The sequence below is a fragment of the Lissotriton helveticus genome, chromosome 7 (assembly GCF_964261635.1).
Source record: "Lissotriton helveticus chromosome 7, aLisHel1.1, whole genome shotgun sequence".
Classification (NCBI taxonomy): Eukaryota; Metazoa; Chordata; class Amphibia; order Caudata; family Salamandridae; genus Lissotriton; species Lissotriton helveticus.
This window is the reverse complement of record NC_136068.1, coordinates 719449190-719712913: the sequence shown is the minus strand read 5'-3', so window position 1 is coordinate 719712913 and position 263724 is coordinate 719449190. Positions and strand designations below refer to the sequence as shown.

Below are 263724 nucleotides of genomic sequence, written 5' to 3'. Positions count from 1 at the left end.
GGGCGTGTACAACTTTGCAGCTCTACATGCCAAGAACAGATGCATACTGGTAAGTAGCATATTCCGTTCGAGGCATATGAGCTGCAGATTGTACACTTAACAACGATTGTGCAGGAGGTCTCCCCTAGCGGTGGTCGCTTGTATCCGTTGCAGCATACTGAAATAGTGTTTTAAGGACAGCTTGCTGCTTGGCTTGCACGTCAACACAATAGTGTTTAGTGAAGGTGTGTATGGTAGACCATTTTGCTGCCTTACATATGTCCTCTAGTGGTATGTTTCCTAAGAAAGCCATAGAGGCTCCTAGTTTGCGAGTGGAGTGTGCTCTAGGAGGAACTGTTAGTGTCCGTTTAGCTTTTTGATAGCATATTTGAATACACTTTAAAATCCATCTGGCAATTCCTCCTTTAGAGATGGGATTGCCCTTGTGTGGGGAAGAGAAAGATACAACCAGTTGTTTTGTCTTCCTGAAGGATTTAGTCCTGTCTGTGTAGTATAAAAGAGCTCTTCTAACATCTAAGGTGTGTAAAGCCCTTTCCGCAACAGAGTCTGGTTTTTGAAAAAACACTGGTAACTCTACTGATTGGTTAAGGTGAAAAGGATGAATCTCTTTTGGCAGGAATTTTGGATTGGGTCTAAGAACCACTTTGTTAGGGTGTATCTGAAAAAATGGTTCTTCTATTGTGAATGCTTGTATTTCACGAACTCTTCTGAGAGAGGTGATGGCAACAAGGAAGGCAGTCTTCCATGTTAGGAATTGCAGTTCACACTTGTGTAAAGGCTCAAAAGGGGGACCCATAAGTCTTGTAAGGACCACGTTTAGGTTCCATACTGGTGCAGGTGGTAACCTAGGTGGGATTATTCGTTTTAATCCTTCCATAAATGCTTTTATCGCAGGTACTCTAAAGAGAGATAGATGCTGTCAATTTTGTAAATAGGCTGCAATTGCTGCTAGGTGCAGTCATATGGAAGAATAAGCCAAGTTGGACCTTTGTAGGTGTAGAAGGTAGCAAATAATATTTTGGATGGAAACATCCAATGGATCAATGTGATTGTTGTTACAGTATATTGCAAATCTTTTCCACTTAGCAGCATAACATGCTCTAGTGGTGGGTCTTCTAGCTTCTTTAATGATATTCATACAGTCTGGTGGTAAGTTTAAGTAGCCAAACTCTAAGACCTCAGGAGCCAGATCGCCAAATTCAGTTTGCTTGGTTCTGGGTGCCTTATTTCTCCATGGTTCTGTGTTAACAGGGATGGCGTGAGCCGTAATTTTTGATGTGGAACCAGTGAGAGATCTAGTAGCTTGGTGAACCACGGCTGACGTGCCCATGTGAGGGCCACTAGTATTAGTTTAAGAGACTGTTGTCTGAGCTTGCGTACTACTAGTGGAATGTGTGGGAGAGGCCGAAAAGCGTACGCAAATCTGCCTGACCAGTTCATCCATATTGCATTCCCCTCCGACCGTGGGTGTGGAAACCTGGCGGCGAAGGTTGGGTATTTTGCGTTTTCGTGGGTGGTAAACAGATCTATTTGTGGCTGCCCCCACCTTTGGAAAAATGGTTGGAGAACCTGTGGGTGCAACTCCCATTTGTGAATCTGTTGTGACTGACGACTCAACAGATCTGCTATCTGATTGTGAATTCCTGGAAGGTGTTCTACCGTCAGGTGTATGTTTTGAGGGATGGCCCATCTCCAAATGGTCTGTGCAAGCTGGGGCAGTTGCAGAGAGTGTGTGTCCCCCTGTTTTTGTATATAATACATAACTGTCATATTGTCCGTCCGGGTTAGAACAGCTTTGTTTTGTACTTGTACTTGAAAAGTCTTGAGTGCTAGGAAAATCGCTAGCAACTCTAAATGATTGATGTGGAACAGTTTTTGTTGGCTGTTCCATTGGCCTTGAGTGGTATAGTGCAGGAGATGGGCTCCCCATCCTGTGAGGGATGCATCTGTTGTGAGCACTATTTGTGGAACATGGTCTAGGAACGGCCGTCCCTTTGTCAAGTTTTTGGTGTTCCACCATTGCAGAGAGCGATATGAATGGCTGTCCACCAACACCAGGTCTGTGAGCTGACCTTGAGCCTGATTCCACTGTTGTGCTAGACATTCTTGTAGTGGGCGCATTTGCAGTCTTGCGTGAGGGACTATGAAGATGCAAGACGCCATCATGCCTATTAGTTTCATGAACACTCTGGCTTGAAGAGAGTGTTGGCATTGAAAAAGGGAGACTAAGCTCTGAATGCTTTGAATCCTGGCTTGACTGGAATAGGCTAGAGCTGCCGATGTGTCTATGGTAGCTCCTAGATATTGGAGAACGTGCGAAGGCTCTAGGTGCAACTTGGTGTAGTTTATTGTAAACCCTAAGTCATGTAATGTTTGTATTGTTTGTTTTGTGTGTTGTACACACTGGTTGAACGATCTTGCCTTTATGAGCCAGTCGACGAGGTACGGGAAGACATGTATTTGTTGTCTTCTGAGATGTGCTGCTACTACTGCTAAGCACTTTGTAAACACTCGTGGTGCTGTTGTGACCCCGAATGGAAGGACTTTGAACTGATAGTGTTGTCCTTGTATGACAAATCTTAGATACTTCCCGTGCGCAGGATGTATAGAAACATGAAAATGGGCGTCCTTTAGGTCTAGTGTTGTAAGAAAGTCTCCCTGTTGTAGTAATGGGAGTACTTGTTGTTAAGTGATCATGTGAAAATGATCCGATTGTATGTAGTGATTTAGGGGCCTGAGGTCGAGAATCGGTCTTAATGTCCCGTCCTTTTTGGGTATTAGGAAGTACAGGGAGTAGACCCCTGTTCCTTGTTCCTGTAAGGGGACCACTTGAATAGCATCTTTTTGTAGAAGTACTAGAACTTCCTGTTGAAGCAGGGTTATGTGTTCTGTGGACATTGGACGCTGCCTGGGCGGTATGTTTGGGGGGTTGCTGTGAGTTCTAGGCAGTAACCATGTTGGATAATTTGTCTTACCCACTTGTCTGTTGTGATGGAATTCCAGACAGGTAGGAACTGTGATAGTCTGCCTCCCACAGGAGTGGAATGCTGTAGGGGAGGCAGAGGTAAGTCACTGTTTGGGAGTGGAAGAGAGCGGTTGTTGTTATTACCTCTACCTCTTCCCTTATTGTTGTTGCCTCTGTACCCTCCTCTAAAGTAGCCTTTATTAGAGGGGGTTTGTGTATGCGTTTTAAAAGATGATGTGTTATCTGCTCCGGTCTGCTTGGATCCTCCTCTATAAGAGGAGCGACGAAAAGAACGTCTAGTCTGGTTGGATTGTAATGCCCCCATAGACTTAGCAGTGTCTGTGTCCTTCTTCATCTTCTCTAGTGTGTTATCTACTTCTGGCCCGAACAACTGGTTCTGATTGAAGGGCTGGTTTAGGATGGTAGTTTGTACTTCTGGTTTGAAACCTGAAATGCGTAACAATGCATGACGTCTGAGGATAACACTAGTGTTAACTGCTCTGGATGCTGTGTCAGCTACATCTAGTGCGCATTTAATTGAGGCATTGGATATTAATTTGCCTTCTTGTAAAAGCTCTGCTGCCTGATCTTTGTATTGATCTGGTAGGTGTTCCATTAATTTTCTAGTTGGTCGTAGTGAGCCCTGCTGTAGCGTGAGAGTAAGGCTTGTGTGTTTGCTATGCGCCATATGTTTGTTGCTTGCGCAGCAATCCGTTTCCCTGACGCATCAATAATCTTTGATTCCTTGTCAGGCGGGGTGTGTCACCAGAAGTCTGGGAATTGGCTCTTTTACGTGCATTTGACACTACCAAAGAGTCTAATGGCAGATGTCCCTTAATGTAGACTGGATCAGCTGGTGCTGGTCTATACTTTTTCTCTATTCTGGTATTTAGTGCCCTACATCTTACTGGATCTTTAAAAATCTCTGGAGCATGTTTAATGACCCCTTGGATCATAGGTAGTATTTGACTAGACCTTTGTGACTGCTCAAAAGTGTCTAATAAGAAATCCTCCTCATTGGCATCAGAGTGCATTGGAACTCCGTGGTAAAGTGCAGCTCTGTTTAACCCCTTCCACGCTGATGACGAGCTGGGCTCGTCATGAGGTAGCCTCCTCGCACGCTGATGACGAGCCCAGCTCGTCGCGTAAAGTGCGCTTTTAAAAATCTCAGCGTATGAGCGGAATTCCGCACGCACGCACGCATGCGGTTAATAGATGATTGAACCCAATACTATCCTCTGGAGGGGAAGGTTTTGTTGGGTACTACTGAGGATCAGGGATGTCTGGTGCATTATTTGGTGGAAAATTATATGCATCATCCTCTTTGGGATATTCTGGGTTGACATCTTCATCCTCATCGAAAGGGTATGTATGTGGATCTGGTACATCATCCCCCCTACCTAAGTCATACTCTTCGTCAGTGTGGTGTGATGATGCAGGAGATTGAGCAGGAGAAGTTATAGGCTCAATATAAGGAGTGATAGGAGAGGAAGAAGGTGAAGGAGAGGAAGGGTGCATTGGAGAAGTTGCTCAATCCTTTTTGGCAGGAACCACAGTTGGAAGTGGTGTGTCTGCTGGTCTTTTCTTATGAGGAATTGCTTTCACATGTCCAGTTTTTGGATTAATATAGACTTTTTTCTGTTTAGGATCTGGCCTAAACAGATCTTCCTCGGCGTCGATTTCTTCGGTGCCGATAGTGGTTGTTTAGTGTCTTTTGCCTTAGGAGGAGTGATTGAGTCCTGTGGCAATTTCTTCGGTGCCGAAGGTGTTTTAGGCTTGTCTGTGTCAGGCCTTGGAGTCTTTGGTACCGCTATCGAAGATTTTGGCATTGAGACCGGTCTTGTTGGGCCTGCAGCGCCGGAATCTAACTTCCGTTCTTTATTTTTGGAACCGGATGGTTTCGGAGTCGAAGCTTTCGGGTCCGTCACGGCTCTTGGTTTCGGCACCGATGCCTGTTTAGGTTTGGGTGCCGAAGAGTCTTTGGGCGCCGAAGGGCGTGTTAGCTTCGGTGCCGAAGAGTCCTTTGGTGTCGAAGGATGTTTTGGTGCCAACGGAGGAGGTGGAATTGACACATGTGGTTTTTTCGGTGCAGAGGCACCAGAAGGCGTAGTCTTTTTCCTTGGAGCCGAGCCCGAAGGCGGGGCGTCGGAGGGTAAATTTCGGTCTCGACTGGGCCCCATGGGCGGAGTGCTGACCGTTGCCTTTGGTTTGGTCAATGTCTGTGCAGGGGCAGAGGTACTCACAGGTTGTCGAGATGGAACCGAATCGTCAGAGTCCTCTGCTCCCGATATGATCTGGAGATCAGGCGAGTCTTCCTCGGCGACGAGTGGAGCCTCGTCCTCGGAGATATCTTCGAGTGGGTTCTCGTCCTCGGAGACATCTTCTTCGACGATCTCCTCCTCAAAGATGGCCTCCGGTGCTGGTGCTGATCTCCTCAACTCGTGTCGACGGGCCCTCCGATCCCGAATGGTCTTCTTCGATCGGAAGGAGGCACAGGATGTGCAGGTCGACTCGTCGTGTTCCGGCGATAGACAGAGGTTGCAAACCTCGTGATGGTCGCTATGAGGGAATTTTGCTCGACATACCGGGCATCTCTTGAATGGAGTTCTGTCCATGAGGCGTAGGCCGTACGGCGCCGATAGGCCCAACAGCCCGCGTCGACGCACCGGGTGGTGCTGGTGATGTCGAAAAGTTTATTCGATGTCGAAAATTGTTTGTCTAAAGTTTCACGCTTCGAAAATGCCGAAAAGAGTCTTCTCTAGCTGGAGCGGAAAACTTTCATCCGAACCCAGTGGCGGAAAAAAACTATTTGAGGATGGAGTCGATGACCATGTGCAGTATTGTCCAAGGGAGGAGTCACCTATCTCGTGACTACAAAGACTTCTTCCAAGAAGACAACAACCTGCAATCATCCGAGCCCAACACCAGGTGGCAATCTATTGCTAAGTGTACAATCTGCAGCTCATATGCCTTGAACAAAAGGTTACGTCTTTAGCACCAGTTTGTCTGGAAAAAAAATTGTGTTCAGAGGGTTCACAGAGAGAATAAGGAAATGTCTTCAGAAAGGGGAGCCGCAATGGACAGCTGTGTGATGGTTCAAAAGGAGTACACATCAGGAATGTGAGTACTAAATTAAAGTCCCACTGAGGCATGATGAAAGGTGTTGGTGGGGAAAAATACTGCAAACCAAAAAACATGTCCCAATTGGTGATTTAAGTAAGGGAGGCTGTTCTGGCAACCACATAAAAGCCAAAACAGTAGATATTTAACCCTTAACTGTGTCCAAAGCTAGAGCTTCGTGGGCTAGGCACAACACAAAAACAATACTTAGGATAGTTTGGCTTGCAGGGGGTCCATCTGCCTAGTACAGCACCAATCATCAAACTTGCCCCAACGGCAGGTGTATACTGATTTCATGTAGGGATGCCTTGCTGCCAAAAGGACATCTTTGATTTCAGGAGGAAGACATAATGCAATCAACTCATCACTCAATCTCTAAGCATGGAGATGAAAATTGAATACACCTGGGTGCAGGACAGTGCCCTGCTGTGTCAGAAAATTCACCCAAAACAGCAGCCTGATCGATGGATAGATGCTTATGCCCAGGATTTCCAGCGACCACTCTCTCCTTTCCCAATCTAGTACCCCTCAGATGACTTGGACCTGGTCATTCCAGATCGTCCTCAAAACTCTGGGCAGAAGAGGTGGCAGCGTTAAGGCATACAGGTATCCTGAGCTCCACTCTAGGCAGAATGCATCTCAGAGAGAGAGCTATCTTGGAAATCCCAGAAAGCAAAATTGCTGACATTGCGCATTCTCTGCAGTGGCAAAGAGATTGAGCCAGGGTTGTCCCCATTAGTGGAAGATAACCTACACCACCTCCGGAAGCAGCAGTAATTAATTTTCTGCTAGGCATCATGGCTGAGTTCAACATTCCAGGCATTTAAAGATCCCGCCAAGTGGTGCACCACCAGGAAAATTGCTTGGTGGTCTAGCCACTTTCAGAGGCGCAGGACCTCTCAACACAGGACCTACAACCCCACACTCACTGCTTGTTGCAGTACCATATAGCGGTGTTGTCCGTGAGCACCAGCTTTCCTTTGATGTTGGGAGGGAAAGCCTTCAAAGGCAAGCAAATCACCCTCAACTGCAACAAATTGATGTTGAGTTGCGTATCAGAGGCCTCTGATCTTCACCTCAACTAGATGACTTTCCCACCCCAGCAGTGATGTATCTGTGGTCGCTATCAGCTCTGGATGGGGTAAGGAGAGGATCCTCCCATTGACCCATTCACAGTCCAGTAGCCGCCACTGCAGATTTCGTGCAGTCTCCTCCAAAATCTGAATGTAATACAACAGCCTTTCCGGATGTTGTGTTCACTAGGATTTGAGGTCCCACTGCAAAGCATGTATGTGCCACCTAGCATGAGACACCAGCAGGATTCAGGAGGCCAACTATCACAGAAGGACGAGTTACTTACTTTCGGTAACAATGTATCTGGTAGAGACACAGTCTAGCTGCAGCTTCCTTGACTTAGAATAACCCCAGGCGTCAGACTGGATCCGGAAAACGTTTCGCAGCAGCATCTCTGCGCGCCGGGGGTGGCTCCGCCCTGACTTCGTCCACAGACATGACGTCAGCAGACCCATATATGCCCCCCCGGCACGCTGACGTCAATTTTCGAGAAACTTTTCCGCACCACAACACAGAGCCACCACCAAAAACTGAGAATATGGGAACAGTGTGCAAAAATTGTAGAAAATATAATCACAAACGAAAGTGCCAGGCACTGTATCCTGCAAACCAATAGAAGGAAGAGCAGATCCCTGCTCTGAGAAGCATCCCCACAAATACGAAGACGTAACCACTTGAAGAGGAAGAGGAAGATGTGAAAAAACAGCATGGCAGACGACAGAAGCCTGCAATTATAGTGCATAACCGTAAATGACTACAAGTCCAGAACATAGGATCAAGGACAATGTCAACATAAGACGTCATCAGAAGAGACGTCGCAACCCCAATGAAGACCGATAGAATGTGGCAGAGCTGATAGACGTAAACCAATGGGTCGCACGGGTGGTTAGAGACCCCAAGGTGACGGAGAAGGGGAGAGCGGAGGGTGGGAAAAACCTGAATAGATCCCTCACCATACAATCCAGGTGCAGGGTTGGAAAAGACACACGACATATGAGCATACCGCCGAATCACGTGAACGGGCGGAGTAGAGCAATAAAAACAGAATGAACACTATATGTCGGAGTAAAGAGAAAAAGTCACCCTGTAGAAAGGCAAGCCAACCGGAGGGACGCGAGTATAGAAAACACCACCTGAAAAGGTCCTTGCAGAACGGGGAGGATGGGCGGGCGTTAACAAATCTTTGGCTAGACTGTGTCTCTACCAGATACATCGTTACTGAAGGTAAGTAACTCGTCCATCTAATAGAAACATCTAGCCGCAGATTCCTTAACTTAGAATAGATACCAAAGCCATACCCACAGAGGAGGGGCGTCTGCGACTGAACCCCATGAAGTTCCCGGTAACAAGGTGACGAAACACAGTGGGGACCATAAGCCAGGGCAGCCACACCAGACCATGAAGCTCAGAAAAGAGCGGAAAACATGGGGAGGCAAAGGCACCACCAGCTGCCGAAGTACAGCATGAAAACTCCGGTATGTATACCAGGCGAGAGAAAGAAAACACATAGTAGATATGTAGCTGTGAAAAAGAAAGTGCAGGACTTCGCGAGAAGTGGAACTGAACCTAGGGCTTGAGAGATCCGTAGGATCCGGCGTGCTGGCCGTAAGTAAGGCCCAGAGAGATGGCAACTGGTATGACAGATTTAGCGCATACCGGCGTAGTATGCACAACAACGGAAGAAGCACCGTTGAAACCCGCACCAGTAAAATACGTGCGACAACAGTGGCAGGATGCCAACCCACGGCCAGAAAATGCCAGAGGCACGAGAGACAGAAGACACGCCAATATGTAGTCCGTCTGTTCACAGATATGTGAAAGGGTCGAAAGCAACCAGCAAATGCGCCCAAAACAGGACTTACAGTAAGAACGACAGTCAAGCGAAAGACTGGAAGGTACATAAGCAGACCATGTGGATGGTAGAGCCACACAAAGCATAGCAAATACCCTCCTGTAGGGTAGCGTGAGCAGCCCAGATGTGAGAAAGGCAACCAGCAAAAAGGGAACCAGGCAAGCCGGACACCTATATAAGAACTTGTAGCACAAGCAGACCGGGTCAAAGACCACGGACACCACATGAAGGAACGTTGCCAGCAAGATTCCACTGTGTAAGAGAACAGCAGACATCAAATAAGAAGAAAGATGCTCAAAATGAAGCGTAACACAACAATAGACTAGGGCATGCGAAAAGTACCAACAGACATGAGGAAGCAGAACTGGACAGGACAATAACCAGGTCCATAAGCAACATCCACCCCTCGCACGGGAGGACCAATGGTCCCACGCAAGATAGAGGAGGAGATGGAGCTAGGCACGATAGTGGGAACAGTCGGGACCAGCCTAGTGGCCCCGGAACCCAAGAAGCGAGTGTCCTGAAGAGAACACTCTCATTGAGAGTGTCAGAGAATGAACCCAAAGCAGAAGCGTGGAAAACACAGCGCGGCAACAGCAGGGAATGAGGAAAACTGCTTTTGGGAAAGTGGCCAGAAGACGAGGCCATAAGACAATGTACGGTACAAAAGGGGGTGGTGATGGACGGAGCACCTGAACCAAACACTCACACCCTGTCAACAGATCTCGGTTTAATCCATCACTGTTCTTTAGCCCACTCTGCCACCCCAGCTCAGACATGGCCATATGCAAATCAGTCTGACCCTGTGCCTCATGGGAACAGTCCAGCCCGAACTGCCAAGCCATGCCTTCCCTGGACCGGAAACAAGCTTCCTAGGACCGGTTTCTGGCATTTCAGCCGTCTTCAGCCAGGCGTGCTTGAATCCAGTGGCAAAGTGAGCAAGGGACTCACGTCTGAGCATACCCTGCCAACTTATGGCGAACAAAGCAGTACAAAAGGGGGTGGTGATGGACGGAGCATCTGAACCAATCAAACACTCTGTCAAGTTCCGCTTCCCTCGCCACGAGAGAGGTCGTGGTAGACTGAATAACGAAAGAACCACAGGACTACAATACCGGCCGCCCCGGGGACTACAACTCCCGTGAGCCCGGGCGCAGCACATGCGCGAACCTGCGTGACGCATAAAAACAATGGCGGCGCAGAGGATCCCCATCGGAGATTAACGAACATCGGAGGAAGAGCACCGCAGAGGTAAGGGGCTAAATCATTCCTGGTCCCAAGTGCTTGCCGCTTTCGGAATAGGAGAGAGAAGTCCGCTTAGCACGGCAGCGCCTGTATTAGCTTGGGGGGGAAGTATGGATTCGCGTAAAGGCTCGAGCAGGTCCCCGGTCAATAACGCGCTAAGATACCTGCCGAGATACACGCCTTGGACACTGCAGAGCGGAGGCTCTATCCCGCGGTGCACCTCTGGACAATACATCCTCGGAGGAGGGTGTGACTTCCTTGCCCATTCAGTACTAGCATTTCCTCAACAAACAAGCATTGGGAGGAAACAAACTCACACAGACAAAGGGGTAGAACCCTCGGATATAGACAGTCGTTGGTGCCTTTAACCAAGACTTACTGTACCTCACGTTGGAGGGTGCTGGGACCAGCATCACTGCGGGGGACGGTTCTTGAGCGAGGAAGCTGTGGTTGAGGGGTCGGGTGGCATTGTCGGCCACCTCTTAGCACAGTGCCCTCCGTTGGGGAGTGTCAGGACGACACTCATGCGGAGGACGGTACAGACACAGCTACATTGTACATGAGTGGTGTGAACTCATTAACACGGTTTTCTTTGTGTAGTTCTGTGAGACGTTATAAACAGAACTCAATCCAACTAGACGGTGTCTGTGTTCTTTCTTTTAAAGCCATATTCGTAGCACTGCGTCACCATCCAATCCTGAGGAGTATAAGGTTTACAAAATCTCCGATCTTATTATATAACCTGCCTCCCGGTTGGGTTGTGACTCATGGCCGACATGGACGACATATTAGCGGCCTTGCAGGCGGTTCAAAACGAGTTGGCCGCATCCAGGCTGGAAACAGTGGATATCAGGGCCAGAATGGAGCATCTCCAAAGGAATCCGTTCAACGCAGGACAACCCCCGGTTACTCAACAAACCGCAGTAACGGTGGAGATGCCGGTATCCATACAGTTTGCCACGCCGGAGAGGTATAGCGGTGATCCAAGCACGGTTCAAGTCTTCTTGACTCAAGTAGCCCTACACTTTACGTGCAAACCCCGCTCCTTCCCCACCAACCAGGCGAGAGTCGCCTTTCTGATCTACCTAGCGGGAAACGCTGCCCAGTGGGCCGTTCCACTGGTAAGCAGAGACGACCCGCTCATACATGACTGGGATACCTTCCAAGAAGAGTTCATAAAGGTGTTTGACCGGAGGGCCGATTCATACACAGCGGACCGGGAACTGCTTGAACTTCGACAAGGCAGTTCTGGACTGGTACACTACATGAACGCCTTCAGACGGCTTGTATCGGAAACGAAGTGGCCCCCCGAGAAGAGAGCGGCTCTATTTCATCAAGGGCTTAGTGAGGAACTAAAGGATGTGGTGGCACAGATCGACCCGCAACCCGCCACCTGCGAAGATCTCATAGCCTTGGTTCTCCGCCTAGACCATAGACTGGGAGAAAGGAAGAGAGACCATAAGAAAAAAGACAAACCCATACCGGTGCAGGGCCCGGCGGGGACGTCCGAGGCAACACCTGCGCCACGCCTAGAGCCCATGGATGTAGGTGCTATTCGAGCCAGCCTGACGTCGGTAGAAAAAGAAACAAGACGGAAACAAGGGCTTTGCCTTTATTGTGGAAAGAAAGGACATTTCGTGAGGGAATGTCCGGCCAAACCAAAAACCAGTCAGGTGCGGTCGACAAGGGTAACCACCGCCGCCGTTGACGGAGAGGCGGGAAACTAGAGGACTCCGGGAAGAAAGAAGGGGATTCTAGGAGTCGTTGTTTTGTCCCTTCCATGCACACGAGGATGCCTCTGACACAGAAACACTTGTTCATTCCCGTCCGTCTCAAGGTAAAGGAAGCTTGGGTCTCGGTGGAGGCTATGGTGGACTCAGGGGCCACAGGGCTCTTCATGGATGCAACTAAGGCCAGGGAATTGCGCATGGTCCTCACCGAGAAAGAAAATCCAGAGAACGTGTACGCGGTGGATGGGCGCCTCTTGGCCTCAGGGCCCATACGACAACACACCGGAGGCGTACTGGCAAGGTACGGAATGAAACACGTTGAAACAATCGACTTCAACATCATACGGGCACCTCAGTACGGGATAATCCTAGGGCTACCGTGGCTACAGAAACACAACCCTACCATAGACTGGACAAAACACGAGATCATTATGAATTCTGACAATTGCATCGCTCATTGTGGAGTGACCATCAAGCAATCCGTCACTCTGGGAAACGGACCACACACTGTAGCCACGGCCGCAGAAAAAGAAGTAACCCTCCCTGAAGACTACCTGTCTTATGCCGATGTGTTCGACGACGCACAGGCCGAAGAGCTGCCCCCACATCGGGTGTACGATTGTCAAATCGATCTGGTCCCGGGCGCGAGCGTGCCAAGCGGACAGCTGTATGCGTTATCGGAGCCCGAGAACGTACACCTGCGCTCTTATCTGGACAACATGCTGCGACTAGGGTTCATTCGCCCATCCAAGTCCCCTGCAGCTTCTCCCCTGTTTTTCATCCCTAAGGCCAATGGGGAACTCCGCGCTTGTGTGGACTTCAGAGCCCTCAACGCCATCACTGTAAAGAACAGATACCCACTGCCTCTCATCAACGTTTTATTAGAGCAGGTAAAAACAGCTAAGATTTACACCAAGCTGGACCTCAAAGGTGCGTACCACTTGGTGCGTATGAGGTCGGGGACGAGTGGAAGACCGCGTTTAAAACGCGGTTCGGGTTGTACGAATATACAGTGATGCCCTTTGGGCTTTGTAACGCTCCTGCGGCGTTCCAGTTCTTCTTGAACGACGTGTTGCACGAGCTCCTGGACGTCTTAGTCGTGGTATACATTGACGACATCTTGGTGTATTCGGACAGCGAAACAGAACACGTACGCCATGTGTCCACCGTCTTGCGTATGCTCAGGGAAAACAGACTCTACTGCAAGCTCAGCAAGTGCGACTTCCACGTTACATCTGTGGAGTTCTTAGGAGTCATGTTGGGTCCGGATGGCCAGACGATGGCCGACAGAAAAGTCAAAGCTATACAGGAGTGGCAGCCCCCTCGTAACATCAAGGAGGTGCAGAGCTTTATCGGCTTTGCGAATTTCTATCGCCGCTTTATAGAAGGGTTTTGGGATTGGTGGCCCCTATAACTCATCTGCTGCGGAAATCACAGCCGTTTGCTTGGACCGAAGAGGCGGGTGAGGCCTTCTCAGCCTTGAAAAGCGCGTTCGGCTCAGCTCCGGTGCTGGCACACCCGAATCCGGACTTGCCTTTCGTGGTCGAAGCGGACGCCTCAGACGTGGCGATTGGTGCCATTCTGTCGCAGAGGAACAAGAGTACGGGAGTACTGCATCCAGTGGCTTTTATGTCCAGGAAGCTGACGGAGGCAGAAAGAAACTACCACATAGCGGAAAAGGAGCTGCTGGCGATCAAGAACGCCTTCTTGGAGTGGAGACATCTCCTGATGGGGCTCGGCATGTGGTTTCCGTGTTCACGGACCATAGGAACCTTCAATTTATGACCGCAGCAAGACACCTCTCACCAAGGCAGATGAGGTGGATGCTGTTCTTTTCGGGGTTTGACTTCAAAATAACTTACCGACCCGGAGCCGAGAATCGCAAGGCGAATGCTCTCTCTAGGCAAACCTTCGGGGAAACGGTTCCCCATACCCCGGTGGCCTCTATCATCCAACCGGAGAACGTGATTGGGGCTATACAACCAGGCAGCTTCATGAAAAGGGTGCAAGAGGGGGTACGGACCTACGAATGGAAAACCTGGCTTCGTCACCACCCGGAGTGGCGCGTTAAGGAAGGCGTCCCCGTCAAAGGAACGGCCATGTTGCTACCAGCTCTGCTATTAAGGAAACAGGCGTTTCGATGGTGTCACGAGTCGCCCAGTGCGGGACACTTGGGAACGGAAAAGACACGAGAATATGTAGCAAGGCAGTTTTGGTGGCCAAGCATGCGAAGCGATGTGGCGGAATGGGTCGCTTCTTGCGAAGTGTGCACGGCCATGAAGTCGGACCACCGCAAACCGCAGGGTATGCTACAACCCTTCCCACTCCCTCACGACCGTGGGAGAACATCTCTTTGGATTTCGTGGTTGGGCTGCCCTCGGACCAAGGGAACACGGTGATTCTAGTGGTGGTCGACTTCCTCACCAAGATGGGGCACTTCATAGCCTGTAAAGGACTACCGTCTGCAGGGAAGTTGGCTTCGGTGTTGCTGCGAGAGGTCATGCGTCTTCACGGCCTGCCCAACATGATAGTGTCCGACAGGGGCTCGCAGTTCACGGCACAATTCTGGAGAACCTGGTGCACTGCGTTGCACATCAAATCAGCCATGTCCACGAGCTATCACCCGCAAACGGATGGCCAAACCGAGAGGCTCAACCAAACCCTGAAACAGTATCTGCGTTGTTTCATCGACCAGGGTAAGGAGGAATGGGTAGAGCACCTTTGGCTGGCGGAGATAGCATACAACAATGCCTCACACAGTTCAACCAAGGTGTCACCGTTCTATGCCAATTATGGACACCATCCAAGATTCCTGCCTTTGGGGCACCCTGCTGGAATACAGACTTTGCCCGAAACAACAAGAAGAACAACGCACATCAGGGAGCTGCTGGTGCGTACTCAAAAGTGCCTGGTGGAGGCAAAAGCCAGGTACAAAACCCAAGCCGATAAGCACCGGAGACCGGGGCCTCTGCACAAGGTCGGGGATTTCGTGTGGGTGTCATCACGCAATATGCGTTTCAGAAAACGCAGCCTGTTCCACCCTAGATACATCGGCCCGTATCGCATCGTGAAATGCATCAGCCCGGTTACCATGAAGTTTGCGTTACCCTCCACCATGCGGATCCATCCGGTATTCCACATATCCCTGCTGAAGCCCTCCCGAGCCCGGACGCACTCATCCCTGGTTGATGTGCAAGTACCCGTCTGGGGGACCGGTGTGAAGGGGGTTGTACTGTCAAGTTCCGCTTCCCTCGCCACGAGAGAGGTCACGGTAGACTGAATAACGAAAGAACCACAGGACTACAATACCGGCCGCCCCGGGGACTACAACTCCCGTGAGCCCGGGCGCCGCGCATGCGCGAACCTGCGTAACGCATAAAAACAATCGCGGCGCAGAGGATCCCCATCGGAGATTAACGAACATTGGAGGAAGAGCGCCGTAGAGGTAAGGGGCTAAATCGTTCCTGGTCCCACGTGTTTGCCACTTTCGAAATAGGAGAGAGAAGTCCGCGCAGCACGGCAGCGCCTGTATTAGCTTGGGGGGAAGTTTGGATTTGCGTAAAGGCTCGAGCAGGTCCCCGGTCAATAACGCGCTAAGATACCTGCCGAGATACACGCCTTGGACACTGCAGAGCGGAGGCTCTATCCCGCGGTGCACCTCTGGACAATACATCCTCGGAGGAGGGTGTGACTTCCTTGCCCATTCAGTACTAGCATTTCCTCAACAAACAAGCATTGGGAGGAAACGAACTCACACAGACAAAGGGGTAGAACCCTCTGATATAGACAGTCGTTGGTGCCTTTAACCAAGACTTACTGTACCTCACGTTGGAGGGTGCTGGGACCAGCATCACTGCGGGTGACGGTTCTTGAGCGAGGAAGCTGTGGTTGAGGGGTCGGGTGGCATTGTCGGCCACCTCTTAGCACAGTGCCCTCCGTTGGGGAGTGTCAGGACGACACTCATGCGGAGGACGGTACAGACACAGCTACATTGTACATGAGTGGTGTGAACTCATTAACACGGTTTTCTTTGTGTAGTTCTGTGAGACGTTATAAACAGAACTCAATCCAACTAGACGGTGTCTGTGTTCTTTCTTTTAAAGCCATATTCGTAGCACTGCGTCACCATCCAATCCTGAGGAGTATAAGGTTTACACACTCACACCCAGTCAACAGATCTGAGTTTAATCCATTACCGTTCTTTAGCCCACTCGGCCACCCCAGCTTGGACATGGCCATATGCAAATCAGTCTGACCATGTGCCTCATGGGAACAGTCCAGCCTGAACTGCCAAGCCAAGCCTTCCCTGGGCCGGAAACAAGCTTCCTAGGACCGGTTTCTGGCATTTCAGCTGGCTTCAGCCAGGCTTGCTTGAATCCAGTGGCAAAGTGAGCAAGGGACTCACATCTGAGCATACCCTGCCAACTTATGGCAAACAGAGCGGTACAAAAGGGGGTGGTGATGGACGGAGCATCTGAACCAATCAAACACTCACACCCAGTCAACAGATCTGGGTTTAATCCATCACCGTTCTTTAGCCCACTCTGCCACCCCAGCTCAGACATGGCCAGATGCAAATCAGTCTGACCCTGTGCCTCATGGGAGCAGTACAGCCCGAACTGCCACCAAACTGATTTGCACATGGCCATGTCTGAACTTGGGTGCCCGAGGCCTAAACAGGCAGTCTATGGCAGCAAGAAACTCTTGCATCTGTTCGGGAGTCACCGACAGACCCGGGTTTAGCGGGTAGGCCGCGGCACTCCCAGGCTCTGGAGGAGCCGCAGGTGCGAAGCCCCTGTCCCCCTCGTCCGCCTCCGAGGAGCGACGTCTGAGAGCGAACACGCTTCTTCGACTTCTTCTTATGGCGTCGCTTACCGGAATCGGAAGGTGAAGACTTAGAGCCCGAGGAGCGACGGCTCCAGTCCCGCGAGCAGTCCCTAGACCCAGAGCGGGGGTAGAGAGGAGTGCTGGATCTCCAGCAACTTCCAGCGCTGCTCCCGCAAGGCCTTCGGAGCCGTGGCACAGCAGTCTCGACAGTCCCTGGAGTCATGGTCGGTCTCCAGGCAGTACGCCACTGACGTTTTACAGCACGACCCACAAGACTTAAAGCCGGGGATCCCTACGTGCACCAGGAGACAAGAGAAGGAGACAAAAGTGTCAAAAAAGTGATCAAAAAATGACCGAGGTACGTGCTCAATCCGGATCTGCGCGGAAAAAGAAAGAACTGACGTCAGCGCGCATGGTTGGTGCCTAAGTAGTCTCCGTGACGTCATCCCGGAGCGTACGATGCCAGTGACGAACGTGGTGCCGCATGACGCCACCTACCGGCCTGCAGGGGTACTGCTAAGCAGAAAACTTTCCGGATCCACTCTGGCGCCTCGGGAATAATCTAAGGTAAGGAATCTATCACTAACGTGTCTCTTTCAGATCTTCAGCTACAAGGAGAAATTGGTCGCAATTTGCACGGTACAGGAGGCCAGCAAGATACTGGGCATGCCGCCTAGATGAGGAGCCGCCCCTAGCGCCGGTTGACCAGGGGTGGGGGCTGGCATTGGCAGTCAACCCGCTCCACACTAAAGAAAACCCACAAACAGCAACACCAAGGTGAAAGAGAATGTAGGCCACCTGCATCAGAAGACACTTTACCTTGAGCTCCTCCTGATGAACTTAAGGCCCGATGATTTGCACGGGAGGGCGTTAAGACTGTGCATCCTTCATGCCTCGCTGGATGTTGATTCACTTCTCTGGAGGGTAACTGGAGGGGGATGGGGTCATGTCCATTCGAGAAGCCAGCCCATTCTAGATAATAACTTTTCTATTTTCTTTCCAACTTACTCGGGGCGATGCCCTCCCGGACCAGGGCCAAGACCAAGGCCTTGTAAGAGGTCTGACAATTTGCTAGGTTTCTGCTTTTCCAGGTAACAATCTGTTTTCAGTTGTTGTCCTGTTTAGCTTTAGCTCAGTTGACACACACGAATGGTGTGGGATAAGGTGACACAATTGATGCACATTTCACTATCCATATCTTAAAAGCAGGCAGAGATACCCACACAGCCCGTCATAACGACCCCACAAATAGTATCAATTAACACACAAGGCTTAAACTCCCAGCTAAACATCAAGCTTTGTTGCATTGGCTTAGGCAGACGGAGGTGCTCCAGGAGACTCCTTAAGGTGGGCATCAAGCACATCTGCTCTTATTGGTACCCAACACAATTTCACTCTTCGTTTACCAGCAATCCCGGGGTGTGGCAATCCTCCTCTGTAGCACATATCCTTTATATTGAACAGCATATATACGGACCGGAAGGGTTGACCAGTGGGGATATCTGGCATTCTGGGCATTATTCAGACGACAGTTATATCGGTCTATGGACCCAACAGGGAAAGAGAGGAGTTCTGCACCAACCTGATCTCGAGGATCACCCACTTCGCAGTAGGCAATATTAATTCAGGTGGCAACCTCAATACGCCCCTGGACCCAGGGATGGATGGCTCCCATCCCAGACAGGGTGAATCCCGCCACCCACTGCCCTAAGGCAGGGGTTGATAGACCAGATGTTGGTGAAACTTTGTCACCATCATTCCCAAAAACTGGATTTTACATCGTACTCCAATGTTCATAAAACCTGTTCACCTCTTGACTACTTTCTGGTCTCACAAGATCTGCTGCCCAGGCTAACAGACCCTAAAATTGATGCTAAATTACTATCCCATCACACTCCAGTGGGTCGTGAACGGGTCGTGAACGAGGTGGTGCTCTGGGACCCAACCCTGTGAAATGTATCAAAGACACGCTAGAAAACTACTTTGCCAAGAATGATAATGGCAAAGAGTCCCCTACAAATCCTTTGGGATGCAGCAAAGGCAGTTTGCCGAGGGCAGCCCAGCTCCCTCACAGAGATGTTTGAGCACGCGGCTAAACTCCGCAAGCAAGAATTAGAAACTGATATCTCAGGCTGAGAAACAGCTCAAGAGAGGAGTTTCACACAGTTCTCTAAGAAAATTCAGCAGGGGCTTGAACAGATATTGATAAAGGAGGCAGCCAGGAAACTACTTTATGTTAATCAAATGTATTATGAATGAGGTGACAAGGCAGACTGACTCCTAGCCCACAAGTTACGTAATCACATCAAGGAGGACAGGAAAGTGGTGGGCCAGCTGCACCAAGAGAAGGCAAAGATTCTTGCTGCTTTTCAGAAATTCTATTCTATCTTGTTTAAGGCCCAGGAACTCGATGGGCAGCTCCAAGAAGAATATCTGTGACTTTACGCCCCTGAATAATGCGGCTGAGCTGTGCCTGCTAGAGGAGGACATTACAAGGTATGAGGTCCGGGCAGCGATTAACAGCCTCCCATCCCAAAACGCGCTGGTGTTCTATGGGTTCCCGGCCACCTTTTACAAGGCATATGCTTCTATACTGATAGCACCCCTCACTAAGGTTTTCAACTCTTTTTTAACATCTGGGATGGTGACAGATACAATGCTGGGGTCCCACCTCACCCTTCTATTGAAGCCTGACAAGCCTCCAACACATTGCTTCTCCTATATTACCAACCGCATTATTGAATAGCGAGCTAGAGCTCTTTGCACAGATATTCGTGGCCCGGCTCCAACCTTTCTGGCCTACCCTTATTGCTCCTCAGTAATCTGGCTTCATCTAATACAGGCAGGTAAATGACAAGACTGGCAGTGGTGCTCATGAAGGTGGCGGAACATCATCACCAATCAATGGCCCTTCTCTCTCTGGACGCCGAAAAGGCATTGGACAGCGTAGATTGGGCATATCTGTCAAGGGTAATGGACAAGGCCTTGCTAGGCCCAAAAATGAAAACTTTTATGCAGGCAAACACCAAAGAGCCATCGCTCAAGCTTAAAGTTAATGGAGCCTTTACGCCAGCCATCCCTTTGACAAAAGGCATGAGACAGAGGTGTCCCTTGTCCCCTCCCAACTTTGGCTTGGCCATGGAGCCATTGTCAGCCAAGATTCAGAATAATCTTGCAATTCACAGCATGATAGTAGATGGTAAAGAGCACAAACTAGCCCTCTTTGCTGACGATTTACTGTGCTTTGTCACAGCTTGCCACCGATTCTGAAACCACAATTCTGGCATTGTTGGGGGTGCTAGACTGCTTTGTCCAGGTATCAGGCCTTAAAAACAACTGTTCCAAATCCCAGGTCCTGAGGTAGCGGACCCACAGTGAACCGTTTGTGACCCCATCGATCCCTATCCATATAAAAAAAAAAAATTGTATTGGAGCCTAAATCTCCGAGGCTGGCAAAATCATCCTTGTTCCGCTCCAATGCCGAGGGGGGCCTGGGCTTCCCAAACATAATAACGTATTTGCTAGTGGCTCAAGTGCGCCCTTCCCTTTATTGGAGCTATGGCCCTGAGGGTAAGACTTGGGTACAAGAACAAGCCTTCTCGACGGTCCCACTCTACGAGCTTTTGTGGCTTCCGACCGGGGCCTGGGAGGGCTCTCCTCCCCCTACCATTGATGGACAACTCTTGGCTCATTGGCAATCTGTAAGAAGAAAACACGCATTTCCGGTCAATCCATTTCTCTTGACTCTCATGGCCAATACCCCAGACTTCCCCTCAGGCATGTCGGACCCATGTCTCGTTTGCTGGAACCAGGGCCAGGACGTCTACAGCAACGGTGTACCTAGGACGCAGGGGGAACTCATTGAGAAATATGCATTGACTAGGCACAGCACATATAGGCTCACGTACACTGGGCGGGAAGGGATCATGCTTGTAGAGCCGTACAGAGGGAGGAACCACTGACTGAATCCCTGTACACCAATAATATGCTAAGAAAAGGCATATCCTGGCTATACCACTACATCTTAAATTTCACCCTCTCCAAGAAGCATGCATGTGTGGTGCAATGGGAGAGGGAATTGGCTATGGACATTTCCGAAGAGACTTCATGGGTGGTGGGGGTGGGGGGCACTGCATACAAATAAAGATTACGGACGACTATCTAGAATCATAGGTTCCTTATTCTGAACTCTTCACAAACTCAGGCCGTTTGCAAATCTTCCACTGCTGTCAATGGTCTGTGACTTTCCATTCTTGTTATACTAGAGTTTCGTGAGCAGAGCCAACATTTATAGTGTTTTGACAGTGGTCCTAGTTTTAGTGCTGTACTGTTTTCATATCTGTTCCATGCTTTAAACGCTTCGCGATTACCATTCTCTTTGCGAGCATACCAGCAAACTGTACCATTACACTGCATTAATGAGTTGTAAGTTAACTGAAGAGTATGGTCTTTTGTATATTTTCCATTTGACCTGATTGCATTTGATTTATTATTGAGTGATGTGCGCACACAATTCTTGGCTTGGCATTCATGCTAATATTACTGTTCTGAATGTGTTGCACTGTGTCTAGGCTCACGCCACACTTTCTAGAGCTAACCCATGAATTACTCGCCTAATCTACCCAGAAAGTCAAGAACGTTTAAGTTACCCCCTTTTTCTTTTGCGGACTGCGTACATAGGGTGCTGACTGCGAAGGAACTGGAGTTTTTCTTTAAAGAGTATAGTGGCCCCTCTAGTTGCTCATTCAGTGGAAGAGGAAATGGCAACTCTGGTCATACACCCATTGAGCGTCTGTACAATTGAAGAGCTTTGTAAGGTGGGTAGTATAAACTCACCCAAACAATCCTGATCTGAACAGTTGACATTTACTGTCAGGCGTTACAGTGGAAGTAGTCACAGTTGTACAAACAAAAGCACTGCAGAAATTGTTTAAAAATGTCAACATAACCAAGCAACATTCGTACTACAACATTTATGGCTGTTCAGGCTAGGCAATTTATCATAGTTGAGCTGAAATGGAAGCCACTGGTGAGCCTCAAGTAGTGGGGTATGTATGGCAGAAAAATCCCAAAAGTGTTACCTACTTTTACAACCCCACAAGTATAATTGTTTTTGTGGCAAAAGTTTCTTTTTTTACTGTTAAAATGGCCTTTATTTTACAACATATGAAACGCAGACATTGTTTTGTGAAGCAACAGGGCCTGGGCTGTTTGCCTCATGTGAACTGAACGTACAGCAGCTTCTGGGCCAGAACTTGGGTGTGGACAACGCTCAATGAATGAGGTAAACGACTGTGTCTCCGATATCTGCCTTCAGTCCATTATCCGTGATGTGCACTTTCTTCTCAGTAAGGTCAATGTGGAACGTTGCCTTCTCGGAAATGGCAGTCTTCCCAGAATCCTCTTTGCCCAGGACAGGAACACGGCGCGGTCCCAGCACAGGGTCATCGTAACGCATGAGTTTTACTTTGGAAAGGTCTGCAAAGAAAAGAACGCTTTCATTAATGGTTTGAGTTTGGTATGTATAGATCGAGATGGCTACATAAATGAGGTGCAATTGAAAAAATCATCGAGTGCCTTATTCTGGATAACGCTCTCGGGAAAGTAAAAAATCTACACACATTGTTTTTTCCCCTTTGTTCTGAACAGACATTAGACTTGTTTGGGGTTCACAAACAGCTTGTGGAGGAATACTCTACAACAATCTTTGATGTCCAGCAGTGGGCCTCCTTTTCCATATATAGACATCCATATTGCTTCATCAAACGGACAATTTGCATCAATAATGGTGATGAAAATTTGTAAGTTGTACATAAAAACCGTTTTATTGCCTTTACAGGTCGGATTATTTTTGACCCTCAGCAGCAATGCGGATACTGATTTTTAGGTCTCGCACTTGGAGGCGCAGCGCGAAGCGCTGTCGCCAGCGAGATCTATTGTTGTGGACTCGCCTCGGAGGTGGGACAGGAGATGGGCACGAGCAGGGCTTTTGGTGATTTGCACGGGTGTACGCGCTTGTGAAGACGTGCTTGCATGTCATGTATGAGATGTGCACGCTGTTGCTTGGTGCCGCGTTAATTAGGCTCACGGCGAGAGTTGTGAACGCCCCCAGCCAGTGCACGCAACTTGTGAACGCGAGCACACACACACACACACACACACACACGTAGCAGCCGCCCCCAGCCAGTGCACACGTACTCAATCACTACAAAACAAACACACGCACCAGCCCCCACTGTACAACTAAGCCCCACTCACCGGGCTCTTTTGTCGCTGCTACAGGCTCTGTCAGCCTCAGGACTCCCCTGGTCTCATCTCCTCCGCTTCGCATTACCTGGCACACGCGGGCTTCCCTCACTCATGGGAGCCCCGAACTTGTATCGGCGGCCTCAGCCGCCACTTCTGACCCAGGGCTTTTTACTTCTGCAGCCACCGCGGGGCTCTCCCTCAGGCATGGGAGACCCACGTAACCACTACTCCTCTCGGCTTCCCGCAGCAGGTGGAAGTCCCGCCCCACGACAGGCGTGACGCTCCCGAACTTCCGGTTTTCACGCCGAATCGGGCCGCCGGCGGTGATACCTTCACGCCGGGCATAATGAGGGGTAGGCTCTCTCAATGATTACAGGATTACTTTCCCTTGTAAGAAGCGGTGGGAGTAGCAGGACCCCTGAAGGCTTCTGAAGGTCGGCGATGAGCGGGCGGTGCAGGGACGACAGGCTAAAGTACCAGCAACTAACTCATGCCTGCCCCAGGTCTCAGGATCTTGCATATGAGTGTGCTAGGCACAGCCCCCTCGCTCTTAGACCCTCTACGTCTGCTGCTCTTTCCACTATTCTTTCCTTCCTTCCTTACTTTATTTCTTATCCCTTCCTTTCCCACCTTGCTCCCGTCCCTACTTTACTTTCGTGTCTCTCTACTTCTTTCCCTCCGGACTTTCACTGCCAATCTTTTCCTTATCCCTCACTCCTTCTTTCCTACCAGGCGTCTTGTTCTCTTCCTTCCTTCCTCCCCGCTTCCACTCCCACCTTAGTCCTCTCTGGAGACCCTGTTTGCGTCTCAGCCGCACTTATGTTTTTTTCTCTCCTCCATCCTTCTTGGCCTCGTTAAAAGTTTGGCCTGGGGACTTTGAGGTTTGCCAGAGATCTGGTCACCTCTTTAGTAACGCAATGAGCGGTGGCATCGCTGTCGCACAGGGTGTCCCTAGGCACTTTCGTTTTCCTGTAAACAAAGGCTTGCATGTACGCACGCGGCTCGGTGATCTGTTTTAAACTTCCCCGCTTACGAAATGCTTCACGCTGTATTTAAGGCATGGCGGGGCTTACCACCACTTCACTACAGCCGCCAGGCACAAGCAGCCGCAGTAGGGCCCCCCTGCAGGCAGGTCCCAAGTCCGAGGTGCTGCCCCGTGCAGGTGACGCCATCTTCATGCAGTCCAGCGCCCAGAAGAGTTGAGACAAGAGCCTGAACGCCGAGTCAGAATGCAGGAGACGGTCAAAGGCGAAGTATAAAAATAGTGCACGGGTAGGTAGAGGCCGGAGCCCGAGCAGTCCGCAGGGCGAGTCTGTCTAAAGTTTTAACAGGGAAATAAAGTCCACGGGCCATCTCCCTTCCCCCAACTCCTCATTCCTGTCTGGTGCTTGCTGCTAAGCCACCTCTCTCCCCACCTCTCCCTTTTGTCCCTCCTCCACTCTCAGTTTCTCTCTCTCCTTCTCTTCACCGCTCCCCTTTTGCCCCCCTCCACTGCTACTTTGCTGCCCCTCTTTCTGTCTCTTCCCTATCTCTTTAGGACTTTTCTCTTTTATCTATACTATTGCTATCTCTCCATGTTCCTACATGAACATTCTCCTTTAACTCTGTATTGCCATGCCCCTCTTTCTCCTCTCCTGACCTCTCCTCCCTCTTGCTCTACTTTTTATTCTCTCTCCACTTGTCACCCCCTCTTTCTACCCTCTTGCTGCCTCTTTAACCTGACTGTTCTCCCTCTCTTTCGTTTTTTTTTTCTCTGCATTCTTCCCCCTCCCTCCCGCTGTCTCCTTCGTCCCTGTCTCTCTCATCCCTCTCTCTTCCACTCTCCCTCTTATCGGCGCTCTGTCTCCATCCTCTCTCTATCCCTCTGTCTCCCCTTGTTTTTCCTCTCCCTTCTCTCTTGCTGCTGAACCCCCCCCTCTCCTCAGTCTCTCGGCGATGCTCCGTCTCCCTGCCTCTCTTGCCCCCCTGCCGGTCTCCTCTGCAGCCCGGCTGTCTTTGCCATGTTACAGGTAAGGCACTGAGAGAGCCGGCCGCATAGATGCACACTGCAGCCCCTGCCGTGCGCGCACTCCGCATCTCCAGGCGTCAGAGGAGGAGCTGCCGGACAGGCTCTGCCTCCCCCTGCCAGGGCTCGTGCCTCATAGCTCAGGCGATGCTGGGGAGAACAAGCATTTGCAATGCAATAGGGCTCGCAATTGTGAGAGTTTGAGATATTGGCATTGTAAATGGCAATGCCTTTTATTTACGTGTTGGTTTTTAAAACATAAATGAAAGGCATTGTCATTTACAATGCCAATAGCTTAAACTCTCGCAAATGTGAGACCTATTGCATTGCAAATGCCTGTTTTCACAGCTCCTGGAGGGGAGTGCTTGGTACTGTGACCTTACTTTTGCGAGACTGCTTGTTGAAATCTTATCTTTTGCAAACTGTGCAGGTGTTGAGATGGCTTATTCTTTTATGATCTCACTACAGACAACACTGTAACCAGTACTTTAACATATACATAAGGAGGTCTTTGAGTCTGCCCCCTGTTAACTATAAGATGATTCGGTCTGTTTCAGTTATCTCCCCTTGAGTCAATAGATTCACTTCCTATTCTTGTGTTTGCCCCGCCACTGGTGCATTGCGCTTTCACCATGTTTTTATCAACTGTGGACTGTATCCCGCTACTGCTGACGTGTGGTCACTATTTTTTATTTTGTACTAATAATTGCTCAGGATGTTTTACTTTTTTATAAGAATGGTTAATGTCACTTTTTTTGTTTACGTGTTTAGGCGGTCTCCGAGGGATGTGCATGTAGGATCAACATAAAACCCCGAGCGCTGTATCACTTGCATTTGAGTTGGAAACCACATAGCATTTTATTTTCATTTTCATTTGGTGCCCAATCTATTGTGTTGCAACCATCATCTTTTCTTACTAATCGCCATGTTAACCTTTCCTGGCACCAAGGAATAAATACTGGTCATTCTTAGCTCTAGATCTTTCTTGTCTAAATAATGCATCCTATCCTACACTTACTGCAGCTTTAAGGAGTAATACCCTCACTTTTATCTAATTTAGATTTACAGCTGCTTTATTTAAACTCGTATGTGCATATAAAAATGAAGCAAACAAAGGATGTGACAGTGAAATGAAGAGAGCGCATTTCTTCGTTCAATCCTTGTGGATACACGAGGTTTTTTTGCTCCTCATTACTGAGATCATCGAGGCCTGATTATTCTAGCAGAAACTTCTAACAAATAGGGTTTCTCTGTTTTTTGTGGCGCTGTAAAACAGAGCGGCTCATACAGGTAGGTGCTCTCCTTCATCTATTTATTGCACTGTGATCCAAAGACTGGCTTCGAAGGTCTGTACAAAGCACTGCACACTCTCTAGTTCAGCTTGTTAATATCATATGGAGACGTCAGTTTCTTTCATACATGAAGCATGTTGTTATGGTTTATTGTGGTTTGTACCCAAAATGTTGCATCTTCTTTTCTTACTTGCACTTTCGTAAACTACATATGTCTGCCACCCGCTCTCCTCTAGCCAACTCTGAGGTTGAAGGCTGAGTCCTGGTGGAATGCCATCAAATGCCCTGAGATAATTCCTTTTTTGCCAATGCATTGCACATCTTGTCGGATCAAAGACAATATGATTTGCTGGCCGAAGATGCTTTCAAATGGTCAGTTAGTCTGCCTGCACACCATGTCACAAACTTATACATCTCAACGAATATACTGAATTTGTTGAGGAGGGATGTGCTGGTAGGATCACGTCAAATACTGCCGGCTCAAGTTAAAAAAAGCTCAGATGACCACACTCAATCTTGACACACAAAGGAGTAATTGCTGAAGATTGTGGTGCAGGACCCGACCCCCTTGATTAGGCAGAGGGTCCACTCTGAGGGAGACTCAGAGAAGCAAGCAGGGCAAGGTGTAAAAGTTCTGTGTACCTCACCCTTCTCGGCCAGTCTGGGGAAATGAAAATTGCTTGGGCATGGTCCTGGTGAATATTCTCCAGAACCTGAGGATTCAAGTGTATGGGAGAAAACACAATGAAGTGGAAGCTTCACTTCAAATAAAAAGCATCTCCCAAGGCTCCGTGAGATGGATGCTCAAGGGTACATAACAGGGCAACGGGAATGGATGCAAGTGGCCCAAGACCCACTAAAAACATGCCCCAAGGAGGTGGAAATTACCTCATAGTTGGCAAGATCACGCCGAAGGATGCAGTCAGCTTTGAAACTGAGTGAACCAGCCAGACGGTTTGCTACTAGCCACAAGTCCACAGCCTCAGCACATTCTGATCGATAATGTGACACCTCATCCCCCACTTGTTGATGTACCACATTGTGGATGTTTTGTCTATGAGATCAGAAGAGACTGCTGGGAAAGCTAGTTAGATCACCCGGAGTTCCAGCAGATTGATGTGCATCCTACGCTCTTCTGGTGATTGGGGGTCTCCAATCTCCAGTTTCCCCAATGTGCAATCCAACCTATCTGTCACCACCGTGGCCACTGCTGATGAAAGACAGAAGGACCTCCCTCAAGACAGGTCCTCCTCTGTTCCCCATCAGGATAAGTCTACTGCAGCGTCCATGGAGTTTACAATAGAGTCTCATGCTGGAACCACTGCTTGCTGAGGCATAAATGGAGGGCTCTTACGTGCCAGGGTACGTGGGAGACCAGAAGGATGCAAGAAGCCAACAGATTGAGCAGTAGTAGAGCCATAAGGACTCAAATTCGAGCTCAAGACAGAAACATGAAAATCATATCCTGAATGTCCTGGCAGTGGCATAAAAAACGTGTGTGGGGGGGGGGGGGTCCCTCAAGGTACATGGAGGGGCCTGCTCAGGAGTCAGTCACCAGCTCTCAGGCCAGGGTACTGTGCTTAGAGGGCCCCCTGGAGCTCAGGGATCCCCTGTGCTGTGGGGGCCTGTGTTTCGCCACTCTGTCCTGGCTCCTCTGTAGAGGAGGAAGGTCCAGAGTAAGATCATATCCAGTACTGTCCATATGAGCAGGAAGTTTTGATATTTGATATTTGATATTTATGGGATTTTGTAAAGCGCGACTATCGCTCCGGAAGGAGCATCTTGGCGCTGAGCGTGCAGAAAAAGAAACATAGTGATGAATGAATCAGATGGCTGCGAAAACTGAGGAGTCGGATTGCTGGAATACCCAGGTTTTCAAGAGTTTCCTGAAATGGCTCTCAGTAGCAGCTAGCCTAAGGTTAACGGGGAGGTTGTTCCAAGCTCTTGATGCTAGGAAGGAAAAGGTCTTCCCCCCTCGCGTTTTTAACTTAAATCTTGGGATAACGACAAGGTGGGTTCCTGAGGATCTCAGGCAGCGCGTAGGATTGTAGTACATAAAGCGCTTGGTAAAATACAAGGGACCAGTTTTTCTAGTGGCTTTAAATACAGTGAATAGGAGTTTAAACAAAATTCTTTTGTGAAGAAGTAGCCAGTGGAGGGTGTTGAGGGCTGCTGAGGCTGAGGACCTTCTGTGGAGTTTAAGAACGAGTCTGGCAGCCGCATGTTGAACACTTTGCAGTTTCCTCAGGGTGGACTTCTTCACTCCTGCCATTAGTCCGTTGCAATAATCAAGTCGGGAGAGGACTAGAGCAACCACGACTGATTTTCTGGCTGAGATGGGGAGGAAGTCGAAGAATTTCTTCAGTGTTCTAATAAGACTAAAACAGCTCCCGGCAGTGATGCGAACATGGTCATCAAAGCTGAGGGATGCGTCGAATTGGATGCCAAGATTGCGTGCCGAGGAAACAGCACTCGGCGGGGCTTCTGAGTTTTTTGGCCACCAGTCTTTTGGGGAAAAGGACAAGTCTTTCCCTAGGGGTATGATCTCAGTCTTGGCACTGTTACATCTGAGGTGGTTACTATTCAACCATAGAAAGACCTCGGAGAGACAGTTCTTAAATCTAAAGACTGCATCCGTGCATTTTTTATCGATGGTGACGACGAGTTGAGTGTCATCAGCATACGATGTAACGAGGATTCCGTGGGATTCTATCAGTGCAAGGAAGGGGGTCATATAAATGTTAAAAAAAAGAGGGCTAAGTATGGACCCCTGGGGGACTCCTGATGTAATTGGTCTTTCTCTGGAGAGGTAGGGACCTAGTGAAACCGTTTGGGATCTATTGGACAGGAACGATGTAATCCATGTCAGCACAGTATGAGTCACACCGATCTCGCGCATTCTGTTGATAAGAATGACATGCGAGATGGTGTCAAACGCTGCTGTTAGGTCGAGCAGGATGAGTACAGCCTGTCTCCCCTCATCCTGCAAGAACTTGATAGAATCAGATAATTCAATCAAGGCGGTTTCAGTGGAGTGGCCGGGACGGAATCCTGATTGTTGGGGGTGCAGAAGGTGATTGTTCTCTACAAAGGTTTTTAACTCGCCGTATACTAGCTGCTCCGTGATTTTGCCAAGCGCGGGTAGTAAAGAAATTGGGCGCATGTTAGTGAGGTCAGTGGGGGATTTGTTTTGCTTCTTCATTAAAGGCTTTACTATAGCCTTTTTCCAGTCATCGGGAACGATGCCTGATTCGAGGGATTCGTTGATAATAGCGTTAATCGTGGGATTTACAGCCTCGATGAGATGATGAAGAATGCTAGGGGGGCATGAGTCCGTGGGGGCTCCCGATTTGCAGGCCAAGATGGCCTTATGGGTTTGTTGAAGGGAAACTGGTGAGAAACTGCAGAAGGTGGAGGGAATTGTAACGGCGTCATGGGTGGTAGTAAGGGGTTGAGGGAAATCTTTCTGAATGTTAGCGATTTTATCTATAAAGAAATCAGCAATTTGGTTGCATAGGGTTTGGGATGGAGGAATTTCAGGTAGGAGGGCTTTGGGATGAGTGAAGGACTTAACTATAGAGAAGACCATTTGTTGTTTTTGCTGGGCTTCCTCTATGGCTTTGGTAAAGTACTCCTTTTTGGCCGCTTTAATGCTAGAGAGATAAAGTTTCCTCTGTAGGATGTAGAGTAGCCTAGAGGCTTCGTCGTAAGTTTTTCTCCATTTCCTTTCTAGGATCCTACATTGGAGGTGGCTTTCAGTGAGGGACTGGGTATACCAGGGGGCATTGGGCTTTCTTTTACGGCGGACTAGCTGGCGGCGATTCGGACTGGAGTTGTCTGAGACAATTTTGTCAATCCAAATGTGGAAGTTACAAGAGTCGGACACTACATCCCCAACTAAGATGGGGGGCGGGGCCAAAAGCTGGGAGTCTGACTTGATACGTTCGGCCACCTTCTTCCAATTGATCGAAGAAGGAGGGAGGAGGCGCTTGGCGCTCGGTGGCATGGGGGAGTTTACCTTAATGGCAAACGGGATAAGGCAGTGATCGGTCCATATTTGCGAAATCGGGGGGGATGTGGTCATGGTTGTCAAATTGGAGCAGATGCCGTCTAACGTATGTCCAGCCCTATGTGTCGGGGAAGTAACAAGTTGGGAGAGACCAAAAATGCTGAGAGATTGTTGGAAGCTGATGGTGTGAGGGTCTATGCCTGATTCCAGGTGCAGGTTCAGATCACCTAGAAGAGTGAAGGTGGAATAATGTGTCAGGAGTGATCCAAGTGTATCGTCGAGGGAGTCCAGGAAAGGGGGTGGCATTCCTAGGGGGGCGGTAGATAAGTCCCCCTGAGAAGGAGATGGAAGCATTAATTTTGATTGCAAAGCCTATGCCCTCACAGTCCTTGAGGTGGCCTAGGTCGAAGGTATGGCACGTGAAGGATTTCTTGATGGCAAAGGCTACCCCCCCTCCCCGCCCAGTGGGTCTATCCCGCCTAAAGATGGTAAAGTCTGGGGGTAGGGCGGTTGCAAGATCGGGATTCGATGAATCATTAAGCCAGGTTTCTGTAATAAAAAGAGCATCTAAGTCATGATATTGTATGAGGTCATGGATGTCTTGACCGTGACATGCTAGAGACCTAGCATTAATGAGCCCTCCCTTAAAAGTATCCAGCTTTTGCTTAGATGGGGGGGGGCGGTTTAGGTGCTCCGGCGGTGAAACCCAGGGACGTCCACTTACAGAGACGACACGAGAAAGGGCCCCAGAGTAGGTTGCTGAGAAGACAGCCCTTACAGTGGTGGGCTCCCATAACGTAACGCAATGAACGTAATTCAAGAGGGTCATACCTGATTATGGGAACGATTTGGCCGGCATGCCCTGCGCCTGGCGTGGTCTTGGCGCGGACGGGCGCAGACGGGCTTGGCTTAGGCGTGGCTTCGGCGTGGCTTCGGCGCGCATCCGGCGCTCCCGCTGCGCCAGCCCGCTGCGCCGTCTGGCCGCCTTGCACATTTTATAGGAAAGTAAGAGGGCGGGAAGGACGGCCCGACTTGAGCGCTGTCCCCACCTGCCTCACTCAAGATGGCGCCCACCGCCGCCGAGTATCGGCTGAGAAGCGGCTGGGCTGAAGGAGAAGAATGAAAGGTGATAGAGGTGTCAGAGTACCTAGCAGTTCAATTCCCCTTATACTGACATCCCCCAAAGATAAAGTAAGGCGATTTTTAAATTGATTAAAAACGCTCCAGAAGCGCTATTCTTAAAAACACAATTCTAAATATCACATCAGTAAAATTCCTCTGCAGCTCGCAGCCCCAGTTCCCCTCACCAGGGAGAGCTTCTGAAAGGCACCGAGCGCTGCGAATGGGCTCAGTTAAATACACCAAGAGGGCGGGAAGGACGGCCCGACTTGAGCGCTGTCCCCACCTGCCTCACTCAAGATGGCGCCCACCGCCGCCGAGTATCGGCTGAGAAGCGGCTGGGCTGAAGGAGAAGAATGAAAGGTGATAGAGGTGGGAGGGCTTCAGGTGCAACTTGGTACACTGATCGAGAACCCTCCAAGGCAAAGAGCAGTGATGCTGTCGTCTGAAGGTGGAACACCACCATCTGCATCAAACCAGTTTTGAGCAGCCAGTCATCCAGGTATGGAAACACCACAATCTCCAAACTCTTGAGATGGGCCGTCAACACCACCATCACTTTGGTGACAAGAGGCGCTAATGTTAATTCAAAAGAAGGAATTGTAAATTGGTGGTGAGTGAATCCCACCACAAATTGCAGGTACTTCCGTTGCGATTACAGGATCAGTTTATGAAACTACAATTCTGGCAGGCTGAGGGTCACCGGCCAGCAGTCTGTATTCAGAGCGGAAAGGACCTGAGCCAGGGCCAGAATCTTGAACTCCTCCTTGCACAGGTAAAAGGTAAAAGTTCACAAGCCTAAAGTCTAGATCAGATGAAGGCTGCATCATTCTTGGGAGCCAATAAGTAATAAGAATAGCACCCTTGCCCAATTTCCTGCTCTGGAAGCAATGCCACTGCTCTCTTCTGCAGTAGGACATGCACCTCCTGCTGCAGATCTGTAGACAGAACTAGCCAGGATGGAAGGGAATGATGAGGAGGGAGGATGCTGCAGGAAGAGTAAGGCATACCCCCTGTTAAACAATCTTCAGGAAATTTTAGTCTGAAGTGATTGCCATACAGGCCTGCAGAAAAGAGGATGTCCGTCCTCCCACCACAAGAGCCTGCTCCTTCACAGATGAACTACTGCAGTGTCCTTGTATGTGGGGGGGGGGGGGGATCTCTTGCCTCTGCCCCTATATTGCCAGACAATGGGGCTTTGCTGTTGCTGGCCAATCGCCGTGGATTAGGGTTGCCTGAATTGAAAACCACTGGCACAGGCTGAAGGTCTGCAAAAGGAGCAGCCCTTTCTGATGACTGCAGCCCTAATGATCTTGCAGTGGTTCTACCTTCATTGAAGCTTTCACCGAGCCACCCCGAAGCACACCCACGGACCCTTCAGCTGCCACGCCTGCAAGTTCGCCTGCATCCGGACCTACCCTGCACCAGCACCCGCCAAGCCGAACACCAGCAGCAACCACCTCAAGTGCATCCTGCTCAACACCCGCTCCGTCCACAGACACGCCATCGAACTCTGGAACCTCCTCGACACCACAGCCCCTGACATCGCCTTCCTCACGGAGACCTGGATGAACGCCTCCTCAGCGCCCGACATCGCCATCGCCATCCCAGAGGGCTACAAGATCACCCGGAGGGACCGCACCGCCAACCAGGTGGGAGGAGGCATCGCCATCATCCACAGGGACACCATCCGCATCACGACCAACACCGACGACACCCTAACCACCGCCGAACACCTGCACTTCCAGATCCACACCGACCCGAAGACGACCCTCAGAGGCACCCTGATCTACCGACCCCCGGGACCACGCACACAATTCAGCGAGGACATCGCCGACTTCATCAGCCCGCATGCCCTCCCCTCCGCCGACTACATCCTCCTGGGGGACCTCAACTTCCACCTGGAGAACAACAGCGACCGAAACACCATCACCCTGCTCGACAACCTCGCCAACCTTGGACTCAAGCAGCTGGTGTCCACCCCCACCCACCTCGCCGGACACACACTCGACGCCGTCTTCTCATCCAGCAAAGACATCGCCTTCAGCCACGCCACAGGACTCCACTGGACGGACCACAGCTGTGTCCACTTCACCTTCAAAAGAACGACGATCCACCACCACCAGCAACAGGTTGCCCGAAGAAGCTGGAACAAGATCACAGCCGACCAGCTCACCGATTCCCTGAGCCAGCACCCTCCTGCCGGCTCAGCGAACCCCAGCCAGGCCGCCGACAACCTTACGAAGTGGATCAGCAACTGCGCGGACGAACTCGCCCCTCTGAGGACCCCGCCCAGCAGACCCGGCAGCAGAAAAACCCCATGGTTCACCGACGAACTCAAGAGCTCCAAGAAGAACTGCCGAGCCCTCGAGAAAGTATGGAGAAGGGAACCAACAATGGACAACATGACCACCCTCAAGCTCGCCACCCGGAAACACCACCAACTGATCCGCGCCACCAAGAAAAATGCATACAAGGACCGGCTGGACAACAACGCACACAACTGCAAGGAACTCTTCAACATCGTGAAAGAGCTCTCCAACCCCAACGCCGGAAACAACGACATCACCCCATCGCAAGACCTCTGCAACTCCCTCGCCTCCTACTTCCACAACAAGATCGCGGACATACACAACAGCTTCAGCATCCAACCGACGCACGCCACGACCGCAGCAACGCCACCCACCACCACCCTCCGCGCCTGGACTCCGATCAGCACCGAAGACACCGTCCGCACGATGAACTCCGTCCACTCCGGATCTCCGACCGACCCCTGCCCTCACCACGTCTTCAACAAGGCCGACGCTGTCATCGCACCCCACCTGCGGGACATTATCAACACCTCCTTCGACACCGCCACCTTCCCTGAGAGCTGGAAGCACGCCGAACTCAGCGCTCTACTCAAGAAACCGACAGCGGACCCCACCGAACTCAAGAATTACCGTCCCATCTCGCTCCTCCCGTTCCCGGCCAAAGTCATCGAGAAGACCGTCAACAAACAGCTGGCCGCCTTCCTCGAGACAAATGGATCCTTCGACCCCTCACAGTCTGGCTTCCGAGCCAACCACAGCACCGAGACCGCCCTCATCGCTGCCACCGATGACATCCGAGCCCTGATGGACAACGGAGAAACAGCGGCCCTCATCCTCCTGGACCTCTCCGCGGCATTCGACACTGTCTGCCACCGCACCCTAGTGCAGCACCTCGGCAACGTCGGAATCCAGGAGAAGGCACTGGAATGGATCACCTCCTTCCTCGACGGAAGAACACAGAGAGTCCGCCTACCACCGTACAAGTCAGAGGCCACCGAAATCATCTGCGGCGTCCCTCAAGGATCCTCGCTGAGTCCCACCCTCTTCAACGTCTACATGAGCCCCCTCGCGGCCATCGCACGCCAACACAACCTCAACATAATCTCCTACGCCGACGACACCCAGCTGATCCTCTCCCTGACCAACGACCCCGCCGCCACCAGAGCCAACCTGCACGAAGGGATGAAAGATGTAGCCGAGTGGATGACGACCAGCCGCCTGAAACTGAACTCAGACAAGACGGAGGTCCTCATCCTGGGCTCCTCGCCCTCCGCCTGGGACGACTCCTGGTGGCCCCCCGCCCTGGGCACCGCACCCAAACCGACGGACCACGCACGCAACCTGGGCTTCATCCTGGACTCCTCCCTCTCCATGACCAGACAAGTCAACGCCGTCTCCTCGTCATGCTTCAACATCCTGCGCATGCTACGGAAGATCTTCTGGTGGATCCCCACCGAGACCAGGAAGACTGTCACCCAGGCCCTCGTCACCAGCCGACTGGACTACGGCAACGCCCTCTACGCCGGAACCACCGCCAAGCTCCAGAAGAGACTCCAGCGGATCCAGAACGCCTCAGCCAGACTCATCCTCGACATCCCACGAAACAGCCACATCTCCGGACATCTGAGAGACCTGCACTGGCTCCCCGTCAACAAAAGAATCACCTTCCGTCTCCTCACCCACGCACACAAAGCCCTACACGATCAAGGCCCGAGCTACCTCAACAACCGAATCAACTTCTACGCTCCCAAGCGCCACCTCCGATCAACCAGCCACGCCCTCGCCGCCGTCCCCCGCATCCGAAGAGCGACAACAGGAGGAAGGTCCTTCTCCTACCTGGCCGCCAAGACCTGGAACTTCCTCCCGACCGACCTGCGACTGACCCAAGACCACCTCTCCTTCAGGAAGAAGCTCAAGACCTGGCTGTTCGAGCAGTAACGGCCCCCCCCCCCCCCCCCCTAGCGCCTTGAGACCCCACGGGTGAGTAGTGCGCTCTATAAATGTCTTTGATTGATTGATTGATTAATGCTGCTTCTACTTTGAACAAATTTGCACTCACCGAAGGTCATGTCCATGAGGGCATGAGCGTGTTCAACATATGCCGAGAACCCCATTGCGCATAGCCAGGGCATGTCGCCTTAATGGCATATAAGAACTCATAGCTCAGGTGACGCAGTTGGCTGTATCCAGCTTTAATTTTATGTTGGGAAGTATCCTGACTATCAAGGTCCGCCACTGCAATGTAGCCCCTGAGATCCTCTGGTAAGTTGCGGACCACCATCGCCGCCATCTCCCAAAGGGTGTGGGAGTAGGGCCCCATTAAACAATCAGCCTTCAGGGAATGCAGTGCCAGGCTGCCTGTAGAAAATATTTTCTTTTAAATTCCCTCCTGCATTTTTGACTTCTTGACTGGGGAACAGGTAGGAAAGGTCTCTGGCTTCAACTTTAGTTCAGGAGACAGCTGTAGCACTAAGGTTTCTGGGGAAAGATTAAACCAAAAGAAATCTGGGTCTCCAGGACTGGCCAGGACCAGCATGCTATGGTTGAGTGCAACACTGGGCACGAGGTGGGCTTAGCCTATAGCTCTTCGACACCATAAAGAGCCTAATTAAAAGACAGGCGATGTTGTACAACAGACTTGCACATCTGTCAGGATATCATGCCTCTATTCAAATGAGAGGAGAGGAGAGGGGAGGAAGCACTTCAGCCGCCTTCCTGCGTGGAAGTATACTATTTCTGCGAGGTGGAGGGCCAGTAGCTGAATCAATATCAATGTCTGGGGGCATATCCAGCCCACTGGCATTCTGAAGGGCAAAAAATACCTGATGCTTCAGAGGGGGTAGAGCTCAATTTAATCAGCATTCCCTGGTTATCTCGGGAGTGTTGATCTAAATTTGAGTCAAAAAGTATGTGGATTTGGGTACTGGGTAACTCTTGATATTGTTCCTCCAAGAGGCACCGGGCCACTCTTCTGGATTTCATCCTCTGGGCAGGTGCTAGTGCAGATTTGTGAGGTTGAGGTGGAGTCCTACCAGTGCCAAGATTGGGGCTGGGATCAGCATTGAAAGTGGTGTCGGTCAGCGTCAAAAATCTGCATTGGGGGTGTTAACTCCATCAAGTGTCCTAGCATAGGCTTAAAGCCAGGCAGCGTTAGGCAGACCCATATGGCACCATAGTAACACTTGGTGCCAAATGAAGGATGCCAAGTGGAGCCCCATGTGGTTTTATGGGGCTGACGAAGTACCAGAGAGGACTGCTGCTCTCGGGAACATATCCGGCACTGCGTAAAGGAAGAATGCTGGGTTCACACTGGGAACTTACGATACATCGATATAGTCATAGGGAGAAACCATGTTCGTGCTGATGCCATTCCTGGCAGAGTGGTTGACGTCCTAAGGCGACAACAAGTTAGGTAAATTTCTAGCAAGGGGATTAATTTGTGAAGTTATTCAATTAGATAGTTGTCAAACAGAATTATCTATGTGCCACCACACTAATTGGATCTTGGCTCAACTCTACTGTTTTTAACCCTTGTGCGTTTGGGCATGCACGAATAATATGGCTGGGGCTACCTGTGTTTACCATAGAATAAACTGCATTATAAATTGGGGGCATTGAACACTAAAAGACTGAAATAAGGGAAACAGGAGGCGCAATTCACCTGTAGCTGCTCACGGCCGGGCTTGGCTCCGCTGTTTGTCCTCGGCCGGGCTTGGCTCCGCCATTGTTGGTTCCTTACTGTGGGTGCTCCTGGCCGGGCTTGGCTCCGCCGGGGGACATCTGGAACTACATCTCCCAGCAGCCCTATTGTGGCAAAGACGCCGCCGCCGCATTGAGGAAGCGCCGGAAGGCGCATAAAGGAAACCCCGCCGCTGAGTCCTGTGGGACGCGCGCGGGCGCGCCCGGGAGAAGCCCGGGACAAGGGCGGGACCGTCTGTGGCCGTCAGGGGACGACCAGGGACGGGACGGGATGGGCCACCCCCCTTGGTTGTAACTGTGAGTACCAGTATTTACTCCTAGGGCTGAAAGCTGCTCCTTAAGCATTTAGCAAGGTTTGTGCGTCCCTAGCACTTACGATCCCTTGTGTGTTGCCTCGTAACTGTCTGCTGCTTTGATCCGTTAGCAACCATGTCTATTCAAACTACCCTAACGGACAACTATTTAGTTAAAGTTGTCAGCAGAATTAATTGTGATAGAAGGAAATCGCTAGGGAAGGGCACCTTACCTGATCTTCCATCGGATTTACCAGTGGACCTCACTAACGAGGGTATTAACGATACATATCTGGCAGTTGAAACTGATAACACCATTACTGATGCCGAATCTGCCCCAGTAGAAGCTTCAGTTGATCGTACTGCAGAGAAGGAACCACCAGATCCCTCTGAGACTGTTGATGGCACTCCACAACAATCCACTAGGTCTACACGTTACATGAGAGCATGTAGGAAACCTGCTCTTAAACGAGGAAGCCACTCAGCCAGGAAAAAAAAGGACACTGTCCCTAAGGAGAATACTGGTGATCAAGGGACCTTTACCGAGGACAATTATGTTACCATTAATACTAACCAATTTGACCAGTTACTAAGCTGTATTGACGACAAACTAAAGTTGGTTGTGGAGCCTTTATTAGTTAAAATTGAAGCACTGTCGGCCGAGGTTTTCAGATTGGGGGCTATGGTGGATCAACATGTAGCTAAGTCGGATAATTTTGTTAGAGTTGATACATGTCCTCAACCTGCACCAAAGATAGACAAGGGAAGGCTTCGCCATACTAATACTGCCCCCAATACTGCCATCCCTGTCCCAAATGCAGGAAGACAACCACCACGGGTGACACCTGTTTTGACATATCCGAAACCCCAACCTGTACATAATGCGAGACGATCTGTACAGGTACCGGTGGTTATACCAGCGACCTTAGGGCCTGCAGGTGTAAACTCCAGTACAAGTACACTACCAGCCCCTAATAGACCTAGGTCCATGCTATCGCCAGTTGCATCAACTGCTGCAGCGGGGCCTGACAGGATGTATGTGGGTACAAGCAGCCGCCCAGTAGATCTCCCACCAGAGTGTGTACCCTATGTTGTGGTTTTAACCAATGTCCCGCCTCTAAACCAGGCTCAGGAGTCTGGAGACTCTTTAAAAAATAAAACGGTGTCATGGTTAAACCGTCATTGTGGCTATCCAGTCAACTACTCTGATCAAATTATATCTATCAGAAGGGTTGACTGGATAGGTAACACTAGGAAGACCTGTGGGGGTGACTGTGTGATTATTAATTTCAAACACCCCCAACATGTTGCGACGGTCCTACTTAGAGCAGTTGCCCTAACACAGTCTGAGACTGATGTAGCCGCAAGACCTTTGGGCTACTTCTACAATCATCTCAACAGGTTGCCCCCCGCAAAACTGTAGAGATGGGGTTTTCAACTTTAACGCCATATACAATGGCAACAGACCAATGCTACCTACTTTCAACTCTGGTTTTACTGATGGCAGTTCCACTTTGCCCACCCCCTTGTTGAATCTTGTCCCCAGTGGTAATAGATTTGCAACACATAACACCAACCTTGCAACTAACTGCGACACTATCTTTTCGCCGGTTAATGGAATGGTGTACCAAGTGATTGACATCAGATGGGGCCTGGGACTGGGAGGAAAGTAATTCTGAGCACCATCAAGGACAATGCAAGCTCGGCGAAAGTGGACCGATGTACAGCCAATATGGGCAATCCTGTAAGTGGGACAGTAGTTCACTGTGCAAATGAGACAGTTGAGAATACAGTGATTGCTACAGGGATTGCCATAGGAAGCTGTATAGATGCACCAGGGTCAGACTTAAGTAATAGAGGTAATTGTTCTAAAAATACTGTCAACATCGCCAATGACTGTCATCCTGTGGGGGTTTCTATGGCAAGTTGGAACATTGCTGGGTGGGCATCTAAGGCATTTAAAGTAGAATGGGAGGAAATTGTAAGATCCTATGATATTTTATGCCTGCAAGAGACGTGGTGTGTTAATAAACCTAGCCTTGAAGGGTATACATGCTACAGCTTGGATGCCTCTGAATCAAGCCATGGTAGGGCTAAGGGAGGTCTCCTTATTCTTATCTCTGTAGATGTTAAGTTGACTATCATCAAACATCTCTTAGTCGAACCGCACTCACAAATCTTGTGGGTACGTCTACCGGATAGCACTAATGTGCTTTTAATTAATTTTTACAATAATATTTTTACTAACTCTCGGCACAAAGTGATAGATGAACTATCCTGTGTCTTAATGAAGCTGGTAAGCGAAGCAACATGCACTTTTAATTTTGTTTGGGTGGGGGACTTTAATTTACAAGTATGTAGTTTATCCTCTTCTAGGGTCTGTGGGATCCTAACTAATAATGGGGAGAATATGGCCCACTTCCCACATAATGTGTATGGAGAGGTAATTAACAGCACTATGGTCTCGTTTGATCTAGAGCTATTGAGTACTGCACAGGAGGGAAGTGAGTGCTCAATTCCCACCTTCACTGGAAGGAATGTGTGCTCCATAATTGACCATGTCATGGTCTCATCTGACTTGGTACCCCATTGCATAATTAAGGTCAAGGATACATCCTCCCTGAGCGACCATAACTATCAGTTTGCAAATTACTACATGGATGATTAGAAACGAACCACCTATCAGAGTATTGTTAAATATTGAGCCGCACAGGCCTAATGGGGTTAGGCTAAGATGGAAAGGTGAAAATTCGGCTATAGTGGAACCTTTAATCATAAATGAATGCAGGACGGACATTGATATTATTTTATCTTTAGGATGCCCGCCTGCGGAGGTTATGACTCTTTTTTTAAATATCAATACTGTCATTAATAACATCTTTACGGGGAAAAAGTAGGCAGAGGAGGGAAAGGGATTGGATGGTTTGACCATACCTGTACGTCCCTGCTCATTACTCAAACAAGCTCTGGCCTATACCCCTAGAGACAAGGATAGAGTCAAACTTTTAAGATCTGATTATAAACATGCGCTATGTAAAAGAAAGAAGGAACTACAGCAGGAAGCCTGGGAGCATCTTACACAGGCAGCTGAAGCTGCTGACAGTCGCCTGTTTTGGTCCACTGTTAACTCCCCTTTCCTCCAAGATGACAAAACCCGCATCTTTCATCTAATGTAGGTAGCGAGGACTGGGTGAACCATTTTTCTGCGATCTTTCAAGATAATTCCATGACGCCCAACGATAACAGGATTTGGCCCGTAGTATCCCTAGATATTACGTTGAGAGAGGTGGAAAATGGTATTAAAAATAGCAAGGGGGGTAAGGCCCAGGGGCCAGATGGAGTCCCGGTAGATGTCTACAGGGCTCAACCGCAGCTCTGGGGACCAATACTCCCATTGATACTTAACGCTGCTGTAACCACCATGATCCCACCAACATAGGGTGACTCCATTATAGTCCCAATTTATAAAAAGGGGGACAAAGCCTTGGCAAGTAACTACCGGCCCATCAGCCTGCTCGACTCGTCTGTAAAAATTATGAGCAGAGTTCTGCTTTTCAGATTGGAGCAGTGGGCTGATGAGAACGGTATACTTGCAAATTCACAATATGGATTTAGGAAGGGTAGAGGGACCCTAGATCAGTGCTTGAATTTGGAGTTGTTGATAGGCAAGTATACCAGAGCCAAACCCGGTAACATCTATCTCTGCTTTGCTGACCTTAGCAGTGCTTTTGATTTGGTTAATCATTCACTCCTTTGGACAGTTTTGCTTGATATGGGTGCCCCGAAAGAAATTATCTTTTTTCTCGCTAGACTATACAGTAAACTGAAAACATGTGTCCGGTATGGTGTCAGTGGGGAATGTACTAGTGATTTTAATGTTCAACGGGGAATCAGGCAAGGCTGTGTCCTTGCGCCCCTTTTATTTACCCTTTTTATCAATGGGGTTGAAGCCACTTTGAAAACTATTAAGGCTGATGCACCACTAGTTGCAGGTGATAGCGTCCCAGTCCTGCTATACGCAGTCGATGCGGTGCTCCTATCTCGGACACCCATTGGTTTACAGCGTCTGATGGACAAGTTCACCGAATTTATTGGGAGCAGGAGACTGTTGATTAACAAGAAGAAAACCCATACTATGATCTGTGGGACTAAAGTGGGCAGAAAGCACTCCTTTTTTATTGAGGGGGTCAACGTGCAGAATGTGAACAGTTTTTGTTATTTGGGGGTTACTTTTACTAGTGATGGTAGATGGAGGGAGGAATTAACGAATGTTCGAACCAAAATGAGCAAAAGCTCTTATGGCATTTTCAAATTTGCGTCTAAGCTGGGGGATAGGCGAATCAAGAATATGCTGGAAATCTACAAGGCACGTAGTGTATCCATTGCCCTTTACGGGGCGGGGCTCTGGGGCTACTGCAAAACTGATTGTCTACAGATAGAAGAAAACAACTTTCTTAAGAAACTATTGTGCCTCCCTAAATCTGTTTCAACAGAGTTGATCCACAGAGAGGCAGGGGTTTCCCATCTAACAGAGCTTGCCTCACTTAGGCCTTCATTGCTTTATCGAGCAATTTGGCTCAAGGAAGAAACCGAATTTAATCAACTTATAATTAGGGACTGCCTCGAATTAGACAACTGTATGCAGATATCTTGGCTTAAATATGTTGTAGATTGTTATAAAAGCATCTTTGATATCGACTTGTTGTTAGAGAACTGCCCCCCTAGAGGTCTTGCGAAGTTGGATCTTAAAAAGACTTTTATGTGTCATAAGGCTCTTAAACGTTCAGTTACAACCAACTCCCTCGCTTCAGTCAAAATTTACAATAAATATATTGCTGTCGAGGGATTCCAATGTTATCTAAATGTAGTAACCAGGCCAACGCATAGGTTTGTACTGACCAGACTAAGAGTTGGCATTGCTCATGTACTAGTGGCCTTCCCACATCCTAAAAAGCCCCCTGTAGGTCCGTGTCCCTGTGACGGACATTCTATGCAAAGCACAATGCACTTTATGCTTATTTGCCCCCTATTTCAGAATGTGAGGATCTCTTTTTTAAAACCTTTATTTATTAAATATGGAGTGTTAAATGTGGAGGATGCTATGTGTTTGCTGTATAATTTGGACCACCCTGATATCTGTTTTAAAACTGCCAGTTTTATATGTAAATCTATGGCTTTTAGAAAAAGTATGAGTTTTTAAATATGTATGTACTTTTTTAATTTTGTTGCCTGTTTGCTATGCTTTTATGGTCATTTTTTTCAATGAACCGAATAAAGCTTCATGAACTGAACTGAACTGGGAAACACAGTAAGAATTGAGTTTGTTTAACTGCACTATATTTCACTAAAAAACCACAGCCTCCTACCCCAACAAAAAAAAGCAGAACCTAAGCGCACTTTGTCACTAATCGTGATGGAGCACAGTTCTGATATACTAATTAGGTTCATCCTCGTCAAAGATTTAATCTTCTGGCTTTTGTCCTTTATATCCCAATCCACCGCTGGTGTACACTGCTAAAGCCCTCCCAGGACCGCAGGTGAGGCATTTAGAAACTCACAGGGAGGCTGGCAGGCGCCAACAGGAGGTTCCAGTTCATGTCCAGTCGCCATTGGCCAGCTGATTAGTTGGAGGAAAAGTCCTCTTGAAGTTTGTTGTACCTCTATAGCTTTAAAGGAGATCAGCGCTATGACCCCTGGAGACCCCTTAATCCTGGGTACAAGACGGAACGTAGGTCTAGTCTTCTAGGCTCTTCTGAGATCTCAGAAAGAAGGTTCAGTCATGTTCTTTTCTTCCACTGGCTTAGGAGTGTTCTTAAGTGCCCAGAGATGACACATTTATCTGGCAAGAGCTAGTGGGTGGTAATGACCCTGAGGTATACCTTAAATAATGGGGTAAAAGTACCCGGTTTAGTCCTACCCACTTTGGGCATTTTCAAGATGGCCAAAGTCTTAAGCCACACTCAACTTGGACTTAGGACTTTGGAAGAGCGTACTATGGCAATCCAGGTGCTTTCCCATGTCTAACACGAATATCTAGGTTTAGGAAATCCCTATACCCACAAACTCAGACAGAAGTCTGGTAGAACAAAGCTGATCTTTCAGTAACCAGGCGCTGGATACACACAAATTGTTTTGGCATTCTATTTTCCTCCTTTGAAGTGTGCCCAAAGTTTCATATGAAAACCCTGAGAAGAACTGTGATGTCAACAAGAGGCCCACTGTGATGGAAGTCAGTCGGTTGGGGGCACAAAAGAAAGGTGCAGGCCTGGGTATTAGCTCCACCTGCTTGTAACAGGGTAGTCCTCTTTAAAGTAATGAATACCTTGGGCCGAACCCGTAGGCCATCCTGTCAAGGGCACAACACCACCTTCTAACACCCAAGGTCTTTTGTACCAATCATGAGAGCAAGTTCACAATTACTGAACTGCTAATTACTGGGTGGCTGAAGTGGAAGAACAAAATATTGAATTAGCTTCCAGGGACTTCAGGCAGGGCAAAGGTAACTTTTTAAACGTTATCTTTTCAAAATATTTATTACAAATCCAACATTACCAGTGAATGGTGATTCTAATAAATATTTCAGAGGGGCTTCACCAAGCTTGAGAAGATAGAAGTGTGATCGTGCTGGTCCTGCACGGCCCTTTATGGCAGCGAGAGGCTGTGATGCAAAGATCTGGGCTAACAACTTGCCCCAGCACGCTTCTTCAGCTGTTGTGGCCCTGTGCTGCGAACAGGAGATCAGAAAACTGACCCTTGGAATCACAGTCCATTCTCCTTTGCTAGCCAACAGGTTCAGCAAGTTCAATCCCATTGGTGCAGCCTCTCTTTGTGGGATCCTTGGTGCAGCAGGACAATCATTCTTTGGTCCTCTTCTCCAGTTCAATAAGATCTGAGTTCTGGGTGACAGGGGTGCCCTTTGTATGCTCAGACAATGCCCTCAGGATAAGGTGCAGTGGATAGCCAATGGGCTAACTGTTCCTCCAGACAACCTCTCCCTGCTAAATGTGGCGTCTGGCTATCCCTGGATGCACCATTCTGCCTACTTCCAACATGGGAGTACCCCTCACTTGGCTCCAGGAAGAGATAATACTGTGAGACCACCCCTAGAGCTCCCTAGCCAAAACCAGAGGTGTGGCTACAAAGGGGCTACATGTCCCTGGAAAACCAGTTTGGCAAGTGGCTTCACCTCTCCTTTTCGAGTACCAGCCTGTCTGCCTCATACAGAGCAGCCCCTCTCCCAAGTGGTTAACATTTGCCCTTCAAACGAGGCTTCTGCTTTGAAGCTCGCCTTTTGGGCGAACACTTGTGTGGTTCCCTGCCACAGTGAGTTAACACCTTAAACCCGCACAGGCTTCTGATGGAGCGAGGATGGAAACAACATTTTTTGTATACCCCTCGTGAAGTCACTTCTTCATAACAGTAACGTGTACTAATCGTGTGGTTTTGACAATAACCAACATAGAATAGAGTGCACACATAAATACACGTGGGATACTAATTTGCCTATGTTGCGAACTATAATTTACTAATTAAGTGAAGTTGTCACGCTAATCTTGTGCGCAAATGTCATATTCTAACCGAAATCTGTATGTATATGCTTTCTGTATGTCTAATTATGGCATAAATGATGGTGAATGGTGAGTAAACTATGCTTATGTGTTGCTATATCCGCTAGGTAATAACTAACTAGGTTACCTTAGAATGGGGTGAGGTAAACAGAAGGGCTATATTTTGAAAATTAACATTTAATTGTGTTTGTTTCTATAATAGTTCCCATTGTGGCCTATGCGGCCTAATCCAAAATGGAAGTTTTCCACGACTCAGAGTTTGAGATGATGTACGCATGCGCGACATAACTTGAGAGAAGTGCAAGCAGCCTGTGCCTGTACAGCGTGGGACAAGGACAGTGTGGCCTGGATGCTCGATTCGGTGCCAACAAATTTGAATGCCCTCATCATGAGCATGGGAAAGTTTGAAGAAATTGCAAATTAAAGGACACAAGCAGAAAGGACTACTAAGAGACAATAGAGACTTTATTTTTTGAATTATAACGATGACTTTGCGGAAATACGAACAATAAAGTGATGAGGTTATGCTCATCCACCCCCTGGATTAACCAATCAAAATAAAGAAAGACCCCAAAAGTTACAAGTTTTAGATAGATAAGTTAGGGAAAAAGGGTATAAAAGAGGACGTTTGGAAGTAAGAAAAAAGCGTGCTTTCCGATTTTATTTTGTACCACGACAGGCTGTCGGATTATTGAATTTTATGGTGCGAGGACTTTGACATTTTTCTGGACTTTAACTTTTCGAATGGGTGCGGAGTCCTGATGGTAGGTGAACATCAAGAAAGAATAGAGAGGTGGTTTTTGGGAACTGTTCTATCCTGATGCTGAGGTCCGTGTCCTGAAATCTTGGTAATATAATTATGCTTACTTTCCTGAACTGTTAAATATAAATGTTTGAATTTAATTTTTCTTTCTCTTTAGGTTATTAATGTTTTAAATGATTATTGAAATAGAATGAATAAAAGTAAGGTCATGCTAGGAGATTTTAACTCTAGAATAAAAAATAAATAAATGGACAATTAAGCAGGTCTTATTGTCCATTTGTTAACTTTTACTAGTAGATCCATTGACAATAATGGTGGAGTGTTTTTATGCATCTTGAAAATAAAACCATGGTAATATCGATAAACTGCAGATGTATATAGTGTATAAAATCCAGCAGCTCTCCTCTAGTCTTCACCAATCCTTGGAGTAGGGTGAATGTGTGTATAAATGACTCGCAGTGTTATGGGCCCCACTGATGAGTAATGTGAGAATAGCTCCTTAGGAGTATGGTGATGGTTTTGTAGGTAATTTCTAGTGCCGCACTGGATCACTTCCATTGTCTCCTTTTCTAGGAGTCGTCCGCACATCTCCCCAAGAGGGACGGGAGCGGTCTCAGGGACAGGCCTGGGTACGACCATGGACAGGCACAGGGGATTTAAGGCAACAAGGTGGCAACTTTGTAAAAGTTGCACACTGCAACAAATTACTTTAATTTAGACTTTGGCATCAAGTTCATCTTAATGCAACTAGTTTTTTGATACCTTACAGTATACATTTCATAGTGGACTGCTATGGCAACCTGTAACTCTGTACTCGCCAATCAGGCTAACAGACTTTCCACAGTAAAAATGACAATGGTAAGCTTAAACTGTTGGAACATGTAAAAACATGTGTGCCGCTTTTTTTTTTATAACATATTTTATTGGCTTTTTCATGTTAAACATAACATTTGACATTTCGGGTAAGTCATAGGATAAAGGCATATATTCTTTGCAACATACTTTCCGTTTCATACATCAAGTAGATTTCATTACTGTTCTATTCAAGGCTAACATTTCTCCAACATATCGGGTCATGGGTAGTTCTGAAATCAGACCCTCACAGAAGAGTGACATCTACATATATGTGTGCCGCTTTTTAATATCCATCACCCTGCCTTAGGGCTCACTTGGCTTGCCTTAAGGGTGACTTATGTACATTAAAAAGAGAGGACATGGATTTGCCATTACTTTAAAAGGCAAAGTCGAGTTAGCATCTATAAACTGCCCTCCCAGTCTGCAGTGGCAGAGTAGGAGCCATGGATTACCTTTGTCCCACCCAGAGTGGCACAACCAGTGCTGCAGTCCCTGGAGTGACCCTCTAACTTACAAGCCCTGGGGTACTATTTACTAGGGACTTGTAAATAAGTTAGCTTATGCCATTTGTGTACAAGCCATTTAAGATACGCACTTTAAGTTCAGGCACAGGCACTGAGGTCTGATTAGCAGGCTTCAGCGTACCCTTAGATTCGAAAAATCCACATCAGTCAAAACCTTTTTGGGATGACCATACAAAAAGAGGCATTTTCTTACAATACCCAAAGCTTTCACATCACTAACTTGACCTTATTACTAAGAGACTGTAATTGATCATAGACGTATTCACTTCTATTTCATGATATGATTGAACGTTTAGGACTGTGATTATATTATGCTTAAGTGATGAATTATGCTTAAAAAAAAAATCAATAACATCGTTTATTAAAAAAGTGCTTTTTTTCAGGCACTGTGCTCACCATTTAAACTTCTGAAAAGCACCTCAGCTCTCTTAAACAATAAAGCAATTAATTGAAAATGGCCAGAGTGAGGCATTCCTAGCAAATTGTTACAGTTTATTTGCAATATTTTGCCTCAGCTCCTGCTCTCAACCAAAAAAATCTAAAACGTATTAAAAATGTAAATATTGACCATAATGACCAATGTTTCTCTTCCATGGGAAATAAAATATGGAGCACATAGCCCTGGAGAGACGGTAAAAATGACTTTTTGTATCAAAAATGACGTCAGAGTTATCCTGCGGCCTCATGGAAGCACCCTCCCCTTCACCACTGTATCAACACGCACTCCACAGTAATCTTATCCACCTCTAGTGTATTGGGGAATGAGTTCTGCGCTTTAGTGCTGCAAGTGAACCGGTAGACCTCACTTATTTATGTGGGCTCCATCACAACGCAGACTGGATTTTACCTTTAATTCCTCTGTCCATCTTCATCAGCCGTCGGATGATCACATCCCTGCCATCTCCTTGCCGGACTTCAACCCTTGCAGAGAAGTGCCCATTAGCAGGTTGAGGATTGATGAAGAAAACGGGGACCCCGGGCTGTGAAGAAGCAGGGGGAAAAAAATCAGAAAAGAGATCAGAACAATGACACAGGCTGGAGACAAAGCTCACGGTCAGCTTCAGGAACACACCTTCTTTTCCTCTGAAGTATGAAAGAAGACTGCTTATAGTAAAGTCATGGAAAAAGGTATTTACAAAACGACTGAACAGAATAAAAGATTTGTTCCCAAAGAAAACTACTTCGTAATCAAACGAAACGGCGTTCAGTGGTACTTTATTCCATAGGTGCAATTTCAGCACCAAGTTGGCATGAGCAGCAGAGGCATGCAGTGTTGTCTTCGGAAAATTAGTAAACTGTTCTCTAACACTACACGACACAGGATGTACCACTATTCAGCATGAGGGTGTGTTCATTATCATGAAAGACAAGAGTAACAGCACAGTACTATCTACGCTTGAGCCAACAAATCGTGTTTAGCTGGATGTCCTGAACTTATTTCTACTAATCTGAAAGACCCTAGCCATTAGCCAAGCAAAATATGGCTCAGGGATCGATTTGCAACAATCCAGCCTAACTACAAATCTTTTCAATCCAGTGGAGAAGGTGTGAGAAAGTTTGCAGCAAGGCAAAAGCCATTTCAGATTTCTGCCCATAGAAAAACTGTCCCACAATTAAATTCATGAAGGCATCCTACCACTGACACACTAATGTTAGGGGCTGACCTCTGCAAGAGCGTCCTTAAATAGTATGTTAGATTAATGGGCTACGCCTACTTCTACTGGTTGTGGTTGCAATGTAAGAATGGGCATCAGGATGAGTAGAGAACATGCACTGAGGAAATTCGCTCAAGGAAATGTTTTACTGCAGGTACTGTAATCTATCTCAGCACTAATAATGACCTTTCCAAAATCTTACCCACCAACAGGGGAACTCCAGATTGAAAATAAAGCAAGACATGTGCTCATATGCCAGAAAAACTGGAGTGAAAAGTATTTGCATTGACCCTGCTTATGTACTTCTGATATCATGAGGACTGGTTCATTAATCATAACTGAACAGTCTGTAGAAACATGTTTTTGCTTGGAAGGAGAATATGTCAAGAGCATATAAGTAGGTGCTATTTTGACTCTTCAATCACTGCTTGCTTTACTCGATAAATGTTGGTATCCCTATATAATGCCATGAAACTTCACGGCTGCTGCAGGACTGTCAGTGGCCAGCTTATGATTTACAAACACGTTCCCAAAGCTTGCCAAACGTTCCAAATCAGGTCCGTGCACATTACCCAGTGATATATGCTTAGCGCTTGTCACAGCCTACTTGATTTCATACTTTCATACTATGGTTCTGGATTTTAATCTAAAGGGTTTTTTCCTTTGACTTTAGTTGGTTGTCTGATGTCAGATAATGAATTACTTTGCGCAGAACTCACTTTATTCAAGAAAAACAAGTTCAGATTCTTTGTTAAACAGAACCTTCCTCCCAGGTAGTCGTTTATTATTGTAGACCAAAGTCTCAGATGTATCAAATACAGCAGAAATAAGACGGCAATTGAGTTGCTCCCGAACTCACGTTTCATCAAGCCACTAAACACAACATAACAAATAGGGCAGATTATGCTGCCCACATCAAAAATAGTAAAGATACACCCCAATGCCAGCTATCACCACAATCCCAAGAGCATGTGCCACCAAGACAAGCCAAACAGTAAACATATAAAACATCTTGCATACAAGTAGCACAGACACGCTACAACGTTAGCTATCATGTTGCATTCCACAGCACGATCCCTCGTCACAGAAAACAGAAACAGCAAAAGTAATTCTCTCTAAAATACATATATATATACATACATACATACATACGTATACACACACACACACACACACATATATATATATATATATATATATATATATATATATATATATAATATCTTTGCTCCAGCATTGCACCGAGTCCTTGCACTCACGGGCGGGTGCTCCTTAGCGGATGGTGCCCTCCGCAATATTACTGCTCCCAGATTCCTGCGGTACTCCCCGCAAAGAAGACAAGCACTCAGGGTGGCGAGCTCAAAGATTTATTTTGGAGCTCACAGTGTCCAGATGCGTTTCGGCATTCGCCTTTGTCGATGGTAACATGGCGGTGCCGAAACGGCCGTTTTTTATGTTTACTTTTCCATAGAAATTGTTAACGGACAACAAGTTAATTCATCATCGCCATCTTGGAACATGCAAGTCATCACAGTTCATTCAACACATAACCACATAAATAAGTGAATGCATTGGCATACAATTTGCATTTTGTGTAATATTTGGTCTCTTAATATATATCATATTTTTCTTCAAACCAAAATCACAATCATAATCTCGCCCACAGATGGGCACTCCGGAAGTGTTCACTTCCGCTGTCTACATGATACCGCCCTGAATGGGCATATGCCATGTGAACCTTTGTCCAATCCTGTCCCTCGGCGGTCACACAATGTCCGTAATCAATAGTCTATATCACAACCATCCTATCTGAATTCATTATTCACATTTCCTTTCCACAGCTCCCTAGTCACCCAGATGTACAGCCAATTCCTCATGTGTGTTAAGACCTCCCAGGGTCTTGGTTTGGAGGTCGATTATGTACCTTGATTCCAACCTCCTAAGGGTCATAAGCCTGTCCCCACCCCTGGGGTTGATAGGTACATGATCTAAACAGAAATAAGTCAACAGGTCCCTGTCTCCTTTATGTAGATTCTTAAAGTGTCGTGCCACAGGGTACGTCATATCGCCGTTCGCTATCGCCCTGGCATGTTCTAACACTCTAATCTTCGCTTGATGGATGGTACTTCCTACGTACTTCAACCCACACGGGCACTGCAAGCAGTACACCGTATAGGGAGTAGTACAAGTTAGGAATTTGCTTATTGTTTTCGGTTTTTCTATCCCTGGTATCTTGTAGGTAGCAACTTTCTTGCTTCTTTCACAGGCTTTGCATTGATTACAGGGATGAAAACCTTTCACATCCTTAGCGAAACCCTTCTGTTCCTTCTTCTTATAACTACACGTGAGGCTGTCTCTGAATGATCTGGCTTTTCGGAACGTCAGGAGGGGTCTCCTTGGAATCTCCATTCCAATGATAGGGTCCATCTGCAACAGGCCCCAATGTTTCCTGAATATCTGCCTGAGTCTTGTAGCATCCTTTGAGTATGTGGTGATCATCCTAAAGCCCACATTCTTTTCTGCTTTTTCTTTTCTTCCCTGAGCTCGGGGTTCTAACAGTTCTTCCCTTTTCTGATGATCTACTCTGTTCTTAGCTTTCCACAATGTCTGCACAAAATGCAAATTGTATGCCAATGCATTCACTTATTTATGTGGTTATGTGTTGAATGAACTGTGATGACTTTCTATGTTCCAAGATGGCGATGATAAATTAACTTGTTGTCCGTTAACAATTTCTATGGAAAAGTAAACATAAAAAACGGCTGTTTCGGCACCGCCATGTTACCATCGACAAAGGCGAATGCCGAAACGCGTCTGGACACTGTGAGCTCTAAAATAAATCTTTGAGCTCACCACCCTGAGTGCTTGTCTTCTTTGCGGGGAGTACCGCAGGAATCTGGGAGCAGTAATATATATATATATGTATATATATATATATATATATATATATATATATATATATAGATATATGCAATTCTCAGGACACCACAAAGACCTTAGCCCCAACCAGCGGTATACATGCATTTGAGTCAAATTCACTTCCTTCCTGACTAGAACATTAGTGAAAATACATTAAAGCTCAACAGTTGATATTTTGTTTACTGACAGGCAGCCGAACTGCATGTAGACCGCTTTAAATATATATAGCAAATCCTCTTCTCACTTACTTCTGTCCTGAACACTGAAAATGGCTTCCCGGGACAACAATCTTCTCGTATTTTGTCATCGGCTTCTGAGGCGAATTTCACTTCAATCTGATCCAGCTGGGCATGTAATGGGAAACAATTAGAGGGACTTAGAAACTACACAAGAAAGCAGAACATGCATATCATCACAAACTGCTGACGAGATTCAGAGCTTCGATTCTGGCTACATGGCTGAACAGCGCGTTTTTATGGCACTGTGATTTCACAGGAGGGTTTAGCTTTACCAATAGGCATGTTTCCCCGCAAAGACTAGGGCAAAAAGAACAGATGATGGAGGGAATGCTGAATTAATCCAACATTCACCCCCAGTCACAGATCTGGGTTAAATTCATTGTTTGTTTGCACGCCCGCCATTCCAGTTTGGACCCAACCAAATGCAAATCAGTCTTGAACCTGTACCCCATGGGAACGGTCCTGCCCGAACTTCCAGGTCAGGTTCTCCCTGGATCAGAAACAAGCATCATGGGACCGGTTTCGGGGTAACACCCCTCATCAGCCAGGCTAGCTTGAATCTGGTGGCACAGCGAGCATGGGACCCACGTCTGGGCATACCCTTCCCACTTAGGGCGACAAATGCAAAAAGAACAGATGATGGACGGAATTCTGAAGTAATCAAACATTCACCCCCAGTCACAGACCTGGGTTAAATCCACTTGATGCAAGCTATCTTGGCTGATGAGGGGTGAAACCCCGAAACCGGTCCTAGGATGCTTGTTTCTGGTCCTGGGAGGACCTGGCTTGGCAATTCGGGCTTGACTGTTCCCATGAGGCACAGGGTCAAGACTGATTAGCATATGGCCCGGTCTAAACTGGGGTGGCACGGTGAGCAAAGGAATGATGGATTTGACCCAGATCTCTTGACTGGGGGTGAATGTTTTGATTTGTTCTGCATTCCATCCATCAATTGTGCATCTTTTGCTTTCCCGCAAAGACTAGGGTCACACCATAATAGATCAATCAGGAATGCAGTCAAAACTAAAACCAAACTTAAACCTCGAATACGCATTGCACACATTTTCCTAGGGATCCTAGATAGCTGTCCTGAGGTTGGTTATTTAATTAAGAGTTCTTGGACGTTGACAGAAAACAAAACCACCAAGCAGGTTCCTTATATTTTCAAGCTCTTCCTCACACACATCATATTGTTTCAAACTAGGTACTTTTCCCATCTTCCACCGACAATCAACGTAAAGTCTTCGACATTAGTCAGGTTGGTGTGATGTCAAATGTGATAACTAACAGTTTATTAGTAACTAAGTATTGGGCCAGAAAGAAAGAAAGAGTGGTCTATCAAAATTCATGTTAGTTTCATTGAAAAGGCAGAATTACAAGAAAGAAAACAATCTTTTATAAACCCATTCAAAAGGTGATTAGGTTGTAATCTTTATTTATAGATTAGCAGAGAAAGCATAGCGCAATCCAGAGTGTAACAAGACCTCAGTATATTTACACATTTCACTAAGCCTGTCATCCACATGCAAAGCTAATTAGCTTTAAAGTGAAATTACAACCCAATATAATGCTAACCATTATGAAGTGACGCCCAGTTGCTCAGGGGATGGAAAGGTGGAAGAAAGAGGATAGCAGAGACACAGAATCAGTAGAAAGTAATACATTACTCAAAATACCTTGTCTTTCATTGCCCTTCCCTCAGGGAAGTTCATGTGAAATTCCTTACGGGCTGTTGATGAACCAGCATCCAAGCATGTAAAGCAAATACTGAAGAGCTGCTTTTAATTTAACTGGATAGTAGTTTTAATCCTGGATCTATCTTGCACACTTTTTTAAATAGCCACAAGATCCTTTTTCCTAGCCATGTTATCAAATGGGTACTGCCCATCACTACTTTCATAAGCAGCAAAGTCTACTGTATCTTTTCGGAGTCCCTGCAGAGTGCAGATCACCATCATTGCCCACTGCATTGCCGGACGAGCGGCGATGTCTGCAAGGCTTTGAAAGCAGATGCGATTGTTGAGGTATGTTAGGCCATTGTTATTTACTGCCTTGAAAGTGTGGATGAGGAGTTTGAATTGTGCTCGTTGTTGAATGGGGAGCCAATGGAGCTTTTTCAGGTTTGGTGCGATTCGAGTGTAGCGTGGGAGGTTGGGAATGATCACGGCTGCCAAGTTCTGAATGGTCTGCAGCCATCTAGTTAGTTATTTGTTGAACCCAGCATAGAGGGTGTTGCCGTAGTCCTGTTTGCTTGTGACCATGGTTTGCCATGACAGTGTTTCAGGGAGCTGATTGGGAACCACTTGAAAATCTTCCTCAGCATCTGCAGAGTATGGAAGCATGAAGCAGTGATGGCACTGACTTGGGCAATCATGTTGAGTTTGCCGTCGATGATGATCCAAAGGTTCTTGGTGTGGGTGGTAGTGGTGGGGGCAGGTGTTAGTCCTAGCTCTGTTGCCCACCAGGTGGAGTCCCACAGTGATGTGCTCCTACTGAAGATCATGATTTCAGTCTTGTTGGTGTTCACCTTTAGACAGTTGCACTTCATCCAGTGTGCAATATCAGTCATGCAGGCTTTGGAATTGATCCGGGTACTGGGGTCTGGTCTGTAAGGGAAAAATGAGTTGTGTGTCGTCAGCACAGGAGAAGACGTTGATAGCGTGAGAGTGGATTATGCCAACTAGAGGGATCATGTATGCGCTGAAGAGGGTCGGGCTCAGTGAGGATTCTTGTGGAACTCTGCAGATAAGATTGAGGGTGTCCGAAGTGTACGTTGCCAGGCTGACTGTCAGGAAGAAGCAGATCCATCAGAGTGCATGTCCTTGAATTCCAATGTCAAAGAGGGGTTAGGTAAGGATGGGGTCGGAGACTGTGGCAAATGTTGCAGAGAGGTCCAGGAGGATGTGGGCATCCCTGCCTCCTCTGAGAGTCATGCGGCTGTCATCGGTGGCAGCAATGAAAGCAGCTTCCATGCTATGATTGGGACTGAAACCAAACTGAGTGGTGTTGAGAAATAGGTGATCGTTGAGGTATTCGGTGAGGTGTCTTTAGATAATTTGTCTAAGCCCTTGGCCGGGAATGGAAGCAGGGAGATCAGTTTATAGTTGGTTAGCGTTGAATGTTCCATAGAAGGTTTCTTCAGCAATGGGCGGACAGTTACGTGTTTTCAAGAATCTTGATAGGTCATGGAAGGGGTGGATGTATTCAGAATGGGTGTGAGAATGGCACCGATAGGTTGCAGTACTCTGGAGTAGTCATGGTGGTGGCAGGTTCCAATGCAGCCTGAGTGGCTAGACTTCATGGTGGTGGCGGTTTCTTCTGGGGTGATGACAGGCCATGGTGTTAGCATTGGTTCTTTGGATAAGATCGGGAGGCATTTGGCAAGGTCTGTCGAGTCCGGTTGTGAGCTAAATTACCTGTAAATGGCGGTGATTTCGTTAGTGAAAAATGGAGAGAGATTGTTGCAAAGGTCCTGTGAGTAAGTGATCGAGTTGTAGGAAGCTGATGGTGAGGGGAAACTATCACAATGGCGAAGATTTCTTTGCTTCTGATGTTGCTGGCATTGAAGCGGTCCGCCAGAATGGTACGTTTGGTGATCCATATCATTTTGTGCTAACGCTCAGGGCGGATTCGATCCTGCTCCTGTCTGCAATGACCTTGCCATTGGCACTCCAGTTGTTTGCAGTGGCGTTTCATAAGGAGTAGTTTCTTACCTGTAACTCCAGTTACAATAGTTACGCACATGGGGGGACTATTCACTAGATTATGACTATACACAGAGATCCCCTACTAAAGAAGTCTATATTCCTTTGTGTACCAACTGGCCTGTAGTTTGGATCTTGTTGCATTGTTGTGTGTGACGGTGGCCAGGAGTTTGGTGCAGATTGTGTTCCAATTGTTAAAATTCTTGATGACTTTGGGGAAGCTGTTGCTGTGTTCGGGTCAGTGGGTGTTGAGGGCAGTGTTCTAGTCCTTGTCAGTATTGCTGTTCCAGTTTTAGCAGGCTGGTCCAGCAATAGTGCATGTTTGTATGGACTGGGACGGGGATGCTGAACTTGACAAGGGTGTTGTCTGTCCAGAAAACTGGTGCGGGCTCATTGACAGAGATGCAGCCAAAGTTGGTGAAAATATGGTCCAGGAGGTGCCCAGCAAAGTGGGAAGGTCCCTTTACTTTTTTGCACCCTATATGCTATGCTCATCTTCTCCAGCATCGCCAAAGTAAGTGGTACTGTAGCAATCAATGAGGGGCCAGCATGCAATCTTAACTGGGTTCTCCTCAGCAGGTTGTCCTAAATTTCATACCGAGTACTCAGTTTCAGATGATATTTGTAACTATGTTCTTACAGTCTCGAAATTCTGACTTGGCCACTCTGCTGTGATTGTAACTGCTGTCATTTGACCACTGAACTTTCATCAGTCTCCTCCACATTCAAGACTTGAACAGCCTTAACATCAAGTTTTTTTTCCACTGTCTTAATTGCAGCTTTAATCATACCTTTAAGTTTACATATAGGGCATTGCCTGAGCGCAACAGAGTTTTTTTCCGTTGGCAAGATCATGGTTGTCAGCAGGATCATAGTTCCACTCTTTATGACCCTTACTTTGGAGGCGAGCATGCAGATTAAAAACACCTCTCTGCTTATTTTCGTCCTCGCCTTCATAGTCAGGCCAGCTCTCCACTTTCGGAGAATTAAGATGTAATGGCGAGACGAAGGGTGTCCTGAACTCAGGCAACACTCCAGCTGAGGGCAGAATCACTTTAGGAAAACACCCTCCTTCGTATTTAGGGGGGACACCTCTAATCTCCACAAAGGGCTGAGAAGATCAGAGAGCTAACTGAGAGAAAACAGTCTCTCTGCATGCAGTCCAGCAGCCGCCAGTACCTCTGGCAAGCCCTTTAGAGCTCACACCATAAAGACCCGATGTCACAGGTCCACTGCAGCTTTGATTAATCACTGGCATCCATTGCCTGGTCATGATGAACTCCTTTCAGCCCCATTCACGATTTCTCCTGACCTATCAAGGTTCCAGGGCCCTGGCTAGTCCAAGCTGATTTCAGATGTTTTAGCAGTCATGGGACTTTCTGTCATGAGCACCACCTGCACAATCCCAAAACTAATACTTTTCTTCTTGTACTATGATGATAGAGCATGGAAAGGGGGCTCAGCAGACCTTAAGGCATCCTTGCACATCCACCACATTCAATGGAGCAGACAAGATGCCTTGAGCCCCTTTATACAGGCCACATTCACATCACACCATCCTGGACCCCGGCATTCCTTGCCTCTCCAAGTAAAACAAACAAAGTTATGAAAGTTGAAAAAATGCTTGGAATAATCTTTGCCACTGGATTCAAGCAAGCCGGGCTGAAGACGGCTGTAATGCCAGAAACCGGTCCTCGGAAGCTTGTTTCCGGTCCAGGGAAGGCATGGCTTGGCATTTCGTGCTGGACTGTTCCCATGAGGCACACAGTCAGACTGATTTGCATATAGCCATGTCTGAACTGGGGTGGCAGAGTGGGCTAAAGAACGGTGATGGATCAAACCCAGATCTTTTGACTGGGTGTGAGTGTTTGATTGGTTCAGATGCTCCGTCCATCACCACCCCCTTTTTTTACCGCTTTGGCCGCCATAAGTGTGGCAGGGTATGCTCAGACGTGAGTCCCTTGCTCCCTTTGCCACTGGATTCAAGCAAGCCAGGCTGAAGACGGCTGTAATGCCAGAAACCGGTCCTCGGAAGCTTGTTTCCGGTCCAGGGAAGGCATGGCTTGGCAGTTCGGGCTGGACTGTTCCCATGAGGCACAGGGTCAGACTGATTTGCATATAGCCATGTCTGGCAGAGTGGGCTAAAGAACGGTGATGGATCAAACCCAGATCTTTTGACTGGGTGTGAGTGTTTGATTGGTTCAGATGCTCCGTCCATCACCACCCCCTTTTGTACTGCTTTGGAATAATCTCAGCCACTGGCAGTCCCTCGTAGCCGCACTCCAGTCCATTGGTTTTTGTCCACTATGCCACTCTAGACAGAGACCTTCTTTATGCAAATTATCCATTGTCCTGTTTCAATGATAAAAGTCTAGCCCAAATGCCAGATTCCCCTCCAGACTACAACAAAAGCAACTCCACACCGGGTTCGGTCTGCTTATGTCTCATTAGTGAGGTGTACCTCAAATCCTGTGACAGAATAAGCACTGAACCCATGCCTAGGCATATTCAGAGAATTCAGGACATCTACTCAAAAAGGTGATGGCAGGATTGCTTTCATTATTCTTACCCACTGCTGGCTGCTCAGGCCACATTCCAGTCCTTCATTTAATTGCCTCACAAAGTGGCAGATTACATAGAAATGGATTACACTGAGGGTGCTTGTCTTGTGGATTAAATGGGAATTTAGGTAGAAACAGGCATTTAAATATTACAAAGGATGCTTCAATGTAACTCATTATTATGGAGGTAGATAATATGGCACCCTTCCTGAACCTCTTCTCTGAAAGCTGCTTTTGCACTACCCTGATAGTCTATTGCTTGAAGGCACATGTTGGAGCGCATATAAGGAAGGGCCTTATGAAATATCGTGGCCATTATGAAAAAGGGACACAACTCTAGGACAGCACACCGAGAATAGGATCAAAACTTACCAGAGCCTTGAAGAATTCCATGAGCCTGCCTCTTCAGATAGTTCTGTGTACGGGTTTCATACTAATTCACCACTAATCCTTTATGGGTTCTGGAGTAGCGTTCTACTCGCTGAAAAAGCGGTTCAATACACCAACAGGGGTATATAAATGCAAACCTTTTTCCATCTTCTATCCCTCCACTATCCTTCTCAATCGAAATAACTGACTAACATATCCATCACTGAAATTACTTTCATATTTCACTATACTAATTCACCACTAATCCTTTTTGGGTTACGGAGTAGCGTGCTACCTTCAGAAAAAGCGCTTTGACGCCTCACCAGGGGTAGTAAGCGCTATATAATGCGATACAATACTATGAGCATATAAATAATCAGAAATGTTATGGTGAAAAGGGGAATTTTAGGTCTATGAGGATGAATGGACTGGTTCTTCTTCACTATTACAGAGGATGTGGGCCGGGGAAAACCGGATAGATGCATCCCAGGGGATACATGAAATTTAGCTGGTATCAGTGGGTATGGTTACAGTGCACCATGTATAAACGAGCATAAGAGTTAAGTGGTATACCATAGCAAATACTGCCAACAGAAAAAATAGTATGTATGAAAAACAAAGCCCTGCCTAAGCTTTCACCAGTGCAGTGCCCCAGTCTTCTAGTAATATTTTCAGGTCGCGGCCACTAACAGTGAGCTCATGTAGGACCACTTTGTTGCAGTTTGATGCAAAAAAGGGCTTTCGGGAAAAAAAAAGTTATGTTTTACCTGCTTGAAAAAAACCTTCATTATAAATTACTTTTTTATTCCCTAAAAAAAGATTTTTTCTCCCACAATTAGAGACAAACATGTCCAATTTTAAAGCCAAATCTGGATTTCTGTAACAAATACTTCGAGTATACATGTTCCAACACTAGCAGATCTCTCTCCAACGAACTGTTATTTGCACTTCTGAGAACAGTCACATAGTATGTTAGGCACTACTTGCACTAGAGCTCTATGAATGCATACAATAACTGCCAGAAGAACTTGCATTACATTTAGTCGCCTACACTGATCTAGAGAAACATAGGAGGGCCATCCTAACAGATCTGAAGTACATACAGCAAACAAAAGATCTGAAGGAGCCTTGATGCTCAGATTAATTGAAATCAGCACAAGACTTGATTCTAAATAAAATTGGTCTTCTCACATGTTTGGTCTGATACTGCTGCTTGCAACTGTTGTTACTAGCAGGAAAAAGATTTCTGTTCAATTTAGCAACAACTAAACTTATGTGACGAGAGTACCTTTAACATACAAGACAGAGACCCTCCATTAGTCAGCAAAGTCACCCAATACTTAGGAAATAACACTTTTATTAATGTACAAATGGATTTGGGGGCAAACTCTGCAATTTGCAACATAACCATTTTTGCAACTGCAAGATCCAATGTCAAAATGTACGAATGGTACTCTACTACTTACTGTAATCCAGAAGGTGGACAGGGGCATGAATGGGGCATCCAACTCCTTCCTACGATTCACAATGTCATCTATCAATGTTCTGAGACCGCAATTGTAGTTGTAGTTGCAATCCACTGACCAGACTCAGACTGGTCAAAGCACGTGATATGGATTGCAAAGTGGAAGATGACTGACGGATAGTTTCTACTTTGTAAATTACAGCTTTGGGCAGTGGAAAGAGAAGACAAAGGAACAGCATCACAACCTTCCTTTGATTTTTTTTTAATGCTGCCTGTCACTTAAAGGGACCAGCGCTCAACTCAGAAAAAAATCTCATCACATAATTATGAATGTAGGGATTGAGGACTCCTGTCTCTCACAGGCCTCCATGTCTGTATTCACAGGCATTACGCGGAATTTGCAAAATGGATTCCTGCCTCATTAGTACTTATGTGGCACGGTTCTGCAAATCTTACTGAATGGGTATTTTGAGATGCAATTGTCTTGTACATCATTTACAGTATGAAATAAAGGTGAGGTCGTGAAGCAGTCGTTGTACAAAAACATCAACTTCTTTGTGATCCCACTGTCAGACGTTGGGCCTCAAGTTTGTAAGGCGAACTTAAGTCATCCAGCATTAAATAGTAAGTTATATAGTGCATTACTTTAACCAAATGGATACTTCTAATTTATTTAAGGTTTTAGCTGGTTCTGACACAAATGAAGTTTGTGGTAGTCAAACTCCACAGTTGACAATTAAGTAATTAGCTTTGTGACTTCTGCTGGCACCGCTGTCGAGAGCCAAAATCATGAGGCCACTAAAATTGATCAATCCTGACATCATGCATTAAAGCCCAAAGAAGACTAACCTCCAAGTTACTGGTCAGATAGACAATGTTCTCCATCAGCACCGCCTGCTCATCGAACTCTAGCACCAGGTCCAGTACCCGTGGTCCTTTCTTCTCCAGATTTTCCTGCCACAAGTTAAGGAAGTTAAGTTGCGAAGTGAAACATGGTTGAGGAAGAACTGCAATATCTAATGCAATATTTAAAAGACATCCAGAATTTCCAGGATCATCTACCACATTCCACTCAATCACTTTTCATATGTGTATTTGGGGTATCGAAGCTTGCGTCAAAAAACCCACAGCATGCCAATAGGGAACATTCAACTGACACAGAAAGTTTGCCTAACCACCGTTGACGTACTTAGCAACCAGTATGGAAAAATGTCCAGGGTGCACGTTTTTGACAATATGCATGCATTGATTTACCAAATTATGGTTGCCAGCAACCAAACTCAGATGCCAGATCCAGAACTATAAACCACCCAACCTCTTTGCTTCCTATAGACCAGCTCCTCACCTACTGATACCGAAAGGCCACATCCATCAGCCAACAACATGGCAGAGCTGATGGTTCTGATAATGTACGCAACTACAAGACTCACTGGGAGAATCAGATTGTAGGAGAGAAAACAAGGCCGTGAGTGTCCTTTACAAGCTTTCCCAATCAGCCTCATCTCCACCTGTACAGAATGTGGCAATCTATTCTGCTCCAAAGGCCTATGTCGTTTCCTAAAGCCAAAGTAAGCTAAAAACCAAAGGAAGAAATACTATTGAAAACACACTTCCCAGCACCACATCATGGCATGCTTGTAGGGGAAAACACGCTCTACATGTGAGTATTCCATTCCATGGAAGCGTAGTGCTGTTAGCCCAATGCAATTACAGGATTTAACAGTTATTGTTCCAAAGGTTGCAGTAGTGTGTTTTTTTGTTTACTGAATGTAAAAATTTCCCATCTTGGTTTTCATAAAACACACTAAGATCAGCACTGATAAGTAGGGTCTTTGCAAGCAGCACATATGGTGCAAAAAACAGAAATGTTCACGGAGGAGTTTCTGGCATAATTCCTGTGATGAAGCGAGCTTTCACAAAGAGTGAATGAAACTCCTTGACGGAGCATGTGTTCACATGGAACCTGTTAGTGGGGGAACTACATAGGTTTTCTATGCAGGACTGTAAATATGTGGACCACTAAAAAGGTGTGTTGTAAACGTTTTAATAGGCATTTGTGAGTGGGATTTAAAAAACAAAAAGAGTAGTCAAGAGGATCACTGACAAGAATCTTGGAGCTGGTGTTCTACACAAGATCAGATGTGCAGAGATCTTAAAAAGCAGATCAGCATTGGGGGTCTGCACACATCCAAAGACTAGAAACTTCAGAAGCCTGGCAACAAATCACGAAAGGAGGAGGCCATGCTGGGCTATGTTGGGCACTTCTACAAGCAAACACCAGTTGCTATTAATATTTTGGTGCACAACTACTAGAAGGAACTATTAAGGGGTGTCTCCAAACAAAGGTATTTGGCTGACACCTGTACAAGGTTAATGAATGATGTTTGTAGTGTCAAATTTGGCACGCTACCGCTTTAGGAGCTGATAACTGCTACCTAGCATTGCTTTGTTGTAACCTCAAACCCGGCCAGCAGCTGTTACTGTTTTGGGTGTTTCTTCTCTTACTGACCATTAAAACTGGGTTTACACTGGTCTAGCATCAGAGCAGCTATGGAACTGATCCCTCGGATGCAGGTCACACACTTACATTTAAATGGAGGTTTTGAATGCGATGAATTCACTAGCCTAATTACCCTTAGTAAATGTTCATGCACAGGGTGCAATGAAGGGTCACTGCATCGATCCCAAGTCGGGCACAGGGGATTATAAGAAACCAAATACAAGAGCCACACGGATGTGCCCGTCAAGCCCACTTGATTGTTGTCTATCCTTGTACCACAGCCCCCTGGTGCTAGAAGATGGGTTAAATACGACGAGAGAAAACGTCTGCTTTAACAACAAGACTACGAGCCACCACTATGTACATTACCAACTAAAGTGATTGTTGCATTGGGGCCCTCATCAGAAAGCACAGCCTCAACAAACATGTTTACTTCTTGTACAGTCCACTCCAAGGTTAATGTGTCACAATCTCACTCCAGATTACCTTAATCATAGCAACGAAAGGCATCACTCGCTTCATGTACTTCTTCAGCTCTGGCAGGGCGTTCAGCTCAGTGGCGATAACCTTGTTGTCTGGAAGCTGTCCTCCACAAGCCTGAAGGACAACAGAAGAAGGCATGAGGAAAGCTTAATTTACTATTAGATAAACCACCTAATGTAATGTGATCATCTTAAATATTCTCCAATTCCCTCTTAGACCCCACCACCCTACCTCTAGCATGGACAGCCCCATTTGGCCTTGAACTGCCAGTTCCCATATTAAAGCATGTCAAATGAACACTCCTTGCAAAGTAAGGTTATGGCAAGTAGCTTTATTGAGAACAAACATCTTCTTTGAAACACAGGTTCACAGTGATGCACAGCAGTGTCATCAGATTAATTATGTGGGTAAATGTTGGGAAACGTCAGTCCATAATTCCTTTTGATTGCTTTGTGAAAACAACATCTCTATACTCATGGTTTTCAAAAAGCAAAGGGAATAATGATCCCATTGACCCCGCAACGCTGCTAACTTAACATATGGGAGCCCACGGATTTGAATCACATTGACCAAGATTGGGTGACACTGGGGACGACCTTAGCCAAACGTAACATAGATCAGTGCTGGGGATCAGAACTCTCCCCAACGCACCAGCAATGGTGTCGAGACATGGACCACGCAATGGTGACAGAAAAATCTGCCTACACACACACACACACAGAGGCTGCCCCAAAAAATGGACGAGAGTGTGGGGAAAGTGGGATCATCATCAGGGAGATATCTGCGAACCCCCCCACCAGAACTGGAATCAGACGACAGTGACTAGCTTGGACAGATTGACGGGGCATGCCCAGCCACACTGTACGCCACCCAAGGGACATGGGGGGGTATATAAAGCGCATATTCTACTACGTTGTACTGTGCCACGCTTAAATGACTCAAGATTGTTGTTGATGCATGCCATCACAATTTATTTGCTGTACTACATAACTGTTGATGCAACTCAATTTTCAATAAAAATCTTTTAAGGAAAAAAAAAAAAGCAAATGGAAAAAGGAGGTTCCTGTATGATATGGCCACTAATGCAGAGGGAGCTTTGAGTGACAATACAAAATTCATCAAACCCCTTTCAGGTTGGAGCACAACCTCTACAAGATATCCACAGACATGCCTTAGTATCTTCACTGTATTAGTAAGCAATGAATATCTCCCGCCCAGTAAGTGCAGGATTGCAGAACATATTTTTAAAGATAAATCAGACTTTTCCATATTTCTTTTTAGAACGCGCTTCCTTTGGAAACATTACAAAAAGGGGGTGGTGATGGACAGAGTATCTGAGTTAATCAGAACACTCCTACCCAGTCAACAGATCAGGGCTTTATCCATCACCGTTTTTTAGCTCACTGCACCATCCCAGTTCAGAACCTGGCTATATGCAAATTAGTCTGTCCCTGGCCCAGTGCATCATGGGAACAGGGCAGACCAAACTACCAAGCCAATTCTTCACTGGAAAGGAAACAAGCTTCCGGGGACCGGTTTCTGGCATTACAGCCGTCTTCGGCCCGGCTTGCTTGAATCCTGATGGCGCAATGCGCAAGGGACTCATGTCTGAGCATACCCTTCCACACTCATGGTGGCCAAAATAATTACAAAAAGGGGGTGGTGATGGACAGAGTATCTGAGTTAATCAGAACACTCCTACCCAGTCAACAGATCAGGGCTTTATCCATCACCGTTTTTTAGCTCACTGCACCATCCCAGTTCAGAACCTGGCTATATGCAAATTAGTCTGTCCCTGGCAGAAACCGGTCCCCGGAAGCTTGTTTCCTTCCCAGTACAAGAATTGGCTCGGTAGTTTGGTTTGCCCTGTTCCCATCATGCACTGGGACAGGAACAGACTAATTTGCATATAGCCAAGTTCTGAGCTGGGATGGTGCAGTGAGCTAAAAAACGGTGATGGATCAAGCCCTGATCTTTGGACTGGGTAAGAGTGGTCTGCTTAATTCAGGCACTCTGTTCATCACCACCCCCTTTTCTGAATCATTTTGTCCACCATAAGCGTGGAAGGGTATACTCAGATGTGAGTCCCTTGCTCATTGCACCATCAGGATTCAAGCAAGCCGGGCCGACGACGCCTGAAATGGCAGAAACCGGTCCCCGGAAGCTTGTTTCCTTCCCAGTACAAGAATTGGCTTGGTAGTTTGGTTTGCCCTGTTCCCATCATGCACTGGGACTGGAACAGACTAATTTGCATATAGCCAAGTTCTGAGCTGGGATGGTGCAGTGAGCTAAAAAACGGTGATGGATCAAGCCCTGATCTTTGGACTGGGTAAGAGTGGTCTGCTTAATTCAGGCACTTAGTTCATCACCACCCCCTTTTCTGAATCATTTTGTCCACCATAAGCGTGGAAGGGTATACTCAGATGTGAGTCCCTTGCTCATTGCACCATCAGGATTCAAGCAAGCCGGGCCGACGACGCCTGAAATGGCAGAAACCGGTCCCCGGAAGCTTGTTTCCTTCCCAGTACAAGAATTGGCTTGGTAGTTTGGTTTGCCCTGTTCCCATCATGCACTGGGACAGGAACAGACTAATTTGCATATAGCCAAGTTCTGAGCTGGGATGGTGCAGTGAGCTAAAAAACGTTGATGGATCAAGCCCTGATCTTTGGACTGGGTAAGAGTGGTCTGCTTAATTCAGGCACTCTGTTCATCACCACCCCCTTTTCTGAATCCTTTGGAAACATTAGCTGAATTTTATGGCAAGGAGGCACACAATATATACAGCCCACCTTAACTGTCTCATATACAAGGTAAGGACACTGCGTACCTTGGCTCGTACAGACCCCTGTTATTACTCAATTTCGATTACAACATTTTTGGCCAAAATAATTGCTCTTCGATTATCGCTCCTGTTGGAGTTCATCATTTCACCCGCCGAGTCAGGTTTTCTCCCACACAGATCCACTTCCTTAAATCTTCAAACTCTGTTGCGCATTCTTCATAGGATCAGCCCTGAAGTCCCAGCTGCCGCAATTTTGTTGGACGCCGAGAAGGCATTTGACTCCCTTGAGAGGCCCTTTTTCATATCGGTTATGCGCAGGATGAGGATGCCCAAGGGATTCATTGCTACCATAGCTTTATTATATAGTAATCCCTCCACCAGAATATGCATGAATGGTACACTATCTCGCCCCTTTTCTTTATCCCGTGGCACATGCCAGGAGTGCCCCCTGTCGCCGTTGTTGTTCATTCTCACCATGGATCCCTTCGTTCGACATTTTAAGGAGAGCCACTTGCAGCGGGGACTCCAGTTCAACACCGGCCCCCTATTAGTCTCTCTGTATGCTGACATTGTCATTTTATATGTTCGGGTACGCCAGAAAAATCTGGAACCTCTGATAAGTGAAACGATCAGACTCTGACGATTTCCTGGTCTACATATTAATTGGCGCAAATCAGTTACATTCCCCTTGACTCCCAGCATGAAGCAGTGGGAATGCAAATTCCCACTGGAATGGTGCACTGACTCCACCAAGTATTTGGGTATCCATTTGCATTTAGACTCGGCTCAAATTATTCGTCTCAACTATGGCCAGGCGGTTATCGCCCTGAGGTCGCAGGTGGAGAGATGGCTGCGACTCCCATTGTCTATTGCCGGTTGGGTCGCATTGATTAAAATGATAGTCCTCTCCGAATTTTTATATTTGTTTAACAACATCCCTATCCCCCTGCCAAATAGTTATTCGATTAACATGGAGTTCCTGACCACAAGCTATACTTTCTCATGGCCCAGTGCAGTTACACACATGCCTGGTTCCGCCAGAATTCCTTTTCTCCATCCTGAGGCGAATTTTGCGCTTCCTAACGCCCTGTCTGTTGTGCTCCCCAGGGGCATACCCAGGGATCCTAATGAGAACCAGACGGTGTCCACCACCAGTTAGGCCTCGGACAAACTGCAACGAACTATGGGAGCTTTCCTATTATATGCATCTGCCTTGCGGATTACCAACCCCCAGTGGATGCCCATCATGGGCGAAAGACTAGTACAGCGCACTCTTACCTCCTTTAAAATCGTCAAATTTGGTGATTTATTCCCAGGTGGCCATGTGTTCTCCATGACTGATGAGGATCGCTTCCGCACGGCCACTTTTATGGACCACTTCGTTATGCATAGTGTCCGCTCAGCGGTGCAGGCAACTTTCCCCAGCTTTCGCGTAGAACCTGAATCTTTCGTCCCCCTATCCATTATCATAGAAACTCAGGGGGGTAATATTTGATTTCCAAATTATATAAAGCGTGTTCGGCGCTCCTCCCCATTAACGACGCCAAATTCGCGCTAGGCATGGGAGGCCGACATGGGACACCGCATCTTGGATGACCAGTGGGGAAAGTGCTGTGAGGTCACTAAAAATGTCTCATTAAATAGTCGGCATAGGTTATTGCTCTATAAATTTCTGCGTAGAATGTATATTACGCCAGAAAACTCCAATAGAATTGATCCATTCAGACTCCATTACTGTTTGAAGTGTAAGGCTCCACATGCTGATTTTACACACCTAACATGGACATGTCCCAAACTACTGCCATACCGGGAGGTGATACATCTAACATTAGGACACATGCTTAACCTCACTCTCGCCCCTATCCCTGAAGTGGCACTCTTGGGTTATGTTATGAACATCCCCAAAGGAGTGCGGAGATTTGCTGCTATTGGATTTCTGCTCGCCAAGAGAGAGATCGCTATTAACTGGGGAGGAAAAAGGGCTACCACTTTGCAGAACTGGTTGAATAGTTTGGCTTATTGTAGTACAAATAGTGAGACTTATGCTTGCACGTTGCCACGCGCCTCACGCCCTAAAGACATCTTGGGGCCATTCAGAAGTTACACAGAGGCTGCACGCCGGACACTTGACTCGCTGCTAGAGGAGGGGAGAGAACCGACTGAAGTAGGGTGAACTTACACGGTATGACATCCTATCTTATGCTTGTTATTACACTTTTTCAATTACTACTCTCATGTAAAGCCTCTTGGGTCGCGACATCTGGGCTGTGGCATCAATATTTAATTTGTTGGACTTATTGGTGGGTAGTGGAATCTAGCCAGGTCAAAGAAGCAAATATAGACATACATAGTGCTCCCATTGGAATATTACTCTAATTGGTGTGTTTTTTTTTATTCCTTTTGTAGCCAAGGTATGAACAGTGTGCACTCATGTTTTCGATCAATGTACTGTTGTAAAATGGTAAATAAAGTTATTAAAACAAAAAAAAAGTTATTGTATATAAAATAGAAAGAAAGGTTACCCATCGGTCTCCTGTCCAACTTAAGACTAAGGCATGTTTTATACTGAAAATTATGTTATGTTATTAAAACGTATATAGCGCGCTTATACCCGTAGGTGTCTTGGAGCTTTCAAGCTTAAACATACTACGCCAAGACAGCTCATTTCTAAAAAGCCACGTCTTAAGTTGTTTTCTGAAATCGAGGAAGGTAGGTATCATGCTGAGGTATAATGGGAGAGAGTTCCACTGCTTGATGGTATTATAACTGAAGCTCCTACCACCCCAGCTCGTCCTTATGATTCTAGCAGTGGTCACCAAGCTGGCGTTAGCTGATGTAAGAGGTCTATTTGGAGAGTACCAGCTGAAAACATACCAAAGAAATTTAGGAACTTCTCTATGCAGTGCCTTGTGAGCAATGAAGAGTGCCTTGAATTTAATGCGCTGGCAGACAGGAAGCCAATGAAGGTCCTGGATACCTGTCCTTGCAGACTGATATTTAGGAATGTCCAGGATTAATCTAGCTGCGGCATTTTGTACCACCTGCAACTTCCTAAGTAGTCTGGCTTAGAGGTTCATATATAGACCATTGCAATAGTCCAATTTGGACAAAACTAGCAAGGCCACAACCGTTTTTCTCTTGTTTTTTTGGAATGAAGGGAAGGATTTTTCTTAAGGTTTTGATGGTAATATAGGAAGAAGAAACAACCTTGGAAACCTGGGTCTCAAAATTAAGTTTTTCATCCATACTATAGCCAAGATTCTTGGCTTTTACTACTGGTGTAGGAGGAGAGCCCATGTTGTCTGGCCACCAAGCCGGAGACTAAGGTGGAAAGAGATTACCAAACAATACCACTTCAGTTTTGCGCGAGTTCAGCTCCAAGCAATGCCTACTCATCCAGCTACTAAAAGCAATCATACAGTCATGTAGTTTACGGGAGTGATTAACATCCTTATTCACTGTCGAAAGTACCAGCTGGGTATAGTCAGCATAGTAAGTGGGAGTCAAATTAAAACTTCTAATCAGCGGGGCAAGTTCAGAGACATATATGTTGATAAGCGTTGGGCTCAACGAGGAACCTTGAGGAACCCCACAAGGCATGACAAATGGCAATGACTTAAACTTACCTAGATGTACCGTTTGGGATCTGCCTGATAAGAATGATGTTAAAAGAGAGAGGGTCTTTCCTCCTAACCCTATGGTTTTCAACCGTGGGATCAAAAGAACATGGTCCACTGTGTCAAATGCTGCGGATATGTCCAGCAGATACAGAGCTGCTGTCCCTCCACCATCCAATGTCGTGCGTATTTCTTTCGAAGCTATTTTCAAGGCAGTCTCAGTGCTATGATTTGCTCTGAAACCTAAATTAAATCAAAAAACGCCACTCCACTTCCTCTGACTTGTGCCTTTACCTTGTGGTGCTTGCGCAGAACGGACAGGGTGGTATGCTGCCAGGGGGGATAGTTCTTTGCCACATAGATGGTACAATGAGATGGTCTCTGTGGGGGCTGCTTGTCTACCTTCTACGGGAAAAGAAGAAAAAGAATTACTATCACAGCAAACGCTAAAGGGCTACTTTGAAAACAAAATGGTTTTGCCTTCATGAACGTAATCATACTGTGGCTTAATAAACATTTTCTATTGGCTACCATAGCACAGTTTAGGGTGCATTCTTAAGTGCTAAAAGCAGTGTCCGGCTCACACTTAGCCTAGCTTGATGAGTTCAAGGACCAAACGTTAAGCAGCGACCAAAGAACTCCTCTTCTGCAGTCCGGATGCCATTGTTGTCTGAGATTCCCGAACTCCTAGGGCAGTAGCTATTAACCTTTAGACTTGTGGGGACCCCCAATGAATGACTACTGGACAAAAGGGGACCCTTACTTAAGCAATTTCTACGAATTGACCCTCAAACCAACACATAAAACTACAGAAACAAGTATACATTAAACAAAATATATAAATTATGAAATGTTTACTTTAATACACAGAGAAAAGATAAACAAAAATTTAAATTTTAATAGAAAGTTTGGAGCGTTTCAAAATGTGGATGTATGTCTAAAAGACAAAGTAATCGGATAGGCTCTAGCATATTGCAGTGACTTTTTTGCTTCTAAAGTACACTTTTTTGCCCGTGCACATCAGTTCTTTAATTGAGGTCACCATACTAAAGTTTGCTTTACTTGAACTGCTGTCACGAATCATGCTAAGAATACCAACTTAATTTTTAGCTTCCAATTTTAAAATTCTTTCACATTTATAGAACGTTTTAACATTGTCGTTTTAAAGTACATATACTTTAGTAATCTGCTAATATAAATTTAATCATTTAAGCAGTTGATCCTAAAGCTTGAAACTGCCTCCTTCTCCACTCTTCTTGAATTTTGCTAGAAGCTGAAGACCTGGCTTTTCAACTAACCAACCTACCACAGGCAGAGCTACACACACACACACACCTGCTCAGTGCCAGTAAACCCTTCCAGGCGATAATGCACTTTACAAATACAAACAACATACCATAAAACATAACATAACATCCTTGAGTACATGTCGCGAAACCCAGGTTAGGAACCACTGGCGTGGAAAAATATTCCTATCTTTCCCTGCTAAGGAAAGTGCCCACAAGTAAATGTATCTTTTACAAAAAAGCTGCAAGAGAAGTCTCACTCTGTACACGGTTTGGGGGATGTAACCACTGCCTCCCTAAATATCGCTCTTACTTGTTCTAGTATCTACTGAATACTGTACAATGACTGCTATATGTCAAGCCCAAATTCCTAAGTCACTCATCACCCAAAAACCGCTCATGTTGCCCTCAACTCTCAGAATAAAATATCACTCATTTAAAAGTCACGAATCATACTCAATATATGTCAATGAATAGTTTAGCCGCAACAGCATTTAGATGGTAAATGAGCCTTACGCAACCTGGTAAATTCAAGTCAAATCCATATTACTTACCATTTGACCAAGTCTGATAACGTTCCCCTCTCCTATTTCTAATCCTCCTTTGTTAAGCTACATTTGAATCCCTAACCTGCAGAATCATGATCTACCTGCCATGTAGTTATTTCCTTTCCCATGGCAATGCAATGCGATGGGATGGGATGGCACTGCAGTAGCACAATGTGCAACTAATGCTGTGACCCACTTTTATCCTGCGCCCCCACACTGAAGACTAGTCACCACTTCCCTGCTATGCTCTGCTGTCCAACTGCCTAGTAATTAATGTTCTGTCTCAAACCACTAACAAGCTCTTACTCCCTTGTCAACTCCACAAACCAGCTGACCCAACTATGATTCCTTGGTCATTAAGACTAGCACAGGTACCTTGTCCCAAACCTGCTGCTTTGCCTTTGACTCCCTGATCCACTGACCATCGCCAATTGCGATTCTTTTGTGACTCCCCTCAGATGTTGCTTCTTCTTTCTATTTCACACTGTCAGGTTCATGTCTGCTTCACTCTCAATGACGGGAACTGGAGTGCTGAGCTAACTCGAAACTACAGCTCAGCATGGTAACAAATTAACAGGAACGTTTTATAAATCCTTTTAGCCAATTATAAAGAACTATGGTTGCTGGAATAATGGCACACTATAGAAGGAAAAGATAAAAGACTTACAGTGAAAGTTACAGGGTATCGTACTGAGGTATCTTAGGATAAAAGAAGCTTCATGTATCACCCAATTTGAGCTAACAGTCCTTTGAAGCCATCTAACAACAAAAAGATGACTCGAGTCAACCTCTTCTAGCGGCAAACGTTCTAGTATTCACATTCTTCATCTTTAAAGAACTGTAGGTTGATCCATTAAATAGCAGTGACCTTTACCACCATACACCTCCAGCTATTTAGAATGTTAAGTGTGAACGTGTGTATCTCACCTTTCCTTTAGCTGGGGCCATGTAGCCCTTAAGGCGCAGTCTCAGTTCATGTGCTGTTTCCATAAGGTACTGCGATGAGCGCATTAGGACTTCATCCACAGGACCAGCCACTGGCCAGGAGGCTTTCATGATCGAAACAGGCTGTTGGTTTGGAGAGCAACAAAACCGCAAATCAAAAAAGTACTTGGAATGAAGACACAGAAAACAGTGAAACCCCGGAACCATTCCCAAATTGAGTAGAAGAGCAAAAATAGATCAGGGGTCCATCAAAAGGTTTCTAGTGACTGCACATCGCTTCGGTCCCTGTAAAATGTGTAACCTATAACCAATTCTTAAAGATAAGTATGTCTCATGGATTTGTTACATGCATCTTTCAGTTCCATTCTCGGCATTGGATCATTTTGCTTGAGGAAAGCAACAGAGCCTGAATGTCTGAAGAGCAAGATGGGATGAGAGGAGGGGCCAATGCTCCCAGCTTATCCATTAAAGATTCATAGTGTCAGCGAAAGAGTCACTGAAAAGTGGGCGGTAACAATAAGACTTTTCGCCCAACGTGTTCTGGTTTTAGTACAGTGGAGGCCTGTGTGTGCTCAGGTAAAATAATAATTATATCGTTTTGGCATGGTTATGACACATTAAACTAGATAATGAGAGCCTCCGATCAAGCACCCTATAATTAATTATCTCCGAGGAAGGTGACTAATTGTATTATAGACAGTAAATGTGGCGTAGACCTTATTAAAGGGGTAAGGTCAGCTTCTCTAAAGTGGCTCTTGAATACAGTACATTTTCAAAGAAGCCACAACATCCTTCTTCGTACAGGGATAAATTGCACAAGACTCGCTGTAGTGCTTCTTGTGTTGTCACTATTACTCGTCAACGTGCTCTTGCAGGATAGAACTGTCTATTCCAACAGAGCAAAGACAAGAACTCTTTCTAAACATAAAAAAAGTGTTAAATTGCACAAAACACCGCTGAGTCAGTAAGGTGGTTCTCCTGGATGTAGGCTGTAACTTGTAATATCCAACAAAGCATAAAGCAACATTTAAGTAATAAAACAGATCAATACACAGGAGGAAGCAGAGGTTTATGGAAGACTTCAATAAAGGAACTGAAGCGTCTGAGCATGCAAGTTAGTTTTCATTGCTTTAGAGCCCAATGTTACTTTTAATTGGATGGTTTGGTTCCAACAGGATACTCTTAGCTAAACCTTGTGGGTCAGTAAGGGTTCATCATGCATGCTGGGGGCCTTGGTGTTCAGTCTCTTTAGGACCTCTTTCTTGATTCAGTGAACTGAAACCTGGTCGCTTTACTGCCCTTGCAGTCTTCCCTGTACTGCAAACAGTACATGCTGCTTAGCTGCCTCTTCTGCCCTCAGGCAGAATCTGCTGGAGCCCTCTCCCCCAGCAGCCGCCACCTACCTTCCCCAGCAGCGACCAGATGTGCTCGCACAAGTGAGGGCAGATGGGAGTCAGCAGCAGCGTCTGGGTTTCAATGAACTGGAGCACCAGGTCCCTCTGCATCCCTTCGATGGCCAGTTCACGGTACTTGTCTTTTGCAGCCTGAAACAGAGCCAAGGCGTTAAGGCACTGCAGCTGGCACAAGGTCCACTTCCAAAGCAGAATCACATCAAAACAACATTCAAAGTTTCTCTATCAAAAAATGAAACAGCTGGACAGAATAATGCTTAAAGACAATTTGGTACTACTCTTACATCTGAAATATAAAATAGCCACTTCACGTGTTTGGAAAGTAAGTTGTGATTACAAAAGTTTACATAGTATGGCCATTATAGATATGCTTCATCACAGTTTTATTTAGAAACGGAGAACTTTAAAGACAAAATGGCTGCATCTTAATTTCCCAAATGACCACCTCTCCAAAAAGTGTGATCCAGAAACTGTTGCCTCGATTACCAAACAATTTCCACAGTTTCCTTCAACAGCCTACAATAGTCACGCCCCTCTTCCCAAAATGCATCAGCCACAACCTTTTGTTCAGTGATGGGACTGAACCTGGAGTTTCTTCGCTCCTATCCTTGATGCACTCTTGCTCTCTAAATTCATGCCTGGACAAAGCTTTTCTCGCTATGGGAATAATGGTTGTAGATTACCTGGTTCCTCCTTAGGGGCACTCATCTGTGGCTTGAGTCAATATTTGCTAGAGCAACTTAAAAAGAGCCCTTATTGCCTGGAGCTACAGGCAGTGCTGCTTCAGTAATACGGAGACTAGACCATGGGTACTCACAAACTTTCTCTCGGGGGCCAAATTTACAGTGTGGTTTGTGTCCGAGGGCCGCACCTGTGGGGGTGTGGTCAGTGGGGGAGGGGGCGGAGCTACAATAACAACAAAAAAACTGACCATGAGGTCGATCACTGGACGCCTTCGTCCACTGAGCCACCAGGTCCGGCATACACAAATCTCTCTCGCTCCCTCACTCCGTCTCCCTCCCTCTGTCTCCCTTTCCCTCCCTCACTGTCTCCCTTTCCCTCACTCACTCACTCTGTCTCCCTTTCCCTCCTTCACTCTGTCTCCCTCAATCTACCTTTCCCTCCCTTCTCCCTCCCTCCCTCTCCCTTCCTCCCTTTCCCTCCCCGTCTCCCTCTGTCTCCCTTTCCCTCCCTCGCTCTCCCTCCCCCTCTGTCTCTCTTTCCCTCCCTCACTCTCACTCTCCCTCCCTTTCCCTCCTTCCCTTTCCCTCCCTCCCTCTCTCCCTCCCTCCCCATCTGTCTCTCTCCCTTTCCCTCCCTCCCTCTTCCTCCCTTTCCCTCCCTCCCCATCTGTCTCCCTCTCCCTCCCTCCCTCCCTCTGTCTCCCTTTCCCTCCCTCACTCTCCTTCCGTCTCCCTCTCCCTCCCTCCCTCTGTCTCCCTTTCCCTCCCTCAACCTCCCTCTCCCTCCCTTTCCTCACTCTCCCTTTGTCCCCCTTTCCCTCCCTCACTCTCCCTCGGTCTCCCTTTCCCTCCCTCCCTCCCTCCCTCACTCTCCCTCCCCCTCCCTCCCCCTCCCTCTCCCTCCCTCTCCCTCCCTCACTCTCCCTCCCCCTCCCTCTCCCTCACTCTCCCTCTGTCTCCTTCTCCCTCCCTCACTCTCCCCCTCCCTCCCTCCCTTCCCCTCCCTCCCCCTCTGTCTCCCTCTGTCTCCCTCACTCTCCCTCTGTCTCCTTCTCCCTCCCTCGCTCTCCCCCTCCCTCCCTCTGTCTCCCTCTCCCTCCCTCACTCTCCCTACCTTTCCCTCCCTCTTTCTCCCTCTCTCCCTCCCTCTCCCCCTGTCTCTGTCTCTCTCCCTTTCCCTCCCTCCCTCCCTCTCCCTCTGTCTTCCTTTCCCTCCCTCTCCGTTTCCCTTTCCCTCCCTCTCCCCGTTTCCCTTTCCCTCCCTCATTCTCCATCTGTCTCCCTTTCCCTCCCTCACTCTCCCTCGGTCTCCCTTTACCTCCCTCACTCTCCATCTGTCTCCCTTTCCCTCCCTCTCCCTTTTCCTCCCTCACTCTCCCACTGTCTCCCTTTCCCTCCCTCACTCTCCCTCCCTCTGTCTCCCTCTCCATCCTTAACTCTCCATCCCTTTCCCTCCCTCTTCCTCCCTCTCTCACTCCCTCCGTCTCCCTCTCCCTCTGTCTCCCTTTAACTCCATCCCTCACTCTCCCTCCCTTTCCCTCTGTCTCTGTCTCCCTCTCCCTCCCTCTCAATCTGTCTCCCTTTCGCTTTCCCTCCCTCCTGTTCCCTCCCTCACTCTCCCTTCTTTCCCTCCCTCTCTCTTCCTCCCTTTCCCTCCCTCCCTCCCTCTACACCTGTCTCCATTTTCCTCCCTCTCCCTGTCTCCCTTTCCCACCCTCTCCCTGTCTCCCTTTCCCTCCCTCTGTCTCCCTCTCCCTCCCTCTCCGCCTGTCTCCCTCTACCTCCCTCCGTCATCTTACCCTGCCTGTGTGTCAGCCGGGGCTGAGACAGCTTCTGGGCACACACACAGCCGCACCCTAGCACTTCACACGTCTTTAAAAGACCATTGGCATGTTAATGAGGCTTTGTTGTATTTCACCTCTTAGCCCCCTGCACGGCCCCCACGGAGCAGCAGAGTCTCTGAGTCGCGCTGCTGCAACTGGAAGTGCTTGAAGACACTCTTTAAAAAAAAAAATTAAAACACTGGTACGATGTCTGCAAGGTCCGCGGGCCGCCAAGGAAGGCTTGCCGGGCCGCCAAGGAAGGCTTGCCGGGCCGCTGGCGCCCCGCGGGCCATACTATGAGTACCTGTGGTCTAGACTGTTCTAACAACAAATGACCCAAAGCCAGAAGCCATCCTCAGGGTCTCTAAAATCAAATCAAGCACAGTGACTACCCACTTCTGGGATGTTGTCTAACAACAGTGGCCGGATCAGAAGTCTCTAGTGCTTAAATAATGTAAGCAACACATCGCATTCTCCAGTTGCAAAGCTGGCACCGATTGCCGAGGATGCTTACGTATGAGAATTAGAAGAGGTGTTAAAAAGACACTGACACTCCATCATCCATGCTGTTCATGATGCCAGGTAGGTACAGTGGGTTCAGAGTAGACAATGAAATGGATGGAGAGCACGGGGCTGTAGCCTTTGATTTTCTATGATGCCAATCAACTTTGAAATTGTGAGGTATAAAATGTAGGAGTACATGTTGCCTGGAGCATCCAGGGTGACAACAGCTTTTTAGGTCTCGCGTGGCGTACTGCGCACATGCGCAGTCAAGCTTGCGAGATTTTATGTTTTAGAGTGTACTTCACTAGCGACGGTTAAGTCCCACCCCTCTTCTCCATTGGCTGGCCTCCTAAACGGTGGCCAGCCATTGGAGAAGAGGTCGCCATGACGTATTTCTGGCTTACTTGACTTCCTGCTGGCGTAAAAGCGTTCTTATTTTCTTTATGGGTCCAACAGATGGCCCCATAAAAAAGATAAGGAACCTTTTACGTCAGCAGGAAGTCAGTCTGAAAGGGACAGGGCTGAAAGACAAAAGGCTGTGTCACCTTGAAGGAACCGCCTCTCCGTGCTCAACTGGGCCGCACGAGGAGCATACAGGCCCTCCCACCCCCTGTGCGAAAACCACGCGGTGCTTGCCTCGCACCATCGCGGCCTCTCCAGGATGCATGTCAGCACAGGGCCTCTCCACACAGCAGCAGAAGCAGCACCCTGGCAATGCACACAGCAAGAGCCTGCCCCTGCGCAAGCACACAGCAAGAGCCTACACAAGTACACATCAAGAGCCTACACAAGCACACAGCAAGAGCCTGGCAACCCACAAAGCAAGAGCCTGACCCTACACAAGCACACAGGAAGAGCCTGCCCCTACACAAGCACACAGCAAGAGCCTACACAAGCACACAGCAAGAGAATGCCCCTGCACAAGCACACAGCAAGAGGCTGCACAAGCACACAGAAAGAGCCTGCACAAGCACACAGAAAGAGCCTGCACAAGCACACAGAAAAGCCTACACAAGCACAAAGCAAGAGCCTGGCAACCCACACAGCAAGAGCCTGCCCCTACACAAGCACACAGCAAGAGCCTGCACCTACACAAGCACACAGCAAGAGCCCGCCCCTACACAAGCACACACCAAGAGCCTGGCAACCCACATAGCAAGAGTCTGCCCCTACACAAGCACACAGCAAGTCTGCCCCTACACAAGCACACAGCAAGAGCCTGCCCCTACACAAGCACACAGCAAGAGCCTACACAAGCACACAGAAAGAGCCTGCCCCTGCACAAGCACACAGCAAGAGCCTGGCAACCCACACAGCAAGGGCCTACCCCTACACAAGCACACAGCAAGAGCCTGCCCCTACACAAGGACACAGCAAGAGCCTGACCCTACACCAGCACACAGCAAGAGCCGGCCCCAGCACAAGCCCGCAGCAAGAGCCTACACAAGCACACAGCAAGAGCCTGGCAATCCACACAGCAAGAGCCTGACCCTACACAAGCACACAGCAAGAGCCTGCCCCTACACATGAACACAGCAAGAGCATGCCCCCACACAAGCACACAGCAAGAGCCTGTGTGTGTGTGTGGGACTCTGTGTGTGTGGGGGGCTCTGTGTGTGTGGCTCTGTGTATGTGTGTGTGTGTGTGAGTGGCGCAGTGTGTGTATGTGGTTCAGTGTGTACCTGTGTGTGTGTGGCTCTGTGTGTGTGTGTGGTTCTGTGTGCGTGTGTGGCACTGTGTGGGGGGGCTCTGTGTGTGGGGGGGCTGTGTGTGGGGGGGTGTGGGTCTGTGTGTTTGTGTGTGGCATTTGCGGGAGATTAAGCTATTGTAAATGACAATGCCATTTATTTATCTGTTTTCAAAACAAACACATAAATGAAAATTGTCATTTACAATGCCAATAGCTCTAACTTTTCCAAAGGCGAGACCATTGCATTGTAAATGCTTGTTATATATAATGGGCATCTGCAGGCTGGGAAATGCAAAGCAATCATGGGGTTTACTCACACTAGGCATCAAAAGATTCACACCTGGCACCGAATGCAGCTGTCCACCCCATGCAAGGGTTAATGATAGTGGGAACAGCAACACACTTGTTTAACTGCACCATTAAGTGCCATCTCTCCCCAAAATCCCTCTATGATGACACAAGGAGGGTTTAAAAGATGTTAAATGTGATCCTGTGAAGTCCTACTAATGGGGAAACCTCAAGAGAACTGATCCCTTTTAAAGGTCAGCATTTAAACAAACCTCCCTCCCAACTGATGCGGATATACCTGTCTAATAAAACACGCAATTTCGGTTTAATCCTAAAGTTTATGGAGCAACACGAACCTCCAGACAGTGGATCAGAGAGGCACGAGTAAAATCCTTGGGTTGGAGACAGTTACTATGGCAGTGCCTAGAGATTAATGTGGTAGCACTACTCAGTCTTTAAAGGGCACCTGGAACCCTGAGCAACTGGGAAATCGACATGTGTGCGTTCTAGCTTCTGTATTTTATGAGCTAGGAAGGAATATGGGTGGTAAAAAAAATTGTAAACACAACACTCCAATGTTTAATTATTTTCATAGGGGCACATGCTCAAATTATTCTCGGTTGTCAACCTGGGAATCCTTGATAGTCCTAATATAAAGAAGAGCCATAACACTGTTACTGCATCATACTTGATCTAGCCTATGCATTGCATTATATTACCCTAAATTCCAGTAGATTCGAGGAAAAGCCCTAGAGGAGGAAGGAGAGTCACTTCTTTAATTTTAATAGATTCACATGCTTGAATTACACCTAGATGGCAGATAAAACGTGGGATGGCATGGAATATAATACAAACAAATGATGAGTGTTGTGAAATATGTTTGTCTAGTCTTTGTAAATCTGTGGGGAGTGCTCTATTCGATCATAGAAGAAAAAAATTAGGTCAGTAGAGCCATTTGTTGGTTCAAGAGAGAGGACAACAGCAGCTTTGGCAGAAATTGTGTGTTTACTCTGAGAACTATTTCGTATTTTTGAAATTTAAGGTGTGGCTCCTTTAAATAAAGATCTTGTAGCGCACTAACTCTGTCTGCAGATATGATTGTATGAAACACAGATAACTTCCACAAGAGTGCTGAGTGGTTCCCCATTTAAAGTGGTCAAATGGATCCTTCTTGGATACGGTGTTGAGCTAGAAGATGGATACTGGTTTTGACACAAGGAGATATGTCTTTGAAAGTTCTTCCACAAACTCCTTCGCAAATCTTTGCAAGACAAGGGATGGAATACGAGGCCTTCTGCTGAATCTAGATATTTCTGTTGAGTGAACTGTAATGGAGGAAGTGGAGTGTGTCAGCAGCAGTGAAATTTGTTTATCATCAGGAGGCCTACTCTTTAAGTATGGGAATGGGTCATGCGGTTAAGTTTATGGGCCTGTCTAATGCTGTGATTGTTGTGCATGGCCCTCAGTGAAGTGTTGTCGATGTCTTTGCTCCTTATCCTCTTCGCTATTGCCCTAGACATGCTTAGTTATCTTGCATAAGAGGAAAATGACCCATTACTTTTTTAGCAAGGTTGTTTAAACGATTATAGAGGCTGAGCCATTGGAGGTCTTGGAGGAAACTGGAATATTAGTGCTGGTACTATTCGCACAAATGAATTGTGAACTAGCACAATAGAATGAGGAATTGTAGAGTAAAATGCATACATCATGGTCTATAATGAGCCGTACAACTACACAAGGACCTGAACAATAGTAACAGCTCAGGAGTCACATATTAGTTGGTTCTCACATTGGGTCCAGCACAGCCCAGAGTGCCTGCAGTGTACTCGGTCGCCTGATTCATCATCTTCAGCAGATATTCAAGTTCTGTGGTCATTGCGCCAGATGAGATTCTGCTTCACTAGCTAAACATCTTTCATGTTATTCTCGTCATCGTCGTTTTACTGACTTGAAGAAGGCTCCGCTAGCATTTAATGCGACAGATGTAAAGCAGAAATCAGAGACTGTTGGACGAGGCATGTTAAAAGGAATAAGCAACAACGCCATTGTAAAGGCTCTAACTGATGAACGCTTGGTTAAAAATTCAGTACTGCTGATCAGCATTGACAAAGAACTGCTGATGAGTGTCATCAAGGAGGAAGTGCCAATGAACACCATTGAGGTGGAAGCGCTGACGAGCGCCGTAGAGGTGGAAGTGAGGTTGAGTGCCCTCAAGGGGAAACAGCATGCACCATCAAGACTGAAGTGCCAGTTAAAGTCATCAAGGGGGAAATGTCAGCAAGAGCCATCAAGGTGAGAAGTCCTGACGAGTGCCATCAAGGAGGAAGAGCTGACGGTTAAGGAGGAAGTGCTGGTGAGCACTGCTGAGACAGAGGAGACACTGTGTGGCCTCAGTGGTTCCTTCACTGTAGATGAGACTCACGGTACGTATCTTCTGAAGATGCAAAGGTCAACGAAGTGGCTGGTGAGGATGGCAGTAACACCCATGTGACTGACTGGTACGAAATAAACAACTTCTTTATCTTGGTTATTTCCAAAGATGATCCTGGCAACAGTGTGTGTGTTAACAAGAATGTATCCCCCAAAAGCAAGGTCCAGAAATTTGACCTTGCTTACGCGTGTTCCTTTTAAGGGAAAAACAGTACGGCCAAGAAAGTTGTTCTTTTTGCATTCACTTGTTCTTTTTAAGGGCAAAACAGAGTTTGTGTACACAAACCTTGAGTGTTTTTGAGGAAAGTCTTTACGTGCCTGATATATCTTAGGTTTGTGTTCGGTGGAGCCAATAAACACCTCAAATGTGTGTTCCCAGACCAGTAGAGAGGAATCTGCTTTTATCAGCAAGTCACCCAATTATGGAAATACATGGACTCCTGAGCGTCTCAGTGAAGCTACCACAATTACCGACGTAAAAACAACTATAGTGGTCATCAGTTCAAACGGTAGGACCATGAGCTGATTGTGTTGGGTTTACACCATGAACCTAATGTAACGTCTGTGAGTGGGGAGAACCAGAAGTGGCCCCAGGTACGCCAACTAGTCTTACTATATTAAGAGCTGCTAGTCCTTGTCCTGTTGAATGAAGTTCAGAAAGTGAATATCCAGAAGGGGTCTCAGTCCACTGTTACTCTTGAGGACCAAGAAGCAGATGGATAGAATGTGGAGCACCTTTCTTCCAGTGGTAACACTTCTATCGCCCCTTTGAGCAGCACAGCAAGAAGCTATAGGTCTACTGCTTTTGCATCTCTGGAAACAGCTGTTCAGCAACAAAGGCATGTCAACGACTGTGGCTCTGACAAGTCAGTAGATTGCATACAAGAGTGCAAACACATATACTACAGGTGCTCATACACCATGCAACAATATCCACAGTGACCAGGCCACATCAAGATCTGCATCTAACCCATCATTGAATAGGCCTGCAAATGGCTTTTTAATGTGGTCTGACAGGCTGAACACAGTAGGTTAATACCAATTTTCACAAGGCATGAAAATAATGGTTCAGTTGGCAGGGGCCTTTAGAAGTAGGGAGCCAGAGACTACCACAACCTAACTCTTTTCTACCTGGAAGTCAAGCTTCTTCAACTCTATAAGGCGGCAACATGGGGAAAGCATTCTGGTTTTACTTCAAGGAGGCAATTTGGACAACCAGACTTTATGGGGTCTGGTGAGAGGGCAAAAAGTAGGGGTAACCTGGAGCAAGCTTATGGATCTGGCTGTCTGTCTGTCTGTCTGTCTGTGGAATGGTTGGTCCAAAACGGGTTTCTTCCATGCATTCATGGAAGGGCCCAAGAGGGCCTAACTGGCTGAAAGCAAAGGTCCTGCAACTAAAGCAACTGAGGAGGAGGGTTGCAAGATCTTAGTCAAAATGTTAGACATCACTGCAGCTGGGGTGGTTTTAGCTGCTTTTTGTACTACAGTCATGAACACACTCTGAGGTAAAGCCCATCAGTAAGGGAAGTCTCCTTCTGGTGAGGTATCTAGGTCACTCACATCTTGTAAGTCTAGAAATAAGCAAGCATCATTTTCATTATTGGTAAGGAGGCTGTCAGCCTCCAAACCATCAGTATCTGTATAGCCATATTCTTTAATCTGGCACTGCAAATGCTTAAAAGCAAAAAAAATCCCATTCATCCAAACAAATTTCTGAGCCCTAGGGAGGTTATCTGCCATGGGAGCATGATTAAAGTTCACCTCTACACCAGCATTTGGGGAGGCTCTGACTAAACAAGGAAGGCACACTGGAAGGCATGGACTTCTTTTCAAGCGCTGAGGTCCTGGGATGTGTGGTGTCAGGCAAGGTGTGGGTCAAAGGTGCCAGATTTGCCATACCTGCTGGAACATGCTCTCTGGTGGGGGAATGCTAAGAGGGTGCAGGAGCCATCCTGAGATTTAGCCGAATGGCCAGAGCTGCCGACTTTTGGACTCAAACCTAGCTACCCAATTCCACAGTAAGTTCAACTTCCCCGGAGTCGGTTCTACTTCCTCTGATTCTAGGCAAATCCCGTAATCACCCCATGCAAGAAAACCAAAAATTAATCTGGACTTGTGTAACGTAAACTGTTCCTCAGGTAAAGCGATACAATGCCCTCAGGCCAAGTCTGCGCTATATGATGCACCTCAACAGCCGCCTCACATTCTACACACCCACCCGCCAGCTCCGATCCGCCAGCCTCGCCCTCGCCTCCATCCCACTATTCCGAAAATCCACCGTCGGAGGATGCTCCTTCTCCTACCTAGCAGCCAAGACATGGAACTTCCTCCCCACTCACCTACGGCTGATCCTGGACCATCTCTCCTTCAGGAAACAACTCAAGACCTGTTTGTTTGAGCAGTAGCAACCCCCCCCCCCCCTCCTCCTCAGCGCCTTGAGACCCTTACGGGTAAGTAGCGCGCTCTACAAATTTTGATGATTGATTGATTGATTAAAATGCAAAAATAAAAAATTCAATTAAAAAAGTCAAAAGGCAAAGGCCTTTGCAGAGTCAGTTGGTGGACTAAGAAATTCCTGTCTCGTTGATTTCAGCAAAAGGTCTTCTCCGAAACAGAGATTGTTTCCTCCAGGAAGAAAGAGGGCTTCTCCATCCAATGTTGCTTTGTGTGTTTTTTTTTTTTAGGTGGGAAGATTTTTGGGGCGATCGTTCTCTTTCAGGTGGCTTATCTGAGGGTGAAGTTTATTTGGGAGTTTCTCTAGAGAACTTAGCCAGAAAAAACGTGGTCACCAGATCCCTGATGGCATTCAGGTACACAAAGGCACAAAGAGTAGGGCACAATGTCATGCTCTCTTCCGAGACACCACATGCAGTTGTAGTGGATGTGAAGGAATATCTTCTTTCGTGATGTGCAACAAGACATGAAATCACAAAGATTTGGAGGAGACATTTGACCTAGCCCCTAATGCAGATTTTTTCCGTCTTTGAGACACCCAGGTAGAGCTCCGGACCTGTATCAATGATTTGCGGAAAAACAGAAATGGACACCAGCGTTCCGGGAGATGCCCAACATACTTTGATGTCACTGTGTCCAGTGGTGGAATCTCAGTTAGAGTTGCATGGTGTCACATGTCTGTGCTCGAGAGCCGCTACTGGGGAAAACATTTCCAGACCAGTCTGGAAGGATAATTCGAAAGAGGAAGAAGATGTATTCATCAGAATTGTGAAATTAGAAATTGAGAATACAACGCAATAATGAAAGTAATGGGAATCTTGCAAAAGGAAAGGGGGACTACATTATAGTCCAGAAAATTAGACTGGGATGATTTATGAAGTGGAAGGAAAAAAAGCCACTTCATGAAACGAGGCGTCATCAGCTTAACCCCAATTCATAGACTCACCAATTATATCACGTCTTTGCGCAATTTAGATATCTACTATCATGGATGAGTTCAAGGAGAGTTCTTCAAAATGTAATTACTTGCTCATTCAACCGCATGTTCCTCCATCTCCCTTGTGCTACAGTCACACAGATTATTACCGGTGCGTGTTCCTTGCTAAAGCTCTGAATACATTGAGCTTTTGCTTATGCATCTATTCGGTGGTGAAAGGACTCGAATTAAAAGGCAGCTAAGGGGGCAGGTTTAAATGGCACAGAATGGGATTCCACCATACATTGAAATGATCTATTCACAAACCATCAAAAATGGAAAATCAAAAACATACAAATGGAAGTAAAGATTAAAAACAAATCTCAACCACCGAGAGCACAAATAATGAAATAAAACAATCATTTCACACCACTAACTAACAATGCACATTGAGGAAGAACCTAATGTGAGAGTGCTAAGGTACCAAAAACCAAATGTGGACAGTGTTACCCCATAAACGAAATCAGAAAATGACTGCAGGGCACTGGGTAGTAAAAAAATAAAATAAAATAAAAACATAAAAAGATAACGTCCTGCTCTGACTGCACAATGAAGCTTGGAGCAATTCAAGCCACAACCTCGCTTTAAGCTGCACCTACCTGAAACTCAAAGAATCCAGTTTTCAGTCCTTCCTTAAACATCAGCTTCTCATAATTCTGTTCAGTCTTGACCACACCTGCATTCATCTCACTAGAAAAAAAACAAAGGAAACACTAAGTGCAATCGATGTCGATAATCCTCCAGCCACAGCAATAGGTCTCTTTCCTGAAACGACATTCTAATGGAAGTGGGCAAAGCAAAGGGTTGGTAATGGAAGAGCGAATGCTGTTGACTGCGGGTGTCGAGCAGCCCCACAGCCAGCTCAGCCTATGCAGATTGACTAGGGCAGGAGAAGATGCGGTGGAAGACCACTTGATTGCTAGGAGTATGACTGTGCGTAGAGTGGATAGAGAGCTTGGCTGATCCATTACAATGCACAAACCGTGTGCAGGGATCACACCTCATCCACGCAAGAATGACTTCCTGGGACAATCGTGCCAGACAGGAAGGGTTAAAATGGCTCTCTGTATAGGAGTCTGGTCCCATTGCCCTCACCGCAAAAATGGGCAGAAGTCTATACTCAATCACGTCTGTGTTCACCACACCTTCTACGGTTGGGTAAGCTGCTATTCGATGATCACATCATAACAACAAATACACCACACAAACTAAATATTTGGGCACAGAGGCATTAGTGCTTTGAAGCCAGGACCATGGTACGATAGTAATTACGAGATTCCAGGCCAGGCACAAGGAGGTCTCAAATATGTACACAGTACACAATCAAGCAATATGTGTGTGCCGTTCAAATGTTTACCTAGTATTAAACTGTTGTGATTGAGTTTTTCAATCTTTTTAAAAAGTAGAATGGCTAGTGTAAAGCAATATTTAAATTGGAGTACAATTGGTTTCCTTAATTTTTCAGTACTACAAACTACTAGTGACAGCTTCAAGCTGAGACTTTTACAGGACGTACATCACTCTACCTTGATAGCAATATGGTTTTATATAATACAGTTTTGATAGTTCGCTATTTTTGCTCACAACATGCCTTTGCATTTACTGTATACTGGGTAAAACGGTCTTGCAACAATGACTGAAAGTGCTTAGCAGATGACCTTGTTGCAGCAGATGACCTTGTTGCACGCTTTATTTGCATAAGAGGTCCTCAAATTAATTAATTTGACATGTCATCTGTAGTGAGTTTAGCAGCTGCAGTGCAGAAGAAAATATTTATAGGGCAGTTTACATCCCCTTTTACTTACAATTTCAATAGCCCTTGTACTATGCTTCACCCCCTACCTGGTTCCAAAGTAAACGAGGAAAAGGGCAAATGTGCAAGCCTCAGTGGCAGTCCAAGTTTAGCCCTCCACTGCCTCCTCGCTGTCTAAATCCCTACTTGCCTCATTCTGCAGGTACTCCAGAATCGCGACACAGCAGGATGCTACCACAAATGGACTAAGGGTGTTGAGATGTAAAGACTTGGATCATTGGGAACAGAGTTGTCCACGACTAGGTGGTAGGGTTCCAAGATATTATGAACAGAATGTACATATTAAATATGTAAAAGACAGGAAGGTCAATCAAGGAAATGCCCACTGAGAGCAGACAAGTCATCTGGTTAAAGTACATCAAGAGTACTTCATCTAGATCATGTGCATTAACAGGAGGAAGGGCTAGTAAGGGGCACATGGTTAGGGTCATGATACACTAGAAGATGCACAATGTATCAGTGCTAGTCAAAGTGAAGGGATCAAGTTAAATAACTCACATTAGGTCTCAAAATCAAATACATTTCATCACACAAAGGTACATTCTGGTACCACAATGTTGGTGACTGCTGCAGATAGGGATATAGTTTGTACTGCTAGATGGCCCCTTTATCACCACAATGGAAGTAAAGTGCAGATGGGAGTCTGGTAGCAATAGCAGTATTTGGTGTTTCAATAACGTAATAGGAGTGTACACAGAAGCACACTGATCTATACCTGGCAAACACCCGGTCATTAAACGTATTAGCAGGGCCGCTTCTCAGGCTGTCCCAGTTCGCCAACATCTCCTTCACCCACTCCACCCAAGTGTATAAGCGCAAAATGCCAGCATCAGCCATGGCTTCGACAAAGTTAGCATCTTCCACTGTGTCACCAGCATCAGCCAGGGCTAAGCGCATACCTGGAAAAGGAACAGAGAAAGAGATTTTTAAAGGAAGAAGATTAGCAAATATGTTGACATGGCAACAAAAGAACAGCACTTCAACGACCCTGTTCCTCTACAAGGATAGCAGCCACGCAAAGCATCTGTCACTGTAGCTATCTGATCAAATCAAAGCCTAATGTTTGGCACCATGGATCAGAAAAGCTAAAGAGAACGTTGGGAAGAATGGGTCAGAAAATCCTATAGGACAACAATGTGAAAGAAGAGGAAGTGAAAGGTTTGCATCCAAGGAATATCTGGCCATATTTCTTTAAACAACTATGATCCCTGGAAAATGTGTATTTTATCAAGCTTTTATAGTCCGATAGAAGGAGACTTACCGTGTCTGCCTGTCACCTTAGCAACCACTTTGGAGGCCTAAACCTTATATTGGTTCTTGTGGGAATGCAACATGAATCCATCCAGCTGCAAAATGAGATTCCTACGCAGCAAGCCTCGGTCAGCATCCTCGCTGTTGATACGCCGATAAAATCTAATCTGAACCGTCTTCTGAAGAACAGGTGGTTGTGTATTCCATTCTCACGTTAGTGTTTTGGACATTTCTGCATTTCAGGCTTGAACTCAAGGAGATCAGTCTTACGTTTTGCAGGATTTCAATCCCAATCACATTCAAACATACAGAGCACTCTTTCATCCAAAGCTAGATGTGGTCTAGGCATTTGGTGAGGTCCACCAGACTCCTTTCCAGTAAGTGGAGAATTTGACATTCGAGTGGGTGCATTTGGAAGTTAACCTCCTTTTGCCCCCAAAAACTCAGTAGGGATGAGTTGGAGAACACTGAGGAGTTCCCCATGGAGTACCCTACCTGAGAAGGAATACTTGCTGTGCATCAAATGGATGTTGGTAACGCCCTATTGCATGGCCCCACAGAGCCCATGCTGGAACCCATTAAAGGCATCATACATGCCGCAGCGTGTCTCCAGCTGCATCATTTACAAAATGACCAAGATCAGCACCCCGCTTATCTTGCAGACAAGCTCTCCACCTCTAGTGGTTCGACTGCAAGCTAAGAAGTGTAAAAAAGAAAAAAGAAACCAGAAGACCTTGTCCATCTATGCACCAGGATCTGGAAAAACATGGCTAGATCCATCAGGACAGCCCCAATGCTGCTCCAATCCATGATAAAGTTGAAAACTTGCCTCATTAAAGATACGTACACCACAATGCACTAAACCTTCACAACCCAGCTATCTCTCCTATCACTCGTTGACTTTATGCTCGTCTGACTTTTGTCAGCACTCCTTTCAGAGGACCATGGGGGAAGCGGAGGTTACTGGGCCAAACCGTGGAGGTCGAGGCCTTTTACTACTGATGTCCCGGGGCCCAACCTACTATGTTTTCTGAGCAACTGGGGCCATTACCCCTTCTGTACTAGACTCAGTAGTACCAACGTGGTCGAACAGTTCTAGGCTCACCTGGGGGGTGCTGAAGGTGTGAAAACAGGGGAGGGAACACAGGCTCACAACTCAAAATGCACAAAGCAGCAGCAATAAATCATTATCCAGCCAAATACTCACTTTTATGAAAAAAGAGATGTAATTTATTTCTACTGCTAACAAAGGAAAAATAAAACCTTCACAAAGAACCGGAGGTCAGCGCTCTAGTGTTTCTTTAGGTGGTTTCTTGGGTCTCACATCCTCCTTGCTTCTAGTGGTAGTGGCTATTCCCCATTCACTCTCTTAGTGTTCCAGCACTAAAAAGCTAAATAACAGCCAACTCCTCCGGGGTTGAGTGGACCTAAATCAGTCTTACCAGCACCTTGCAGGATCAGAGAGACCGAACCTCCTGAACGTGCCTCTTCCATGAGCGCTGAAGCAGCAGCATGTGATTCAGGTGAGTTTGTTGCATGCAACCCTAAGCAGGTTGCACCCAGTGGTTGGGCAGTCTTCACATGCGGTCGTGCATCTGCAGCAATCAGAGATTCTCAACAGCTCTTCTTTGCAGGGCAAGTCTCTAGTTCCTTCCTTGTTGGGTGTGTGTGTGTTTATCGTGTGTGTGCGATAAGAAGCTCCAGGTGTGCAGGGTCCACAGCAGCCTCACTCCTCTCAGTGACTACTCTGACCAGGTATCACAACTTGCTGGTCCTGGTATAGGGGATCAAAGTATCCTCACGGTACACAGGCTCCAGCCCGATCGGGACAGTTAAGTGCTCAGTGACAGTCCCTCCAGTCTAAAGCCCGGTGGCAGAGGGCTGAGGGCTTCGCGCTGAGCGTTGGGAATTGATTCCTGCTATTTTAAAACCATTTTATCCCCGCTGCTGACTGGTAGCAGCTTCATTGCTCGTCCTACCACCGGCCCGCTGATTGCAAGCGGGGACCGGCTACCTGTTTTTTTTAAGCCTCACGTCGCCCACCCCGCCCTCCTGACCCCTCCCCCTACTTGTTCTCGTGCATTTAGGCTTGCCTTCTCCCCCTCGCGCGCTGTCTAAAGCCCGGTGGCAGAGGGCTGAGGGCTTCGCGCTGAGCGTTGGGAATTGATTCCTGCTATTTTAAAACCATTTTATCCCCGCTGCTGACTGGTAGCAGCTTCATTGCTCGTCCTACCACCGGCCCGCTGATTGCAAGCGGGGACCGGCTACCTGTTTTTTTAAGCCTCACGTCGCCCACCCCGCCCTCCTGACCCCTCCCCCTACTTGTTCTCGTGCATTTAGGCTTGCCTTCTCCCCCTCGCGCGCTGTCTAAAGCCCGGTGGCAGAGGGCTGAGGGCTTCGCGCTGAGCGTTGGGAATTGATTCCTGCTATTTTAAAACCATTTTATCCCCGCTGCTGACTGGTAGCAGCTTCATTGCTCGTCCTACCACCGGCCCGCTGATTGCAAGCGGGGACCGGCTAAGTGTTTTTTTAAGCCTCACGTCGCCCACCCCGCCCTCCTGATCCCTCCCCTAACGCGTCACCACCTATATAGCCGCCCATTATGTGTCAGCGCAGCGGACGAGCGCAGCGGGCGCGACGTAGGCGCGCCGGAGTTGCGCCAGAGTTAAGCCCGTCTGCGCCCGTCCGCGGCAGACCGGGGCTATGGGCTACTACCTCTGGCTCTCGCATCCAGTATTCTGCCGCGACTTTGCTCCGACTGCGGGGCCACTGGTCTCTTGATCCCTGCTCTATTCAGCAGATTGCTTTGCTGGGCTGTAACTCTCGCGGTCACGCCTGTCCATCTGGTTGCCCGCCCCCTCATGTGTCGTCGCCTTTTCCCGCCCCACTCATCATTGGTGATTCTCATCCTTCCCCATTATTCATCATATTACTCAACACTAGATCTGCTGTCAAACATCACCATGAACTTTTCACTCTTTTAGATACTGATAAACCCGATCTTTTACTGCTTACAGAAACATGGTTTACTGAAGCTTCCCTCCCCTCCCTCCTGGCTACCCTCCCTTCGACTTATTATGCCATCCGCGCCGACCGCCCTGGTGGGAAAACGGGCGGAGGCGTTGCTCTTATCGCCCGCTCAGATCTCCTGTTTCAAGTCCTTCCTTCTCCCCCCCCTGGCCGGAATCGATTATTTGGTGGTTCGCTCTTCCTCCCTTTCCCCCCATCTAGCTATAGTGCTCGTTTATCGCCCTCCCCAATTGACTCCCTCTTTTCTCTTGGCCTTTCAAGAACTACTCGGCACCCTGTCGATCAACTATGCCTCGGCCCTAGTCCTCGGGGATTTTAATTACTGGCCTTCGGACCCTAAGGAGTGTGTGTCTTCCAAGGAATTTTCAGAAATCCTTCTTTCCCTTAACTTTGTTTCTTTTGTCCACTCCCCCACTCATATTCACGGGCACATCCTCGACCAGGTCTGGTCTCTTAACTGCACCCTCTCCACGCTGGTTGTTGCCCCTTGTACCTGGTCCGATCATTTTATTATTTCGTTCTCCCTTAGTCTTTTAGTAACTAAGTCCCCTGTGCACATTAAAAACTCCTGGGCCCGCAACTGGGGCAAGGTCAACCTGCCTGACCTTTCGGCCACACTCCTGGCCTCTCTTCCCTCCCTATCGGGACTTGATTCCGTAGCCCAAGCCTCAGCCATTGACTCATGGCTCACGGAGGGAAGCGATCATTTAGCTCCTCACCGGCGTACCTCGATTAGGCGCCCTAAAGACGCCAATCGGTGGTTTACCACCGAGCTGAAGGAATTGAAGCTCACCGTTCGAAGGGCGGAACGTAAGTGGAGACTGGATTACTCCCCGAATACCAGGACCCACTTCGTTCACCTCCTGGGGACCTATAAACAAAAAATCATTGAGGCCAAGAAAGCTTATTTCTCGGCGAAAATCTTAGCGGCCGAGAACAAACCAAAGGAGATTTTTACCATCACTCATGATTTGGCGTTCTCGGACCGGACCACACTCAAGCCCCCCCCCTCCCAGAAACTCTGCGATTCATTGAACCGTTATTTTGTCGATAAAATCACGACAATTAAATCCAACATCCCTCCCCCTTCTCCCTCTTATGTTGACCCCGTCCTTCACCCGTCCCCAGCTACTTTCAATTCCTTTCCTCCACTCTCCGAGGAACTTTTTCTGTCCATCCTCCCGAAAATCAAGTCCGGCTCCCCATCTGATATATGCCCGGCTCATATTCTACGGCAGATTTATGCGGTCTGCCCGTCGCTTCCCCTGGGCTTCCTTAACGATTCACTAGCCCGAGGGGTTGTGACCCCATCGTTAAAAGCCGCTTCTATCGTTCCCATCCTGAAGAAGCCGGGAGCTGACCCCTCTGTGATGGCTAACTATCGCCCCATCTCCCTTCTCCCTTTTTTGGCGAAGGTGCAGGAGCGGCATGTGACATCTGCACTCAGCGCCTTCGCCGAGGAGAATGGGAGGTTGGCCCCCTGCCAGGCGGGTTTTCGGCCAAGGCACTCGACTGAGTCAGTGGTGGTGTCAGTATCAGACACCCTCAGAGAGGGCATGGACTCCGGTAGACCTCAGGCGCTGGTCCTTCTCGACTTGTCCGCCGCTTTTGACACGGTGGACCATTCCATCTTGCTTTCCCGTGTCAGGGCGGCGGGCATAGGAGGATCAGCCCTCATCTGGCTCTCGTCCTTTCTGAGGGACCGGACCCAGGCAGTCCATCTTGGGGAGTTTTCAGCTACCCCCTGCCAGGTCCAGTGCGGTGTTCCCCAGGGTTCCTCTCTCTCTCCTTTACTTTTTAACCTTTACATTGCCCCGCTCATCTTTTCTCTACAGCACCTGGAGGTCTCGGTATTTAATTATGCCGACGACCTCCAGCTCATCTTTAATCTCTCTTCTACACCTGACTCTATCTCCAATTTCCAATCTACTCTATCTTTTATCAGGGACTGGATGAACCTCAACCACCTGAAACTCAATCCCGATAAAACGGAACTTGTGGTGACGGGTGGTTGTTCCAGTCCCTGGAATTCACTTTTCTGGCCCCCATCGTTTGGTTCTTCTCCTACTCCGGTTTCCTCTGTCAAGACTCTTGGTATTAAGCTCAATAATCAACTCACTATGCACTCCCAGATTGGTTCCGTGGTTTCTTCCTGCTTTCTTACTCTCCGCACCATTCGTTCTATCTCTCGTTTCTTCTCCTTTCCGGCACTCAAGTTAATCATGTCCGCACTGGTCCTGTCCCGCCTGGACTACGGGAACATTCTGTATAATGGCATCCCTCTGTACAGCCTCCGCAAATTGCAATGAGTGCAAAACCAGGCTGCTCGTCTTGCCTTTGGTCTCCCTAAGTTCCATCACTCCTCCCCCCTCCTAAAAACTCTTCACTGGCTCCCGGTGCGGGAACGTGCCTTGTTTAAACTAGGCTGTATGGTGTTCCAGGCCAGGATTGGTCTGGCCCCCCTGTTCATATCATCGGCCATCAAGGCTTATGTCCCTGGCAGAGACCTCCGTTCCTCAGCCCAACTTCTCCTAGCGGTGCCCCGCTACCGGAGAAAGAAACAGGGTGGCTCTAAATTTTCCACTCTTGCCCCCTTGTTTTGGAACTCTCTCCCTTTTTACCTTAGGTCCCTTACTGACTATTCCGCCTTCCGTAAAGCTTTGAAGACCTTTTTATTTCCTCAGGTTCTTCCCTAGGTTACTATTTAGCTTCCAGCCGCTGCTTCAGTGACTGTCCCCGCTCAGTGGGCTGTTCTCCTACCTTAGCGCCAAGAAACCGTCTAGGTGTATGCTGCGCTCAACAAATATTTTAAACTTAAACTTAAACTTATACGGGGCAGCAGCCCACAATCGCACACAAGCTACGGCCTTTATTGCATTGCAGTCTTCTTACAGTGGCCCCTCCAGTTACACTGGGTCACCACTTTCCCGCTATGCACGGGCTATGGCCCAATCAGAGCAGCAATGCACACTGCTCAATTCACGGTGACCCTCCTCTGGCATACGAAGGTCACTGACTGCATTCTACACACTGGCAACGACCCAATCGGTGCAGCAGCCATGTCCTCACATCTCACAAATGGAGTCCACTCGACAGGGTTCACCGCGGTACCTCGCATGCTCCAACGCCATCCTCTTCCTCACAGGGCAAACTTGTCTTGGCAAGCAGGCACGTAGTGGAGCTCTAGGCTCCAGGGCAGATAGCCTGGATTCCCTGGGTGATGTCCCCTTACCTTGCAGGGAGACTATAAGGCCTTGGCAGAAGTCGTGCAGAACTACCCCTCTTCACACAGCTCATTTGTATGCTTGGCAGATGACAATTTTTGGGGCTTCAAGCTTCCCTTCATATAATCTGTTTTCAAACACCAAATATAATTTAGAGTCGAAGTCTTTGACGTTTATGTTGGGGGAATGCTTCTTTTGAAGTTTCCACTCCTCTACTCTCTTCATCCTCTTCAAAGCAGTCTGTCACGACACGAGCTCCAAAGATGATAGCCCCACAAGGGGACCATGGGAGTGACTAGAGTTCACACCCAGATGTCAGTCACAGTGATGTGTATCAAATGTTTAGCACAGAGCCCCAGCCCTACTCTTTATGATTCACTTATGTGCCCCATCTCCTTTCCAAGATATGCCCACAACCCTTCCTTGTGACCTCTCACTGAATCAAATAGCACCCTTTGAAGTGTACAGGGAAGCCTGGGTCTCTCCTCTCCAGTATGGGATCCACCCAGCTCACAGGAACATAGAAACACACAGCTGTCTGGGGAGATTTCTCCACCTCCTCTCCATGTTTCACCCTGTAGTCCTAGGTCTCCAAAAATAGAACCTATGGCCCTTCGTGTATTGTACCAACCATAGGCACACATACACCCAGTGCATGTATACAAACCTAAACTCACTTCACAGCACTGCATCCATCATGTACTGCACCATTCATAGGCACACATACATCCAGCACATGAATTTACCATGTATGCACTGAATAGCACTAAATCGTCCATGTACTGTACGTCCCACAGGCACACATACACCAAGCACATGCACTCACCACTAACACACTGATCAGTTCTGCATTTTCCCTGTATTGCAACCTTCCCAGGCACACATACACCTATCACAGATATACTACTCATGCTCTGCGCATCAGCACACACCAAACCAATGTAGGTCAAGGGTGAGTTAAGCACACAGCAGCGGACCTTTAAAAATGAGTGAGCCTGTAGGCCTCACTCCAGAGAAAACTGACACTAAAGAGGTGATTTGTGCAGGTTAGATCACTAATGTTTGCAGTTCTGGTGCACTCTTTCAGTAATCATAACTGCAGCATTAGTAAGTTTCATTACTCTGCAATACCAGCAGCTCAGTGTGCCACAAAAGGATGTGGCTTCTCAAACGGGTGCAAAGGACACTGGGGCCATGTCTAATGCATAGCCCTACTCACTTTGTGTCACATGAGCATGAAAAATATGGAAAAAGCACAAGTCATATATTAAAAGCTAACATGCAAAACTGTGTGTACAACCAGCTCACATTTCCTCCAACAGATGTTCTGCTACCTTCCCATGATAAACATTTTAGCGCCTGAGGCTGTTCGTCAATCAATCAATAGGATGTAGAACAAAGTGTACCCAAGAACAATGGAGGGTGGATAGGATATAAGTAGCTTTAGCAATTACCTCAGAAGCGGTCTTACATTTTTTAAACCCTTCGACGCGGATGACAAAGCCAGCTCGTCATGGGCGTTACCTGCGCTACACGCATGACGAGCTGGCTTTGTCACAAACCGCGCGTTTTTCAAAAATCAGCGCGCATGCGGTTAATGACACAAAGATACTTTAATAGTACTTGCACATAACCTTGTTATCACCGTCACAGAGTAATATCAGCTACAACATGTGTAGTGAACTTTAAAGGATTTAGTATACTTTTTGCAATGTTTTAAATGTATGCTTTAGTAGAGAGATTTTTGAGGAGACATATTTCCGTCCTTGCTTCCAGTAGACCCCTTGGTTCAATACTGTTTACAAAAGCATAGCATGTCTCAATTACTCAAACATCAAAGTGTCCAACAAAATAGGGACACTAATAGAAGGGGAGGTGTTGAATGTGTATGAGTGTGTATGAGTGTCCTCCCAAGAAAAGTCAGAAAATAAAAGTAACACACTGAAAAAAGTATCAAGCCATTCAGATAAGAGATGTAGTTTCAAATATAGAAAAGGGGTATTCATGCTGTATGAACTGTAACAGGAGTAACCAGCTTCAGTAAACATTTTACAGTATTGCTTAACAAACTGAATACCCAATGATCAACCCCTTCTCCAAAGCAGAAATAGGGATCACAAATCCCAAGCAGTCACGCAGATCGGTGATATTAGACACCTGCAGGCATTTTTTCTTAGACGACATACTTTTCAGTAAGAAATGGTCATATGTTGCCTGGAAGTGTACCAGAGATTGGCTAGTCTTAATTAGAAACACTGCAAAAATGATATCAGATGCTATGCTAATCAGAATTCAGACTAGTGAGAATAACCTTAAGACCATGTCCAGATGTCGGTCTATAAGAAGAGACTTGACGAAATCAATAAACAAATGACTCAGCATAAGGAGCTTTTGAGACAGACAACATTTAAACTAAGAGGACATACAGAAATGTTATTAGAAAGCAACATTTCCATATATCACTCAGGAATATTACACAGAACCGCCAAAACAGGCTACATTCCTCAGAATAGGCCCACATAGAAGGGCAAACAAAACAGAAGTACGAGTTACTTACCATCGGTAACGATGTATCTGGTAGAGACGATTCTAGCCGCAGATTCCTTAACGTAGAATTAAACCCAGGCGTGAGACTGGATCCGGAATTTTTTTTGCCACAGCATCCCTGCGCGCCGGGTGGACGGCATCACACGACTCCGCCCAGGCATTGTCCGCGTACGTGACGTCAGCGAGGTCACATAAGTCCCACCCCGGCGGGCCTACATCAGTTTTCTTCGGAGAACTTTTCCGCACCACAACGCGGAGCGATCAGACAAAACTGTGGGAGTATGGGAACAGTGTGCGAAATAGCAGAAAAATTGGAAAAAGGAATTGTGACGAACAACACCATAAGGAGCAGTGCCCACACTGCAGTACCCAAAGGCAGGGAAAAGAAGAAAGAACAGAGCACAGCCCTGAGCAGCCACCCTGCCAGTACGTAGACAGCCCCTCCTGGAGACAGGGAACATATGTAAAATGTCATGACTACATGTAGGACTACTACCCCAACCAAGAACAACGAAGGGGAACCAGTCCAAGACAAACAGGAATGACAAACGTCCAAGGCAACCCTAGCACAGAGTGCGACAACCCCTCCAAAGGAACAAAGGGCAAAGGCACGGCCAGATGACCCCAACCCAGAGGCTAGCAGAGGGGCCAGAACCCTTAGTAACAAAAGGGGAGAAGGAGGGGAGGGAAGAGAGTGAAGGCAAGCCCCGATCCTGGAGCAACCAGAGCAGAGGGGCACCGGAGTACCTATAAACCCATCCTCCAATGTGCCAAAAGAGGAGGAAAGGAACAAGAAACCAGAGGAATCATTCAGTCAAAAAGATCGAACGAATGCACTCACAGAAGACATAGCCACCCACCGGAAAGCGAGTGCAGAAGACCAAGCCAAAGGTCCAAGCCAAAGGTCCTCGCAGAACGGGGAATAAGGGCGGGCCGTGAAGGAATGTGCAGCTAGAATCGTCTCTACCAGACACATTGTTACCGAAGGTAAGTAACTCGTACATCTGATAGAGACTACTAGCTGCAGATTTCTTAACGTAGAATAGATACCGTAGCCATATCCACAGGGAAGGAGGGTCTGCGAGAGGACCCCACCAGCCTGGACATAACATAGGCTCCCATAGGGGATTAGTCCAACAGACAAGGTGAAGAGCCCCGTCCCCCCAGGCAAGTAGAACACCACCAACACCAAGGGGGGGGGAGAAGAAAGAAGAGGAAACCTGTTCACACTCAACAGAGGAAACAAGGGTAAGGCAAGGGGAGGCCGAAGCACCCCACGCCCATACAAGGCAACAGAACTTTCATCCGAGGCCGAGGAAGAAGATGAACCTAGAGGCTCCAAGGAGACGAGGGAAAAAGAAGGCAAGCCCCCCCCCCCACCGGGAACACGCCCCGCGAAGAAAGCAGCTGAGCCCCCCACAGCCAGAAGTCAATAGACCAGACAGGACGGCGCCGACAGCAATAAAGCAGTGGGAAGCAGAAAGAGTAGGCCGGGGCACCCAGGAATACCGGGCAGGCTGTGCCTGAAAGAGGAACACAAAATCCATCACAGCCCCCAGGACAGAGAACATGAAGGCGAAGAAGGGCCCGGACACACCTCAGAGAGGGGTCCGTGCACACGACTCAAAAAGAAGTAGAACCAGAGCCACGATGCCAGGCCGCAGACAGCAGGTCAGACCAGATGAACAGCGCAGCAACCCCGGAGAAGGACACCCCGGGCGCCACCCAGGCATTCCAATCCAACAATATGGAAATTGCACCTGCAACATACTTTAACGCCATGGAGAGCAGAGGCCCGAAGGCGACCAAAACTCCCCAGCACAAAACAAGCTATATAACAGCTACCACTAGCCCGCATAGGGTATGCTAAGTCCCAAGACATGGGAACCCTCTTATGAAGAAACTTCCGCAGCAGAGGACAACAGAAAGAGCCGCGGGGAAAAAAACCTGCAGAAGGCTTGTCAAGAAGCCAAAGAGAAAAAACAGAAGGCCTAATCTCGGGCCAACCTGATGTAGATAACCCAAATGAAAAACACACAGTCAAGAAGGGCCAGCCAACAGAACCACAGTCCCAACAAAGAGGACTCAAATGCACATTAAGCACACAGATCAATCTACTGGGGCGACCCGCCCCAACGAAAGAACAGCACCCAAACACTAAGAACAACTTACAGGTTACTGAGGGGGAGAAGAAGGAGGAGAAGGAGAAGGAGTAGGAGGAGGAGGAGGAGGCCGAAGCCCCGCCAAGAACCTCTGGATGGCCGAGTCTGCCGGGCCATGGAACAAAAGAGTGCCATCGAAGGGAAGATCTACCAGCCGGTCCCGAACTTTTCCGGGAACACACTGTCCCGAAGCCAAGCATGGCGGTGAAGGGCAACCGAAGAAGCCAAGGCACGACCAAGCACCTCCGAGATGTCCACAGCAGAGCAAAGAATAAACGCCGCCAGCTCCCAGCCATCCAACGATGGTGCCGCAAATCAACCCCAGCATCCTCCTGAGAAGCGGCAGATCCAAGGGACTCCGCCGAGTTTCACAAGCAAGAGGTGGCCCTAGCCAACAAACAAAGTGTTAAGGTCCCGCAGGGCCCGAAGCGTACATATTGCGCCCCCAGGAGTCCAGCCAGCGGGCCTCCTGTGATGGTGGAGACAACAGCGGCGGCAGGGAGGGAAAGGCAGTCCGCAAAAGGGGGCTTGAGGCAGGGGGGTGGAGGGAAAGACACACCGGGTCACGCGGTGCTGGAAGGTGCTGGTGCACAAGATGTTGGGATCCCCAGTGGCGAGGCGCCCCCATCAGAGAAGAATGGAGCCAACCCTCAAAGGGAAGCAGCAGCTCCCTCCCACCAGAGCCCTGGTGGAGAACTTCCAGAAGATGATCCGCAGGGAAATGGGCAGCCGGATCACCCATGCGCACAATACCCACAGCCGTGGAAACCACGCGAGCGAAGGCCGCACCCGCCTCCGTAGTGCCCCGCGGTGGGGCAAGCAGCTCCTCCGGAGGCGACGGCTGCAAGCTAAGGCGGCCGTCCCCAAAGCCAATCGGAGTGGGGAAGGGCCAGGTCCGGTAAGGAGAAAGAGGGACCAAGGAGTGGGGGACCTGTGGCTCCTCCGGCGAAAACCGCGGCAACGGCGAGGAGCCGTCCTTTGATGACGTCGGGGAAAAAGCCACGTCGCGGCGGTCCATCTCTGGTGAGGACGACATCAGCAGGAGCCCAACCTCCGGGGAAGAGGGGGCATCCGAAGACGAGTCCACGACCAGACGCTTGTCCCGTGCCATAGAGTCCACAACCTGAGGCAGGACGTCATCGTTGTCCAGCGCTAAAGGAGACGCCGGACAGGCCTCCTCCACACCACACGGCGCAGAAGACCGGAGCTGGGCCGGAGCCGAAGCAGCTAAGGGACGGCGCCGATGCAACCTCCGATGAGGCAGCCGCCTGCGTGGAGGGACGAGAGGGACCGGGCAGTGACAAGGAGTCCCCCGCTAGCCTCGACCCATGAGGGGGCGAGAGGGGCCCGCCGACCCCTGTTGCCCCAGGACCGACTCGACCTCCAACGAGGCAGCCGCCTGCGTGGAGGGACGAGAGGGGTACGGGGAGGGCCAAGGGGTCCCCCGCCAGTCTCTACCCATGATGGGACGAGGGGATCCGCTGATCCCTGTGGTGCCGCCAGGGCCAGCAGCCGCTGGCGCCATCACCTCGGCCTCAGACAAGATCCCGCCTGTCCATAGGGCGAGAGGGGCTCGGGGATGCGACCCGAGCCACAGCGACCTCCCGCGACACCACAGGGACTCCGGCAGGAGTTTTCAGCGAAGCAGAGGCGACGTGGTCCGAAGTAGGGACCCCCAAAGGGCCGCACCCAAACGGCACCACATAATCCAAGCCTGGTACCGAGCCAGTCGGGGCCGGAGCCGCCGGCGACGCCGCAGAGGACACTGCACAACGCAAGGGATCCGCCGACGTCCCAGGATGGGAAGGAGGAGGCGGAGATGCCGGCGAGGCCTACAAAGCCGCTGCATATGTCTCCATCTGGGCTCTCGACGCCCCCTCACCGGTAAACGGTGGATAGGGGGGAGGATACGAGTGGCCGCATCACTCGCGGAGAGCCCACGCTCCCAACAGGCCGGAAACCAGCCCTCTGGGACAAATTGCGACACTTACCGACAGGGGAGCGACGCAGGGATGCTGTGGCAAAAAAAAAATCCGGATCCAGTCTCACAACAGGGGATAATTCTACGTCAGGGCTCGAAAAATCCACTCGACCGCACGCATATGCGAGCCAAATTTAACAAGGTCGAGCTGCTTTTAGGTCCTACTCGCCCTTTCTGGCGAGTAGGAAGACAAACTAACTTTTGTCCTCAGTCTGTGGAAACTGAGCAAATGTGACAAGATAACACAATTTAAAGGCATTTGTATTGCTCACAAAGGTAATGAGCAATAAAGAGGCCTTTAAATCTTTATATTTGGTCACGTTTGCCCCGCTTTCAGAGACTGAGGTCAAGTAGGTTGGAGTTAGGTGGAGGAGATTTTTCAAGGTATCGGTCCTGCAGGACTAGTAAAATTTTGGGGATTTTTCGAGCCCTGTACGTTAAGGAATCTGCATCTAGTAGTTTCTATCAGATCTGGTCATTCAACTCTGACGACAGGAGCAGTAGCGAAGAGGATACTCGAGGCCTACCACCATCACTACAGTCTGTACTATATGAGCTCCAACCCTTCCACCCGTGGTTCCCTTTCCCTAGAATTAAAGCGCCTTTTCTGTTTTTGTTTTTTTGTTTAAGCAGGAGGAACAGGAAGGGGAGAGTGAAACAAAAAGACAACCCGAGAATATAGTGGATAGAAGAAACCAGATGAGTAGAGAAGCAAGGGGAAGAAGGCACAACTAACAGGGGGCCAATTTGAGCTCCATTCTACTGGCTGTTCTACAAAAAGAAGGCACTCAACAAAGGATTAGGCTTAGTACAAACCCCACAACTAGATACGTTCAACCCCTGGTGTGACTTAGCGGAATGTTTCAACCAAGTAAACCTTAAAGTCTTTTTGATAACAAGGAGGAACTGGACACCCCACCTGTCAATACTGGGCATAAAAACAAATCCACCTTCTAACCACCTACACATTCTCTTCCAGCAGAAATTCTAGCTTTGGAACAAGTAGTAACCTCAGGGATTGAGACTATACCAACTAATGAGAGACATACCTTTCAAAACTTTTTGAAAGCAGAAAAATAATTCTTTGATACACTAGGAAATAATCCTAATGTAGTAATTAACCTGCCACCAAGAGGGGGCCATCTTGATACTCACAAGAGAGATGTATTACACTGACTGTCTAAAACGCTTGCTCGAGAATACAAATTATGTGATCCTTGAAGTGGACCCACAGACACTGTTCTGAACCATTAACAACATAGTAGAAAAGTAGAAAACTCAGGCTGGATCATCAAGCAGAAGTCAGATTCCTTTGTAGCAAAAAACCACTGCATACCACTATTCTACACCACCTAACGTTCACAAATAATGAAGACCATCTCCTAGCTGACCTAGAGTGTCTGAGATCAGTTTTATCTTGGAATGACTCTCCAGGTTCTGAGACTGGTTTCTTTGCCCCCATTTTAAGTAAGATGTCCTCATAGTCTTATGAGACTTAACCATTAACCTGAGTACGGATATCCTGATTACCTCAATATTGAAGCACTCTACAACAGCACTCTGCAGGAACAGACTCAACATGTTCTAGTCTATCACGTCAAATAAAAATTGGGACTACATAATTTTAAGACACCTCATGATAGAATGTGCTAGAATAGCCCTTACAGAGAATTTCTCTGAGTATGAAGGCACAATAGACCATCAGAAACAGGGCACTTCCATAGGGAGTACCTCTGCTCCTAGTGCAGCAAGTTTGAATATCCACTGGTTTGAGGAGAATTTAATTTACTGTAATGATAATCCCCACAAAACACATTAAGAAATGTTGTTACATTTATGACCTTCTAATAATCTGAACAGGATCTAAAAATTCGGCCCTGAACTTCCTCAAATGGATTAATGAGAAAGATTACTTGCTTAGTTTCACACATATCCTAAGTCACACAGATTTAGCATTTCTGGACTTAAAAAAGCACTGCAAAAATGGTCGTTTTGAAACAAAAGTCTACTGTAAACCCAATATAGGAACAGGTTGCTAAGAATTGACAGTCACCACCCACAAGCTTTGAGGGAGAAGCTGCCCTTCAGACAGTTCTTAGAATTCACAAGTAACTGTTTCAAGATATCTGGGTAGGATAAAGAAGCCTCTAGTTTATGTTACAAATTGACAACACATAATTACTCAACAGAATAATAAACAAAGCAAAGGCAAGAGCACGCAACAATGGTTGCGAAGCTTTACTTGAGACCTACCATACCCGTGGAATAAGAAATTGACCTGCATCACTACCGTCTCTGCCGACTTGAATCAAAGCAAAAAAATTGCGCTAAAACATTGGAAAATACTCAATACCAATGGAAAGAATTGACAGCCTCCTCATCATTCAAATCAGGACTAAATATCTGGGGCTTATTAGTCTACATCCACAAATATACATTGAACCAGACTAAGGTAGCTACTGCATTATGGGTATTCCCGCCAGTAACATGACATTACCCCAGCAACATATACAGTGCTTGCCCCTTCACCTCAGCTACTAAAACTACTGATCTGATGTGGTACAAACCAAGGCATTTTAAAAAATATTATTACACAAATAGTATGATAATTACTGATGGTAATGCTTAGAAAGATTACCAGTACAGACCACTGTTTCTAGGTAAGGAAACCTCACCCACTTACTGTGGCATGCTTCATCATTGGTAGCCTTACCCCATCCTGGTAAAACAATACTACCAGGAGAGGCTGGACCTCTTTTGAAGGAGTTCCTTATAAGGGTCTACAGGCTAAAGAGAGGGATCCAAGTGATAATATGTCCTCATGGTAAACTCAAAGAAATGTATTTTTATTCAGGGCATAAAATATGACAAATGGTGCATATTGAGTGATAATGACTCTCTCCTCAATAGGGTAGTCACTCTCAAAGAACCGCCTCAAAAGCGGACATGCCTATCCTGGTGATATTATCTTACTAGGGCGGGGGAAGGCTACCAACAATGAAGCATGCCGCGTTATCCCCAGAGAATCCGACAACAAATACAACTTTTAACTATCTATAGTGATTCATAACCACTTATGTTGGATCCCAATGCTACTAGAAGCAGATAAACACGTCTAATTCTGGGGAGGTTGTGGTTGCCGGCGGACATCTTGCCTTGGGTAGAGGAGGGTGAGCGCCATCTTGGAGCGTCCAGGTGATCAGGGACGCGGAGATCACGCTATTTAGGGCGAGCATCACGAGGGGATTACCTGGTAAGGTATCCTGAGGCTGAGACTTACATCAGCGCCTCGCTGCTGGTCGCGCTGGTCGCGTTTTCCTTGTGCTTCGCGCTATTTTATTTTAAAGACCCGTTTTTGGATTTTATTTTATTTTAATTTTATTATCCCTTGCTTTTAGCTCCCCGCTTGCCCCCTACCTTGCACCATAATTGTGGAAACCACCGCTGTTTGGCGGACCCGGTTCTGGGGAGGTTGTGGTTGCCGGCGGACATCTTGCCTTGGGTAGAGGAGGGTGAGCGCCATCTTGGAGCGTCCAGGTGATCAGGGACGCGGAGATCACGCTATTTAGGGCGAGCATCACGAGGGGATTACCTGGTAAGGTATCCTGAGGCTGAGACTTACATCAGCGCCTCGCTGCTGGTCGCGCTGGTCGCGTTTTCCTTGTGCTTCGCGCTATTTTATTTTAAAGACCCGTTTTTGGATTTTATTTTATTTTAATTTTATTATCCCTTGCTTTTAGCTTCCCGCTTGCCCCCTACCTTGCACCATAATTGTGGAAACCACCGCTGTTTGGCGGACCCGGTTCTGGGGAGGTTGTGGTTGCCGGCGGACATCTTGCCTTGGGTAGAGGAGGGTGAGCGCCATCTTGGAGCGTCCAGGTGATCAGGGACGCGGAGATCACGCTATTTAGGGCGAGCATCACGAGGGGATTACCTGGTAAGGTATCCTGAGGCTGAGACTTACATCAGCGCCTCGCTGCTGGTCGCGCTGGTCGCGTTTTCCTTGTGCTTCGCGCTATTTTATTTTAAAGACCCGTTTTTGGATTTGATTTTATTTTAATTTTATTATCCCTTGCTTTTAGCTCCCCGCTTGCCCCCTACCTTGCACCATAATTGTGGCAACCACCGCTGTTTGGCGGACCCGGTTCTGGGGAGGTTGTGGTTGCCGGCGGACATCTTGCCTTGGGTAGAGGAGGGTGAGCGCCATCTTGGAGCGTCCAGGTGATCAGGGACGCGGAGATCACGCTATTTAATGCTCGCCTGTATCGCGCAGCGGAAACGCGCAGCGGTAGCGCCTTCCCTGCGCCTGAGTCGTGCCAGAGTCCTGCCCGTCTGCGCCCGTCCGCGCCTCGGTAGCGCGTTGGCAGGACTCTGGCTTTTTCTTTTATTATGCTGGTGGTGTTCATTAAGTCCTGACACTACTATCAGGATGATTGTATATAGCCCTTATGAGCTGCGTTCCCTGAGCAATCAGTCTCCGTTGTGTCAGTGTTTACCACCGGGTAAGCGGCTTTTGAGGAAAGGCTGTCCGACCTGTGGTTGGAGGCCAGTTGTGTCACTAGAAACAGTGGTACCACCCCCCTCCCAGCACTGTCAATGCGCTCTTTTAAATACTAGATCGCTTGGCAGACACTCTACGGACATCTGGGACCTACTCTCTAACTCTCAACTCTCGTGTCTGTTTTTAACAGAGACATGGCTTGGGGAGGGCTCAGGCCCTGATTTGGCAAATGCATTACCCCCGAACTATACCATCTTTAGAAATTACAGAGTTGGGGGGAGGGGAGGGGGAGTGGCGCTCATTGTGGAAAAGGACATAATTTGTTCTTCTTTTCCGGTGGAAAACATATCTGGTTGTGAAGCCATGGGCTTCAAATTGAGTCTTTCATCTTGCCAGACATGTACTGGACTCCTTGTATATAGACCACCGGGGCCCTTGGGCACTTTTTTTGATGATTTACAGGCTGCACTCTCTGTTCCATGCATGCGATCAGCGCATTGCCTTTTGCTGGGGGACTTTAATTTGCACATGGACCTGGCAGCTGATCCAAATGCTGTTAAACTCCAAGAAGTCGCGGCACTGCTTGGTCTTGCTCCTTATATTGATAGCCCTACCCATAACAAAGGGCATATCTTAGATCAAATATTTTCTACCAGACAGATAGAAGTGTCTTCCCCGCTTCCTGTGTTATGGTCCGACCATTTCTTAATAAATTTTGATGTCCCTTACCATGTCCTGTCAGGACAGAGAGGGCAGAGTGGCGTGACTCGTCGATCTAGAGCCTTCCACCAAATTTCGGTGGAAGCGATGACCGATGCTCTGCGCCTCCATCCATGCGAGCTCTCAGTTGATCTGGAATTTAATCTGGAGTCGGTGCATAAGTGGCTGACCGCCAGATTTGACGAACTTGCTCCTATGAAGACAGCCAAATCATCTTATTGTTTAGCCTCCGCTCCTTGGTTTACCCCCTCACTTAGGAAAATGCGCCAAGAGTGCAAAAGAACTGAAAGACTTTGGCGACGAAAATATGAGTGGGAGGATAAACTAAGATACCGGGACATGATTAAAACTTATCATAAACATATTGCGGAGAGCAAACGAGGATATCTGGAACGTAGAATAGACGAAGCTATTAATACGAGTAAGGAACTTTTTAGAATAGTTAAGGAGTTCACTTCACCTGCTGCCTGCTCTTCTTCCCACTCTCATTCTGAAGAGGGGATAAGACAACTAGCAGTCTTTTTTGCGCAAAAAATTAAGACGATTCAGGAGTCCTTTCCTGTTTCAGACCCCACATTCTCAGCTTTTAGATCTACTTCTCTTCCCTCTTTGAGTGAAGATAATATGCCTATTTTGTCGGTGTTTCCTTCTATGACCTGTTCCACTTCTTATGATCTTCTATCCCGGCTCCAGTCAGGCTCACCTCTGGACTCTTGTCCGGCGAAATTTTTGGGTAGAGTGGCCTCAGCTGTTAATAGCTTGCTGAACCCTCTGCTGAATCTCTCCTTGTCCACGGGAGTGGTCCCTTCGGCATGGAAACATGCGTTGATTCTGCCACTCATCAAAAAGCCTACTTTAGACCCCCTGATGCATGCTAATTACAGACCGATCTCCCTTCTCCCTGCTCTAGCGAAGGTTGTTGAAAAACATGTGCAGCTCTTGATTACCAACTTCATCGAGAGCAACAATATCCTCCATGACACACAATCGGGTTTTCGTGCTAATTATAGCACGGAGACTGCCCTTCTGGAGGTTACCGAAGCTATCAGGGAGACTCTCGATCTGGGGGGCAAGGCTGTATTAGTTATGCTAGATCTGTCGGCGGCTTTCGACACCGTCCCACATGACGGTCTCCTTTTAAGACTCTGGGAGATCGGGTTTCGTGGGACGGTGTTGGATTGGTTTAAATCCTTTCTCTCGGACCGCCGACAGGTGATCTGGGCACCACCGTTCTCCGCTGAAATGCCGCCGCTAGAGGTGGGGGTTCCCCAAGGGTCCATTCTGAGCCCCACCCTCTTTAATATCTATATGGCCCCTCTGGCGGCGGTGGCGGAGGCTTTTGGTGCCCAGGTCATATCCTACGCTGACGACACCCAGCTCCTGTTTACTTGCAGGAAGGGAGAGGCTTTTGATGGGGCAAGAATCAGGGACTGTCTCAGACCGTTTTTGCGTGGTTCCAACAGCATAGCTTAAAATGCAACTCAGACAAGTCTGAGTTGCTTTTTTTTGGGTGTGTTCCTGATCCATGCTGGAAATCATGGTGGCCTCAGGACATGTTCCCTCCCGAGAAAGTGTCGACACAAGCCAAAAATCTTGGTGTGATTTGTGATGTCGACCTTTCTTTTAGAACCCAGATCAACGGGCTATCAGGGAAATGTTTCAGCATCCTAAGGATGCTTAGAAAGTTTCTACCGATGTTATCCCTGCAATATAAAAAAATCGTGGTTCAGGCGTTAATAGGATCACGACTTGATTATGCTAACGCCTTGTATGCGGGATTGCCGAAATATCTGTTGACTAGACTACAAATAGTTCAGAATTCGGCTGCAAGAGCCATTTTTGGCCTTCCACGTAGAGCTAGAGCCTCCAATCTGCTCAAAGAGTTACACTGGCTCCCCATTTCTAAAAGAGTCATTTTTAAAACTCTTACTCTGGCGTTTAAAGCCCTTCACTCTGTTGGTCCTAATTATATCAAGAAGCGACTGGCCTTTTATGCACCTAGGAGGATGCTGCGATCAGCTACCTCAGCTACGATGGCAGTCCCGTCTATCAAACGTGCTCGGATGGGAGGACGGTCTTTTGGCTATCTAGCTGCCCTCCATTGGAATGGCCTCCCGATCTCGTTGAGGAAAGCCAACAGTCTCCTCATCTTTAGAAAGGAGCTGAAGACGTGGCTCTTTTCCACGTAAACCTCTATGACCACTTATAAGCCGCTGTTGGGATGTGTTGGGACTCAGGTCTCTTTGCCAAAGCGCCGGGACACCCTCTTGGGTAGCCGTGCGCTATAGAAGAGATCGCACATAACATAACATAACATAATTCAAGAACTTCCTAAACACTCTGGAGCCCATTCATCTAAGTATGCTGGACAGATGTGAGGCAAACCTAATGAAAAAGCATGCCACCTGGGTTAGTGAGTGATAGTGTTCCTCCAATTTTTTATGAAACCCACACTCCTGTGGGTATCCACTCCTGTGCGTATTCATCGCAAACCTGCTGAATCTCAATGTTACTCTTACATCCAATTTGCCATTTTGATTTTGGATTACGTTTTCAGACATGTCAGTTACTGGCTAACAAGTATAATATATCAAACCAATATTATTCTGAGCTTTTGATCATAATCACTTAATTTAAAAGTTTGTTATTAATCAATAAATAAACAGTTCTGTAGGATAACTCAGTAGAAGATCATTAGAACTGTTCCTATTGGTCCCCATTGCACACAACAGCGGCGATTCCCCCCATTTTATTACCTAATCAGAACACTAAATTTAACGTTGTTAATAGATACCTCTTTGGTTTTAAACCACAACTTCTTTGAAAGAGTAAACAATAGCCAAGTGTGTCAGGGCTCTCTTACTCTATTTTCTGTACTTGCCCACAACAAACTTCCAAACTATTCCATCATTACCGTGAAAGCAGAGATGGTACACAGAGTTGCTTACCATCAGCTGAAAACTTTCCTATTGCTTGACTCAGGGTAAGGAAGTTGCCAGTAGATTTTGACATCTAAAAGACACAAAAACAGTAAAACCTTACTATACAGAACAAATCATAAAACCAGCAGATAGCTGGTTTTGGGAAGAGAGCACCCCATTAGTTCATTAATACCCAATTTTATTTATTAAACCTGGTGTGTAGGTCATCTTTTCAAGAAGTATTGTTCAAATTCAAAAATAAACTATAAACGCCTAATATAAACTGGGCAGAGCATTAGTCTCTTCCGCAAATTATACTATTTCAAAATTAGTGAACCAAGCATTTCAGACTCAAAATAGATACTTCACTGGCAGAGTTTCCGTCTACAGAGTGCTAGACTGTACCTACTGAGCAGGTGACGAAAGAATACTGTGAATCTGCTTCATGAGCTAAATGATCTGCTAAAAGGAATAGCAGGTATCACACTTCCTTGTGGCCCCACAAGACACTCAGTGGTAACAGAGGTGCAGCACATCTCTGCTACAGGAGGTCAATTCGTGACCTTATGAAGACACAACACTTAACCTCGCAAAACCAAAGGAAATGATGGACGGAGCGTCGACAATACAACTGATCTGGGTTTAATCCATCACCATTCTTTAGCCCACTCTGCCACCCCAGTTCAGACATGGCTATATGCAAATCAGTCTGACCCTGTGCCTCATGGGAACAGTCCAGCCCGAACTGCCAAGCCATCCCTTCCCTGGACCGGAAACAAGCTTCCGAGGACCGGTTTCTGGCATTTCAGCCTTCTTCAGCCCGGCTTGCTTGAATCCAGTGGCAAAGTGAGCAAGGGACTCACGTCTGAGCATACCGTGCCAACTTATGGCGAACAAAGCAAAACCAAAGGAAATGATGGACGGAGCGTTGACAATACAAGCACTCACCCCCAGTCAACTGATCTGGGTTTAATCCATCACCATTCTCCGGTCCTGGGAAGCTTGTTTCCGGTCCAGGGAAGGCATGGCTTGGCAGTTCGGGCTGGACTGTTCCCATGAGGCACAGGGTCAGGCTGATTTGCATATGGCCATGTCTAAACTGGGGTGGCAGAGTGGGCTAAAGAACGGTGATAGATTAAATCCAGATCAGTTGACTGGGGGTGAGTGCTTGTATTGTCAACGCGCCGTAAAACATTTCCTTTGGTTCCACAACACTTAACCTCTTCAAACAATAATTTACCTCAATCTCATTGTTCCTTTCCCTTTACTGATTACTGTATCCCCTGCCTCCAATCCACTTAGAGAACTTCACAAAGACAAGCTCAGGGCATGGCTTAATACGATCTGTTTCCTTTGACATTAACTTTGACCCCTCCGTTACCACTAATGACGGCATCCCTCTTTATCATTACTTTTTTAAATAACCAGAAACTTAATTTGCCAATTCCTGCTACTTCTGCCCCACAGAGCTTCCTGTGTAGGGTGAGAATTAAGTACTTCTCAAAAGCTTTAAAATGCCCTCTGCTTTTTGGTGGGCCATAGGCCCCAAAGTTTTTTCTGCTAAATTGAATTCCATCCCTTGTGTTTTCATACCATTGAGAAGTAAGCCCCCAGCTAGAAGCACTGCAGTAGACCAACACGACAGAGGGCACAACAGAAGGGAATAACACGGAGGCATAACGTTCGACCCGAACAGCACTGTGCAGCAATTTGAAAACCCATAAGGGTGCCATGTGCAAGGAAATGTACACGAGGGTGGATGTATCTCCTGGGCTCCTCGCTGTAAGAGTTACTCTTTTATCCCACAGGCCCTGCGTAGGCAGCTGAAGACTGCTGAATGGATTACCAATTAAGTGTCCTAATTCAGAGGTCACACAGTTTCTACTTTAAGGTTGGCACAGTGAGGTGGGAGGATTAATAATCTCAAGGTAATGTGAGGTTCTGTATTCAACCTCTGCTTTAAACCCTCCAAAAAATAAAGGCAAGAGAAAAACTGCAGCAAAATAAAAAAAATACCTTTTCAGAATTCAGCAAAAGATGTCCGTTTGCCCTCACAGCCACTGGCCATTTGCGACTGGAAAAGAAAAGAAATCTCTTTTAGCCCAAGCAGATTTTTGCTCATAAAAGCACTAGGGTTGCCGCCTGGCCGTTATTTTACGGACAGGACTACGGTTTTCATATCTTGACCGGTACAAAAATGAAGAAAGTCACCTAAAGCAAATATTTTTGCCTCTTATCAGTACATACTTAAAACAGCAAACATAAGAAGAAAGCACTTTAAAGTGTGTTCTAAAGCTGCGTTAATCATCCGTGCGTGACTGCTAAGTAAATTAAACAGGCTGAAGGGCCATGTTAAAAATGAATACATACAAGTTTATATAAAATCCTATTTATGTAAAGCAGCCGGGCATCTGCAGAATCTTAAAACATGAACAAATGACTGGGGTTTTTCTTTGAGAAAGGTGGCAATCTTCAGAACCGATAACAGAATACACATAACTTGTGAACATGGACTACTATTCCTATAAGCAATGGCAATACGTATCACAATAGAGCGCTATTGTTACATAAATGAATTCAAAATACGAAATGTAACTCTCAATCAATGAATCTACCACTCTCATAAGGCCAGTGCTCTTTTTTATCCCAATTTGAAACCTGGGGCTTCGGCACTTAAGGCGCAATAGCGACATCTACTGGCACAGAATCAAACATTACTGAATGCCAGTAATTTGACAACTCTACAAGATTCTGACGCGCACAGAACATGCCTCTAAGAAAATAAAAGGCCGCGCTTGGAACCGGGATGATAAGATCAATCAATCAATCAATCTTTAAAGGTCTGAACACTCTTGAAGAATGTAATGCAATAATATCTAGCTGTACCCTCTTCATTCGTTGATGCCTTTTTCTGATATTTCTTTTATTATTTCTTGATGTCTATCTCTGTCTGCTTGGTTTTGAACGTTCCAATTCAAATCTGAACTACAATAATGGAATATCTTGTATGAACCATTTCATGGCTTGATCTCATTAATGAGGGTATTTTTACTGTGGTACTGGTCTTTCCTATTTTCTTTGTCCAAACCACTTCTTTTTTTATTTCAGATTCATCTCTATTTGTCTGAGTTTAGATTCATCTCATGCTGTGACACAACTCCACAGATTTTAATCCTCGAATACCCATGTATACATTTTTCTTGTTTTAGGTGTTTTATTGAATTGTTTTGGACGATCCAATAATCACGGTCCTGTCCTGATGACAACTATTTAATTACATTATGGTCGAAACGCCATCGACGCATATTTGTGGCCCAAATTGAAGAGTATGCAATTTTTGCCTTGTGTTGTTTTTGTCCTGTCCTGAAATTCCAATTTTGTATAATTTCTTCCTCAGCCACTTTTTTGATTACACACTGTATTGTTCATTCTGTTGTCTGTGTTTCGTGTTGAGCACCAATGTTATTATATGTTTTTGGATTCAACTATTTATTTTTTGCTAATACATTTTCTACAAATGTATTTATGCATGGGCACTCTATATTGGAGCGTTTTCCTCTTTACATTCATGATTCCTTTCTCTTTTTCCTTTGAATAGTACAATATCTTTTTGTTTTGGTGCATCTTTTGTGTATTTAAGTATTACACTTGAACCTTTGTTACGATTCTAGTAGTTGGATCTAGATTGGGCTTCTTCAGCTCTGTAGTTATCAATGGGTGTATACAGTCTAAGGGATTTAAAGATGGTTCAAGTGAGGCAATGGTGTGTTTTGTGAAAGTCCCACAGCGGCAGGTTCAAAAGAATATAATAAAACACATGTTCGAATCAAAACAACCTGCACAACAACGTTAATATCACAAACACTTCTTAATTACACAAGAAAAAGTTACTTTTAGACTTGGCAGCAACAACATGCATCCATGAACCGAAACAGTTTCACCCCAAAAAATTTATTGTATCCCTTATTTTGAAAAGCTGTTTCTTTGTGACACTATCAGGCAAATATAGTGCACTAAGAAACACCTGTCATCTGTGTCATCAACCTCCCACAGACTAATGCTACAATAACCACAGAAATACTGGCTGGTCACCTACTACACTTCTTGCTGTTTATAAGGGGACAGTCACGAAAATGGAATACCTATGATGCCCAGGGCTTTCTTTCCGCCCTCGCCGAATCCTGTCCCAACTCTCTCCCCTCCAGCAACATCGATCACTTAGAACAGGAAATAGGTTCCTGGCTGGAGGAGGCCAGTGACCAGTTTGCCCCCCTGGTCACTTTCCCCTGTACTAGGCATCGGTACTCTCACAGGTGGTTCTCTGATGATCTTAAGACTTTGAAATTAAAAACACGTCAGGCAGAACGCACTTGGAGGCGCGATTACTCTGACTTATCCAGACAGGCCTACTTGGCCACACGCAATGACTACAAATCCGCTATCAGGTCAGCAAAAATGGAACACTTCTCCAACAGGATTGCCTCAGCCACTAATAAATCCAAGGAAGTGTTCAGAGTTCTAAACGAGCTAACCACTGATGAAAGATCACTCCCAGCTCCGGACCCTACCCAGGCTACCTGTGATACTTTGAATTCCTTTTTCTTGGAAAAAGTCATCAAAATTAAAAATTCTATCCCCGCCCTTGTCCAGCTCCCCTTTCTTGACCCTTCCATTAATAATACCTCGACCTTCACTACCTTGCCTGTCTTAGACACGACCTCCTTAGTGGAACTTGCTACCCGTGTGAAATCGGGCTCCCCTAATGACTGCTGCCCTCCTTCTGTTCTGCGCAGCATCTGCCTTAATTTGCCAGATAATATTCTACATTTACTTAATAGTTCTCTCACCAGTGGCAGTGTCCCTACCTCCTTCAAGGAGGCTATCTTGGTGCCCCTTCTCAAGAAGCCGGGTGTCGATCCAGCCGAGCCATCAAATTATCGTCCCATCTCCCTCCTCCCCTATTTTTCTAAAATCTTGGAGGCTCACGTCACCCGCTGTTTATCAAACTTTGTCGAATCCTCCCAGTACCTCGAGCCTAACCAGGCGGGCTTCCGACCTGCCCACTCGACCGAGGCGGTCATCCTGGCAGTTCTCGACACACTCAGGAACAACGCCGACATCGGGAATCCCCAAGCCCTCGTCCTCTTGGATTTGTCTGCCGCGTTCGACACGGTGGACCACAACATCCTTCTCCACCGTGTCGAGCAGGCCGGCATTCGGGGCCTTGCTCTCGAATGGGTCAGATCCTTCCTTACGGGAAGAACACAGGCAGTTCGCCTGGGTCCTTTTACGGCCAAAAAATCTCCTACGTTCTGCGGAGTCCCCCAGGGCTCCTCTCTCTCCCCGCTTCTATTTAATTTGCATCTCCGGCCACTGATCCAATCCCTCCTCAAATGGGACATCACAACCTTTAATTATGCTGATGATTTCCAGCTCGTTTTTTCACTTAATTCCCCACTAGCTATCAATACCTTCCACGCAGTAATGACTCACATACAACTCTGGATGGACCAGAACCAATTAAAACTGAACCCTGGAAAAACTGAGCTCCTTCTCCCCGGCCTTAGCCACACTCATTGGGGCCCTCAGTTCTGGCCGCCGGAGCTCGGCCCCTCCCCTACCCCAGCTAAAACAATAAAAAGTCTGGGCGTAATCATTGACGTCGAACTCTCCCTCAAAGCCCAAGTTGGAGCAGTGATTTCATCATGCATGTTCCAGCTTCGGAGGATTCGGAAAGTCCGTCACCTTCTCCCCCCTGCGGCACTTACCCAATCTGTCACCTCACTGGTACTTTCCCGTCTTGATTTCTCCAACTCCATTTACCACGGTCTCCCACTTTATCTGCTAAACCGCCTCCAGGTCGTCCAAAATCAGGCAGCTCGCCTGATCCACGGACTACCTCGATGGCAATCCGCTAAACCTCTACTTCATAGCCTTCATTGGCTCTCAATGCATCAAAGGGTCGCCTTTAAGGTGGCATGTCTCACCTTCAAATGTCTTCACTGCCCCAGTCCAGGGTTTCTCAACTCCCTCATTCGACCCTACCGCCCCTCACGCAATCTCCGTTCCGCCCGCAATGACCTACTAATTACCCCAAAAAACAAAACCAAGAAATTTGGCGGTCGCCGTTTCTCTCACTTGGCCCCCACTCTTTGGAATTCTCTTCCTCTGCCTATTAAATCTTCCCTCTCCCTTCTCTCATTCAGAAAACACTTAAAGACCCATCTCTTCCCATCCTTATATTAGGTTGCTCTGTACTCTGTTTTTCCTTACTCTGTCTAGCAGCGCCAGGAAGCTTCGGCGTTTGTGCGCTTTATAAATAATCACTTAACATAACATAACATAAGGTGACTCTCAAATTACTTCACTTCAATAAACAAGCAGACGAATTCCTTATTAAGGCAATACTGTGGTACTGCGGCTAAAGCGTCCACGGCTATTAAGGTGTCAAATGCATATGGTTTTTCAGACCGAGACTGCATATAGGATAGCAAAAGGAGTTTTTAACTTGGTGGGAAAGCGAGCGAGACAGATCAGTGGGACTCGAGACAAGGAAGAAAAACAAAAAACAAGCTCCATCAGACACAAAGTGGAAGTATGAGCAGAAAGTATGTTAAAACATACCATGCAACAAACAATAACAAGAGCAAAAGGGAAATAATAAGATAATGGAATTAAAAAGTGATATATAAATATGTTTGCCTACCAGCAAATATATTGGGCATTAAAATAAATATTCTTGGCACTTATGAGTCCAAGATGTTAAAAAGTTATTTTTTTAAAGTTTATCAATACTTACAGAGCAACATCCTGACTCTGCTACCTCACCCCCTCCCTTTTCCCCCAATCCCGCTCACCTATACCCAGGATGGTTTTAGGAAGTATTACAAAAACACGTTATTTACCTCATGTAACAATGCGCTGTCAGAACGTCACAGGGGCTTCAGCACTGAGGTGTGCTGTGACTCACACTTGGAAAAAATAGCTCCCTAATGAATCTGCTAATTATTATCTGGCAACAAGGCGTTATATGCACAATTAACTACACAGGGCAGAGCTTAAAAAAGAAGCATAGAAAACAGTAATGTTCATGCTGTTCTGCATGCCAGGGATGTCCTAAACAGCAGGAGAAATGTTGTGGCTAACGATACTAACCTGTCTTCGGGCCACATGGCCACGTGATTGTAGAGGTAGTAGGAAAGGTGGTTCGGGACAAGGTCTTTGCCCGAAACGCGCAGGTCAACAGGGTACCAGAACTCAAACTCCTCCTTCAGCTTCTCCAGCTTCTCTCGGGCAATCCGGGTCTTGGGGAAAGGAGCACCCTTAAAGAACACGTAGTCCCAAACCTCTTTGGTCATTTGATCAGGCCTATGCCAAAAAAACAACAACAAAACCAGGGTTAGGGATAATGGCAGAAAGAAACAACTTCAAAACACCAGTATGTGAACAGCAGCATGTACAACAGGGCTGTAGAGCTAGGCCAAGCGAAGGGCCCTGTATTCGCTGTCTTCTAGTCAAACAGTTAACATAGATCATGCAAGGCACTACTACTACCTAGAAAAGTAAACTCTAAGATGACTCACAGGGTTAACCCTGCACGCCTGACTCAAGCTTTCCTTCTTCAAAGACTGAAAGCATGCAATCGAATTTAGTTGTTAACTCCTATCGTTCAATCACCTCGAGACTGCATGACTGATGTGGAATATATACATTTACGAACATTGTGACTCTTATGTAATTATTCAATTATTTCTGCCCTGCGTTCTGATTTAATTTACTTAGAACCAACTTGAACTTGGTGTTTTACTTTTTAAAGACATGGTTTTACAGCATCATAAACTGGGAACACAGACATATTTCAGACAGGCAATTTGTGCACTTAAGCTGGTTCTCGTCCATTTTTATTTTACGTTTTTACATTGTGGAATCCCTGTAGCTTCTACGCTCACCTACACGGATGAATGAAGAAACTTCGGGAAGTTTATAAAAAATAAATAAACATAAAATAGTAGCATGTGTTTGTGGTCACAGTCTTTCCCCATCAATAACAGAAAAGCATGAACATCAATCACAATACAAGAAAACTTTAATGAAGCAGGTGGTTAATGGAAGTCAGCCATGCCATTTAATCAAGGATTCATTTCTTTATCTTCATTAAGAGTTGATTTTCATTGTAAGGCGTTAATAAACTAGGGAAATTAAGAGAAGATTAAGAATAATGTGTCTACAAACGCTGAAGTTATTAGTGAGGAATTCTTATGTCTTATTTTATGTACCCACTAGATGTCACTGTTGCAGCGCGCATAGCCAGAGACAGGAACAGCAAAAACCTCAGTCTACATAACGACGGTCATTAAACCAATTTTTAAAACTACAACAATCACTATATCGGAGACAGGTTTTTGGGGCGCAGTCTGCCTTACCAAATCCCTATCGGCGAGGGAGACTGCCCGCTGAGGTCATTGCCCTGCAGGAGGTGCGCCACGCAGTAGTAAGCCATGTAGATAGTGGAATCGGAGAGCGATTCAATCAACCACTGCTCGTCCCACGGCAGACGGGTCCCTGCAAGAAATCCAACAAAGGCCTCAGAAGGACTGCACACCTGCAACTGTGGGCGAACACGTGACCCGCTGGTTATGGGGTTGCAGGAGCTGTTACAGAGTTACACATTGTTTTACTACACTGACGGATACTGTCCTGCGGGGAAAAGTCATGACAGACAGCCATCTTTTCAAATTACCTTCAATAACGTTCACCGGCGCGGCATTATAATTCATGCAAACAGAATTCAGAAGCAGAATGTCGGCTGAATGAGTGACAACGTAGAATGAGTTACAAAAAACATGCTTATTTTAATTTGCTGTTTTTAAATAGCAATGTGCATTGGAAGGGAGATGCGCGTGTCACAACTGCTGGGCAGAAATACAGGTACAAAACACAGTTGGTCCCCACAGGAATTATTCAACTAATGTAATAAATTGTACCCGAACATATCAAAAATCAAACACACCGTAATTAATTAAATTCAAGATTATTTATTATGAATAGCAAGAAAATACATTAAATAATACGACACAGTTGCTCCATAGTGAGTGGAAAGTAAGTGTTGATTAGAGTGCTCGTGGGTAGATGAGAGAATAGGAGATTGAAGTGAGATTATATATACAGCGCATACAAACAATTCAAGTAGAGCATTTCTGGAGATGCTTAGTATGATTTGTTTTTCCACAGTTGTAAAATACAGCATATAAATTATGTGTTATCTTGATGTGGACGATATTCCCAGTCCAGGTAGGTATAGTTGGAAATGTCGACGTTTCAACCACTAAAACCTTGTGCCTGGGTCTTCTTCAGGCCGAGAAAGGAGATACCTTAAACCCACCGTTGGTTAACACTTTGGGAGACCTCGAAATTAGGCAGACGGTTCTAATCTACAGGGAAAGGGGGACCTCTTCATGGTCCAGGGATAACACAAGGCGTGGATGTACCAACAAGTCTGTTGAATTCCAAATTGGAGGATGATGCTGAGCCGTTTCTTTTCAGAATACAAATCAATTGGGTGATTTAATCTTGGCTCAAGCAGAGCCTCCGGCAGTATCTCGGGACAAATACATTACAGACACTTTACAAAATAGGTGTTTTGAATCTGCCACAAAACAGAATTTTGCGATAACTGCTCACCATTTGTACTATGCGATCTGTGCAAGAGCAGCTCATCTTCTTCTATAGGGTAGGCCTCTGCTCTCTGACAGTAGCTACACAAACGTATTAATTCATGAGATAAATTACGAAGGGACAGATGTACTAAAGCTGGGATTCACAAAAAGTAGGCGCAATCTACCCACCAAATGTTTGTAAATCCTATGGTATTTTGCGAACCGATCAATGTATTAATAGGTCTGTTCACAAAATACTAAAACGTAGTGGGTCACAATTCGATTTATGTCATGAATATTAAAGAGGTAGGTCACAAACTGCCACCCATTACAATCCGCTACTAAAATAGGAACAGCAGCAAGGTTGCCAGGAGCACACCATGTCTGACTGCTTTTAAATAAAGGAATTATTTATTTATTAAGCATGGCATTAGCCAAGACCTTTTGATTTTAATAATTTATATACTTATAGGGGCTTGCAGTTAGCCCTCTTCTTCCACTGGTCTGTAGCTGTGTCATTCGCGTTTTCTTCCGACCATTACAGCATACGAGTTTGGGCAATGGGTCAAACACTTCAGCAACTGGCTAACTTCACTGTAAACGACAGCCTTCTGCTATTTCACATGGAAAATCTGCACACAAAGGGCCTGATTCGCAAAGGGCGCCCGCACTCGCAGTGCAGGCCCTGCAGTTGTGGTGGAATCTCCACAATGACTTCTCACTGCGGAGATTCCACCCCAAGAGTGAGACTGCCCCACGAGTGCAGAAGAGGGGATACCAGAGATCGTTCCAACGAACGACATGAGAAGAGTCAAGTGGCCCAAAGTAGTGGTGAACCAAGAGGCCTTGGATAGTATTAACAAGGAATTGGAGACCACCACTGCAGCCTTGGAAGCTATGTTGAAGATGGGAATGGAGGGAGGTATAGAAATGGATGAGATCACTAACCTCCATTGTGCATTCTTTGACCTAATAAAAGGTCACTTTTATAGGGCAGTACGGGTGCAACCTGGCAAGAAAACTCTCCCATATCAAACAGGGTGGTATAACGCACAGTGTAGGGCAGCAAGAAGTTCACTGGGGATGGCTATCAAGAGTAAGGTCCCAGCTGCCGTGAGGGAGGCGAGGAGGGTGTATAAGGCTAGTGTTCACCAGGCTAAGAAGGACTGGGATGAGCAGCATTGGTAAGATCTTAAGGCCGCCAGCGCAGCCAAAGGCTCCAGACTATTCTGGAATATAGTCAAGTGGGGGAAAGGTGGCATCCCTGAACCACCCTCAAACTATGTCTCACAGAGTAGCTGGTTGGACTACTTTGGACCCCAATACAAATGTCGTCTGGAGGACATCTTGGGAGATTCTGTGGTAACTACAGTTTTTAAATTACCGCCTTTTTAAGAACTGACGTAGTTATGGCCCTAGATTCAGTGGCGTGGGGAAAAGCTCCGGGACCAGACGGGGTGCCCGCTGATGTCTTTCTCCACGATAAAACCTGTTGGGGGAAGTATATCTTGAACCTGGCGAACGCGGTAGCTTTAGGGGCACCAGTGCCAAAATCGTGGCTGGGGGCGGTAATAATACCCGTATTTAAAAAGGGAGACAAAACTATACCGGGGAATTATAGGCCCATCAGCCTAATAGATACGGTCCAGAAGGTTGTAGGAAAAATGACCCTAACAAAGATCATGAACTGGGTAGAAGAATCTAATGTACTATCACCCTACCAAGCCGGATTTCGTAAATTGACCAGCACAGTGGACCAGATCTTTAGTTCACTTTGCTACATTGGAAAACAGTGCAACTGGAGAAGGGAAGTCTGTATGCAGCTTTTATCGATCCGCGTGCAGCTTTCGATTTAGTCCCCCGTTCCTTGTTATGGAAAGTCCTAAGCGAGATGGGTATGCCATCTGAGATTCTATCCCTGGTCATGAAATTACACGAGGCCAACCATGCAAAGATCCAGTGGGGTAGGCATGGCCAGGTAACTGATGAGTTCCCAGTGGAAAGAGGGGTACGTCAAGGCTGTGCCATGGCGCCAACACTTTTTTCCCTATATATCAATGGTGTAGTGGAGCGTATGTTGTCTGCGTCTGTTGATGCTCCAGTTTTGGATGGTTTGAAAACCCCAATATTACTTTTTACAGACGACACATTGATAGTATCTAAAACCCCTAGTGGCCTTCAGCGTGCCCTGAACATCTTCGAGGACTTTTGCAGGGATCGTGGCCTCGAAGTAAATGTGGCAAAAACAAAAATCATGACTTTTAACGCTCACCTCAGTTTCAGAGGGAACTTTTTCTTGGATGGCCAGAAGGTGGAAATAGTATCAGACTTTGTCTACCTGGGAGTCCATATTGATAAGGGTGCTAAGTGGAAGAAACATATGGAAATGGCGGCCCTTAAATTACGCCAAAACACAGGTGTCATAAGTGCTGAGCATAAAAAATCATTGACTAGACCTATTAAGCCAGCACTTCAGGTATATGAAGCCAAAGCAGTTGGCTCTGCGCTATACGGCGCTGAGCTTTGGGGCTATGACAACCTAGTACCACTAACACTCACTGAAAATAAGTTTCTCCGAAGCCTTACTGTACTACCTAAAAGCACACCCTTGAAGCCGCTACGTTACGAGTTGGGCAGGAAAGCCATATCTGATATGGCCAGATTGCGACCCATTCTATACTGGCGTCACATCTGGGTCACTCCTGAACTCGCTCACTACGCTAGGGGCTTCCTGGATGTAATCAACCGGGACAAATTTCATAAGATAGGCTGGTTAGGGGATCTGCGTAGATCCTTGGGGTCTTTGGGTTTGAATGAGCTTTGGGATAAACCAGAGGAGGTGCAGTTTCCGGCTAAGGAAATTATAATAGCAAAGTATTGGGAAACAGTAAATCATAGGAATTGGAATGAGGCTGACGCTTCCACGCTGGAGGGCCAGTATCTTGAATGGAAATCTTGCCCTTCCCTTGAGCTTTACTGGGATATTATAACCAAGCCCCAGGAAAGGAAGTTATACTTCCAGCTCAGGGTGGGTCCATTCCTATTAGATCGCTAACTGGGAGATACGCTGAAGGTAACTCTCATTTTTGTCCATCTTGTAAAGGCTGCATAGAGACCATTGCCCATCTATTGTTTGTATGTGCGGCCTACTGTCTACCCCGACGTGTCTGGTTGAGGGCCATGTGTAAACAGCTTGGTACAAGGGATAGTGTTGTGGCCCTTAGAATAATACGTACTAGTTCTTCCCCCACTATTGCTGTGGCTGTTGCGAAATACCTAGGCTGGGCATGGGCAATCAGAAGAACTTTTCTGGCACAATAATAGGATGTACAGAGAAATGTAGTCCTTTTCCTGCCCTTCCAATTACCTATTGAGAATCTGATTATACATTGGTGTTGTACTTTTCTGCAAACTCTGTGGGGTTTTAAATTGAATTTTAAATGGAAGTCTTGCAGCTTTATTTCTTTGTGACTGTAAATATGTTTTTAATACCACTGTTATGAATGTAAGGTTCTATAGGTGTTTTGCTTTTATGAGTTTTTTTTACCTCGAATAAAGCATACTTGACTTGACTTGACTTGAATCCGGTCCAAAGTAGTTGCATCCAGTGCCAGGGACTACTCTGGCAATGAGTGCCTTTTGAGAACCAAATAGCATTTGTACTTTTAGGCAATATATATTTTTTTTATATTGCTAAGGACACAGCAGTTTCCACAACCAGAGTTTTAGAGAAACTATAGCTAAACAAAACAAGCACTCAAAGCCAAAAGGCTTGCACTGAACACCAAACCTATTAGCTTTGCCTGTGCTTGTGTTCAATGCAGCTTTTTATCCTTAAAGTGACCAAAAACATTTTTTAAATAAAAAATAAATCAACTTTTTTTTAGCAGTAAGCAGTGTTCCCAGGTTAGAAGAGAAGGAAAACCTCAATTTTATTTTTGTAATTCGAGGTTGGAACCACATCATTTAACTCCCTTATTTCTATTGTTATTTCCATTTGTATTCCGATGTCACACAGGTTTGGCTAAAATCAGACTCCTCACCTTCATTAGGATATTCATTTAAGACAGGTATTACTAATGTTAATTTTTAACAGTCCCAATTAGCTGTCTTTTGTGCAAGATGAGTATTTTATTGCTTGAATCAAATAATATGAATTCTCCTCAGTTCAAGTTTTTTTCTTCAAGGAGTCAATTCCCAACTTTTCTCTGTAGAGCTTTCCTTTCTTTGGTTTGTATTGATCCTCTACTCCAGGCTTATCTGATACCTGTTTGTTACTGCCATTCCATGTGTAGGACGTTTACATGCTCATTTACAGTTTTACTCTACCCTTTAATATTTACACGATTTCACTTTCACAGATCTCTCTGGATTCTTGTAATTCCAACATTTATTTCACACCAGATCTTATCTTGGTAGGTATTTCAAACTCCTCATATCACTCACAATCATGGTGCAAGTGCAGCTTATTACAGCAAGCGAATAAGTCTAGACCATATTGTGGAGATCTCCATGGAAGGTGGGTCAGAGGTATCAGGCTACAAGAGCAAATATACCACAGCAAGAAGGAAGTTCAAGTAATGACTGATGTAATGGATGGAGGAGGTTAGAGAAAGGCTGGATCTCTCAGTTCAGTTCGAAGACTTTATTCGGTTTATAGAATAGAAAACCATAAAAGATTGCAAATCACATTAAAAAAACAGGGCATATCCAAATCCTATACATATTAAACGACAAACCCATTGTATACATAATAGGATATATAAACGCCATATATAACAATTATTAAAAAACACATTATTAAAGAGTAGGCGGGCCATCCAATTAATAAAAAGAGATACCAGCATTACAGATGAATTAATTAACCGATTAATTGGGCCATGTGGCCTCAACACTGTATTACAAAAAAGAAACAGTCATCAGTTAAAAATTTATTTTCAATACATTTTCTGTATTTCAATGAACATTTTAAAAATCCAACCACAAATGGGATGCATTCAGGCTTTAACATTTGTAGAAAATAAAGGGCTGAGCGCACTTTGGAATTTTTTTTATTTTTTTTTAAAGTGATTTTAAAAAGAACCTCCGGGGAGCATCATAGAAACTACAGAAAAACATGAAGTGCAGCTAGTCCTGTGAAGACACTCCGTCGCAGCCACAGGATGCTAGCACTTGTCCTCTATGGCACCCCAGAGGAACAGCAAGTAAAAAATGGAAATAATCCATTCTAAACCTGGTCAATAAGAACCGCTCGTGGTTTGACAGGAGCATTAAAAGATAAGGCTCAGTACCTGGATCTCTCAATTATTACATTTTTAAGAACTGCCATCATCATCTAGCTTCCTTCCTATTCTGACATTCCCAGCATTAACATTATCTAAGAATAAAATATGGCGGGCTGACTGAGCAGAGGCTTTCCTTCATCTTCTCTTCTCTGAGCCAGAATACTAACATTTTATTAAAAGACTGTTGTCCGCTTTGAATATAAATCTAAAAATGCTGGCAACAGGTTCAGGATACTGAAATGTTTAAAAGTTCCCACAGTCTCCACCGTACCAAAGAGTAACTCTTACAAAGTCAAAGTCAAAGAATTTTTATTTGCTTTGGTACTCAGCTGAGGACCACAAACTTAAAAACAGTTTACATGAATAATCATAAAAATTAATATAGTGTTAAAAAAGAGTTTAGAAATTTGTAGAGATTATAACAGACCCATTCGTCAGGTGGTTGTTTACCTAATGATAACAAGTTATTTACTGTAGTAATTTTACATTTCCGATATATCGGCTCAAGATATCTTGCCCGTGCTTTAACTACATTTGGATGAGGACAGACAAATAAAATATGCACAATGTCCTGATCACCTCCTTGGCAGAGGTTACATGTCGGGGAATCTGCTAGTGACCATCTGGAGGTGAAAGTAGAAACAGGTAGGATGCCTAAGCGCAACATAGTTATGGCCCTTCTGGCTCCGTGTGAAAGGCAAAACCCCAAATATGGCCGCATTTGGTTGTATTCCAATGTCTCAGTAAAGTTTTTATATGTAGATAACTTACTACAATGTATGAGATCGAGATCATAGCTTAATCTTGGTGTGAAGCATTTCAAAAAGAGTTTCAATTGGGATTTTGACCAAGAGAGCAGAATGTCTTTGGTAAGATTAGCAATTTTAAATGCCTCTGACATATTCTTAAAGAAGTTAAGTTTTAAAGAATCTGCATTAAATGTCTGGGTCTTTAACAAAAATCTCAATGTTCCTTCCTTTGCATGTAGAATGTTATAAGCCCATCTGATGACATTTGCCACAGCTGTAGCATAGGAGCTTGTTAATGCAAATTCCAGTCTGAGAGCTTGTAAAGATGTTGATCTAGAAACCTTTAGTATTTTTTTCAAGATCTTTCCTTCGGCTATGTCCATGTAGGACCACTGCTTTGTTGGTATGTGCTCTGTTGCATACTCTGTACACTTTGAGTAATGAGGAGAAGTGCCTATTTCCGGTAGCAGTATACAGTCTAGAGAGTGCCCCGGCATGTATTTCCGATTTTCTCTTTAGGTTATTTATTTGTTTTGAGTTTTGTAGGTTCTTTGTGAAAATCCTGCCGAGGTAGGTATATTCTTCTACTTCCTCTACTCTGATCCCGTCAAGATTCCAACAGTATTTGGCACTTTTTTTCCTACCTGAAAAAGCTACCACTTTGGTTTTTGTTAAATTCGGGATTAAAAAATGATCTTTCGAATAAACATTTAAGGAGACCAGTAACTTTTGAAGACCAAAAGGTGTAAGGTCCAGCATTACTATGTCATCTGCATATAACAAAGCGTGGATGCTCTGTAAAGCAATCTTTGGCGGCAGACTAGAGCTTTGTTGCAGATGGGACGGCAAATCACTCAAATATAATGAAAATAAAATTGGTGCGAGAAGGCACCCTTGTTTAAGACCATTTGAAGTTTTAATTGGTTTGGTCAGTCCTTTTTCACTTCCCATTTGTACCTGGGACCAGGTGTTAGTATGAAGCTTAATTATAATTTGCAATAAATTTTCGGAAATCCCCAGCCTTCTCAATTTTTTCCATAATATAGGTCTGTCTACCCGATCGAACGCGGTTGAATAGTCAATAAATGCAGCATACACTGGTTGTGATTTCTGCCCGATGTATTTGTCTAAAATAGTCTGGAGAGTTGAAATGTTATCAGTGACTGAATGATTGGGACGAAAGCCGGCTTGGTACTTCGGTATTATACCCTGCGTGAAGCACCAGTCTTTTAGTCTATCCAATACCTCCGCAGCGAAGATTTTTCCTGTAGCGTCCATCAACGCAATTTGGCGATAGTTATTAGCGATATTTTGACTCCCCTTTTTGTGTATTGGAATTATAGTACTTCCCTGCCACGACTTTGGTAATCTCCTAGTGCAGAAGATATAATTAAAAAGTGGTGATAACATCTGACTCCATTCTTTTGGATATAACTGCAAAACTTTGATGGGTATTTGATCCGGGCCTGACGCAGAAGTACTCCTAGCTTTTCTAATATGTATTTCTATAGAAAATGCTGTAGTTTTTTCTATCGAAATTAATTTGCTTTCCGAAACGATATCAGTGTCATTTCTGTCTGTTTCGATTGTATTTTCTTTGTATAGGTCAGTTAGATAAATTTCCCATTGCTGCGGTGGCACTGGTATAGCATGCAGTTTCTTTTTTGTTCCAGTTGTTTTGGCTATCAGAGACCAGTATTTTCTTTGGTTATATTTTTTTGCTGCCTCATGAATATCCACCCAATTGTTATCCTGCAACGCTCTTTTTTGTCTATTCTTGTCTCTTCTTAGTTGATTTTTTAGTTTATTTATTTCTTGCTGTATAACAGGTGAAAAGTTCAGGTATTGCCCTCGAATAAGTTTATTGAGCTTCCTCCTAATTGTATTTTCGTTGGCCATCTTGTAATTTCTCTATTTGTCTGGTTTTATCCTGTTTAGGAGAGATCTTTTAAGATTTATCATAATACATTCAAAGTTTGTTATTTGATCTTCAGAATGTATACTAGTTAGGAGGTTATTTTGTGAGATCGTTTCGTTAATGTAATCTAAGGTCGATGAATTCCAGAAAATTCGCCTCTGTTTATTGTTGATTTCAATATTGCATTTATGGTACATAATTGGGTTCGACGAGGAGGACTTTACCGACCATCCAGTGTTTAAGCATAAAAGAGCATGGTCGCTGTCATCTGTAAAGTTAATGTTCAAGTGTGAGACTGTATCCACTAGCTCCATACCACATATTAAATAATCAATAATTGAAAAGGATCCATGTCCACGTCTTGTGAAAGACGCCGGTCTATCACCATCTACGTTACCATTCAAAATTGTCCCATTTATATTTGGCAAACATGCTAGTAACAATTTTCCTCTTTTATCAGAAACTTTCCCTTTAGGGAATACTGGAATAGATAGATCCAGTGTTTCCTCTTCATAGAGTTTTGCCCATTTACCAATTTCGACGTTAGAGATTTTTCCATTCACGTCACCCATAATTAAATATGACGTGTTTGCTCGATCTTCAATTATCTTTGCAATTGCATCTATGGTTTCAACAAAGATGACGTCCTGGTTAGTACCTGGAGGAATGTACACATTGAAAAGTAAAAAGGCCTTTTTTTGATCAAGAATATGAGTCTTCAGTATGATCTTGATACATTGAAAGTTGTCGGATTTGGACTCGATTACTTCTTGAGACCATGAATGTTCCTCACTCAATAAAATAGCCAAACCACCCTTAGCATGTCCTCTACTTGTTGCTGTAGCTGGAATATCATAAACATAATAGCCCGTCTGATTAAAGGATTTTGTCGCCCATGTTTCCTGTATAGCTAAAACATCAGGATAGTTTTTCAATGCTGTATTCATTTTATTGTTTGTTTTTCCGGCTATGTTCCACGAGGTAATCTTTAGACCGTTGTTAAACAGTACATTGTTGTTGATACACTAATGTATTACTGTTTATGGCCTCCGAGACCCAAGCCCAAGATTTTGTTGTTTTTCTGACCTCATTTTCTTCTTGGTCTTGGCTCCACACATTCCTTTCTCCATTATGTACCTGAATTTTCAAGATTTCCTTCCTAGAGCAAGTTAGCCCTAAGTCGACATGATTGGAGATATTGGTATACCAGTTGTTAGTTGGGATATTCAAGTTAGTACCTTGGAGGCCAATAGATTTGTTTTTAATTTTGATGTTCTTTAGTGGAAATATTTCAATAACATCGTAACCACATTTATGTAATGTTTCTTTTTCCTTTATGATAATCCCAGGAAGAACAGATGACCAGAAGACTACTTCCGCTATTTTATGATTTTCTTTTATAGGGAAGGTCACCAAGTCTATTTCTTTGCTAGTGATGGTTTGTAAAGAATGTATTTGCTGTAGCAAATTAATTATCCTTCCTCGATTTAGTGGTAGATTATCAATTGGAAAAAGTTCTTCGAACTGTAAGTGATTAGTCACGGTTTGGTCGCTGCCAAGGGACAGCTTCTTATCAGTCTCAGTTGTTTCATTGTTTGTTTGACCTGCTCTATCAATTGCTTTGGAAGGTATATATTCATGCGCTTTATGGTTCAATAACTTTATTGATGGTATATTTGTTATATCACTAGGTGCCTCTACCGAAGATTGATTGACTATTGTTTTATCATATACACCCTCCTGGTTATTTTGGTGGGGGATTGCATTTTTGAATTTGATCTTTCGGGATTTATTTTTATTAATTCTTCTTAGCGGTTTCCTAATTTTATTTTTATTATTTCCTTTTGTTCCTTTTTTAGCTTTCAATTGGGTGGTCTTATCATCTCCAACTTCATCAGGTAAAGGTATAATGGTGGTTCCTTCTTCTCCTTCATCGGTACCTTTTTGCAAATTGTGTTTTTTCGCAACCGAGAAAATAAAATACTCTTTAACTGTGGATGGAGGCTCCTCTCTAAAAAGTTTCTTTAAGGAATATATTGGGACATCCTTGGACTTTTTCTGGATCTTTATATTTGATTGACCTGATAATTTTTGAACGGATGTTTGGGTACTAGTGTCACATTTGTTTTGGGTTTCGGCAGTTAAAATATTATTGGAAGAAGAAGTCTTGTGATTCTCCTGTTTCACCTCGATTATCTGTTTGCTATTTGTTACATCGACAAAATCTTTTTCCCTCTTTTCTTCTACCAAAAATTTTAAAATACCAATTTGAACATCCAAAGTTTGATCAGAATTTTCCAAAATGTTACCTAAAAAAGAAAGAACCGATTCCAATATTTCCTGTAAAGTATAAAGAGCCTTTGAAATAGGTGTCGCAGTATTAGTTGAGTTGATATTATTAGGAAGAAATGTATCCAATGATGTATCCAGGTCTATTTTATAATCTGGGGATTGTTCCTGAGACCCAGTTTGTAGATTGTCTGGATTTAACTGTAGATCTGAGATATTTTCCATCGGCTTTATATCATTTTGAAAAAGATCCTTGGTGTCAGAGAGGCTTCCTATTTGTTTTATGGGTGTTAAAGTTGTTAGATGTGAAGACTCGTGAATCGGTATTTGAGATTCTTGTGTTGAAAATAAGATCTGCTGGTTGAATTCAAGACCCGAAACGTTTAAAACTAGAGTAGTTTGTAAGTCCAAGAGAGGCAACTCTGAAGCCTCTTTAGATGGTGTTATTTCCATTTTTACAGGAATTTCTTGAGCGGGTGACCGAGTTTGCTTTTTTGGCGATAAGGCTAAAAAATAATTACTAATTGCAGGTGTACCAGTTATCTGACCTTGTTTTATTGCTTTGTCGGATGATTTCCTTACTGCTTCCTCGGTGCCCATTCTCTTCATGAATATAGTGCGAGATCTGAGTTTTTGGAAGGCCATATAAATTTCCTTATTCAGGTTTATGGGTATTTTAGATGATAGTTACCACTCTGTTGTAGGATGATGTGTTAACGGCTCAAATAGTCGTCAGGCAGGTAGATGGAAGATACCTTTCCGCAATATTGCCGGTTATTACTCAATCCAAGGACCCTATGGCAACATAGACATATTGATTGAGGTTGTAAATCAATTGAAAATTGAAAATAAAAATAGGTTGGCCCGTCCCGTCCTTGTACGTCCCTGGACGGCCTCAGACGGTCCCGCCCTTGTCCCGGGCTTCTCCCGGCGCCCTCCCGCGCGCTCCCGCGCGCTCCCGCGCCGCGGGAATCTGCAGTTATTAATATACTGGCCAAGGTGGAAGAGGAGGAGCCTGCAGGGAGAGCGTCCCAGCTGTTGGTAATTGGGAGTTGTGGGCGCTCCTGGCACTTGGAGTCCTGCGCCCACAACACGCTTGCAGCCCTGCAGGTCCCCGCAGTTACCGGCAAAGATCCTTCGGTTAGGCTGATAGGTGGTGGCCTCAGCGAAGCGGGACCCGCACAGCGGGTTCCGCAAGCAGTAATCCGGACAAGCACAATAAACAAACAAAGCACTCTTCAGCACCTCAGCGGACCCAACGTGGAATGAGATATCAGCAGCAAGAGTCAAAGAGATACGCCGGTGCAGGTAGAAAGGTGGCTTATTACCGCGTAGAACCAAGGGAGGAGCCTGCAGGGAGAGCGTCCCAGCTGTTGGTAATTGGGAGTTGTGGGCGCTCCTGGGACTTGGAGTCCTGCGCCCACAACTCGAGAACTTGGAGAAGCGTGGCTCAGTGGTTAGAGGTGGCAGACCCGGAAGCTGAGATCGACCGTGGACCAGGGTTCGATTCCCCGCCTCGGCGGGTCTCGGGCTCAAAAATTCCACGGTCTCGACAATTCTCGCTCTGGTGCCTACTCGACTCACGGGGTCACACTCTGCGACTCTGGGCAATAGCTTGCTTAATCTCCACTACGGCCCCTCGCGGCGGGATGCCTGGCTTTCACCTTGTGGACACCCTGCCGGGGTTTCTCACAGGGGAATACCAGGACGGGTTCCCTAAGCAAGCGCTTAGATACCGTGTTGGTGATTTGCGCTATATAAATACATGTACATTTACATTTACATTCACAACACGCTCGCAGCCCTGCAGGTCCCCGCAGTTACCGGCAAAGATCCTTCGGTTAGGCTGATAGGTGGTGGCCTCAGCGAAGCGGGACCCGCGCAGCGGGTTCCGCAAGCAGTAATCCGGAAAAGCACAATAAACAAACAAAGCACTCTTCAGCACCTCAGCGGACCCAACGTGGAATGAGATATCAGCAGCAAGAGTCAAAGAGATACCAGTAACTCTTACTGTGGGCCCGGAGGTCATTCAAGGCAAGAAATGATAACTTCTTGCGCTTTTGGCAAAGTCTGCGGTCCTTATAATACCCTTATTATTGTGGACATTCACAATTACAACCCAACAGCCATGATGGCGGCAGATGCCGTTGGCTTTTAAATATGTGATTCCTAGTGCCCTGTACGGAACCCAAGTGGAGGAGTGCTCCCCAATCCTAGGCCTAGCAATGGCCATCCAACACTTCTCACCCGGTAGACTGCCATAAGCAGATCTATGGAAAGACCTGAATATCAGGGATAAACACACCTCAGCGTTCAAGACTTTGGTTGATTTGAAACAACAGAGCCCATGTCATTGTGCCATTTACCTGTTGGAGCCATTATTAAACACAGATATTTGAAAGTGGAACTTCTCAGCAATGTCAGTGTTCAATCACCTTGTATTTTGAATAAAATGATTAGGAAATACAGAGAGATCTGAAAAATATTAAGGAGGGACAGGAAGCAACAACAAAACAAGCATTTACAATGCAATGGTCTCGGCATCATTAAAGGTAGAGCTATTGGCATTGCTCATGACATTTTTTTTCTTTAAATCATAAATAAATGGCATTGTCATTTACATTGTCAATACAGTAGTAGTAAATATCTTTATTCGGCAAATTGATCACCATAAAAGCATACATATACATAACATTTTAATACATAACATTTTAAATCACCGGTAAAACTTTAAAAGTACGGATAAAAAGGAAGAAATACCACACAATCACTAATTTGCTACAGGCTGAATCAGGCATCAGACCGTCGATCCCCCCGTGTGCAATTTCAGTAGACGGGAGCGCGTCACCCACGCACTGCCCAGGAATTTTGCCACCCCGCAAATCATGGAGGAGGAAGAAGAGTCAGTAGAGAGTATACGAAGTGCCTGGCTATGGCACCTCAGCCCCAATTCCCTACACACAGGTTTCAGCCAGAATTTCCGCGCCACTTTGTAAGCGGGGCAGGCAAAAAATAGGTGGGCCACAGATTCCTTTGGTGCTGCACATCCAGGGCACGAATACTGGGCGGCACCAGAGTTAGACCACCTCGCCGTGAAGTCATGCATCGGAAGAGTCCCATATCTCAATTTTAGATATAGCGCTCGATCTAAGGGTTTGGTTATCAGGTCAAGGAAGGGTTCCAGTTTTTTCACCCATTTAATTAACAGAAATTGGTCCGTGAGTGAGCCCCCATCCATGACCCTCAGTGCAATACTCTGAACCCAATCCCAATATAACTTTTTAATCACTTCCTTGGGTGGCGGCGTTTGTGACTCCCAAGCATCCCTTAGTCCCAAGTTAAGAACCAGGTCTCTCAATTTCTTCAGCCATCCTATTTTTCCCCACTCTGCACTCAACTGCACTCACCTGCACTGCACTCAACTGCACTCACCAGCACTGCACTGCACTCACCTGCACTGCACTCACCTGCACTCACCTGCACTGCACTGCACTCAACTGCACTCACCTGCACTGCACTGCACTCAATTGCACTCACCTGCACTCCACTCACCTGCACTGCACTGCACTCACCTGCACTGCACTGCACTCACCTGCACTGCACTCACCTGCACTGCACTCACCTGCACTGCACTGCACTCACCTGCACTGCACTCACCTGCACTGCACTCACCTGCACTGCACTGCACTCACCTGCACTGCACTGCACTCACCTGCACTCACCTGCACTGCACTGCACTCACCTGCACTCACCTGCACTGCACTCACCTGCACTGCACTGCACTCACCTGCACTGCACTCACCTGCACTCACCTGCACTGCACTCACCTGCACTGCACTCACCTGCACTGCACTGCACTCACCTGCACTGCACTGCACTCACCTGCACTGCACTCACCTGCACTGCACTCACCTGCACTGCACTCACCTGCACTGCACTGCACTCACCTGCACTGCACTCACCTGCACTGCACTCACCTGCACTGCACTGCACTCACCTGCACTGCACTGCACTCACCTACTCGCCTGCACTGCACTCGCCTGCACTGCACTCGCCTGCACTGCACTGCACTGCACTGCACTTACCTGCACTGCACTCACATGCACTGCACTCACCTGCACTGCACTGCACTCACCTGCACTGCACTCACCTGCACTGCACTCACCTGCACTGCACTCACCTGCACTGCACTCACCTGCACTGCACTCACCTGCACTGCACTCACCTGCACTGCACTCACCTGCACTGCACTGCACTCACCTGCACTGCACTCACCTGCACTCCACTGCACTGCACTGCACTGCACTACTGCACTCACCTGCACTGCACTGCACTGCACTGCACTCACCTGCACTGCACTCACCTGCACTGCACTGCACTCACCTGCACTGCACTCACCTGCACTGCACTGCACTCATCTGCACTGCACTCACCTGCACTGCACTCACCTGCACTGCACTCACCTGCACTGCACTGCACTCACCTGCACTGCACTCACCTGCACTGCACTGCACTCACCTGCACTGCACTCACCTGCACTGCACACACCTGCACTGCACACACCTGCACTGCACTCACCTGCACTGCACTCACCTGCACTGCACTCACCTGCACTGCACTGCACTCACCTGCACTGCACTGCACTGCACTCACCTGCACTGCACTCACCTGCACTGCACTCACCTGCACTGCACTGCACTCACCTGCACTGCACTCACCTGCACTCACCTGCACTGCACTGCACTCACCTGCACTGCACTGCACTCGCATGCACTCCACTGCACTCGCCTGCACTCACCTGCACTGCACTCACCTGCACTGCACTCACCTGCACTGCACTCACCTGCACTGCACTCACCTGCACTCACCTGCACTGCACTGCACTCACCTGCACTGCACTGCACTCACCTGCACTGCACTGCACTCACCTGCACTGCACTGCACTCACCTGCACTGCACTGCACTGCACTCACCTGCACTGCACTGCACTCACCTGCACTGCACTGCACTGCACTGCACATACCTGCACTGCACTGCACTCTGCACTCACTACTCTGCACTCACTACTCTGCACTCACTACTCTGCACTCACTACTCTGCACTCACTACTCTGCACTCACTACTCTGCACTCACTACTCTGCACTCTGCACTCACTACTCTGCACTCACTACTCTGCACTCACTACTCTGCACTCTGCACTCACTACTCTGCACTCACTACTCTGCACTCACTACTCTGCACTCTGCACTCACTACTCTGCACTCTGCACTCACTACTCTGCACTCTGCACTCACTACTCTGCACGCACTACTCACTACTCTGCACTCACTACTCACTACTCTGCACTCACTACTCTGCACTCACTACTCACTACTCACTACTCTGCACTCACTACTCACTACTCTGCACTCACTACTCACTACTCTGCACTCACTACTCACTACTCTGCACTCACTACTCTGCACTCTGCACTCACTACTCTGCACTCACTACTCTGCACTCACTACTCTGCACTCACTACTCACTACTCTGCACTCACTACTCTGCACTCACTACTCACTAATCTGCACTCACTACTCACTACTCTGCACTCACTACTCACTACTCTGCACTCTGCACTCACTACTCACTACTCTGCACTCACTACTCACTACTCTACACTCACTACTCTGCACTCACTACTCACTACTCTGCACTCACTACTCACTACTCTGCACTCACTACTCTGCATTCTGCACTCACTACTCTGCACTCACTACTCTGCACTCTGCACTCACTACTCTGCACTCACTACTCACTATTCTGCACTCACTACTCACTACTCTGCACTCACTACTCACTACTCACTACTCACTACTCTGCACTCACTACTCTGCACTCACTACTCACTACTCTGCACTCACTACTCTGCATTCTGCACTCACTACTCTGCACTCACTACTCTGCACTCACTACTCACTACTCTGCACTCACTAATCTGCACTCACTACTCTGCACTCACTACTCACTACTCACCACTCACTACTCACTACTCTGCACTCACTACTCTGCATTCTGCACTCACTACTCTGCACTCACTACTCTGCACTCTGCACTCACTACTCTGCACTCACTACTCTGCACTCACTACTCTGCACTCACTACTCTGCACTCACTACTCTGCACTCACTACTCACTACTCTGCCTCACTACTCTGCACTCACTACTCACTACTCTGCCTCACTACTCTGCACTCACTACTCACTACTCTGCACTCTGCACTCACTACTCTGCACTCACTACTCACTACTCTGCACTCACTACTCACTACTCTGCACTCACTACTCACTACTCTGCACTCACTACTCACTACTCACTACTCTGCACTCACTACTCTGCACTCACTACTCTGCACTCACTACTCTGCACTCACTACTCACTACTCTGCACTCACTACTCACTACTCTGCACTCACTACTCACTACTCAGCACTCACTACTCACTACTCTGCACTCACTACTCTGCACTCACTACTCACTACTCTGCACTCACTATTCACTAATCTGCACTCACTACTCACTACTCTGCACTCACTACTCACTACTCTGCACTCTGCACTCACTACTCTGCACTCACTACTCACTACTCTGCACTCACTACTCTGCACTCACTACTCACTACTCTGCACTCACTACTCACTACTCTGCACTCACTACTCTGCATTCTGCACTCACTACTCTGCACTCACTACTCTGCACTCTGCACTCACTACTCTGCACTCACTACTCTCCACTCACTACTCACTACTCTGCACTCACTACTCACTACTCTGCACTCACTACTCTGCACTCACTACTCACTACTCTGCACTCACTACTCACTACTCTGCACTCACTACTCTGCATTTTGCACTCACTACTCTGCACTCACTACTCTGCACTCTGCACTCACTACTCTGCACTCTGCACTCACTACTCTGCACTCACTACTCTGCACTCACTACTCACTACTCTGCACTCACTACTCACTACTCTGCACTCACTACTCACTACTCTGCCTCACTACTCACTACTCTTCACTCACTACTCTGCACTCACTACTCACTACTCTGCACTCACTACTCACTACTCTGCACTCACTACTCTGCACTCACTACTCACTACTCTGCACTCACTACTCTGAACTCACTACTCTGCACTCACTACTCACTACTCTGCACTCACTACTCACTACTCTGCACTCACTACTCACTACTCTGCACTCACTACTCACTACTCAGCACTCACTACTCACTACTCTGCACTCACTACTCTGCACTCACTACTCTGCGCACTCACTACTCTGCGCACTCACTACTCTGCGCACTCACTCCTCTGCACTCACTACTCTGCACACTCTCTCTGCCCACTCACTCTGCACTCACTACTCTGCACTCACTACTCTGCACTCACTCCTCTGCACTCACTCCTCTGCACTCACTCCTCTGCACACTCTCTGCACACTCTCTCTGCCCACTCACTCTGCACTCACACTCTGCACTCACTACTCTGCACTCACTACTCTGCACTCACTACTCTGCACTCACTACTCTGCACTCACTACTCTGCACTCACTACTCTGCACTCACTACTCTGCACTCACTACTCTGCACTCTGCACACTCACTCTGCACTGTGCACACCACTGATATCATGGAATCTTCCACCACACTTTCTAAAACTCTATAGTCCGAAGCATAATAGGCACAGAACCAAAAGAAGGGTAGACATTGCTTAAAATAATCTTATTGTATTTATGAGAAGCAAAAGCGAGACTGTGAAATGTGCTGAATATCAGTTTGTTACGAATCAACAGAGTGGAGTTAGAGAACCAAGAAATAGTAATTTAGAATCCGGGTTAGAAGGAGTAGTAATCACAAGCTGAGGATCAACGGGCGCGAAACAGCTTGGTGGGCGAGCAGGAGACGCAGCGTGAGCATGCACATCAGCTGAAGATCACCGGAGAAGACACCGAGCCTGCCTGCTGCGTGACTGACCCGCTGCAGAGGGAAAGAGCCCGGTGAGTGGGGGTAGAGGGGGGGGGCGGCAGAGAGGGAGTGGGCAGAGAGGGAGGGTGTGTGTGTGTGTGTGTGTGCGTGCGTGTGTCTGTCTGTGTGTGTCTGGTGTGTGCCTGCCTGCCTGCCTGCCTTTGTGTGTGCGCGTCCACAGACCCTGGTCGGCTCGTGCACCGCGCTGTACTCCCTTGCGAGCTTACTCGGCGACAATAGTTCTCGTTGCCGAGACCTAAAAAGAATACGGTAGGTTAGAAATCGGACAGGGATAAAAGGTGAATGGCATGGGAGAGCGCTAAGAGATGTAAAGAGGACAAGGATCCCTCTAAACCCTGATGGAAGTGAAAAGGAGTCAGGCTGAAACCAATGAATGAAGAGAAAAATATAAAATAAACGGGGGACGAAGTGACCAGAGGATGGTAAGATGTGTAATCCCTGCCGATAAGCGTTTTAACAAAATGTGTATTCTAACCAATGAGCATGTCCAGCGGAAATGGCATTTTGAAACTGAAACCATCTGCAATGAATCAGTTTAATTTTAACTTATTGGAATCTAAACTAAATAAAAAGCAGTTAACTAACACAAGAGTGATGCAGTTCCATAGTGGAGAGAAAAAAACCTGGCCTGCATAGTGTGGCAGATAACAGCAACACTGAAGACCAGCTGAATTACAATATACTCACAACGTAATCAAAAGTCAAAAGAAAGTCAAATACCTACCCAAACCATAGGTTCTGGAGCAGGCATGCTCTTGAAGCCAATCTAGAGATGCCTCAAAGTTCCGCCGCGTTTCATCACAAAATCTGTGAAATAAAAGTATAGTTACTGCAAAGGTATAGTAACTTTAACCCACGGAAACACACACTTTGAGATATTAGCTTACGTATCTACGCTTTTCAGCCATTCAGAGGTCTGCTTCTTCCAGTTTTTCTCACCATAGTCCAGGTACCTAGGGGAAGGTCAGAATAGTTTCAGTGACAAAAAACTATTAGGACAGGCTATCAGTTCAGACTCAAATGCTTTCCTAAAGTATAAATGCTAAACTTCAGCAATTTGTCATCACAAAACACACTGAAAAAGCTACTGCTCAAAATATAGATATGCACTAAATAAACTTTTTTTTTAGTGCAGGAAAACCACACCCAAGGGAATATTATCATATCAGTCAGCGCGTGTTACAATGTTTTTTCATGTCTTTTTTTATTGAAATATATTCTCTATTTCCAGTTAGAAAAAATACATAAAACGCAGATTGACCCCTTTTTATATGTTGTACTTATTGGCTTACAATGTGCCTTCGACAATATTCCCAGATGCCGCTTGCAAATTCTTACAGAAAGGCGGAGTACCACCAGATCGTCTAAATATTCTGATAGATTACATTTTAATAACCCTGAGACTGAGCGGTGAGGACCTTGACCCGAAAACGTAAAGCCTTTTTCTGTAAAAAGAAGAGAGATTCAACATTCCGAGCAGGTGCTTTGAGTACATTAAATCGGTAATAACCGCTCCTGCCATTGTAGTGCTTGGAAGTGTATTGCATGAAAGTCTATAAAATTACATTCAGTTTAAACTGGATCTGGAACCCAACAAGAAACCGAAATAAACCACAGAATATGGTAACACCAAATCCTCAACTTTCCTTATTAACTGTGAGTGTTGCAATATAACTGGATGGATAGGAGAACACTCATCAGATGCTCAGATCCTCACTGCAGTTTTGGGAGTCTCTCTTACACCTCCACCGCCAACCCAATAGCTCCCAGGGTCCTGATCTGCGTCCACATCAGCCCATTACAAAAGCAATGAAAGTGTGACCCCATTTCTGCAGCAACATAGTCAACGAGGGCTACAATCCCTCTATCGCATTTCGAAGGTCTTGGTGGAAAGGAAATCAGGCAAACTGAATCACCGATGACGGTCAGCTAACTACGCATTATAATCATCCTGCGGTCAAATCATATCCGTCTCCTTAACCGCTGAGAAAGAACACTCATTAAACTATTCCACATTTGAATATCTAGATAGAGAGCTCACCGTAAGAGGCTCTACATCAACTCGATTTCACATCATTTACCATCCACTAAGAGACAGACAACTTTTCTCTGGCCAACTAACAGACCTCATAACAGAGCACTTTCTCCTGGACACTAATGACATACTATGGAGACCTCAACCTACATTGGAATGACAACAATGTTGCTCTAATACAACAATTAAAAAATCATCTCGAAAACAATGAACTAAAACAACACTGCAAAGACCAGACACACATGAAGGGATCCACCCTAGTTGTATAGATAGAGTGAAGTGAAACTGTCGAATTTGGCTATCATTCCAACTGACTGGTCTGACCACCACATTGTCTTTTTTCAATTAAATATATTCACCCCAAAATCTAATATTCAATTGCACAGACCCAAACTCTCGATAAAAAACATAAATCACATCTCATTGAATGAACTGGAGGACAAGATTAATGCTCACTTACAACTACGGGAAGGACTAGCAGAGCTGATGACCTTACAAAACAGTACAACACAATGATGTTGAACAAACTGACGAAGTCGCCCCGCTTAAACTCAAAAGGCTCAAAAACATTCCAACAGAGTAGTGGTTCAACAAATATTTTAGAGACAGCTCAGATTAGCAGATAAATGATAGAGGCTGAACCCATGAACCTCATCCTCTTACACTTCGAAAGCAACAGATATAAAAAGCCTCCTTTTACTCACAGCTGGACAAAGCCAAAAATTGCCCCCAAAAACTCTGCAACACAGAAAACAACAAACATTCCCAGCCATCCTATCAAACACAACTGCCACTATTTAGTGCTGCAGAGAAATAGCAAAATACTTCTCAGACAAGATCACTAAGATAGAACTCTTGTTGAACATCCTCTCTGATAACCAAGCGTACATACTGACAGAACCAATTCACACTAAATCAATGATGGCATAGGCTGCAAACAACTGAAAAACAATGACTTATGGGAGGGCTTCAACCTACTCACGGAAGAAGATGATCTCAAATTAATATCGAACATGAAACTAACCTCACACAACGTGGATCCCCTACTGTCAGTGCTAGTCAAGAATATCAGCCATCTTATCTCACCAATATGGCCCAAAATAGTAAACACATGACTTAACCAAGGAATAATGCCAGATTGTCTTAAATTGGGACTAGTCACCCATCTCCTAAAGAAACTAATCACAGATCCAGAAGACTTGAATAACTTTTGTTCAGCGGCCATCATACAATTCCTAGCAAAAACCTTGAAAAATATATGTTGACACAACTTAACCAACACATGACATTCTAGATTCTTTCCGGTCAGGATTCAGCCTGGAAACAGCTATCCTAAATATATCGGATGTAATCTTCAGGACATTAGATTCAGGCAATTCTTGACGTCTAATTCTCCTTGATCTTACTGCGGCCTTTGGCAAGGTTAATAACAAAACTCTCCTGAACACTAAGAGGTACAGTCCATCTCATATCTTCATCATTGGTCCCAGCTAATAAAAATAAACAACTCACTCTTCAATGCAGAACCCATAGGACAAGGTGTCCTTTAGGGTCGAATCGATCACCCACTTCAGTCTCTACATGGAACCCCTCACTTGAATACTGACACCAGCCAACGTGGCATATCATTTATCAGCTGACAACACACAACTTAACATAAACATCTCCTCACTATGCCTGAACGAAACCCTAACAAGATTATGGTATTGCGGCTCTTATAGGCACCCCGAAAACTAACCAAGCTCCGTTGAGGGCCACGTTAAATGCTTCAGCAAGGCGAACAATGCTATGACCACATCACCCGCTCAATGAAGAAATTGAGGTGGTTGCTAATTGAAGCTAGAACTATTTTTAAGATTGCATGCATCACAAAGCCCTTCACACAGAGAACCTGAAATACCTAGCAAATAAACTAGCAAGGGCAGAAATGAAACATGCCCCGAGGAGCTCAGATACACTACTTCTGATAATGCCCAAACTCAAGAAGGAAAATTAATGCACTCACTTTTTCTCTGGGAATACAACCAGAATCTGGAACTCCTTTCCACCGGAGATACGCATAAACATACTTTTAATAGAGAGATACTGAAGCCAGAACTTGAACTACTGGAATGAACAATAGTGGGGTTGTACATTGCTCATAAGTTAACATTTAAAAACTAACTCTGATGGGCAAGTGCTGTTGCGCCTATTATAATGAGCTTAAATGTTGGGTACCCTCCCACATTAGATAACCTCTAATACATAATGCAGAGTGTAATTACGCATAGATAGCAGATTGTCCTTAGGAGTGTATTATCGCTTAATATGTAAACTCAAAATCTGGAGTACAGTGCCACTGCTCATTGTAAAGTGCTCTGATACCCTTGTGTCACGTCTGTGCTATATAAAACTCTCTAAAATAAAGAAAGAAAAATATAAGGATCGAGAAACGTATAAGTCAAAATGACACCAAAATAAAAATTCAATAAGGGGAAAATAGCACCAAGAAGTACAAAGCGCCACTGGTAGTCAATGGGCATGGCAGACCGGGACCTAGGCGAGATTGAGGCCAACCACTATAGAGCACAGGTCTGATACACCAAGTAGATTGGCCCCTGCTAGAGTCTGTAAGTAAGGTAAATTACAAGTAGTTTTAAAGTCCCACTATGGACCAAATGAAAACACACCATACAAGGTATATATCAAATATATATGTATTTATTCTAAACACAATCCCTTTGCATTCTTTATGAGGTCAGAGGTAAAAGTACAATACAAGGAACTTAATTAGCATACGATAAGTTGCACAGTATACGTTTTGCACTAGGGGCCTCACAAACTATATACTAAAATAGTGGTATAAGAACCACGTGAGGAATAGAAAGGATGCCTGTGGAATTGCTGGGGCTACTTAGAACAACCAAAGGTTAGGATGTAGAAGGCCCACAGGAGACGCGTGCAGTGTCTAAACACAGCCGCGGGTTACCATTGACTTTCTATGGGGAACGAACAAGTTACAATTTTAAAGATTAAGGGTACAAGGAGGTGAACTGCGATGGAACCCTTTTAGACTAGGACACTTGGAGAGTCAATACCCACGGGAGCACCAAAGTACTCGCGTTACCTCACCCAGGGAAGCTGGGTGCATAGGTGTCTTTTCGTGTCGGGTTTCGTCGTCGATTCCAATGGAGAGCTGCGAAGAAGTGCTGCAGGTGACCAGAGGAAAAGTGTCCGGGTGGATCCAAGGGTGGATCAGAGATGTAAAGAACCTGAAAGTCTGGGCCACTAGCCAGTGACCAGGGCGGCGATAGGTTAAACTTTTACATCTGCTTCAGACAGACCGGTCATGCAGGAGTTGGCAATTTGGTGCCAACAGCAGGGACAGTGCCCCTAACCGCACATCCTATTGAGTTTAGACGAGTTATCTCTGACCACTCAGGTCATCCCAATGGTATGCTCCTAGGAGGAATTTGACATCATTCAAAGCTGAGCAGTGTCTGGGAATAGCTGGAGATCTAATGCAAATTCGCCTCCTGAAAGTTCAGGTAGGTAAAGGGGAACATTTCTACAAGTTACTTTTCCTTAATATTTAATAAAATTCAACATCATCATTGAAGAGGATTTTTAATAGGTACTAAAAATAGTGGTTTCATAGTTTTTCTAGCTGGCCCCTTTACAGAGATACCAGTACTAATATTTTAATCTGCACTCAGGTTTCCTTCATAGGACAGCAAGGTCTGCCACAGTTATAGCTTTTTTGGCCTGGTCTCTTTAGGGGCAAATTAACATTAATTTTCTACATGTCCTACTTTTAAATACTATGCATCCTACCTTGTGAGCTCCGAGGCCTACAAAGGGGTCACTTACTAATATTTAAAGGGGAGGTTTTTACCGGTTGATAAGGGTTACATTACAATGACAGGCCTGAAGCCATGTTTTCCTTGTCACACTAATGAATGACACAATATGTACAGCAATCCACAGATGATATTTCACTATGATCTTATAGGAGGGTAAATTACATCAATCAGAGATTACCCAATTGCTACAGGTTAAGGGGTCATTGCACATACAGTGTGAAGTAGCGTCCCAGTGTGCAGAGTCTAAAAACAATTAAAATTCAGCAAACAAATTAGGGTGACCACGCAAAAATTAGCATTTTCGAAGTTTGCCTCTAGAAAGATTTTGAATATGAAGGGCTTAAGTTTTCATATGACCTAAAATAGATTAAATATACAGTGAGCTCCAGAATTCTCATGGCCCAACAGTTGGGTGCAACTATTTGATTTGCAAGAACTCAGGGTAGGCAAATAGCTTCTCTGGCTACAAAAGTAAATAAAAACCTGTGCCGAAATGCATTTCTATGTGCATGGAAATATGAGGTTATGAAAGTCTCAAAGCTATCCATGTGCAAGAATGGCTTTTTAAAACAGCTTTTAACTTTGCCACCAAAGTATACCTAACATTATGTTATGCATAGATCTAGGCCTGATTTGGGTTTCTGCATTGCCTAAAATAAGGTATCTTATGAAAGTTGAGCCACTAGAGACTGCCTACACAAAATACTGTGGCAAGATGTGGGTTGGATCTCTTGCATATTTAAACACATCGAAGATTGTGCAGAGGAATTTGGTCTACCTGAGGTATGGTTAAGTCCTTCCACCATTTCTGCAGCATGGGAGTTAAAGTAAAAACAGTATACAAAGCCCATCTAGTACTAGATATGCATAAAAAAACAACTGTGGGGCACAAAAACTCATGCATATTTAACAAGAAAGTAAACGCCCAAATTTAAAGTCTATCTGAGTGAAATTGAGCCTATGATGGCAAAAGAACTGTATATGAACTTTTGGTTTGCTAATCTATGCTTTTATGATTTTATGTACAAATAGAGTACTCTCTCCAAGAAGGACAAGTTCTGTCACAACTGTATAGATCAAATTGAGGATGGCTATAATTTTTTATTCCGGTGTTCTTGTTAAGTTAAAGCAAGGAACAAGTGACTCAGCACTCTGATCTGGAATTTGTATAGCAGCAATACTGAGAAACTGGTGGCAGTGTGCAAAACAGATACCTAGAGAAACCTGGTGTTTGACAAGACACATTACCAACTAGCTTCATGGCTTTTTAGACAATGACAAACTAAAGTTGTATTATATTATATTTATACTTGAAAGATTCTACCTTTTGATTTTCTGGTTGTGGCATCTGAATGAGAAGTTTGAAAATACAATTGTATAGTATGTTTTTAAATCTCTTAGTATGATATTTGCTTGTGATTTTATGGGTTGTAGACAGAATAAACTTCCATTTGACTTTGAAAAAAACATTCAAGAGAAAAAGAAAAACAGAAAAGAATCAAGTGAAGAAAATAATTAATTTGCAATAAGGCAATCAAGGGGATATGGTAAGGATAATGGTTAGGATAAGGATCAAAGTTAAGAGCAAGACTTAAACAGAATATAACAGAAGGGGTCAATATGAGTGTTTGGAAAAGGGTCATGGTTGGGTTTGTGAATGGGACTAGGTTAAGTTTATAATCATTAATAGGGTCGAGGTTATTTTTTAGAGTTAAGGGTTGGGGTAAGATAACTTAAGAATAAGGGCTCGATTCACAAACGTTACCTGAAAATAGTTTTAAATATTTTCCAACAGGCTTGAGATTCTCAAATAAATCTATGAGCACTATTAGGGTTTTAGGACTGTGGAAAAAAGAAACAGTACTTTGCCTGGTAAATGCTGTTAGTTTTCATATTTAGGCCACACTTAAGTGTGCAATTAGTTTGGAGAATTCAGCCCAATATTAGGTTATCTTTAAGACTTGGTCTAGATTCAAAGATTAGGTAACAGTCGAGCTAAAGGTAGTGTTGCAAAGGAGATGTGACATTGCCTAGAAAAATATAACTTTTCGACTACTTATTTCCATGCAAGTGGTTTTCAGAAAAAGTGATATTTCAATGCAAATTATGGCATCTAATTATACCATATATGGCTATTTTAAAAATCTACTTCATAGCACACTCTCAATAAATACACTTCAAGTCACAGACCCTAAAACGATTACCTATCACTCCATATGGTGGAACCCACCCCAAAGCAGTTCCAATTCCACAATCGATCACTTTTACCTTTCAGGGAGCACTGCATTTCCTCCATTATAAACAGAAACAAAGGGAGCTATGATTACATTTTTAGGAGACTGCACACATTGAACATGATGGATGTGCAGAAAAGAACTTATTCTGCTAATGAAACATTTTACCATGGGTATACAGGGGTGGTAAATGCGGCCACTGTTAGCACTACTGCAGGAGGAATGAGGTGGCCTACCTTCTCTGTGCCAGAGCTCTATACTAACAAGGTTGCTTCAGTAGCAGTGGCCAATGAATGACGCAGCAAACATTATAATCCAAAATAAACATTTTATTTCATACCATAACATCAAAATATTGTTCTATTTTTCAGGAAGAAGTTGTACCCAGAACAGCAAAAATAAAAGAAATCCTATGGTAAGAATCAATATCGAACACCACATAATAATATTATCTATGTTTGCTCTTTTTCAAACTGGATTTCAATAACACCACTTTCATCTTCACACGTTTTCAATGTTAACATATTTCATTCAAATGTAGAACTTGTCGTGTAGCTCACAATTTTAGCCATAAGAAATAAACAAAGACTCTAGCCGCCTTGCAATACTCTGGCCTTTTACACAAAGTAGTTTAATTGAGGAAACCTCCAAAGCCACCTTGCCCCAATACCTTTAAGAGAGGCCTTTCCCTCAAAAAAGCAGACCATTCAGGAAAACAAAGTTTATTTCTATACCTTCTGAGAGGCAAACAAAAAGAAAGTTTCGGAAAAGTAAACTTTTAACCTCGCTGGTCCTTGGTCTCAGATTGGAATCTATGACATACAAGAGAAATGAGTAAAACCTCCACAACGTTTCCACCTCTTTTGCATATGTTAATATTCATAATGAACTAAGGCTCTCAGAAACACAATCTGAGATGAGCAGAAAAGAGGAGATTAGAATCTCACACATCTCATATCTGACCATTCCTAGGCATGCTGCAGGACTGCAGACTCCTCTGCCTCCATATGCTGACTTTGCCCCGCCACAACTACCAAAAAGTTGCTCCATGCATTTATCTCTCTTTCTGAGAAAGAAATTCATTATAATGCTTGATCCTCCTAGACACGTTCTACTTTTAAAATCCTGTTCAATACCCAAACTCTGCTCGAATCCTCCTAAAAGGTAGGAATACCTCTGAAATATTTAAATGCCTCCACAATCCTCTCCTCAGACTCATTTATGCCTTCATCTCCTTGGATAGAATGTCTGTTGCACTATCTCTTTTGCAGTCTCTGACACCTATTCGTTCAGAGATTGGTCTCTTCACCACTGATTCATGCAGCGTACACTCATGAATGCTCGAATACACACAGTTTGATTTCTTCAATTGTGTGAGAGTATGAAGCTGTAATGACTCAGAGGTCCAGCTCTATGCTGAGCTATTTCACAGTCCCAGATGCCACTGCTGTGAACAATGCAAAGGTTTACAAGCAGAGAAAAGAACCACATATACCAATATAACTCTTCTGAGCAGGATGAGGTCACTGCATTGGACAGCCTAACTTAAAGTACTTACCACTGGTCACAAAGTGCTACCACACACTCGTCTGCCGATCGGGACATAACCTGTTTCTCCGGCTCCATGTACACCATGGCATCACCCTGAGAGAAAGAAGGGACAGGGAAACCGGGGACAGAGAAAGCCAAGAGTTAAAACCACAGGCTTCCTCCATTTTCAACATATCCCCTATTTAGTTAGCCTGTTTGTATAATAAATTCAAACATTCTTAGAATCTATTGAAGAATACGTGGTTAATAGCACGCAATTCCATTAAATTAGGCCGCTGACATGAATATTAAGGCAGGCATGAGCTAGTCACATAAAACATTGTCACCACATTTCATCCTTTCATAGGACTGTAGATAAGAAAAGACGTGGACTGGACCAGCACAGAAACTAGGCACAGGCCCAAATTCAGAATGCTTCAGCACTGTGATATTTTGCGGTTTTGTTCCCTACTCAATGAAAACTGCTTAGGCACCAATCTTTAAAGGACATGGGGGTAAGGTAGGGAGTGCCATGGGGCAGAGTAAGATGGCTGCCTCTTTTCTGAGACCCCAGGACCCGGGATGTATTAAGATGGAAGCGGCACCTGAAAAGGACTTCAAAGTATCCAAATCAGTAGACCACTTGCTAGTGTTCACCTGCAGTTGGCTGATGAAGCCTAGTATAGTGTAGAGTAGATACTTGATAGAAACACCTGTGTCCTACCTCCTGGCCGCTTGCAGCAGCATGGATTACCCCCTCCCTCACCTAAGTGGGCAGTCTGCCGGCTTTACCTCTGACTCAGCATGCACCAGCGGGGCAGACCTTTCCCTGGTGGGAATTATGTTGTAATGTACTTGATACTCAATGCACTCTCCCTATTGAGGTTCTCTGCCTTGCTGCTCAGCCTATGGTGATGTCATTTAGAATGTTCAGTGTGTTTTGATTGAAAGGAGAATCAGTTGGCGTGGAAGGACGAGCAGCGAGGAGGCTGCTCCTGGTGGGGCACTTTTATGGATCAGACTAACATCCTGTAGCCTAAGATGTAATCTCATGAATAAATCAACTACCTTTCTTACAAGACTTGCCTGCGCATCATTCATCGTTTTAACAAACTGCCAGTGTGTCAGGTGAATTCAGGACGCTGGTTCCAGCAGAAACTAGGGTGGGCCTGGAGACTTCACAGGCACACGTTTTAGAGTCCAGAGATCTTGCGTTAGTTGTTGCAATAGTATTTGCAGAAACATCACCCATTTTGATATTTGATAGAAAGGATGAAAGACATACGCTAGCAACTGCAGTGACTATTTTATGGTCGGGTAGAAGGGAGAAAATTGACAGTTTGGGCAGAAGACAAGTTTTTGGCATACAGTTGAAAATGAGTAATGATCAAACGAACAATAAGGTTTTTAAATCAGAGGATCTGCAATCCGACATCGAAGACTGCCGTCTTATCAGAGCGCATAATGTCCACTTGTTTTATGATTATAGTAGGGCTTAGGGAGACGTTAACTAAAGATCAAACATTGGGCCAGTTCAGGAATAACAAAAAGGTTTATTTTAAGTGTCTCAAAATTTTAGGTTTACAAATGTGATACTAAACCCAGAAACTTTTCATTTGGAAATGTCTTTTGTTATTTTTCTTAAGTAAAGTGCTTCCTCCTCAATATACAGACTTAGAGCCCTGTGTAGCCTTGTTGTACGTCTTCCCATGTTGTACAATGCGTTGTGGATTGAAGACATTCATCATCTAACAACAGTGCAGCCTCTTGCCTTACAAAGAATATGATTGTGGGAGCCATTAGGGAGTGCGCAAGTTGAAAGCCCTATCGCAGCCCTCTCGAGCAGTACTCAATGCTTTTGGATGGAAAGTTGTACCCTTCGTGCCAATTATCCAATGCAAACACTAAGTGCACAACAGGGGGACTCTCTTTAAACAGGACATGGTTCGGGTTAAGGGCAGAACTTAAACGGCGTGCCATTTCCATTACCTAAAAACAAATCAGCTCTTGGATTTTTCAATAAATATATCTGTCCTCAATTGAAAAAATGAAGATATACTTTTTAGTCTTCTTCCATAATCAACCTCCTTCACATTTGCCTATTGTGACAAACCCAGTGGCAGGAAAAAAACTATTTAAGCCTCGGGTTGACATGGTAGGCACTGTGGAACAAAGGTTAGAGTGACAGGACAGACCCTCATGGTGGATATGCATCTTGATAGTGCCCACAATGTAAACGAAAATTAGAACTGAACTAGACATAATATATAACTAAAACGTATGCACCAAAATGTAAAATATAATACGTACATCATCAACCATTTTCTTCTGGATGGGTTTCTTGACATCCTGGACTTTCTGGCCCTTGTATCCTTCCACAAGCATGATCTAAGATGACAAAAACATTTGCCTTAAAAGACTAACTTTCCCTTCCATTATCTTGCACTGGGTGAAGTTAAGACTGGTCTATGACCTAGCAGGAACGTTACTAAGCACAGAAACTTACATCATAAATTAGGGGTTTAAAAGGGTAAAAAGAAAATGTTAATCTGTATTTTTGAATAATACTGGAAGAAACAAAACAATTTATTATTGAAAACAACTTTAAAAAAAAGTCACAACGGAACTTGAGGAGCTATAACGAGAACACAACAATGCATTTTTGCTGTTCTTTTTTCAAGTCGGTCAGATTACTTTTGTACATTTAAACAGTTACTGATAGCTTTTTTTAGTTTCAATCAAAATCAAGAGAAAAAAAAAGAAAAACGATAGTATCTTCCAAGGGCGCCTCAACGTATTTACTACAAAAAAGAGGTACACTATGTAGAAAGTCAAGACAACAGTGTTTAAATTAATAATCTCAAATGCTCTCTTTTGTGTTAGTGTGTGCGAGCAGTTTAGGCTTATCAGAGTGCAGTGTTAATGCATTTGTTGAACACATACAGAGTCAATAAATGAGACACATTCGAGAAGAAACTCAAGACAAATTTAGAAAAATCACCCTTATTTTTTATTTATTTTTTTAACACCAAGAACTTCAATCTTAAGAAAGTACTTTTTCGAGATAGTGATTTTAAAGAATATGAAAATGCACTGTATTTGCAGAGTAAAACGGTAATGTAATTCTACGGAGAAAAACGTATACTGTATACGGTCACTTGTCAATGATTTACAGGACTGTTCTTCTAGGCTTAAGATAAGTAGGGGTCAAGGTCCATGGCAGCACCAACAGGTTACCTCGTCGGCTCTGAGGCATCCATCCGGGTGCAGAGGTGCTTTTTGGTGTAGAGAGCCCCAATTGAAGTTAATGGGGAATGGTACCTGTAAAAAGAAGCTGCAAGAGGAGACTGGGGGACCAGTACAGTTAAACCCAAAGGGGGACTCGATTCTTTAGGGTCTCTGTAGCCGGGATGCACTATTGGTCGAACTAGACTCGGACTGTGGGGTTCGTGTGAAGAGATCTTTGGTCCGGCGGGTCTCAGCTGTCTGAGGCACTCTGTTTCGGAGAGATTGAATAAAGAGGCTGCAGGTGAGGACTAGGGGGACCAGTCTGGTGAAACTCACTGGTGAGCTCTTGTACCTTGGAGCAGGTGTGGGGAATTCCTATAGCCCGACGCCCGGGACATATTGTTTGGGGTCAAGGGCAACAAGTTATCATGTGTATTTTGTCCTTGGGACAAGTAGGCCCACCCCCCTACAGCACAAACCCTTTGGCTGCCAGTTTACAGTTCCACATTATGGATTAGGGAAAGGCATTGCCTGCAGTTAAGGTAATATTTGTGTCCATGTGCTAATGCTTTTCAAACTTGTATTTATGGTTCATTAATGCAAAGCCTTTATTATTAAGGTGAGCACTCTAAGTAAATGTTGTAAGCTCAGACTGCACTACTGACATTGGTTCCAGTATAAAAATATGCACACACTTTTTCAAGGTTTAGCAATATGAGGCTATGTATAGTGCTCCAGAGTGCTCTCTAATTAGATGCAAATATTTGCAGTAGCTTGAAAGCAAGTTTGATGATTCTTTGCTTTCAAAATAAAATGTTCACAAAATAATGCAAAATCATTTTGCTAAACTACTGTCAAATTGTAGGTAACACTTCTTTGCAGCATCATTTAGTAAAATCTGCCGGGTCTCCAAGAGCTTTCGGAACCGCTCCCGCAAAGACTTCAGATTCATGGCCCATGCAGTCGGAGCACGACTTTGGGTCATGGTCACACTCCAGGAGCCAGAGGCACACGAGGTGCGGATCGGTGACTGACATCAGCTTGTGACAGGAGTCACAAGCCTTAAAGCCTGTCCGATAATGGGATATCTCTTTTGCACCAGGAGTCGAAGACTCAATAAAGATGTTGACAAAAGTCGAAAAAGTGTAGCAAAAAAATGACTAAGGGGCACGCGCTCTCCGAATCTGCGGTGGCTGGTGCGGAGAACGAAATAACTGACATTAGCGCGTAGGGGCGGCGTCTAAATAGACACCGCGACGTCATCCTGGCGACCATGACGCCAACGATGAACGCTGAGTCGACCAACGCCACCTACCGACGTGCAGGGGTACTGCTACGAAAAAATTCTCCGGATACAGTTTGACGCCTGACGGTAATTTTAAAGGTAAGGAATTTATATCTACAGTCTCTTTCATATAAATCCACTACTGGCATCAGTATGGACTTATTAAGACAAGGTGTTTGATACCAAACACCATAGGTTTCAGTGCAGCCACCATGTAGCTGGGAAACTCGTAATGACTAGTGTCCAGTACATATACTTAAGAGGGCTTCCCTGTACATTTGTAATATATAGTCAGCACAGGGACATATCTGCTCATGCAGATATGTCCACCCATGTAATATAATGGAGCCCACCTTTGTGCTAGAAGGCCTGCTGTAGGGGTGACTTGCATATATAGCATGCAGTGTCTGTGGGCATGGCACACAGGGTGTGTGCCATGTTCTGTTTTCACTTTTGTCTGCACCGTCTCAAGCAGCCTGCAATGGTAGACCCTCTTTAGCTTCATTGTCCTAGATATCAGGGGTACCATTTACTCGGGACTTACAGTGAGTGATAAAAGTCTTGCCAGTTGGGGAACAACTGCACAGTTACCTTGTTTTAGGGAAGGAGCCCTGGCACTGGGGGTGACCATGTCAGAAAGGGGCACTTATCTTCACGCACACCAACAGCATCATACCTCAATTATTTCCTTCTCAACTCTCCCAATAACTATATTTCCCAGCAGGCTATCCACTTCTAAGGAACATGGCCATGCTAGAAACTGCTCTCCAATGAACTCTGGATAAATAGTGAAATAAAATCGGATTCTCAAAATTAACAGTCTATTCAATCAGACATCATCCAGATTTGACTATACTTCAGCATCCATGTAGCTGTCTGTGCAAGTTCTAAGAATCTCATTAGCTTGAATGACAAGTACTCCTCATTTACTTTGGATCCTAAGCATCTCCTCAACATGTGATTTTCCACACCCAACTTCTTCCAGTTTCCCTCGTCGGCGGGCTCATGCATTTGTGGAAAGAACGTTAGGTTGCAATCTTCTACTCTCAAAATGAGCAAGAGGAAGATTCAAGAGCCGCTTTAGGTACTCACCCCTTCGTAAAATCCCTTGAGGTACACCCGCTCCTTGGCCTCTGTGAGCTTCTCCCGGTCATTCTGGCTCTGGATCTTCAGTTCATCACAGACCAAAGGAGCAGAAAGGTTTCCATAGCCTGGGATTTCAATGATTGGTACCTGTGGAGATGGCAGAACGGTCAGAGAGATATTGTTCGAAGAATAATGACAGCATGGAAAGGGCAGTGGCATGAAACAAGCAGCATATCTGCCAAGCAAGGGCATTTTGGGAGCCAGAACATGGTATTCCATTGGACTATCACTTCAGGTAGTTAACAACAACAACGTGGTACAGATGCAAAATGTCTAGACCTTGTTAAGTCAACACAGTCAGACGCTAAAGGTTAACTGAGAAACCTCAAACTATCAACAAATGTCGCACAGTAGCTCAAAGCTGTATACTAGGAGTAGTATTATTTATTATGTCTTTCAATTATTTACTTTGGGCATGGGGTGGAGGGGTGCGAAGAAAGAAGAACCGACACAACTAAACTGAAGCAAGGCAATAAACTCTACAAAAATGATTGGTAAAATATAAATAACTAAGCTTGTGAAGACTGTGCTTTCTAATTCAGGAGGAAGTGTAAAGATGTACAACTTTACACAGCAACAAAGTAGCAAATTGAGCAGTTCAAGAGATGCAGTCATCCATCGCTACACTACTGCAATGGATTGAATAGCTTGAAACAAATCCGAACAATGGCAACATAATTAAATGAATGATGCGTTTTAACAACTGCCGACTAATACAGCTAAAACGGCACTGCCTTAACAGACTGTCACAACTGGAACTGGCAGCAGGGTGGAGTTGCGGCTTGCTTTCGATATGCTCACCAGGCAACAGAATTACAATGCATTCTGTCAAACACAGATGCACCCCTGCCCAAAAGCTGCCTCCTTGTGTCAGCATTGTATTCGCACCTTGCCTTCCAGTTGCCACCTTTGACCTTCCTTCTCAATTGGGATTGAGGAGGTGAACAATGAACAGCCCCAACCTCAATCTTCGTGTAGGGGGGGGGGGGGGGGGCAGTACACCTTGTTTACACTGACATGCACTGTTATATGTATGCATTCACAGTAGAGTCTACTGAATACATGGAGTATCTGAGGCAACAGTTTGTATCTAGATGCACTGAAAACACAGCGGGACAATTCTTTACCTTAATCTACATATATTTAAATCACATTAAGTACTTTCCTCAATACATATGTTATTATAAATAGTTGCCTTTAACCCATTAAAAAATGCAATAACTCACTACAGGGCCCAGGCAAAGGCATTTCAATAGTGCCCTTTCCAGTATTTCATAGCACGTGCTCAAGGCCTCAAGCCTCTCTAAAAACTGGGGAAAAGTACACTCAATTAGTGGACAATTGCTCGTTTCCTGACATTTACGCAATGAATATAATGTTACAACTGTCAGTTTTGATATGCTGAATTGAAACTAGATGTAAGCATATGGATTTTAGGCTAGATTTACCACAATGCTTGCTCAAACAATCGCCCTAATGGTGCACATAAAAGAAATGTGGCATTGACTGAAGACTACTCAACTTTCCTGAGTACCAGAGAGGAGACAGGTTCACTGCAGTTCATTAGGACCTGCATATCATAAGAGCAGAAAGCACACGGATGTCTGGTTCGTTCAAAGTTACAGTTTGAACAGAATGGAAAAGAACCAAAAATAAGTGACCTAAAAATCTGTGAAAAAGGGGAGATATTAATGTTATCAAGCAAGCCTCAACGAACAATGGGTGCCCCTTCAAGAAACCACAACGTCTCTCTGCCGGCCTAGTGAGGTATATTTATTCTAATACTTAATAGACAGGTAAATTAGGGCTTTTAAAAGAACCGAGCGAATGCTGCTCTGATTTGTAAACCATTCACCCTGCTGCTGAATCAGCTAGAATCCTAGGCTATGGGTTTAAATAAAAACAGGTGTTCAACCGAGCGTACAGCTAAAATATCAATATGCAGATTTGTAAGGTTGCAGCACAGTACACAGTGAAAGGTTAGTAGAGCAGCATTGTTGCTCCTGGTCTGAGGGCGCCACTTTTGTGACAGTCTGACGCAGAGGAGCGAGCAAGAAGAATGTAGTTGACAGCCAATGAGATCTTACCTAACAAGCATCTGCAATGTAACAGGTCTCGCATTTATATGTGTTTGAGCTATTGGCATTGTAAATGACATGCCTTTTATTTATGTTTTGGTTTTTAAAACATAAATAAAAGGCAATACAATAGCTTAAACTCTCGCAAATGCGAGGCCTATTGTATTCCAAATGCTTGGAGGCATCGCTGAGTTGCCCCCTTCTGTCTCCAATGGCCCCTGAAGAGCTCCTCGTTTGCGAGTTAAATAAACAAGCCGGTGGTCACAACGGCACGAGAGACCCTCCTGCCGTAAGAGAAACTCATTAAAGAAAATAGTGCTTACAAGACGTACCGTGTAACAACCGAAGTAAAAGGTTCAGTCTTCATGGGGGGTTACAAATTAAGGCAAGGCGGTACTAAGGTGCAACTAACAAGCCTAATAACGAATGAGAAGCCAGCATTTACGAAGGACAATCACACAAGCCAAAGGCAAATATGGGCGGAGAGCGGGCGGGGCTTCAAGTACATCCTCTAATACAGCATGGCTCACAGAGCAGCGCATGCTCTGCCAAGGCTCGACCTAAAAAGGCAGTCAAAAAGGAGGATATTTGACCAAAACAAAGATATGGATCACTAAAACTATAGGGGGCTGAGACCTAATCAAGACTATAAAATGGCGGAGCACGGAAAACAAAAAATGGAGGTTAAAGGACATTATTCAAATGTAAAAAAAAAATGTCTACAGTTATAATATAATGGACTCTACGTACTGGCTCAAAAGGTAACACCATCTCATCTTTGATTCCATACTTCGCTCGTAGTGCCTAGGAATAATATAAAAGACACATAGTTATTTACACCACACATTTTCTAGCGCAGCTGGCAACAAAAGCAAAACAATACAAATGACAATCTTAAATTTGCATACTATTACAAGATCCTCGTCTTCCTTGAAATTGTTCAAGAAACAGATCAGATAAACACTTTCCTGGAAGGTTTTCGCTTACCGTGCCTCTCAGAGGACGGCAGGCAGCTGCTTCAGGGTGATATCACCAAGGAGAAGATAGAGCAGGCTATCTCGGATTTACCTTATCACAAAGCCAGAGGCGAGGATGTTTTCCCGGCAGTGTTCCATAAATGGACCAAAACTGAGGTAGTGGATCTACTCTATGATGACTTTACCACTGAGGCTGATTGGTCGGGCTCTTTGGGTATATTGTGCAACAGGGCTCTGATTTCGGTCCTACCCAAACCAGGAAAAGAACCTCTCCTTCATGGAAGTTATCACCCCATATCCCTGCTTAATGGGAACGTCAAGATACACAGGCAATCATCTCCACAGACTAGCTCATGCGGTCTGGCTAGCAGAGGACCTTCCGGATAAGGCCTTTGCACTGTCATTCGATACAGAAAAGGCCTCTGACAGGATAAAATGGGACTATTTGTTTCCCATGCTCTGGAAATTTGGCATTGGTGAGGACTTATCTCCAGGGTGAGATGGCTCTACGGTTCCTCCTCAGGGCAGGTCAATTGTTGGGGCTTTCTATCTGACCCCTTCCCAGTCTGTAGGAGTATCTGCCAAGATTGCCCAATCTCCTCCCTGTTATTTCTCCGTGCAATGGAACCTTTAACAGCGTCCATGGGCCAATCATATAGGAAAATAGGTATTCCAATGCCCGGAGGTACCTCAACATTTTATCTATATGCAGAGGACATTTTACTTACCTTGTCGAACTTACCCTCCACCATCCCTACGGTGTCAGACTGGATGCCTTTGCGGCAGTATCCAGCTACAAAGTGAACTGAGGAAAGAGTGAGGCCTTGCCGTGGATCGCACCGCCATAGCGGATTACACATTTTAGTGGAAGATTTCCCACCTTAGGTATCTGGGTATTCTAGTAAATAGGGGCATGGAATGCATGGTGGCAGATAATCTGGACCCATTAATGGAGCAAATATCTCTCTCTCTGGGGACAGATGCAAGTGGTGAAAATGGTTACCCTTCCCCGAATCACATATATATTAAGCATGCTTCCCCAATTACTACCACTCTCGACCCTCCATCAGGTGGATAAGACCATTAAGGCCTTCATCTGGGGCTGAGCGAGACCTCGTCTGGCAATTCGGAAGCTATTTGCCCACAGATCAGCAAGGGGGTTAGCCCTCTGTGGACATTATTGTTTAGCCCTACATTTGCCACAAATGGCATACATGTACCTCCAGGTACAATACTCTCCGTTGTGGGTTATGATCGAACGCAGACTCCAGGAGGCATCGTTGAGAATACAAGCCCTCTATCTTCCTGGCCCCTCCCCCAATCTCATGCTGAAAGCCATGTACGCTGCCTGGATGAGGGTCACAAGCTTATTTTGGTGGATGGGCATCTTCATGACAAAGCTCCCATCTGGAATAATACAGGCATTCCCATAGAAGGGACCATGTTTGACTGCGGTCCTTGGTGCAGAGCTGGGATTTTGACTCTTAAGGACTTAATCTCTGGTGGTGAACTCAAGACCTTTGAGATGCCACAGGAGTTATTTGGCTTGTCACACACCCAACAATAGCGATATATACAATTACGTAATTGTCTGCTGGAAAAAGAAATAGTTCCCCAACCCTGGACCATTCCCTGTTCCCCGGTGCTCTCTTACCTCAACACACAGGGTATGTTTAAAGGTGTGATGTCTTGATTATAAAGCCTCCTGATTTCTCACCTTTATTCTCAGCCACAATTGGCTAGCCTCAGGACAACCTGCCAAGCTCGTCTGCAGATGGAATATTACGAAGAAGACTGAACAGAACTTTTGGAGGCCCTAGAACAAGTCCGTGAGGTACGGAGGTAACTCAGTCTTTTTAAGATTCTTCAGGACTGGCACTGGACCCCGGAGCGTTTCCTGGCTACAAATTGCTCCCTGATAATGCCTGTTGGTGATGTGATCATACGTCCTGTTTCGTTGTCCATATTTTGCCAGATTGTCCCACCATACACCCCTTCTGGATACCAGTACAGTCTACAACCCGGGAATTTATGGATTTGCCCTCACCATTTCCAGACCCCATATTTCTCCTCCAAGACTTATCGGTCATTCTAGAATTGATCCACCATGCTCATCAATTGCTCATCACTGCCCATTCAGCAGCCAGAATCTGCATTTTGCAACATTTGCACTCTCCACAATTGCTGTCACGTGAGGCATGGCTTGCAGAGATGCACAAGACCGCCTCAGATGAAAAGATTATTTATAATTTAATAGAAAAAGCAGATACTTTTCTTCTTATGTGGTCTCCCTTTTTGCAAGAAGCACCCGTCCCTCATAGTTCACAGACTCTTGCTTCTTCCTCATTACCACCACTGTACTCCCTACCCCTCCCTCCTCTCCCCTCTCCCTCACTTTCTTCCCTTCTTTCGCTCTCCTTCTTCCATTCCTCTTTACTTTCTCACTTCTATAGCTTATTCCCTCAGCCCTCTCTTCAATATTATATATAAGTATTGTTTGATAATGGTGCATGGATCATAATCAACGCTTATACCTCTATATGGGTATACACTGGACTTGCATGTCGCTGGACTTGCATTTCACTGTATTTGCGGTTATTTATCAATTCTTAATTTTATCAATAAAATAATTGATACCTAAAAAAAATGACAAGCTTAACCGCTCATTAAGCATGCCCTACATGAAGAGGCCAAAAATGCTTAGCAATATGCACCAGTGTATCTATATTTCTTACATCAGAGGTGGTATGCCATCAGGACTAGGACTACTTAACATATGTAGGTGCCCACTTTCTGGTGCACGTTTTACTACTTATGTAAAGCCTCCAGTTGCCTCTATTAGACAACACAGTAATAAACTATAATACGCGTAGTGAAACTTCAACATTAAACCTGACCTACTCAAAAACAACATCATAGTTCAAGACACAGCACTGATAGAAAAAGTGAGAAAATATGCAGTAGGTAATGGGGAGGAGTAATCTCGCCAAACTAAAAACAAAATAGAGAGTGCGAAAAGAAGCGCAATAGCTAGCTAAATGTAACCAATATTTCAGATCTTAATTGAAAAACTTGAAAAGCATATCAATGATTTTTCTTGGGAAACGTCCACATTGGGCCCTTCAAATAATTAGAAGTATGATCATTACCCATCCACTTTGACATAATCTGTTGAAGAAGCATACACACAAAATGTTTGGTACAGAAATAAAAATTTGCATTTTTTTTCTCTTCATTTTTATTACTAGTTACAGGCAAGAAGCAAGAAAATAGTAACAGACCATTCCTGCAAAGACCACTGAATAGCAGGTGGAGATATACAAGTGACGCAAACACCATTTCAAAGACATCTACAGCATACTGTGATAAATAAAACATGACTTTAAATGCCGGTTTACAAAGTCACAATTACTCCTTTTCTATGACATTCCTATATTACTTGACTGTCTCATATCACTCAACACCCAATTACTGTCACTATGCTATACGCATATTATATAAAATGTATAAGAACATATATAACAAAACGAGTTTTTTTACAACTTGTGTGTTTTTAACTTCTTATGTTATGATATGGTTCAGGGAGAGCTGAAAGGTAAAGTTAAAAACGTTAGGGAAATGTCTAATCTTAGGAAAACAATTTCCAGATGTTTGATAATCTATTCTTGCAGTTCTGCTGTTGACTGGAATAAATAAGATCAATATGTTTAGAACATACAAACCAACCTGTTTCTTCTTCAGGTCTCTAAGCGCTGCAATGTCGTCTGGGGCATCAGAGGGAACGCTGGTGACCACCCCAGTACCTTGTAAAGAATAAAAGGCATTGAAGTCAGTCAGCGCAGGCATACGCTGTAGTGTAGGACAACTGTGTGGTGAAAGGGTATTCTTTACCTTTATCCTCTTTAATGGTGAGCATTGGCAGAGCATAGATCACTTTATAGGATGTTAAAGGAGCAGACAGCGCAGCTCCCAGAATGTCCTAGAGGCAAAAGAAGAGAACCATAAAGCAGGGAAGGAGACCTGGCACAGGACACATAAATTGAAACCTCCGCACTGTAATTGTCTCATAAACATGAGCACAATCCCCATTCAGAGACCTCCATATGATTAGTTGCTGTGACATTTCACTTAGATTCTTAGGAAAAAAAATGTCGGCAGAGCCTGTAGATTTTTAAGCCTCAAAATGTTCCTCTGTTTTATATTGTAAGGTTACGGTCTACTATTTCTTTATGGGCTTTGATTATGGTTCTCTCATAATGGCCCTGCATGAACAACAGAGCATCAATACTCTAAGATGGTTTTCTCATATTGTTGCGTTGGCACTACTTGCACTTTTTTTCTGAACCTGTATTATCTGCATACGTAAACAAATGTTCAAGGAAGGACTTACTCATGCCCGCGGCTTCTTCCTCAAGACTCCTTCCCACAACGTGCTTTCTACTCAAACCCACCCGGTGGATGTTCAGGCATATAGATCTGTCTGCTCAACCTTGTTCAACACTCTTAATCTTGTGGCACCAAAACACTAGTTTGGCACAGTACTCAGTAGTGACCACCCAACCAACCGTATGAGCTCTTTACAAAAGAACATAAAAACAATAAAAATAAAAAAATACACACTTTGCTATTGTAAAAACAAGTTTTTTGCTATAGGTTATGCGTTATGCTTTGATTTACGCTTGAAACTAATTCTCTTGGATGAATGCTATATACACACACAGGATTTATTATATTTAAATATTCTCACACTAAATATTTCCTTTTTGTATCAAACTAACTAATGCCGCAGTGATGCTTCATGGCCCTCTGCGAATGCCTTTATTAGGGTGGCTGAGGCACCATGTCATTTACAATCTACATCATTGTTGTAAAATACTGTGAATTGCTTATACTAAACAGGGATGACAAAATTATTCCAGGGTTCCAATGATTGAAGCCAGCAAGAACTGGGTATCGCATACGCGGATGACCTTTTGATATACTTGGGGAACCCCATACCTGCAGACCAGCAGTAATGCGCATCCAGGACACATTCAGACACTGCTCCAGCCTCACGGTCCATTGGGGGAAAACTAAACTATACCCCCATCGGACACTCGAAACGTACTGAGAGGTGAGCCATGGAAGCTGAATTAGCATTTGCAACCACTGGCTTCTGATACCTCAGGGTACAAATTTGGACCACAAGATTCCAGACAAAAGCAGACAACCTCATGTCCCGGTTGATGGATACACAGCAGGACCTCGCCAAATGGGACCCACTGCCACTTTTAATTATGGGCAGAGTTGTGATGCTTAAACTGATGACCCTTCCCAACTTGCCTGCGCCATATAATACTATCCATACAAAATCCTGAAAAAGATCATAATGTTGTTTCAATCGGGTCTCAAATCCTTCAACTGGGGGGAGGACCACTACGGGTGGCGTTTAACAAATGCTGCAAATCCACATTTGACTGAGGACTGGTGATGGTCGTCTTACTCTCCTATTATCGGGCCTCACAATCACTCATATTAAAACAACTGGATCTTTGACACACACGATGACCCAGCGTACCACAGCAATTGCTGGCATATAGGTACCCCACCCCACACTGCAGTACATATAAGGGGTAGCGGCTGTACAAGGGCCCCTTCTCGCGGATTAAAGCACCAATAGGGATTTAGAGGCCTGATCTGCATAGGAAGGGAAGGAAAACTGATGTGGGAAACCTCCCTATGGCACAGCACGTTATTACTGGAGGTCACGTCTCTACAGGGATTTCATGGGTGAGTCACCCAAGGCCTCACCACGCTGGGTCACTTAGCACACGGCAGCAACATGAAACACTACAAAGATCTCCCAGTTAAATTCTGTCTCAAACTCACTCAATTCGTATGACAGATACACTTCCGACATGCTCTCGGACCCTAACTCATCCCACTCAGGACCTCCCAGACTTTTAGCCCATTAGAGTAAAAATCATGATGGGTCCATTCGCCTCCAACCACCAAAAAGCTGAATCTCCATACTTTACAAATACCTAGTACTGATGAACACACCCGACTCCTTCCCAAGGCTACAGAATCAAAGGGAGACTGATCTGGGGCTGCTAGATGACACAGAATGGGCAATGTGGCATTGATGGGGCCTAGAGAGGCCACAGAGACAACAAGCTTTTGTCTTATACAATTTAAATACTGACACCAAATATACCTGACCCCTAGTGCTTATGTAGCATTTATGGAACCTCTGACCCCTCCCCCTCCCCCCCTCCCCCCCGCCCACTACTCCCACTGCCTCTGATGCATTATCTCGGAGGGTGACTTTATACGCACAGTCTGGGACTGTAAAATCCTTCTGCAATATTGGAGAGCGGTGGAAGACATGTTAGGAGCCATCCTAGGAGGCCCAATCCCCCTAACCCCCAAAGTAGCCCTTCTCCACCAGGTAGACAAGCAGGGATATACCCATGCTGAGAGAGCCCTCAAACTAGGTCTGTCTGGCAATAGATCAAGAGACATCGAACGCCTCTTGCGCCACACGAGAGCCCCACCGAAGGGAGCTTAGAGGGCAGAGATTATCTTGTGTTGTATACGCAAGAGACCCATATACAAATCCCAGGGATGCCTTAGGAAACACTAATACATTTGAGGGTGCGGAAAAGATATCAAGAAGGGGTTGACTGACTGCCTCTAAAGAAAAAGACAAGTACACAAACTAGAGACCAGCCCGACCTGAACATTCAGATACATGTGGGACCCCTCACAAGAGGACCAACTGTTGTCAAAGTGAGGGAAATACAGCCTGTTAGGCGAAAACAATAATTCTGTGTTCAGATAAAGACTCAAGAAAAAGATGACTTAAAAAAAAAAAAAGTGGAATGACAGTGCAGTAAACGCAGTTGATGTCTGTAAGAAAATGGATTAAGTAAGAGTGGAACAGTTTTAACTTTTTCAGTATGTGGTGAGGGCACACAAAGCCTCAAAGCAGAACATAAGCTTAGGTCAGTGATGAACATGCGTTACACTTGAGCGAAGCTGCAGCAGCCTACCTTCTCTACAGAACTTGGGTGAGAACATTTATTTGCCAACAGTGTCACTGAAGCTTCTTATCTTTATAGAATCTACGAAAGGACATGTGTTCAATGCAACTGAAGTCTTTCCACTCTCTATGATCTGTGCCCATTCACCCTAACCTCAGTACCCAATGGCCAGATCCCTGAGTCATTCTTAATGTTTACTGGGTGCACTACCAACTAGAAATGACAATGTTAAACATTGCTAGACATAGGATGTGGACTTCAGAGACCCCCTATGAAGACCTGGCCCATGTGCCGGCTCGGAAGGAACTCAGACATCTTGAATAAAGAGAGGGTGTGGCTTTTGTCAGTGTCCTACATCTAAACCCTCCATTAGAGCTGACTGGCCCTGGCCATCATTTCCATAGGACATGCACCTTTTGAGATCCTTAACTTCACCAACCTACCAGGATCAAACATAGATGGACATACTCGGCTTTTAGAAGTTTCGTGCAAATTCATCATAAATACCAAAAGTTACAGGACATCTAAATTATTATTTGCTTCCAGCTGCACAGTTTGTGACACGGACTACTGGATGCCAGGAATGGCCGAGTGCGTAGGACATACTTCTGTTGGTAAACAATTTGGATCCAGGTAGGGGAAATAGGATAGATTTATATCAAGACCATCTAACCCCAAATTTTCTTCGAAAGAAAAACGTATCCATTACCCTTCATACCACAGAGTTAAGGAGGGGCATTTTTTTCTGGACTTGAAAGATATGTTCCACTACTCTGAAGATCGCCCCAGCAATGCGGGGGGGTGGGGAGTCATCAACCTGCACACCACAGTGGTCCAAGAAAATTATTTTTAGCAATGGAGTGCAGAGTTTAGGCAGGTCTGTGAACCTCATCAAATAACAGGGGAAGAACATTTGTCAGGTCAGGAAAGGCAAATAAATCCAACATGCATTTATGCTTTTTTGAAGTCTGATGACATCTGCAAACGTCAGAAAGTACCCATATGTATACGTTTTGTAAAATGTAAATGGTAGTCTACTGAATGAATGTACACCAAATTTAACAACCCACACAGAAAAAAGGCCGTTTGGCAAATGCCACCTTAGTATATTTCCATCCGGCAGCTTTTTTCGGAAAATGTAAATATGGAACTTGGATTTCCTGCAATTTTGTCTTTCCTATGAAATGTTGAAAGTATCAAACAAAAGAGAAATGTGTTTTTTTGTAAAATGTGATGCAGATTCATCCAACAGTTCCAACATTAGTAGCAAAGTAACCGGTCTGACCCATTTAACATGAGATATACCAAAATCTACAAGGAGAATATAGTCAGTGCTGTGATACATGCAATGAAATTGAAATGCAGACCTCTCCCATCAGCTCTTTGACAACGGGAACCACACCATTGTCCTTAGTGAAGCCCTGGTAGGCCATGTTTCTAGCTGCCCGCTGTGTGCAGATGAAGATGTCATTGTTGGCGATCTCGAAGGCGATGTAAGACATGTCAGGGCGCACCCAACAGTTAGTTTGCCCAAACATCGTCTCTGGTCTCAGCGTGGCAGCCACCAAAAATATGTTTCTCCCTTTAAGGCCACTAGGAAAGAATATGAGAAAGAAAACAAACAAAACTAATTTAAGGAATCAGTTACATAGTAGTATTGGGCACATATACATTGTTTCAACACTTCTCTCCTAAAATTTTATTGGGGCAAGACTCAAGGATCTCGCAATGGCTGGTTCATAACAAAAGCCCCCATCATTCGCCCTGGTGACTACTATATGAATAGAGGGTAAGGCGAGAAGAATATATAATTGCAATCTTTATGTGTAAAGGGAATAATCGGTGAAAATACAAGCATTTGTAATAAGAGATTTATTAATAAATCCTGAGTTACTGGAGCCAAAAACAGTTATTTAGAAAAGGGTCATAACAGAAACAGTGGAACATCGTAATAGATTTAATAAAGGTAAATAGCTAAATCTGTCCCTTCAAGTGCAGGCATGGACAATCGCACTAGAGCTTTATGTCCTCGCTGGTTATCAAATTCCATATTTCTATTTACGGATGACAAATTAGGCAAAAAGATAAGTACTACAATTTAATGGAGAGCAAGTTTACCTACTGAGACTCATTGTGAGTAACTACTTACATTTTATTTTTTTACACACTTTGCCATTTTCCTACTTTCACTCTAGGTTTGCTAATGGTCAGGAGACATGAGGCGATGGAACACGCTTCCACTCATCACTATCCGCAGGGTGACATTGCCAAAGAACTTTCAGCTGGACAGGGAGGAACATTAAACCTCCTTGGGAGACCACGCTATGTCGGGGGCTTCAAGCAATGCAATCAGATCGGTTTCTTGAGACTTGGAGCCATATGGGAATAGTATCATATGAAGGTGTACGAGGAACTGAAAGAGGAATTCACCTTTTACAACTCCCAGTTCTATTGTTAAAACAGACCAGCATTCTGTATTCTGGCTTGACCAGCATTCTGTATTCTGGCTTGACCAGCCTATTTGTTGGATTAGCTTCCTGACAGGTTAGCTTTGCCTCCTGATTGTGATTGTGTCCTTAATGCCAATTAACCTCCATTTTCACATCTTTTGGGTCCTGAAAAGGCCATATAGCACATGAACAAGTTGCAGCACTTATAGATGCAATTTGCTCATGGTTGCACAAAGTGGTCAAGTGGGAAATGTAAATTAGAGCACGTGTCTCTTGCGAGGAGTGTTACTGTAGGAGCTGCAAAATGCAGCTTTCGCCGGAACTCTGGAACACAGGTGCCTCCATCTGTGCAATGTTTAATTCTCTTAAGTAATGATGCACATGGAGGGAGTCCGAAACTCCCATGCCTGTGGATAGGAACTAGTGGTACAAAAGGGGGTGGTGATGGACGGAGCATCGGAACCAATGAAACACTCACACCCAGTCAAAAGATCTGGATCCAATCCATCACCGTTCTTTAGCCCACTCTGCCACCACAGTTCAGAAATGGCTATATGCAAATCAGTCTGACCCTGTGCCTTATGGGAACAGTCCAGCCCGAACTGCCAAGCCATGCCTTCCCTGGACCGGAAACAAGCTTCCGAGGACCGGTTTCTGGCATTCCAGCCGTCTTCAGCCCGGCTTGCTTGAATCCAGTAGCAAAGTGAGCAAGGGACTACGTCCAAGCATACCCTGCCACACTTATGGCGGCCAAAGCGGTACAAAAGGGGGTGGTGATAGACGGTCAGACTGATTTGCATATAGCCATGTCTGAACTGGGGTGGCAGAGTGGGCTAAAGAACAGTGATGGATCAAACCCAGATCTTTTGACTGGGTGTGAGTGTTTGATTGGTTCAGATGCTCCGTCCATCACCACCCCCTTTTGTACCGCTTTAGCCGCCGTAAGTGTGGCAGGGTATGCTCAGACGTGAGTCCCTTGCTCACTTTGCCACTGGATTCAAGCAAGCCGGGCTGAAGACAGCTGTAATGCCAGAAACCGGTCCTCGGAAGCTTGTTTCCAGTCCAGGGAAGGCATGGCTTGGCAGTTCGGGCTGGACTGTTCCCATGAGGCACAGTGTCAGACTGATATGCATATAGCCATGTCTGAACTGGGGTGGCAGAGTGGGCTAAAGAATGGCGATGGATCAAACCCAGATCTTTTGACTGGGTGTGTTTGATTGGTTCAGATGCTCTGTCCATCACCACCCCCTTTTGTACCCTTAGTAGACCGAAGCAGAGATCAAGGTCATAATGAAACAGGGAAAAGACTCAAAAGTGAAGCTCCTACCGACCAATTTCAATGTTAAATGTTTTTTTTTTAACAAAGTTACAGGTTGTCTTGCCGTGGTCGGGTTACAGAGAATTTCGCTGTTATATAATGATTCTAAATTCTTTGTGAAAACCCGCACCCTACATTAAACAGCCTAATGATGAATGTGGAGTTCCTGGGACAGGCGAGGTTTATTTAAAAAATCCAAGTAGGGAAAAACATGAAGAAAGTTACCCACTTAATAGATATAGGCCCTCATCATTATGAATGGTCTAATAATTTTCGATATAGATGGTAAATCCTCTTATTGGACATTGAAATTATGAGTTAGTGTTTTTTATCGCACACGGTACATAATGGGTGTGAAAAACACTGCATCCTTGCATACATTACAGCACGTCAAACCTTCTGATATTCATCTGTCATCTATTTATCTGTTAAAAAAATGCCTGTTATAGCACCATAATCTGTATATTGCTCCACATTCAAGGTTTAAAACTTGTAATAGGTGCTAATTATCATACCTGGTAAATAATGTCCCCTTAAGTATCATTATTTACCAGGTGCACTACATATTTCACCTAATAAAGGCCAACTCTAGTGAGGGCCATAGTAAATAAGCAAGGGACGAGCTCACTATACTGATCATTAAAAGTTGAGAAAGCATTTGACAGAGTAGACTGGCACTACTTTTTGCACTGTATTTAGAGCCACTGGCCAACACCACACTAAGGTCTGAGAATATCACAGGAGTGAAATTGAGACCCAAGGAGTTCAAACAGACTTTTTGTGCAGTTAGTGTATAAATAATCCTTTCACGCCTGGTGAGCTCCCTGCATCCTTACAAAGAACTACATAGTGGTAGGTTTTGAGATTAATAAGCATGAGTCAGAGACACTAGCAGTGGTTATCCCGATGGAGATATACAGTAATTTAAATGGTGTAGATCCTTCATTACTTACCTAGGGACACACTTGGTAGCGTCTAGATCTAAAATGTATGTCTCAAATGTTGCGCGTCTGTTGACCCCCATTAAAGAAGGATCTTTCACAATGACACAATCATGCCCTCTCCTGGTTGGGTTGCATAGCAACGGAAAAATGGTACTACTGTCTAGGATGCTATTTCTGTTTCAGGCCAACACCATAAAGTGGAGTTGAAATGTAAAAATTATCCAGCAAGCCAGCATAAAATCAATAGAGAGATGGGGTGGAGGACGATCGTGCCTAGCACTGGACAGAGAACGGGGAGATTAGGTGGCCTGGAGATTCCTCATTTTACACAATACTACCAGGCTAGAAGCTTAACAACTTCCTTGAATGGCTCAAGACAAAAATAGAGAAGCACTGGCACATCATCAATCACACACTGACAGAGGACACATTGGGAAGTCCCATCGTTGGGACCCAAAAGTAGACCGGTGAGCGAAATAAAAAGGTTGCCAGTGACAAAGGCAAATCCATAAGTCTGGAAATATACGAGCACAAGACTTCACATCTTTTAACATCCCGATAATTGAGAAATCTGCCTCCGGACCATAGCTTCACAGTGAAGAACTGCCAACTGGTGCAACGAGTTAAAACTTGTTTGACAAGGGAACATTCACGTCCTTTGAATAAATCAAGATACATTACAGACTGGGGAAGAAGAATGATTCAGATATACAAAGATCAGACTCTAGGTGGTCTTTTAATAGATCAGAGTGGCTGTCTCTCATCCCCTTTGAAAAATTGCTGCATAATGTTTTTGAAGATTCCAGTCTTATTTCTAAGGTGTATAATCCTCTGGAAAGGTATTCCATGATAAGGGGCGGTTTTCAGAGCAAATGGTAAGAGGAGGTGGGCCCACACTTCACCAACAAGCAGTGGACCATAATACTGAGCAATACATCCGGGGTTATCACATGTGCCAAATGCTGAGAGGTAACAGAGAAAATACTGTTCAAGTTGCCTTGGGCTCCTCAAGTGCCTTCACAGATGTGATAGTATGAACACAGATAAAATGCTGGAGGGGATATGACCAAGTAGGTCCAATCTCTCATTGATTGTGGAAGTGGCTCCAAATCCAGGACTTTTGTATTTAAGTCCTAACTATCTTGGGTTAAATAGTAGGCATAAAGACCACAGATGCACCAGAAAACATATTATTGGTCTGGATGCCAGACCTGGCTTGGGACAAGGGACCTATAACTAAAAAACGTATTCCCTCTGCCAGCTAAACAGGCTTTGTGAGGATAGCCCTTACATCACACACATATGCAACTTGTATAGTAATGTGTAGGTTATTCTAGGGATGGAAAACAATACTTGAGCTGCTGGTATCAGATGTTGCATTTTCCTCCATATGGAGTTCTCTTCTGGAGTGCGTTGCAAAAGGCCACGCGGAAATTTCCTGACTGAGATCTCTGAGAGTTCTGCAGATCCTTCAGTCTGGCCTCCAATATACAAAAGACCATGTGAAGTTTATACATGGCACCCGAAGGGGCAGTGAATGGGTATCTCTATTTGTAGGCTGCAACAGGATAAGAGGGGTGGGCAGGGCACAGGAGAAAGATGTTGATTTCTTATTAAAAGAAATATCCGGAGCCCAGGTGAGAGGGAGGAAGTTTGGGGAGGAATTGTTGGAAATTTTAATTGTTTTGGTGTTAATGAATCAATGAAAATGGCTGAAAACTAGAGAGTGATTTGTGGTGTCCTGGGCGTTAGTTTCCCAGATGTGGAGAAATTTCATTTTTGAGTAACCATGCAGGAAGTGGTTTATCATTTTGCACTTGAGAGGTCTCTCTTATCTGGCCAGCCATGGAATGGTGCCTGGTTTGCACTCTGTCGGACTTTATAGGGTATCTACAGGGACATCCATGGTTAATGCCATTTACTGCCTTGGCTCCCTATCCTGCTATAGGGGCAAGGTGATCTGGCTCTAATGCCCATGCTCTCCCTTTTGATTTTTAGGGAGTATTGATTTCACTGTGTTCTCTATAGTGTAAAGTTTGGAGGGAATGCGGAGACTAAGACCTAGTGGGCTATTTTCCCTGTCTTCAAAGTTGTATATTCTCTTATTACCTATGGCAGGTTGGCTCTTCAAGAATATGTTGCAGAAAAAAAGCCAATATAACAATATTAAAAAAATCAAAAGTGGAACGTCATCTCCTGTTTTCGCAAAGACCAACTTAGGCACCAGGTAACATCTACTGCTTAGTCTTCTCCTCAAGACCCTGTCTCTCCCTGCCCAATTGGTGCTCATCTGCATAGTTCAGATTGACTACTTCATTAACAGTGGACAAAAGAATTAATGGTCTAGAACTGATCAGCTCTTCGTAGGGTCAACCGGACAATGATAATCCGCTTACTAGCTGCCTCATTCTCTTGCTACATGGCAGCACCTACCTGTCCGTTGCTTGGTACGGTCATATAAGTTGGACTCAAGTCAGCTACATGGTTCGTATTGCAGCAACCTCTACCGTAGGTCTTCATGATAATGGACCTAAACATACCAGCTTACTTACTTTACTCCAGATAGGCAACTTTGAGCATTTTACGGCTCCCAATACCCACAGAACCCTGCCCAAACACACAACTGATGTTCACAGTTAGCATTATGTATAGTTCTGCGGCACGTTGCTTCATATGGGAGCGGGTAGACACCATATCACATGGATATACAAATCCATCATCGAACTCACACAAGTGTCACTATCGAGATTGCGACTCCGCTGGGAGGAGGATTTCGGACATAGCCTCCATGACGGGGAGTGGGGGAGGGCCCTAGAACATCACAAAAAAGTGTCCCGCAACCAGCGATTCAAGAATGTCCAGTTCAACGTATTACACCGCGCCAACTTCACACCGGCACGGCTTAAACGCTTCTACCCGACGTCCCACTTTGAATGCCCCCGATGTAAAACCCCGGACGCCCCATTCATGCACATGTTTTGGACCTGCCCCGGTTTGCAAACCCTGTGGATGACAGTGCACACTACACCGCAAACAGTCACCAGCCTCACAATGTTCTACATGTGGGAAGCCTGCGACCTAGGTATTTTTAGACGCAATAAAAAAAAGAAAGTGGAGACCAAGTTTGCGCTCCTGGCTATACTGTTAGTGAAACGCAGCATTGCTATGCATTGGCGCGCGGCTGAGGGTCCCCCAATTGCGGCCTGGTGTGGGGCGGTAAAGAAATGGGCCGCAGCCGAGGAAGACCTTATCCGCCAAGAAGAAGCCCACTGCATACGCCGACGCCCCATATCCCTAGAATGGGCGACACTTCTACATAGCTTTCAACAAGCACAACCCGCAGGTACTGACCCAGAGCAGAGTCCGCGAGCGACACCAGGCTCACACGCCCCCTCACCGGTCCATGAGCGCCCCCGCCCCACCGACTCCCTCCTAAACAGCCCTCTTGGTTCCGCGACATCACCTAGCATAAAGCAAGGTGTCGGAAGTCTGTGGATCGACACGGACCATTGTCACTCTGGCTCCACTCCTGTACGACCTCGAAGCCCTCCCCTCCCTCCCTTCCCGGATCCTACTCCCACCCGGTTTTAAGTCCCCTAGTTGAAGTTAGGATTTGGATTGCCATTTCACGATACCCGACACGAGAGATTTTGGACTAGAGACAGTCATATGCATCAGAGAACCTCGGTGCACATACCACTGCATAGTCTAGTTATCACCTCAGGACATTTACAGCGAAAGTGGCGGGTGGGCCCTCCCCCTTGATAACCGAGTCACATTTTCGATGACATCCCCCACCACTGCCAGGCATGTAAATGGAATGCATTGATAGTAATGTAACACTACTGAATTTACTGCTTGTATGAAGTGCATGAACTGTAAAATCCAATACAAAAGGTTTTTTAAAAAAATGTATAGTTCTGCGGCGGTCAGAGATCAGCATGTATTCCTTTGTAGTTTACTAAATAGCTTGCTGGGCTAAATGATCCCATCAGTAGTCTGTTACATTCCCGTTTAGATTCATCTGCTTGGGATTTTTGTAATTATTTGTCTGTACCTATGCATGTATTCCTGTTGTGTAATCTTTTCCTGTTGGTGATATTGGATTCATGTCCTTCCTTCCTTCCTTTGTAAAGCGCTCTGATATCCTTTGTGATCTTGTTTGCGCTATATAAAACTTTATTATGAAGAAGACAGACAGAACTGTAGAATTGACATGATTATAATTCGTCAAAAAATCTATGTAAATCAACATATATGAACCAAAGGACATTCAGCAGTGGAAATGGAGCATTGTGATATTTCAAACAGCATAAATATCAAGAAACACAGTGGAATCAGCCAAAAAAGTCATCCTTGTTAGTGTCATCAGTGGAGAAACACAAGGATTCACTGATGTGTTGCTTACCTCAGTTTTGGTGGGTACGGCTCCAAAATTTTCATTTTGATTAAAGTGTACTCTTGAGGTCCCACTCCCTAAAAAGAAAAGCAACCATAAATTCTCGAGAGGGACGAATCGCTTGCCATACTATGTTGTTTCTACAAACTAACAAGCATTGTCAAATCCACTACTTCTGGCACGAACAGCCGATATTTTCAATGCATACTTTATTTTGTGATGTTTCTGCACATTTTTAATGTTGGGAAAGCGGCTGGGTCCTCTAAAACCACATTGGCTAAAAGTCAGTTTTTTGTGGACTAAAAAAAGTGCAAATAGTCATAGTAGACTTGAGCACTTAATGGAACTTCTTTGTGTGTGGATGTGCTCCTTGTGAAAGAGAAGAATGATGAAACTCACAGTGAAGTTAGTCAATAGCCGACCCAGTGCCCCATGCAGTATGCTATAGTGAGCCAAGTCAAGACAGGGATGACAATAAAACAATAAATGAAGAGTTGTACAAGTAAGGATATTATTTCAGTAAAATCAAAAGGTCTCGTCTACAGCAAGACCTACAAATGATGGACTTCTGTTCAAAAGCTTGTGAAATATGCCACGTTTCTGATTCTACAGACTCACTGCATTCCTTCCAAAAGTTAGGCTACCCTGTGCCTTTTTTTTTTCTACACTCATCATCCCCACACTGGCCTATCCAATGAATCACATATATCAACACCCGACTCTTTCCTTCCAAATCTCCAAAAATCACCCATTCTTTCATGCTCATAAATGCTCACAACTACAAACAAGCCTCACATTTGTGATGTCACCTCCAACAATGACTTTTTTAGCAGTGAGCTTGGCTCACACCCACTTAGACATCCATGTCTGAACAGTCGATATCATGTAAATTCAATATAATCCACCAATGTCATCTGCACAAAACTGGTGGTGGCCTAATCATCTTACAAAAATCAGTCTGTATTAATTAATCCTCCCCTGAACCTGTCGCATCTCAACCTTTAAAAACCTATCTGCACGCCTCCCATGCACTCACAACTTTCTGCTTATCTACTGAAACCCAGGCTATGACAGAATCTTTTGTGACTAATTCTCCAATCTCATCTAATGAACATTAATTTCTCCCTTTAGGGGGCCAGAAAATAATCTTTACTAATGTAAATCCTGATTTGAAAAACAAAAATTGGCCTTTTGTCTAATAGCACTTTTCTGGAGCGTCAAACATCACTTTTTTGTGTACCAGAAGACTGTTTTTAGGTGAATGTACTCTATGATTCCCCAGTGACTTTGGCCTTTGTCACAATCACCCAGGTACATATACACGAGAAAAGCAAAAATTCGAACTTGTTTCTGCACTTTGTTCCCACTTGCCAAGTATGTTGACCCACCCACAACCTGCCTGCTACTCCCATTCTCGTTTGGAGGCAACCTCTCCTGCTGAACAGGACCAACAATGTTACTTTATTTCGCCGCCTACACCCTCACAAAAAGTTTAGCCCAAACATAGTACAATCATCCTGTTGTTCAAAACATTATCAAAACCCTTAAGCATACCTTAAACTATCTGCCTCAAATCGATTAAGTAATGTTCACACGGTCTTCAACAACATCCTCTCCACTCTCCAGGCTATAAATTATTGCCACATGCCACCTGCACCAGCAATGCCAAACACAGCCTAAGTTAGACAGTAACACACAAATCTCTAGCAAAACAATCTTTTTTTTTTTTTTTTTTGTCCTCATTTGCCTGTACCTCTTGCCCACAGACTATGTAGCCAACCAACTGTTTGTGCAACTCGGAGTGGAACGCACACACTATCGCCACATCATTGGGGACCAACCTGGCGGGAGACCAAATCTGGGTTTACTGAGGTTTTTGTGACGGGTGGCGACCAGCCAAACCTGTCACAGACTCCATCGAGGTAGGGACTACCGCGGGGTCCATTTCTTGTCTAACGGAACCGCCACAGTGGACTCTGAAGTTTGGAGGCATAATCATAGGACCGGGGGGGGGAAAAAAAAAAAAAAAAAAAACCCCGGTACACTAACACCAAGAAGATAATAGATTCCAAAAAGAGAGGTTTTTACTGCTACAAGATCTAGCCAGATCTACCTTTGATGTTTCGATTAGAGATGACAGCCAGCTGGCATGTGTTGGCGCCTTGGAGTCAACCCAAAATTTACATATTTGACGTCTGGCGAGTAAAATTGCATAAAACAATAGCGGCCTTGCTGTACCAGTCACATTATCAGCAATTCCAGAGATTATCAGTGTTAATGAACAGGTTAAGGATACTTTAAGTATCGAGCCCAGTGTATCCAGGACTTCCGCCCAGAAAGTCTTGATTGGAGGGCAGTCCATAAACATGTGTACGTCTGATGCGCCCTGAAGACTGCACTTATTACAACATTTACCAGTTTGGAACTTTGCCAGCTTTTGTGGTGACCAATAGGCTCTGTGTAGTGTGAAGAGGTGGTTTCGCCTCAACCATGCCGGTTTGACAGTTTTATATAGAAGAGTGAATGATCTTATCCACCAGTCTTCTCCTTGAAGGAGCGTATCCTTCGCCCATATTTTATCAGGAAGGTCGAAGTCTCCGTCCACCTCCTCCGATATTGCCCAGTACCAATGTGCCACTTCTTTGCTTCCCTGAGATTTCTCCACCAGCTGTTGTTCTAACATACTACACCTCCCCACCAAGGTGTTCTTTTTAAGGAGCTCTCTAGACCAGCTTACTAGTTGTATATATTTAAACCTTGATAGCCCTGGGCCTACCTTTTCAAGCAAATTATCCCATGATATTAATGCCCCACCAGCTAACAAGTCTCCCCATCTCGTAATCCCCCCTTCTCTTAGTGGCGTCGAGAGGTTGTCACCCAGACACGGAGGGAGCCCCGGGGAACCCCAAATTGGAGCCAAATTTGAGTAGTAGGCCAGCCTTGTTGACCTCTTAATCCTTGTCCAGGCTCTGGCTAGTGACTGCAAGACCTTCAACCTCACCTTCTTGAAAAACTTCTGTTCTCCAAATTTAAATAAAAACCCGTCCATTGGCAGGCCCGTTCCGGTTAACATGGCCTTGAACATTCTCCCTGCTGATGAGTCTGTTGGGGTTTTCAGTAGCATTCTTAAGAATGATAACTGAAAGGCCCAGGCGTAGTATTGTATGTCTGGAAGGGAGAGACCACCCTTTTCCCTCCTCCTCCTCAGTTTCTTCCATGCTATCCGAGTTGCCTTATAATTCCAAACGAACGAGTTGATGTCCTGTTGACATTTCATAATTTGTTTTGGGTCAAAGGTTAATGGAATGCTATTAAATGTAAATGTAAGCTTCGGTATAATTGACATTTTTATAAGGCTTACCCTCCCATAGATCGTCAGTGGGAGAAAGGTCCATGCCTTTAGAAGCGCCCGACTTTCTCGGGAAACCCGGTCCAAATTTACCTGAGCTATATTCCTGACTTCCTGGGTGATCGTAATTCCCAGGTAGCGCATTGAGGAAGTTATGTCCAGTTGTGTGTTGTTAATATTCCACGCCATTATTTCGGTTTTCCCCGCATTTATCTCGTACCCCGAGATCTGACCAAATTCTTCTGCTCTCCTTACTACCATTGGAAAGGCCTGAATGGGGTCTGATGTATATATAAGAATGTCGTCTGCATACATACCCAGACGTTTCACCCATCCGCTGAACTCAAAGGGAATAATACTCTGTTCTTCTCTTATTATCTGCGCAAAAGGCTCTAGATAAAGGTTAAACAGGAGCGGGGAAAGGGGACAGCCCTACCTAGTTCCTCGTGATATCTTAAATGGCTCAGTGAGCGTGTCGTTTACTAATAACTTAGCGGTAGGAGCTCTATATAGGAGCTGGATAGTTCGGCAAAACTTCTCGCCTAGTTGGAACTTCCTTAATACTGCCGTCAGATAGGACCAATTGACCCTATCAAAAGCCTTTGTGGCATCTAATGTTAGGGTGGCCAGGGGTAAGGAAAACGTTGTGGCGATGTCTATTGCCGCAACCAAGTCCCTGGTTAGGTCCACCATCTGACGTCCCCTGATAAAGCCCTTTTGATCTTCATGGATTATTGAGCCGATCTCGCTTGCCAAACGTGCTGATAGAACTGCAGCGAAGATCTTATAATCGATATTCAGCAGCGAGATCGGCCTATAGGACCCGCAGTCAGTTGGATCTTTACCTGGTTTCGGTATAAGGACTATGGTTGCTTCGTTCCATGATTCAGGAGGCACTAACCCTTTTGTGAAGATGTTATTAAATAACTGAGTCAATGTTGTTACTAGCTCTGAACGCAAAACCCGGTATAATTCCCCTGGTAGGCCATCTGGCCCAGCCGCCTTCCCCTGCTTTAATTGACCTATCACCTTACTCACTTCCTCCTCCGATATCTCCCTATCAAGGCGGTCAATCTGATCTCCTGAGAGGGTGGGTAGTTGAATCCTACCTAGCCATAGATTTCTTGCCTGGGGATCGTCTTCAATATCTTCGGTATATATGTTTTGAAAGAACTCCTGAAAAGCCCTACCAATCTCAATGTTGGTGCTCCTAACAGTAGTGTCTCCCTCCTTACAGATGCCCTTTATAAACTTTTTAGATTTGTCTGTTTTGACTTTCCAAGCTAAAACCTTGCCAGCCGCCTCTCCATATTCGAAATTCGAGATCTTACTTGCCTCCCACCTCCTCTCTACTCTTTCCTGTAGTATTTTGTTCAGTTCCCACTTCACTTTATTTCGCTCTTCCTGCTCTGCAGAAGTACCCCCAGAAGAACCACAGCTCCTATCCAGGCTAACCAGATCCCGTTCTAGGTTCCTGATTTTTTCCCTATAGACTTTTCCTCTGAATGATGCACGGTTTGTAATATGCCCTCTTAAAAAAGCCTTAAGGGTTTCCCATACAATACTTATTTCCGCTGTGTCCAGATTTATTTCCAAGAAGTTTGACACTTCTTCTGCCAACAGGTCGGTCTCCACCTGGTCTAAGAGTATCGTCCGATCGAAAGACCATGACGAAAAGATTTTTTGTTGCGTGAGTGTCAGAGAGAAAATTATCGCTGAATGGTCTGAGAGGTGGGGGGGTAAATACCGTAACCCCTTCACAGTCTCTTGGATGCTGTAACTAAAGAGAGCATAGTCGATCCTTGAACTATGTTTGTACTTGAGGTTCCTATACGAAACCCAAGAGCATTCCCAGCCCTATCTCTCCATACATCTGCCAAGCCCAGAGACGACATTATGGACAGCATAACGGGTCTTGATTTGGACGATACCAACGCTCTGGAATTTGAGGACTTATCAAGCTTGGGGTTCAGGACGATATTGAAGTCCCCCACCCATATGATAGGATGATTCAAAGTAACTAATGCCCCTAGGATTTTTTGGAGGTAGGATGGGTCGTCCTGGTTCGGACCGTAATACCCTACGAGTGTATAATGTTGACCATCTAACGTTATTTTACAAACCAGCCACCTACCACTGAGATCTTCCTCATAAGCCAAAATGTGCGCTTTTGCTGATTTTTTAAACAGAATGAGAATCCCACGAATGTTGGCGGACTGGTTGTACAAATAAATTTATCAACCCACTTCTGTGTTTTCAATATTGTTTCCACTTCCTGTTTAAGTAGGTGTGTCTCCTGTAACACTATAATCTGGGCCGGGGAATCCCTGAAGTATTGTAGAATTCTATGTCTCCTCCCCTTCACTCGCAGCCCATTGATGTTCCAGGATAAAAAATGTATTTCTGTCATGTTTTTTCTCCTCTTCTAACCCTCCACGACTCTTTATATCCCCCTCCCTTTAGCTGAGTTTTTACTCTCTCGAAGTAACATTGTGGTGTTAGTTGGTGTTGTTTGTGGGTGGACTTAAGAGTGTGATTAAAGAAGAAAAAATGGATACAGGCATCTGAGGATTTTTCATTGTCTAGCAAAACAATCTTAAACAGTAACAGGTGAACACTGCTTACTCTGGAGACCAATGGCTGTCAAAAATATATGCTCTGCTGACAAAATTGCTATTTATGAGGAAAAAAGAAAAATCAGACTTCTATGGCAAGACCATTTATAACGTTGATAACAAAGAAAAGCATTCCTCAATACATTACTTACTCAAACATATCACTTATTTCAGAGGTGATATTCTCCAATTCAATCAGAAACATCTCTCAGAGTTAACTCCACATCCTGAACACCCACTTTGGTTGAATCTTCTAATCAGCATATTACTGTGTACAAAGGACTACTACATGCTGCTTTTCTTAACACTGACGCCTTACATAAACATAAAATAGAGGTCAAAGATGTGACAAGGTGTGTAAATTGTACCACCCGACGCCCAGGTAATATAGATTTGGATCATGGACAACACGTTTGGGTTTAATGACTGTTTCGTCCACAAGACAAGAAGATATTCACTTTGTGCTCCTGCATGTGAAGCCTTTTTACTAATACTCTTTCACTCTTATTTACAATAATTACATTTAGCAGGTGGATAACTGTGGCACCCTTAAGCTAACAGCCAATAATGAAAGTAAAAAGGGATCCAGTAGTGCTGAGAAATGTTTGAAGGCCTGTGATTGCCTAGAAGCCCCGGGCGTTGATGTTAGGATGCGATTGGCTAGACTAGGGACTGAATGGTTCATTAGTTCAGGACCCAGAGAAATGTCCTTGTGTGTGCAGTGGTAGGCTGTCTGTCAATTTTCATTGTGCTGTAAGAATCCAAGCCTGTGGATAAAGGCTGGACGGAGGGCTGCTGTGTATGGAGGGCTATATCAGTAACACAACTGTCCCAGACTTTTTCCTGACCCAAGGGACCTGTTGCCTAGCATATCAAGTGGTGTCAGCAGCGCTGAACTCTGGTTTTGCCAGAGCACAACCTGAGGTTTGGTAGGAGGGTAGAAGTGTTGCTGGAGGACAAGCTGTGAATAACATACAACCTGTGACTGCGTCATTTGAGGGAAATTGTTATTTCATATTCCTAGGGATGGAATTAGTTGCGGAATTTCAAAATACTATGTAATTACAACTGTGGACCTGTAGGAAGCTGGCTCTGTAAATAGTGTACCAAAATGAAGTGCACTGTGCAGAGTCCAGGTATCCCTTAATAGTGGACAAGGGCTTAATCTGGCAATCCCAATGTGCTCTATTTGTGGTAGTGTGGTCAAGCAGCCTTATGCTTATCAGAGGAGTGCGTTAGGCATTTGTTGCACACATAGACTCAATTAATGAGACACACACAATAAGGAAATCTGTCACCAATTTAGAAAAAACAGATTTGTATATGTATATATTATTAATATTTATTTAGACACCAATATCTACAAGATTAGGTAAGTACTTTTCGAGTTAGCGATTTTCAAACACTTGGAAAATATCAGATTTTGAGGAATGAGTCTCGAATGCGGTTATGTTACCCTGTGGGAGAAACCTACAGTGCATAGGGTCAATTGCACAAGACTTACAGGACTGTTTTTCTGGACTTAGGGTAAGTGGGGGCTAAGGTCCTTAGAAACACCAGCAGTGTCAGTTTATCTGCCCTACGGGGTCCGGGTGCAGAGTGGCTGGTTCCAAGGGTAGCCTCGAACGCTATCGCTGAAGTCTATGGAGAAATCTATAAGCAGAAAAATGCTGCAATTGGAGACGTGGGGGCAAGTCCTTTGGCACTTAAAGGGGGGCTAGGTTCTTGAGGTTCTCCGAGATATGGGGGCACTGTTGTTGGCTCAGACTTGGGCTGTGTGGTTCAGGTGCAGAGATGTTTGATACGGAGGGTCGCTTGAGTGTGAGGCTTGCACTTCTTGGTGTCGACCTGGAGACGGAGACAAATAGGACAGCAGGGCCAATCTCAGTGGTGGCCTCAGTGAAGTTGATGTACCTCGTCGATAGGTAGGTCTTTGTGGTGCTGGTGTCCAGACTGGACGCTGAACAAGTCTTTTTTTGCTGCATGGGATCCAGTACCCCGGGTATTAGTGCAGGGCGGCTCCTGAGGGGTCCTGGTGTCTCCAAACTTGGAGGGGTGATGCATCTGACATCCTGGAGCACAATGACCTCCTCCTGGTGGTTGCTGTGTTCTAGGACCCGATGGTCAGCAGGTCGGTGACCCGTACATTGCAGTCAGTGCCTGCAGGCAAGTGGCTCCTCTACTTCAGGGGAGATGCTGCAGGTTGGCAAAGTGCTGGCAGTCCTCCGAGGCTTTTGGATGATGCACAGCTGCAGGGCGAGTCAGGTCTTTGCAACTGTTGAGACAGGAGCAGGCAGGCAGGGTTTGGGGCCAAGTCCACAACTAGTCTCCAGTTCTTGCCTTCTTCTGTTTTTCTTCGTCCTTCTGCTTGGGTCAGGTGAATCTGAGTTCCTGGTGTCAGGGTAATGGAAGGGGCTACTTACCCTAGGTGTCACTATACCCCTACATGACCACTTCCTGTGCGGAGTAGGCATAACCCTGTCCAGAGTTCCTAATTCCAACAAAAACAAGATGGTGGAATCCTTCCGTGGAGCACGTCAGGCAGCCCACCTTAGGGGTGTGATTAGCCTGGTGGTGCAACACGCCTACTGCATAGCTAATTTCCCACCTGTCCTTGAGTCAAAAGAGCCTCAGGGCAGGGGGTGGCATCTCCCAGATCTATAGGAAGCCAGGTTGCATTACAGAGGAGGCTTTGAAGCCCCTGGCCTTGATATGCCAGATCACTAGCCGTCCTGCTGGAAGAGGTCATAACACTTTCCTCCGGGGCAGGGCCTGTTTGTGGCATCAAAGAGCGTGGGCTCTCACCTGCTGGGGGTCAGTAACATGTCTGTGGAGACAAGCTGGACAATACCAGTCAGCCAGCACACTAGATAGTGGTAGGTTTTTCAGGGGGCACCTCTAAGGTGCCCTCTGGGTGCATGTCATAATACATTATTAAGACAAGGTGTTTGATACCAAACACCATAGGTTTCAGTGAAGCCATCATGTAGCTGGGGACCTCGTAATGACCAGTGCCCAATACATGCACTTAAGATGGCTTCCCAGTTCACTTTTATCTTCCAGTAATTGAACTAAACAGCACAGGGGCATATCATGCAGATATACCCTCAAATGTATGCCCTCACATGCACCCTGCCTATGGACTACAAGGCCTACTGTATGGGTGACTTACATATATTACATGCCGTGAATTTGGCATGACACACAGGAAATGTGCCATGTCAGTGTCATGTCATGTTTCCATTCAATGCATAATGACACACAGTCTTAAAAGGCAGGCTGCATGCAATTTGTAGGGGGGTGGCATAATACATGCTGCAGGCCATAGGGACCCTCTTTGGTATCCAGGCCCTAGGTACCAGGGACTTACAGGAGTGCCAACGTTTATGCCATTTTACCTTTTTTTAGAGTAAGAACACTGGGGCCTGGTAAGCAGGGACCCAGTAATGATCAGTCGAAAAACATCAGAACCAGTGGCAAAATGTGGGGGTGAATATGACAAGGGCACTTTCCTACAGGCCCTGGGTATTCGGTAGAGATTTCTCTTCACAAATCCTGGTTTATCTGTGTTGGAGGCACAGCTTCTCTCCTACAATTGGTCGTCTTGGATTTATTTGACTAGATATTGGTGAGCACCGTGCTGGTTCTCCCAAGTTCTTTTCAAGTCTCATCTAAGGCTGCACATGCGCTGTCTCTTGCAAGAGGTTAAAATGACATAGTTAAGTATGGAAAAAAGATCCTGGTATACATTTAAAAAAACATTAGAATGTTACTAAAGAATACAAGGGGTAAAGTGAAGGTATAGTTAGGTGTTGAAATATCACAAAAACTAACATTAAAAAAAATAATGAAATTATAGTTTACTGTGTTAAATGTTACTTACATGCTTGCCATGCACGGCTTATGATCTCTTATATTAGGTTGTTCAAGACATGTTAAATGACATCACTGATGAAATTTCAAATGACCTAATTGATGGACATCACCGCTGACATCATCCAATCATCCAATCATTTTGGCACCTTCCTAAAGGGTTGGTGGATTCACTAACAACATGATAATAAGCATAACCTTTGGTCACATGCTGGACACACAGCACATCGGTCAAGTCGTCCACATTTGGTGGATGTTACCCTCCTTTTACAGGAATTCACCCAGCTAACAAAATGTCTCAATAGAATTTAATGGGTTCGGGGGGCGGAGCTAGCAGCCGATGAAAATGGCCGCATAGTCCCGGAGCTCCGTCGGCGCCACACTAAAATCCTACAATATCCTGCACCAACCTTGAGATTTCGATACCCCGGACACCACCGAAGCTTGCGGAACCGACGGGCATCTGGCGGACCCGTCCTTGAGGTGATTCCGCCGGGCACAACAGCGAGAGTGAGCTAACGCTCCGGAGCGCCGGGAGGGCCTGAAGACCGTGGCCTCTCGTAAAGCCGGCCCCGCGCTGCGTAAGGAGGCGTGCGGCGGCGGCCGGCGAGCTCACTTCCGGTGGACGGCCCTTCTGCTCCGGGCGGCTGAAAATCCATCGGGGGCTGCGGCGGTCACAAAGAGCAGCCGGAGACACCAGCTGATTCCCGCTGCGGGGAAGCAAGATATACGGTGAGCCAGTCCAGTGGGAGAGGAGGGAGACCAGCGACCCCATTACTCCGGGACCGACAGGGCAGCGGATACGACATTGCACGGGGGGGTGCCCTGAGCTGGGCGGCAGGACAGCGGCGCTGCCAGACCGGGGGCTGCCCCTTCCCCCTTCCACATGTTCCGTCGGGGGGGCCTCCTGTTCGGAGAAAAACAAGTCAGGGGACAGGGCAGCGGAGTCGATGGTGGATCCTGCATAGCTCCGCTCCACAGCCCCACGGGCCTCTCACCTACATTGGAGGCACCTTTGCGGGGTCGGCCTGCGAGGCCAAGGCAGCACAAGGCGAACTGTGTAATTCCCCTGAGGAACACCCCGAGTCCTGGTTGGGACGGACGCACACCTTCCTAGTTCCTGCAGAAACACAGGGGTGTTCAGTGGCGGCTTCCAGGCCCCGGAATTCTAAAGTTGTGCATTCGGTAAGACCCACGAGTGGGTGGACGGCTGAGTGCGCGTCCGCAACGTATTTGACATCGGAAGTCCGCCGAGAGAGGAACACAGTCCCCACAGGAAGATAACGAGCATGGGGAAGGGGGATAGGACCCAGAGTAAGCTCCCTTTCTCGCAAAGGAGGCTGCCGGTTCAGAGTCCTCTGCCACAGCGAGAAGAAGAGATGAATGCAGGGGACCCGCAGGAAGAAAACTCGGACATAAAATCAATGCTCAGATCCATGGAGCAAAACATTCAAACAAACATAGCAGCTCTGGGGACCAAAATGGACGCCATGTCCTACAGAATGGACCGCATGGCGGAGCGCCTCGACAAACACGCGGAACGACATGATATGGCCGAACGGCGAATCACGGAGGTGGAGGAGGCCCAAACGGAACTGGACACGGCGAGGCGCAGGGCAGGGACACTCATTAGAACATTGCAGGATAAGACGGAGGATTTGGAGGCGCGGTCCCGTCGCTGCAACCTCCGCATTATTGGCCTGCCGGAGACCACTCAGACAGGGAAAATGGAGTTATTCATTGAGCGCCTGCTCACCACGCTGCTGGGCGACGATGTGTTCTCGGCAATGTTTGTGGTGGAACGCGCTCACCGCACGCTTGGCCCTCAGCCCAATCCGGGTCTCCCTCCCCGTCCGATTATAGCAAAGTTACTAAACTACAGAGACAGAGACACGGCGCTCAGGCTGGCTCGGACCAAGGGTGACCTATGCTTCGAGGGGTCGGTGATCTCCATATTCCCAGACTTCACAGCACGGGTGCAGGAGGCACGCAAGCATTTTGCCCCACACAAGAAACGCCTCAGGGACATGGGCCTCGACTATGCGATGTTATACCCAGCCAAATTGCGTGTTAACAGGCAAGGTCGCTCCCATATCTTTACGGACCCAACAGAATTGCAGAAAGCCATAAAAAAGTGGGCCAGAGATAAGCCGGAAGAGCAGGCGGATGGCCAGAAGGAGCCAGCTCGACAACAACTAGATGAACAGGATTGATTTGGTGGCAGGGTGCTTGGCGCACGCTGAACTTAAGCTGTCCACTCTGCTATCCGAGGGGCTGGAGTGACATGGATCTGGAACTGATTCCCACGGCTGTGATGTAACAGATAAGATGGGCTGGGGTTCTGGTATAGACATAGACTATTGTAGACATTGGTCTCAGTCCGAGGCAGACACTATATATCTTCGAGGTGTAGATGACGGGTGAAGCGTGGGGGGTCACCTATAGGGTGGCAGGGGTGGGAGGGACTAGCCAGGGGACCTGGGGAGAACAACAATACTGATGTGGAGGTTGGTGCGTTAACGCATAGCTGGTGGTGCGAGACGGGGGGAGGGGGGCTGGGCACCAGAGTTGGGACTTTACTTCTGAGACCGAGTTGGCGTGCTACCTTTGCCCACGAGCATTATGCACAGGGGGCGATTGGATTGGGTGTTGGGGAGGGGTGGGTGGGATGGGGACCTGCATGACCGAATTGGGGTGGGTCTGCTGTGGGCGGTGGGTGGCTTGTTGGGGACAGTGTTTGAATATCAGTTGTTATTTTGTTTGTCTGCGGATGTGCTGAAATTGAACTGTTGGGGGGGTTCTGCTATGTGTGTTGCTGTTAGTGCCACACCACACTACCTGCTTGAATGTGCCCCTTCTGGGCACCTGCGACTTTTGCATGATAACCCTATAACACACGATGACAGACAGGGCTGCGGCTGACGCCCCCATGTCACTGAAGGGCTCGGCACCACCCCACCTAAAAGTGCTAACGTGGAATGTGAGGGGCCTAAATGACTTCAGAAAATTGCGTAAGGTCCTTAGTTATTTACGTAGACATCATATTGACCTCGCTCTCTTGCAAGAGACACACTTACCGATAAGCAGCAAAATGCTTACACACAAAGGTTTAGTGGGCTGTAGTGTCGCAGCGGGCTTCACTACACACTCGAGGGGGACACTCACGTGGGTAAATCCTGGTTCCAAGCTTACACTAACATCGCTAGAGACCGACAATGAGGGAAGATATGTTATCTGTAGATGCAGGGGCAGGGGGCTGGATTTCTTGGTTGTGAATGTATACGGTCCTAATTACGACTCCCCGGACTTTTACTCAGACTTAGCCCAGACATGCAGATCGCACAACTACTCCAGTATGCTCTGGGGTGGAGACTTCAATTTGGTGCTCGACCTGAATCTGGATAGATCTGCGGGGCCCCACAGGAGCCCGTCAGCGGCGGCCACGGTGCTCCACTCTGAATTGGTGCGCTTGGATTTGTTGGATGTGTGGCGCAGTAGACATCACTCCAGGGGAGGGTACACTCACTATTCTGCATATCATGCTCTTCACACCAGAATAGATTATTGGCTTGCATCGCAACAGCTGGCCAGTAGTGTGAGGGACTGTCAGATTCTACCGCGAACGCTGTCGGATCATTCCCCTCTCCTCCTGATTCTGGAGACACCGGCATACAGGATCCCACCCTTTACGTGGCGCTTCCCTCCATATTCACTACTAGATGAAGTCTTCAGGGGGGAACTCGCTAATGAAATTGAAAGTTTTTTTGACGTTAATGTGGGCTCTGTGGAGGGCTACCAAACACTATGGGGAACGTTTAAGGTATATGTACGCGGGGTAGCCATGGCCAAACACGCCAGTGTCCTAAAGTCCATTAGACAGAGGCTTCACCACCTGGAAAAACAGCTTTCGGAGCTTGAGGAGAAACAACAGGCAGATCCCGGGGGGGATGCTTTAGAACAGATTAAACTACTGGTGACAGAATATAATACGGAGGCTGACAGGGAGGTCCAACACATGGGTAAATACGCCACGGCTCGTACTTATGGTGAGGGCGAGAGGCCTGGCTCCCTTCTAGCTAAAATAGTCCGAAGCGAGAGGCGTCCACTTATAGTGGGTGAACTAGTGTCGAGTACGGGGGAGGTCCTCACTGATGAAGAGCAAATACTTGGAGAATTCAGACGGTACTATTCCACTCTCTACGAATCTAAGTCTTCGGGGATGGAGGGGGCGATTGATGATTACTTAAGTTATATTAATATGCCGCAACTCTCAAACTCGCAAAGGGAATTCCTCATGATGCCCATTCAGAAAGAGGAAATAGTGGAGGCACTGGATAGCATGAGATCTGGTAGCGCCCCAGGGGCTGACGGACTGACTGTTGGCTTCTACAAGGCCTTTAAAGATCAGTTGATTCCTTTCCTCTCTACTCTGTTTGATGATATATGCTTGGAAGGCAGCATGCCTCCGTCCATGCGGGAGGCACTCATTGTTACTCTCCTTAAACCAGGGAAGCCCCCTACTGAGTGTGGGTCGTACAGACCCCTATCCCTGATCAACGTCGACGCGAAACTGTATGCCAAAGTGCTGGCGACGCGGCTTGCACTGCTTGCCCCGGAACTAGTAGCCCCAGAACAGGCCGGTTTTATTCCCTCTAGGAACCTCACGTACAACATACGCACAGTACTGGGGACTATGCAGCATGTGAAGCCGGAGAATAAGGCGTTGGCAGTATTCCGGGACATGGAGAAGGCGTTCGACTCTGTGGAATGGCCCTTCATGTCGAGAGTGCTTAGGAAGCTGGGACTGGGCGAACCTTTTCTACAAATGATAGGGGCGTTGTACTATAAACCGTCGGCTAGACTGCGGTTAGGTAACAGAGTCACGGAAAAGTTTGCCATAAGTAGAGGCACCAGACAGGGCTGTCTCCTCTCACCATTGCTTTACGCACTTGTGGCGGAGCCACTGGCGTGTGCACTTCAAGAATATCATAGCCATGAGGGTATTAGTTTCCCTACATACAAGATATGCATTTCCACCTACGCGGACGACACACTTTTGTACGTCAGGGACCCGGAACTCAACCTTTCCTCCGTACTCAGGGAAGTGGTGCAGTTTGGAGCATTGTCTGGACTAAAAGTGAACTGGAGCAAATCGGTGGCGTTCCCGCTGACTCCAGTGACTGGGGAGTTTGTGATGGATTATCCACTACAATGGTCAGGCGATCCGGTTCGATACTTAGGTATTCAACTGCATCCGGATATTTTAATCCGAGAAAATTATGGAGTCGCATATACTAGGTTGACTGAAGATGTCGATAGGTGATGCAATTTACCGTTGTCCCTGGCGGGACGTATTGCGTTGATGAAAATGATAGTCCTCCCGAGGTTTTTGTTTCTTTTTAACAATATCCCGGTGATCCTCTCGAAGGCCTTCTTCAAGACAATGACTCAGACCCTCACGCGGTTGGCATGGGGGGGAAAGCAACCGAGGGTACAGTGGCAAGTCCTAACGCTCCCGTATGAACAAGGAGGTTTAGGGGCCCCGGACTTAGAGAGGTACTATAGGGTTGCCCTAGCGGCACATTTACATACCTGGATACACGGGGATCGTAATATCCCGCACGTGATCCTGGAGACCCTATTCACACACCCCCTCCCCCCACCGGCTACTGTATTTGAGCAGGCTACGCGTCGGATAGGTACTTTGGACTCCATCACTGCGACGAACCACGCCTGGCACTCCCTGGCCAAAAGACAAGCTCACACAGTACTGTACTCCCCTCTTGTACCGATAGACTGGGCAGTTTGGCTTGCGCCACTGAGGGAAAAGGGAGTCATTCGCGCAATCCAACAATTAGGAATATCTACGCTGGGTGACTTATTCAAGGATGGGACAGTGATTTCCTGGGACATCATTGTACCTCCCCAGACCCCGGTAACGCTGCTGCACCGTTTCCACTTCCACAGGGTCCGTGCAGCGCTTCAGGTCTTGCTAGGCTCGACTATGGTGGAACCTCCCGAACTGCCGGAGCTAACATACGTTATTAAAACCCCGTCCTCCAGCAACCTGATTTCGCGGCTATACAAGGCGGGACAGTTACGCGGAGAGCAGCCACCCTCGAAAGCCCGACTGGCATGGCAGCGAGACCTACAAGTGGAGATCAGTGATTCAATGTGGAAATACTGCTGTTGCAATACTAAAAGAGTGTCGCTTAATGCTCGACATAGACTCATTCATTTTAAATTTTTACAAAGAGTATACTACACTCCTGAACGCCTGTATAGATACGGTCTCCGACAGTCGTCGGAATGCGAACGCTGCCATGCACCGGTGGCGGACTTCCTGCATCTGGCATGGTCTTGCCCGGGCGTTAACAACTTCTGGGCTGACGTGTTTCTGGAACTGGGTCAAATACTCGAGACTGAGCTACCAGCAGACCCTGCATTGGCGTTGTTGGGACATTCCAGGATTCTCCCCCCAGCGATACGTCGTCTGGCAGATATAGGGCTAAGTATGGCTCGACGAGCAGTGGCACAGTGTTGGATGCGGGGGCCTTTCCCGACTAAAAGCAGATGGGCCAGGGACATGCTGTACGGTTGCACCCAGTCACAGCTATATAGCGAACTTCTACCCCCTGTTAGTAGACCAAAACATTTTTGGGACCTGTATCTAACTTACTTCTCCAATAAGGAAGCCGCGGTACCGGATCAGGAGGAGACTGAGCAGCGGCATGTAAGGGAGGAGAGCCCTGAGGATTAGAAGCACAGTGCGTGGAGGCCTTGGCGGGATAGGGGGTGGGACTCCTGGGTCATAGAAGAGGCTGGCGGGACACTAGATATTTGGGAACACCCACATTGGGCCACACGAGTTGCGGGGGGACCTAAAGGGTTAGGGAACCAGCTGAGTAGGGGGGAAGCAGATAGGGTGTGACTAGGGCGGGGGTGGAGAGGCATCGTAGCAGTGGGTATGTAGTGGGAGCAGGCACATGGGCAGACAGGGGGGGTGGGACGGGATTGGGCGGGGTTGTTGCAAAGAGTGGTTGTGGACCTGGATTTCGCCGACAGATGAGCACACTCACAAATATCTCTACCGCATAGTACACAACGTAACCACGCTTCCTGAGGTCAGAGGGGACAGGGTGAGGGGCGGCGGCGCACACGGGACATCCACAAAGTAGTGCTATATAAGTTCTGCGTCTCCTGCACCTTGGGATGACGGCGTACTGATTTCATGGCCTAACTTTTTTTGCACTATTTCTTTATGTTACCCTGCATTGCTGCCGGCCCCAGGGTTGTAGGCGAAAAGCTGTGTGTGTGTACTGACGACGAATAAAAGTTTATAACCCAAAAAACAAAAAAAACAAAAAAAAAGAATTTAATGGGTTCAACTCATTTTTAATTCTTGAACACTTGAAAAAATGAGTATGTATTCTATTCACCTTAATGGCATCAACCACGTAAAGGCTTCAAGTGGCCAGCAATTTTATATCACGAAGTTGACAGGTATACTTTGCAACTGAAAAGACAACTTCTGGCAGGCCTTTTGGACAACCCTCTGTAGTTTAATAAAATGCAGCACACACATTCTTGAGATGGGCACAATGGCCTATATTACTATCAAAAATAAAGGGGAGCCCCGAGTGAAAGGTTCACCAGGAAGGGAAGACGGGTTGCTTAACGTTCTAGTTTCTTCCTTGCAGGGGTGTGTATTCTGGGCGAAAAGCACTCTGCTAATTGGGGATGTGGGTAGTTCTAAACCTGCGGAGCAGGGGAGCAGGGAGGGGGTGAGATGGGGGGGAGTTGGGGATGTGGGTGAGATGGGGAAGGGGCGGTAGAGGTTAATCGTGGGATTTTGGCAATGTCACAACCAGAATGTTATTGTTCAGTCAAAATTTTTGCTACTTTGCGCAGGGCTTCAAGTCAAAAACGTTGCTTCAAACACTGGCAGGAGGTTTTGAACGGTAGGGGCGAGTATCCGTTAGGAGGTACACTTATTGATGAAGTGGGATAAGAGCCTAAAGGTACTGAGCTGGAACGTCAACGGGCTGGGGGACAAGCTCAAACGCACCATTGTTCTGCAATTTGTTAAGAGGCATCTCCCTGATGTAGTACTCCTACAGGAGACACACTTACTAGGTAACACATGCTACGCACTGAACCGATGGGGCTACTACATGGCGGCGCACGCCGGCTTCACCTCGGGATCGAGGGGGGTAGGCATACTGCTTCGGCGCAACTTCCCATTGGTTATTGAGAACTCTGATTCCGACTCCCTGGGGCGCTTTACTGCAATTTCGGGTTCCTGGGAGGGTTTCAAGATTAACCTAGTCACGGTGTATATACCACCTGGCCTTCAAACGCAATCGTATCAGGATCTAGGCAAAATGCTCCTTTCACTTCCCGATGGGCGCCTCTTGATAAGGGGGAGACTTTAAGGCGGTGGTATCAGGGACCCTCGATAGACTTCCTCCTAGAGACATCCCGCCGGGTCACAGGTGGCTTACTGACTTCCTTGACGCATTTGGCCTTCTGGACCTATGGCGTACTCTTCATACCCAATAAACACAATACACCTTCTTCTCGGGCCCACACCGCTCATTCTCCCGCCTCGACTACATCCTAGCGCCACAATATCACGACACTACACTTCAGGAGGTTGTACACCTGGCGAGAGGTATCTCTGACCACTCGTCGCTGCTTGCCCACCTCACAATTGGAGCCAAACAAGAGGGCTGCACTGCGCCGATTAACTCATGGTACCTGCGCTGTGAACCCATTAGACAGAAACTCCTCCTTTCCATAGATCGATACTTTGCAGACAACGAGGGCACGGTGGCCTCTTCCACGGTGCTTTGGGAGGCTTTTAAGACCGTGCTACGGGGGGAGGCCCTCTCGGCGATCTCCGGTCGTCGTAAGGAGCGGGAAGGGCAAATAGCCAATATGGAACGAGACCTCCTAGAACGGGAGGCGGGGGCTAACGCCGGGGGTGAGCCCAGAGCAGTGCACCTTATGGTACTCAAGGCGGCGGAGTACAGGGCCCTAGCCACTGACGCTGCTAAGAACCTGGCATGGGATAAAGAAGGAAGACTTTACAATCAAGGGGATAAAGCGGGCAAGCTCATAACCTGGCTTGACAAAAAACAGCAGGCACAGAGAATAGTAGCAGAGCTCAAAACAGAGTCAGGTACCGTAATTACGGAACCCCGTGACATAGTCAGGGAATTTGCGTCTCATTATCGGAAAGTGTACAGCAGAGGCTCAGACAGACCGGAGGAAGACTCGGTCTCCTTGTTGACCGACATTCGTATGCCCACTCTCTCTGACTCGGAGAGGGAAGACTTGGAGACGCCACTCACCGTGAAGGAACTTGCCCGAGCGATCGGGGACCTCCGGTCGGGAAAGGCACTGGGACCAAACGGCTTGCCAATAGAACTATACAAGCTTAGGCCCTCTGGCCTCGGCCCTTACCTAAAGAGGATGTTTGAGGAGAGCAGGGATTGGGGCATCCTACCGCGAGATCAGCGCATAGCCACGATAGTGGCTATCCACAAAGAGGGGAAACCTCGAGACTCCTGTGCCTCTTACAGGCCTATATCCCTTCTTAATGCAGAGCCCAAAATACTGGCCAAAGTCCTCGCTAACAGGCTTAAACCTGTCCTACCCGCCCTGGTCCACCCGGACCAGTCTGGCTTTATGCCACACCGGAACACAGCGCTTAATCTCCGAAGGCTGCATGGAGTTCTGGGCAGATGCCACGCTATCCAGGAGGATGCGGTGGTGCTATCCCTAGACGCTACAATGGCGTTTGACACGCTCGAGTGGTCATATATGATGGCGGTCCTCCGTAAGCTGGGATTCGGCCCGAGCTTTATAGGATGGGTGCGCCTCCTATACACGGCGCCCTTGGCCCAGGTCTCTGTTAGTAATAAAGACTCCGAATTATTCAAAATTGGACGGGGGACGCGACAGGGTTGCCCCCTCTCGCCCCTCCTCTTTGCTCTTTCGCTGGAGCCCCTGGCCGCGTGGATCAGGCAAGACCTGTCCCTGAGGGGGATACGCTGGGCTGACGGATGGGAGGACAGGATCTCGCTCTATGCGGACGACGACCTGCTATATCTCACCAAACCCCGTAAGTCCCTCATAGTGGCCATGGATATAATCACCAGCTTCGGGAAAAACTCAGGTTACAGCATTAACTGGGGCAAATCCACCTTGTATGCCCTCCGGGGAGACGTTCCCGCGCTCCCGCGGAACTGCCCGATCGCGGTGGCTACAGAAGGGTTCCGTTACCTGGGGGTCTTTATCTCCAAGGACCCAGAGGTAAGATACGAGAGGAACTTGCTCCCGCCTTTACATCGCTTCAAAAGAGATGCTGCCTCTTGGCGACGGCTTCCGCTTTCCCTCCTCGGACGGGCAACCCTCTTCAAAATTATGGCATTGCCTAGGTTCCTGTACGCCTTACAGAACTACCCAGACCGGGTCCCGCAGGCCTATTTCGCTTCAATTGAGGCCACACAGAGAGAACTGTTGTGGTCTGGAATGCCCCGCATTTCCATTCAGAAACTTACCCGGGGGTGGTTTTATGGCGGTATAGCGCTCCCTGACATCCGTAACTACTACTGGGCCGCGCACCTTTCTGCCATCAACCAGTGCACGTACAGAGATGGGAACGACCCAGCGTATGGAATGGACCGCTGGCTCTTGCCGGGTGGGAACTTCGAGGCTGCGCTGTACTCCAAACCTGGACGATACACGCTAACAGGGCCCACTCAACACTCGGTGCAGCTGTGGCATGAGGTACAACGCAAACTTGGATGGGCCGACACCCTAACAATGGCCACCCCTCTATGGGTTTCGGAGAGACCGGGCAGGCTCGGTCGCACCAAGGGATTCCGGAACTGGGACCTCATTGGCATATCCCACGTTCGGGACCTATGGGGCACGGAGGGGATGATATCCTTTCTCTCACTCCAACACACCTACGAACTAGCTCCCTCGGAACATTTTAGGTACACGCAGATCAGACACTCCCTCCAGGCCAACATTTCTGCGGGGACACAGCCCCCTGCCTCCTCACCGCTGGAGGATAGGCTCCTGGATGGCCACCTCCCCGAACACGCTATATCACTCACTTACAAAAAAATCATTAACAACTCCCCGGACCTACTACTCCCCCTCAAAGGTAAATGGGAAGCCGATGGCCTAGAAATAGATGAGGAAGAATGGAGAACCGCACTTGCCTCCCCTAAGGAGGTTGCCATAACGGCAAGACTCCGGCTCATTCAGTTTAAAATTCTACACCGAGTCTACCTTTCGGGGACTAGGCTGCAGCGAATGGGCCGAAGTGCAGATGGGCTTTGTAGGCGGGGATGCGGTGAGACAGGGACCTTCTTCCACATACTTTGGGAATGCCCACTGTTGCAGCGCTACTGGACCCGAGTGACCGGATGTATGCAGGAAGTCTGGGGGGTGGAGATCAGACTCGAAGCAAAACGATGCCTTTTAAACATTTGGGAGCCCACTGACCTATCACGTAGTGGGAAGCTGTGGGTCACGTTAGGGTTTATGATCGCCAAGAGGAACATTGCAAGGCTCTGGGGGGCGGTTAGGCCTCCTAAGGTCAGCCTGTGGAAAACAGATATAGACTGGTGCATGCTCCAAGAAATGACAGTATACGAGGCGCGGGGGTGCCCTCAAAAATGGATACAGATATGGACTACATGGAACGAATATAGAGGGAATATCTGTGAACCCCCCAGAACGTCCCAATTGGCGAACCGCATGTATTGAAAACGTTGTATGATGTACTGTTAAATGCCTCCATATTGTGATAACTATGTACGTCTTGAAATTCCCTGCGCATGAATGTAGATATTCAATGTATTGACTGTGATGATTGCCTCCTGTTTCCTTGTTACTAATAAAAAGAATTTTTAAAAAAAGAAAATAAACAAAATGTATTCTTATAGAACCTTCACCCACCAAGGCTGCCCCCTTGGTGGCATGCTTCATCATTGGATATATCCCATTCTGCGGCAGAACGGGGCGTGCTGTGACCTACAAAGTATGTGAGAGCACTTATAGATGTATATTATATGATGTAAAAAGTTTCAAAAATAAGAGTGGGGGAGTATATTTGTGTGGCAAGAAGACGTTAAAAATACTTTTTTCTTTATTCTGGCCACAACCATTATCCAGATGCACTCACCTAATTTCGAACATTGGGAACCGCCAAACGACCCTTACCCAAACAATCAAACCAGGCTATCTTTAGGGGTGGGCAGGGACGCACAAGAGGCAAAATGCAGAGGAGAACTCAAGTACAGTGGGCCCTGTACAGGAATGGGTTGGGGTGACCACCAGGAGCATGACAAAGGAGCTGCAACTGAGTTCGAACAACCAAACAGGCCCACACAACCAACCAGTCTAGTTGTCTATCTAACAGAACTAAGCCTCTTTACCCCACAGATACAGATATTGGAGAAAGGCCTATGTTTTGTAACTAGGGCCACGATTAGACAAATTTAGACTATGTTGTGAAATTAATTAATTAATTAGAAAAATCAAACTGAGGACCTTTTTTTAAGGTAAACCTCTGACCAATGACACTCAGGGGGATACTGGTTTGAGAGTGAAATCCACTTTCACTCATCCCGCCACGGAGGTCCCAGTTGAGATACTGGCTTTCAAGAAGGCAGTCGAAATTACGAAGTTCTACCCACAGACCCAACTGAGTTTCTGAGAAAATGAATAGGGAATATGACTGAGCAAGCCCTAGCACACGACTGGATATCAGAAAAAGAGAGAGTGTTCCTCACCCGCTATTTCTGCACAATCCCAAAGATACACAAACATCTGGAAAATCCACCAGGTCGGGGATAGGTTCCATTTTGGAACCATTATCCAGGTTTACTGATGCTTTCCTGAGGCTTATTTACAACAAGGGGTGGTGATGGACAGAGTTTCTGAATTAAGCAGAGTACTCTCACCCAGTCAAGAGATCAGGGCTAGATCCAACACCGTTTTTTAGCTCATTGCACCATCCCAGTTTCAGAACCTGGCTGTATGCAAATTAGTCTGTCCCTGGCCCAGTGCATCATGGGAACAGGGCAGACCAGACTACAACAGCCAATTCTTACACTGGGAAGGAAACAAGCTTCCGGGGACCGGTTTCTGCCATTTCAGGCGTCTTCGGCCCGGCTTGCTTGAATCCTGATGGTGCAATGAGCAAGGGACTCACATCTGAGTATACCCTTCCACGCTTAGGGTGGACAAAATTATTTACAACAAGGGGTGGTGATGGACAGAGTCTCTGAATTAAGCAGAGTACTCTCACCCAGTCAAGAGATCAGGGCTAGATCCAAAACCGTTTTTTAGCTCATTGCACCATCCCAGTTTCAGAACCTGGCTGTATGCAAATTAGTCTGTCCCTGGCCCAGTGCATCATGGGAACAGGGCAGACCAGACTACAACAGCCAATTCTTACACTGGGAAGGAAACAAGCTTCCGGGGACCGGTTTCTGCCATTTCAGGCGTCTTCGGCCCGGCTTGCTTGAATCCTGATGGTGCAATGAGCAAGGGACTCACATCTGAGTATACCCTTCCACGCTTAGGGTGGACAAAATTATTTACAACAAGGGGTGGTGATGGACAGAGTCTCTGAATTAAGCAGAGTACTCTCACCCAGTCAAGAGATCAGGGCTAGATCCAACACCGTTTTTTAGCTCATTGCACCATCCCAGTTTCAGAACCTGGCTGTATGCAAATTAGTCTGTCCCTGGCCCAGTGCATCATGGGAACAGGGCAGACCAGACTACAACAGCCAATTCTTACACTGGGAAGGAAACAAGCTTCCGGGGACCGGTTTCTGCCATTTCAGGCGTCTTCGGCCCGGCTTGCTTGAATCCTGATGGTGCAATGAGCAAGGGACTCACATCTGAGTATACCCTTCCACGCTTAGGGTGGACAAAATTATTTACAACAAGGGGTGGTGATGGACAGAGTCTCTGAATTAAGCAGAGTACTCTCACCCAGTCAAGAGATCAGGGCTAGATCCAACACCGTTTTTTAGCTCATTGCACCATCCCAGTTTCAGAACCTGGCTGTATGCAAATTAGTCTGTCCCTGGCCCAGTGCATCATGGGAACAGGGCAGACCAGACTACAACAGCCAATTCTTACACTGGGAAGGAAACAAGCTTCCGGGGACCGGTTTCTGCCATTTCAGGCGTCTTCGGCCCGGCTTGCTTGAATCCTGATGGTGCAATGAGCAAGGGACTCACATCTGAGTATACCCTTCCACGCTTAGGGTGGACAAAATTATTTACAACAAGGGGTGGTGATGGACAGAGTCTCTGAATTAAGCAGAGTACTCTCACCCAGTCAAGAGATCAGGGCTAGATCCAACACCGTTTTTTAGCTCATTGCACCATCCCAGTTTCAGAACCTGGCTGTATGCAAATTAGTCTGTCCCTGGCTTTCCTGAGGCTGTCAGTTTAAAACAAACGCATATCTCAAAGATACCAAGGACGTTCTACACCTCATTTGGCCTAGAAATCCACTTACTCAAGGGTCTCAACACGGAGAGTCTTTACACAAGCCTCACTCACAATGAGACTCTGAACATAATCGAAGATGTTCTCTGAGGTAGATTGGGACTATCAAACACCTAGAAATGTAGTAATGGAGTGTTGCAAATGGGTCCAAACTCACATATTTTTCTCGTTTGAAGGAACATTGTATCTACAGAAACGAAGGACCAGCATAGGAAGCACCTTCGTGCCACGCACTGCTGGTCTCGATGAGCACCACTTTGATGTGCACAAGATCTTATGCCCTCAGAATCACATAAAATTGTGGGAAAGATATATTGACGATGTCTTGGTCATATGGGAGGGCAACAAAGTCAGAACAAAACACTTTCTATATTGGCTGAACACACAGAACAATCTCTTGAAGCTCACCCATACTATTAGTAAAAAAAAATTGCCATTTCTAGACCTCAATATTACACCTGACGGGGGCACACTCAAAACTACAAAACATAAAAAACTAACAACCAAGAACTGCCTACTCCTGTATGACCGTTTTCATCCTGCCACCTAAGAGAAAACCTCCCATTTGGCCTGTTCCTTGGATTGATGGGGAACTGCCCCAATATACAGGATTACAAAGTGCAAGCAGAAACACTGGCAATAAAACTTGAGGCCAGGAAGTATCGACCAAAGATAGTGGCACAAGCTATGAAATGGGTACAAAACAATAACTGGGAAGCCCAACATGACATCCCCCCTCAAAAAGAAAAAGAGGAGACCTATATCCGTGACTACTTTCAACATAGTTTCTAATCAAGTGACCAAGATCATCAATAGACACTGGCACATGCTACATAGTGGCACCTTATAATTCCCTAAACCAATGTTCTCTCACAAGTGGGGGCAAAGTCTAAGGGATATGTTAGTGCATATACGCCCCCCAAAAAGGAACTGCAGACAGATCACAGGGTACAAATCCCCCGTCATGGGATATATACAAATGTATAAATGTATGCTAAAAACAACAGATGTAATTTGTAAAATGCCAAGAAATATTATATATATTTTTGTTTTAATTTGCCAATAAAGATATATATATATATATATATATATATATATATATATATATATATATATATTATTGGCATTTTACAAATTACATCTTGTTTTTAGCATACATTTATACATTTGTAAATATTTATACCATAATCCTATATCCTCCTGGACCTTAGTGCAGCGTTCGACACCGTTAACCATCAAGTGTTACTTCAACGGCTGTCAGATGTCGGAGTGCGGGGGATTGCGCTGAAATGGCTGAGGTCATTTCTCAGCGACCGGACTTTTCAGGTCTGGGAAGGTGGTGCACGATTGGCATTCACCCACCTCCATTGTGGAGTGCCGCAGGGCTCCTCCTTGAGCCCCACATTATTTAATGTGTATATGGCCCCCTTGGAGGATGTGGTGGCTCCATTTAACATCAAAATCGTGAGCTATGCCGATGACACCCAGTTGGTGTTTGCCCTCTCCCAGGCCAGGGAAAATCCCCAGGTGCTGCACTCCTGCCTATCCAAAGTCCATACTTGGATGGAGGAATCAGCACTAAAGCTGAACGGTCTAAAGACCGAAATAATGCTTATGGGGAAGAAGAGTCCCTCACTCCCCCGGTCTGTTTGGCCTAGCTGTCTGGGATCCCCCCCCAAACCCAAGGCTGAGATCAAAAGCCTCGGTATTTGGCTGGAGCAGGATCTCTCCTTTAGGACCCAGGCTACTAAACTGGCAGGTGTCTGTTTCGGCCTTCTCCGATCGGTGCGCAAAGTTCTGCCCCTGCTTCCATTTTCATCTCGGAAGCTTTTGATCCAGGGCCTGATCCTTTCTAGGCTAGATTTCAGTAATGCAATCTATCTGGGCGCCCCTGAGGTCACTCTGAACAAATTACAGCAAGTTCAGAATGCGGCGGCTCGAACGCTTAATAACATCTCTATGTCACGATCGGCCAAACCTGCATTGAGGGCTTTGCATTGGTTACCGGTGCGAGAAAGGGTGAAATTTAAATCCCTCTGCCTTGCACATAAGATCTTGCAAGGCAAAGGCCCCCCCGCCCTACAAAAATTGGTGACTCCCTACAAGGCAAGTAGAACACTACGCTCAGACCAAAAACATCTACTTAAGATCCCTAGGGTTAAAAAGGCCCGTTCAGGAGGGAGGAGATTCTCCGTAAAGGTTGCAACCCTTTGGAACTCACTTCCCCTTAGTCTGCGTTCAGAGCCATGCCTTTTGCGTTTTCGTAAAAACCTGAAAACTTTTCTTTTCTGTTAGATCGCTGTTCCTCCCACTCTCTTAAATTTTGTTCTGTTTGGTTAAGCGCTGGGATGCTCTAGGGTAACCATGCGCTATACAAGACTGCCCTAATAATAATAATAGTATGCTTCCTCCACCTTTCACTATTGACAATTACACATCATATTTTTAATACAACTGTTGTGCCAATCTGTATCACATAACAGAGGATACCAACATAATCCCGCAACTGTTCGCATCCCCTCCCTCGCCACCCCTTCCTCATTGTCATATTTTCAGCGTCACTTCCTTTTCTACTTCCTATATCTATCTATTCCTTTTCAGTAACTATCATGTCTACCTGGTTTCTAATTAGTCTTATTGCATTTAAGTCTGCCTTAAGTGGGGTTGTTCCCGGATGGTGTTATTACCTGTGTTTGTAGGTCTCTTATATCCTTCAGCATGGACGCCCAATGGGCCATATCCATGTGGCAGATGCAGTGTCTGTCATTTAAATGCCACGAAAGTAGTTTACTTCAACACCACTACCACATGGGAACTAAGAGAGTTCACAAATTGTAATTCACAGAGGGTAGAATACCTTATAACCTGCCCTTGCAAGTTGCACTATGTGGGGATGACGACCAACAAGGTAAAGACAAGGATCTGCGAACATCGCAGCAATGCAAGGTGTTGCCGTGCGACAACGAAAATGTCAACTCATTTTATTGAGAAGAGACAGCACAGGACTACTGATGGGTGGACCTGGAACACCTGACTGATTCAATAAACTGCGAGTCCAAACTTTTTAGAAAGAACAACTGTGTGTGTTTAGGCTTTCAAAAAAAAAAAAAACCTCATCCTGAAGGTCCGAACGACAATAGACCATGGGGCCAATTTGTGGTGTAACCCGCCTTTTTTGCAACAACAGGTTAAGAATCATCACACATCTACTTACAGAAACCATTAAAGAAAAGGGTATGGTATAAACGCACAATTGCAAATCACAATATCTCCACAAGCCTTCCCTGGCTAAATCCCCCCTTTTGTCTTTGCTGAACATAAGTGCAATCATATTTTATTTTTACATGATGCCAAGCGCACATTTTTATCCAACACCCAGAATATGCAATGTTTGATGCCCAGAGAGAGAGAGAGAGATATATATATATATATATACACGTATATACACACATATACACACACACATATACACACACATACACACACACACACACACACACACACACACACACACACACACACCTACACACACACACACACACACACACACCTGTTCTTCTCCCACCTTTGTTTTTATTTTAAATGGCATATTTGCTATATGTGCGAAAAATCACAAACGTTCTGTGCAGGGAATGCTTTCATGATAATATTGCTTAATTTTGGTTAAAAATGGTGGTCTGCTCTGCCTGATTTCCCATAGCAAGAGGCTGGGGATTAAGAAATGTGGGAGCGGAGCCATCACGGACCACCTTTTTGAACTGCAAGTGCGGTCCTGTGTTCAAAACAGTGGTGATGCAGTGCCCGCTTGGCTTTGAACTGGAGCTTCTCTACTCAAATCGAGCTGCTGGAGTTAAGAGACTGCTGAAGTGGCCCATTACGAGCCACCCTTTTGGAGGGCGGGTGAGAACTAGTTTTCAAAGCAGCACGGATGTAGTGCCTGCTTGGCTTTCAACGTCAGCTTTTCATTTAAATACATCGTGGGAACACACCACAGTAAGATTCGGGCCCTGGGTGGCAATGTAGGTCAGTCCAAAGAGACCACATTGTAAAATAGTAAGTATAGTTCAATCCGCATAAAATATCATTTAAAAGGTCTGAATATAAAGATCCTGACATGTTGGGGCGTTCCCTCTCCTGCTTTATTTATTTATAGAGTGTGACTACAAGCTAACCTCGCCACCGGAGAAACCATGATGCAAGAGTGCTGCATCTTTTATGTATGTGGTGTGTTTTTCTATGCGTTTTGTGTTATATGTTGTGTGTCGCAAGGCGCATTTTGGTTTCACGAAATTTGTTTCACACACAATTTCCCCATTGTGCTCTCACACAATCCTTCCGAGTATTTTTGGCTAGCATATATTTTATATTGACACTTACTATTACAGTGACTGAAATTAGATGTCGTCTGAGATATCTGTTCAAAGTATATAGCTGAGTTTTCCACAACACTTCCTGTTGCTCTCCAAAAATATTACCTCTCACTGTGCACTCTTTGGTCTCTGGGTGAATATTTTGCTTAATTTTGGAAAAAATATTTTGATGTAAAATAAATAGGAATAATCAAATAGGATGCCTGCTACATTTTCCAATGTTGGTCATGAGTTGAACTACTTGAATGTACGATAGCATCTTCAACCAAAATGGGCCTATTGTGCTGGGCTAAGTATGGAGTACATCTAATTGGAACCGAAATACTACATGTTAACATTCACTTCAGTAAACTATAAACCCTCATCAACCCTCGGGCCCCACTGCATGCCCATGTCATATTTACCTCTCCCGTTTGTCGATCATGATCCATGCAAGGTTGACCATCTCTTGGGGAGTAAATTGTATAGCTGAAGACAAAAAAAGAAAAATACATGAGTAATTATAATGGGTCCAAAATGTATGATTTTGCAATAAGAAGATGTAATGTAACATATGCAGGGCTTGAAAGCTTTAATATAGCGACATACTTTAAGAGAATGGTATATTTCTGCATATGTGCCACTAAAATGACAAGAGAAGACATATCAGAAGTATCCCAGAAGTAACACCATGAAGTGATTCCTTATGGAAAGGGGGGAAATGTATCCAAACACCTTTCAGTAAAGGTACTGCGTATTTTTAATATTTGAGTTTGAAAAAAAGCTGCTATAAGACGGCAGCAAAATTAAAAACAAAACACAAAATGTCACGAAGGCATAGAAAACAACTGGATCTAACAGAAAAAAATGTGTACGAGAAAAATCAATAGAAGCAACAACAACAAAAATTCAGAATATGGACCAAATCAAATTTGTAAATGATTTTGCGACTTTTTGAGGCAGATACAGGTAAAGCTGCTTCTTAAAAGCAAGATAGGACAAGATACCTAAAGCCAAAAGTACCAGTATCTATAATATATAATATATATATATATAAGATCTATAATATTAGATTCAGAGCAAATAGAACATGGGACGGAATAAGAGCCTGCTGAATGACTAACAGAGAACTGGAAGAAGGTGGGGACTAAAGGTCCTCTTCTGAAGCATGGGGTATCCATGCAAGGGGCCTATTCCTACAGTTCTACTTCATTGAACATTTTTGGGAGTGTCTGGCTGCAATTTTAAGATTCAGAATGAAGGCAGGATTTATATCAGTTTCTTATTAAGTTATTCTACTTTGCACAGGATTAAATGCAGAAACACAAGTAATCCATATATTTTCAAGCAAGATGCAGAACTAAGAAGCATAAATTGCCATTGCGTTCAGGGACACTATAGTTCTTAGTCACACCTCGACTCCTCAGTTCATGCTGCTCTGGACCATAGGTGTCATACTGATGTAATGTGGTAATACAGCCCCAGTTTACCACTCCTCATAGGACTATTTCTCCCCTTTCAGGGACAAATAGCGAATGGGGTACTATGGCTCAGACGTTGTAGAACTAACATGCTGTACAATTCACATACAGGATTATTATCAATGCTCACCGTTTCCCAAACTTTATTCTGTTCCTCTCTTTGAGGGTCAGGAACTGCCACCGTACAAAGGAGTCGTAATATGGGTTCACATCAGTTGTGATGAAAGATCGTCGCCAGTCCACCTTAAAATCAGGACAGCAAAATATCAGCAAAATAACGAAGAAACAGACACTTTTCTGCAAATATGTAGTTTCTAAAAGTTACCATGTGTGCTAGGGACAAGCTATGCTGCCTAGAATCAGATAAGGAGTATAATGGTGCAATGGTATGATCCCGGAAGGTTATACATTTGATATGACCAACAAACAAAATGGTCTTCCGCATTACGATTGATAATTACTGGGTTCCAATCCCAAGAACATGTAGATCTGAAAACTGCATTTTTGTTTTTGCTTTTGCTTGTCCTACAAATAATATCACTACTTGTAGCATGAATAAATATTTCTTGAGGTATGTGGATACATCTTCTCCAAAAAGGAACCCAAATTTGGACCCATGATGAGACACAGTAAATTAATATGGTGGAATATCAGAAATATACTGTTATTCTTAAAAAATATTGCTCAGCTTTAATTGTCACTAAATACAGGATGTGTAGGGTTCATGGTCTTGTCGGCCTACAACCTATGCGTTCAAAGAATCACAAAGTGTGCAACACCCTTATATTAAAACTAAGTCAAGAACTTTATTTGATCTGAGCAGAAATAACTGAGAAGCAGCACATTAATCGGTGGGTTAAAATTTGTTAGGCAAGCCAAGTAATGAGTGTCCAGGTAGGTTGATGATTAAGCAGAGAGAAGAAACAAGTAGAAAGAGTGAAACGATGATTGGGCAGAAATGAGAAACTAGGGTGAATTGGAGCGTTGACCTATGGGCACGGAGAAAAAGCACAACATGGAAGCTGAAGGCTAACACTTGACAAGAGCAAAGACTCAAAGGTTAAAGAGGACAGCTGTTTAGCCAAGGCGGCTAAAATGGAAACAGGGGGTGCAAAGAGTATCAATCTGTGCAAAAAGGAGAATTAAGGAAAGAATTAAAGTTGATATTTGGATTGACAGAACAAACTATGCTGGAGCAGAAGGCTTGAAGCAAAGGGGGGGCATATGGAAGATCAAGAATGCAATCTAGTCTACTTGGTTTTTGGAGCACAGTGTGTTTGATTAAGGACACAGTCCTCAAGGAGGAAAGCGACCAGTACAAGGACAGCTTATCAATCTTTCATTTTGGTCCACTGTTATGTCAATTATGAACTGGTGCCGAGAGACGGCCAGAGATGCAAGATGGTGAGCGGAGGGAGCTTGTAGAACAAAGGAAATAGAGGTGAGAAAGGACAAGAGAATGGAGACAGGTGGCGATGCAATGTGCAGATCTGAGAAGAGCTGCTCATGAGAGTAGAGCAGAGAGAATAACATTCGGGATTCTCAGCAAACGTGGGTCGACAAGAGAAAAAACCTGTAATGGACAGGGGGCTTAAATATGGAAAAGAGACAACTAAGAACAAGTTATTTAAATATTTAGAAAGGTGAAATACTGTTAGAATAAAAACCGGCTCATCGAATATAGATTTATGTGCCTGGTGTACAAGAAAAGACCACAGATGAGTGATCCTGTGCTTGTCGTGGAGCTACATCAAATGTAATAGACGTTTATTCTAATGGACTCGGAGGCTGCAAACACATACTGGAAAACAAAGGAGTAACTAACAAAGATATCAGTATGGTGGCCACTGCCACATAAAACAAAAGCTGCTCATGGTTACAGCCCCTGAACTGCCATCATGTTTATTTCTTTCCAACTTCCGCATGCGAATGTTAGAAGAAGCTCTTCCAACTTTAACATGAATTTTTAGGAGAGCGTGCCACAGCTGTACCTTAAGTCCCATGCCCTTGAGGTCCTGGATTGCCAGAGGTGGAAAATAGCCGAGCCAGTGCTCGGCCTCAGCAAACTTCTCTATCTCCTCATCCGAAAGGCCAAGTGACTGCATGATCCCCCACTGGTATTTGGATGAGCCGGTCTTGGCAGCAGCTTTGCTCTGACACAAAAAGAGACACAAAAAATGAAGATGTTATGCTTTGCAAAACTGAACAATAAATCTTTGACACGGACTTGCTGGCAAATTTGCTTTAAGTCCACTGTAATGTTCCTGGATTTTACAGTCTTACTAAACCAACAGGAAACAGTCTTGGAGATGGCCTAAGTAACACCTTTTGTGCGCTTGTCACCATTAACAGAACTCCATTCAGCTCTACTCATCTCCATCTGCAATTTTACCATTCAGCCCAAATGTACTATTATTCAGATGTGATTAGGATAAGAACAGCCACAACTGGCATGGAACTCGGGGAGACACTAGTCTTCATAATGCGTCTCGTACTATGTCCTTCCAGAACAAAAAGCTTAGATGGAGCACTTGCGGTGAATATGCTCATTTGTGTAGGTGGATGGAGAGCCCACTGCTTTCTCGAAGCACACTTTGCTAAGGAGGGTTACGCAGGCTCTGCCTCAAGTCTGCATAAATTGACAAAGATAACTGATTCAGAGCTTGAGAAAGATTTATGTATGTGGAAATGCAGGATATTTGCGTATCCCATGCTACTGTAGTTAGGGTGTGTGTAGTACATTTGTCCACTTATGTGTGAGGAGTCTGTCATACTGCAGCAACACACCATAAACACACATAAGCACATGTCAACTTTCATAAACAACAGATGTTCAGTCAAGAAGGTGCAGATTCCATAGCTGTTCAAATACCAGCCTCTTCTTTCAGTTCAGTGTATGTTACCTTTTTGCCTTTCGCTTTGTCTTTAATTATTACATCATCAGCAGCTTTAACCGGTGTTTCATCGTCGTCCTCATCATCTTCCTCAGGGAACTGGGGAGGGCAGCCATACAGCTCCATTTCCCTCTTGAGCTTATCCGCACAGGCCTAGAAGAAAGACATTACTAGAGAGCAGCATAGTGGAGAGGTCACATTGCTTATACATAAATACATCTTTAACAAACTACTGCCAGACTCAGTGAAATATAACAAGCAGATGCGAAGTGTACCTCATGTTATCTGGATAGGCATTCTTCATATGGCTATTTTGCCATGTCACCGTGCTATGCAACATGAATGGTGACAAATGTAAGTACCAGTACATTCAAAGCGGCATATCCTGTCATCTTGGAGAGGATTGCTTAAGAGCGTTGGAGGTTAAATCCCTCCATAGCAATGCAAGCACATCGCTTTACCATACCTCAAAAACAAACTGGTAGTTCACCCACAATACAGTCACGGGCTTTCAAATAAACATTGGTCAGCTTTACTTTTACTTTGATAAGATGCGTAGCTCTTGTGCCAAGCCACCAATCAAAGCCATGTCATTTTTCTACATTACAGGTCATTTCCACAAAGATGAGAATAACATACTATTTTTAATGTGCTTACCATCAAAGACCTGCAGAGTTAACAAGGAGTCAAAGGTAATACTTCTAATAACCTCAAAAGGATGGAAAGCAGAGTACTGCATGCCATGGTTTAAAACTGCTACCTGCACTTCACATTTACTTGCTAAGGGCTAGGGAGGTAATACTCTTAACAAAATTATATAACACTAACTATTTCAAATCACATTTCATCTCTTGAATTAAAGAACAGTTATGTCTAGAGTATCGGTCTTCAATGTACTTCAATAAATGGAATTTCATGATTTGAGGTGAAGTATAGATTGGTAATTTTTAGGTTGAGCCTGTTATAATCCCTCTGTGGGGTTTGAACACACCCACCACACGCCCACCACTTTTCATTAGTTGCTTGGTCTGCATTTACAAATTCCATAGTTTTCGTTCGTGAATAGAGTACGTGTGTCCCGTCTTGTGGCAGTTTTGTTCCTGCCCAGCGGACTGCCCTGCTACATGGATCCTTTTGATATGGGCCATATGCCCGGTTTGCATGCAATACTTTCCCTTTCAATCCTCTCCTCGCCGATTGCTGGCTCACAGCGTTAGCACTACACACATCTCATAGCGTTACATGGAGCTATGTTAGTGGTATTAAAATAGCACTACCAGGGCCTGTTTCACTGATCGTATGCGAGCCACAAAGCTTGCATAAGCCCAATTACATCACGTGCAGAATGTATTTTTGAATGCTTGCTCTGTCAAAACCTTCACTTAAATCATGTGTGCTTATGTTTTATCGTGAAACTAAGATGCCTGTTTTTGGACTCCAACCAGTGTTTGAGGTTCCGAAAGCAGGGACGTAGAAACCCCCTGAAGGAATGACAAATGGTTTGACTCACTCGCCGCTCTCGCCTGGTGTGATGTCACCAACATGCTTGGTATCAGTCCTTCGCCTGGCACGCATGGCTTGGCGTAAGCACATATGTGATGTGTGCACTTGGAGGGACAACGAGCAACTGGTCGAAGCAGATGTGAACAGATAGGCTCACTCAGTTGAAGCCGAGCTTCTTAGATTTGTCACTTCCCTGCATTGTTGTGGGTAGTTTAAAAACATGCCTGGCTAACTGTCTGGGGGAAAAAAGTGTTTTTCTTTACTGCCAGTTCTATATTTTTATTGGATGGGGTAAGAGATTGGATTATATTTTCAAGAGTTGGGCTTTATTTTAAACAGCCTGGGAGTGCTCTGAAACTAAAATCTACATGCTGCAGAATGGGCTTTGGTGGTGGTTCTTTACAAGATCCTTCCAGCCACCTCTCCATACAGCCAACTTTAACGACCTACCTCTAAACTCTCTTTCTCTCTCTCTCACAAACTCTACCTTTCTCTAAAATAACACACTATCACTCTCCATCTCATTCTTTCTCTCTCTTCACTCTACCTCTCACTTATATATGCAAATAACTAACTATCTCTGTATACCATCTCTCTCGCTTTTTATCACTTTCCAACTCTCTCTCTCTCTCTCACAATTAACTACAAAGCATTTACATTACAACGGCATTAACTCTAACTCTAGAAAAAATGTGAGGTCTATTGCATTGCAAAAGCTCGTTTCTTTAGCGATTTCCACAAACAAGCTTACCTTAATTGGCATTCCAGTGCAATGCAGTCCAAAGGGGAACAGACATCTCTTCCCCTTCAACCTTTGGTACCCAACTGAAAACTTTAAAAAGAAAGGAGGAATACAAAATAAATATGCAGGTAAATCAGTCAACACAGCTGCACAACATTAAACATTTTAAATCGGACAGCTTAATTAGGACAGTCAGCACGACCAAATGGCAGACAGTCTCAAATAGTGAAACCTGCAAACACTCCTGCATTTAGAAAGGGACTCTCAGCAGTAGGTGGAGTACGCTAACAAGTTAGGACAGTACAATACAATGAATCTCCATAACTAGAGAGGAGAGTTTATTCATCTGGTTGATCGCTGTACAGGTAGGAGACATTTCAGAAGAAGACATAGCAGTGGTAGAGAAATACTGAAAGAGGAGAACACCCTACAAAACTGGAAGTGTCCACCAACCGATAATCTACTCAACCTTCACTACTGTGCATTGGAGATGCCTGGAGCTGGAACTGATATTTTCAACAAGGAATCCAGACTCGAAGAGGTTATCTGGATTAACCGTGTTGTCCTAATATTCAACAATCTTTGTAAGTGCTAAATGATAAATTCACCTGCTGCATACATCACTTTCAATGAGGGAAGTCCTGCAAATTTGTCTGACAAAAACACATACACATACAAGTGCACGGAACAAGAAGAGACATTTCAGCAGATTTCATAGGTATCCACATCACTCTTTGAACCTGATCATCCTCCTACAGACGCAATGTATCTCTTAATTCTTCCCGAATAACAGTCCTATACTTTCCTCTTCACTTCTTGATTCCTAATTCGCTCCACATCCGTCAGGATACTAACCTCACATATTCATGGATCATCACTTACAACTCTTGAAAAGCTCATCACCAATACAGTTATTTATGCACTAAACCTACTAATAGCCGTATTTTAAAAAAAGAACGTCACAACCTTTCCAGTCACCTTCTCTCGTACCTTCTTAGTAGTTGACCGGTCACCAGCTTCCTCCCCTAGTAAGGATAGCATGAAAAGAAGAGATCACCTGTGTCCACTTCTAGCCAGAACCCATTTGTCACATATGTGTACTGTGATGTTTGCGTGCCGAACCTTTTTGAGTCCATTGCACAAAAAAGAAAACAAGCTTTACATTAATAATCAAGAGGTTCAGTCAATGCCGATGTAAACCCACTGATGCGCAAAACTGATTCAATGCCCTGCGCTTCTGTAGAGCATTTGCAATAAAACAAATGTGTCCCTTATTTAAAATGTGCACATCGGCATGTTCGTCAATTCTGGTACGAAAACTGGGGAACATGAGCTCTGAGACAGGTAAAGGATGTCGCAGTCGTGCTATAAGAATGACCATTCCAGAACGGCAGACGGTCCCATTGTTAAAGGGCACGAGGGTGAATAAATGAATGAACACATTTATTTAGTGGTGATAAAAGTAATAACATCTCTAAGTCATTCAGAATACCTTCAGGGCAGCGCTGCATCTGGAAATTGGCCAGGTAAAACTAAGCAGGTCGGTTGAAAAGGTGTTGCCTATATACTCGCTGAAGCATCATAATGGTAAAATAATGACCATGAGGCCTTTTCCTGGGGTCCTGCCATTAACCACTGATGGCTCGTAGCCACCAAATGCACTTTACTTCAACTGGATGACAAAGTTGCTCTGTTTGGGCAGCTGGTTCTCCTCTGAGAGAATAGTCAAGCATTCAAAGACTTCTCTAGAAGGTGTTTAGGGTACAGTTTTGATACATAGTAGTACAGTGTAAAATAAACAGCTCAAAATTTATTGCTAGCGAGTGCTAAACCTACAACAAAAAGAAAATTTCACATTCATACATAAAGTACATAAAAAGTTAAAAACATGAAACTCTGAGATAAATATTAATTGAGAAAAATATATAGCGAAGAATTAGAAGGTACTAGCAAATTGTGAGACCGATTTATGATCTTGGTCGTATTTACTGGTCAGGAGACTATAATACTGCCCTGTGGCTAGTCTTAGTTTATGGCCTCTGCGCTCAACTCCAAAATAGGTTTGCTTTTTTTACTACTGTGCTAACAGTGATTGGGTGTATTTAGTCAAAGGGACAGAGGTGACATGCGCTGCTTTCGCCAGGCGAGACCTAAAAAGTGCATACAATTAGAACCACAATGTATGGGTTTTAGCATTACATGCTCCAACTGATCGAGGGTGAGGCTCCGGTAAAGACGAAAAAGTACTGAGTGATGGGAACCATCTTAACTAGACGAACGGGGGGGGGCTGAACCAGACTGTACATAAGAACCACACAACAACCCCGGGCATATGTAGTAAGTGAGATTTCTTCAGGGAGGGCTTGGGTGAGCACGATCTAGCGCTGGATCGGATGATTCGGCTGGAAAGGGAAACCACATTGAACCAAATTAGATGATGTCTTCCATAGATTGTTTTGCGTGGTCTGTAATGTGTTAAAATGCACAAACCGGTGTTATTTTGATAGACAGCAAAGGGTATTTAGACTGGTTGGGCAGGTTTAAATGGGAGGAGCCTAGAGACAAACACTGTGTGCAGATCCATGGTACAGAGCCAGAAGTTTCTAGAAATAGTGTGGACACAAAGAAGAACGTCAAGAACGCCTTGACCCGAAGCATAGCTCCTTGAATGAATAATTTGTGAGAGAAAGAGTCCCCCTCTGGTCCCCGCATTCCAGCTCCTTCACTAGCCCCTCTGAGTGCGCAGGTGAAGGTCTGCGACACCCAAGGGGATCCTTGGGTGTGAGTTTATGATACAGGATCCCAGCCATAAGTTCACTTAAAGAAATAGTTACTGGAGCACCTACCCTTTTTTTCTAGTTTCCTCTCTACCCTCTCCATGGAAAAAGCTGTGCACACAAGGCCAGCAAGTCCCTGTTCTCGTTTTCAGGTGTGCTGGGGCAAATAAATGGTAATGGGTCAGAAGAATCTAAACACAGCAAGCCCCAACTGAAAGTTACTCCAGAACATGCTAGTTTTCATATAGAGAGATTAGAGTATTTACAAAAGAAGTTAAAGGACCCTAAATACAAGATAGACGCTGAATAGTGGGAAATCTTTTCGCAATGGCATAATTAGGCCAATAAACGTACACATGAATCCCAAGTGGGTGGTATGAAAGAGAAAACTGGAATGCCAAATAAATCACCTTAAGAACAGAGTTAGGTCTTGTGCTCCTACTACTCTGCCTATCTATTACGCCAGATCACTCAACCCCAAGAGAAAAAGACTGACGATCAAAGGGAGGAGGATTTGCTGGACCTGCATGCAGGTGGAAGGAGCATGGGGTGCAACCATTGATATACCTGGAAACAGAGCAGCGCCTACAGGGCTGCCAGCGGAGAGGAGCACACAGAGGTAAAACTCAAGCGAGTGCTACAATGTGACCAACTGACAGCAAAGCCCACCTGTCAGAGGTGGGCTAGTGACCAGACAAGACATAGAACCACCACTGTGGACTGTTCCAGAGAATGAAAGCATTGTGTCACAGCTGGGCACAGACATACCCAAGAGTGCAGCCCAATAATCACTAGAGAAAGCTAAAGAAGGACAGCAGACCACCTGGCTAGAAGACGCCTACTCTCTCCTCTTTCTAGAAACATAGTTGATAAAAACCTCTGCCCACCTGCTCCAAACACCCTCTTTCCTATGAGAGCCACCCGCGGCCTAAGGTAGAATCGCTGTTCACGTCCCATGGATACCCTGTGACCTTCTCAGCATTATGAAGCAACTGCCTAATACTAGAGGAAACCCAACATAGTTCTGTGATAAACTGCAGAGCATATCGAAGTGTACAGATCAAATTGGGTGGATGTGAATCAATTGATGCCTGTGTTAGTAACCAGGGAAGTAAGATTCATTGGTAAAAAAAAGTCAGCATGGTCAAGGCAAGACCCAAGAAACGAAGGGGCCATGAACATGGCAAAAGATGTGTTGTTGAATGCTGTAGAGATATCACCTGGTGAAAACTGATTGGACCAAGATTTGGAACAGCAAACAAAATGTGAGCGAGTCGCCAGCAGATTATCTAGACAGGATTAAGGATATTTCTGAAAGATACACAGGCACTGCCCATCAGACGTAAATGGCTCAGGAAGCTGTAGGAGTTGCTGTTGTACAGAGATTATTACTGAATAATATCGGTTGACAACAATATGAACTGGATGTCAAACAAAGAAGTTAGCAGAATAAGTGACGATTGCGAACCTTTGTGTCACTTTGCAGGAAAGAAACAATGTTGAATCCATATTAATGTCAAAAGGTAGAACAAAGGGGGGAGTCAAGAGGAGGAAATGGGGAACCAAAAAGGTGTGCCTTTGATCAGAGTGCCACAGAGCAAAAATAAAACTTGCCTCGATCTGTTCTATCAGGGGCAGAGACTGAATGAGCCAGCATCTCACATCAGCCTTTCCAAGGCCTTGAAAAAAATGACAATCCCCTTGGACATTACAGACTGATGTTACTCATCTTGGCTCTTCTGAAAATGGGTTCTTTAGCAAAGCAAATAACCAGTGTATCTTTCTGGGCCAAAGTCAATGTGATATTGGTCCAGAGACTGCATTACAAATCACACCCCTACAAACATTATGGGCCCACTGGTTTGGGGTTTCTTAATCAATGTCCAGAAGGATATGGTCTTTTCATCGGAGGAAAGAAAGCTCATGTATGGTTGCTTCATCAGTGATCTGGGGCCTGTTATTCTGGCTATGTTGTCCTTGTTCTGGTGTCCACCCTCTTCATCAATGGCCAGGGAACCACAAGATCAATTAAACAAACAGATTCTTCTCCATTCTACGTCTCAACTATGGTGTAGGACAAGCCATCCTAGAAACTAGAGGCAATGCTCAAATACTGAAAGAAGCTGCCAAGGCCGCTGCCATTTCCTTAGGTTTGAAAATACATCAGTTAGATGCCCAGAAGACCATGCTCTTACAGAGTAAAATGGCCATAACTTAGTGGCCAAAATGGTGATCTGTGAAATACTTACGTATGTAAATGGTATTTCTGTAGTGCAAACCTAGTCAAAAAGCAGAGGAACGCTGTATTTGGTAAAGGAAAAAGCATAAAGTCAACAAGTAACAGGAGTGGAGGCTGGGTTGTGGATGGTTCTTCAACATCTCTTCAACACCTCATTCACCACACACAAACAGAAAGACCACACTATAGATAGTGTGATGAAATGACAAGGTTCAAAATGGCGTTCATTTCAACTTGAGCAGCATCTGGATTTGGCTGTCGACAAAGTTCAAGGATCGGAGAATGAAATTAATTGTAATTGTTGTTATTCTGTAATACTTTGTTATTCAAAGAGCTTTTAAACAGAGTATGTACAGCATTCAAAGTACTAGTAATACTAAAGACATTGTCCCGCTTGCTCGCTTAATTCTATTGAGGATGATGAAGAAGATTTCAATGAAGCATTTAGAACCTAAATAATTTGTCTATATGCCATTTAACTGTTGAAGGGATTTTGCCTTCTAGGAAAAAGGGGGCGGGTGGGTGTGGGGGCTCACAAAAGTGAATTCACTTGCTTATGTGCCTTAATGCGAGCATTTATACTATTGAAGTGGAAATGTCAATGCCCATATGTGCCTCAACGATTGTTGTTACATTTTATTAATCAACTGCTATTTGTTTTTATACGTGGTAGAAGCTCACTAAATCATTAACCTTAATGCACACTTTCACACATTTTTTTTAAAAGTGTTGTTTTGTTATTCCATGTTGCCCACTGCACATTTAATTGAACGATTCTAGTAATCACAGCCTCTGAGGTTGGCACATGAAGTAGAGGATTTCAGAAAGTAGTAGTGTCATCTTTTACTAGTGATACAGGTATTGGACTCATCAATGTCTTTTTGCATTCTTATCACGTGTTTTTGCTTCTGTTCACTTTCATTCAGGAAATGTGTAAATGCGTGGCATCAGTATGTATGGGTTTTAGCATTAATTGGCTCTAACTGATAGACGGTGAAGCTTAGGGCCACTGAAATAGCAATTACACTACTTACTTTGAATGTTTAAGGCTATTTTTGCATTAAACGGATGTTACACTTCTAAGTGCTATTCTGGAAGTTTCTGTTTTCTTTTCTAATGTTTTACTACTGTTTAACTGAAAATACAATAGTAAGAACTATAAAGAAAAAGTCACTCCATGAAAAGTGGGATACAGTTTACTGAATGGGATAAAGGATGATAACGGTTGGACTGTGCCTGGGGTGGTCAGGACAGATAGATTTAAGGACAAAAAAGAATTGAAAGAAATACTTCATGCAGCTCTGATAAATAAGAACACAATGACTATCAAATCTGACAGCAGGGAATTTTGTAAAATACTTGCTCCAAATATCCTAGTACAGGTGTTCAAATTCTCATGCCAGGATTTGCCCTGACAAAAACATAAACAGAGAGGGTGTTGCCTACCTCGCATTTCGATAAAGAGAACGTGTGCCCCAGGTGAAGACGCCCATTCATGTACGGGTAGGGGAAGGTGACTAGATATTTGCCCTTGCTGCAAAAATAGAAGGGAAGAAAAAGAATGTCTTGGATTAAAATAAAAAACAACATTACATTGAAATCCTTGTTAAGTAGAGATTATTTGCAGTGGACCTATTCCATATACACACTGGCTGAAGCTACATCCTGAGCACTATATTAAAAAAAAGTTGATATTGACATTGGACTTTCTTAAATTTAGTCCGAGACAACGGATGAGCGAAACACATGCCAGACTGCTTTATTCTAACTGGTATTATGCTTTCATCAAGCAGACTGTATGTTAAAGCAGTGTTATCCAGGACATAATTACATTGCATTAACTTCTTTTCAGCCACAGAAAACTTTCAAGACCTTCTCTAGAAATATGCATCAGCCACTGATTATCATTTTGCCAATTTTTTGGAACAGTGTGCCTGTTTCAGGGATTTTTATATTGCAGCCCTTTAAACGTCTACTCACCCACTTGCTACAGCGAGTCAGATTTTATCAGGTCGAGCTATTTTTAGCACCTACAGGTCCGTTCTGGTGTGTGAACGTAAACTGAAAGCAACAGGTGTTTTCTGTTCATTCAGAAAGTGAATCAGAAATGAACACAACTTTAAATCTTTATTTTATCTTGACATTTGCTGTCTGTTCAAAGACAGAGGTCAAATGTCGGTTTTTCTTTTTACTAATTGTTTCTTCTCCTGGAGGTTTTTGTCAAGTGAGATATCTGACAATCACTGTGAAACAAGGCTGAAAGTTGTCTGTTTTTTTCCTAACACAAAACATTTAAATAGCTTGTAAATGAAGAGTACAAGTATTCCAAAGTATATCCTGAATTACGAAAGAGCTCTTTTTGTAATTCAGAAGAGTGATGCAAAAAATGATTTAAGTAGGAGCAAAATAAATCAGAACACTTTACTAGGTGATGCACAAATTATATAAATATTTGCAAAAAATCTATTTCTCAACATTGCACACTATATAGTTTTATCAGTAAAACCACGTGTCAGTGGGAAATGTTGGGGTCATTTCAATGGAAAATCTGTTGAATACAAAAAAATATGTGCTACCACTTCATGATTCAGGTACATATTTATTAAAAGTGATAGTCTTTAAACATGACTCGAGCCCTGATGACCATGAGCTTAATGAACTAAGATGCAAGTCAGTGGTCATGTGTATCCTATATGTGGCTAGATTTGTATTTCATATGGAGCACATGTTTAGTCTATTAAATGAAACAAAGGTGGTTTTTTGTACAGCAGATATGCTGAATTCGCGTATTTGAAGGTGCTCTCATTTGTGATAAAGAAGAAAATGGCAGCTCAATGAATTTAAATATTTGCCCAGGACCACATAATTTAAAACCTGTTCATGGGTCAAGAGCATTATAATTCGGTGAAGTAGATTGCAGGTCTAGTAAAAAATGTATGATTTTTCGAGGGCTGTATTATAAGCTGCATAGCTCTAGGAGTTCGCGTGCCCTCTGCTGTGATGTGCTGGTCATGAGTTTCAATTGCAGAGAGTGCCTCAGCCTTTTAAAACTTTCAAGCCTTGTAAACAGATATGATTAAGTAGGATGGCATAAGTGCCTATTATTTACAGCAAAGTATCTGTGATACCAGACACTATATAAAAACACAAGGAGTTAGATTAAAAGTACAAATAGACTTTTTAGATTTTGCATTATCAGCACCAATCATGCTCGAAGTATGAAACTGTACCAAAAGCCTACGAAAAGAAATACCTTGCTTCAATATACAAGCAACCACCCAAGAGCTCTGAGGGACAGCCTTCAATCTGGTCGATTCCCCCAGATCAGAAAGAACTGCAAACAGCGGAAAGTTTACTTTACAGAGGCTGAAATTCTTTGAAAACAAATTAAACAGAAAGGCTATCCCAATCGACTGGTAAACGAGATTTAAACAAGCATTGGCATAGCCATTAGGTCTCGCTTTTGGGACCTTATAAGTATTTCGTTATGCAGAACAATATCCTTGATGCAACAACAACTGTTGCATGGCTAAGGACTTTTAAGGTCCCAAATGCGAGACCTATTGGCTATGCCAATGCTTGTTCTGAAAGGCGTGTGTTTAGGTCTGCATATAATAACAAACGTTTTTCGCTTTGTTTGTCTTTCTGCTTTGCTAAAGAATGCGTTCGTGCAAATGCACGAAGTAGGTAAAAAGCAAATGCATTAACCTTACTCTCGTCCTGCTAGTAACGCGTGCGTGTGGAAATCCCCTTTAAAAACAATAATAATCGATGATAAACTCTGGGTTGAGTAAAATGTTCTGAACCGCTTAGTGCTCTTGCAGCATTTGTTGTACATTATTCTAATCTGCACCTGGTCACATCGAACAGTAGCGTGCTCTCATTACGGCATAACAAAACGGAATGTATACATCAATTCAATTATTTGAATAGAAATATTGTACTACTGAACAGTGCCAGTATTCTCCTATTGAAAGTATTGCCGTTCTCCTGAGAACTGCAGAAATGATGTTTAAGCAGTCCTGGGTAGCTGTGAAAACTGCGTACCAGGCATGCACCTAGACTTATTTGAAAATGCCTAAGTTGCTATAAAATACAACAATCGCATGTATACGTTTTCCAAAGCTAGATTGGGAGAGCAGTACACATTTTTCCGTGTAATCTCTTGGTAACTTTGGTACCTGATGTCCAAGGGGCAACATTCAATCATGTAAAAATTTCAAGCCATAAGTGCATGGCGTACAGTAAAAAATGAGTCAAAAGCTTAAAAAAGCCCAATTTCTTCTTACAATGAGACTTAAACACTTCTAGTGCCAAGGACAGTGGTAATAATATGCGAATAGTGTTACTCCTGCCGCGTACGAGGTCACTTTTCATGTTTCTCGTTGGAATATGTGCAGTCATGGAGCAAATAAAATGCCTGATGTGCTGTACAATCACAGAGAACTTAAAATGCGTGTGGAGCAATCTTAACACTTGTTTACCAGGGAACGGGCCCACAACTCAGAACACATACAATGTAAAACTAGTTGTGAAACGACGGGTTCTAGTTTCAGTTCTGTCAGTTAGTTCACAGCAATTATGCCATTTCTCAACAGCCTGTTCCGCGAGTCACTAGATGCCATGTCTGGATGTTGTGGAGTGGTATTCGGGGAGTGAATGGTAGTGATGATCCTGTGAGCTCTGCAGGGCTTGAACGGAGAAGCACGCATGGAGGTAACAGAGTGCAGTCCGACAGACTTGTTACTGAATCCCGCCGTCGTCGGCTGCCTTCCGCGTGGTGAAATGTTCGGAGGCGGTCTGTATTGCAGGGGGCTGGCCACTCTGGAGCAGCAGGGCACATTGACCAGTGTCCATTCCAGGCAGCAACTCTGATCCTGGCTATAAATTTCCATCCGATTATTACCTGTAGCATCGTCTGTCTCCTGGCGACCTGCAGACTATTACTGTAATGTCAGGCTGATATTCAACATTTGTCTTTTTCACCACGAGGAGGAACCATCAATTCATTGAACACACAAAACAGGAGTCCAGACAATCATCCTGATCAACCAAACCTTCCGAATTCTTGGAGCTTAAACAACTGCTGAAGTACATTCAAAAAGTTGATTTACAATAGACGGGGAGATTGATTCACTCTCAATATACATGGATCATCCGACAAAGAAACAAAACAATTGCCTGGATATGGCACAGCATCGAAATAAGGAAACAGAGGGATAGTGCTGACAATGTTGCCATGAGCTACTCCAAATGTGCCAGTTTGTCATGTTTTCTATTTACATGGCCTATATTGTTATAAAAAGTGAAGCCATATTATTTTATATTAATCATATATAACAGTGCGATTTTGAAGAGGACAGATCCCAAACTATTACTTCAAGAGCTCTCAAACTGAATGCTGAATGAAAATGATACTTAGTGAAATAAAGCGATGGGTCGTAGATCAAACAATCCGGTCACGTGAGGAAGGGAGCCAGGACTCCAGCTTTGCATATGGTGCTGTACTGAGACAGCAGGGTTATAAACCACCTCTCCTGTTTTACACCAAAGGTCAGAGCTTTGCGCTCAGTTATACAATTAGTGTTAGTATGTGAAGTTCAATGAATACAATTATCACATCTTAAATCAAACTGATACTAGACACAGGAGCCTAGTAGAAAGATTTAAAGATGTGCTTTAGTTTGGAGTATTTCTACAATTACTGAAGATCAAACTCAGTGTCAGAACATATCTGCTTGCAATCATGCTGAACTTTGCAAGCACTCTTTGAAAGCTGTAACATAAAGAACCAAGCCTGAGAGGGGGGCCCGAGAGCGCTTAGTTCCTTTGCGAAGTATTTCACTGTGGTCAAAGGTGTTCAGCCACTCAGTGGAGAGGATAGCCTTGCAGCTAGAGCAGTCGACCTCGGACCTAGTTCGAGTCTCGGCAAAGACGCTCAACATCCTGTGATTCTGGGCACATCTCTCCATGCCTAACAAAAATGAATGTGTACCTCTGTAACGAAACTGGTGTTCATGTAGAGCACTCTGATACCCGATGTCTCGGGTCTAGTGCGCCCTATGTAAAACTCAAGGAAAAAAGTCTCTCTTTTTGTCAACAACCACACATTATCATTCAATAGTAGTTTGACCCTTACTTTACTCTGCTAGGCTGGCAAACACCGATTTTATCAGAGTCTCAATGGCGCAACTAAATAATTAGTTCCGAGAGGACTTGGCAAAAAGGTATTCGAACGGTTTACAAGATAGAAGAAAACACATTCTGGTTAACAAGTATCGTAAAACAACATATTAGCATCAGGAGAACAAAGGAATAAACTGAGAGTTAATAATCACAGCAAAACCGTTGGTAACTACCAAAAGACCACTAGTTCAGGGGTGCGGGGGGGGGGGGCTGCATATACCCAATCCAAAATGTAGGAGGGATAACACACTCCCGTCTCCCATGGCACCTACGGTCATGGATAAACTGCAAAGACGGTTCACACTGAATGACGTGATTTGAGAGAAGCACGCAAAGCGTTTGGCAAGGGCTTAGGGTGCGATCAAAAGCAATGACGTCACATGGAAGTAAGGAAGAGCACGGATGGTAAAGGGTGGAAGTGAGAGCAGTTTTAAGGCCCCTACTCTATTTCAAGCACGCTTGGTGAATGTGTCTATAAAATGTGACTTAGTGGGCATGATATTTCCATAGTCAGAATAAAAAGAATATTTCCTGTCCAAAGGCAGTCTCTGGAATGTAGCCGGGGGCCTAAGGTATCTTGTGACTTGCTGTACAATTCAAAGAGCAGCGCGGCCCACTGGCTGCAGCAGACAAGTTCAACTGCAGGGAATCTGAAATCTGTTGAAAATATTTAGAATCGTTAAAAATTATTTCCATGTGTCTCATGGGAACCAGGTATTCCTCAGTGTCACTGAGCCAGATTTTGGGCAGTGAGATTGAATTTCTCCTTTCTGTTTGCATTTATTTCTCTTGAAAAGCCTCTCGTAAATGTCTCCGACACCCCTGCACGATTTTAGTCCTGAGCAGATGTTTCAAGACTACTTCAAGAATGATAAATACTTCCTCCCTGTCAGCCATAGCCTGTCTACTCCTTGTGTATCAGTCACAGGCCTTGATCTCACCCTTCTCTGACACAGTGAATAACACAGTTTTAAAACAACGCCGAATAGTTTCCTTCCATCAAAGTAATTCACTGCAGGGTTCAGCACTTCCATGAACGTGTTTTGAGCAGGCATGTTTTATTACTGTAGCATTTATACTGACTAAAGATCGTGGACCTCAAAGCGCTAGGCAAAAAATAACGGATGTGGACGAAGTAAAGAGGCTGTTTTACTGCATTAAAGGACTAATGGAACTGAGTTTTCATTTTAAATGAAGACAGACTTAGCTGGTGAAAGGAACAAAGAGGCTCCTAATTAGCAGAGACAGGCACAGAAGGATAAAACAAGAAAAAGTGACGCGGCCACCCTTGAAAGTGAAACTGATTGCAATCATGAACAAAGGGGGGGCGGGAAGAAGGGGAAAAATGGAAAATGAAACTGTCGAGGAGGGAGTGGGAGAAGGGAGGGAATAGGGGAGGGCATTCACGTGCTGTAAGGCTTAATAAGCCTTGACAGAAACCCACATGGCGGCTGCGCGCGTGACTGCAAGCTCGAGGCTAGCAAAAGCCTCTGGTAGCACTTTCAATAGCCACTCACTACATTTCTCACAGAGCAGCACATGCGCTGGCTCAGCGAGACCTAAAAAGCCTTGGATCACCTCAGAGATGAGTTACTAATGCCCAAAGGGAAGAAACATAAAAGGTTAACCTGCATCACAGACTTTTGCTCTGCGAGTAACAAAAGCGTACACTGTATACAATAAACTGCTGGGGTATCCTGTGCAGCATTGGCCTTGAATAAGACCTCTCTATGTTCTCCTTTGGGCATGGTAAAACCATCAGGGGCCACACAGAGCATGCCAGCAACTGCACTCCTTTCAAGACTATGCTTACTAGGAGCTGGGATTTATAAACCACGAATAGATACTATAAACGTGGGCACTATACAGCATGTTCATTTATGATGAACACCATTCATATGTTAAATCAATTATACGATTCTAACTCTACCAATGTAATTTATGCCATCTGATGCGGAGGCCAACAGATTTATTTAGGACAACTAGCCAAAAAAAGTAAAAGCTTGAATAAATCAAAATATGATTCGGATTAGTAGGAAGGTCCTCACTGTTCCATTAGTGACCCATTTTCTGACCGCTAATCACCGTCAGGAAGATATCAAATGACAAACTATTGAATCTCTTCAACTGCCACACAGTGGAGGTGATGAGACTGTAAATGGATGCAATGCTGTAACTCTATCCAGCATGGCCTCAACTCAATGGAGGAATGGAACAATATACTGATGCATTAAAAGCTCCTTCGAATGGGGACTATATTTTCGTGCCATCCTCAAAATCACTAGTTCCTTCAGGCATGTTGTTAGCTTCAATTAGCTAAATCTCATAATGTTAGTTCCTTCATGGCTGTTGTTAGTATTATGTGCTATTGTAAAAAGATGTATTTATATCCATCACCAATTCATTCAGGAAAAACCTATTTTTGTTTGAATAAGTATGTGACTTTTATGTTTGTATTTGTTCCTTAAAGATCTTAATAACCTCCTATGGTTTGCTGATTTATATCTAGTGTCCCTCTCCGCATCTTAAATGGGTTATTGCTCACACCATTTCTATTCTCCTTGGCACCCCCATCTCCTAGTCAGTGGAGCCCTTCAATATGGGACACTCAAACCTAAGTGGTACACTCTCCTACATGGTGTAATTACCCAGCACCTATATTATGTCTGCCATTGCTCAACTTCACTTGGTTACCACTCTAATCATAAATGATTTGCAGAGCATACTCCTGAATGTCTCTGCAATATTACCCACTGTCCCTGACTCCGAGTTTTTCCTACTTTCCTCTGGTCAACTCTAGGCTGTCCATTTTGAACTATTGCCCCCTGTTAAGTGTGGCGTTATTTGGTTGTATACACCGCTGTCCTGTTACAAGAAGTTGTTTCAGGTATATACATTGAATAATTCTTCCCACCTGTATGTATTTTAATGTGTGCAGTGCCACCTTTGGAAACTTGCACTTGGCTTTTTCACCCCTAATTCTGCTTTTACCATGTTTATAGGTTGCAGTGCGATTAGCTAGCACAACTTTTCTCTAACTGAGTGAGCAACCCCCCCTCTTCTGGTCTTGATTACTTAACTTTCCCTCACCAGAAATTGACAGATTATTTTAATTATCAATCGTTTTTTCAAGGCCACTGTCTTTTTTACTCCATACATTTGACTGGCCTGATGAGGACCCTTAATAATATGTAATTATAGTGGAAGGGCTGTGGATACATGGAACTGTTAGGATTACAAATGTTTTCAAACAATCAATGTTTGCGGACTAAGATACATCCTCCTCATTTATGATCTTCATCAGCCCCTTAACTCATTTTCGTATATAGAGACTATTTAGTTCACTTTATATCACTTGGTGACCACCAGAGCTTTTAGGCAACATTTATAAATTGCATCAACGTCTATTAAAAATTAATTTCTAAAATAAATTAGTGGGGTTTATTTTTTGTTTTCTTTCTTGACTGATTCTACTCTAAGAGGAGCCAAAAACGTCCCATTTAGATGTCATTCCTCATAATACCACTGTGAGTCATTGTGGTTTTCTAAAGCGTGATGCTCCTGGCTCCTTTTTTAGGTCTCGTCTGAGCCAGGGCAAGCGCTGCTCTGGTGAGACTTTTAGTGAGTTGGCATTTTAAAATGCGACTAGACGCTTTCTGTGTGGCCTCAAGCTTGCGAGCATGCGTGCAGCTGCCATTTGGCTTTCTTCGCGGCACACTTACAGTGCTCGAGGCGCCATCTGGAGCGCAATAACTTTCACTTCGGCTGCGCGCGCACCACTCGCAGCACGATACCTTTCACTTCTGCTGCACGTGCACCACTCGCATGCTTATTTTTTTTTAACTTGAGGCGCGCAATCTCATTTCCACGTGGCCAATGCTTGTTTTTTTTTATAGAGAACTTGGGAAAGCCTATGCCGCACGGTTCCTCCAGGACAGCCATCGCAACGTGTTATCAAGGCAGCACAGCTTTTTTTGTTTCATTGGGATATAAAAGTATTTCATCATTCACTTTAGAGCCCTGCATCCATGTTTTTCACCTTCTTTGCTAAATACAAAGGCGTCTTGGTGTGGCCTAATGGCTTGAATTGTTAAAGTTGGAGATGGGGACTCTGGTTTGAATCCCGGCCCAACTCGCCATCTTGTGATTCTGGACAAGCCGCTCAATTCTGCCGTTGTTAAAACCCAGCAATCTTTGCCAGGCAGTCAAGTTTTGAACCCAGCATTCCTTCCCTGACCTCAAGTGTGCTTCCGGGGTGCAGCTGTGACTGAGCAGCCCCTCATGTCTCTCATGTGGGGCGGTGCCATGGTGGGGGTTGATAGGTGTTCCTTTCCATGACTTCACATACATGCAGACTCCAGACCAAGCCCTGCTGCCTCCTCTTATGCACCCATGTTCAGTGAGGCTCTCGAGCCGCTGTTAATGGGGTGTCACCCCCCTCCTAGATGGGGCCCATCACAGCCCCCTCATTTTTTAAACCTTTATTTATAGATTTCTCAACATAAATCAGAAGTTTAGATTCTATTACACATCCCATATTGCTCCAATAGCATAACTCCTAACAACAAAGGTTCCATGTGCACATTCTACTCAGTTGTCTGGTATAACCTTTGGCCTTTTGCTAAATGCCAGAGTGTACTTTAAACACGCACCTCTGCTAATCTGATAAACATCTTTATAGGTAGTCCTCGGTACGGCGTCTGTGTCCGTAAAATCCGAACTAGTCCGTTAAGTTTGTTTTGAGGCACACTCTGTTGTGCTGCAGTCTGCGCCTCACACAAAGTACTCTGCAAAAAAATACCACATTGTGACATTAAGCACACAACCATTGACCCGTATCAGAAATAATGTGTTTAGGTTGGACACCTTATTCCCATTTTAGTGACAGAACCAGAGGGAATGCTACTAATTGTGCCTTGATAATCGAGTGAGAGCAGCAGGGCTGGTAGTGGATGTACCCCCTGCAGGCGTTTCTAGGCAGGATATGCCTGGCACTCGGTTTCTTAATTCTGTCTGCCTCTCTATACAACTCCCTCCACCCAGACCCATCCCCCCGCCTCGTGGTCCTCGCAAACATTCTTCACTCTTTCTTCCTTTTTGTTTCCTTCTGTTTCTTGCTCTCTATCGCCCACTCTTTTCCAGTTTTCCGATTGTTTTATCGTCTCTCCTTCTGCTCTTTGTTTCTGGGTCTTTCCTGCCGCTCCGTGTTTCTGCTCCCCTCAGTTCCACTCTGTGTGTGTGTGTCCCTCTCTCCCCAACACTCGCTCCTCGCTCCCCTTATTCCCATCTCTCATCCCCTGGCTTCTCTCCTCTACCCTTGCCCCTCTCCTGCCACATTGCCCTCTCTCCCTTCTCTGAATCCACTTTCCTTCGCTCCCTCCCCATCTTTCCTAGTCTCATCTTTACTCATAATGTAAATCGATAAAAAGCGCATTATTGATCTCCTCGCCCCACCGGTTTCTGCTTCTTAACACATTTCTCCTTCCTGCCCTGGTGAGTGCACTTTGAGGGGTCAGGGGTCATGCCCTGCAAACCTCACCCATTCCAGGTTTTCTTAATTAACAAATATACCAAAGTTTGAGATGTGTTTCTAGTTATAACTTATTCCAAGATGCCTGCTCTTTGCAGGCAGGCACATAAGAAAAGCAGACTGTATTTTAGTAACTTATACACAAAGACATTTATCCAAGAAACAGTCCAATCATTCAGGACATTACTGGTGCACTCCTCTCTATCTCCAGAACAGGTGTAGAATTGTCTGGCTGGCAGACAGGGCTTGATAAACGTTCTGAAGAAAGTACTGTCACTTTAAAGAATGTTGGATGCCTTCTTGTGAGAGCATCTCTTTAGCAACTACACCTTGCCCTTGCATTACCAACCTCTACATTCACTTCATTTCTTCAGAAACACAATGGAGTAGCACACCAAATGAGAGGTAAGGGCCCTGGGGCATAAAGACAGCATCTGCATTAAGAGGCTATAAGCAAAGAAGTTGCAAGCTGTTCATTTATTACAAATTATGCACTTACAGTGCCATGCTTGCAAAAAGCATTCAGAGCAGCCATGTTGCTGCTCTTTATATGTCTGCCATTGGGATGGGTATCAGCACCAATGCTGCATTTTCTCTGACGGAAAAAGCATGACCTCCTCGGTGTAGGTTCAAATGCTCCAACCCCATGAAATTGAGATGATCTTCCAAAAAATGTTGGCTTAATTTGCATTGTTGCCTAAAGAAAGACCAAAGTCACAGGATTAGTGGATAAACAAATGCAGCAATGCTCAATTCAGGGAAATAAACCTCTTGGAGTTGGAAATGAAAGATTTATCACTGCTATAAACTGAAGGAAACTTAAGTAATAGTTTCAACTAAACAAAAAAAACAGATCTAAATAAGAGTGTTGCAAACTAGACAGAGTCACTCATGAGAGTCAGTTCGAGATCACACTTTGATCAGACAGTCATCCAAATAGAAAAGTAAGCACATCACCTGAAGGTGGGCTGTCATCACTGCAAGAACCTTCGTGAATACTTGTGGAGGAGAATTCTGGCCAAAGAACTGACTGAAGGAAGGATCAAGACACACCCTTCCTACATACAGCAGATTTCTTGGTCCTGCATAAATACACATCTATTGATGAAGAAAAGAAAACTATTTTCATCTTATGGAGATCGATAATCCTATAACTTTAGAGAAGCTCCATGTGCCTCTGATGGGAAGATAGCCTTTCTTTCTCTCAAACTCGACATCAAATTCCTAAAATACATAGCTCAAACGTTCAACAATGCATCACAGTTTAGAGAATCCAGACTTTTAAAACAGGTTTTTCCAGATATCTGATCCAAATAAAAACCACCTAGCCCCGAGGAAGAAACTAAAGTACAGTCCTTGTTTGTTCCATTACCTCGTCGGTCAGCAAACAGCTAAAGTGGATTCAGTATGCTTTGTTGTACTTAAAGATTTTGTGTCGCAAAATACTGTAACGTCTCCAGATTTTACGGATCAAAATCTAAAGGAAACAAGCACTGGCATAGCCAATAGGTCTCGCCTTTGGGACCTTATAAGTGTTTAGCCATGCAATGGTTGATGCTGTTGCACCAAGGATATTGTGCTGCATAACTAAATACTTATAAGGTCCCAAAAGCGAGACAGATTGGCTAGGCCAATGCTTGTTGGTTTAGCGTACAGCTCCTGTTACAAAATCTGGTTTATGCTATCTCTTGTAGCAGGGAGACAATGCAGTTTCACCCTGGAGCTTAAATGGGAAAAACTTCTCACACTCATTTCGACTAAAAACCTAAAACACAAGAAGAGACTTTAAATCTAACATACAAACATCAAAATCATCTTTATTACAAACCAAATAAAAGAAACGAATTATCAGACAAAAAAACGATTCAGCATTGTCAAAACCTAAACTGTCACCTGTAAAGATGATGAATTCCACGAGAAATAGCTAATTTCTTTGGAAAGAAACAAATTGTTAGTAATTTAACTCTCTGAACAAGGGCTAACTCTGATCTCATCACATCTTGACCAGAAATGGAAATAATCTCAGATTCCTGCAGCCTGATCTGGACCCTGATCACCTATGAATCGAGAAAGAGAAATTAGCTGCGCCACCAAACCACACAGCTACCACTATGGTTCTGTAACATCCACCCAAGGCAAAGTATCATGAACACCTCTATCGATCAGGGACTGTTCCATACTGAGACATCGTAAGATGCGGCCAGAAAATGCTCAAAGCTGTCCCTAATAGCAATGAAAACTATTCACCACCTCACAGTCCTGCCCTTCATTACTATGAATATGGAAAAATCTTGAAACAGTTCACCAAATATACAGAGAATAAGGGGTTGAAGAGGCACTCTAGAGACCATAAAAGTTAAAAACCCAATGATTCACACTGCCATGGAAGTTAGAGAGTTGAAGAAAGCAACAAGAAATCTCAGGAGCGAAGGCCAATTGACAGGACCTATACGACTATTTATTAGCAGCAGACTGAGAGACTAGCATAAGCTACAAGCAGTCGCGATAGCTATGAGGTATGCACCTTGATTGGCCTATGGAGCCCTGCTGGCGTAAAATTGTTTTACCAACAGACAGCTAAGTTCAGTATGACAAGCAATGAAGTGATCAGAGATCTAAGGTTCCAACATGCCCTACGCATTCATATAAAAGATAAACACCAGAATCATGATGGCACTCCACTGGAAAAAAGGGTGCTGTCCGAAGCTCTGTCACAAAGGGCAGTCTCAAACCTAACTTCATAGTACCTCAGGGGAACTGAGTAGTTAAAGAAAAAATGGGATGCAGACCTGCTGGAACTGGAGGATACTGAATGGGAAATGGTATTGCAACATCATCAAGAAGTGACTATCAGGGATGGTTTTAGACTAGTATCACTCACAATACTACACTTTTTTTGAAGTCATTGTCCAATAAAGTTGTTGAGGAAAATAGAAAAAGATATGTCTTAGAGGATGTGGCAAGTGGGAGATTTCTTTCATACCATATTGCTCTGGAGGAGATTCTGGAAAGATGTAGAAAAACTTTGACCTTAAAACTGGAAAGTACAAGAGCCTTGGAGGATAAACTCATGTTGCTGAGAACACAGGGTGACGATACCCCGGCATGGTATAACAAAACATTGTATGAGCTGTGTTAGATAGTTGGTCCAAAGGGTATAGCGAGAATCTGGGATAGCTCTGAGATTCCGACCTTAACAAAAGGATACGTTAACACTGGCTGGTACATATACACACAGAGCAATGTGTATATGAGGGCAGGGGTTGCACTGGGAAACACACGATTTGCGGCTTCCAGAAAAGGTATGGAAGGGACCCAAGAAAGGGGGTGAATAAAGACTCTGCAAAATATCTGACAAATTATGAATGCTTATGTTTAGAAAGCCTCCAGAATAATAAGTGGTGGCCAGTGCAAGAAAAAAAATATCATTTTATTCACTGTTGAAGGGTAGAAGATAACATTTATTTGCTCTTCTACCCTTCACTTGTAAAATAAATTATATTTATTTCTTGGATGGACTGGTGCTGCTCATTTTTGTAGGCTGGCTAAGAAAGCCTCAATTACTTCAAAGAGGTGATGAGGGGAGTTGGAACACGGGCACCTACAAGGGAACTCGAGTGTTGTCACAGTGAACTGACAGTTTTGTGTTTGTTTCACAAAATGTGTCTGGACTCCCTCACACCAACTTCCTTCTTGCTTAGTAAAGGTTGGTGTGTCCCTAAAGCTCTACAACATCACAAGCCACTTGTGAGAGTTAACTACAAGTGAATGGGTGAATAATTTTCTTATTGCAAGCACATTCGGATGTCATAAGGCAGCCGTAACAAGAAAAGAAAATATATAACATAGGGAGATTCGTCTCCCACATTATAAGACAAATAAAACTTTAATAAGATCGAGTTATGCCAAGCACTCACATGTCAAACAGCACTTAGGACAATATGAGCAAATAAGCAACTAGCACGCATAAAATCAATTAAGAACTTAATACCTTCCAAAAATCAAAACAAGTAGCTCAAGAATTAGATATAGCGTAGCTGCAATATAGAATAGCCATACTCACAAACCTCAATGAAATCAGAACAGAGACTCTAAAAGTTGTCTTGAGAGCTGCAACTATATTGATTTGTACCACATGGAAATATAAACACATCACGCCAACGCTAATTAAACAGAAATGGCTACTTCTGAGAGATCGCTGTGCATTTAGACAAGGCGTAAATACTTTTAAACCATTTAAATGTAGGACAGCTATTACCAAAGGGAAAACACGTACTATCTGAGACCTTCTCAGTACTACATTGCTTTCTCTATACTAAGCAGTGCAACACGAACTTAACAGGGCCCCTTACACTATAGGATTCCCTCCTAAAGATACAGAATTATGTAACATCATCCCAAGGTGGGACCACTTTGCCACCTCCATCCAAACCCGACTGAAAATTCACTTACTCTTAAACAAGCACATCCTGCTTTGATCCTCTCTGAATGGCAGTTGAAAAGAATTACTCTTTATTTGCACGTACAGTCGCACAAAAATAAGTTTACCTATGTAAACAATGGCTACTTCTTAATCCATTATGTAAATGTTAATATGTTTAAATAATCATCTTGCAACCTAATCTTAGTAAGATTGCGCTTCGATTCCTTTGACGTAATATTTGCTTGGATAAAGTCAACATTACAGGAAGAAAATACACAAATATTTTAATCAACTTCATGAATAACATGGCTTTACACACAAGACGGTCCTTATACCACTGATGTAAGTGAGAGAGAGAGGTTTCTGGATAACGTGATAGTTCATAATAAGAACTATCAATTGACTGCACTAACCTAGAACACCTGCAAACCATGCACGATACGATATGCATCCTAAGAACCACAGCAATAACATTAACATTTATGTAGAGGGCCCCGAGTACAGGACAGGTAGGTAAACATGGCAGCCGCCTTTCCTGCCTGCAGTCTATGCACGCAGACAGTACCTGGTCTTGCTTTCCGCATCTGATGCGTTGACCTCAAAAACTTTTTCACTGTCCCATTTTGCCTGGATTTCCTTTTCAATCTTCTTTAGAAAATCGACCTTAGCTGTCCCTTTCCGTTCCTGCAAAGTAGAAGAGAGTATTAAAAACATTATTTTTCTGTAAATAGAGGCTGGCAATTGACATACAAGAACAAAAATTGTACTAAGCCCCACAATCACATTCAATTATTTTTCAGGGGGTAAGACCACCCTATCTATTTATTTTATTCTGTTGAAGAAAACACAGATACAGATACAGATTTAACTTCTGAAAGCGAGACTGCAAGTGAGACTGGGATAGAAGAGGAGGATGAGGGGGAGTCAACCTCTACTTCTAATAACCTGGGGAAAGAGAGTACACAAAAATAATGCGGTCAAAAGCAAGGACAAAGACTCCTGGCTCACTATCTAGGGCTGGAGAGAGGCTGGTATGGGATTACTCAGCTACCTCCGTGACTTACGATGAGAATACTGCCGTACAGCTACAGGGCCCGCTCGATATGATCTCAAATACATTGAAACAAATGCAAGGGGAGGCTAGGGCAGAAAGCCGGAGGTCAAAACTTGCCACGAAAAAAATACATAACACTCTGAAAAAGGTTAATAAGCTGTATGATGGAATGATTACTAGAGTGACTGAAGTTGAGGAAAGGACTGGAAGACTGGAGGATGAGATGGGGGCCTGGCATGAATTTAAGAGCACTCAGCTTTGGAAGCTGGAGGAGGTAGAGAACCGTCAAAGGAGGAATAATATTCGCCTATTGGGAGTGGAGGAGGGGGCCGAAGGGCAGAATATCATGCATTTTGTGATAAAACTACTGCAAGGGGCCTTCCCAGAATCAGACTGGCAGTGGGAGAAGGAGATCCAACGAGCCCATAGGTTTCCATTCACAATAAAGAAAGGTCGTACGAAGGCCGGTGGGCAGGGGGAGAGAGTTCCCCTCCCTAGGGCAATTCTGATATATGTTGGAAATTATCTCCTGAGAGAAGAAATCATAGAGAAAGCAAGACCAGATAAAATGCGGACTTTTGAAGATATCTCCTTTTTTGCCAGACCAGACTTTTGCCACGTTACCGTGGAGAGACGATTGAGACAGCTTATTAAGCCATTTCAGCTTTTAGGTTCTGAGGCTTATTTGCTTTTTCCAGCTAGATTGAAAGTAATTGCAAGAGGGAAAACAATGATGTTCTGGTCTGAAATAAAAGCCCAGGAGTTTTTGAACTACCTGAAAGCACAGAAGGGAGGATAAAAGTACAATACTGGAATATGTAACTTTGAAGTGATAAGTATTTGAAGGCTGGGCATGGACTAATGTATACACTGTATTAAGAAATATAATAATACATGATAGGATTTGGTTTATTGGGTTGGTGGACAGGGAGCACATGGAACTTAGTAGGGGAACTTAGTGGGGGTTAAGGAAGGAGGGAGGCGGGAGGTTGCGACCTACAGACACTGAAGTAGCCACACATAGGTCTGGTGACCTATTTGCCTTTAGAGGGGGGAGGGGGAGGGGAATGTTGGGGAACTGGGTGGGTAGGGGGGTTAGGGAACACGGGGGGGTGGGGGGGAGAAACGGAGAGAAGTAGTGAGTATAACAGTTTGATTCAGCACAAAAACAGACAGAGCAAAGTAATTCTGAAGCAGGAGACATATTATATGCCTAAGAAGTGTGTGTATGTACAAATGTTATTCGCAATACAGGACAAGAGGATAAGCACAGGCGTAAGTCTAGGTGTAAGAGGATCTAAAAGGGGACTAGGAATGTGGCTAGGAAATAAGAAAAGTTGTAATGAGCTGTAGAATCGCGAGTATCAATGTGTGTGGGTTAAATGAGTCCAACAAGAGAAATAAAGTGGCAGCATTGTTGGGTGCGCTGCACTTGGACTTAGTATGTCTACAAGAGACCCATGTGGAGGCGGCACAAGGATACCTTCTAGGGCAATTAGGATTCGCTGTTTTAGCTAACTCGAAACAAGGTGCAAGGAATAGAGGGGTGGCGATCCCAGGGAAAAGTAGGGACGTGGTAGTAAATAAAAAACAGGAGGATGAGTGGGGGCGTTGGGTCATGTTGGATTTGACATTTAGGGGGGAGAAGTTCACCTTGGTAACAGTGTATGGGTCAACACAAGATGATCCTGAGACATTTCAGTATCTAGATGCAGAGCTGGCGAACTGGCCCGAGCCGATAGTGTTATGTGGAGATCTGAACATACATGCCTTTAGAAATCCTTTGTTGCAGTCAGGGATCCCCTTCTCAGGGAGGAAAAAAAGAACCTATAAGGTATTATGCGATCTGGTTAGTAATAACTCCTTGTTTGATCCTTGGTTAGAGTTATATCCAGCCGTAGATGGCAGCACATTTTATTCTGCCCCACACAGAGTGATGGTCAGGTTGGACTATTTTTTAATTTCTGGGTCCCTCATAAATAAGATTGTGATAGAAAAACATCCCCGCTTAATCTCAGATCATAGCCCGCTGGTATTAACTATCAAAATAGGTCAAGATAGGGGGGAAATTAGGGAGTGGACATTTGAAAGGGCTTTATTGCAGGAGGAGCGGTATAAAGAGCGTATGAGATCCTGGCTTAGAAATTACTGGGATATTAATAGGGGTACAGCTAGTCTGGGGATTGTTTGGGACGCCTTTAAGGCTAGGATAAGAGGGGAAGATGCTGAGCTATGTGTTAGCTACAAGGGCAAAGGAAAAAAGTATGATGATGGATTTGAATAGGAAACTGCTAGAGGCGGAGAGGGGACTGGGAGAAGCGATTCAACAACGGCAGCCTCTTGAGTCATGTTTATTGAGAATTGTGTCACTTAAGGCAGATGCTACTGAATATTTATCAAGGAAGGTGGTGGGGAAATATCTGGCTAAAAAAGAGGGGATATATGAATTCAGCGAAAAAGTTGGGCATTTGTTGGCGGCACGTACTAGGCAGCGAGCGGCTGCAGCAGATATTTTGGAGATGACAGATCAGCATGGAAATAGAATAGTAGGGGCTGAAGGGATTCGGGAAATTTTTAGACAGTTCTATGCATCCCTATATAAAGAAGATACGGAGGGAGATTCTCAGGAAGTAGAGAGTTATCTGAGGGGTGTGGGTACAGTAGGTATCTCTCCAGAAAGTAAGGAAGAGCTGGAGGAGCCATTTAAGAAAGAGGAGTTTATAGAGGCACTCAAACTTCTTCCTTCTGGTAAAGCCGCGGGCCCTGACCAGTTACCTGTGGAGTTTTATAAAGTATTTATTGACGAGTTGGGTATGGATATGTTTGAGGTTATGAGTAGGGCACAATTGGGGGAAGCAGTTCCTGACTCATGGGGGGGGGGCGAACGTAGTGGTGATCCTTAAAAAAGGGAAAACTGCTATTCAACCAGGATCATACAGACCAATTACGCTATTGAATGCGGACGTGAAAATTTACTCCAAAATCTTAGCGAGAAGGCTGGCAGGAGTTATTGAAAAATTAGTTAACTCCCAACATGGGTTTATACCAGGCAAGGGGACTACTCAACATACAAGGCAGGTAATAACTTTTTTCGATGCAGCTGGTATCCCAGGAGACTCTATGGCAGCGATTTTTTTAGACGCTGAAAAAGCTTTTAATAGAGTCTCCTGGGATTACCTTTGGGGGGTACTGAGGTGGAATGGCATTGGTAATAAATACATTAAAGCAATCCTCTATAAAAATCCCACAGCCAGAATTAGGGTGTGTAGGGGGCACTCTGTAGGAATTAGTATTGAAAGAGGAACAAGGCAGGGTTGTCCATCATCGCCCCTTTTATTTGCTCTATATTTGGATCCTTTCCTGCGTCGCCTGGAATTGAACTGCGGGATTCCTAGGATGAGTCTGAACGGATGTGAAGCCAAAACATTGGCATACGCGGACGACGTGGCTATTTTAACCCCTTATCCGGAGGAGGCGATTGTGGAAATAGAGAAGGAGGCAGAACTTTTTGGACGAGTCTCTGGCTATAGCTTGAATAAAGCTAAGACCCAAATAGTCTGGAATCAATATACACAATATGGTGTAGATACAAGGATGGTAAAATCTGCAGTTTATTTAGGGGTGGAAATATCTGCGGATTTAGATGCAATAGTGCAGAATAATGTTGCTCCCTTATTGGTGAAGGTAAAATCGGATCTGGAACGGCTTAACAATCTACATTTGTCCTTGGTTGGGTGTACAAATGCAATAAAAATGCTTATACTTCCAAATTTTTTTTACTATTTTAGGGCAATTCCGCTATTTTTTGAAGCAAAATGGTTTCTGGCATTAGAAGGAATCCTTAATAAATTCATTTGGGCCCATGGCAAAACACGGAGGGCATATCGATATATGACACTCCCTAGAGAAAGAGGTGGTTGGGGGGCACCCGATTTTAAATTGTACTATTGGTCTGCGGCTATTCAATGTATGCAAGGCTTACTAGGGGGGGGAGAAGATCCAAGGGTAAGGGATCGGTCCTCTAGAATCTATAAGGCTGTACTTGGTGAAGAGGTGGAAAATTGCTTTATATCCTGTGTAGAATATGGGCATTTTAAAAGGACTAGATATAAAACGGTGGAGGCAGGAGTTAAGATATGGACGGCATTTATGAAAAAAGTTGGATTAGGAAGGTTTAATCGATACACCAGGTTGTTCAAAAACAGGTCATTCCCAAACGAGGTGTTTGGGGACATAGTAATGGAGAGATGGATGCAAAAGGGGGTAATAAGTATTGGAGATCTTCGGGGACTGGAGGGTTTAGTTACTTTTGTTGAATTGAGTACTAAGTTTGGGTTGAATAATAAGGATTTCTTTAAGTATCTGCAAATTAGAAGTTTTTTGGGGAATAAGCAAGGTGGGTCGGTTGGGTACAATAAAGTTGAGATTATGGAAAAAATAAAAGTAGGGGGGATTGCTCAATAAGAAGTTTATATGCTAGTTTTGTATGTGGCATGCAGGATGATATGGATAACTATAGCAAGAAGTGGGTAGAAAAACTAGAAGGGGATCTAGGGTGGTTTCAGGACTCTTTGGATTTAGGGCGCACAGTTCTTTGCTCAGCGTCTCTACAGTCGCAACACTACAAAACCATATATTCCCTATATTATACTCCAGCAAGGATAGCAAAGTGGGGAGGGACAGAAGGTACAACATGCCCGAGATGTAATTCAGGAGATGCCGACATAATACATATGTTCGCGTTATGTCCACAGCTACATACATTATTACGAAACCTGGAACACTTCTTAGAGTTTTCATTAAAGATTAAGCTGGAACTTAAGCCAGTACATATACTCTTAGGAATTGTACCAGAAGAAGGGGAAGGGCATCACGAGTTTGTATTCCTAGCTATGGCAGTATATAGATTATGCATCGCTAGGGCATGGTTAGATCTTAATCCTCCTACATTACAAGTATGGCTGGCTAGTTTGTTGTCCTCATATAACCTGGAAAAGGCAATATATGCAAGGAAAGGTAGGAGGGGAAGGGAAAGAGGGTTGCGGATTTGGAAGCCAATAGCAGATTGGCGTAGTGGGATAGGATAGGATGCATACACTTGAAGGATATATTTGAAGAAACTAAAAACTTAGACTGGTATTTGATGTCAAAATGTGTTCAAGTATGAATCATATAGGCCGTGTATGTACTACATTTTGGTTTCTCCATTTTTTTTTTTTTTGTAAATGAATGGATTTAATATTACTTTGTAAAAAAAAAAAAGGAAAAAAAATGATAAAAAAACAAAGAAAAAAAAACAAGCATTTGCAATGCAATAGGTCTCGCATTATGAAAGTTTGAGCTATTGGTCTTGTAAATGACAATTTTTTTATTTATGTGTTGATTTTGAAAATAGCTAAATTAATAGCTTTGTCATTTTCAATGCCAATAGTTATAACTTTCGCACATGTGACGACTATAGCATTTGTAATGCAACATGTTTTGTATTTACATGACTTAGATGTATTGATATTACAAATAGCAACGGCTTTTAATTTTTTTAAATAATTAATACTTAAATAAAAGTGATTGTAATTTATATTGGCAATAGCTTAAACTTTTGTAAATAACGTTTGTGAAGATTATGTTCAGTGTATTTTATTGTGATGAAAATCCAAGAACATAAGTGAAATAACATCTTTTTGTGACATTTGTAATAAAGCTTGAAACATTGAGAGAACATAATTGAACCAGTTGTTGTTGAATGGTTGCACAGATTGATGCTGTGGTGGTGGTGCTGCTGTGTTTTCTCTGAATCTGCACTCTGAATCTGCACCCAGAATCTGCACTCTGAATCTGCACTCTGAATCTGCACCCACAATCTGCACCCACAATCTGCACCCACAATCTGCACCCACAATCTGCACCCACAATCTGCACCCACAATCTGCACCCACAATCTGCACCCACAATCTGCACTCTGCACACTGCACTCTGAATCTGCACTCTGCATATGGTATGTTATGCTTACATACGTTCCATATATTATCCATGTATATGCCACATTTAGTTAAGAATATATGTTCTGTTTAGTTACATTACTTTGTTTGTATACCCTTTTATGCTGCTCTAAAGTTATTTCAATGGGTGAAATGCGGAGCCTGGGTAGCAGGAAGGAGAAGAAAACAGTACAACTTAACAATACTAAATATATTGTAAAAAACACAAAACGCTCGATTTCAAAGTGCTGTTGTTTCAGCTGCTGTATTGTAATTGTTGTTGATAGTTTAAGAATCTTCTAATAAACGACTAACGACCAAGTAAAACGGTTAAAAGGAAATGTAAAGAAAAAGAAAAGAAAGGGAAAACAAGGCAGTGCTGGGAGGGGGGCTGCGCACCAACTGAAGTGCTCTGGTTGCACGGCCTGCGGCCGTGTGAAGTGATAAGCCTTTGAAGTATGTCACGGCGCCTGAGGGGAGAGCAGAGTTCTGACGGCAAAGTTAGGGGAGGAGAAGTAAAGGCTGTGTTTGCGAGGGGAGGTGCTGGTGTGGGAGGAGTGCTGCTACGGCCTGGGGGAAGCTGGCTATGCAAGTTTATGGCCCAAAAGCGCGTGCCTGTGGCCACGTGAACTTCATGAAAACGCCAGCAAAAAGCTGGTGGTTTCATGAGGATTTTGAGCACTTGAATTCTCGATCCCTCAATGCGCTTGCGCGCATTGTAGGTCACGAGACCTAAAAAGGACAGAGACCAACTCATCAAACTCTGATGAGAAATACAGATCTGAACAAAAAGACTAAAACATGCACTATATCTAGCCCTACATATCTAGCCATCAATATTTTTAACTTTTATTTGCTACATATGCTCTACAAGAATGTAACAATTATAAAAACTGAAAACAGAAAGTCTGCTCTTAGACTTACAATGACCAGTCAGGTGGGAAATGTTCAGGATACTGTGCTTCTGTCGTTCGGTAAAAGCCAAATATTAAAAAGACTGCCTTCACAAAAGCTACATTTTTTCTAACCAATCGGTTGGGTTTTGGACTTAGTGAAGCAGAAGGAAGGATAATACATTGGTTTGTGAGAGGGGTGGACAACGGTAACATACACTGGACAGGTCTAAGGCAGATTTTCAGGTTATTCACATTGGAGCACATATATGCAATGAATCTAAATATAAATCATTTATTGATTTGTCACATCTATGCCTTGTGCACCAATCTCGATCATGTACATCTGAGTAAATCCCCATCTGTTTGGCTTCAGAAGTACTGACAGACAGGATGTGAATAGACAAGCTGAGGAGAGTCTGTTATAAAAGCAAAATATCACCAGCTTATTTATGGAGAAAATAATCAAATTTGAGAATTCAGAGCCAGTAACTCTGGGCACCGAAACTGCAACTGTAGAGATTTCTCATTGCAATAATTAAAGGCAGGAATGGAGGCTTTCCCAATGTTCAGGCATCAACAACTTCCCATTTTCAGATTTCATCAGGAACAGATGTAGTAATGCTCTCTTGGTTTAGCTTATTTTTGCTACTGTTATAGATCAATATGTTGATACTCTGAGTGCTTTATAATAAAGACATTTTTGTGTAAACATACACAACAATATCAAAGACCGCTCTCATAGACTGGGATGATGCTTCATTATAGGCCACCTCGTCCCACCCTGGTTAAGATGGTAGTACCAGGGCGGACTTGTCCTCAAGTTGGGCTTTCTTGAGGGAGTTCTTAGAAATTCATTTTTTTCTGGATAAATTACTGGGGTCCATTCGTTGTCCACCCCTGGAATGTATTTGGCAAGGTAATTCTAGTCCGTACAGATAATGCGTACAAAACCAGGGAGGAACACACTCCATAGTTGTCTCGCTTAGCGCAGCGCATATGGTATTGGACCATATTTCACAACATCTATCTCCTAGCAAAATACCTTCCAGGGGTAGACAACAACTTTGCAGATATGCTCAGCAGAATCCAACATCAGGAACACGAGTGGGAAATTGCCCCGTATTCGGCACCAAAGTCTTCTTTGGCTTTGATGCATGTTTTTTGGATGCTGGCTCCAAAACTTGCTTGGACAATAAGGAGTCGGTGCCTTAGTCTTTTCAGTTGCCTTGGAGACTTGTTTGGACACAGAGATGATTGCCTGCTCCTTGGTCTTATATCAGACTCCTCCTTGGCCTAAGGCCACTTTGTTTTGTGAGCCTGTCTTTGTTCTTTAGCTTTCGCTTGGGTGCGTGCGTGTTTGTGTGAGGCTTTCGCCATTGTATTAACGTGCCACGGTTGAGGAGATATCTTGTGCTTCCTCCATTTCTTGGTTGGAGTTGGACCACTCTCTGCTGATAGGAAGAAGGATAGGGATGTCTACTGGGGCTCCCTGGGCCTCTGAGTCTCTGTTGTGTGGGGCATTAGCATTGAGGCCTGCCCATTGATCCCAGTAGATGATGGGGGCGTCTTCCAATCGCCGTGCCTACATCGTGTTGTGGGCCCACTGCCAATCCCGTCATTGTCGAAGGGTCTTTTTCAACCGAAAGGCACAGCAGGCTTCACACAATGATTCCTTATGTTCCAAAGACAAGCCGAAGTAGCAGACTGGATGTTGATCTTGCCAGGAGTAGTTCGCATAGCACTTTGGGCAGAAGCTGAAAGGTGTCTTTTTCATCACTCCGCATGCATCCAGTGAGGAAGTCGATGGAGGATTGGTGAAGCCATGCCAACTGGCGACCAGGCAGGAGAAAAATCAAGAATTCAGGATCGGCTGGTCTTGTATGCGTTTCAGTCGATGGGTGAGGTATAGCAGTCATCGAAGGTTTGGTGAAACCGCATTGAAGTTTTGATCCTGGAGCTCCGACGAGTACGTCCAAACCCGATGGCAGAGAAAAACAATTTAACAAAGGAACTAATGACCATGTGCAATACAGACTATAGGAGGAGTCAGTGCTTGATTTGAGCCAGTGGTTTCCGGTGCTCAGCAAGTGCGCTTATGACAGTCTGCCACATGGTGGCTCCGTCTACCTAATTTAGGTATGAGCATAACAACAGCTGTTTATTAATTAAATATACATTAACAGTCATTAATACCTGCTACCCAAGCCATGCTTTTAGCTTAAGGCATGGAATAATATGAATTATCACACTTGTAAGAGCGCGATGGTTAGAAGTTGTGCGCTGGCAGAGCTGGCGGGGGCAATGGATGGTGCAAGCTGCAGTGTCCTGACTGGAGCCCTGGGACTTATTCTTTTACAGATTAAGCACTGGGAGGAGTCACTATACCTCGTGACTCAGAAGACCTGTCAAACAAAAACATCTTGCAATGTTCGAACCCAACACTAGATGGCAGGAGTATGCTAAGCATATGTATCAACGGCTAACACATGCTACGAATGGACGATTATCCAAGTGCTAGAGGGAGGCATATATGTGAGGGCCGAGCAATCATATTGATTCTAACATGTATAGTCACATTCTTTATTGTATGTTTCTTATTTAATGTGAACGCATAAATTTAAAAAAAAAATGTAAACTGGACAAACGTCTAGGTCCAGTACTTTTTAACACGGATGACTTGGAGCTCATTGCTAGAACTGCTAACGGCCTTCAAAAGTTTTTAGATGCTTTCGGCTCTTTTATGAGCAATCTTGGGCTAAAGAGAAATTTGCCCAATCTTCCGTCTTGACCTGTGGACCCAAAAAAATAAGAAAACTCAACAATTTTACAGTAATGGGGCTAAGGCGACTAAAGTCCAAAACTTCACTTATCTGAGCACTCCCTTTGATGCTGCCTTAAATTAGGAATTTTCACTCATAGAAATGACTCATTCATTTCAAAGAGCGGTTGATGCCCTTTTTCTCCAGACTAGGGCATAAACTTGTGAGAAAGCTAGTGCAAATCCATAGAAGCGGATGCAAACCGATAGGTACTCATGGTGTTGGGGTCTGGGCGTACGTTAATACAGAGCAGCTACAAAGAGTGAAAAACAGCTTCCTACGAAGGTATCTGCGTTTCACAAGCTTCTTCCACCCTCGTGTATTGCTCTGAGGTAAGTATAGGATATGTGGAGGAGCTTATTAAACAGTTGCCCCGCCCCCTCCTCTGTTTTGGCGAAGTAGCATCGCTCCCCCCCCCCTCCACCCCGCCCCACTGTGAGTCAGCAGAGGCATGGACATAAATAAAATGATAAAACGTTTCTAATATTTTATTTTACGTACTGCAGGCTGCCTGCCTGCCACCCGAGACAAGCGGTGGGGACAGCCACAGTGACGCTGCATCTGCAGCACCAGGGAAGAGGAGGAGGGGAGGGGAGTGGTTAGCACAGCTAAATGTGCATGAAGGTTTGGCCGGGCCCGGAGGTCCGGCAAAACAGTCATGCGCACTTAGCTTTTCTCCACCTAGCTGTGCTGTACAGCTGGAAGGAGAAACCAACAAAGGCTCTCAGTCTATGTCTGAGCACTGAACCGAGGCGCTCAGATCAATCCCAGTGCTGCTCACATGCTGGGAATGGTTTTCCCATCATGTGAGCAGTGCTGGGATAGGGAGCTGGCAGCCTGCGCAGTGTGCAGCAGTTTCCACAGGACGCAAGGATGCAAGGAGGAGGCCATGGAAGCAAGGTAAGTGCAATTTTCTTTATTTTTTAAATGTCTTTTTTTGTGTTCCCCACTTCCTCCGCCCCACCACTTCACAGTACGAGCGGCAGCTCCCATTATTAAATTAAGTCTCCCCCCCACCCACCCCACCCCAGAGGCGTCATTGACAAGATCCATTATTTCTGACTGCCTGGCATTAGATAATGTTTCTGCAATCCTGTGGCTAGCATACATTCAAGAGACGCTTACATTCCTATGGCCATCGGAGCTATTCACAAACCCAGATTAATAGCAACATAAGTGATCTAGTTAGAAGTCTGTTCCTCAATGTTCATCACAAACAGACATGCTGCGGAGCTCACAGACAACTAACATCTGTAGGGAACAGTATTTGACTTCTGCTCCCGCATTTTTATTGGTTGTCAATAACGGTACCCATCATAGATTTCTTCTTACTAAGTTCCAGTTTAACAACATTCATTCTTAAATGGTATTCCCAATACAGGGACCATGGCTTTCATCCCTTCCTTGGTGGCCCTGAGATGATGTACACCACCAAGCACTGATCACTTTATGCCGTTTTGCTCATTGAATATCTCGCATCTGAAACGTTTTTTAACCCCCTCTCCCTTTAACGTGAATTAAATATAATAAATTACAAAGAAGCTTTTAACTACCTACAGCAACTAGATAGTCCTTGAGTTTGACATGGCTCCCTTAGCTATACAAGATTTGCAATAAGTACAAGGAAGGGATATGGAGCATCCATTTAAATGCAGCTGTATTTATGCTTTGTCGCCAGACGTATTAATGTTTATTTTACTGTATTTAAGTTTGAGGAGTAATCACCCAACCCAAAAGTACTGTGTGATCAAACTTTTATTTTAATTAAATTCTTGTATTTGCACGTTCTATAAGAGTGTATATACTTTAATGGCGAGTTTTAGCTTAGTAAAGATCACTGATTCACTGACAACTAGAAGAGTCTTAACAACAAACTTCACACTGAATCCCTGTGTTTTTAAGTGGGCTGAAATAAGTTGTGGTGTTCTGAAATGGGTGGCCAAAACAGCTTAACTAGGAAACATTTACCAGATGTTTGGCCTAGGTAACTAAGGGCATGGCCAGAAACATGTTAACTAAAATCTTGTGCTTAACACAGAGAGACACTTTACCAGTATTTGGGTGCACCTATGAGTGTTTCTGTTACTACATCCAAACGTATCACACAACGAAAACACACACCTAAACATGCGAGACATGTTGGATTTGCCAATGGTTGTTAATATAATCAACAATATTCTATCAATAATTGCCAGATGGTTGTACCATCAATAATTGCCAGATGGTTGTACCATAAGCGCCTTGGGTAGAAAGTTGACAGGGTGTCTTTGGCCCTCACCTTTGGAATGCCCTTCCTTTGGATATCAGACATAAGTGCTTAGCTTATGAAAAAGTACAAAACACCTTACAGTTCCTCAAATAAATATACCCTGCTTCAGCACTTATGTTAATGCTTCCTCTACTCAGTATCAGTTTAACTCTCTTTCAGCCACCTAGAGGAAATTAGGTTTGTGGTGTGCGCCGTATAAATTCAGTTAAATTAATAAACACTGATTTGTAGTCAACTTGATTTAAATAAGGGGCGCCAGAGATGGCCACACTTTGGAGTAGCTCTGCCGGCCGGGCGCAATAATCCATCTTTTACCTTGCTTTCCTGAAAGCTGCAAATTGGCTCCCAAAGAGCAACTGCAGCCGGGAAGACAACTGTGGCCCCTTTTTGACTGGTAGTAGCCCACCAGCACGGCAACAAAGGCCTGCATCTACTGACCGTGCGGGCTGTGCTGGAGAGAATAGGCCGAACCACATGGCGAACTAGAGCGGTGAGGACAAGAAGGCGCCTGAGTGGCTATCCAATGGACAGCGAGAATATCCATTGTAGCCCATAGCGGTTGAAGAAGTTGAGGACATAATACACAAGTTCCCTAACGGGACAGGTATAGATGGCCTACCTGCAGAGTTCTATAAAGAGTACGCAGAACTTCTGTCCCCACATGTGCATGCTGTGTACAAAGAAGTGTACCAAAAAAAAACAATTACTCCATTGCATTGATAGTAACCTTGTTAAAAACAGAAAAAACGAGGGGCGTGGCTAGCGGCTGAACATGGCGGCTGCCTAAAAGGCGAGCTACGGGGATAGAGCTGCCTCTCCGACCATCCGACCACTTATCCGGCCAAGAATAGGTCTCTACTTGGGGGACCCGACGCCCGGGACCGGGCGGTGCCTGAAACAATACCGCTGGGCGGCAACGGAAGCGGCAAAGTGAAGTTATCACCGGCGACAAGATTGGCCTAACAAGAGACTTCAGACCGGGGACTTGCCTGTGGTTCAAGCTGACCGGAAGTACAGTGGAGCGGGGCGCAACACGCCGGAAGCGCCCGATCCCGTTATACATAGAGGCGGGGAGCGAACTTCGGTGGCATTGCACATGGAAGCGCTGCAGTACACCCGACACGAACTCGGCAAAGACCACTGAGGACACGGACAACAGGCTGGGTCGGGCCGCGGGCTCACTCCGGCGAAGGTGACGACTACGGAGAAGGGTGCGCCGCCACCTTGGTGCAGGACGACCCGTCCCAAGTCACACAGACATATCTCACCGGCAACTACCAGCAGTGATATCCGACGGCGGCAGCGACGCCGCTCAGTGCCAGAAGAGAGCGGAGCTGTTAACGGACCGTGGAAACACACTATTGTGGAGGCGGTGACCGATACTGCACACGGACAAGCTGCAGAGGTACGAGGTGCCGGGCTGAGCTGGGCGATGGTCATGCTACTGGAGTGTGCACATGAGTGATTGGAAGCCTGGCACCCTCTGATGCCGGACGGCCTGATACAGACGGCGTGAGTACTGCGGGGTGGATCCGGGCGCGAGGCCGATCTCCTTCACGTGCGAATGACGCAGTTTATTAGTGCGCAGAGCCACTGAGACCTGGGTGTAGCGCGGCGGCGCGAACAGTTGCCACCTTTTGAGCAGCACTGAGAAACCTGTTTTGTGCCCCAGAACGTGTGGGCGGTGGGCTCGCATTATACCTCTGGAGTGCCATTGCTCACTGGACAAGACATGGCCGGCAGCCCAGATCGCGGAGTCATGGAACCACCAATGGATGACACCTCGGTTTGAATGTAGAAACTTTAGAAACCAACGAGTGAGTGACAAATAGCGTGGCCGGGTGTCCGCCCGGTGGTGGACGACAGCATTAAGGTGTGGGAGCAGTAGACTACCATTCAGACCAGCACTAAGACAACCGGTCGCACCTATTGCACTGACACATCGCTATAGAGCCTGGAGCCTGGAGTGTAAGCAGACGCAGAACTGGCCACTATGGCAGGAAAAGGCGCGAAAGGTGGTACTGCACAGACCAGAATTGACCGGTTCGCCTGCGATAAGAGCGTATCTTCCCCAGCGGATGGTAAGACGACGGCGGGCAAAGCGGCAGAGGGCATGACCGGGAAAAAGGCAACGCTGGATGATGTCATGAGAGCCCTGACGCAAGTCCAAGCGACGGTAGGCACGATATCCACCGAAATCACTCTCATAAGAGCGGACTTCCATAAAATGTCAGAGAAGGTGAGCTCCATGGAGGTGGTTACGAAATCGCTGGTCGAGGATGTATCAGAGCTTCAAACAGCAATGGAGAAGATGTCGGCGGAAAATAAGGTGTTGGGTGAAAGGTTGGATGATCAGGAAGGGCGCTCTCGGAGAAACAACATACGAATCCTAGGTGTTCCGGAGTCTGAAGGCACTAGAGCGATGGACCTATATGTGGAAGAACTAATACAGAAGGAGCTCCAACCTAAGGGCCTCTCCGCCTTCTTCTCTGTTGAGAGAGCGCACCGGCTCCCAGGGGGACAACCGAAACCGGGTGCAGCCCCGCGCCCGATCCTAGCCAAACTGTTCCATTTTCGGGACAGGGATGCCATCCTGCAGGCGGCACGTGTCACCACCGGTAAAGATTCAAGACTCCACACTAGCCTTTTTCCCAGACTATACGGCGGAGGTGGCCCGCCGTAGAAAGACATTCCTGGATGTGAAAAAAGAACTCCGAAAACGTGAGATTCCCTACTCGATGCTATTCCCGGCCAAGCTGCGTGTAGTGGCAGATAACAAGACCTGGTTTTTTGATAATCCTGAGATAGCCCGAGACTGGCTGGATGGTTGGAGGCCGGCTACCCAACCACGCCGCTCCAATAGACCTAACAGGACTCACAGAACGGGTGGGCATCGGAATTCCCAGGACTCTAGGCACGACGCGGAAGAACTTTCGCAGTTGAGAGACAGTGTAGACGAAGAAGCCAACGAGGAACAATGACCGCCGGTGATTATGAACATTTTACTATCCCAGCGGTGTGGTTGATGGACTGCCATTGGACACCGGGCCAAGGGGCCCCCGGAGGGAATATGAGGGGCTGCCGTCTCCGGAGAGTCCTTCGTCCCCATCGAGCAAGTATAAACTGTATGGGGAAAGGGTTGAGCACTCCGCTTAGTTGGGGAGGCGGGCCGTTAGATGTCCGTGTAGCTGGAGGGCAGGGAGGGGGGGGGAGTTGGGGGGGGGATGTTATCTATGTTAGCAAACTGTTTGAACTGTTCGGCTCGAAAAGGTTTACTGTGGTACATACACGAGGACATGTGGACAGCTGTACAAAGGGTAGGTCAGAGTAGGTTCAGGGGCTGCTTTGCTCCACCACCACAGGATAGTAATGGCAAGTGACAATCGGGATGGTCCGATGGACGGGGGATCTGAGCAAGGGCCAATACCACCTTTACAACTGATGACCTGGAACGTGAGGGGATTGGGTGATAAGATCAAGCGTGGGTTGGTTCTGCAGGCCATCCGGAGGATAGGTCCCACAGTGGTTCTCCTGCAGGAAACACACCTGGTGGGTGCAGCTAGCCGGGCACTAGATAGGTGTGGGTATCGGATGATTGCACACTCGGAGTTTTCCTCAGGGTCTAGGGATACGGGTATACTGCTGAAGAAATCGTCCCGGTTCATATTGCAATCCACTAAAGTAGACGACCAGGGTCGCTTCGCAGCAGCGCATGGCCAGTGGGAAGGGAAGTCACTGCCTCTAGTATCAATTTATATTCCGCCGGCGCTCCACACGGTCGCCCTTCCAGCCCTGAGGAAATTCCTACTGGAGCTCCCAGAAGGCGACCTTATAATAGGGGGAGATTTTAATGCAGTGGTACACAACGCACAGGATAGATTTCCAAACCGCACGCCACACCCGGCCCCGTCTAGATTCAATGACTTCCTAGTGGCTCAGGGTTTGACGGACCTCTGGAGACAATTCCATCCCGACGACAGACAGTACACATACTATTCTGCAGTCCATGACAGTCTATCACGCATTGATTGGGGGCCTCCTCACCGTGAGCGACGTGCAAATTAAACCCAGGGGCATCTCGGATCACTCACCACTGACACTGACATTATCTAGTCCCGAAATAGCTAGAAGACGAATATACCCAATCTTCCCCGGATACCTCAGGGTGCCGACCATACGTAAAGACTTGAAGAAGGCTACACGATATTATTTCGCGGAAAATGTGGCCTCGGTGACATCGCCGTCGGTCCTTTGGGAGGCCTACAAGACGGTCCTGAGAGGACGGGCAATAGCGTCTGTAACAGGATACAAACGCGCTCAGAGAGAGGAATTGACGAAACTGGAAATCGAACTTGAGCAGGCGCACCTGACACACATGACTGACCCGACTGCCGACACACTACACACACTGCAGCTCTGCCAGCGACGCCATGGGGACCATCTTTGCAGGAAGACGGTAGAGGCCATCACAGCGACGACACACAGAATCTATGATATCTGGGATAAGGCCAGCATGCTCCTAGCCTGGCTGGATACGGAAAAGGGAGGTGCCAAACATATACTACAGTTGTAAGGCTCTAACGGGGAGGCGGAAACGCGGCCTTCCGTGATAGTTGAAACCCTGGCAGCACATTTCCAAGACGTATACACCCCTGAGGTGGCCATCACACAGGAGGAGGCGACGGTCGCGCTTCACGGAATACCAACACAGACACTGACGCAGGGGGCACGGGAAGAGCTTGACGCAGATCTGTCGGCGAATGAAATCCAACTAGCCATTCATGCACTGCACGTGGGTAAAGCTGTGGGCCCCAACGGGATCCCGGTGGAGTGGTATAAAACTATATCTGAAGAGATAAGCACACCATTGTTGGATATGTACAACGAAAGCCTAGCAAAGGGAATTCTGCCCCTTGACCAGCGAGTCGCCACCATTGTGGCAATCCCGAAACCGGGTAAGCCGCCAGATGAGACCTCATCCTATCGTCCTATCTCCCTCCTCAACGCAGAAGCCAAAATATTGGCGAAACTGCTGGCTACCAGACTGATGCCACACGTGACACACCTGATCCATCCGGATCAGTCGGGGTTCATGCCTCACAGGAATACGGCGCATAATCTCCGAAGATTGCATGGAGCGCTGGCAAGGGCACCGTCACTGACGGAACCAACGGCTATTCTGTCGCTGGATGCCAGGATGGCGTTTGACATGGTGGAATGGCACTATCTTTTTGCGGTCTTGGACCATATGGGCTTCGGCCCAAGATTTATCTTGTGGATTCGACTGCTATATACTGAACCGGTGGCGCATGTGGCGGCAAATGGTCATATCTCCCGCGACATAGTCTTGGCTAGGGGGACGAGACAGGGATGCCCGCTCTCACCCTTACTGTTCGCGCTAGCCCTAGAACCACTGGCAGTGGTACTTAGAACATCCCAGTTGCTAAGAGGAATAAGATGGGGGGATTGGGAAGATAGGGTCTCATTATATGCGGACGATATGTTGATCTATATGTCGGAACCCGAGCGGGGATCCCGATACTGCTGGCACTGTGTGAACGGCATGGTCACACCTCTGGCTACAAAATCAACTGGACCAAATCAGTAATATATACACTCAGCGGCCCCACCCCGGTCGTACCAGCCGACTGTCCCTTGACAGTGGCGTCCGACACATTTAAATACCTGGGGATAGCCATCACCCGAGACAGTAAGGTCTTCTATGACCTAAACCTACTACCGCCGCTCACGCGGCTTCAGGCAGACGCGAGACATTGGAAAACGCTCCCGCTGACGTTACTAGGGAGGGCGGCCCTATTTAAAATGAAGGCACTTCCGCGTTTTCTTTATGTGTTAGAAAATACACCGGTATTAGTGCCGCCTTCATACTTTCGTAAAGTGACATCGGCACTGACTGGGCTGCTTTGGGGAAATCGCCCGGCCCAAGTGGCACACGGGAAATTGGTCAGAGATTGGTATAGTGGTGGGATAGCCCTACCGAACGTGCAACTGTATTACTGGGCGGCTCACCTCAAGATTATTAACCAGTGGCTACATGTGCCGCAAAATGACCCGGCCTATCTGGCAGACAGAGCGCAACTGGGTACACACAGTCTTTTAGCCCCGTTATACAACAAGAGCCTGTTGCCACAGCTCATGGGACCCACCAAACACACGGTAGCGATATGGCACAAAGCCCAGGCGAAACTGAAATGGGGAGGTGTCATCACTAAACTCACGCCCCTGTGGGACACTAAGGCCCTGGGGAAATTAAGGCAGAGTAAAGGGTTCACGCAGTGGGATAATATCGGAATATCCACGGTAGGTGACTTATGGACTAGAGACGGAGTAATCCCCTTTGTCCAGCTGCAGCAGCAGTACGACCTGGGAGTTACCGAGACATACCGCTACATAAGTGAAGTAGTGTGGCTCACTGGTTAGAGGCGGCAGACCCGAGAGCAGAGGACGGCCGGGACCAGGGTTCGATTCCTGGCGCGGCAGGTTTCTGGACCAGGGTCAGCGGACTCGATAATTCTCTCGCCTCGGTGCCCACTCTGATCAGCGATCACACTCGGCAACTCTGGGCATTAGCTTGCCTCATCTTCACTAACGGCCCCACCAGACCGCCGGGGATGCCTGGTCTCACCCTGGAGATACCCATTAAGGGACCATCTCTCAGGGAAGCCAGGAAGGGTTTCGCAGCGGTCGAAGCGCCTTGGGACCCTACGGGTAAGTAGTGCGCTATATAAATGCCTATACATTTACATTTACATTTACATTTACATACAAGTACGACACGCACTGCTTTCGGCAATTGAGGCAGGTACGGATGTACCGGAATCCTCCCCATTGGAGGATCGCCTCTTGACAGACTATATGCAAACAAGCGCCACCTCCCTTACGTATCGGAAATTATTGAATAACGTGCCAGATCCACTACAAAAACTGAAGGAGAAGTGGGAGAGTGAAATAGCAGAGATGGACGAAACGGAATGGAACGAGGCCGTGGCCTCCCCAAGGGAAGCCGGTATCTCAGCACGATTTAGGCTAGTGCAATTTAAAATACTGCATAGGGTGTATTATACGAGGACTACACTTCACAAAATCAACAGGGCTGCTCATCCATACTGTCTCAGGGGCTGTGGTGAGGAAGGGACACTATTCCACACACTCTGGGAATGTCCATTGATTGCGGACTACTGGAGGCAAGTATTGCGTACGATTTCACAAACTCTTGAGGTCTCACTCACGCCAGATCCACGCATGTGCCTGCTTAATGTATGGGGGCCTAATGATCTGACACGCCAGGGACAACAATGGGCTATTATAGGACTGATGGTGGCCAAGCGTGATATAGCGCAGAAATGGGGGGCGATAGAGGTCCCGACCCGAGCACAGTGGTGTAGGAATGTAGATATGCTCATGGTGATTGAACGATCAGTGTACGAGAAAAGGGCTAATCCTAAGAAATGGAACAAAATATGGCTTCCGTGGAACAGATATCGTGGGGATATATGTGACCCATTAGCGGAGGAAGAGACGGACGATTCGGAGGATGAGGAAGATATAGCTTGAACACGGGGCAGGGGACACCAGTCGAGGAGGGTAGGAACAGGGAGAACGGGGGGAGGTTGGTTGGCAGAGAGAACTCTGAGCGGGAAGATGGAGGGGAATCACAGTCAGAACTTACTCGTATGAACCTAGTAATGTACAATTTAACGGTATGAACTGCATAATTAAGCTATCGAGTCACAAGTTGAGTTAAGTTTACAAAATCATAAAAGTAAGACGTACATTGAAACTTTTGGTGCAGGCTGACATGTTGTTTGATGACTGGTACTATGTTGATGCTGACATATAACTTATCCGACGGACTGATGTGCCATGATATACCCAAATGTTTATACAATAGCAGCCGGCCTCCGCGTTGTAGGCGAATGCTGTGTAAACTGCACGGACGTCAATAAAGTCTTCAAAAAAAAAAAAAAAAAAAAAACACCAGAACATTGCAAGTCATATAGACCACTTTCGCTCGTTAATATAGAGCCAAAATTTCAGTTAAGATAATAGCGATTCGGCTCCAGCTCCTGCTTCCTAACATGGTTTTACCTGACCATTCAGGGCTGATCCCATACAGATCGACTGCACATAACCTGTGCAGCTTATTTGCTTTACTACATCAATTAAACCCATCCCTGCCAGCAACGGCGGTTCTATTAGACACCACAAAAGCATTTGATTCTGTTGAATCAGAGTATATGTTTATGGTCATGGACAGGATGGGGATCCTTGAGGTCTTTCTGGACTTAATCAGACTCCTATATATGGACCCAGTAGCCCGGATACATATTAATGGACACACGTCTGATGTATTCCCCATAGGCAGAGGCATGGGGCAAGTGTGCCCTCTGAAGTCTCTTTTATATGCCTTCACGGCTGCCTTGTGTCACATGTCAATAGACATGGTGTATCAGCATGAAACTTTAGACTATGGCTTCCTACCATATCACTAAATGCAGATGACATGCAGTGTTACCAATTATATTTTATTATCATAGTTATAGTTGAAACTGGTATGGGCCTGGAAACAGCCCAGAATCAGTTGGGATATCCTCACAATGACATATGCGTACGGCGGATTCAATGATCCCGACTTTCATCTTTACTATTTATGCACACAGGTACACTTCGTGCATTATTGGTATGCACCATCTGAATAAGTGCCCGATGTTGCAGTGGAACAGGATGATGCTTATCCTACTCTACTTAGGGCCATAATGCCCTAGAAGAGGGTCAAGCATGCTTGGAAATTATTACAGTATATTCCACAACAACTGCCTGGTGCTTTCCCGGAAACCTGGCAAGAAATACTCTCTTATATGGCCAGCTCTGGTCCACTTGCAGCTAGTTTTTGAATTGGTGCAATTACATACAGGAATAGAATAAAGCAGAGTTATTTATTCTGAACGAGACTGATAGTATGTCTATGTGGGTCATCATCCAAAGTTACCTAATAGTCATAATTGTGGTTGTTTTTTATTATCTTTTGTATGACGTTTTAATGGATTCTAAATATACAAAGATGTGAATTTTAATGGATTTAAATGATGCTTATACAATGCCTTATGTCTATAGATGTTTTATGTTGTACTTTTATGGCTTTAGCTAGTCGAATAAAGTTGATTTTACTGACTGACTACTCTCTTATATGCACAGGCACTTCCCTTGTGCCATCATCCCGCAATATCTGTTTCCAAGGAAGATACGGCGAAGCGCTCTCACACATGCACAGGCATCACAACTATGGGGCAAGTATTCAGTAATGGCACATTTGTGACATTAGAAGGCATTACACAAACTAAAAGACACACCCCAATACTGACATTTACATATACCGGCTCAGGGCTGCCCTCACGGGACTTCTACACAAAATTTTCAGGGGGACCAACATCATTAAAGGCCCTACAAGTCCCACTCATTGCTGACAAGCTCAGACATTTGATCAATTTATTGTATAATGTGGCGCATTCAGACAAATCGCGGACTCAGACTAAGGCGATAGACAGATGGAATGCCATAATGGAGAAACCCAGGAAGGCGGCAGAGTGGCAGTTTAGTTGCACACAACTCAAGTTCCTCACATCAAACTGTAATCTGTGAATTATGCACTTTAAATATATACACCAAATGTATTATACACCTGCTAAATTACCTTAATTTGGACTGAGGGAAGATCCACAGAGCGTAAGATGCGGGGCACCTGAGGCCGACTTTCTTAATCTAGCCTGGCAATGTTAGTCTGTTAGACAATACTGGACCCAAATCTCCGACACAATAAATGATATGGTGATCAACAAAGTGTGCCTTTTGGGGTGAGTTATGAATCTACAACCTGCCAATTTAAAATTTGTATCGGTGACACTCTTGCTGGCTAAAAGAAGAATAGCGCTCCATTGGGGTGCTAGTATAAATCAAACCACAAAGAACTGGGTGCTAGATATGACGTACTTTAGAACTCAATTGTAACTCTATGCTTTAGCGCTACCATGTGCCTAGTGGCCTAAAGAAATTTGGAGGCCTTTAACAATGTACCTTCTTACAGCCCCAGATGGGCCATCGTCAAATAAGACTTTACAAAATTGGTACAGTGCTATGTATCAAGTCACATGCTGTACCTTCGGAATGCTAATGTGGATGTATTTCTTACACGAAGAGAGCATTGGTGAGCGTACTGTTGTTGTCCTGTGTTGTTTTTTTGTACTTATACATTGAAGAAAATACTATAAATAAAATATTACCAAAAAAAACCAACTTTATTTAAATCAGTGAGTGTCTCAATTACTCCCGTCTCCCCTTAATATAACTTTCCTCTATTTTTTCTCCCTCGTAGAAGTAATTGATGCCCTATTATTGCACATCACTCTTTCTAAAGTTCCTTCTACTCCATGGCCAACAGTTTCTTTCCTCTTTCATCGTGGTCTTTTTCATTATTTTGTTTGGCAGATACTTCCACTTGTCTCTTGCACTTTGCCACCAACTCTTTCACGCACGCACATTTACTTTACCTTGTAAACAGTGCATTTTCTTTCCCTTTGGCGCTGTCAATATTTCTAAAGTTGTGTAGCTCCACTCTCCATAGCTACATAATTAAAATTGGCATACATATTTGTGACTGTCCCTCTGCGAGCTCTGAAGACAGCGTTTCAAATACTTTCTAGTATTTTAGCGATCAGGGTTACCACTTTCTTGCCAGTTATTCAATATATTTGTTTTTGTTCACCCGGTTGTTTTCGCCTCTTTTTCTGCTTGTAAAGGTAAGGGCATGAATATAGCGCCTGGTAGGGATCCGGTTTCACGTACTTTTTAGGGCTCGCCTGCTGATGCGCATAGCTGGCGAAGCTCTATAGTGGCTTATCCAGGGTTTAACCAAGCACAATTCCCCCGGCGATTCCTTGCAGTGCATGTGCTTTTTAGGTCATTGCGCAAGCGCAAGCCCTAAAAAGCGCGTGCACCATGCCACCAGCCGCCTGCCTGCCTCGCATTACCACATCAAAGGCAGCTTCTCAGCGTGCGCTCATCCCCTAATTATTCACGGCCGGCCGGCCGTACTTTCAGTTTCACGGCCGCGTTTCCTTTTATGCTCTCTTCCTAGTCATTTTCCTCCTTACCCGCCAACCCTGATCAGCCCCTTCCCTGCCTCTGCCTAGATGACTCCTTCCTTAGCATTCTCACCCCTCATATGTCTAGCCTCTACAAGACCCCTTATTATTTCTCCCTATCCCATGCATCTTTGCCGTAAACTCCTATTATTGTGCGTCTGCAAGTTATCCACACGAAATTTCAAAGACCATAGCCTCTCCGGTGAAAGTGCTACCTCTGCAACCTAACACAACCTAATCTCCTCGGGTTTGTGCATTAATCTCACATAATCCACCCAACCCCCAAACTCCAATAAAGCGGCTATTATTTTAATCTACTGCAAAAAAAGTGGAGCAATGGAACGGCTTCCCGAGGAGCAAAAAGCTAATCCCAGTAACTGATAACCACTGATTGCCAACCTATCTGGCGTTCCGGCGCACTGTACTGCCCAGCGCTAAGCACTTCAACGCCTCATGTAGAGAAGTAAACACTAGTTATATACCTTTACGATACAACAGGCCTAGTTGCAGCTGAGCTGTCAAAGCTCAGCCCACTAAACAAGCGTTCACGGCAGGCCGCCTGTACTGGGGGAGGCCATCCGGTGTCGCTACACACAAGGATATCCGTTTTAGTGAAATTGAAGCTATGTGCTTATCCCCACAGCAATGCCCTCCGTCTTGTTTAAGCAGCTAGTGCTGGGGGTCACGTGATGCACAACCACAGCCACACTTCATGGGCCCCATGTTACACAACTACTAAAGCAGCTGATTTGAGCAAACCTCCGTGACGACTTGGGAATCTCTGACACTCCAGTACCAGCGTGTGCTGAGCACAGGTCATTCATTGGACTACAATTACTTCGGCGTCCAGTGAAGAAACTCTCTTTGCGTTTAGTGTGCACATACTATTTTGATGTTCAGCAGGATTGTACGTGTGACGTCAGCTTCATTCTGCGTGGTGCAAGGCAAAGGCGCGCAGGACCAACGATCCTTGCCCAATGTTCCATTTATTATGGGCCATTATTGCTTAACCCAATTGTTATCAATCCTATTTTTTTCTCCCACTTATCGAGCAGATGAATAAAGGCAGCAACAAAGGAAAACACGGATTTCACTTTTCTCGTTACTAATCTGTAGGGCCGCCCTTTCAACCCCGGAAAGCGAGCCTCGGTTATTGAATTACACGACTGAGCGGCTGCCACCTCCCTCCGAGCACCTCCCAGTGACCCGCCACATTACCATGATGCCACTCGCCTACTCCCCTGACACTTCCCTGCGCCCCCTCTCCCCGGGCGTGTCCGCCTCAGCCGGGCTAGGTGCCATTCAGCAAGGCTGCCTGCACTGCAGAGGAACCCGGAAGGAGATGGGCACGTCTCTCTGCTGCTCTCGTGCTCCCTTCTAGGCATGCAAATTAGGGTTGTGCACACTTGCATACACACGTGAAGTCTTACATAGACTGTAATTATTGGCCCCTGTAGTCCACAGCTTCCCGCATTTCCTTTGCTTACACCCTCTTGAAGTTCCCACCCCAAAGAACTTATAAGTATTTCCTGAGTTCAAGTTGTTGCTGACAATGAATGCGCTGATTTCTCATCAGCTAACTCTTAAACCGTTTTTCTCGTGAATCTGAAACTGGGGGGTTGTTGGGGACTCTCTCGTCTATAAAACAACACAAACAAGCATTGGCAATAGCAACAGGTCTGGAGTTGGCTAACAGCATTCTCAATTCCAGTTTTGTTTTGACATGTTTTTTTCACACGTTATTGTTGGACCGACTTCAGGGCTCTTTCACCAATGTAAGAAAAAGTTGGCCAAAAGCAAAAATATTTGTAATCTCAACAAGCACACGTTCGCGGTAGTCCTTTGCACTTTATGTGCAGATGTGTAATTTATAAGACCAATAGCTCAAACTTTCCTAATGCGAGCCCTATTGCATTTCCAATGCTTGTTTAAATTACTACCTTAAAGCCCTATTGAATCCTCCCTTCCCACATCCAAGTTTGGCATCTGGACCCACTTCTTTCGTTTTGAAGACCAGCACAACTGACGCACACCGCCAGAGTCCCACCCAAAATTTTCTTTTGGTCACAAACTTCTGGTAGCTGTATAGGTGCATTGATACATTATAGTAAATGTTAATGTAATGGGCTGCCAGTTTATCGTACCAGTCATCTCTTCTTAAGTCATCTTTGTGGTGTGCGCTCTAGTCTGGGTGCGCATACGCGATGACGCGATGACGCACCAGACTAGAGCGGAGAGGGCGCGCATGCGCAGAGGCTAGCGGTAGAGAGGCGCGAAAGCGGAGAGCGGCAGTTGGCGACCGGAGCTGGGGACAGTTAGACGCTCGGCGCCCTTAGCTTAAGAATACTTGCATAAAATGTATGGAAATAAATCTGGTTATTCACTATACTGACTCAGAGTGTTCTGTGGAGGAAACAACATTACAGTGGCGACGAGGCTGGGACTTGGACACCACCCGGTGCAAGGACGACAGCAGACATCCCCACAGCCATCCTCAAGAGTCAGCAAGGCTAATCACCGGCAAAGAAGAGCTAAAGGGCGTGGCAGCAGCGCAGCAGCAAAGCAATAAGCTGAACATCAGCCACACAAGTCAGGTCAGTGTGGTCCCAGACTTCAGGAGCCCCTAGGCTGCACCCTGGCAACCAAGGGAGACCCTCCAGAGCCAGAGAAAAGGGGGGAGAGTGCACAGTCGGCGCACAGTGCGAGAAGTACAACCCCAGGGAGCCCAAGGGGCCAAAGTGACACATCAGGGAGCGCAGGAGTGTCAGGTGAACCCACTCAAAGGAGGGTCCAAGAAGGAAGACCCAGAGGTGAGGGAAGAATGGCGAACCAGGCGTCGGCCCTGATGGCTCCAGTTCCGTTCCTACCGAGACCAGGTGAACCCCAACTCAAATGGGAAGACTGGAAAGATTATTTCCTAAATTACATCGAGGCCCTGGGTGATGAAAGCGAAAGTGAGTTCACGCCGGAAAGGAAAAAGAGACTGCTGCTTCACAACTTAGGCCCAGAAGGGGTGAGAGTGTTTAAGAACCTGGTGCCCAAAGAGAGGGGTGCAGCGGAGACGGATGTGTTTGCAAATGCGCTAGATGACATGGACTGCCATTACCGCCCAGCGGTCTGCGTCTCGATAGACCGCTATAACTTCCAACAGCGGAAACAGGAGGCGGGAGAGTCCATTGACGATTACGTGGCAGCTCTTCGCCGTCTAGCAATCACATGTAGGTATGGCAACCTGCAGGATGAGTACATTAAGGACCAGATTGTAATGCACACCACCAGCAGGTCGGTGCAAGACAAGCTGTGGGCAATGAATGAGACAACCCTGAAAGAAGTGGTGGCGATGGTCAAAAAGGCCGAAATGTCGAAGAGAGGTGCAGACGCGGCGAAAAGGGAAAGTGGCCCAAGACAGATGGTCAACAAGATTGAGGAGGCACCACAATCCAGTAAACCCAAGAGTAACTTCGGGGACCCGAGGAAAGATATGAGAGGAGCTGGGAAACAGGTGACTCGCTCTGGCCAGGGATCAAAATTCGCATGCTACAGATGTGGTAGTGCAGCACACGCGGCCCAGGACCGGCGTTGTCCCGCCTTCCGCGCCAGGTGCTCGTTCTGTGGGTTGACTGGCCATTTCGAAAAAGTCTGCCGAAAGAAAGGGGCGAAGTCCATGGTTAAGTGCATAGATGCAGCAGCGGCCAACGTAAGTGAGGAAGACGAAGTGGATGATGATGATCTAGTCCTGTGCATAGAGGACCAAGTTTTGGACGTGTCCGGCAAGCGAAGAGACAAGCCCCGCACCGACATGCTCATAGGTGGTGTCAAAGTACACGTGGCCGTGGATTCTGGATCCCCCTGGACCATTGTACAAAGGTCGATATGGGAAGAGGACTTCGTGCCTGCCATAGGTCCTGACTTGAAGCCGCCGGACATCAGACCCATCTCGTATACCGAGAATACCATCCCCCTGGTTGGGTGCAGGGACTTGGAGTTCGAATTCCGAGGACGGTCAGCCACGTGCACCCTGTATGTAGCTGAAAAAGGCCCATCGGTACTGGGATGGAGAGATGCAGGTGATCTCGGTATCATCCTCAATCCTGGGGGGAAAGATCAGATCCTGCTAACAGACGAATGGCCCCTCTCGAAGGAGGAGGATTGGAAGGTGGCATACTCCAAAGTATTTGAGGGCACAGTTGGAAAACTGGACAAATTCGTGCACAGGATGGTCATCAAGGAGGGTGCAGTGCCAGTGGTGCATAAAGTACGGAACATACCGATGTCTACGAGTGAGGCGGTGCGCCAAGAACTAATGAGGTTAGAAGAGCAAGACATCATTGAACCAGTGGACAGTGCGGAATGGCTATCGCCCTTGGTGGTAGTTAAGAAGCCGAACGGCAAGGTCAGGCTCTGTGTGGACCTTAGGGAGCTCAACAAAAGCCTTGTAGTGGAGAGATTTCCGCTCCCCAGAATAGATGAGATGCTGGCGAGGACTAAAGGGATCAACCATTTCTCCACCATAGACCTGACGTCGGCGTACTACCAGATAGAATTGCATCCATCGAGCAGGAAGTACACAGCCTTCATAACGCCCTTTGGATGCTATCAATTCAAGAGAATGCCGTTCGGCCTGGCATCCGCTGCGGCCGTGTTCCAGAAACTTATGCATAGGTTGTTCAAGGACATTCCGGGAGTGCAATACTTCCAAGATGACATATTAGTGATGGGCTCCGACAAAAGCGAACACGACAGGAAGCTACACCGAGTGCTGGGAGTGCTGCAAAGCAGGGGATTGACGGCGGAATGGAGCAAGTGTAGAATAGGGTCCCGCTCTGTGACCTACCTGGGGCACGAGATAGGGACGCACGGCATATCCCCGAAGGAACAAAACGTGAAAGCAATAAAAGATGCCAAGGCTCCAACTACCAAAGAGGAAGTGCGGTCATTCCTCGGAATGGCCGAGTATTACAGCCGGTTTGTCAGACATTTTGCCACCAGAACGCACCGGATGAGACAGCTAATCAGGAACAATGCAAAGTTCGAATGGGATGCGGAGGCCCAATCCGAATTCGAGTCCATTAAAGACTGCATCAGCCACGCCATCCCACTGCAAGGGTATGTCCCCACCGGAAAAACAGTGGTGACAACTGACGCAAGTGACAAGGGCCTGGGAGCTGTCTTGGCGCAGGAAAGGGAAGATGGTGCCAAGGAGACGATCTGTTTTGCATCCAGGGCGCTGTCCCCGACGGAACAAAGGTACAGCGTAATCGAAAAAGAGATGCTGGCGGTCACATGGGCACTGAGCAAGTTCCGTCAATTCATATGGGGCACAAGATTCAGACTCCAAACGGATCACAAGCCACTCATCAAGGTGTTGACGTCTTCGGGTCATGACACGGCCACCCCGAGGATAGCGAAGATGACCTTAAAGTTGCTGGACTATACATATGATGTGGAATACCTTCCAGGAACACAGAACAAGGTAGCTGATTACCTCAGCCGGGCGGCAGCAATGGAGGAGGCGCCAGGTGAGGCCCAGGACACAGAGGAGATGGTGGCCAGCATGGAGGACCACGAAACGTCAATCAGTGCACAAGAGTGGCAGGCAGCTTATGAGCTCGATGAGGAAAAGATGGAAGTTAGGAAACATCTTACCATGGGCTGGCCGGACAAGAGGAAGCTCAAGGAAGGTGTGCGACGATTTTATGAAATGAGGGAGGAACTATCCCTGAGTGACTCAGGCATATTCTTGTACAGAGGAGAGAAAGTGGTGCCCCCAGTGACACTGATACCAAGACTGCTGAAATTGCTCCATGAGGGGCATTTGGGCATCGTTAAAACCAAGGCGTTGGTCAAACAGATGTATTGGTGGCCGGGAATGGATAATCACATAGAGAGGCAAGTAAGGGAGTGTGAACAGTGCCAGGGCGCGGATAAGGTGCTTCGGCCACTCAGACCAGCTCTAGGGAAGTTTGACACCCCACGAGGCCCGTGGGAGGAAGTGGCCATTGACATTCTGGGGCCCGTGCTGGACAGCAGAGGAGTGAATAAGTACATTTGCGTAATAATTGACAAATACTCCAAGTGGCCGGAAATAGACTTACAAGAGTCGATGGACACGGAGACGATCCTCAAGTTTCTTACCTCGGTGTTCCTCAGAGAAGGAATACCAAAATCCATTCTTAGTGACAATGGACCGCAATTTGTGTCAGACAAGTGGGAGAGATACATGAAGAGGAATGGGATCGAGGTGAAACACACGGCCGTGTACCATCCGGCTTGCAACGGCCAGGTCGAAAGGTTTAACAGGGTGCTCATGGGCTCCATCCAGGCGGCCATTTCACAAGGAAAAGACTGGGAGATGGAAGTGATGAACATGCTGTGGGCTTACCGGATAACACCCTCGGTGGTGGGGTACAGTCCGTTCCAAGTGCTTAGGGGACGCCATCCCTTCACCCGGGACAATGTGGCCTGGAGGGAAAAGACCATCACCAGCAAGTGGTCCCCGGCGGTGGTGCAACACAACCTGGAGAAGGCCCAGAGGATCTACGCAGCCCACTATGACAAGCGACGAAGCACAAAGGACACGGCATTGGAAAAAGGGGAGTGGGTTAGGATCAAACTTCCCACTCTGCAAAAGAAAGGCGATAGTAAATTCAGCCAGCCGCTACAAGTCAAGGAAGTGCGTGGCAGGGCGGCTCTCCTCAGTGATGGAAAGGTCTGGTCGCAAGACCGCATGGCCAGAGTCAACAAAATATTAGTTTGGCCCAAGGTTGAGGTGGAAGAGAGTAGCAGGATTGACCAGGAGGCCAGAGCCGTCTCGGAGCAAGGCACGGACAATCAGGAAGATGGCGCAAGGGCCGACAGTGAAATGGAAGCCTGGGGACCCAGGTTGTCCGAGGGCCGTGATGAACAGGTGAACGCAGAACAGAGAGCAGACGCGAGAGAAGCCGGGGTGTCCCGAGGAGAGACAGAAGTGTCAGAGAGCATGCCGGTAAGACACACCCGCAGTGGAAGGGCAGTTATTGTGCCCTCTCGTTATAGAGACTTTGATATGGAAGGACATTAGATGGGTGCTGTTCCCCTGGTTGGCCCACCAAGACTATTCCCAGTTGAAGGACACCCCACCTGGTGTAAGGGGGGGACACGCTTATGTTTTCTATTAAAGGAGGGAGATATGTGGTGTGCGCTCTAGTCTGGGTGCGCATACGCGATGACGCGATGACGCACCAGACTAGAGCGGAGAGGGCGCGCATGCGCAGAGGCTAGCGGTAGAGAGGCGCGAAAGCGGAGAGCGGCAGTTGGCGACCGGAGCTGGGGACAGTTAGACGCTCGGCGCCCTTAGCTTAAGAATACTTGCATAAAATGTATGGAAATAAATCTGGTTATTCACTATACTGACTCAGAGTGTTCTGTGGAGGAAACAACATTACAATCTTCACCTTGGAGCCATTTAACAATGCCACTGCTTAAGAACTAATGCGCCAACCTGATGCAATGTAAACATCAATTCTGGCCAAGGATTCAATTACAAATAGTTTAGGGTCTGCAGTAGGGTGGCGAGCATGTTGTAGTGCAGCTGACAAGGCAGTACTATGATTAGCCTATCCCAATTCTTACTGTACGTCCGTAAGGATAAGGTCAGTGTTGGTGTGACTAACAGATCTGCCAGAACTGGCGGATATTGATGCAGGAGTACAAACAGAGATATGCTGGACACACTACACTAACTGTAACAACCCATGACAGACTCACAAAGACATGTATGTAAACAAATCGAAAAGTCGATAGGGTAATTTCGTCGCAGAAAGGGGCGACATAGTTCTCAAATTACATACACGAGGAAAGAGGATGCCTTTGCGTACAAAAAGGGATTTGGGGGCCACTTATCAACGTCTACATGCCATTGCTTTCTTAGCCATGCGGTTTAATTTAACAAGATAGCGCATTCTAGACTTCCTTTGCTTCATCAAACAAATTGCACTAAAATATCTATGGTCACGATTTTAACAGAAAAGCACGGGGCTGGGAACACTGTGTCTTGCCATTAATTTGAAAACCACCAGGGACAAACGTTTTGTGATTGCAAAAGTGTACGTCTGCCTCAAACAGAAGGGACTGGCATGCATTCTGTCGTCTTTAGTGTTTAGTGTGTTAAGAGTACAGTGGAGGGCAGTGTCCCAGCTCATCCATTCCTAGTAGTCTCCTCCGACAGATAGCATCAGCAGCAACTACTAGGCAGAATAATACCCAAGGCGATGCAAGACCAGCTCTTTGAGTCGAGTACACGCGAGCTCAAGTTTGCACTCACCGCCATGGTGAAGCAGAGCCTCCAGTCTACACACTTCGCACACACGGGAGAGAAAGCTGCCGGTCTGGACAGCGACAAGAGCCGTAAAGGAAGTGATGAATCTCCCACATGCTGCAATACCCGGCCTGAACAGTTAAGGCACACATCAGAGGAGCGGCCATGTTGAAACAACGACGTGTGGCTTCCTTTTCTAATTTAGTGAGTAAACTACAAGAAAAGAATCTGCAGAAATGTATGTTTTATATAGGGTTTATGTCCCGAGATAACCCCATCGTTAATATTCACTTAAATTATCGATTTGTGAACGAGTGTCCTAGAGTAGATGTACTTCCTTTGTTACCATTACAAAATGTGAAACTCTTATTGCAGTTATGTACATGTTGGAACACTAGCTGTTAACAACAGATGTTGGCTCCTGTTTGTTATTGATAAGGTGAAAACATTACAACTTCAAAATGGCCGCCAAATTTCCCACGGCTTCCGTCTTTTTGTCCCTTTTCTCTTTCAGTTCGGATTAAATAAATCTGCCGTCTTGGAATGGAGAGTTTTATATTTAAATCTATCGCGAGAAGAGAGAGCGTATGATGCACTCATATATCAGTGAATTATTGTACGCCTTACTTTTGTAATACAGTCCAGAAAACTTCAGTCCAAACCATTTGGATTTAAATGGAGCGAACTACACACATTTTCATCTTGAGGTATTTAATAAATCCTTTAAAAAAGTTACTGACATCCACATAAACGCACACACCAACAGAAAAAATATGGTTTGCGTCACTTTTAGTATTTTTTTTAAATAATATGGCAGTTTTAAATTGCTTACCAATCCCGCCCCTTATTCAGTGCAATGGATGTGATCGATATGATCAGTTCAACCTTTCTAATCTGTTTTTTGAGTGTGTATAACTCAGTCCTGCCAAGTATCACGCAACGGGCGTGATTCTAACGCATTTCAGTGTGGTAATCCGCATTACCGCACTGAAATGCATTGTCACGCATATCTGTGTTGTCGACTCAGCTTTCATCTGATAGCGCCAATGCAGAGCCGAGTACTGCCCGTGGCTGGTGCACTGCGTGAACTGTGCTCCCGTAGGTGTTGGCTCTGGCACCGGAGCTAAGGCAGTCTCACACAGAAAGTAACAACTGTACTACAATGCCAGACAGCACATACCATACATTGAGATCAGATTGCCCGTGGCGTGGCTGAATGGCAGCCTGCAGTCATGATTTAAGGTAGCTTCAGGTTGTTGCTAATTGCGCTGTGGGGGACGTCACTTCCTGCTGACAAGTAGTATGAAGTACAAGGAAGTATGAGGAAAGGCGCGGCTTCGCGCTTGCTGGTTTGCGGTCTGCAATAACAGAATGCAAGCAAGAAAGAAAGCTGTTGGGAAGATATTGTCTCGCATTAACCAGCGAAACGTCATAAGCGCTGACAGTATCGAACTGGTAAAGTCGATATCTGTTCAGACAGTGGACTTTCCAGTGAGATCGGAGAGCAACCACCTAGGCGGACTGTCTTGACTGCGTAGGGAGAGAATATGAAGGCTCTGCTGAAGGGTGAGCCGTGGAAGCTTGTTCTGAAACCAATGGCAAACTATAAATGCAGTAAGTCTCTTTTTAAAATGACTTAAAACAGTTTTGTTTGCTATAGCAGAGTACGCGCTGATCTCTTCACGGTGCAAACAAGTTAACTGTGAAGCTTCGGTGCGCCGGACCATCGCACTGTGGCTGCTCACTTTATGGATGACATTTTAAAGTACACAGCCTGCCTGGCTGTGATCGCTGTGTGCGTCTCAGTCACAGCCTCTCCCGAGGCTTGCCCAGAAATCATGCTTCCATGCCACTACTGACTTCGGCGGCCAGAGAGTCCGCGAGTCAATTGACTAATTAATTTAAAGGCCCGAGGCAGCTGAGCTTTGTGTTAGGGCCTCTCACATCCTGTTGTATAGTCATGTGGTTCTGCAGATAAACACAATTCGTTGCTCTTTTTGCTGTTAATTCTTAGCGAAGCCATCATGTGAACTGCTTTCTAGACGTCTGCTTTTTATTTGTCTTCTAGTGGTCACATCTGAGGCTGGTTTTAATAGTTACTTAACAAACCTTATATTCCAGCTTACTGCATTCGTTTATGAATAAGGTTGGCGCAGCAGTGCCTACCTTACTGACTCAGTTGTTCACCTCACTCAAAGTGATCTCGTCATGTACAACAACCACCACTTTAAATTCGTTTTATTCTCCTTGTTTCACCGTGCTCTTTATCTTGTATTTTTGACTAATTTGCATTTTTCCGCCTTTTTATCTTTATTTGTCAATACAGTATGCCATCTCAAATTCACAAGTTTATTATATGATCAGCATTTTACAAGAGAAACAATTAAAAAGCAATAGAATAAAACACATACTTCCTATCACTTTTATGAAATGTGTAAGTGAAGAACACTCGGTGTCAAGAACAGGAGATGCCCGTCCTCTTTCATAGCAATCAAGCTGATGTGTGACATTTTGATAATTTCATTATAATTATGAGTCACCCAGGCAGGCGTTTGCAGCAGTTTTAAGATTGTTAAGCAGTTTTTAGATTGTTTGCAGCAGTTTTAAAATCTTTACTTAGAGTTTCTCATTGCTCAAATAGGTCTAATTTCTGATATTTATACGTTTCCCTCATCTTAATTGCTCGATTCTTTGCTCGCAAGAAAGTGTCACTCATAATCTTTGAAATGTCACTCATAATTATCCTGAAATTATGAAAATGTCACACATAGCAATCTGAAACCTTGGCAGCTATGATAACTACAAAGGTACTTAATGGACATGTGTATGCCATAATAATGTATCGCTGGCTAAATTAGCTAGGTCTCGTTCTAGCTGCATACTAACATATGACAAATGTCACAAAAAGGGAAGTGGGACTTCTCCCGAAAATTGCAGGTAGTTGAGAGGTGCGAATTTCAATGAAATGTAGATTTTCCTAGATTGTTATGCTGGAAAGTCTTAATTTTATTTAAGACACGGAGGCAGGTATTGTACTTTTCTTATCTTGCTTTTATTATAAAGCAGCCAAGATAAGTGAAAAAACTACAGTTCCCAGGGGCCCAGGTAAACAGACTGGCCAATGGGAACACAGAAAAAAACGAGACCTGAGAACCAACCATTAGCTAACAAACAATATAACGTCACATCTTACTGCGGAGCTTCCTCTTTTCGCTGACGAGCAGATCAGATAAAGTCAAAACAGTGGAACAATCGGCAAAACAATAGAGAGAGCCAAAGTCCAGGACAAACTTCTTGATTCAAAACCATCCAGAAGAAACGAACAGCAGGATTCACAGAA

The 263724-nt window shown here is 45.6% G+C and overlaps 1 protein-coding gene across 1 annotated transcript; it reads right to left on the bottom strand.

The window, feature by feature from the left end:
- Nucleotides 1–21938: 21938 nt before the first annotated feature.
- Nucleotides 21939–260515, bottom strand: LARS1 (leucyl-tRNA synthetase 1). The gene is made up of 32 exons (XM_078653048.1): nucleotides 260391–260515; nucleotides 228479–228597; nucleotides 213221–213308; nucleotides 206768–206848; nucleotides 204523–204666; nucleotides 203611–203772; nucleotides 201750–201862; nucleotides 200564–200627; nucleotides 171408–171475; nucleotides 163655–163880; nucleotides 159154–159241; nucleotides 158989–159065; nucleotides 155036–155089; nucleotides 152154–152294; nucleotides 148859–148936; nucleotides 146577–146662; nucleotides 137795–137860; nucleotides 137632–137714; nucleotides 117408–117546; nucleotides 116140–116352; nucleotides 111001–111058; nucleotides 109012–109075; nucleotides 87363–87546; nucleotides 85434–85524; nucleotides 73978–74118; nucleotides 72557–72697; nucleotides 70090–70200; nucleotides 63400–63510; nucleotides 61263–61367; nucleotides 52324–52419; nucleotides 48349–48481; nucleotides 21939–22291 (listed from the first exon to the last, which is right to left on the bottom strand). The coding sequence occupies exons 1-32, from the start codon at nucleotides 260394–260396 to the stop codon at nucleotides 22086–22088; spliced, it is 3537 nt and encodes a 1178-aa protein (XP_078509174.1). The 5' UTR covers nucleotides 260397–260515; the 3' UTR covers nucleotides 21939–22085.
- Nucleotides 260516–263724: the final 3209 nt, after the last annotated feature.

Excerpts from the sequence above, each read along its gene's own strand:
- LARS1 (XM_078653048.1), bottom strand. Across the intron at positions 155,090-158,988 it reads GAGACCTGAAGAAGAAACAG|GCACTACGAGCGAAGTATGG; the intron begins GTTGGTTTGTAT and ends TATTATTCCTAG. Across the intron at positions 117,547-137,631 it reads CTCCAGAACCTATGGTTTGG|GGACCCGTCTGCCGTGGGAC; the intron begins GTAGGTATTTGA and ends GATTTCTTGCAG.